Source organism: Somniosus microcephalus, chromosome 3, assembly GCF_052327205.1.
Source record: "Somniosus microcephalus isolate GS21.2 chromosome 3, FLI_Smic_1.0, whole genome shotgun sequence".
Lineage (NCBI taxonomy): Eukaryota > Metazoa > Chordata > Chondrichthyes > Squaliformes > Somniosidae > Somniosus > Somniosus microcephalus.
Window position 1 is genome coordinate 271329296 of NC_140989.1, and position 288358 is coordinate 271617653.

General features: G+C 45.4%; 1 protein-coding gene across 1 annotated transcript; it reads right to left on the reverse strand.

Annotated features, from left to right (window-relative positions):
- Nucleotides 1-15105: 15105 nt before the first annotated feature.
- On the reverse strand, nt 15106-214681 carry glis1a (GLIS family zinc finger 1a). The gene is made up of 8 exons (XM_085978082.1): nt 214472-214681; nt 211358-212447; nt 76042-76203; nt 71743-71853; nt 51368-51509; nt 47208-47376; nt 26968-27112; nt 15106-15168 (listed from the first exon to the last, which is right to left on the reverse strand). Exons 1-8 carry the CDS (start codon nt 214606-214608, stop codon nt 15106-15108), a joined length of 2019 nt encoding a protein of 672 aa, XP_085834208.1. The 5' UTR covers nt 214609-214681.
- Between the last annotated feature and the right edge of the window lie 73677 nt (nt 214682-288358).

Below are 288358 nucleotides of genomic sequence, written 5' to 3' on the forward strand. Positions count from 1 at the left end.
CGGTGGGCAAACCACAGGGGTTGCTGCTGGGTCAAGGTGAATAGTGCATTCACCTGGGAATAGTCCGATTCCTTTGAAAACGTCAGCAAACTCCTCCATGACTGTCTGCTTCTCAACTGGTGCTGTCAATGATAGCACTAGCTTGACGAGGTCCATGTCTAAACATGCCTTTAGACCTAGCACTGGAGGTGCTTGAGTGTCAACAATGTAAAAGTTCAACATCATGTCGCTTTCTTTGTACTTGCATTTCATCACGCATGTGCCTTTTACAATGAGCTGCTCACCCCCATAGCTGGTCAGTCTGCGTGAGGTGGGCTGTAGCTCACACTCATCCTTCAAGCTGTGATACTCACTCAGAGGAATTACATTAACCTGAGCTCCAGTGTCTAGTTTAAACCTAAGCTCTGTGCCCTGTTTTCCTATCTCAATATCGGCAAAGGCTTGCTCAGTCTCTGAAATCTGTTTTTTCTGTGACACAGAATCAATAAGCAGTTCCTCTGCATTTGGCTCTCTATCTGGCATTTGGCTGTCACTCACTGTGTGTACTGTTTTTCCGAAAACAGTCCTGCAAACTTTAGCAAAGTGGTTCCATTTACCACATTGCCTTCCTTTGGCAGGGCATTGCTCCTTTTCTCCATGCATCTTGTTTCCACAGTATCCACAGTTTTTGAAGCGTTTTATGTCTGTGTCGCTCATTTTTAGAACTCTCTCTGTTCTTTCTGTTCTGAAACACGCTCTCTGGGCGGTGTTCTTTGGTGTGTGTCTATTAACTGCGTGCACTGTCTGTTCACTCGAGCTGCTCGTGGCGCCGGTTATGGTTTTCAACTGTGCTTGGGCTATCTCATGCGATCTAGCTATGTCCATAGCTTTGTCCAGCGTTAGCCCGGACCCAACATTCAAAAGTTTCTCTCTCACTTTAGCTGAATGTATTCCAAACACGATGCGGTCTCTGACCATCTCATCTTTATCGGCATAGTCACAGTCTTTTACCAGCAGTTTTAACTCAGTCACGAACTGTTCAAACGACTCACTAGCTCCTTGTTCTTTCTCCTGAAACTTGTACCTAGCGAATATCGTATTTGTCTTGGGCATCACGTGATTCAAAACGGTCAAAATAACTTTTCAGTACCTTTGCTTCATCCGCGATGAGAGACCATGTGTTAAAAATGTCTCTCCCTTTTTCTCCGATCCACAGGAGAAGGTAGCTGCATCTTTCTTCCTCCCCTTTTGCTTTTCAGTGGACCCGAAAACATCAACTGCACGTGTTGCTTGAACTTGCGCCATTCTCTAGGTAAGTTCAAAGATCCCCAATCGATTCGAGGCAAGGGAGCTCCAATGATGTCCATTTCAAATCCCTGTTCTGACACCATGTCTTGTTTTGCACACTTTGCACAAAAATAATAAATTGCAGGACAACGGAGTATTACAGTTTAAACTCTTTTATGAAGCATCAGGTCTGTGATCTCAATCATACAGCACAGTGGGGACAAGATGGAGTTAGGACCCCTTACAGATGCCTGCAGGCCAATGACAACTCAGCATGTGATCACGTGAATATAATAGGTATTCCTTACAGATGCCTGCGGGCCAATGATAATTCAATATGCAAATGTTACACTTTTTTTTGGCTGACTGCCCACCGTGCCTTTAAGTTGCGCCCTGGGAGCAGCCGGCTTCACTGTTCATAACCCCTGCAGCAGTCGGTATCATTACCTGGCACTGCTGCGGGGCGCAAGTGCAAATTTTTCTCCTAAGGCGCTACCGGGGCGCTGCGCCCGGAGATGACATCATGATCTCTGGGGGCGCAGAAGATCAGGGCGATACCCAATAGCACCACCACTATCCTCCCATGGGAGGCGTGGTTATCGCATCCGGGGGGGGAAACGAAAAGCCATTTGTGCCCTGTTAGCGCCTCCCACCGGAGGTGCAAATGAGGGGAATTTCGCCCCCAAATCCTTGTAAACATCCAGCAACACTCCCTGTACACTCTGCACACTTTAACAACTTTTTAAATGTATTGCACTAAGCTGCTACTCCAATAAAATGTCAAGAAACCATTCCAAAAGCAAAAATCTAAACTTACCTGAAATTTGTGTGTGTCCCTTTAAGAAGCTCTGGCATTATCTCTGTTGTACTGCTGCACGCATGTTCTTCCATGCGTGATTTGGATAGGGCGCTATTAAGAGCAACAAAGTTGAAAAACACAGATCGTGTGTCAATTCAGGCGTTGTGCGCTGATTAACATCACGATCTGGATCATTTAAACATGTGTGGCAAGCGCAGGCAACGGCAGTGCTGCCAACCTGCCCAAAATGCTGGCTGCCGCATTCTGTGCTGGAAGCAGACGGATGTCGTCTGGGCTGGCTGGATGATGGGCAAGAACACTGGCAGAGTGGCAGGGGAGGGATCACAAATGCTGTTTGAGAGAAGGCAGCAGGTTTGTGCTCCATGGAGCCACTGCCACTCCCCCGGGGTGGCGCCTCAGCAATCCTAGTAATCTGTTGGAGGACAGATTGCTGGACTGCTGTGACACTCTGGAAGCCCATTTGAACACTGGTATCCGCAGTCATGATGGCAGCAGTCTGAGCTTCCACTGCAGCACTCATATATTTATGTTGCAATGGAAGCTGAGACATCGGCCATCAGACACTGCATCATGGTTGGTTCCACAAGTATGTTGATGGAGTTGGCCATCACTTCCATGCTGGAAAGGATGGGCTCCAAGCTCTGTGCAAAGCCCTGTGCCAAGTTGGTGCCGACCTCTCCATGCTTCTTGACATTGAACGCAAGCTTCCCAATGCACCACGCATTTCATTGTGAACACCCATCAGCCTTTTTCTGTAGCCTGGCCCATCGAGGTGCTCATCTCAGTCCTCTGCGGCAGAACTGGTGTGCGACCTCGCCCTCTGGCGAGCTGACACCTGTGCTATCCTTGCCCTCCTGCCCTGGCTGCTGCACACAAGTACCCTGTGTCTCATCACGTGCAGATCCTGCCTCTGTCCTATCCTCTAAGATATATGTAGTGTCAATATCTGAGTTGTTGGCTGCAAGTGTGAAATTGAGTGACGGTGTGTCTACTTCATTACTGCCTTCTTACTCTTCCGCCACTGCCTGGGCAGATTGCAGTTCTTGGGTATCTGAAAGGAAAATGGGACAAGTGTAAGGTTGTGGCGAGGGGAGAGGCAAAATTAAGAAGTGCATGCTTACACCATCTGCAGCTTGTAAGTCAGAAGAGATTGTGGGATGAGTGGGAAGTGGGATGTAAGGAGGAGCATTAGGTATGAGGATAACATCATCTTCAGCCCTGCCGGTGGTCATGGCCTCAGCAATGGCCCTTTCCATAATGGCCAGCACTATCTCTCCCATGGAGGTTAGAACATGCAGATGCACCTCTCCTCTCTGGTTAGTTCCCGCTGCCTCCGGTTGTGCACCACCTTCTCCTGCAAGAGAGAGGGAAGTGTGTCAGTGAGTGTGGTGCAATGTGTTTGGGTGATGTGGCTGTCATGGTTGAATAGCTAGCAGTGTGTGCAAGGTGTGAGATGTGGGTGTGAGGCTTGCAACGAGGGTGAGGTGAAGCATATGAATTTTAGGTATGAGTCCTGATAGAGTTTGTTGGTTGGTGAATTGAGCAGTGGCTGAGGCTAGTGCTGTAGTTGGTAGGATATGGCATTTGAAGATGCACTCACTGACTTTGACGACCCGCGTAAGGTCATTAAATTTCTTGCGGAACTGCATCTAAGTCCTTGGGGCTAAACATCTGGTGTTGCCCTCCATTGCTGTCTATTCCCACTGCCCTCTCATTGTGTGTTCTGGAGGGCCTACTGCACATCTGTGGATGCAGGACATCTTTTTTCCACCTTCTCCACCAAGACCTCCAGTGCAGCGTCCGAATACCTTGGTATACAATCTCTCTCATGGTCAGCCATTGTTGATTGTTGCACAGCACACTATTTCCAATGATCTCGGCACCTCCACCAGCCATAATGTACCTTCCCTTTAAGAGGTGCAGGGTAGCTTTAAGCAGTGCAGGCTAGCTTTAAGTAGTGCTAGGAAGTTAGGATTTTGGGCCCCTGCTGATGTGTGCAGCCAGTGAACACCATGGTTAGCGCTGGCTGCATGCATAAATTATTATAATGAGCAGACAGCACGAAGTTGGCCTGCTTCCTGCATTATACTGAACGGGCTATCCAATTTAACCCCCACTATCTCTTCAACACTGGTTGCTGTGCAATTAGCATTTACAAATAGTTGCACAAAGGAAGTTGGCTGTGGTTGTTGGAGGTCATTCATCTCAATCACATGACATCACTGCAGGAGTTCCTCAGGGCAGTGTCCTAGGCCCAACCATCTTCAGCTGTTTCATCAATGACCTTCTCTCCATCATAAGGTCAGAAGTGGGGATGTTCGCTGATGATTGCACACTGTTCAGCACCATTCGAGACTCGTCAGATACTGACGCAGTCCGTGTCCATATGCAGCAAGACCTGGACAACATTCAGACTTGGGCTGACAAGTGGCAAGTAACATTCGCACCACACAAGTGCCAGGCAATGACCATCTCCAACAAGCGAGACTCTAACCATCTCCCCTTGACATTCAATGGCATTACCATCGCTGAATCCCCACTATCAACATCTTGGGGGTTACCATTGATCAGAAACTGAACTGGACCAGCCATATAAATACTGTGGCTACAAGAGCAGGCCAGAGGCTGGGAGTTCTGCAGCGAATGTCTCACCTCCTGACTCCCCAAAGCCTTTCCACCATCTACAAGGCACAAGTAAGGAGTGTGATGGAATACTCTCCACTTGCCTGGATGAGTGCAGCTCCAACAACACTCAAGAAGCTCGACACCATTCAGGATAAAGCAGCCCGCTTGATTGGCACTCCATCCACCACCTTCAACATTCACTCCCTCCACCACCGGCGCACTGTGGCTGCAGTGTGTACCATCTACAAGATGCACTGCAGCAACTCGCCAAAGCTCCTTCAACAGCACCTTCCAAACCCGCGACCTCTACCACTTAGAAGGACAAGGGCAGCAGACGCATGGGAACATCACCACCTACAAGTTCCCCTCCAAGCCACACACCATCCTGACTTGGACCTGTATCGCCGTTTCTTCACTGTCACTGGGCCAAAATCCTGGAACTCCCTTCCTAACAGCATTGTGGGTGTACCTACACCATATGGACTGCAGCGGTACAAGAAGGCGGCTCACCACCATATTCTCAAGGGCAATTAGGGATGGGCACTAAATACAGGCCTAGCCAGCAACGCCCACATCCCATCAATGAATAAAAAAATGTTTTTTTAATATAGTGCACAATCCCATCTGTACAAATTAAAATACTCCAGAAGGAAGAGGATGACACTCCTGATTACACTCACAGAAGGGATAGCCTGTCTCTTTTGATTTGCAGAAACCAGGCTCCCCAGGCCTTCTGTGCTGGGGAAGCACCAGACAACTTAATCATAGGAAGCACAGCTTGACGGACAAACCAAGATTGAACGTAAACTAATGAAGCTACACCTTCTGTGCAACTGTCTCTTAAGATCAAAAGGTGATTGACTTGCCAGAATGGAAATTATTGAGACGTTTAATTTATTTCATTAAAAAAAATGTTGTGTATATTTCATGACAAATCAGAAACGCAATACAATAAAGATCAGTAGCTATACTGCTGACAGGGTTGAGTATTAACATCAACGTGCAATGGCATTCTTGTAAAAACAGATTTCAAAAGGCTAATCGGATAATAAGTGCTCAGCAGTAAAAGATTGGAAGGGCATAGGACTGTTTTATTTCAGATATTATAAAGATAATGTTTTGAAACTACAGTACATGGAACTCAACTTCCCATTCCTCTTCTACTGCTAAAGCCCATTCTAATCACACATTACTACAGGCTTCTGTAAAACTATTGCCAAAAAACTCAAGTTTTCAAAATACTTTGAAAATCTATAAATATCCCTCAAATATAAACACTAAATTATAAGTTCTCCCTATAGTTCAGTTAGAAAATGCCTCTCAATTTGTAGCTGAGCAATACAGATCAAGAGGGTCCCAGGTTCCATCCTGAGTTAGCTGAGCTAGGCCTAGAGAGGAAAGGTCAGCCAGGGTTCCCACTTCTGATAGCTGTCTTGTTACCCATGTTCTAAAGTCTGCTTGTGTAGATGTTGGGTGACGCACTGTATGGTTGCTGATGTGTAACTGTAGCCCTGCATGAATCAGTGCATTCTGCAGATTTTTAAAAAAATCATGTGCTGCCAGGGTAGCACCATGCAGTTGCTAGACTCTGGTTTGACCCTGCACTGTGCTGATTGTGCAATTTAAGTTGTGTTACTGTAAGGGTGAGTTGAGCAGTGGCTTCAGGAATTCTATAGCACAGGAGAGATAATTCAGAGGGAAAAAGAAGTGGCACACACCCAAAAAGGACATTCTTTATTTTTATATGATAGTTTTCAAAGATTTCCTTGCAGAGAAACCATTAAACACATTGATTGCAAGGTGCTTGCAGCAGAGTACATTGGGTTTGTTGGTATGTCTGTGCTGTGCCCAGAGCAATGCATGTTCAAAGGTGATGGCAAGTCATCTGGTCTTGGTCTCTGAAACTCAGTTGCTGTGAGAAATGGGACAAGAATCCCACCTATTTTAACTGGTAATATATGTGAACTTTGAACATTCAAGGCCAGGTTTTGGAGAGAACAGAGACCCTCGTGTTCTTCCAAAAGCCAAATGCACTGGTAATAGTCCCCATTATCATAGCCAGGAGTAGACAGCCTGCTGCACCAAAGGAATTCCCCACCACCACCCCCACACTTTCTGAATTCTGGCACTATGGAGCTGGGCTTTCGCTGAGCAAGATACGTTGCAGGTCGCTAAGCTCTGCATCATGCTAAACCAGTTTCCCATTATTTTCCACAGTTATTTCTCCAAGTGAGACAAACTGGAAACTACCCTTCAGAACATAAGAAAAGTCAGGGATCAGAAAAGGCCATCTAGCCCCCTGAAGCTCATCCCTTTATTATATTTACTCTCCATTTAATCTAATTGCATTTTGCATAACCCCAATGATTTTTTCTTAATTACCGTGCTTGGTAGATTATTCAAAACAATTATCACATTTTGAATGAATTTTTAAAAAGATCTGTTCTAAATTCGTCTCTTCAGCATAGATTTTTTTTTTCCAATTGGTGAAGACAGGAATCCAAAACATGAACCACATAGGCCCAAAATTTACTGAAAAAAATTAATGGCGTATAAACGACAAACACCATTATTAATGTGCAAATTGGCCAGTAACTTGTGGCAAAGAAGAGATACCCCATGAATTGCAAATCGCCACAAGTTGCTGGGCGATTTGTGCCGCTCTACCATTGTCTCGCAAAACTGGTATCTCACCCTTAATCTCCCATGAGTTTCATGAAGTTACTGTATTAATTGCCCATTAAACTTGCCACAGTAAGTTAAGTCTAATAATTAACAGCGTAAGTACCCTTTTATCGATGTGATAATTGTTAATGACTGGCAATCAACCTCTCTTGCCCAGGTGAAAGGGTTAAAAAGAGCTAAAATGAGTGGATTAAGGAACAGAGCATATATCCAACCATATAAGGAATGGTTATGAACGATGTCCAGAAGGGAAGTCTGGTGTAACGTGGCCAAAGTGCACAAACCGTGAATCATTAACTGAGGAATGTATTGAGAGATAACGTATGGGGTCACAAGACCAGTGCACACAGGTCACAAGAATTTGCACCCGAAGCCAACTGTATGATGAAAGAAATGTATACATGTAATGCACCTAATTGCGAAACAGTAGCCACGACTCAGAACAAAACCTGTATATAAGGCAGGAGATTTTCAGCGATCGGGGAGCATTCGTCCCAGGATGAGTGACTCCCCTGTCGACTTGTATAAAGTTGCTTTACTGAACGAACCTCCGGACTCCGAGTGATTGATTGGGAATAAGACGGACGTCGACCTTTTATATCAGAGGGTCCGTCTCGGGAAGAAGAAGCTCTCCCGGTTTAACCTTACAACTTGGCGTAGTCGGCAGGATCTACCGGACGGGCTGAGTAGAGACATTGGGCAGGATTTTCATTGAGCCGTGGACGCGGGATTGGATGCATGTGGGGGTTAAAATCTTGAAATCGGGGGGCACGAACCCACCCTGCCTCCATGCCAGTTTCAAAGGAGGCGGGTACCCGACCCGCGCTGGGACCCGCCTCCCCGAGGTGGGAAGGGGGATTAGTGCCAATTAACTGCCTGTTAACAGGCAATATTTAGCCTAATCCCTATTTTTATTGGTGAAGTGTGGGATTCCTGACGGCTCCAAACCACGCCAAGTTAGCGAGGCAGGCTGTCAGGATGAAGGTCTTGGAGGGGTCGAGATGTCCGGCATTCAGGTGAGTGACGGGTGCATGAGTGCAGAGGTAAGTGTGTTTGGTGTGTGTAAAGTGTTTAAAGAAGTTTTACTTACATGTACTTACCTTTACATCCTTCCTTCCTTCAGGTCTTGGAAGTCCCTCATCTCACCGGCACAGAAAGCAGAATGGCCGCGATCTGTCAAAATCTGCAGCATTCAGCTTTCTGTTCCGGAGAGATCTCTAAATCATCCTGAGAGGTAGGAATTAACTTAGAGTACAGATTGTTAGTGTTTGACAGCTTCAAATAGCTGTGAAATGATGATATTTCATCTGTCAAAAGGTCTTGACAGATGAAATGTCTGTCTGTGACGTCACCTGTTGCCGGGTGGCCCTTAATTAGCCTGCAACAAGGTCAATCAAGTGAAAATCACGTGGGTTGGCCACAACTCAATGGAGGCGGGACTACAACCCCGAAAGTTGTAGTCCCGCCTCCTACACGCCTCCTCAATGAAAATCCAGCCCATTGTCTCCTCGTATCGAAGTCCAGGGCCGGAGATCCAACAAATCTGAGGCGGAGTCCGGATACGTGAGTAAAACAACTTGGGTGTATGCTAGGACATTGTAGAAATGAAAATGTCTGATAAGTTGAGGAGCTCAGGTTATATAGGATTGGATATAGGGAAAATCCAATCTAGGCGGAGTTAAAACCGCGCAAACAGGGAAAAGTCCCTGAAGGTCCGGGGAAGTCCTGGAGGTAACAAAAAGGGGGGGAAACTAGCAAATCCACCCTAAAAGAATGGCGAACAAAGAGGACGCCAAAAGATCTAAACTCCCGTACGAGTTTGTACGCGATAGTATCGGATAATGGAAATTCCGATAGGGACGGGGTAAAAAGACCCCGGGGAAGTGAGAAAACCTCACGAAAATTCCCGAGCGGCTAGAGAATGGCCAGCAGAACATAACTTGCCATACGAATTTGTGCGCACAATGAGAATGAGAAAGTTAAGAAGATGGTAAAAAAGGGATATGATGAGAAACAGAAAATTGCGTGGAAAAACAATTGGTGGATGCAACAGAAAGGGAGTAAGGAGGATGAGGCAATAGTGGCAGGTCCCTCTACAATGTTATGAGTTGAGTAGACGTACTCGAATTTGGACCAAAAACGGGTGCCAAAATTGTACCCGAGTACCAGTAATTTAAGAAAGGGAATAAGAAAAAAAAAATTTAATTAAAGTTTTACCGACACAGATGCTATCAGTTTCTGTCCAAAACAAGTAAAATACAGGATTTGCTGAGTGAAAGGAATCTTAAAAGGAATGCTGGGATCTCAGTTTGTGTGAAAGTGTGTGATTAAAGTGTGAAAGTTTTCCTGACTATGGATGTTTAAGAAGTTACAGTATTCCTTTTGTCTGAAAGTCTGTTCTTAAAAAAAATGTCTGTTGTGTGTTTTAGCTCCACCCACTCTTTTGTACAGAGAGCTAAAAGCTGTTTAACCCTTTGAAGACTTGTCTTGAAGGATGGACAAGCGTGTGTGGTTTTAAGTTTGTTAATTGTTTTACAACAGATAAGCTTCAGCCTTGAAGTCACAGTTGCCAATGTGCCTGGAAGAAAATGAATTTGAATGTTTATAAAGCATGGGTAATTGTTTCTTTGTTAATGTGGCTATGGTTTCTTTCTTTTCCAAGTGATACTGGTTAGTTTAAAAAAATTGATCTGGATTGAATTGGAGTTTAATAATTAACCTATTAAAACCAGACTTTTATTGTGGCCACGGTGAAATTCTGGTTGGTGTAAATTTGTGTAGACCACATTGAATAAGATATTTAATGGTCTGAAACCAGACTTTAAAATATTTACAGTCTTGGATACAGAACGGGTTCTGGTCCATACCATTGGCAGAGGAATCACAAGGGAAATTCGCCTTTACTGTCAGGGATAGACAGTATACATGGACCAGGGTCCCGCAGGGGTTCCACAATAGTCCAAATATATTCCACCGTGTACGGAGTCAAGCCTTAGACGAGTTAGACCTATCAAAGTACCAGAGTGCCCCACTCCAATATGTCGATAACATAATGATTGCATCAGAGGACACATGGGAGCATTACTAGCCACCCTCCAGACACTTAAGAAAGCTGGCTTTAAATTGAACCTAAAAAGGCACAGGTTGGACTGTCCAAAGTAAAGTATCTAGGGCACGAAATTAGCCAGGGGTATAAGGCACTCCCGCAGGAACAAAAGGCAGCCATAAAAGACATGCCAAGGCCAGTGACCGTCCAGGGAGTGAGGAAAGTGTTGGGACTATTTAACGACTGCAGGAATTTTATATCAGACTTTGCAGGGAAAGCAGAACCAATTCAACGGTTAGTTAAATGGGGGAGGCCCGCCACTGATAAGATAGAATGGGAGACGGAGCAGGAGGAAGCATATAGGTCCCTTAAACAGGAATTAATAACAGCCCCTGCCCTAGTATTATCAGATCCCACGCGACCCTTCCACCGATATTGTGATTTAGATCATGAGAGTTACTCAGCGGTAGTAATGCAAGACCATGGGGGGAAACAATGGCCCATAGCATACTACTCCACTAAGAAGGATCCAGTGGCAAGAGCTATGCCCCGATTGGTAGAATTGCTCAACACTGGAAAACTGAGAACTATATCAGATAGCCGGAAAGCAAAGTGGGAAGCAATCCTCTAACCAAGAGATGGATCAGTATTATTACAAAAACATACTGGAATAAACCCAGCATCCGGAATATTAACAGAAGGGGATGAGCATAGTTGCCAAGTAAATAGAGAGGAAGAAGTAAGTAGTGGGGTAAAAGAGAACCCCCTCAAGAACCCGGAAGAAGTATTATATGTAGATGGATTCCGAAAGTATGTCAACGGAGAACCCAGAACAGGGTGGGCAGTAGTAAATCAGGAGGGAAAGACCCTATTGAAAGGAGCCCTATATGGAGATAAGTCAGCACAGGTAGCGGAACTAGTGGCCCTAATAAAAGCATTGGAAATAGCAAAGAACAAACGGGTGAACGTCTACACAGATAGCCGATATGCTTTTGGAGTGGTGCATGATTATATGACACTATGGGCCCGAAGGGGTTATATGACCTCCACTGGAGAGGTAGTAAAACATGGAAAGCTAATAGAAAGGTTAGTTAAGGCTGCACAGGCACCTTTAGAGGCAGCGGTAATTAAAATAAAAGCCCACACAAAGATAGAGGATATGGACTCACAGGAACCCCAGGACCAGGCCCCTATAGGGAATAGGTATGCAGATCTAGCCGCCAAACTAGCTGCAGAAGAAATGCAACCAGAGGACGCGTTCAAAAATGAAATAAATATGGTCATGACAGTCAGTGGGGTACAGGAAGTGAATATAATGGAGGTACAAGAAAATACTAGTAAAGAGGAAAAAAGAGAGATGGAGACAAGCGGGTGCTCGACTACAGGATGGAATTTGGAAATGGGGCCCCCATAACCAGATGGTGGCACCGGAAAGTTGCAGACAACAACTGATGCCGCTATACCATGGTGTAACATATACTGGCAGAAGTAACATGTTGCACCTACTGACACAGTACTGGTGGTGGCCAAAGATGGGTCGGAAAGTAGCGAAATATTGCCATCGCTGTATAATATGCGCTAAGATTAATGTAGGACAGAGATGTAGATTTAGAATAGCAAACCAACCCAGGCCCCAAGGACCCTGGGAAAACTTGCAAATTGACTTTACCGGTCCCCTAGCACAGGACCGGGGGAAGAAATATTGCCTGGTAATAATTGATCAATTTACCAGGTGGGTGGAAGCTTTTGCCACCCGAGATTGCACTGCAAAAACAGTTGCACTAATATTGGCTACCGAGGTTATACCCTGTTGGGGAGTGCCTCTGCAAATTGACTCAGACAACGGCACCCACTTTACCGGTAAAATAATGAAGGAAACTTGTAAGCTGTTAAACGTAACACAAAAATACCACATACCATATCACCCCCAGAGCTCGGGGATGGTAGAATGAATAGGACACTGAAAAATGCGCTGACCAAAGCCATCCAAGAAACAGGGAAGGGATGGTTGGAATTACTACCCAGCATATTAATGAGGCTGCGAGCCACCCCAGGACGCACGACCAGACTGACCCCCTATGAATTAATGACAGGACGAGCTATGAGACTACCAGAGGATCTGGCTGGAGGGGTGGGAGAACCAGGACCAGTACAAGATAGATTAAGGCGATACTTAGTACAACTAAATCAGGAGGTACAAGCACTAAATAAAGAAGTGAGGAACCAGCAACAGATTAAAGATCTAGAAAGACAAAATGCTGGACTTAAACCAAATGAGCTGCCCAAAATACGTCAACAAGTAATGACGCAAGTTATCAGAAGAAAGGGAATGGAACCCCGTTGGATGGGGTCATATACTGTATTAATGACAAGTGATACGTGTGTTTGTCTATAGGAACCGACGGGTATGCGATGGAAGCACTGGACCCAAGTGAAACCATTTAACACTAAAGATCCCCATTCCACCCTCTCCTCTAGGGGAAAGAGCTCGGAAGACGACCAGACCTCTGTTTAAATTACAGATAAACATGGATCCAGTGAGATGGATTATTATAACTACTCTGATGACAACACTTATAAGTCCAAATAACGGGCTGGAAGAAATGGACTGCAAGTTAAGATCCCCTTGTGGGAAACAAGGAAAAGGATGTTACAGGTGTGACGGTACCTGGGTGAACTTAGATCAACAACCATGTGGACCCTGTAGAATGACAGATACCAGCAATATGGTAAGATGTAATAGACACTGGCAGGTGTTGGGTCAAGTAGGGGGAGGACGGTGGCATAGTGGTTAGCATTGTTGCCTCACAGCGCCAGGGACCCGGGTTCGAATCCGGCCTCGGGTGACTGTCTGTGTGGAGTTTGCACATTCTCCCCGTGTTTGCGTGGGTTTCCTCCGGGTGCTCCGGTTTCCTCCCACAGTCCAAAGATGTGCGGGTTAGGTTGATTGGCTATGATAAATTGACCCTTAGTGTTAGGTGGATTAAATACGCGGGGTTACGGGGATAGGGTGGGGTATGTGTTGGTGTAGGGGTTATGGGGATAGGGTGGGATATGTGTTGGTGTTGGTGTAGGGGTTACGGGGATCAGGTGGGATATGTGTCGGTGCAGGCTCGATGGGCCGAAGTGGCCTCTATCTGCACTGTGGGGTTTCTGTGATTTCTGTGATATGTCCTGAGCTACACGGACGATATCGTAAGATGGACTATTGTACACGGCGTTACAACACCGCAACCAACAACAACAAGGATCACACCACAAGGAGTAACCCTAGAACCAACAACACCCCCAATCACAACGATACCTGAAGAACGAAGGTGTCCGAAATTGACGCCTGGGCCCAAAAATGGGAGAGTTGTATGCATATATGATAAGGAATGTAATTAACCAAGCTGCTGCTGCAACAGGGACTAATAGTTTCAGGGGACATGCTGCATTCCACCAAAGGATTAAGAGGAACTGATCTACTCACGGGAGTAAACACGAGGACATCATTCATTAATGCCCTAGATATACAAGGAGTCCAATGTAGTGTGGAACGATTACAAAGGGTAATACAACAGATTTTAGAGAAAGAAACTGGTTTAGTTCGACAGGGATCAGAGTTGGGAGGACAAACGATAGGAAATTATTCGAGGGAATCAAAGTTATAGAAGACCATGCTAGCACTATCAACAAACGAAACCATAGAGATGAGGAACAGGCAAAAGACGGGGTAGGGAGAGGCTTGTGTCATGCCTATGACCAATGGATCACCGGACAGTTAAAACATAATCTGGCACAGATACAACAAGGCGAGGTACCAGGCTGGATTAACAGCACACAGCTCTATGGCCCGAGCCAGAATCCAGGCCCTCTGAGTGCTTGTACCCTCAAGGGGATGACCAGAGTATATCCAGTGATACAAAAATGCAAAGCAGAAGTGACAGCAATGATAGGCATGGTACTCATGATACCAGTGGTAAGACTAGTCATGACTCCATACCCACAGTACCAGTTAATAAACATAGGCATAGTGAGGGGTGAGACATACCTCCAATACTATCCAATTGATACCTATGCCATCAGGAAGAATGGTACTATAAGAGGAGTCTCCCTAAACGGATGCCATGGGAAAGGTACGCTTACAATATGCCCACATCCGGTAGGAGAAGGCCCTAAGGATGAGTGCGGCTATAATAAGACAGAGGGGTGTATGTTGGAATTATCATGTCAATCACCATCACACCCGCTCGGGATATAGAGGCAGAGGGGAGTATTGTATAGCCACCACAGAGACTGAGTACCAATATAGTAACCTTGTATGTGTAATCACAATGCCTAACTTCTGTTTCACACCAAAGATCCCTGTGACAATTGGACACACCAGATTGGTGTATGTACACTTAAGGGAGGAAATGAAACTAAATGTGCCAGATAGTTTAAGGGACAAATTGGTCAATTATGAAGAGCTGGTGGGGGCTCTGATACCCCACCTGCAAGAGGATCTGCAAGAGATGAAAGAGGGCTTAAGTAAAATGGTGAAACAATACGTAATGTTGCAAAGGAACCTTGGGGAACTAGAAAGGGACATAGAAGTAGAACTACAGGAAGTCCCATGGTATGAGAAGCTGTAGGATTGGGGGATGAATGTCAACATCCACCCATGGATCTGCATTACTTCTCACATACTAGTTATAATACAATTGGTTTTGGCGATAGGAATAGGAATAGCAGCATGTGCCACCTGTAAAAAACATAGAAAACAAAAAAGGAAATGGAAGAAATGTACATGACCTTGATAAAGTAGTAATGTACGTTGTTTGATGGTAATTGTTACAGAAACCTCCTGGGCAGATTCCCATTGAGCAGACGGACTATTACTACGACCGAGTGAAGGCTTGGGAGAAAGACCTGCTTAACTGATGTATAGTACTAATAACATTAATGCTTATAACCTATGTATTTGGATGGATAATATGTCGATGGAAAGGATGTAGGGGGCATAGAAATCAGGACAATATGATTATATAAACAAGGTGACCCAATGGGTTGGATTTGATCACCACCCCGGCAGGACACCATAATAGGAGAAATAATCGGGTTCGTCAATGATTAAAAGGGATTAATCAGGACCAAAAGGGGGGACTGAAAGGGTTAAAAAGAGCTAAAATGAGTGGATTAAGGAACAGAGCATATATCCAACCATATAAGGAATGGTTATGAACGATGTCCAGAAGGGAAGTCGGGTGTAACGTGGCCAAAGTGCACAAACCGTGAATCACTAACTGAGGAATGTATTGAGAGATAACGTATGGGGTCACAAGACCAGTGCACACAGGTCACAAGAATTTGCACCCGAAGCCAACTGTATGATGAAAGAAATGTATACGTGTAATGCACCTAATTGCGAAACAGTAGCCACGACTCAGAACAAAACCTGTATATAAGGCAGGAGATTTTCAGCGATCGGGGAGCATTCGTCCCAGGATGAGTGACTCCCCTGTTGACTTGTATAAAGTTGCTTTACTGAACGAACCTCCGGACTCCGAGTGATTGATTGGGAATAAGACGGACGTCGACCCTTTATATCAGAGGGTCCGTCTCGGGGAGAAGAAGCTCTCCCGGTTTAACCTTACACCAGGAACAATTAAAGAAAGTGGAGTCTCATTCCTTCAGATTGTGAATTGTTGTTGAAGGCTTTAAAAATGTCAAATTAAAAAAATAATCTTTTTTTTCCTTACTTTTTCTTTCTGTCTTTTTTCTCTCTTAGTCCAATCTTCCTTTCCCTCTCTTTATTTCTCTTTCTGTATCTGATTTGACATTAAATTTATCCATGCTAATTCACCCTCCATCTCAGTCCTTCCTCTGTTTATTTCTCAAGCCTTTAATCTCATTAGTTAAGGAGATACACGGTTTGTCCCGTTGTTCCCAAATGCCCTGTTCCCCTCGCTGCACCGTTATCAGCTCGTACTTCCAGCAACTTTGTGGGCAAAAAATGTAAAAACCTAAATGTGTACGAACAAGTCGAACTAACAGGGTACAATGCAAGATGCTCCACTCCAGCAAAATTTGGGTCATAAGATTTACGAGGAAACAGAAAATAAAGTAACTTTCTGAATCAGACAAAATTGCAAAGTGGAGGTTCCCGCACTGGCTGCATGAGTAGATCCTATACCAGAGTAGATTTTCAACTTGCTACCCAGGTGTAAAGTTGCCATTGCGGATTGGCAATGAAAATTGGATGTTAGCTGATATTATTAATGGTTCTCTCTCCTCAGGTACTGTCCCACTCCCCCTTCAAACCTGCCGTCATCAATCCCCTCCTCAAAAATAACACCCTTTACCCCTCTGTCCTTGCAAACTACCACCCCATCTCCAACCTCCCTTTCCTCTCCAGAGTTCTTGAACGGGCTGTTGCCTCCCAAATCTGGGCCCATCTTTCCCGAAACTCCATGTTTGAATCCCTCCAATCAGGTTCCTGCCCCACCACAGTACTGAAACAGCCTTTATCAAATGACATCCTATGTGACTGGACCATGATAAACTCTCCCTCTTTGTCCTTCTCGACCTGTCTGCAGCCTTTGACACGGTTAATCACATCATCCTCCTCCAACGCCTCTCCTCCGTCATCCAGCTGGGTGGGACTGCCCTCGCCTGGTTCCATTTTTAATCTATCCAGTCGTAGCCAGAGAATCACCTGCAATGGCTTCTCTTCCCACTCCCACACCATTACTTCTGGAGTTCCCCAAGGAACTATCCTTGGCCCCCTCCTATTTCACATCTACCTGCTGCCACTCAGCGACATCATCCAAAAACACACGTCAGGTTCCACGCGTATGCTGATGACACCCAGCTCTACCTCACCACCACCTCTCTGGACCCCTCCACTGTCTCTAATTTGTCACATTGCTTGTCCGACATCCAGTACTGGATAAGCAGAAATTTCCTCCAACTAAATATTTGGAAGACCGAAGCCATTGTCTTCGGTCCCTGCCACAAACTCTGTTCCCTAGCCACCAACTCCATCCCTTTTCCTGGCAACTGTCTGACGCTGAAGCAGATTGTTCGCAACTTTGGTGTCGTATTTGACCCCGAGATGTGCTTCCAACCACATATCCACTCCATCACCAAGACCGCCTTCTTCCACCTCCGTAACATCGCCTCTGCCTCTGCTCACCTGCTGCTGAAACTCTCATCCATGCCATTGTTACCTCTAGGCTTGACTATTTCAATGCACTCCTGGCCGGCCACCTATCTTCCACCCTCCATAAACTTGAGCTCATCCTAAACTCTACCGCCCATATTCTAACTCACATCAAGTCCCATTCATCCATCACCCCTGTGCTCGCTGACCTAGGTTGGCACCCGGTTGAGCAATGTCTCGATTTTAAAATTCTCATCCTTGTAACCTCCACCAGTCCTGCAACCCTCCAAGATATCTGTGCTCCTCCGCCTCTTGCATATTCCCGATTTTAATCACTCCACCATTGGCGGCCGTGCCTTCAACTGCTTAGGCCCTAAGCTCTGGAATTCCCTGCCTAAACCTCTCCGCCTCTCTACTTCTCTTTTCTCCTTTAAGACGCTGTTTAAAACCTACTTCTTTGACCAAGCTTTTGGTCATCTGCCCTAGTATCTCCTTATGTGGCTCCGTGTCAAATTTTGTTTGATAATGCTCCTGTGAAGCACCTTGGGACGTTTTATTATGTTAAAGACACTATATAAATACAAGTTGCTGTTGTTGGTGGTTTCCATAACAGGCAGCAATCCACAACGCCAGCTTTACACTAGGCAGCAAGTTGAAAATCTACCCCTTTGTGCAGTACTGAAACTATACAGATTAGAAGCTCCCATGTTTGAATCTCGCTCTGGTGATGAGTTAGCTAATTTTAACATGAGTTTCAATAGGGGCACTATAATTGGTCTCAGCACTCCTGAACTAGGGAGGGGTGGGGGTGGGGGGGGAGTCAGCCAAGGTTCTTTACTTGGAAGGTGCTTATGGATAGTGCGCAAGCATAGGATTGGACTTGCCTTGGGTCTCCCCAGAATCAAATTGCTCAATGACACTGTCTAGGTTCACCTATGAAGAAAGGTCACTTCAGTGAAGTACCCAGAGGGTTGCAGCACTACACCCATCCCCATTTTGTGTTGCATTTCTAAACAATTGATAATTGCAGCCACATTGCTGCCTACAACTCTTCCCAGTAGACCTTTAGACACAAGATTGATGTCTCAGTACCCCAAGTTACACAGTCATATATCCACAGTCAACCCGCTTCCCTTTCACAAACACATGTGCGCCAATCAATCAGGAAATAGAAATTGCCCTTCACTGCCCTTCCCCCACCATCCCCAACAAGCCAACAGCCATGGAATATGATGGTTTAATTACCATAGCCATTAGTTTGTCTTTTGACTTCTGGCAATTCACCTGAGAAATATACAGCAGGATTGGGAGACTGGCAGTGCACATGTGGGACAAAATTTAGTGCATTTATGCCAAAAATATTTAAGTACCCAAAACATAAAATAATCCAAATGGGACAAAATTAGGCAATTTACAAAATATACAGGATAGAGGTTGTGATGTTCCCGGCAGTGTCTTATCCTATATCTACCTCAGCCTGTGCTTTATCTAAAGGAACACATTCCAACCTGTGTACTATCTTGTATGTAATATATGCATTCTTGTGTATCATCCTATGTATAACACATTTCAGCCTCTCTGTTTTCTACCAGGAGACTAAAAGATAAATTAAGCATTACTGTTAATTTTATTTGGGATGAAATATAAAAGTATATCTACATGATTTCTTTTCATCTTTTGAACAAATCAGAGTTAGGGTGATATGTGTGCTTTCAGAAATGTGCCCTGATTACCTTTGTCACTTCCTGAATCCCATTAAAGCTGCAGTTCAGTGTGCTGATGTGGTGTTAATCTGGAGTTTGGACACGGCCCAGTTTCTGGCCCCATGCTGCTTTACGAGGTCCCGTCTCCAGGGAACTCACTGTCAGTACAAGCTCAGGAAACAGTTGTGCTGTTCACTTTCAGAGAACGTTTTGAATTAAGAAGCCAAATTCGCCTCTATTTTAGTTTAAAGTGTATCATAAGCTTAATTGTTGCCAGGTGATTCTTTCTTTGTATTGTGGAATGTGCAGAATATTTCGAATACGTTATAAATCTTTGTGTAAAACTCAACTATTCAACATCCGTGCCAGTTCAGAAACATCTTTCCGACAAACTAATGCAGCCAAATCCCCTGATGTATCTGTGATTGTTCACAAGGTCTTTGATTTTTTCTTTAAATTGAAATGATGAGGAATTATTTTATCTCTTTGCTGCTCTTCTTTCCTGAAGGTGGTGACTCATGTTGAAGTATAGTGCCACAGTACTTCATCCAAGTGGTTATTCTTCATATGTGAGCCTAAATGGTGATTGCGGGAAGACTATTCCATCATAGGGGTCATCACAACCAGTTCAGTCTTGTCCTCATGAACATTGACACATGGTCACTTTCCAACAGCAAAAGCAATCCAGAGCAAGAACCCTGGGTGACTTTTAACCTTCCTAGCTCAGGAGTACTGATGCCAATTGTAGTACCCCAACATTGGCCTGAGCTAAGATCAACTAACTTCGAACAGACTAAGGATTAAATCTGGGAGTTTTGTGCCATTTTAGACTCAGTGAGACACCAAGTAGTGCACTTACCCACTGAACCACTAGGGAAGCTGCAGTAATTGTTCAATTTCTGCTTTATAACACCCTATTTATTCACAACATTGAGCATCCAGCTGTGTTGAATCTAATACCAAGCAAAGTTGACTGATAAAAATCATATGGCTGTAAACCCACAAGGCTCGTATCAACCCAACCTATTTTGAATGTGGCAGCTCACCTGTACTTAATTTTTTTCATTAACTGGACTACACTTCTCTAGTCAATGGCTTTTTTTGCGTGCCTGTGTTTAAACTTTAATGATAAAATATGATTGCCTCTTGGCAGTCTTCAATGGAAATGTATTTTAGCTGTTAGCAATATCTGTTTCTTGTTAAGAGTTTATACAACTCTAAAAAAGAATGAAATTCCTTACCGATGACAATTTCATTTTTTTTAATATAATTTTCCCACTGCGTATTCTAATTATTTTACTTAAGAGTTTAGTGTACAGAATATACAGAAGCTGTGGAATTCCCATCCAGTTATTAAAATGATTACCAACATCACTGCTGTTGTGCGATTCAATAACGGGGACCGTGCTGCCTCATTGTCTGACCTGACAAATCTCCAAACAAAAAAACACCCAGAAATATCGCCAACGCCTCAATAAGTAAATGAACAGTCCAGTGTGGCACTGTACATACTAGTGTATTTTGAGTTAACCAATCCCAGCTGAGATGATGGTTGGGTCACTACAATTCACCTCAGTACCACTGAGTTATGGAGCAGAAAACTCAGGTAGAGTTGCTGCTGAAAAGCACACATCTGTGGATGTCAGATGAAGACAGGATCAGACTAAGCTGTGATGTTCCCCAAAGTCAACTAGCTTGTCTAAGCTCACATGGGGAAAAATGGACATTTAGGTTAGGTACTGTGGGAGTGAGCCTTTGGCTTAGTGGTAGCATTCCAGCCTCCGAGTCAGAAGGAGAAGGTTTTGAGACCCGGTGAGTGGAGACTAAAATATGGTCTCTAAATATTGGGTTGACATCCAGAGAATGGGGTACTTGCGTCCGGAAGGAGTAACCACTGGCTCACTGGTAGTATTCTTGTCTCTGACTCAGAAGGGATCAATTTGGGCCCCACTCCAGACAGCCCCGTTGAGTGGCTGCTCTGAATACTGGATCGATATCCAGTGGGGGTACTTGCGTCTGATGGGTGCGGGTGGCCCCTTATCCTAACAGGTAGGTGGGGCTCTTTAGCTCTGGTTGCAGCCCACCTCGGAGAAGGTACACCAAAGTCAAAAACTGAGAGGAAGGCAAAGAAAAGCACTTCTTCCCTAGTAAGTGGCTGAAGAATCTCATGTGAGAGACTGGAGTTAGGATTTGCCCTAGGGCAGAACACAATGATTGTACCTTACTATGAGTCAGCACCTTCAGAAGAGGAACAGAAAAAATTGGGAAGAATCTTGCAGAAAACTTGATTGCTTCCCAGCCTGTCCCTCTCTGCCAGTTCTCTATTACCCTGCATTATTTGCTCTCTGTTTGTGAAGGCACTCAAAAAATAGATCAAATATATTATATTAAGTCAAATGTAACACAACTGCATTATTTTGATATAGTAATGGTGATTTGACAAAGTAAATTACAGTTCTGTGCAGTTCTGAGGGAATGCTGTACTGTTGGGGGTGCTATCTTTCAGATGGGATGTTAAACCGAGGCCCCGTCTGCCCTCTCAGGTGGACGTAAAAGATCCCACGGCACTGTTCAAAGAGCAGGGGAGTTCTCCCCATTGCCCTGGCCAATATTTATCCCTCAATCAACACCTAAAACAGATAATCTATTCATTTATTTCATTGCTACTTGTGAAATCTTGCTGTGCACAAGTTGGCTGCCACGTTTCCTGCATTACAACACTGATTACAGTTCAAAAGTACTCCATCAAACTATTTTTTTTACTTTAGAGAACTTACCTTGAGAAACAATGGCATATGATATACAGCATGGGTGCTTTCTTAGAATTCCAAAGTAAATATTGTTTATAAAGACTTAATTATGTAGCTATGCTATGTATTTCACAATACCAAACCACAAAATTTCCTCCACAATCCCCATTTCCCAGGCTGCCAAACCTCAACTTCTCCCACCTCCCCAGTGCTGCCAAACCCCAAGATATCCTTCTTCCGCAAGACAACCAAAGCCCACAGCTCCACCTCTAAATCTGCCAAATCCTGGGATTTCCCCTTCTCCATTACTCCAAAATCCAACAACTTTTCCCTCTGAGCTTCTGCTGAATCCCGAAGATTCCCCCCGCCCCCCGCAGTACTACCAAGATATTTCCCATCCCTGGTACTACTATATCATCCAAAGGCATGCATAATGCCATGGGAGATTTGTCATACTTTGGCATCAAATTTTCTTATGTGCAAATTTAAATTGCCTTACATTATGCACTCGTAAAACAGCGAGAAATCAAAATATTAACTATGAGCAGCGAGGAAAACATATTAATAGAAAAATCACAAACTGAACTCAATTTCTCAAAATATTTTTTCATTTTTTTGGCTGTAACAAATCAGTATAAGCAGCGAGGAAAACCTTCCAGTAGAAAAAGCAGAACGAAACCAATCAAATCGTTAAAAAAAATTCCAAAACATTTTCAGTTACTGTTTCTTCAGCTAGTCCACTACACACACAAATTGTTGAAAATAAAGCTAATAAGGACATATTTCACATTGGGCCAGATCTTGCTGGAAAAATAATGGCATATTACGATGTGCGCCATTATTAATGTGCAAATCGGCTAGAAAGTTTAGAGGATTAAGAGATACGCCGTGAGTTGCAAATCTTCATAACTTGCTGGTCAATGTATGCCGCTCCACTATTTGCTTTGCACAAACGATATCTTGCCCTTAGCTGCCTTGTTATTTTTAAGAAGTTGCTGGATTTTCACATTAATTGCCCATTAAACTCGCCACAGAAAATTAGGTCTGGTAATTAACAGCATAAGTACCTTTTTAACGACATGATAACTGTTAATGCAATGCCAATCAACCGCTCTGCCACAGAGATTGAACAATTTAAACTGCAGTCTCATTCCTTCAGGTGGTAAATTGTTCTTTAGAGATTTTAAAAATGTCAAATTTTAAATTAAATATTTTTCTTCTTCTGTTTCCTTTCTGTCTCTTTTCTCTCTCTCTCTTAATCCAATAATGATTTCCCTCTTTCTGTACTTGAATTGACATTGAATTCACCCACTCTAATTCATCCTCCTTCTCAGTCGCTACTCTGTTTCTTTCTCAATCCTTAAATCTCATTGGATAGGGAGATAAACTGATGGTCCCACCGTTCACTGAGGTCCTAGATGTCCCGATGCCCTTGCCGCACCATTATCAGCTTGCACTTCCAGCAAGTTATGACACAGAGCATTTTTGAACTGAAGAGTGCAGTAAAAAGTCTACTGATAAATAAAGCAGAAACTGAACCAATCAAATGACTCAAAATGTCTTTCCAAAATCTTTCATCTGCCATTTTTCACACACTTAAAAATCCAGCTCTCAAAATAAGGATTATAACATTACAAAAATATGTATTTAAAAAAAATTATGGGGGAGAAATTTGGTGGACTGCGCCACCAGTTAGCGCCTAAAGAGGGCACTCAGTGGCTTTAGCGCCACTGGCCACGCCTCCCGCGATATTTAGCTGGGGCGCTAATGGCGGCGTTAGCCTGTTGCGCTGTGCCGCCACTGATGAAGTTTTTGGTGTGCGCAGCGCCCCGCTACCGCCCCGATCGCGATATTTGGCAGCGACCGCCTCTGTAGCGCCGTTCGCTAATCGCGCCCGGTTCACGGGGCCTACCTGTGGTGGCAGTGGCGCAAATTAAGGTGGAGGTGTGGGGCGGCTGTTTTTTTTGACAGCCGCCTGCCAGCACCTCCGTCCCCGGCCTCCTGTTCTTCCCCCGCGGCATTGCCGGCTGTTTTCCGAGAGCCCGGCACTTCTCCTCGGTGCCGTGCTCTTTTGCCGGCACTCGCGATCGCTCATCGCGCTGGTGCAGGCCCCTCCCCCTTAAGAATGGGAGGAAGGCCTGCAGTACCGCAGCGCACCGTGCCGCAGCGTGTGGCACTGCGGCACATTGCACTGCGATATTCAGTTCCAGCGCCCTAAGAGGGACGTGGAGCGCCTCGAGCCTCGCCCGGTGTCCCTCTTGGGGCGCTCAAGCTGAATTTCTGGCGATCGCTGCTGCTCCGATCGCAGCGCAAAATCTGGCGCCCAGGTGAGCTTGGCGCCCCGTTTGCGGCTCCACCTACGTATTCTACAATACTGTGATTAAACTTATAGGGGGAAAATTTCCATAACTTCAGCAGAAGATTGATGGAAACCATGGAGAAACATTATAAACAGCCAATTTTAGCAATTTATACCACTTCTCCGGGGGTGCCCCCAATCTCCCACTGGAAAACTCTGCTGAAATTCCAGGCGATAATCTATAAACTTATAACCCATTAAATTGATTTTTGTGTCTTTGAGTAACTTCATTAACATTTTCCCTCAGAAGCCTCAACTTCTTTCAAAAACTTGGGCTTGGAATCGATATTCTTCCCAGTTAAAGGGAGTTACTAATGATATCTGTGCCTGCAAGACGCAGGATGTGCATTCTCAGCATATGTAATATTGAAAATATCTCAGAACACAGCAGTATGATTGCCTCAGTGCAACAACTTGAAGGATGTTTTTCTGCAGTCTATAACAACATTTATGTTTGTTTTTACAAATGATTTCAAAGTTGGCTGGACCATGAATTTTATAACCTTTTCTGGGGTAAGGTTTTAAAGGAAAAACTATCTTCAAATGCTTGTTTTCACTTCATAAAAGAGAGTTAGAGGTTGATGATAAGACCACCTGTGCTTTATTTTATCTATACTAAAAATTCAAAAACAATCATAGCTTACATAAAGATTTATTTATTTTTCTCAGTGCGGGCAGCACGGTGGCATAGTGGTTAGCACTGTTGCCTCACAGCGCCAGGGACCCGGGTTCGAATCCGGCCTCAGGTGACTGTCTGTGTGGAGTTTGCACATTCTCCCCGTGTTTGCGTGGGTTTCCTCCGGGTGCTCCGGTTTCCTCCCACAGTCCAAAGATGTGCGGGTTAGGTTGATTGGCTGTGATAAATTGACCCTTAGTGTTAGGGGGATTAAATACGTGGGGTTACGTGTTGGTGTAGGGGTTACGGGGATCGGGTGGGATATGTGTCGGTGCAGGCTCGATGGGCCGAAATGGCCTCTATCTGCACTGTGGGGTTTCTGTGATTCTGTGTGATTCAAAGCTCGAAGTGTGTCAGTTCTTAGGATATAACAGTTTTAATGAGGAACATAGGAAACTTAAACACAGGAACATGAGGTATTTTTGTTTTGGCAAATGATTTGAAAACAAGCTGGAGAATGAGTTTCACATGAAAATTATTGTCAAGTGCTTAATTCTAAGAGACTCTGGTTCGGAGAGCTAGGCAGAAACAATAGAGGTGGTTTAGATCCTCTGTAGATTTTGATAATGAAAATTTGAAAACTATGCATGTTGACAGATTTGTTTATGAGGCCATGCTATTTATTTATTCAGCTGCAGTAGGTAAGGAAAATGCTCATTTTTATTTCTAAGACACTAATCGAAAACATGTGCTTTACTGTCTCTAAGGGCTGGGTTTTCCCTGCGGAGGCGGGATGGCAGCGGGAGAGCTCGTTGGCGGTTTCCGGTCCCTCTCCCGTCTACAGCCGCTCTCTCAAAAAGATTTTCCGTAGATTGGTCTTGTTAAGCCAGCCCTGCAGGGCTCCTGGCCAATTTACGGGAAGCGGGTCTGATGACGTCATTTGATGACACGTCATCCGCCGGTTTCCTTAAAGGGACCACGGCCACATTGATTTTGACAGTTGTGATGTCAGTGTTCTGCAGCATTGAGGTGCTGCAAACACTGACAAGCACTGCACAAAGGTGCACGTCTGCACCCAGGCTCACGCATGACTCCCTCCATATGCCATTCCTCCTGCAGACCAAGGGGGATCCCTAGCAAGATGCCAATGATCAAGCACTCCCATTCTCCTGGTGACTCCTATAAGGTGTCCAAAAAGGTAGAGTAGCAAAGCACTTAATCTTTTTAGGTGAAGTCCTCAGATAATTTCCAGAATGAATATTGATAGAGTGTTGGTGAAGTCTTGACAAAGTCTGGCAGATAGTCTCCCATGTGTTTCAAAAGTCCTCTTCAAACCTCCAGAAGCAAGTGAACAGGAAAAGGTGATATACCTTTAAGTAGTGCTTGAAATCCTCTGCAATGACTAGTTTACTCCCAATCAGCTGGTCACTATTAGGAGAGGGCATTGTTGGTTCAAGTGCTAGCCACCAAAATGTTGTGCAGCCTTCTTAATGAGCACTAGCAGGCAATTTAAGTGGCAATCAGCTGCTTAACGATCCTCCGGGCGGTTGTTCCTAGTGCAAGCCTCAACTCCTTTACCAAGATGGCGGCTTGCACTAAACACAGGTTAAACTAGCATTTCAGCTAAAGTTCCCATCTTGGCCACCTTGGAGGTTCTTAAGTGCCTAAAGTATTTGGGGAAAATCTCCCCCAAGCTGTTCCCTGTACCAATCTCACCATTGGCTAGGCAGCAGTGTATTACATAGCTGTTTCAACAGGTTACTAAATTGAGCCTTGTAGACGGTGGAGCTACTCATTGTAAAGTGGCCAGCTTTTGCCCTGCTCTTGTAGCCATGGTGTTGCTATGTCTGACCCAGTTAAGCTTCTGGTAAGTGGTGACCCCCATGTTGACGGTGGTGGGCTCGGCAATGATGGTGCCACTGAAGGTCAGGGGAGGTGGCTAGGCTTTTTATTCTTTGAGATGGTCATTACCTGGCACTTAAATGTGGCTTGAATGTTACCTGCAATGTCAGCCCATACCTGGATATTATCCAAGTCCTTGTGTAGGCTGGTATGAGCTGTCTCATTATCAAATGAGTTATGAATGGAGCTGAACACCGTGGAATCATCAGCAAACCTTATAACAGGGTAATTCATTGAAGAAGCAGCTGAAGATGGCAGAGCTGAGGATACTGTCTAAGGGACTCCTGCAGCAACATCCTGGGACTGTGATAAGTGGCCTTCAAAAACCACATCCAATCTTATTTTATGTCATGTATGACTCCTGCCACTGGAGGGTTTTTCCTTCGACTCCACTAAGTTCAGTTTTTCTAAGGCTCTTTGGTACCATTGGTTGATTGCTGTCTTGATGGTGAGAGAAGCTGCTCTCACTTCTCTAACAGTCAGCTCTTACGTACGTGTCTGGATCAAGGCTGTGATGAGGTTTGGAGCCAAGTGGTTCTGGTGGAACCTTAACTGAGCGTTAGTAGCTGGTTATTGGTGAATATGTGTTGTTTGATGACACTATTGATGGCTTCTTTCATTACTTTACTGATGATTGGGTGGAGGCTGATCGGGCAATAATTGTCCATTTTCGATTTATCCTTTTTTTTAGTGAATAGGACACATCTGAGTATCTTCTGGGTAGATGCCAGCATCATAGCTGTACCTTAGCAGCTTAACTACATGGGTGGTAAGCTCTTATAGAAAGAAAGACGTGCATTTATATAGCGCCTTTCACGACCACCGGACGTCTCAAAGCGCTTTACAGCCAATGAAGTGCTTTTGAAGTGGAGTCACTGTTGTAATGTGAAGTGAAGTGGAGTCACTTATGCACAAGTCTTCAGCACTGAGCTGAGATGTTGTCAGGGCCCATAACTTTGTTGCTTCCAGTCCACTCAGAAATTTCCTAATGTCCTGTTGCATGAACCAAATTGACTGTACACTAGCATCCATGATAGTTAGGGAACTCAGGAGGAAGTTGAATAGGATTGTCCACTTGGTACTTTTGGCTGAAGACACTTATCTCTTGCACTCACCTGCTGGACTCAACCATAGTTGAAGATGGGGATGTTCATAGAGTCTCTTTCTCTTATTTATGAACATAGGAGCAGGAGTAGGCCATTTAGCCCCTCAAGCCTGTCGAGTTATCCATCAGCATTCTTGACTGGCTATGGTAGAGCTACAGAGCTTTTCTCTGATCCATTGGTTTTAGAACTGCTTAGCTCAGTCTATAACCTGTTGCTTTTGGTGTTTATCATGTAGGTAGATCTATGTAATAGCTGCATGAATCTTGCGATTCATGTAGAAATGACTTATGGAATAATACTGCGCGGTCTGCTGGTGGCGCTGTCCAGGGAGAGTATAAATACTCGGGCATGGGCCCAGCTTGCTCAGGACATTTTGTAAACAGGAACTAGTGAAGGACAACTAGACCTCCATGTTGTGAAACAGTTGATTAAAGCCTTGTTTAATACTCAGACCAAGTGCCTAGTAGTTTTCTTACACCAATAGCTTCATTAGATTGGTACTGCATTCTAAGATATGCCTGTTGCTGCACCTGATATGCTATTCTATACTCCCCATTGAACCAGGTTGGTCTCCCAGTTTGATGCTGATCGAGGAGTGGGGGATGTGTCAGATCATAAGATTACAGATTGTGGTGGTATATAATTCTGCTTCTGCTGATGGCCTACAGCACCTCATAGGTGACCCGTTTGGGCTGCTATATCTGGTCTGCTTTCATTAGCATAACAGTAGTGCTACACTACATGATGGAGAATGTTCTCACTGTACAGGCCGGACTTTGAATTCACAAGAAATATGTGGTGATCACTCTTATCAATGTTATTGTGAAAAGACCTATCTTTGACAGGTAGGTTCCTTCTGATGGCTTCCTCATCACCTGATGGTGAACAAGTCTGGCAGCTACGTCCTTTTGAATTTGTGGTTGGTGGTACTGCTGAGCCATTCTTGGTGGTTGTCGTTGAAGTCCCCCACCCAGAGTACATTCTGCACCTTTCCTTTCCTCAGTGTTTCCTACAAATAATGATGGAGGAGAACTGATTCATCACTTGAGGGAGGACAGTAGGTGGTAATCATCAGGAGGTTTTCTTGGCCTTGTTTGACCTGTAACCATGAAACTTCATGGGGTTCAGAGTCAATGTTGAGGAACCCTAGGGCCACTCCCACTCAACTGTATAAAACTGTGACCACACGCCTGGTGGGTCTATTCTGCTAGTAGGACTGGATATACCAGGGATGGAAGAGTCTGAGATGTTGGCTAATAGATACGTTGCTCTTACCTGCAGCCTCTCCAGTAAATGTATGTTTGTTATTTCATAGTGACCAGAATTGGACACAGTACTCCAAGGCCGGAATTTTGCCAGCGCTCAGAGGGCGGGATTGGAGGCGGGTCAGAGGTTAAATTCGTAATGATTGACGGCGGATTTGGAGCCCGTCATGATCCCGCCTCCACGCATCTTTCCCGAGTGTTGGGTCTCCGATTTGCAAACAGACCCGACACCAAGTGGCAGGAAAGTGATTAAAGACACTTAACTGCCTATTAAGTGGTACTTTAGAGCTTTTTTCACAGGGTTTTTAGATTTTCCAGCTTCTGGGTTGGGCTTCACGACATTCCAACAACACGCCAGGTAAGTGAGGCGTGAACACCAGCGAGCTAGAAACTTCACAGCTGCAACTGCAGTGTAAAAGCTGCACTCTCAAATCTTGTCATTTAGAAATCTGTGAGGTTGGTGATTGAATGATTTGGGGGGCACATTCTGTGTTTAGGCTGCAAGTATGTGTTGTGCACGATAGATCCACTGTAACCTGCATTGCAGGATTTTAAAGGCGCACTTACCCTAAACTGTACCACCTCAAATTGTCAGCACACAGCTGCCAATGATGCCAAACCTTCGTTCTACATCAATTTATTACAATATTGGCAAAGAACAGAAACTTTACAAATAAATCTATCATAGCACCCAAGTGAGAACCCTTGTGATTATTAACATGTCATTTTCCTCTTACGTGTGCTTCTACGTTGTGAGACCCCTGTGGCTTCAGCATATGTGGAAGCAGCCTGCTCACTTCCCTGTTGCTCCTGCTTAGACACCTTTGGCGGCTGTCCTCTGGTTTTGGGAGCTTTAGATGGCTCCGCCAAAGTCTGCTCCTCCTGCGGCTGTGCAGGAGCAGGCTCGGCCATCTCTGTTGGCACAGGCAGATGGGGCTCTGACCGATGGCTCGGCAGTGGCAAGGGAGCGTGAGCACTTGGAGAGGAGCCCCCACTTCCTTGTGCTCGAACACCACCGTCCCTCTCATGGGTCACCTGCACTTCACTGCTAGCAAGTTGCTGGACAGGACCTTGCTGCCCATCGGTGGGGCCATGTGGACCAATCTCTGTACTGACAGTCCTCATAACCAGGACATTCATGTACCTCTGGCGACTCTCCATGAGAGATGGCCTTCTATCCTCCATAGCTGGCCATCTATCTAGAAGAGCCACCATGTTGGCTTGTGTCTGGCGAGTTAGGTCCTCCATGGAGATTGCCATCCTTTCCATGGCAGAACTAGATTGCCCATAGCGTTCACCACGGCATTGCTAATGTTTAAGATGGACTCCTCCATTCTCTGCATACTCGCAGTTACCGTTGAAGCAAACCCACTCAGAGCCTCCTGCACTTGTTCCTGAAGCTCCAGCACCGCTCTCTTTCTGGATGGCCCCAGAGGCGTTTACATGCAGTTGAGCAGAGCTGGGAGAGCCCTGCATCCTCCGACAAGGACTCTCCTCTGCTGTCCCTGTCTCCACCATCTGCTGATGCTCACTTCTGATACACCATGTGACAACACTACTCTATCTCGCAAAAAACCCACCGAGGTGTGCGTCTCACAAAAATATCAGGTCATACCCCAACCAGAAACCCTGAACGGAGAGGTCCGCTCACTGTTGAAAGCACGCGACGCAGCATTTAAATCTGGCGACGCGGCGGCTTACAGAGCAGCTAGGACCAACCTAAAAAAGGGTATCAGGACTGCCAAATGGAAACAGACACTGCGGATAGAGGATCACTTCCGCAACAACTCGGACCCCCGGCGCATGTGGCAAGGCATCCAGTCCATCACTGACTACAAGGGCAAAAACACCAGTCCCCCGGTCAGCGACGCCTCCCTTCCGGAGGAGCTTAACAACTTCTACGCCCGCTTCGACAAGGACAACAAGGAGCCGGCTACCAAAGCCTTGCCACCCCCGGAAGACCAGGTGCTCACTCTGTCGACCTCCGACGTAAGGGGCGCTCTACGCAGAGTGAACACACGAAAGGCTACTGGACCGGATAGCATCCCTGGATGGGTACTCAAGGAATGTGCTGATCAGCTGGCTGATGTCTTCACCGCCATCTTCAACCTGTCATTGGCCCAGGCAGTAGTCCCTACATGCTTCAAGACCGCCACCATCATTCCTGTGCCTAAACAAGCGGCTGTGACGTGTCTGAACGACTATCGACCTGTCGCACTCACACCCATCATAATGAAGTGTTTCGAGAGACTGGTCTTAGCCCACATCAAAGCCAGTGTTCCTGCCTCCCTTGACCAACACCAGTTTGCCTATCGGGCAAACAGATCAACGGAGGATGCAATCACAACTGCTCTACACTCGGCACTGAATCACCTAGATGGTAAGGAGACCTACATCAGAATGTTGTTTATAGACTACAGCTCAGCATTCAACACTATCGTCCCCAACAAGCTGGCCACCAAACTCCAAACTCTTGGCCTGAACACTTCCCTCTGCAACTGGACCCTGGACTTCCTAACAAACAGACCCCAGTCTGTCAAATTAGGTAACCACACCTCCCCCCCCCCTGACCCTGAACACGGGGGCCCCACAAGGATGTGTGCTGAGCCCCCTCCTCTACTCCCTCTTCACCCACGACTGTGTGGCTGTTAATGGTTCCAACACCATCATCAAGTTTGCAGATGACACCACGGTAGTAGGCCAGATCACCAACAACGATGAGTCAGCCTACAGGGAGGAGGTCCAGCATCTCGTGAAGTGGTGCGCCGACAACAACCTGGCCCTTAACACCAAGAAAACAAAGGAAATAATCGTGGACTTCAGGAAGTCCAAAGGCGGAAGTCACACCCCCATCCACATCAATGGGGCGGAGGTGGAAAGGGTGGCCAGCTTTAAGTTCCTCGGAGTCCACATCACGGAAGACCTCTCCTGGTCCCTCAACACCTCCTCTCTGGTGAAGAAGGCCCAGCAACGCCTATACTTCTTGAGGAGGCTGAAGGGATGTAATCTGTCACCCCTGATCCTCTCTAACTTCTACTGCTGCACTATAGAGAGCATCCTGACAAACTGTATCACGGTATGGTACGGCAGCTGTAGCTCCCATGACCGGAAAGCCCTGCAGCGGGTAGTCAAAACTGCCCAACGCATTACCGGCACCCGGCTACCGACCATAGAACATATATATCAGAAACGCTGCCTACGGAGGGCATGGTCCATCATCAAAGACCCTACCCACCCCAGCCACAGTCTGTTCGCCCTCCTACCATCTGGAAGACGCTACAGATGCATTCGCACCCGTACGACCAGATTTAGGAACAGCTTCTTTCCCAGGGCTGTCATCCTACTGAACTCCACAAATAAACACTAAAGCCTGCACATCTGCCGATGCACTTTATTATGGTCATATTTATGCTTATATATATGTACAAATGTATGTTGAAATGTTTAAATGTCCTAATCCAAATTGTACACTCTCGGGAGCCGCAAGCCTACATTTCGTTGTACTGCACTTGTGCACTAACAATGACAATAAAAGTTGATTTGATTTGATTTGGTGCTGGGTGCGCTAAATGCTAGTGACGCTGCTCCCTCAGAGGCTGGTTGTTCCTCTGAGGAGTGCTCCTGCTCTCCCTCCTGAAAGTGGGGAGCGAGGCTCTCAATGGTCCTGTGGGAGAGTAAAGGCATGAGTTAGACAAGTGAAATGTATGTTGCAGACACATCCTATTGTGCAGATGCTTAGTACTCAATCGCTACAAACATCATACCCCACATTAGTTACTCATGAATGCTAAATCAGAGGGTTGGAAATCAATTCTGTCACCAGCTTGCCCATCTCCCTGTCCACCACTTCCAGCTCCTCTGCACCTCCGACGATCTCCAGGGCTGCCTCCTCAGCGCTCGTTAGGTGTGCCAGGGATGGTGGGCCTCCTCCTGTCCTCCCCCTCTCCCTTTTATTGTGGGCTCTCTTCTCCTGTAATGAGGGACACAAGTGGAGTTTGAGAAACATTGATGAAGTGAGTGTAAAGAATGGATGACATAGATGTTTAGAGGGAGACTATGAAGGAGTGAGGTGCACAAACCAAGTTCCCTCCCTGTGCGTTGTTAGTTGTTGGCATTGCATAAGAGTGTGAGTGGTGCATAGTAAGATGGTGACGTGATTCTGTACAGAGAAAGAGCGGGATGGGTGAGGGTGCAAGGGATGTTAGAGTGAGTTGGGATGTGTAGGGGAAGGTTGCCAATGCAGAGTGATGGGGATGAGAAGAGATGGGAGGCAGATGGAAGGTAAGTGTGATGTTATACTCACTTTTGCTGATTACAACAGATCATTAAACCTCTTGCGACACTGCACCTAGGTGCGTATGTAGAACGACCTCGAACTGACCTCCTCAGCAATTTGCAGCCAAGCTGCCTTGGTATGCTGAGGAGGCCTCCTCCTTCTGTCTCCAGGGAACAGGACCTCCTTACGTCCTCTTAACGAGGCCTTAAAGAGGCCAATCAACGCAAAATTTCAACTGCAGGGCGGGTTGAACCGGGAGCGGGTCCGGAACCCGCCGACCAGCGGACCTGCCACCATTCTGCCTGCAGGCACAAAATTGCGGCCCAAGTGTGGCCTGACAAGAACATTATAATGCCTAAGCATAATCTCTGTCCTGTTTATGTAACCCTGCATTCCATTTATTTTTTTCAACTGTTTCACCACATTGTCTAGACATCGAGAGTGATCAGTCTCATCATTGCCAGCATTACATTAAATTCCAAGGCATTGCTGATTTACTAGAAATGCAGATTTGATGTTTATAATTAAATATTTAGCAGCAAGTCATTTTACGTCTATACTGTAATTAAGGAAGTTTATGCAAACTGAATTTAGGTTATTATTATTTTTTAATATACTGATGCAGAAATGACTAAAATAATAGTAATTTTTTTACCATAAATATTTTGCTTTTCTCCGCTTTAACCAAAAATTTTAATTAACCAATGCATCAAACCAATGTGACTATCTAAATTAAATTTCTTTAAATCATTTAATCCTTTTCATTTTAAGATTAGCACCATCTAATTGGCACGCCTGGCTCCCAGTTGCTGTATTCAGACTAGTGCATCATGAAGAGCCTCGCTGTAAGCTTCTCGATCCAGCCAGTGTAAACAAATCTGGTAATGCAGACAGGATCCTGGTGTTGTGTTTCTAAGCAAGCTCAACAATTTTGTAAAAATGTTCAAATTGTCTTTGCTATAACCATTTGGGAGCAACAAGTCCTGCACTCCATATTGACTTTGGCAAAAGTGATGCGCCACAGAACTTTACACTGTTAAATCAAATTTTGGAACCTCTGTCAAGCATGTATGAGTTCTGTACCCCAGCTTAGGACAGGGCTGGTCTTCCAATTCTTTTAACCAGTATTCTACCCCTTCTCCAAATGAGCATTGGTAGCCTTTTTGACCTTGAAGGGCAATAACATCTGAGCTTGAGCCTGTTTTCACCTGACATCCATATATACATGCATGTTCCACCACAGGTCACTGGATAGCAATTGTGAGTGGGAATCCTGGCTGATTTCTCCCCTGGCCCCCCCTTAGCCCAGGAGCTTTAAAGTTAATCGCAACACCTATTACTGCTCCAGCTGAGGTTGGGTAACCAGTGCTGATCAAGGACTGAACCTGGGACACTTTCTGCTCAGTATGAAATGGTCATTTATTTACACAGAATTTAACCAATAATTCCAAATCACATTGGGAATTCCATGCGGTCCCAACTGTGAAAAAAACTGCACAACCACAGCTTGACAGATGTACTACAGGAAACTCTCTTTTTACCGGCACCTAAATAACCAGAAATCTCTTAACCGGCAAAATTCAGGAGTAGGTTCAGGTAAGTTTTACTTCACATTAGTGGCCGTGTAACCGGGGTTCCTGGATCTGTGGTCGTGTAATTGGGGTTCCTGCACCTGTTGCCATGCAACAGGGATTCCTGGATCTGTGGCCGTGTACGGGGCTCTCGTACCTTCGTAAGTATACCTCTCTGTAATCCGGACTTTTTGATCAACCGACACCACGCCGGTCCCGTCGGTGCCGGATAACAAAGTTTCCTGTATAAAACTATATTTTTAAAAAATTCATTCATGGGATGTCACTGGCAAAGCTAGCATTTATTGCCCATCCCTAATTAGCCTTGCGAAGGTGATGGTGAGTCACCTTCTTGAACCGCTGCAGTCTGTATGGTGAAGGTACTCCCACAGTGCTGTTAGGGAGGGAGTTCCAGGATTTTGACCCAGCGATAGAGAAGGAACAGCAATATATTTCCAAGTCAGGACGTTGTGTGACTTGGAGGGGAATTTGCAGGTGGTGGTGTTCTCGTGCGCCTGCTGCCCTTGTCCTTCTAGCTGGTAGAGGTTGTGGGTTTGGGAGGTGCTGTCAAAGAAGCCTTGGCAAGTTGCTGCTGTGCATCTTGTAGATGGTACACACTGCAGCCACGGTGTGTCGGTGGTGGAGGGGGGTGAATGTTTAAGGTGGTGGATGGGGTGCCAATCAAGTGGGCTGCTTTATTCTGGATGGTGTTGAGCTTCTTGAGTGTTGTTGGAGCTGCACTCATCCAGGCAAATGGATAGTATTCCATCACACTCCTGACTTGTGCCTTGTAGATGGTGGAAAGGCTTTGGGAGTCAGTCGGTGCATCATTCTCCACAGAATACCCAGCTTCTGACCTGCTCTTGTAGCCACAGTAATTATGTGGCTGGTCCAGTTAAGTTTCTGGTCAATGGTGACCACCAGGATGTTGATGGTAGGGGATTTGACGATGGTAATCCCGTTGAATGTCATGGGGAGGTGGCTAGATTCTCTCTTGTTGAAGATGGTCATTGCCTGGCACTTGTGTGGCACGAATGTTACTTGCCACTTATCAGCCCAAGCCTGAATGTTGTCCAGGTCTTGCTGCAGGTGGGCATGGATTGCTTCATTATTTGAGGAGTTGCAAATGGAACTGAATGCTGTGCAATCATCAGTGAACATCCCCACTTCTGACCTTATGATGGAGGGAAGTTCATTGATGAAGCAGCTGAAGATGGTTGGGTCGAGGATACTGCCCTGTGGAACTCCTGCAGCGATGTCCTGGGGCTGAGATGATTAGCCTCCAACAACCACAACCAAGTATTTATTTAATTATGCATCTGCACTAATTCTGTCATGTGTGAAAATGGTACAGAGGAGGGCCACAAGAATGATTCCCAGTTTAAAATACCGTAGCTACCCAGATAGGCTTAAGAAGCTGGTCTATGCATTTTAGAGAAGATTAGACTCATGGACGATTTGATTGAGGTCTATAGAATAATGAGGGGACTAGATTGTGTACACACTAACAAATTATTTCAATTTGATAAGTTGGGGAGGTCAGGTGTATAAATTACATAAGGGAAGAAATAGGCTAGATGTTAGGCGGTTCTTCTTTTCCCAAAGAATAGTAGACCCATGGAACAAACTGCCGGCTTGTGCGGTGAGTGCCGATTCACTGTGTATCTTCAAGAGAGTGGTGGACAGTTTCCTGGATGGGGCAGAGATAGTCTCATACAAGAGGTCGGTACCAATTATGATCATGTTCATAGAATCATAGAATGGTTACAGCATGGAAGGTGGCCATTCGGCCCGTCGAGCCTGTGCTGACTCTCAGCTTGTCCTACTCCTCTGCCCTTTCCCCGTAGCCCTGCAATTTCTTTTCCTTCAGACACTTATCCAACTCCCTTTTGCAAGATAAGATTGAGTCTGCCTCCACCACCCTTTCATATCTTAACCACTCGCTGCATAAAAAAGTTTTTTCTTACATCGCCTTTGGTTCTTTTGCCAATCACCTTGAATCTGTGTCCTCTGATTCTCGACCCTTCTGCCAATGGGAACAGTTTCTCTCTATCTACTCTGTCCAGACCCCTCATGATTTTGAACACCTCTATCAAATCTCTTCTCAATCTTCTCTGCTCCAAGGAGAACAACCCCAGCTTCTCCAGTCTATCAATGTAACTGAAGTCCCTCATTCCTGGAATCATTCCCGTAAATCTTTTCTGCACCTTCTCTTATGCCTTCACATCCTTCCTAAAGTGTGGCGCCCAGAATTGGACACAGTACTCCAGCTGGGGCCGAACCAGTGTTTTATACAGGTTCATCATAATTTCCACACTTTTGTACTCTGTACCTCTATTTATGAAGCCCAAGATCCCGTAAGCCTTTTTAACTGCTTTCTCAACCTGCCCTGCCACCTTCAACGATTTGTGTACATATACCCCCAGGTCGCTCTGTTCTTGCACCCCCTTTAGGATTGTACCATTTAGTTTATATGTCCTCTCCTCATTCTTTCTATTAAGATGTATCACTTCACACTTTTCTGCATTAAATTTCATCTGCCACGTGTCCGCCCATTTCACCAGCCTGTTTATCTTCCTGATGTCTATCACTCTCTTCCTCACTGTTCACTATACTTCCAAGTTTTGTGTCATCCGCAAATTTTGAAATTGTGCCCTGTACACCCACGTCCAAGTCATTAATATATATAAAGAAAAGCAATGGTCCTAGAACTGACACCTAGGGAACACCACTGTATACGTTCCTCTAGTCCAAAAAACAACCGTTCACCGTTCACCACTACTCTCTGTTTCCCATCACTTAGCCAATTTCATATCCCTTTTATTCCATTGGCTTCAACTTTGCTGGCGAGCCTATGATGTGGCACTTTGTCGAACGCCTTTTGGAAATCCATGTACACTATGTCAACCGCATTACCCTCGTCAACCCTCTCTGTTACCTCATCAAAAAACTCGATCAAGTTGGTTAAACATATTTGCCTTTAACAAATCTGCGCTGGTTTTCCTTAATTAATCCACACCTGTCCAAGTGACTGTTCATGTTGTCCCTGATTACTGTTTCTAAAAGCTTCCCTACTACCAAGGTTAAACTGACTGGCCTGTAGTTGCTGGGTTTATCTTTACACCCTTTTTTCAACAATGGTGTAACATTTGCAATTCTCCAGTCCTCTGGCACCACCCTGTATCTATGAAGGATTGGAATATTATGGCCAATACCTGCACGATTTCCGCCCTCAATTCCCTCAGCATCCTAGGATGCAGCCCATCTGCTCCTGGTGATTTATCTACTTTAAGTACAGCCTTTATCAATTTTTATACTATCAAGTGTCACCACTACCTCCTCCTTCAATATGTCTGTGGCAGCATCCTCTTCCTTGGTGAAGACAGATGCAAAGTACTCATTTAATACCTCAGCCATACCCTCTGCCTCCTTCAATGTGGTCTCCTGGACTAGTTTCAATCATTTAGAGGGAGCGGAGAGGACTTTCCAGATTTGTTCCCCTAATTAGCCTTGGATTTTTGATCTGGTTTTTCAACTCTCTCAGGAAACTATATGGTGCATAGGGGGTAGGGAGCCTTTGACAGGATGCATCACTACTATATGTTAAACTAGATGGATCAGCTGGTCTTTTCCCGTCTGATGCTTTTGTATATTCGTATATGTAAGACAGCTGCAGCCTACATCCTCTAAACCAGGGCTTTACTTCAATGGCACAGAAAGTTGCTTTTCACTGTTTTGCTTAACTGATAACATCCTTTGTAATCCAGACAGAGTGCCATCTTTTTTCACTGAGTTATTCTTGAGTGTGCTGATCAGGAAAGAGATCTACATATTATAATTGTTGAGAAACCACTGTGAAGAGCCAAAGGATTTCGTGCAAAAAGGCACCAAGATTGAAAAGACTAGGAGAAAAAACAAGATAAATCTAGAAGTAACAACAGAAAATGCTGGAAAAACTCAGCAGGCCAGGCAACATCCGTGGAGAGAAATTAGAGTCGACGTTTCAGGTCGAAACCCTTCTTCAAAACTGGAAAGGAAATGAAATAGATCGAAAGGAGGGCTGGGGAGGGAACATAAGAAGTGAATAGACATTAAGAGGTATTCAAAACGAGACGAGATGGTGATAGGACTCGTAAAGAGACAAAAGACGGCTCAGATTAGGTGTGAAATGTACTGGCAGAATGAGAGATAGCTGCCATGTAAAAAAAAGTGGAAAGTGGGGGGGAGGGAAAACCCAAAACAAAGGGGTGGGGAAAAAAATATATAAGTAAAAATGTAATAGGAGCCGAGGTTATGATCTGAAATTGTTGAACTCGATATTGAGTCCGGAAGGCTGCAAAGTGCCTAATCGGAAGATGAGGTGCTGTTCCTCGAGTTTACGTTGAGCTTCCGTGGAACAATGCAAGAGGCCAAAGACAGTGAGGTCTGAGTGGGAATGGAGCGGTGAATTAAAATGACAGGCGACCGGAAGCTCGGGGTCACCGTTACAGACTGAACGGAGGTGTTCTGCAAAGCGGTCACCCAATCTGCGTTTGGTCTCCCCAATGCAGAGGAGACCGCATCGTGAGCAGCGAATACAGTATACTAGATTGCAAGAAGTACAAGTAAATCGCTGTTTCACCTGGAAGGGGTGTTTGGGGCCCTGGACAGTGGGAAGGGGGGAGGTATAGGGGCAGGTGTTACATCTCCTGTGCTTGCACGGGAAGGTGCTGGGGGTGATAGAGGAGTGGACTAGGGTGTCTCGGAGGGAGCGGTCCCTACGGAATGCTGAAAGGGGAGGGGATCTAGAAGTGATGGTTAGGCAATTTAAAGCACAATAGAATATAGGAAGAAGAGAAGACAGGGGCCTAGAAATTCCCTACCTTAGCGCCACCCGTTTCCGCCACTATCCTGGTGAAAAAAGGCGGCCGCCACTCTTTTCCCCTTTGCTGGCGCAGAACTCAGCGGCCGCCATTTTGGTGAGGGCCTTAGCTTTGCTGATAGTAGCGCTGGCCCTGGAGATGCAAATGGGCAGAGAGTGACGTCACCAACTTGACGCCACGTCTGCAAACTTCGACCTTAACACTGAGTTCAGCACTAGGTCCTAAGCTCACTCTGAAAAGCCAACATACAGCAGACTGACAGAGATGCTGTCAGCATTTCTTAAAGGGACACACACATGTTTCAGGTAAGTTTGCATTTAAGCTTTTGGACTGGATTCTTTTTATTTTATTGAAGTAGTGGCTTGGTGCAATACATGTTAAAAGTTTTTATTTAGTGTGCTGGGAGTACGGCTGGATGCTTGCATAGCCTTGGATGATAAAGGAAGGCCTCTGAGAAGACAGAAAATGCTCGAAATCCTCAGCAGGTCAGGCATCATCCATGGTGAAAGAAATAGAGTTCACGTCTCAGGTCGAGATGCTGCCTGACCTGCTGAGTATTTCCAGCATTTTATGCTTTTATTTCAGATTTACAGCATCCGCTCGCAGAGGGAAGAGGAAGACACAGAAGAGGAGGAAGCAGAAGGAAGGATGCAACCCAGACAGCCCCTTTCTGGCCAGGATATCCAGGATAGAATCATCCACCTGCAGTACCAGTGACCACAACTCCAATTTCCCTTTCAACATTTGTACCACACCTTACCTTCTCTCTGTTACTGACCATCACAGCATCCTCTTGGCCACAATGCTGAAATAAAAGCCACCACAAAGCAAACTTTCCAATCCAATTTTATACATCTATCCATCCAATATGACATCAAGAAATCAACTCATCACCCTTATGCATTCCCTTAGTGTGTGCCTTTGCCTATACTACTGATGTCACACAGTGTTACCCCAGTGGCTGCAGCATAGCTGGTGGAAGGCTGCTGACTTTCAGTGGGGGGACACTGCAAATGGCCTTGCTGGTCGACCTTGAGGAGCTGGTGGCTGGGTGTGTGAAATCGACTGACGGTGTTTCTTCTTCTTCTTCACTCTTCTCTCCCTCTTCTTGGTCACCCACTGGCTGGGCAGGCTGCATTTCTTGGGTGTGTGAAATGACAAGGGTGGAGTTGGGGTGAGGGGAGGGCGGGAAAGCAAGAGGTGCATGCGAGAAGAAGGATAACGTATGAGGATACCACTAACTTGTATCCTTTTAGCCCCGGCGCAGGCCACGGGCTCAGCCATGCCCCTGCCAAGAATGGCCAGCACCACTCTCCTCTAAGGGGCGAGGTAAAGCTAGGAATGGGAGGTCTGCCTCATGTTTGATACAGATTGTTGGTAGGTGAGTGATGGGGGCGGGTGTCGTGCACTGAGCAGTGTGTGAGTCTAGTGGTAGGAAACGGCTTTTGAAGATGACTTCACTGACCTTGACCACAGGTCTGAGGTCATGAAGCCTCTTTGAGCATTGGAGCCAGGTCATGGGGGGCAACACTGTTGGCAGTGATGGCCTCACTGATCTGGTCACACATCCTTCTTTCTGGAGGGCCTACTGGCTCTTGTGGGTAGCAGATCTCTCTTGCAGTGTTGACCCCCTGCACAAAGCTGGAGTGCTGCGTGCGAGACCCTGGGTGCCCTTCTCTGGCTTGCTGAGCCATTTGTGTTAGTGCTGAAGCAATTTCCCCATTTTTTTAGGTGTGGAAGGCAATTTAGCTTTAAGAGTTGAAGACAACCATTTGGGAATTATTTTTAATGTTAATATTTTTTCTCATAAGGCAGTTGAGCTGTAAGGGCTAAAAACTGCCTGATTTTTATTTTTTTTCCATTTCAGAAGGCAGTTCCCCCTTAAGAGACCAAACTGCTTTCTGAAATGACATCCTCACTTTAAGAACAGGCTGTGCTTGCTGCAATGACGCTACAGCTTCGCTACATTGGGGCCTCCTGCCAGGACAAATGCCACCAGAACTGCGTTGCATGGTAAGTTTAGCGCTGGGTTAATGATAATTAGCCTCCAGCGCCAATTTACTGGTCCTGCCAACACCACCATTTTCAGCAGCCATTAGCACTGGCCCATGGTGGCACCGCCAAGTTTTTAGCGTTGTCGAATTTTTAGCCCTGAGAGAAGGTAAAGAGTGTTATGATTCCAGCACACTCCAGATACTTTGCCTCTTATTACGGAAACGTGGCTCAAGGGTGGCCAAGACTGGGAACTCAACATATTCGATATTCAGGAAAGATAGGCAAAAAGGAAAGGGAGGTGGGTTAGCATTACTGGTTAAAGAAGGGATTAATACAATTGTAATAAAGCATATTAGCTCTGATGATGTGGAATCTGTATGGGTAGAATTGAGAAATACTAAGGGGAAAAAAACATTAGTGGGAGTGGTATATAGACCTCCCAACAGTAAGGCGGAGGTTGGGGATGGCATTAAAAGGGAAATTAAAGAAGCATGCAGTAAGGGCACAGCAGTCATCATGGGTGACTTTAATCTACATATAGATTGGGCCAACCAAATTAGTAACAATACTGTGGAGGAGGATTTCCTGGAGTGTTTACGGGATGGTTTCCAGGACCAATATGTCGAGGAACCAACCAGAGATCAGGCCATCTTAGACTGGGTATTATGTAATGAGAAAGGAATAATTAGCAATCTTGTTGTACGAGGCCCCTTGGGTCAGAGCGATCATAATATGATCGAATTCTTCATTAAGATGGGGAATGAAGTAGTTGACTCAGAGACTAGTGTCCTCAATTTAAATAAAGGAAACTACGATGGTCTGAGGAGCGAGTTGGGTAGGATTGATTGGGGAATGTCACTCAAAGGGTTGACAGTGGATAGGCAATGGCAAACATTCAAAGACCGAATGGATGAGCTACAGAATTTGTTCATCCCAGTTTGGCATAAAAATAAAACAAAAAAGGTGACTCAACCGTGGCTAACAAGGGAAATTAGGGATAGCATAAGATTCAAGGAGACGACATATAAATTGGCCAGAAAAAGCAATAATCCTGAGGATTGGGAGCAGTTTAGGATTCAACAAAGGAGGACAAAGGGATTAATTAAGAAAGGGAAAATAGAATATGAGAGTAAGCTAGCAGGAAACATAAAAACTGACTGTAAAAGCTTTTATAGATATGTGAAGAGAAAAAGATTGGTGAAGTCAAGTGTAGGTCCCTTGCAGTCAGAATCAGGGGAATTTATAATGGGAAGCAAAGAAATGGCAGACCAACTAAATTCATACTTTGGTTCTGTCTTCACAAAGGAGGACACAAATAACCTCCCAGAGATGCCGGGGAACATAGGGTCTGATGAAAGGGTGGAACTGAAAGAAATCAGTATTTGTAGGGAAATGGTGTTAGGAAAATTGATGGGACTGAAGGCCGATAAATCCCCAGGGCCTGATAATCTACATCCCAGGGTACTTAAGGAAGTGGCCCTAGAAATAGTAGATGCATTGCTGGTCATCTTCCAGAACTCGATAGACTCTGGAACAGTACCCATGGATTGGAGGGTAGCTAATGTTACCCCACTATTCAAAAAAGGTGGTAGAGAAAAAGCAGGGAATTATAGACCGGTAAGCCTGACATCGGTAGTGGGGAAAATGCTAGAGTCTATTATAAAAGATGTAATAGCAGAGCACTTGGAAAGCAGTGACAGGATCGGACAAAGTCAACATGGATTTACAAAAGGTAAATCATGCTTGACTAATCTACTGGAATTTTTTGAGGATGTAACTGGTAAAATAGATAAGGGAGAACCAGTGGATGTGGTGTATTTGGACTTTCAGAAGGCTTTCGATAAGGTCCCACATAAGAGATTAGCGTGCAAAATTAAGGCACATGGGATTGGGGGCAAGGTATTGACTTGGATAGAGAACTGGTTGGCGGACAGAAAGCAAAGAGTTGGAATAAACGGGTCGTTTTCCGAGTGGCAGGCAGTGACTAGTGGGGTACCGCAAGGATCGGTCCTAGGACCCCAGCTGTTCACAATATATATTAATGATCTGGACGAGGGAATTGGATGTAATATCTCCAAATTTGCAGACGACACAAAGCTGGGTGGGAGGGTAAGCTGTGAGGAGGATGTCGTGAAACTCCAGTACGATTTGGACAGGTTGGGTGATTGGGCAGAAAGATGGCATTGCACTATAATGTGGATAAATGTGAGATTATCCACATTGGTGGCAAAAACAGGAAGGCAGATTATTATTTGAATGGCAATAGATTGGGAGAAGGGGAAGTGCAAAGAGACCTGGGTGTTCTTGTGCACCAGTCACTGAAGGTAAGCATGCAGGTGCAGCAGGCGGTTAAGAAAGCAAATGGTATGTTGGCCTTCGTAGCAAGAGGGTTCGAGTACAGGAACAAGGATGTCTTGCTACAGTTGTACAGGGCCTTGGTGAGACCGCACCTTGAGTACTGTGTGCAGTTTTGGTCACCTTACCTGAGGAAGGACGTACTTGCCATGGAAGGAGTGCAGCGAAGATTCGCCAGGCTGATACCTGGGATGGCAGGAATGACATATGAGGAGAGATTGTGTCGATTGGGCTTATACTCACTGGAGTTTAGAAGATTGAGAGGGGATCTCATCGAAACCTATAAAATTCTGTCAGGCCTGGACAGACTAGATGCAGGAAGGATGTTTCTGATGGCCGGGGAGTCCAGAACCAGGGGTCATAGTCTAAGGATAAGGGGGTAAGCCATTTAGGACTGAAATTAGGAGGAATTTCTTCACCCAGAGAGTGGTGAACCTGTGGAATTCTCTGCCACAGAGGGCAGTGGAGGTCAGTTCATTAAATATATTCAAGAAAGAGTTGGATATATTTCTTAAGGCTAAAGGGATCAAGGGATATGGGGAGAAGGCAGGGACAGGGTACTGAATTTGGATGATCAGCCATGATCTCATTGAATGGCGGAGCAGGCTCGAAGGGTCGAATGGCCTACTCCTGCTCCTATCTTGTATGTTTCTATGTAACATGTCCACAGGCAAACCTCTGCTCTCTAATATCCAAAACATGACCTTATATATGAAGTTATGTGGGAAAGTGGGCTGCAGGGTAAACAATTAACCCTTTTACCAATGAGTTACACATTGAAAATAATGGGTTGTCCCATAACCTCCTCACATCTCCAACTGACAAACAAATAACACTAGGACAGACTGCATATTTCAGGCTACCAAACTACAAATCAGGTTTATGGAGGAGTAAAAGTGAGTAGAAGAGGTGCGGTGCAAACCTGGCCGAATTCATTGTTTTCTCATACCTCACCTAACTCAGTGTTTCTTTGAAAACAATTACAGTCTAGAAGCCTTTATCAGGTTTCTACTGTACTTTAAATAACTTGCATCCTTAATGAAACACTTTTACATGAAAACAATATATCATGGAGTCCTCTGTTTGCCTCTTGTAGTACAGTTAAAAATGAAATAATGAACTTGGAAAAGGCTCCACTATTTATCTCTCTGTCAGGCAGGGCTCTAAGCATGGAGCTGTTAATCAACACCAACCCCTTGGCTGAAATGGCTGCTGCAACAGATTCCCACCCCCTGATGTGACAACAATCCTAAACAATTAATTCTATTTCCCATTCATAGCCTAGTAATCAAGTTTTTAGAATTTACATGTTTTACAACAAAGACAGCATGAAAAGCTACTTGTTAGTCCTTCTAGTCCTTAATAGACTAATTGCCAGGCCAAACAGACAGTTACAGAAAATCCCACTGTGGTATAATAGGTAAGAAAGCTGCCACTTCCCATATCTTTACCATTGCCATGCAAAGTTTCCTCCAATATAACAGAGACATCAGAGAAAAGATACTGATGTTATTCTATTTACATAGCTATGAGACATAGGTTTTGGTAGTTCTGGTCTAGATAAACTGTGGATTCCATTTGGGTTGACTGCTCCCAGCTATGCAGTAACCAACTCAAAGTGAACATATTACAGACCAGAACAAGCTCCTGTAAAAATATAGAGTCTTTTGTAGTTTGAAACACGACAAATTTCTGATCCGAGCTCTATAATTTTGATCTTGGGAAAGAGAGGAATGATTTAGGAGATGGTGCATTGAGTCTTCATTTCAACACTGCGAAGATGCAATAAAGGAACAAGACAATGCAGGGGAACGTAAGAGGATCAAGAAAGTTATGAACAGCTCCAGCGAAAAAAGCAAATGAGGTTCTGGGTTGCATTAGCAAAGAGGTAGATTACAAATCAAAGAGGTAAAACTGTTGTCATATGAGTGATATGTCAGACTCTATATGAAGGACTACATACTATTCTAGTAAGCTAATCATAGGAAGGTTATTATTGTCCCTGAGAAGGAACAGAGCTGAGCATCCAAGATGATCCCAAGGATCAGAGATCAAAGTTATGAGAAAAGGTTGCGAGTTGGGGTTGTTTTCTTTGGAAAAGAGAAGTAACTAGTTTTGACAACGTTGATCCAGGCAAATTGATGACTGCGGTGAAGTATTTAAATGGCAGGGTACACAGTCAAAAATTACAAAATTAGGAGTTAAAAGGTTCATTTTTTAATCTATTGGGTTACATACTTTTGGGATAAGAACCTATGGAATGCCATTGAAATGAACATTATGGGGTAAATTTTATCTATCGGCCAATCGGCAGAGCACAGTCATCGGACCTCAATCTGTACATTTAAAGAAGGATTATGTTTCTGGCGGATGCCTTTGCCACCTGCTCAGAAGAACAGTTTAAAATCAAGATTGTCACGATCCAAGTGGGAAATCAGCAGGTAAATCACCGAAGCATTTTCATTATCCACCCTCCCGCTTTCCTCTGTTAAAATCCCTCCTCCTCCCCCAACTGCTTGTTACTAACTAGCTGATTTAACATGGGAGGGAAGGACATCACAGCTAAGCCACCACACACACGCACCACGATTTCCAACAGTTGTCACTAGAAAGCCATCAGGAACTGGAACCTTGGCTGATTCTTTTTTGCCTCCTAGTTGCAGTACCCCTACTCCCCTAGCTCATATCTACTAACAGTACTGACCAGGGATCGAAACTGGTATCTTGCTGGTTTGTACTGTCAGGGTATTTATCCCTGGAGCTGTTAGGGCAGTGAGTGAACTCAATTTAGTTATTTACACATTCAGACAGCCATGATTGCAGTCCAGCTCACTGTAGTGTGTATTCCTTGAAACTAGCAAGCATTCTGTAAATCTTACCCTTGTCTCGGGTTTTCAACCGTAGGTAGTTGTGCAAGATGACCATGTGGGCTGTGCAAGTCCCCTTCAATGGAATGGCGATCAGAAGACGAACTTCGGGTAAGATGTGGAGATGACAAAACAGGTGCTGCTGGCCCGCTGTGGCTGGTGGGAGAGCAACTGTACATCCCTAAATGAACAAAAAAAAGACATGTATCAGTTCGTCAAATCAAAATAAGAAATATTTCTAAGCTTTATTTTTTTCTTCAAAAATGACGGGGGTAATTTTAACTTAATCCGCCCATCGTGGAAAGTAAAATCGGGCAGGGTGTAATCTGACCCGGTCAGTTTCCAGACTAGGTTAAAATTACCCCTAAATGTACAAAGGCCCAATATCATGTTATGATCTCAAAGGAAAGCCTATAGGGAGTACCTTTTGTTTTGAAGTAGTCATCCATTATGTATTGAAATAACATTTTTATGTAAATAACTTTTGCATCTGGCACATCCATCATACTTGAAATGATCATACTTGTACCAGATTGACTCAAATATTGTTCATAAAACAAACAAAAATTGAATGGATAGGGTACTTAAAAATGAGCTCCTAGCATTTATAAAAAAGTATTTAAAAAAAAGGAAAGCAATAAGCTTCTGCTTGGTCTGAGAATTTACAGAAATTAGACTTTTTGGCCTTAAACGGACAGTTTAATTTAAACCCAGCTCCTTCTGAGCAGTAGAATAATACATTGCACATTACATGACATAATGCTCCTGTCTTTATAAACTAAGGCCACGATTTCCTCTACCTCGGTGGGTCCGTGGTGGACGACGTCGGTGGCGGGTCCCAGCCTCGCTGCTGGCTCCAGCCCGCTGTCCAAAACGATTTTCCCCTGATTGAGCTTGTTACGTCCACCCAACGTGTTTGTTAGCCAATTGAAGGAAGCGAGTCTGATGACGTCATTTGATGATGCGTCATCAGCCGGTTTCATCAAAGGGACCATGTGCAAATTGATTTTGACAGTTGTGCTGTCAGTGTTCTACAGCATTGAGGTGCTGAAAACACTGACAAGCACTGCACAAAGGTGCACGGCTGCACCCAGGCTCTCAAATACTCCCTCCATATGCTTCTTGGCGGAAGAGACCTCCCCAGGAGACCAACGCAACCTGGTTGCACATTGCATAGGAGGGCACAAGCAGGGATGTCGTCAGAAGGACCAGGCTGCTGTGGCGCAAACCTTTCAATGATCTCAGTAGATCACAAAACGTTAGTGCAAAGCCACACTCAACCTCATCCTGCTGTGCCACTCATCAAATCTCCATCACTCTGCCTTCCCTATCCTACTCCTGCACATCCTTACTCACACCTACTTACCTTGCACCTCCACCCATCCCTCTCTATCTACATTATCACTTCCCCATCTCACTAGCCACCTCTCACACTCATCCTAGTCCAATCATACCAACTAACACACAAGGGTAGGCACTTGGGTGTTTTATGCAATGTTCATGTAAAGTTTCTGTTAATGTGGTGTCAAACATTGAAACCTTTATTTTCAACACTTTGCGTTCTTGGACAGATCTGTGTGCACCTTTGGAAGTGGCTTTGTGAGTTGCAGTGAATGATGAGACATAACGGTACCCCCCGCAATGGTGATGAGTGTGAAAGGAATGCCCAGGGATGCTTTATGGTGTTGGTGTGGGGTGGTGCCAACCTAGCGCATCATGTGACAGCCAGGTTGTACAGCATCAAGTGAAGTAAATCTGGCCATCATGAGGCCATCCCTGGCATCCCAGGCAGCAATGTGGTTGGGTGCTGATGCCCTGTGTCTTATGCAGCATCAGTTGATTGCAGAGAAAGTTGGTGTTGTTGTTGGTGCTTCTGGTGTGCCTGGTGCTGCTGATGTTGGGGCTGATCTTGGTGAGATTCTGAGGACCAAGGTGAGATAGTTTCAAGGGCACCAATGCTGATGTAATAGATGGCAGGTGAACTTGAGATAACAGAAGCGATATGTCAGTGCTGAGAGAGGTTGTTCTAATGAGGTGACACTGGATAGAGAGTTTACTCCAAACACTTGCAACCTGCATAAAGCTCAATCTGTCTTCCAAATGCAGTAAGCAACAGCTTCTGAGCTTGGAAAGTGAACAGCTGTGAGACGGGACCTTTTATAGCACATTTGCAGCTGTCAAGTAATGAGATGATTCCATGGTCATACAACTCCCGACCTACTTACCTGACGTGATCCCCGAGCAGCGTGGACCCTGTGGACGACCTCGTAAAATGTAAAGTGAGCTCAAAATACTTTTTAATGGGCTGTTAACAAGGTCATAATGACCTGAGTTGCCTCCCCCGCCGCTGCATGTCAGGTCTGTTCAGCGTTGACAGACCCAACATCTGGGAAAGGCGCATGGCAGCGGGGTCCTGACCCGCTGTGAAAAAAATGTTTTTCCCACCCAACCCGACACCGAATGCGCCCGCTGACCTCCTGAAATATCCCCCCCTAAATGTTTCATCTGACTGTCAGCAACACCACAGGAGATCTGCTAAGAGATATAAATATATTTAACATCAAATTTTGCACTCCTTTCAAGACTACGTCAGGCCACTCCAGGATGTCACTGACGAGGAGGGCTGTGCATTTTGGTATGGCTTCACTGATTTTAATAAGGGCCACACTTAAAGCAATCTGGAAGCCAATCCAGATCTTGACCCTGGGAAAACGTACCACCGGCAAAATGTGCTTTCCTGGGGTGCCCAGCTTCAAAAGGCTTTCAGGCGGCTCTGAAATCACAACTCAGTTACAATCAAAGGAGTCGTTTTGGTTGACATTACCATAGTGGTCTACCAGCAGGGAGATCTCACGTGATGATTATCTTCTCCATTAAGATATTTGACATTTTTTAAAATCTATTTTTTTTTCAACAGACAATGGGGAGTACTTTGAAGAAAATGTATTCTCCCCAGACTTTCCTTCACCTTTAGCCTAATATACAATTAGCTGCTTTACTATTGTAAATACCAGGATCAATTTCTGTTGACTCATCCAAAGGGATAACATCTGTTAGTAAGTGTTGAAACTCTTGTTAATATTTTTTGACTCTGTGTTACACAACCTCGAGAACATTTCTATATGGCTAAATATTTAACATCACTGTAATACACTTGGATCATCAATCAAGATTATAAATGGTTCACTGTTTGGCCCCATTTGTAAAAAAAATTGGCTAACTTTATGCCTGTGATTATCACCATGGTATCTGCCAAGTTTGGAAAGCAAAAGTGGGGTCCAGAAAGTGCATCGGAGACATACTGGCACCAAAAAAGAAGCCACATTAGCTGAAGAGAGGGCTGAGATCTGGGTAAACTCTTGCAGTAAACTGTTTGAAAACTTTGAGTTTGCATTGCGCATAGTGCTACAATCTGCAAGAGTGTAAACACAGCAGGGCCATGTGTTAATCTCCATTACAATCACACTTTTGCCTCTTGCTCTTTCTTCCACTGCGCAATATAGAGACCTGTTCTGATATTTCTCATGCAGGGTGACATTTCTGTAAACAGTATTTACTTATTTTTTCTTGCTCTACTAGCTGCATTCCTGCACATCTCCAGGCTATAAAAGATGTCCACTGTGGGCTCCCTGACAGCTCAGTTGATAAAATGCATTGACCAGACGTTCTCAGGAGCTCAATCTGTGAAACTCCTTGCCCCCCCCCCCCGTCTTCCTTCTTCCAACAATCTACAGGCTTTAAAAACTCAAGTTTGGGGTCATCTAATCACAACTTCCTGATTTATCTAATCTTTTCTTTTTAACCTTGATGATATACTGCATCCGCAATCAACAACAAGTTACATTCTTCGTGCACAGAAAGACATCTCAAAGAAGGGAAGCCAGTAGGTACCAAGGAAGAAGGCAAAAGTTAGGATGAGGAGAAGGTGGGCAGGGGCAGTCAAAGGAAAGGATTTTGAGATTGTTCTTGAAACTAGAGAAGGAGGTGGGAAGGTAGAGAAATTAGGGAGCGAGTTCCAGAAGGCAGGGATATAGTGGTTGAAAGGGCACACTTCACCTAGGTTTCTCAATTTAAACAAAAGCACTGTGGTAATCTTTATAATCTAGTTTATTTGTGTGCAAGGTTAATTTATGTGAGCTAGACAATTTTATTTTGAAATATTTAAAACATACCTGAATATATATCATGATTGACTGGCAAAGTTCTTCCAATTGTGTTGCTTGTTACATTGCACGGTGAAGCCACCGGCTGAAGAGGCTGAATAGTCAGGCAATCATTCATCATATCCTGTTCAAGTTCAGTGCCCGAACGCAGCTTCAAATAAAAGGGAAGAAAAAGTAGAATAGACTCCAATCAACAAATGTCAGATGTTACTGTAGCTCATTATCATATAGTCTAAATATTTACAGGAGCCGTCATCAAACAACAAATTGACTGTGGGAACATAAGAATTAGTCACTTAGTCAATTAGAATTAGTCACTCAGGGCTCCTCCAATGGCTAAGTGGGTAAATGCATTGCAAAGTGAACTGTGCCAGAGAAACCAGGAAGATTCCAGTTTTTACCTGTTCTTAGCTGATTGCAGGCGAGCCACCTGGGGGAGCTAAATTGTTGATTATTTTCACTGTCATTTAGTGTTCCACCATCGTGGCAGGGTATTGTACGGAGGCAAATCATCAGGAGAACACTACCATTGCGTTAACCCTACATCACAAAAACCCACAACACCTCACATTTCATTGTACCGTGTAAACATTGGTGCAGGAAGAAGCAAAGAGTGAAAAAGAATTCTGGCAAATCTTTTAAGAAAGAAAGACTTGCATTTATGTAGTGCCTTTCATGACCACCAGACGTCTCAAAGTGCTTTACAGCCAATGAAGTATTTCTTTTTGAAGTGGAGTTACTGTTGTAATGTGGGAAACGCGGCAGCCAATTTGCATACAGCAAGCTCCCACAAAACAGATAATGATAATGACCAGATAATCCGTTTTTGTTATGTTAGTTGAGGGATAAATATTGGCCAGGACACCAGGGATAACTCCCCTGCTCTTCTTCGAAATAGTGCCATGGGATCTTTTACATCCACCTGGGAGAGCAGACGGGGCCTCAGTTTAACGTCTCATCCGAAAGACAGCACCTCCGACAGTGCAGCACTCCCTCAGCACTGCACTAGAGTGTCAGCCTAGCTTTATGTGTGCGAGTCCCTGTCAAAACCTTCTGACTCAGAGGCGAGTGTGCTACCAACTGAGCCACAGCCGACACTACAAATTCCAATCTCCCTTCCTTTCAGAGAACTTGTGGGGAATATTCTCTGCTTTGCAAAGTGAGAGTTTCTATCAAGAATTCAGGCATGGAGGTCAGTGCACCTCGCAAGAATTTCAGTGCACTATAATTAATGGAGAGAGAATTGTGTGAAGTACATGGACGTCCACACCCGCATTACAGTTTGTACTCTGCAGAACTCTACACCGCAAGCGCTAATTTGTAAAAATTTAAATTGCATCATAAACATATAAAAAATGTGTTTACAATGTCACTACACATTTGTGCACAGAAGAAATCTTTCCCGTATACTGGAATTACACAGCAGCTTTCATATGTGTTTGGGAGCAAAAGCCAAGTCCGAAGCTATTAGTCAACTGGAGAATTGGATGAGATATGGAAAAGCTTTTCTAGCAGTCTCTGAGCGTCGTGTTTGCAGATTTCAGATATTCATGTTCAGTGCGTGAACACAGCTTCAAATAAAAGTAAAGTAGGCCCCTGCCTGCCAGGAGTGGGTGGCCCTCTAGTGCGCCTATTCTCAGGTAAGTTAAGATAGGGTGGCAGGAGTGCATCGGAAACACTGCGCTACTGCCCCCCACCCCCCTTCCTGTCCATACCGTCCCCACCAAGTGGTTAAGTTCAATTCTCAATGTAGTCCTGAGCCATATAGACCAGAGTCATTGTTAGTCTGTGCTGAGCTAGATTATCTGAGTCAGATAGCAGTAGTGGCCTCTGTAACCCCTGGGCTGGGACTAAAATCTCCCAGGGTTCCTGCTCCTGACTGCAATCCAATCAATCCTGCTGGAAAATGCATATGTGTGGATGTTGTAAGAACATATCTTAATAACAAGAAAAAGCCAGTAGGCCAACAGCCCTTCCACTTTTCAGAAATCAACCCCCATCTATCTGATTTCTAACTATATCCCTCCATCTGTTTCTCTTCAGAAACATATCAGATTGTCTCTTGAGCCCATTTATACTGTCCACTCCTTGGTAATTTATTCCATAAGTCTATTATCATTTGGATGAAACCATTCTACCTGACTTCCCTTATTTTTCACTTACTAATGTTTAACTTGTGTCTCATGGTGCTTGCCATAGTGAAAAATTTGCTTGGGTCAATTTTGTTAAAATCTTTCACATCCTTGAAAACTTCAATTACATTACCTCTGGAGGGGAGGTGTTTCAACTGCTGGCCGCCCGTTTCTTGCCTGAAAAATGAGCGACAGGCAAAGGAAAATTTGATGGGGACCTTGGACACCCATTTAATTTTCAGGCAGGCCTTTAAACGGGTGCCAAGCACTCTCCCTCTCCCCCCCACCCCCCCCACCCCATCCAAAAAAAAGACAGGAGGCTGCTTAAATATGCAAATTGGGGTCCTTGGCAGGTTGCAGGATCCCAAATGTAATTTTCATGGAGAAATGGATGGTATATGCGAAGTGCATGTTCGTTGTTGTTTTTCCAGTCATTGAGCATCCTGACCAGTGGTCCTTAAAGGGACCACTGGAAGCCGCTCAGAAAAGGTTTGTTTTTGGTGTTTTTTAATGATTTTTGTGGGGCTAGTGCAGAACTGAGGGAGTGCATTGTCAAAAGTGCCATTTTTCAGATCAAAATTTCCACTAAGGCCCTGTCTGCCTGTTCAAGTGGTTGCTAAAGATCTTATGACACTGTTGGAAGAATAGCAGGAGGTTCTCTCAGTGTTTTGGCTAACAAAAACACAGATTAACTGATTATTGATCCCAATACTGTTTGTGGGATGCTGGGCCAGAATGGCTGCCACATTACCTACATGACAATCACCACCCTCTAAAAGTAATTCACCGTGCAAAGCACTTTGAGACATTTTCATATTGCATGCCGTTATGTAAGTGCATGTTTCATCATAGTAGGCAAGATGGGTGTCTGACCAATGTGTTACACTAACAGTGGGGGAGAACTGAAGTGGGTTTTGGGCTGGCAGGCGTGGAGGTTGAGGATGGGCTATTGCAACTCATGGGCATCATTTGCATTTGATTAACGGGCTGTCCACATGATTGTGTCAAAAATAGGGAGCCCGCCAACTTTCCGGGAGGGATTTCTGGTGGGCTTCCTGAGGTCTATTTAAAGCGTGAATGCATCTCTTGAAGAGAGATTGCATTCACTGCTGCCAGATTGATCTGTGATACTGCTGGAAAGCGGAGAATCTCAGCAACGAGCCACAAGGCTGTCCCCAGATTCTCTAATGCCTGCCTGGAGGTCTTGGTGGAAGAGACGAGGTGCAAATTGCCCCCTTACTCAGGGCCTCGATAAAACTATAGATGGGGCTAGGGGAATTTACCCCCCCACCTCCCCAACTGCTCCCATGGGCAGGTGGGCACCAGGATTTTTGGCCAACATGGGCAGGTGGCCACTGGAGATGAGCCCAATGTAGTGATTGCGCCTCCCAGCCCTATGCTGATGAGGTGACCTCCCTTTGCCCATCCAACGGCAAAGCAGCATGGGAGGGCACCACCTTGATCGTGACACAAGGAATTTCGGGGCTGACTTTCCTGCCCTGAAAACAAGCCAATGACACTTAGACAAGTTGTGCTTTTACAAATGTGCATCCATTACATCTCTTAAAATCAATACAAAAAGTTACAACAGTTGTTCACTCGCTGGTCTATAAGTTTCCAGGTATGCTTCCGGACTATAAAAAATATATAATGAAATTATATTAGCCACTTTCTAATCCTTAGGAATTTATCGTAAATTTTGCAAACTTACAGAAATGTTCATTTAAGTCCCCATTTCTTTTACGACTCATGGGGCTGAATTTTGAGGCCTCCTGGATGAGGGAAATGGGGTGGTAGTGCCCCAAAAATGGGAGGGAAGGTCTTACCACTCTAATCCTGCCGACACTGTGGCTGTGGCAATCCTTCCCCTGGCCTACTATTGGCCAGCCGAAGCTGCTCTCTGAGTCAGGTGGTAGGCTCATTTAAAATGCAAATCGGGGTCCTATGACGAACATACAACCCCAATTGCTATTTTAGGAGTGTGCTGGGGGGGGGCCGCCATACTTGTGGCCCAAGAGCGGCAAGCTGCCTCAAGACACCTGTTTAGCATCCTTTTGAATCCGGCTTCATTGCCACTGGTAAAGTCAAAATCTACACCATGGTCACAAGTTTCTGAGTAAAGACAGATGCAAGTAACTATTCAATAACTCTGCCACTTCTTTGTTCCCAGGTTCCAGCTTCATTTTATGTTTTAAGTGTACCAATACACTCTAACCATTTGTTTACTGTGTACGTATTTGAAAAATTCTTTATTGTTATTTGAGCTATCCTGAGTAATCTTTTGTTCACTGCGGCACTTTTTCACCTGCTTTTCCTTGATTTTATAATTTACCCAATGCTGCTGTCTAATAAATTCCTTGGTGTTTTGAAAAGCGTCTGCTTATCCATAATTCTACACTTTATCTTTCTGATTAACCATACTGGGCTTGGTTGTCCTTTATTCTGTTTGGGTTATAGCTTCACTAACATTTCCTTAAATACTTTTAAATTTTCTACTGTAGAAGGTATATTTTCTTATGTTCACTTTTTATTGAAAAAATAGAGTATAAAATTGAAACTACTTCAGATGATGTGAACTGTGTGGTGCAATGGGACTGTAATTCTAAATCAGTATCTACAACCTTCTGAACTCTCTCTTTCACTGCGTACAGATAGTTCTATTGCACTCTTCATATTGTTGTACCCAATTAATGAGCCAAATATTTCCCTCTTTTTATACACAGACTTATGTAATCAAGAAGGATTTGAGATTTAAAATAAGTGGAAAAACAGGGGATATAATTGTAACATTAAACTATAATTACTGATATAAAACCATTTACAATCTCCGAGGAATTCAATTTCTGTTTTAATTTTCTTAGTGTAGCTTGTAAAAATAGTTTTTAAATTGTGTTTTGGCAAAATTAACCATAGATCCAGACCTGGAAGGAAGGACATAAAAAAAAAATCCAAGGAGGTTTTCAACACAGTTGTGAGGCAGTTTTGCTTGTGCTCTCACTAATGACATTGCTGGTTAAAGAAGGGATTAACACAATTGAAAGGAAGGATATTAGCTCTGATGATGTGGAATCTGTATGGGTAGAACTGAGAAATACCAAGGGGCAGAAAACATTAGTGGGAGTGGTATATAGACCTCCAAACAGTAATGCGGAGGTTCGGGATGGCATTAAAAGGGAAATTAGAGAAGCGTGCAATAAGGGCACAGCAGTCATCATGGGTGACTTTAATCTACATATAGATTGGGCCAACCAAATTAGTAACAATACTGTGGAGGAGGAATTCTTGGAGTGTTTAAGGGATGGTTTCCTGGACCAATATGTCGAGGAACCAACCAGAGATCAGGCCATCTTAGACTGGGTATTATGTAACGAGAAAGGATTAATTAGCAATCTTGTTGTACGAGGCCCCTTGGGTCGGAGCGATCATAATATGATCGAATTCTTCATTAAGATGGAGACTGAAATAGTCGACTCAGAGATTAGGGTCCTAAATTTAAATAAAGGAAACTACGATGGTCTGAGGCGTGAGTTGGGTAGGATTGATTGGGGAATGTCACTCAAAGGGTTGACGGTGGATAGGCAATGGCAAACATTCAAAGACCGCATGGATGAACTACAGAATTTGTTCATCCCAGTTTGGCATAAAAATAAAACAAAAAAGGTGACTCAACCGTGGCTAACAAGGGAAATTAGGGATAGCATAAGATCCAAGGAGAGGACATATAAATTGGCCAGAAAAAGCAATAAACCTGAGGATTTGGAGCAGTTTAGGATTCAACAAAGGAGGACAAAGGGATTAATTAAGAAAGGGAAAATAGAATATGAGAGTAAGCTTTCAGGGAACATAAAAACTGACTGTAAAAGCTTTTATAGATATGTGCAGAGAAAAAGATTGGTGAAGTCAAGCGTAGGTCCCTTGCAGTCAGAATCAGGGGAATTTATAATGGGGAACAAAGAAATGGCAGACCAATTAAATACATATTTTGGTTCTTTCTTCACAAAGGAGGACACAAATAATCTCCCAGAGATGTCGGGGGACATAGGGTCTGATGAAAGGGAGGAACTGAAAGAAATCAGTATTTGTAGGGAAATGGTGTTAGGGAAATTGATGGGATTGAAGGCTGATAAATCCCCAGGGCCTGATAATCTACATCCTAGGGTACTTAAGGAAGTGGCCCTAGAAATAGTTGATGCTTTGCTGATCATCTTCCAGCAGTCGATGGAATCTGGAACAGTACCCATGGATTGGAGGGTAGCTAATGTTACCCCACTATTCAAAAAAGGTGGTAGAGAGAAAACGGGGAATTACAGACCGGTAAGCCTGACATCGGTAGTGGGGAAAATGCTAGAGTCCATTATAAAAGATGTAATAGCAGAGCGCTTGGAAAACAGTGACAGGATCGGACAAAGTCAACTTGGATTACCAAAAGGTAAATCGTGCTTGACTAATCTACTGGAATTTTTTGAGGATGCAACTGGTAAAATAGATAAGGGAGAACCAGTGGATGTGATGTATTTCGACTTTCAGAAGGCTTCTGATAAGGTCCCGCATAAGAGATTAGCGTGTAAAGTTAAGGCACATGGGATTGGGGGCAAGGTATTGACTTGGATAGAGAACTGGTTGGCAGACAGAAAGCAAAGAGTTGGAATAAACGGGTCTTTTTCCGAGTGGCAAGCAGTGACTAGTGGGGTACCGCAGGGATTGGTCCTTGGGCCCCAGCTATTCACAATATATATTAATGATCTAGACAAGGGAACTAGATGTAATATCGCCAAATTTGCAGACGACACAAAGCTGGGTGGGCGTGTGTGCTGTGAGGAGGATGCCGAGAAACTCCAGGATGATTTGGACAGGTTGGGTGATTGGGCAAAAGCATGGCAGATGCAATATAACGTGGATAAATGCAAGGTTATCCACTTTGGTGGCAAAAACAGGAAGGCAGATTATTATCTGAATGGCAATAGATTGGGAGAAGGGGAAGTGCAACGAGACCTGGGTGTCCTTGTGCACCAGTCGCTGAAGGTAAGCATGCAGGTGCAGCAGGCGATTAAGAATGCAAATGGCATGTTGGTCTTCGTAGCGAGAGGGTTTGAGTACAGGAACAAGGATGTCTTGCTGCAGTTGTACAGGGCCTTGGTGAGACCCCATCTTGAGTATTGTGTGCAGTTTTGGTCGCCTTATCTGAGGAAGGATGTTCTTGCCATGGAAGGAGTTCAGCGAAGATTCACCAGGCTGATACCTGGGATGGCAGGAATGACATATGAGGAGAGATTGGGTCGATTGGGCTTGTACTCGCTGGAGTTTAGAAGAATGAGAGGGGATCTCATTGAAACTTATAAAATTCTGACAGGACTGGCCAGACTAGATGCAGGAAGGATGTTCCCGATGGTCGGGGAGTCCAGAACCAGGGGTCACAGTCTAAGGATAAGGGGTAGGCCATTTAGGACAGAAATGAGGAGGAATTTCTTCACCCAGAGAGTGGTGAACCTGTGGAATTCTCTACCACAGAAGGCAGTAGAGGCCAATACATTAAATATATTCAAGAAGGAGTTGGATATATTTCTTAAGGCTAAAGGGATCAAGGGATATGGGGAGAAAGCAGGGACCGTGTACTGAATTTGGATGATCAGCCTTGATCGCATTGAATGGCGGAGCAGGCTCGAGGGGCCGAATGGCCTACTCCTATCTTCTATGTTTCTATGACTGAGAGAAAGCAAGAGCCAGCTTTATACTTATAGGCTGTATAATTTTAATCAAGTATTTTCGCTACTACCAAGAATGCTGGGAGAGCCCCAATTTCCAAAGCAATGTCCTGTGTGTGCACTTGTGCTCTTTCTCTATTACATATATACAGCGTAAAGACATTTCTTGGCATTACCAGCAGATTGCATCTTCAGATGGGAAATCATTGGTGAACCTGCAGAAACCTTAACTGAAAGGGTAGTGTCACCAGATTACCCTGTGGGGCTCCTGGCGGCTGACTCAAGAGTGACACAGGAGGAGGAACCTTGCCTGGCCTTCTTCTTAGCTATGAGGAGTATGAGGGAAACAGAGTGGCAGGAAAACTGAAGGATTACAAATCCTCAAAAATAAATGCATCAGTTTGGTTTGTATGATTTTCCTATAGAAAGGAGTGGGTGTGCTGAATCAGATGGAAGTTGCAGGTCACTTGTGGTTTCAGGCTTATTAATGTACTTGGGCAATGCTATGTTTGTGCAGCAGCTGCCTTCATTTAATTCTAAGTTCCCTGAATCTTTGTGTAATTCTGATAACCAACCTGTAGTGCAGTACGTTCAAGCAATTTAAGTTATCTGGCAGCCATGTGGCCCATTTATTAGAATGCTTCAAAACCAAGCAGGCACACAGAGCTGCCTAACAAATGACAACAAGGTCCTCATTTGTACAGATCATTATGTGTGATCTGAACAGTAGTATTCTTCCACATTGTTCTCTTATTCATTGTTTGGGAGTGCTACTGACTCTAACATTTGTTGTATTTCATCTGCAGAAGTACTGTAATAGCACACATCTGATGGGTTACTGGCTCATACTCATCCCTTGTAAAAATAAATCCAATACTTCCCAAGGACAATACATACACATTTCTCATTGTTAAAGTACTTCATCGAAAGTCCTTTGGCATTGCATCTGTCTTTTGCCATGGGCCTGTCTAATATCAGTATCACTGACATGATGATACTTTTCAGATTTTGCTGGTGAGACAATGGATGTTTTCTGACCATAGTGCAATAAGGTCTCAGGGTGTAGATTCCAAATGGCTCAGTGGACAGGAACTCTACACTCTGTACTGAGTTAGCTCAATTCAGCCAGAGTGGTGGCACTGGCTTCAGTTGCGCTAGGAAAAGGAAGTCCACCAGGCTTCCTGCTCGACTAATATCCGGTGACCCGTGACGGAAAGTGTGCACAATTGATGTAGAGTGAGAACTGTGATGTTACTCACAGTTGAATAACTCAGTAACACCTAGGGGTGAAATTGGTTAATGCCAGTGCGCAAAATGGCCGATATCGAATCAGCAGCCTGTTTTGCGCTACTTGCGTTGACCAATTCTCCACCCCCACAACCCCCACCCCCGACCCACCCCACCGCCCCATTGTCAAGGTTCACAAATGAAGAACAAGTGAGGGAACAGATGGCTCCCAACCCTCTTTGAACCTTAGTCAGCATGAGTCAGTGTGTTCAAGAGAGAAGGAGAGAAAACTGGGGGGAAAAAAATTCCTGAATATGGACCTTTTCCATCAATGCCAGTAAACACAATTGGTTAGCTCATCATTCTGTTCTGGCCACGTTCTCACTCAGAAACATACATCACAATGTGACTGCCCTACATCTACAAGGCCCTACACACACTATATTAGATTTTATTTTTTAATCTCTGGAATGCCGTGCTCATTCAAGCAGATGCCAAGGAAATGATTAAATGGACTTTATTGATACAGCTGCAAAAATTCAGTGGTCCAGTTTCTAGAGTGAGTGTTTATTAGAACAACCATTGATATGATTTATTGCAAAACAAATATATTATAAAACAGCAGAGGCATACTTGATGTATGAAACATGATTGTACATGGAATTTAAGTGGAAGACATGGCAAGACTGGACCTGTGCAGATCAATGAGGCCTGGAACGCCAGGCTTTCTCTGCCACATATTAGTTGGCAATGTGATTCCCACTGAGGTTCTATTAAATAAATTAAATCAATGACTAGCTATCTGAACCAGTGGCTACTAAGCTATTATGTTATCAGTCAGTGGAAACATAAACCTTATGGCTGGAATAAAGTGGAACTATTGTTATAATTAATATTTTTATTTGTAAAAACGCCAAAAAGCAGAGCATCACCAAAACTGAAAAGACTAGGAAACGAGACAAGACAAATAAAGAAGTTGGTAAAACAAAGCATGTTTTCTGAACATAGTGCAATAAGGTCTCCGAGATAGTTGATGCACAGCCTGGGTTTTAGAAGCCTGGATTGTAGGAGGGGAAGATTGAGTGAGGTAAGGAGTTGCATAGTTTGAAGTCCTGAGAAAGAATGAGTTTGCTGTAGAAATGGTGCCATAAGCCTTGATTTGAAAAAGTTGCAGGAGGAGGAAGTGAAATAAGGAAGTTCAGAGAAGCAATACCAAAGTAATATTAATAAAATAAAGAGAAAAAAGCAATATTGAGATGGAATGAGAGAGTCTGGAACAGTTCACACTCAATAATCCTTATCACTGTTCTAGTTATTGCCAAAGGTTCATTCATGGGATGTGGGTGCCACGGTGCACCAGAGGTGGAGGGAGTGAATGTTTAATGGGGTGCCAATCAAGCGGCCTGATTTGTCCTGGGTGGTATCCAGCTTCTTGAGTGTTGGAGCTGCACTCATCCAGACAAGTGGAGAGTATTCCATCACACTCCTGACTTGTGCCTTGTAGATGGTGGAAAGGCTCTGTGGAAACACTCACCGTAGAATACCTAACCTCTGACCTGCTCTTGTAGTCACAGTATTTATGTGGCTGGTCCAGTTAAGTTTCTGATCAATGGCGGCCCCAAGTATGTTGATGGTGAGGGATTCGGCAATGATAATCCCGTTGAATGTCAAGGGGAGGTGGCTAGACTCTCTCTTGTCTGCCACTATAGTATGGAATTTTGCAGAACACTTCCTCAGAAGGTGGAATGGTTGAGCAGAGTTTTTGGTAGGGTAGTTTAAACATGCTTTGTGGAAGGGATTGGCTTGATGGGCAAATTACATCATCTTGTTCCATGTTTTCTTATCTTGGAATCTGAACATGTTTTAATTTCTGAATAGAAAAGACTCAACATTTATGTTCAGACTATTTTGCTCATTCCCATACTACATTGTTAGAAAATGAAAATCAGTACCTCTCAGACACAGTGTTATGTGCCTTCTCCCAGAGCACAAATCACTATAATCCCTTTTCCTGTTTGTGTCATACATTAATGTGTATCAGCATTTCTCTATGACACTTCATCTAGTGAACAAAACAAATCGATTTGTAAAGGATCCAGACTTACAATAACTCCCAACAACAGCAGAGTAAATTATTGTGATTTAGAGGTTGGAACCTTAATACCATGTTAAATTATCCCGTACCCAGTCTCCTAGGAGCTAGGTATGTCATCCACCGAAACACTGATTGAAGAGCCAAGTTACCATACTTGACTGAACACGTACCTGCAGCATTAAGAAGCGCCTGTTAACATACAGTTGCATTCAATGTATGAAAGGACATATCTCATACAACCAATGGGATGCAGAAACCTCCAACAATGTACAGAGAATGTTTCTGTGATTTTGTGAGCTTTATAAAAAGGGAAATACATGAGCTGAGTTCTTTTAATTGATGAATCTGGGTTTTTTAAGTAACAGAAACCACTTGCTGGGATTGGATCATAACCAGCAAAGTTGAGCCCGTTCAACTAACTGTAGCAAATCATCTTGACATCTATCTTATAACTAGCAGAATGAATGCTCTTGGCAATACTGTGTGAGACATGTACTTCTTAAAACACAAGTGGAGAGGAAGATTAAAAACAGCAGGAGGAATGGACCCAACAAAGCAGAATTATTCTAATCTTCAATTTCAGATTCAGGAGTCCCTGCCAACGCACTGTCACCATGCATAATTCAGCTCACATAACAACACAGCATAAACACATAGCTCACTCCAATATCATTAATAATTCAGAGTACACTCCATTACTGCTTTTATAACATTAGAAATCTGGTAAATCAATTCTATGTATTTAATTTGTTTCAGTTGATATTATGTAGAGTTGCAACTGTGCAGCTACAAAGAAAGCATGTCCCTCCATCCCCCTGTTTTCTCCCCATCCCTCCTGAAGTTGGTGACTCATGCTGGTTCAATGGCTACATACTCCAGCATGCTCAAGTGGTCAGTTTTCATGTGTGAACCAAGGCTGTGAATGTCAGTAGATTATCACAGCCAAGCTCAATCTTGTCCTCACCCAAACATCCACACACACAGACTTTCTAGCAGGGGTCACTTGATAGTGATCACATAAGCATAGAAATTTTAGCACAGGAGGAGGCCATTCAGCCCCTTCTTGCTTGCACTGAATTTGGCTGATTTAAAAAAATTCAATTTTCTTGCCTTCTCCCAAAACTCATCCCATTTTCTTGTTTTTGCCCCACACCCTTTTACACTCTTCTTCTTTAAGTAATTATCCAGTACTTTTTTGAATGTCGGAATCAGCAAGTGTCACCACTTGAAACAAAGCATTTCACACTGCAATAACTTTGTGAGAAAAATGTTCTTCTAATTGACCCCCATATATGTATTTCATATCTTGCGATCAGGGCCTCGACTTCAATTTACTTATCAATACAAATAATCTATCTACATTTACTTTGTTTATTCCTTTTAGCATTTTTAACACCTCTTTCAAATCCCCCCTTTATCTTATACCAAAGCAAAATACTGCAGATGCTGGAAATATGAAATAAAAACAGAAAATGCTGGAAATACTCAGCAGGTCAGGCAGCATCGGTGGAGAGAGAAACAGAGTTAACGTTTCGGGTCGATGACCCTTTGTCAGAACTGGAAAAAGCTGGAGATGGAACCGGTTTTTAAGCAAGTGCAGGGGCAGGGAAAGCGGGGGGGTGAGGAAAGAACAAAAGGGAAGGTCTGTGATAGGATGGAAGGCAGGAGAGATTAAGAGACATTAAGAGAGTTTAAGAGATGGTGCAAGGCAAAAGGAGATGGTAATGGGACAAGTTAAGAAACACAAGATGGCTCTAGATGAAGTGTAAATGGCACTGGCAGAATGAAAGACAGCTGCCATGTGGGAGAGAGAAAAAATAATAAATAAAATAAATGGAAAAAAAAGGATTGGGGCAGAGGTTATGGTCTGAAATTGTTGAACTCTATGTTGAGTCCAGAAGGCTGTAAAGTGCCTAATCGAAAGATGAGGTGCTGTTCCTCGAGCTTACGTTTAGCTTCACTGGCACAGTGTAAGAGGCCGAGGACGGTGAGGTCTGAGTGGGAGTGGAGCGGAGAATTAAAGTGACAGGCGACCGGAGGCTCGGGGTCACCCTTACGTACTGAATGGAGGTGTTCCGCAAAGCGGTCACCCAATCTGCGTTTGGTCTCCCCAATGTAGAGGAGACCGCATCGTGAGCAGCGAAAACAGTATAGTAATTGAAAGAAGTACAAGTTTCACCTGGGAGGAGTGTTTGGGGCCCTGGACAGTGGGAAGGGTGGAGGAAAAAGGGCATATATTGCATCTCCTGCGCTTGCATGGGAAGGTGCCGGGCGAAGGGGAAAGGGTGTTGGGGGTGACAGAGGAGTGGACCAGGGTGTCGCGGAGGGAGCAGTCCCTTCAGAATGCTGAAAGGGGAGGTGGGGGGAAGATGTGGTTTGGTGGTGGGATTACGCTGGAGGTGGTGAAAATGGCGGAGGATGATCCGTTGAATGTGGAGGCTGGTGGGGTGAAAAGTGAGGACAAGGGGAACCCTATCGTGGTTCCGGGAGGGAGGGGAAGAGGTGAGAGCAGAAGTGCGGGAAATAGAACGGACACGGTCAAGGGCGGTGTCAACCACAGTAGAAGGGAATTCTCGGTTGAGGCAAAAGGAAGACATGTCGGAAGCACTGGTATGGAAGGTGGCATCATCAGAGCAGATGCGGCGGAGACGGAGAAACTGGGAGAATGGAATAGAGTACTAACAGGAAGCGGGGTGGGAGGAAGGTAGTTGTGGGAGTCAGTGGGCTTGTAGTGGGCGTTTGTCAATAGCCTATCCTCAGAGATGGAGACAGAAAAGTCAAGGAAGGGAAGAGTCAGAGTTGGACCATGTGAAGGTGGGGGAAGGGTGGAAATTGGAAGCAAAGTGAATGAAATTTTCTAGTTCAGGGCGAGAGCAGGAAACAGCACCGATGCAGTCATCAATGTACCGAAAAAAGAGGTGAGGGAGGGGACCTGAGTAAGACTGGAACAAAGAATGTTCCACATATCCCACGAAAAAGGCAGGCATAGCTGAGACCCATGTGGGTTCCCATAGCAATACCTTTAATTTGGAGGAAGTGAGTGGAGTCAAAGGAGAAGTTGTTCAATGTGGGAACAAGTTCAGCCAGGTGGAGGAGGGTGGTGGTGGATGGGGACCGGTTGGGCCTCTGTTCAAGGAAGAAGCAGAGCGCCCTCAGGCCATCCTGGTGGGGGGTGGAGATGTAGAGGGATTGGACGTCCATAGTGAAAAGGAGACGGTTGGGGCCAGGAAACTGGAAACTGTTAAAGTAGTGGAGGGTGTCGGAAGAGTCGCGGATGTAGGTGGGAAGAGACTGGACAAGGGGAGAAAAAATAGAGTCGCGATAGGAAGAGATAAGTTATGTTGTTAGTTTGACAGAATACAGCCCTAGTTGCTCTAGCCATTCCTTGTAGCTTAGATCCCTTATCATTGGGATCATCCTGATAAATCCATGCTGTACTTTCTTCAAAGTTATTATATCCTCTTTTAACAAAGAGCCCAAGGGGGAGAAATTGAGTTGCGCCCCCTTTGGGACGCTAACTTCGCCGGGTTTTAACGCCCCGGAAAAATTAGCGCCCCACTGCATTGATGAATGTAATATTTAAAGTATTTCTCCATTCTTTATTCTCGTTCCCAAAATGCATTACCTAAAGAGCAAAAGCCTTGGCTGATATTCTCACTACCCAGAGATGCTGCAGCCAATTAGCACCCAGCTGCTGCCTGCCTAGATCAGCTAACAGCACAGACTGAAGATCGAACCTAAGGAGCTTATGGTCTGTATGGCTCAGTACCATATCATGTAGCCATCAGCAACAGACCCACTTGGGTAGCTGGATAAAATCTCTGAATCTGCTTGAGTTGACGTAACCAGTACTTGTGTTACAATAAAGACAGTTACAGAATGCTGTGCTATATCCCCAAATTGTGACCATATGTGTAAACAATCTCATGCTCTGCTGGGTGTCCAACCATCCTTTAAACTTGAATGAGGTTACTGTGGTATGAGAGAGTACACTTTCATGAGATAGTACACCTTCATGAGGCAGCATGTTCCACTCTAGACTCTAATCATCAGTTGGCTTTGGCAGAATTCAAAACAGAAACTATTAATGGCTTCCTTATATTCTAGTGGAATTCCTAATTTTCAAAAAAATTGTTCAATGTATTATTTAATAAAGTAACAGATTGAAAGTGCTCCCCTTGTCAGTAATATTGCAGATGCTGGAAGGCATTACCAGAAGACTATGTATGCAACATGCTCTCATGTATAGAGGGTTCCGTGTGTACCCAGACTGCAGAAAGACAAGCAGTTGATGCTGGAATTCTGCACTTGCAATTGGTGAAACCAATATTTGATGGGGTGTGGTATGTCTCTGTGCATAGTCAGGAGGATGCCAGCAATACACTTACACATTTTATAATGAGTTGTGCTATTCACCATGTTGTTCGGGAAGAGATCCTGGTACCTGCCTAATAATAAACTAGTGACTATTCTGCTGGGGGTGGGTGCAAAACAAAGACAAATTTACTTCCAGGCATTAACACCCCTAATAATATGAGACTGAAACAGAGTTGATGCTCTGTAAACAGAAAGCAAAGTCAAGCAGATCCATAATACTCCCAAGGTGCTGTTGATGATTGAGCATCCAAGATATTAAGGGGAACAGATCGGGTCGATAGAGAGAAACTATTTCCGCTGGTTGGGGATTCTAGGACTAGGGGGCATAGTCTAAAAATTAGAGCCAGACCTTTCAGGAGTGAAATTAGGAAACACTTCTACACGCAAAGGGTGGTAGAATTTTGGAACTCTCTTCCACAAACAGCAATTGATGCTAGGTCAATTGTTAATTTTAAATCTGAGATGGATAGTTTTTTGTTAACTGAAGGTATTAAGGGATATGGGCCAAAGGCAGATCAACCATGAACCCACTGAATGGCAGAACAGGCTCAATGGCCTACTCCTGTTCCTATGTTCCAGTCGGCTCATTGGAGAGGTAAACCTGTCACTGGGGACTGGGATTATTCCCATTCAATTCCAGATAACCTATAAGCCAATGTCCTAACAGGCAAGCTCATCATTGCTCTGTAATAGTAGGCTGTATGGCTTTAGTTGGTTAAACTCCAACAGCACCCCTAATCCACAGAGAGGGATCCTTAAGCCTTGCTCTGTGCTTAAGTTCTGAGTGTGTCCCTAATTGAGAGAATGTGAAATCCATTAAAAAAAAACAGAAACTCTACTTGCTGGATTTCTTAGCTTTGGCTCTTAATGTGTGTCAGGCACCCAGGTAACCAAAAAAGAGAGAATGCAGTAAGAACTAGGAACTTTCAAACTGACAATGGGCTGGAATTTTGTGTAAATAGCATTACTGCCAGTAGTAACTTCACTTTCCCCATGGTGATCCAGTCACAGAATCACAGAATCACAGAAATCCCACAGTGCAGATAGAGGCCATTTCAGCCCATCGAGCCTGCACCGACACATATCCCACCCGATCCCCGATCCCCGATCCCCGTAACACCTACACCAACACATATTCCACCCTGTAACCCCATGTATTTAATCCCCCTAACACTAAGGGTCAATTTTTTATCATAGCCAATCAACCTAACCCGCACATCTTTGGGCTGTGGGAGGAAACCGGAGCACCCGGAGAAAACCCACGCAAACACGGGTAGAATGTGCAAACTCCACACAGACAGTCACCCGAGGCCGGATTCGAACCCGGGTCCCTGGCGCTGTGAGGCAACAGTGCTAACCACTATGCCACAAAGTCAAAATAAAAGAAAGACAAGCTTATTGACCCAAATTTCTTAAGAATACAATAAAAAGTCCATTTAGGCCTTCCACCTCAACCTGTTGACTCAGTCTATGCTAATGACCTGTTCTGACCCTGATCATCTCTCTTAGCATACACCCATATCCGTCTGCTTACTTTCCAACCAATAATCTGTCCCCTTCCTTTTTGAATGTAACATTTAAATCTCTATTCCACATACTAGATATCAGTCCATACCAACTAAGTCCAATTTCAACAAGCCAGATGACAGTCTATGCCAACTAAACTCACATTGACTGCAGTAGGTGGAGTCAATGACAACCACAGTACATCCACTGTGTTTGGTAGCAGGTTATGCCAACTGAATTCACATTCATTGAGCTGGTTTGCTGTCTATACAGTAGAGACTGAATTTACTGTACTGGATGGCAGTCTATACCAATTGAGGCAGCATTCACTCACTGGCCAGTCTATTACAACCGAGTCCACATTTGCTGTGCTGAATGCCAGTCTAAATCAATTAAGGCTGCATTTATTGCTCTAGGTGGCACTCTATACAAAGTGAGTGCACACTGCACTGGATGGCAATCTATTCCATAAATTGTGAAGTGGTTAAATTACGGTCTCCCTTCTACTGGCTTTAAATTAAGACCTTCCCAGTCTGTCCACCAATTCCCTTCACAATTTAAAAAAGTCTTTTTAGATGTCTGCCAATATCCTAGTGGCACAGTTAAGCCATACAAAGTCATGTCAAGTTTGATTCTTGGATTGTGCTAAATTAGCTGATAAATCTTTGATGGTAGGGATAACTCGACTCAGCCCCCTCGCACCTCTGCCCCAGGCTAGGAAGGGGTAAACTTACTCAGAATTCCCATTTCTCAATGCTATCCAGTGACGCTGGCTGGAAAGTGTGTGCATGTGGATGTTGGATGAGAACAGGATCAAGCAAGGGTGTGATGTCCTTACTATAGCCTGCCAATACTCAAAATGCAGCCTCATGCATGAAGAATGGCCACTTGGGTAATGCACCAGATGACTGCTGGCACCCATGAAACGGTATCTCAGCAAGAATTTGAATATTCAGGAGAAAGGGGAAGAAAAGTTAGCAATAAAAGCTTTTTTCCTTCAAATGAGTACTGGTTGACGTCCCTCGGCCTCTTTTCATATCTCATTGATTTAGGACTCTGTTCCATTCTTGCTGGATATCTTTGAGTATTTTCCAATGTCTAATTGCCTTATTGTGATTACAACTGTCACAAACATCCAGGGGTATTCAATATTCAGGAAAGACAGGCAAAAAGGAAAAGGAGGCAGGTAGCATTGCTGGTTAAAGAGGACAATAACACAATTGTAAGGAAGGATATTAGCTCTGATGATGTGGAATCTGTATGGGTAGAGCTGAGAAATACTAAGAGGCAGAAAACATTAGTGGGAGTTGTATACAGACCCCCAAACAGTAATGCTGAGGTTGGGGATGGCATTAAACGGGAAATTAGAGACGCGTGCAATAAGGGCACAGCAGTTATCATGGGTGACTTTAATCTACATATAGATTGGGCTAACCAAATTAGTAACAATACTGTGGAGGAGGAATTCCTGGAGTGTATACGGGATGGTTTCCTGGACCAATATGTCGAGGAACCAACTAGAGATCCGGCCATCTTAGACTGGGTATTATGTAATGAGAAAGGAATAATTAGCAATCTTGTTGTGCGAGGCCCCTTGGGGCGGAGCGATCATAATATGATAGAATTCTTCATTAAGATGGAGAGTGAAGTAGTTGACTCAGGGACTAGAATTTAAATAAAGGAAACTACGATGGTATGAGGCGCGAGTTGGGTAGGATTGATTGGGGAATGTTACTCAAAGGGTTGACGGTGGATAGGCAATGGCAAACATTTAAAGGTCGCATGGATGAACTACAGAATTTGTTCATCCCAGTTTGGCATAAAAATAAAACAAAAAAGGTGACTCAACCGTGGCTAACAAGGGAAATTAGGGATAGCATAAGATCCAAGGAGACGACATATAAATTGGCCAGAAAAAGCAGTAAACCTGAGGATTGGGAGCAGTTCAGGATTCAGCAAAGGAGGACAAAGGGATTAATTAAGAGGGGGAAAATAGAGTATGAAAGTAAGCTTGCAGAGAACAAAAAAACTGACTGTAAAAGCTTTTATAGATATGTGAAGAGAAAAAGATTGGTGAAGTCAAGTATAGGTCCCTTGCAGTCAGAATCAGGGAAATTTATAATGGGGAACAAAGACATGGCAGACCAATTAAATACATACTTTGGTTCTGTCCTCACAAAGGAGGACACAAATAACATCCCAGAGATGTCGGGGAACATAGGGTCTAATGAGAGGGAGGAACTGAATGAAATCAGTATTTGTAGGGAAATGGTGTTAGGGAAATTGACGGGATTGAAGGCCGATAAATCCCCAGGGCCTGATAAACACTGCTGCCACGATCTCCTGCGCCCGCAGATCGTGACATCAGTCAAGCATGCAACGCCCCGGTAGTGCCCCCTGCCTTAGCGCCTGCCGCTAGGAACGACAGGTAGAGGGGAACGTTTTCAAGTCGGGAAGGGGCTGGGGGAGCGCTATTTAAAGGCGGGCGCTTCCTGCCTTTTCTTGTCGGCAAAATTTTTGCTTTTAACGCTGTCCTAAGGAGTTTTGGCCCTCAGCACCACTTTTGAGGTTCCTAAGCGCTGAGCTCTTTCCCTGGGCCTATCCATTAGTGCTTCCAACACAATTGCTTTTGAGGTCTCTCCAGGCCAAGATTCAAGGATGCAATGAGCAGGGAGTGGCTGGCCAGCAAGATGGCCCCTCCCCTTTAAGAACTGGACAGCACCAGTCTGTCTGGCTTCCATGGTAATTGGCATCACCTGAGCTTTGGTAGCGTTCTGAGGTAGCGCCTCGCTCCTAGACGTTAGCGCCTTAAGAGAGGTGTGTATCACCTGATTTAGCGCTCAAATCACCTCCAGGGGTGATAGAGGCGATAATTAGCGCCGGGCACTAAACTTTGCACCCGACCGATAATAGCGCCCCAAATGGGGCGATACCGAATTTCTCCCCCTTAAGCTCCACATACACTGCCTTACATACTGTTCCTCCTCCCTGTATCCTCACTGTATTGAAATCGAGACTAATCACACTGTCTTGTATTCTAACCCATTCTTTCCAAAGATGCCACAACTATGTAACTTTTTATTGCCTGGGTCTTCCCTTCTTCATAGTTAGCTTCTAAAACCCGAGCTTGGCATTCCTAACCACTAATTCCTGAGTTACCTTATCTTTCTCATTATTTTCAACTGTGGTGATTTCACTGGGCCTTCGCCCTGCATCCAGTGTTCTCAATTGAAAAAAATATAGGTGAAAAAAAGAACATATAGTTCTTGTAAAATAAATGAATGTTTGGAAATAATATGATTATCCAGTACACGACACGTTGACCTATCTGTGATTATTTCTTACCTTCTTACGCACCTGTTGCTGTTTGGCAGAGTGTGCTTTGACATGCTTCCTCAGTGAGCTTGGATCAGTGTAGCGTTTTGTGCACCCTGGGATCTGACAAGCATATGGTTTCTGTAAATGTTTGAGAGAGGAAAAAGTTTTACACTTCACAATCGCTGCTGAGTCTCATTAAGACAATTCTGCACTGACTGTGTACACGTGATCCCTTCTACTACGAGATGATGAATTATTATTTCCTGTGCGCAAGCACGTTTAAAACAGAATGCAGTTACTAAATGTAGAAATTCCTCTTTTTAAGACACTTCAGTCAAATAGCTCAGCCCTGGCACCCGACCAGTATTACATGGTGTCAGATGATAGCCCTGCTCCTGGGTTTGATTCAAAAGCTGGAAATAGCTTTCACAACTGAAGCTGTTGATAATTATTACTGCTGCTCAATCACATAACTATCAGGAAGCTGCAAATGTAAAACATTTGACTGCAATAATTTATAAATGGTTGCATTTACGTGCTGCACTTTTAAGGAGTATATACTTTGTATAGAAGTAGGTTTTTTTCTTCAAATAGACCAGTTTTTATGCACAGTTTATGTGAAGCATCGATGTAATTTGCTGAGGCGTACTTAGGTAAGCGTGTGAGGCCATTCCAAGAGCTAATCTCACACTGCAGGATGACTGGACCGCTGTCGGGAATTTTTTAAACTTCATTTAACTTTACTATCCCATTGGCGCAACTGTTACATTGCACTGCTACAGAGCTCCATTGTCCCTGGGCAGAGCGCCGGGCAGCGGCTGGCAGTGCAATTCCATCTGGTACCTCTTGTATAACAACATACCCCAAGAGCATAGCGAGTTTACATGGTCACGGAGAGCTGCCGGATTTAAATTCAAAGTATGGTCAGAAGATGAAGAAACTTTTCAGACACACGTATAAATATTGGGTTACCACGGGGTAGAATTCTGTTTTCATCGCAGGGGCAGTAATCCGGCGGAGCAGATTGTTCTCCCGTCATAGACAGGATATTCACGGCGTCAATTTCAATGGAATGAAAATCAGGTGGGTTTAAAAATGGGTGAGTAATCCGCACCACCAGATTACTGTCCATGTGGTAAAGACAAAAATTTACCCCATTACATTCGAAACTCATCTCTACCGTCATCTACTGAAATCATTGAATGAGATGTACCTGGGCTCTGGTGACAGAGATTCCTTGGCAAAGGAAGGCAAGCACAAAGAAGAGATGGAAGAATTAAAAGTTTTACGCTTATGCATTATAGACATCAACACTTGAATATTACAACAGAAGGACAGAGCAACATCTTCTGTATCCCATGACAAATGTTTCGTAAATTTAAACAGATTCAGCATCTGTTTTATCTTATTTAATTACAATTCCTTCAAGTGTCGTAAACGTATGTTTTAGAGATTACCTGACTCGATATGTAAACTATCGCACAGCTTGCTGGCAAACATTTCCACTCAGTTTTCTCCCCAGCTCTTGGTTGAGTACAGTTCTGTGTCTTCTAATGGCCTGAGTGGCCATTCTTCATGTGTGTGCCTAGAGAAGTATAGGTTGGCTATTCCACCATGAGAGGCACTGCAGCCCATCCTTATTCTGTCCTCACTTGACATTTACATAAAAGCACTTTCCAACAGGAGTCAGTGGATAGTGGGGACCTGAATTTTTTCCCCCTCCCTAGGCAGAGAAACTAAGGGCAACTGTAGTGCTTCCTCAGGTAGTTCAGCCGAAATTAGTTAACTCATTACAGATCAAGGATCGAACCTTGGTCCTTCCTGGCCTGTGTGGCTCAGTACCTCACCGCAGGAGTGAATTTACTGACTTAGACACTGAGAGTGTATTTTATACTTCTAATAAAACTGATGAAGGTAAAGCTGCAGATTACCAGTGTGAAGTAATTAACACCAAGTTAATGAGAGCCATTGAATGCACGAGCTCACTGAAAGCAAAGTGAATTTTATAACAATTATTTTTCAAATGAAAAGGCAGGACATTGTAGCATTGATACTTGCATTTACATTATTGCTAATAAACAGCATCTGTTCTGCTGTTTATTTTCAGATCACTGGGGGTTCAGTTGAATTCTGATACTGTATATACACAGTGGGATAAATTTCTCCTCCACCCCCGCCACAGTCCATTTTATCAGGCTGGCAGGCATGGGCCGGAAACCGAGTACCCCGGGGCAACCCCCTGGCTCGGGGCTGGAAGAAGGTATCCCATGGTGGAGGGCGGCTGGCGCCTCAATCGTTGGGAGGATGGGAGCGGGAGCAGCCGCAGCATCCCTGGATGGTTTTGTGGAATGTGGAGGAACTCCCCCGGTCCTCCTAGCCCCACAAAAATAACTTCTTACTTTTGGGCTCCTCTTCGACTGAGCTGCCAGCGGATATTGGGCAGAAGGAGCACAGTGCAGCTCTGCCTCGTTCAGTCCAAAAATGGCAGCGGGGTCTTATTGATTTAAATTTCTAAATAAGTGGTTTGCCTTCTTCAGATGGCAGCCCTAGTCGGACGACCTCAGCAAAAATGGAGATGGCCACAGCAGCTACCTGGTGGTAGTTTCCTTTACAGCATTTTCAGGGCCCTATTGCCTTTTCCGCTGGGTGGGAGGCCTGAAAATTCAGCCCAGTGAGTTTGCCAAGAAATAAACTCCTCAGAGGCCAGTTAACTTGGTATCAGTGCTGCAGAAACTCCAGATACAGAATCACCAATCTGCAAACCTTTGCTCCACAGCCCATCAGTAAATTATTGTAAACTAAATCAGTGATAGAAAACATTGAATAAAAGAATGTACTTTATACAAAAGGCATTAGAGTTTCAAACTGTGTCTTTGTCTCTCTTTGCTATATTGGGCAGATTAATTGTATTTAGTGGCCATGGTTTTTGAAAGTTAGATAGGCTGTGATCAAAATTTTGTAGGTAAGTGAAGTCTGTATGACAGAAGGGAATGGAAAATAAGTTTGCTGCACTGTAACTGAATGCATAGAACAGGATTCTGGGTTGCGGTTCCACCACCACTGGCAGTTCAGTACCTCGTCCAAGTGGCTTTTTTAAATGTGTGAACCTTATAGTAAGTAGGTAATGTTCCCTTTCACCACTTGGCCGGTAAACTGGCAGAACAGACTGGCTGTCTGCTATAGAACGCACCCGATTTGCATGTCCAATGATTTTCGATTCAAATGAAAATTGGGCGAGTTCTAGAACAGGTGTTCAATCAGATTACCGGCCAAGGTGAAGGTGAAAATTACTCCATAACTGTCAGTGGACAATTTGACAGTGTGGCTTTGGGGGGGGGGGGCGGGAATCACAGCCAAACCTGATCCTGTTACCGTACAAATTCCATATGCTCACTCTTTCCAGCAGAGGTCACTGGATAGCAGGAAGTCTTGATGGTTTCCCTGCCCCTAGTTTAGGGGCACTAAGGCTAATTGTAGTGCCTCTACCCAAACCCCCTGAAATAAGCCAATTCAACAGAGACTGGGGATTGAACCAAAGTTCTGGCCTGCATGATCATTAAGCACAACAGATAGTGTAGTCAGCCAGTTAGCCACCAAAGTGGTGCTACTCTCATTTTTGAATTGTTTCTCCTAAGGCTACAGTTGGAGCATTAGTTAATTCCGTGCTCCCAATGGGGAGCGGTGCTCATAGGAAGTGCACAGTGGGAAATCACAGGTGCACAGCCTGCTACTTTCAGCCCATTAAAATGGATAGAAAATCACAGACTCTATGATCCCAATTTCTCACAATCCACCCCCTGTAAGCATCACTCCTTGCTGGAAGCATGGAATCAGCCACACAGGGTACAGTTCTGTGTACCTCATTATAGTAAGGAAATCAGAGCCATGGAAAAGGAAGAGTGATGTTTCACTTTCCATTGGACAGGAAATTTGGTTCAAATACTAGGGAATGCTGAAATTCTGTATCAGATTAGTCAGCATCTGAGAGAGAAAAGGCCCGTTAACGTTTTGAGTCGGATCCTTCAGAACTGATCTCTGCAATGGAATTGGCTCAATCTGTTTGGTAGCTGTCCTAGATATTGGCCACGCTTCAGTTCCCCTGTTCTGAAGTAGGGTCCCACCCAAAGAGTTCACCTATTTTTTTTAAAGCTGGTGATCAATCTACTGTGTATTACCAGCATTTACTGTGCTTTTTATTTCAGATTTTCAACACTCACATTGTTTTTCTTTGTTTGCCTCAATTGGTTTTTTCAATGTAATGAAAAGGCGAGGTACTGAGTAACTACCAATTACAGCATAATGCAAAACATTCTGTATAGTGCTTACTGTGTCCAGGTGTGTTCGCTGGTGTTTGGCACGATCGCTGGAGTTGCTGAAAGCCTTCTGGCAGCCGGTGTGTTGGCAAAGGTAAGGCTTCTCCCCTGTGTGACTCCGCAGGTGGATTTTGAGATTTTCTAGTCGAGAAAATGCCTTATTACAGCCTTCGAACTGCAATAAAGTATTAAAAAAATATAAATATTGCCATGAAGAAATAGTTAATAAGGCAGCTTAGCTACAATGGTCACAGTGTAAACTAACAGTGCTCATCCAGTAAATCACCACAGCTTAACATCTGTACTAACTCAGGGATGAAAGAAAAAAAAATCTGTGCCATTAATTTAACCTTTCAACACTGACATGTACTAGAACAGCACAAGATTGAATTGGTTTCTTTTTGCTGAAATACGCTTCATCAACTCTTTCAAAAACATACATTACCTAAGCTGTTTTAAATCACACACATAGAGGGCATTTTATTCTCAAAGTGATCTCTCTGAATGTCACTAAAGACAAATTAATAACCTTTGGGGATTTACTTAAATCAGTAGCCACAAAGCTGACTGTTAAACCTGTCTGGGTTGATTTAGCCCATGTGCTGTTTATACTAATTAATAAGTCATTCTGTTCTCCAAGCTGCACCCTGATTTTTGGCATGAAAATATCAACTGGGATCTTTAAGAGGGACTGGGTGGTGCAGTAGGTTAGACACTGGGCTGGAATTTGCTGGAGTAGGGCATCTCTCAGTGTGCCCAGTTAGTTAGACATTTTCTTGCACCTTTCAGCTCAAATCTTTTTTGCCCTGTTGGTTGTTGGAAGTGCGAGCTGATAACAGCACGGCGAGGGCAACAGGGCATCTGGGGCCTTGGTGAACGACAGGACAAACTGCATCTTTTTAAACATTGAGATTTAAGGATTGAGAAATAAACAGAGGAAGGACTGAGAAGGAGAGTGAATTAAAGGGGGTGAATTCAATGCCAAATCAGGTACAGAAAGAAAAACAGATAGAAGGAAAGAAAGATTAGATTAAGAGAGAAAGAGAGAGAAAGAAAAAAATAATTACATTTAAAATTTGACATTTAAAAAATCTCCAACAACAATTCACTACCTGAAGGAATGAGACTCCATACTTTTAATTGTTCACTTTCTGGGCAAGAGACATTGATTAGTAGTCATTAACAATTATTACATCATTAAAAAGGTACTTAAGCTATTAATTATTAGACTTAACTTTCTGTAGCAAGTTTAATAGCCAATTAATGCGCAAATGTAGCAACTTCATGAAACTCACAGGGAGATTGAGGGCGAGATGCCATTTTCGTGAAACTAACGATGAGGCGATACCAATCGTCCAGCAACTTGTGGCGATTCACAATTCACGGGGTATCTCTTCCTTGCCACAAGTTGCTAGATGATTTGCACATTAATAACGATGTGCATCGTTCACACGCCGTTATTTTTGCAGCAAATTTCTGCCCACTGACTTTTCACCTCTGGGAGCTGGATCCAATCCTGCCCAGACTGAAAGGAGGAAAGTCTCTGTTTTCTGCTGGATGCAAGGATGCATAGGCAGACTTAATCCAATTTCCACTTGCAGCATAAAACTTCCATTAATTGGCACACTGGATAGATGGCTGGTGTGAGTAAAGGACAAATGTCACACATCACACTGGTGCAGTAGAGATGCTCTTCTGAGGCTGGGGGTTAAGTCACATTGTTACGGCAGAGTAGAGAGAGCTTTACTCTGCATTTAACCAGCGCTGTACTTGATGCAGATACTTTCTCCAGCACTAACATCTTGTGGGTGCAACAACAAAAAGTTAATTGCAGCATTGTGTGGAGTATTGAGGCTGAATTCTCCTCCCTCTTACCACTGCACCACACACGCACTGCCACCACCCCCCCACAATTTATTTCAAAGCTTTAAAAACCGTAAATTATAATTATCCATGATTTCCAAAAATATATTACAGTACTCTCATTTATCAGTTCACTGAGAGATTACTCAAGATAAAGAAATATTATTGATTTGGTCCCTAATCTGCTTCCAATTCCACAATTTGACTGGATGATATGTGACAGAAACCAGATTTGCTTTCTCTAAAGTGCTGGAAGAACAGCCCCTAGTCGAGACTGGGTTTGAATTGTTTTCCCCTCAGAGAAATGAAGAAACGTCACAAAATTGGCAATGGTCTAAGTAGGACTGAGATCGTAGATCATTCTGGAATTATCCTGTATCAGCCTACAACTCAAATAATCTCAATCTGGGGAAATGCAAAATTCAGCACATTTTTAACTTTAATGTATAGTAAAAAAAAAGTAAGACTGGGAAAACCGAGGCTGTCTTAATGAATATCAATTGTAGACCTGAGTAACATTTCTGGGGGAAATGAGCTGTGATGGAATAAGTGAAACTTTTTTTTACCATTATGGAGCTAAATAGCAGCAGTGTGCTGTTCAACAACCTTACTAATATCCATGGTAGTTGCTGTCAGGTCAAATAAACAAAATGGCCTTTATACAACAGTAAGGAAAGAGCAGGTCATAGACTACTGACATCGGAGACAGACGACACATGGAAAATCTTAAGATTTTCAATCCAAAGCATTTTTTTTTGTTTTGTACTGAAAACTCTACAGCTAGAGAAAAGTGTGTCAGGTTTTGATTAGTGATTTACTTAGAACTTAACATTGTTTTAATAATTTTTATAAAGCGCAATTTTGTTTTCCTTTGACAGCACCTGGTCAGAGAAAGTGGTCAAAAGAAACACGGTTTGTTTCATGTTAAACAAGCTATGGAAAGTCAAAGCATAGTTTATTCTCTACTCTGATGTTTAAGCAGTGGGTTTTTACTGACTGACACCATCACTGCTTTGATCTGATAGGAAATCCTTTTTTCTCACCTCTAGTCCTCAATCTCTCTCTTTCTCTATTGCAGCTTTTCTTGTCTCTTTATTTTAACAGTACTACTATGATCATTGCTTCGCCAAACTTTCCTCTCTTGTTTCTCCTAGATTCCAAATATGTTGTCATATATGTTCTTCCTCCTCCATGAATCAAGACTCATCTCACCACTTCATAGAAGAAACTCATTCTTTCCCAGAACGTCAAACTGTGGAGCTCCTTCCCTCCCAGGTTTTTTTTCTTTAAGCTTGGCATCACCTATTACTGTACTTCTTGATTTACTTTGTCTTTTCTCTTCTTTTCAATCTTGCTCGTGTCCTGCATCTGAATATAAAACAGCATATCGACAACATACATGCCCAGGGTATTATATAAAGCATCGTCTCTGCCGCTGTTAACTGAACCATTATTACTCTTGATTTGTAACTTAAAGCCACTGTTCAGAGCAACTCACAGTTCCGTACAGATCATCCTCCATTCCAGTAAGAAGGCCTTTTTATCATCCCACCAATCACCGACTTTTTTTTAAATGATGTTGTCAACCACAATTACAATGAATAAATAGATTTGATGGTCACTGTTAATGGTGCGATGAGTATTTATTCCAATAACATCGAACCTTTCTTAAACTACATGCACTTCTGCAATCTCCAGTCATGGCTTTGAAGCCGAGCTCTACATATACAAGCAACTTGTTTTTTACATGTGCATCTTTTTTTACTTAAAAAAAATTATCCTGTGGTTACCTCACTGTATCAAGAAAAACTAACCCCATAGAAATAACTGTCATCCCACTAAATAAGACATGTTGTTTACCCCACCAATTAAATCCCTTGATTTCCTGAATTCATTTATGATTCCACAACTGACAGCCACCATCCAGTGCCTCTCTCGAGTGTACTGTCAACAGATTTAAATCTTGGCAATGGGTGTGGACAGGCTGCTTGGTTTGAGGGGGGCATCACAGCCAAGCCTAATCCTTTCTTGAGTCAACATTCACACACATACACTATGTAGCAGAGGTAGCTGGATAGTGATCAGTAATGGGAATGCTTGTTCATTTTTTATCGCTCAAAGGGCAGAGCGTCTCTGAGTCCAGTTGTAGCACTCCTAATTGCATGCTGGCTGAGATCAGCTAATTCAGTACAGACTGAGGGGTGAGTCTGAAACCTTCCTGTCTGCATGATGTAGTAAATACTGCCAGTGCATTTACCCACTGGGCTCCTTATTGACTTAGTGTCACATCTTTCTCTTTAGGTTCCATGAGCTGTACACAAGATGCAGTCTGGAGGATGTTTCCCCACAGTAAAAGTAGGATGTCAGCCTTGGCTCAGTGGTAGCACTCTCATTCTAGAAAATTGAACACATAATCTAGGTCGACACTCCAGTGCAGTACTGAAGGGGTGCTGCACTGTCGGAGGTGCCACCTTTTGGAGGCGATGTTAAACAGAGGCCCTGTCTACCCTCTCAGGTGGACATAAAAGATCCGATGGCTCTACTCCAAAAAGAGCAAGAATTCTCCTGATGTCCTGGCTGACATTTATCCCTCAAGCAATACCATCAGGTTATCTAGTCATTTATTTCATTGCTGTTTGTGGGACTTTGCTGTATGCAAATTGGCTTCCGTGTTTCCCTACATTGACTACACTTCAAACTAATACTTCATTGGCTGTGAAGCATGTTGGGTCATCCTGATGTCATGAAAGGTGCTATATAAATGCAAGTTCTTTCTTTTATGCTTTAAACTCTGATTCTGAACAGTTTTGAAAGTAATTTGCTCCAGGCCTGTGTATCTTGAGAGACTGTTATATATTAAGAATTCAGATTATTTCATTACCATTATATTATCCTGGGATAGAATGAGATCTTTCATAAAACATAGATGGTGTGGAGACCTGTTCTCTTAAAAAATGTCCTGAGCTAATATAGAATTTGAGGTCAAGACTTTTGTTCAGTACATAGTCCACACAGTGTTTAAGTTACTGGATCCTAGGTGCTACAAGAATGAGATAAAAACAATTTGGAATGAATTGCTGAATTTGCTCCAACAATGTTGGAATACGAGATAAATTTGGCTGCAATAGCTATATTTTTCTTGAATTGACTGAATGTTGAAAAGTGTAAAAGAGAGAGGGCTGAGATCTGCAGAGAATACAATTGCAATTAGAAGCAATTCAATTCTTCCCTGTATACAAATGCCAGGATCTACGGGAGTATTGCATTATTTGGCAGTACAACATTTTTTTGTAAGGATAAAAATCTATTTTCTGCCCACTTCTTTTAGTCTCTCTGGGACATATACTTCCTAAGGCCAAGCAGATAGACTGGCGACCTGTTGTCAGGCATTTGTCAATGATGGTGACTAGAAGGTATACTGTGTAGCAGTGTAGCCCTGCAATGGAAAAGGAGCTGAATAAATATCTGGTTGGCAACAAAATTGGATATTCAAGGGATAGGTGTAGATAGTTAACTGCTCCACAAAACAAAGTGGTTCCTCTACTCCTGGGGCCATGGTCAGAACAATGTTAACTTGCGGTGTGCATCAGGCTAAGGTTCTATAGGGGAGAGCAAGGATGGACGAATATTGTGGAGATTATCTTTGGCCCTGGTGATTGTGGCACTCATGATGCCACTGAAGCAGAACTTTATAATGTCACAGCAAAGCACGTTCTGCACAAAATGTCTGCTCGGAGGCTGTCCCTATCACGTTTATAAAGCATATAAATAGCATTACAAGGAAATACTGAGAGACAATGGTAAAGCCTTAATTTAGAACATTTAGATTGTAATATTCCCCTTTAAATCTGTATCAAAGATCCACATGACATACAGATTTAAAGGGGTGCTGTCTTTATAAAAGTGTTTATCAATTTTTTATATTATTATTTGAGGAGGATGCAGAGCCAGAAGAAATGTAATTTTGTCACTCATAAGTAATACAATGAGTGCAATTTGCATCTATCATTTTGTATGAACAACCTATGAATTTTCAGGGCAGGTAATAGGCCGTTAAGCCTAACAAGCCCGTCATTTTTGACAGATCCAACTCGCCTCCCTGCCTTCTCACCATAACACCCAAACCCTTCCAGCTCCAAAAATAGTAGCCTATTCCACAATTCAATTATTCCTTGTTTAAGAAGTTCTACCCGAGTTGCCTTCTTACTACTAACTTCCTAATTATTGGTGTTTGCAATAAGGTGGGAGTCACAAATGTAGGTACAAGTCTTCACGCAGTGAATTTTGCCGTTGAATGGCCCCATGTGTGATTCCAAATTTTACAATCTGACAGGTTAGATTTATAAGTACATTTTTCATGTAACAAAGTGAACCTTGCACACAGACCCAACAAAACAATTAGAACATCCAACATGATCCTAAAATCACATCTCATTCTGCAACCAGAGCCAACTAGGAAATTTCAGAGAAAATTCAAATCGCAACCCAGTGGGAAGTCAAACTTATTAACATATACAGTCTAGAATTCTACTTAATGGTTTAAAGATTGGCTGCTGGCAGCACCAAGATGTTTGAGCTATTTATTTTGGCATTTGCACAGACAATATCTCCCAAATAACAGGAATTATTGCAATTCATCCACAAGTGTGAAAATCCTATAATTTACAGAGACTCAACAACACGCATCAGTCATTCCTATCTTTAGCTCCAAGAAGCTCTTTCCTGTTTTATACCTAATGTTTCTTTTTCCCTCAACAACTCTTAATTTTCTACAAAGTTAAAGTCCATCCAATATTTACAGCTTCTACATCTGAGGCTCCTTTAGCACCTCTTTTAGACATGTGAACAGGATTTTCAAGAAAAATCTTATTGTCTGATAAATCATCTTTCTCCCACCTCTGGCCGCTAAGCGTTCTCTCTGTTCCAACCTCTTGTGCGCGTCTCTCTACTTTATCAATACAGCTATGGTCCTTCCTTCTCTGAGCTCTTATTTATCCCAAGATGCAAATATGCTTCTCCTTCTCCCTATATCCCTACATCCTTCCTGTGTTAAAGCCAAGACCCATGCCACTGTCTCCTAATCCAATCCTTTCTTTTCCATGATCTTAAAACTATGGAACACCTTACCTTCCACTGCCTTTCTTTCTTCCTACAATTTGCAAACTTTGAAAACCTATGCTGGGAGTCACCTAACTATCACTTCTTGATCTATCTTATCTTCTCTCCTTGGCACTTCCATTAGCTTTTAAAAAAAAACAGAATTACAAAGAAACAGTCTGAACTCGTTTGACAGCTCTTTCTTTAATGGGCACAAGGTTCCTACTCCACTCACATATCATTAATCAATTGTGGCTGCCGACTGATACATTTTATTGGACTGTACGCGATATCGACAGGAGATTGGCAGCCACACCCGAATAAATAAACAATGCTTTGTGACGGTTGAGTTGATGCAGTATTTGTATCATTATTTATCAGTTGTGTAAATCCCAACAGTGAACTGGAAAATTTCTACATTAAAAATGTATTAAAATACCTGACAGTTACATTTATAAAACACTTTTCTGGCAACCTTTTTTCAATTTAAACTTCAGTCCATCTATTTATCTGCAAAGTGATGGAACAGTATCTGACAATGTCCATTGGTACGCTCCAATGTGCATTATTAATTTGTTACAATGCTAATAGGAACATAAGAACAGGAGTAGGCCATTTAGCCCCTCGAGCCTGTTCTGCCATTCAATTGAGATCATGGCTGATCTGTGACCTAACTCCGTATACCCGCCTTTGCCCAATATCCCTTAATAGCTTTGGTTAACAGAAATCTATCAACCTCAGATTTAAAATTAACAATTCACCTAGCATCAACTGCTGTTTGCGGAAGAGAGTTCCAAACTTCTACCACCCTTTGCGTGTAGAAATGTTTCCTAACTTCATTCCTGAAAGGTCTGGCTCTAATGTTTAGGCTATGTCCCCTCGTCCGAGATTCCCCAACCAGTGGAAAAAGTTTCTCTCTATCTACCCTATCAGTTCCCCTTAATATCTTGAAAACTTTGATCAAATTACCCCTTAATCTTCTAAATTCCAGGGAATACAACTCCAGTTTGAACGGATATGGCGGACAACTGGTTTAGCCATTCACCGCCAGATCTGGCTGGACCACATAAAGCATTATTGGGTTCTGCTCTCGTCTGCCAAAATTGCTCACTATTCCAGAATCATTCTGGAATGCAAAGATAAACCCAGGCTCCTATTCTCTGCTGTTAACCGTCTTCTTAAACCCCTCTCCCCGGTCTCCTCCTCCCTCACCTCCGACAACAAGTGTGAGGAGCTCATGGACTTCTTTGTCTCCAAGACTGAGACCATCTGTTCAGCTGCCTCGGCAACTTCCCTTCCTTCCCCTAGCCCACTGGACCAAACTTCCTAAGGTTCCTCCCTGCCCTAGCCCTGAACTCACATCTTTCTCCAGTTTCTCTCCGATCTCCCCTCATGACCTCTCCACGCTCATCCTGTCCACGAGACCCACTTCCTGCTCCCTCGACCCTATTCCCACCAAACCGCTGATCACCCAACTTCCTTTTCTGGCTCCCATGTTAGCTGACATTGTTAACGGTTCCTCTCCTCAGATACTGTCCCAATCCCTCAAATCTGCCGTCATCACCCTTTCCTCAAAAAACCAACCCTTGACCCCTCCGTCCTTGCAAACTACCACCCCATCTCCAACCTCCCTTTCCCCTCCAAAGACCTTGAATGTGCTGTTGCCTCCCAAATCCGTGCCCACCTTTCCCGCAGTTCCATGTTTGAATCCCTCCAATCAGATTTCTGCCCTTGCCACAGTACCAAAATGGCTCCCTTCAAAGTCACAAATTACATCCTTTGTGACTGTGACAAAGGTAAACTATCCCATCTCGTCCTTCTTGACTTGTCTGCAGCCTTTGACACGGTTGACCACTCCATCCTTCTCCAATGCCTCTCCACCGTCATCTAGCTAGGTGGGACTGCACTCGCCTGGTTCCATTCTTATCTATCTAATCATAGCCAGAGAATCACCTTCAACAGCTTCTCTTCCTGCTCCCGCATCGTTACCTCTGGTGTCCCCCTAGGATCTCCTTTGCCCCCTCCTATTTCTCATCTACATGCTGCCCCTTGGCGACATCATCCGAAAACACAGCATCAGTTTCTACATGTACGCTGATGACACCCAGCTCTACCTCACTACCACTTCTCTCGACCTCTCCACGGTCTCTAAATTGTCAGACTGCTTATCTGACATCCAGTTCTGGATGAGCAGAAATTTTCTACAATTAAATATTGGGAAGACCAAAGCTATTGTTTTCGGACCCCGACACAAACTCCGTTCCCTAGCCACTGACTCCATCCCTCTCCCTAACATCTGTCTGAGGCTGAACCACACTGTTCGCAACCTTAGTGTCATATTTGACCCTGCAATGAGCTTTCGACCACATATCCGCAGCATAACTAAGACCGCCTATTTCCACCTCCGTAACATTGCCCGTCTCCGCCCTTGTCTCAGCTCATCCGCTGCTGAAACCCTCATCCATGCCTTTGTTACCTCTAGACTTGACTATTCCAACGCACTCCTGGCCCCCCACATTCTATGATAGCAAAATACTGCAGATGTTGGAAATCCGAAATAACAACAGAAAATGCTGGAAAAACTCAGCAGGCCAGGCAACATCCGTCTTGACAAAGGGTTTGACCCGAAACGTTGAATCTATTTTCTCTCCACGGATGTTGCCTGGCCTGCTGAGTTTTTCCAGCATTTTCTGTTGTTATTTCTCCCACATTCTACCCTATGTAAACTTGAGGTGATCTTAAACTCGGCTGCCCATGTCCTAACTCGCACCAAGTCCCATTCACCCATCACCCCTGTGCTCGCTGACCTACAAAATTCTCATCCTGGTTTTCAAATCCCTCCATGGACTCGCCCCTTCCTATCTCTGTAATCTCCTTCAGCCCCACGATCCCCCGAGATATCTGCACTCCTCTAATTCTGCCCTCTTGAGCATCCCTGATTATAATCGCTCAACCTTTGGTGGCCGTGCCTTCTGTTGCCTAGGCCCTAAGCTCTGGAATTCCCTGCCTAAACCTCTCCGCCTCTTGACCTCTCTTTCCTCCTTTAAAACGCTCCTTAAAACCTACCTCTTTGACCAAGCTTTTGGTCACCTGCCCTAATTTCTCCTTATGTGGCTCGGTGTCAAATTTTGTGTCTTTTAATACTCCTGTGAAGTGCCTTGGGACATTTTAACCACATTAAAGGCGCTATATAAATACAAGTTATTGTTGTTGTAGTTTGTGTCATCTCTCATCTGCTAAGATTGCTTGTGGCACTAAAGGACAGCAGTGGCGGACCTAAAGGGATATGGCATGATGCACAAGTGCTGCTAACAGTATATAAATTGAACTGACTTTGTGGGTAAATGCACTGCCCAATGAGGCACTGAGCCATACAGACCAAAATAGTCCCAGGTTTGATCCCAGTTTGAAATTAAAACCATGCATCAGCTTTCACTGATGATTGTGTTCATGCCTGCTGTATCAGTATTTCAGATGAAATTAAGATCTGCTATTGAAACCCTCATTCTGCCTTTGTCACCTCCAGACTCGACGATTCCAATGCTCTCTTGGACGACCTGTAATCCTCCACCCTCCATGAAGTTCAGCTCATCTAAAACTCAGCTGCCTGTATCATATACCACACCAAATCCCACTCACCCATCACCCCTGTGCTCGCTGACCTACATTGGCTCCCGATTCACCAACGCCGCGATTTTAAAATTCTCATCCTGGTGTTGAAATCCCTTCATGGCCTTTCCACTCCCTACCTCTGTCACCTCTTCCAGCCCTACAATTCTCTGAGAACTCTGCGTTCCTCCAACTCTGGCTTCTTATCCATCCCCCTCCCTCTCTTCGTTCCACCTTTGGAGTCCTTGACTTCAGCCGTCTAAGCCCAATGCTTTGGAATTCCCTCCCTAAGCCTCTCCGCCTCTCCATCTCCCTCTCTTCCTTAAAACCCATCTTTTTAACCAAGGTTTTGGTCATCCCATCTAATAGTTCCTTCTTTGGCTCAAGGTTCATTTTTGTCTGACTACATTTCTATATTAAAGATGTTATATAAATGTAAGTTGTTGCTGTTGTTGGAATTAATTCATTATTACCAAACCCGGCAACCAAAACATCCTTTTGCACTTGAAACTTGCCCAGGACTGACCTCTACCACCTTGCACATGTAAACATTCACACCCAAATAACAAGCAGTGTTTTATCAACAATTTGTCCTTTAACCCTTTTTTACACACTGTAAGATATATTAATGGATAGCTGACACTCTGTCATATAAAGGATATGAAGGAGCTGGCAGTGAGTTATGCAGAGCTAGCAATGACTTTATAGAGGAAATAATAGAGCTGTCATTGAGTTATACGAGGGGCAACACAAAACTAGCAGGCAGTGAGTTATTTAGAAGATAATACAAAGCTGGCAGAAAAATCTTCCCTTATGAGTCTGGGAATTATTTGAAGTATAACAGAAAGCTGGCAGTGAGTTACATAGTATAATAGATAAAGTTACCTACAATATAATACAGAACTGGCAGTGATTACATACAAGATAATACAGAGCTGTTAGTGAGTAATATAGAGAATAATATAGGACTGGCAGTGAATTACATAGAGGGTAACAGTTACAGTAACCTAATGCATCAAACATTTTGATTGGGCACTTTGCAGCTTTCCGGACTCAACACTGAGTTCAACAATTTCAGATCATAACCTCTGTCCCCCTTTTTTTTTTGAGGGCAGCTGTTGATGATTCTGCTATTCCCATTTACACCTTTTCGAGACTCATCTTTTGTTCTTGCCTTGCACCATCCCTTTTGACTTTTAATCTTTTCTGCCTTCCACCCTGTCACAAAGCTTCCCTTTTGCGCTTTACTCCCCTGCACCCTTTCCCGACTTCTGCACTTCTTCTTCTTCTTCTTAGGCAGTCCCTCGGAACCGAGGATGACTTGCTTCCACATTAAAAATGAGTTCGCAGGTGACTGATGAGTCCAATGCGGGACCTACAGTCTGTCACAGGTGGGGCAGGCGGTGGTTGAAGGGGCGGGTGGGTGGGGTGCTTGGATTGACGTGCGCTCCTTGCGCTGCCTGCGCTTGGCTTCCACTTGCTCCCGGCGAAGAGACTCGAGGTGTTCGGCGCCTTCCTGGATGCTTCTCCTCCACTTTGTGCAGTCTTGGGCCAGGGATTCCCAGGTGTCAGTGGGGATGTTACACTTTTTCAAGGAGGCTTTGAGGGTGTCCTTGAAGCGTTTCCTCTGCCCACCTGGGGCTCTCTTGCCGTGCCGGAGCTCCGAGTAGAGCGCTTGTTTTGGGAGTCTCGTACCAGGCATGCGGACAATGTGACCCGTCCATCGGAGCTGATTGAGCATGGTCAGAGCTTCGATGCTGGGGATGTTGGCCTGAGCAAGAACACTGACGTTGGTGCACCTATCCTGCCAATGGATTTGCAGGATCTTGCGGGAGCCTACTGTCAACAAGGGCAGACGTCGACGACGAAGTCCAACACCGCCTTCAGTGTGCCAGTGCAGCCTTCGGTCGCCTGAGGAAGACAGTGTTTGAAGACCAGGACCTCAAACCCGGCACGAAGCTCATGGTCTACAGGGCAGCAGTGATACCCGCCCTGCTGTATGCCTCAGAGACATGGACCATGTACAGCAGGCACCTCAAAGCACTGGAGAGGTACCACCAACGCTGCCTCCGCACTTGCTTAAAACCTGTTATATCTCTAACTTTTTTCAGTTCTGACGAAGGGTCATCGACCTGAAACATTAACCCTGTTTCTCTCGCCACAGATGCTGCCTGACCTGCTGAGTATTTCCAGCATTTTCTGTTTTTATTTCAGATTTCCAGCATCCGCAGTATTTTGCCTTTGCATTAAAGAGTGTTGTCAGTGAGCTGCACATAGGGTAGAAACAGATGGCAGTGAGTTACATACAGGGAACAAGGAGGATACTATAGGGTCTGCGGCCAGGTGCACTAGATGGCCTAGGCCAGTGAATATCATAAAATCAGGCGGGTCGGAACACATGGTTGTAAAGGAACATAGAATCATAGAATGGTTACAGCACGGAAGGCAGCCATTCAGCCCGTCGAGCCCATGCTGACTCTCAGCTAGTCCCATTGCCCTGCAATTTTTTTTCCTTCAGACACTTATCCAACTCCCTTTTGAAAGAAAATTCAGTCTGCCTCCACCACCCTTTCAAGCAGTGCATTCTAGATCTTAACCACTCGCTGTATAAAAAAGTTTTTTCTTACATCGCCTTTGGTTCTTTTGCCAATCACCTTAAATCTGTGTCCTCTGGTTCTCGACCCTTCTGCCAATTGGAACAGTTTCTCTCTATCTACCCTGTCCAGACCCCTCATGATTTTGAACACCTCTATCAAATCTCCTCTCAATCTTCTCTGCTCCAAGGAGAACTACCCCAGCTTCTCCAGTCTATCAACGTAACTGAAGTCCATCATTCCTGGAATCATTCTCATGAATCTTTTCTACACCCTCTCTAAGGTCTTCACAGCCTTCCTAAAGTGTGGTGCCCAGAACTGGATACAGTACTCCAGTTGGGGCCGAACCTATATTTTATGCAGGTTCATCATAATTTCCACACTTTTGTACTCTATACCTCTATTTATGAAGCCCAGGATCCCGTAAGCCTTTTCAACTGCTTTCTCAACCTGCCCTGCCACCTTCAACAATTTATGCACACATACCCCCAGGTCTCTCTGTTCGTGCACCCTCTTTAGGATTGTACCATTTAGTTTATGTTAGATCCGTGATTCTGAGAGTATGATGTTTTTCAATAACTACACGGATGCTGTAACTTAACAATCAACAGGTATTTACTGGAGTAGGGTAGTCTCAAGACTGGGGGTACAGAGGCATGCTCAAGGCTTATATACAGGTGTGGTCACTGCCGGTACTACAGTATACAGGAGCTGTAAAAGTAGTTCTCTCTTAAAGGTACATACACTACAATTCCTCCCCTTTTAGATTAGCAGTACCCATAATATTCAAATAACAATTAACACTTTAACATGTACATTAAACAACAATAGTCCATTTATAGATTCAGTCTTTGGGGCGGCTTCCTGATCCTTTCGGGATAGCGCCTTTCCTGAGGTTCTTGTTCTTGGCGCGGAGGTGATTCTGGCCCCTTTTCGTCGGTTAGTTCATCGGTTTCCACTGCTACTGGTTCGGAGGTAGATGCTACCGGTATGTCGGGTTCATCCCCAGGTACGCGAGACATGGGGTTGACTCGTTCCTGTGATGCTAAGATCTGATCGACGTGGCGTCTCACAATGTTCTCCCCGACATCCACTGTGTACATTAATGGCCCCTGCCTTGTGCATATCGTTGCGGGTTGCCATTTCTCTGTTCGGTAGTCACGGGCCAAGACTGGTTGCCCTACATTGAAGCTCCTTGTCGGCTTCTCATTGATGTGCTGGAATTGTTTATCCTCAACATTTCTTCGCACATTTGGTCTGGGCAAATCCAGACGAGATCTCAACCTTCGGTTAAAGAACATCATGGCCAGGGTCTGGTTGGTAACTGCATGTGTTGCATTTCGGTAGGCTAATAAGAAATTGTCCACCTTATGCTGTAGTGGAATTTCATCGTCGCACATGGCCTTTATCGCCTTTTTAAAGGTTTGTACGAACCTCTCAGCCAATCCATTTGTGGCTGGGTGATACGGGGCGGATGTGTAATGCCTTACCCCATTCCTTCTCATAAATTTCCGAAACTCTTCGGACACAAACTGTGGTCCATTATCAGAGCAAATCTGCTCTGGCAAGCCGTTCCTGGCAAATATGGTCCGTAGGACTGCAATCGTTTTCTCTGTAGTGGTTGAGGACATTTTTATCACCTCAGGCCATTTCGAATGAGCATCCACTGCTATTAAGAACATTGAGTCCATGAATGGACCAGCAAAATCAATATGCACCCGTTGCCATGGAGAGGAGGGCCACTCCCATGGGTGTAGAGGAGCATGTGGTGGTGCATTTTGGACCTTCTGGCATCCTGAGCAGCTCTTGGTTAGGTCCTCGATTTGTTGATCGATTCCTGGCCACCACACATAAGCCCTAGCAAGGCTTTTCATTTTCACTCCCCCCAGATGACCTTCATGAAGCTCATTTTGCACTCTCTCCCTTAACTTGGGTGGAATCACCACTCTGGATCCACACATCACTGTCCCCTGGCATACTGACAGCTGTTCTCTTCTGGATGAGAATGCCGGCAACAGTGAGTCGCCATGTGTTGGCCATCCCCTCACCGTCAAATCATATACCTGAGACAGCGTCGGATTATTGCAGGTCTCCTTCTCTATATCCGCGTTCGTTACTGGCAATCGTTCAATTATTGATGAATAAAATATCTCGATAGGGTCCACTGCTGGTGCTTCCTCCACAGTAGGCAGTGGCAGGCGTGATAGCCCATCAGTGTTTCCATGCTGTTTCGTGCCTTTATATTCTATTTCATATTGATTCGCCCCTAGAAACAGGGACCATCTTTGTAACCGTTGTGCAGTCATCACCGGAACGCCCTTCTTAGGATTAAAGATGGAGTCAAGTGGTTGGTGGTCAGTCAGCAAGGTGAACTTCGGCCCATGCAGATAGTGGTTGAATTTTTTTACTCCCCATACTAGGCTGAGGGCCTCCCTGTCAATCTGGTCGCAGTTGCGCTCGGCTGAGGTTAGTGACCGAGACGCAAAGGCTACTGGCCTCTCCAACCCGTCTGGGAATTTGTGCGACAGCACCGCTCCAATACCATAGGGTGATGCATCACATGCCAAACGAATTGGTAGTGCTGGGTTGAAATGGGCCAACACCTCTTTTGATATGATCAATTCTTTGCACTTCTGGAAAGCTCGTTTGCGTTCGTCATTTCACTTCCATGGTACCCCTGTTTGCAGCAGGGTGTTCAGTGGGTGTAATACCGTAGACAAATTTGGTAAGAACTTATGGTAGTAGTTTACCAGCCTGAGGAACGACCTCAGTTGTGACACATTTTCCGGTGCTGGAGCCTTGACTACTGCCTCAATCTTTTCAGGGGACTTATGTAACCCCTCTTCATCAATGACGTGGCCACAATACGAGATCTGCTTCTGGAAAAACTCGCACTTGTGGCGATTAGCTCGTAGCCCATATTCCTTTAATCTGGTGAGCACCTTCTCCAAGTTGGCGAGGTGATCACTGTCATTTTCGCCCGTGACCAGGATGTCGTCCAAATAACACTGGGTCCCTGGAATCCCTTGCAGGACTTGATCCATCGCCCTTTGCCAAATAGCCGGAGCCGATGCTACCCCGAACACCAGCCGGTTGTATTGGTAGAGACCTTTATGAGTGTTGATCGTGAGGTATTGTTTCAAGGCTTCTTCTACCTCCATTTGCAAGTACGCCTGGGCTAGATCAATTTTGGTGAAACGTTTACCTCCAGATAGCGAGGCGAAAATATCCTCAATTCGTGGAAGCGGATATTGTACCGTGTGAAGGACTGGGTTCAATGTCACCTTAAAATCCCCACAGATGCGGACTTTCTTTGGTTCCCCAGGTGTATTACTCAACGACCTCTTCATTACAGGAACGATGGGTGTAGCCCACTCGCTCCAGTCTACTTTGGACAGTACTCCTGAATGTTCCAACCCTTCCAGCTCTGCTTCGACGGCTGGTCTGATCGCATAAGGCACAGGTCTGGCCTTAAGAAACTTTGGGCTTGCATTTTCCTCTATTTTAATCATTGCTGTTATGCCTTTTAGTGTTCCGAGTCCCTCCTGGAACACTTCTTTTGCGTCAGTTAGCATTTTTGACAGTCGTCCAGGTGTGACGTCGTCATCCTTTTTGGCCTCAACCTTCAGTGCCTGTATGGAATGCCAATCTAATTGTATCTTCCGGATCCATTCACGTCCTAGTAGTGGTGGTCCTCCATCTGGCAATACATATAGGTCCATTTTAGGTATTTCCTGGCCTTTGTATATCACTTTCACCCTTATTTTTCCTTTGGGGTAGACTTTTTGCCCCGTGTACGTCTTCAAGACAATCTCTGTAGCTTTCAAGGGTATATGTGAAAATAGCCGCTTGTAGTCCCTTTGGTTTATGACTGTTAGGGCTGATTCTGTGTCCAATTCCATTTTCACTTGGACTCCGTCTATCTTGAGTGTAACCCAGATAGTCTGGTGATCCTCCATTTTGGTTACCTTATGTAGTTTCAGACAACCCAGCTCCTTGCTTCCGGAGTCTGTGTCACTTTTCTGTTCGTCTGAACTACTGCCCATCACCTTATGTACCTTTTTGTACTTCTCCTGTGGAGATTTCTTGCTGTTGGTTTTCTTCCCAGACCTGCAGACTCTTGCTATGTGTCCTGCTTTTCCACACTGTCTGCACACTTGGTCCTTGAACCAACAATCCTTCTGGTCGTGTGTTGTTCTGCCGCAGCGATAACACTTGCCTGTTCCATAGGACATTTCATTGGTGCCATATTCTTGCGGTCTCCGTTGTATCTCTGCAACGCCCCTTGCGGCTGCTTCATGTGATACTGCCATACTGAAAGCCTTGTCCAGCGTAAGATCCTTTTCTGATAGAAGCTGTTTCTGGGTTCCTTCACTTTGAAGCCCACACACAAACTTGTCCCTTAACGTATCTGCTAGTCCCACTCCAAACTGGCAGTGTTTCAATAGCTTGCGCAGTTCCGTTAAGTACTCAGCATTGCTTTCGTCTTTGTGTTGGTTCCTTTTATGGAACTTAAATCGTTCTGCTATCAGCAGCGGTGTGGGGTTTAAGTGGTCCTGTAGGATTTCCACTATGCTTTCGAAATTCTTATTCACGGGCTTCTCTGGGGTTATTAGGTTTCGCAGTAACCCATAAATTTTTGCACCCATGGAATTGAACAAAACCAGTGCTTTCCTAGCATCTGGCACTTCATTCACCCTGCAGTACACCTCAATACGTTCCACATATGTCGCCCAATCTTCGACTTCATTGTCGAACGTAGAGATACTGCCACTCTTTGTCATCCCTGGGTGTGATTTAACTGTCAAAAATGGCGTCTCCCGCGCTCTCCCTTCTTCTCCGCTGGCACAAAATGGCGTCTCCCGCGCTTTCCTTTCTTCCCGCGCTCGCCGTTCTTCTCTGCTGCGGCTTCTAAATATGGCATCTCCCGCGCTCTTCCTTCTTCTCCGCGGCTTGGTGGCGTCTCCCGCGCTCTCCCTTCTTCTCCCCGCGGACACTGTTCAGCCCTTGAGCCCTGGCTGTGCTCTGCGTGTTTTTTTCCTGTGCGCCTTTCCTGTTTCCGCCGCTCGGTCCTGAACCCGGCTGCTGCTTTACTCTCTCTCTCCGTTTTGTTTTTCCTCGACGCCCCTCGGTTTTCAACCCCTGGCTGCGCCCTGTGCGCTTCACCCTCTATCTTACCCCGTCGACGCTGCTCGGCTTTTTCTCCGCCGTCGGTCGGCTCCAGCCGCCGCTGTCTGGGAAGGGTCTGCGCTGTACCTGTCGTCAGTCTGTTGCTGATCGTCGTGGCTGGGGAACCAAGCCCGGCTCTCCACAGCCTCCCCTGCGATGTTCACTCTCTGCCGGATGACTGGGCGGTTGCTCGTGGTCGACGCCCGTGCTTCTGGCCTCGACTTTCTTCCACCGCCCTCCCGGAGCGAATCCTCGAAGGGAAATGCAGAGTTGCAGGTAGATTCGAATCGACACTCGTCGCCACTGTTAGATCCGTGATTCTGAGAGTATGATGTTTTTCAATAACTACATGGATGCTGTAACTTAACAATCAACAGGTATTTACTGGAGTAGGGTAGTCTCAAGACTGGGGGTACAGAGGCATGCTCAAGGCTTATATACAGGTGTGGTCACTACCGGTACTACAGTATACAGGAGCTGTAAAAGTAGTTCTCTCTTAAAGGTACATACACTACAGTTTATATGTCCTCTCCTCATTCTTTCTACCAAAATGCATCACTTCACACTTTTCTGCATTAAATTTCATCTACCACGTGTCCGCCCATTTCACCAGCCTGTCTATGTTTTCCTGAAGTTTTTCACTCTCCTCCTCACTGTTTACAATACTTCCAAGTTTTGTGTCATCTGCAAATTTTGAAATTGTGCCCTGTACAACCGACCCCGGGGAACACCACTGTATACCTTCCTCCAGTCCGAAAAACAACCACTACTCTATTTCCTGTCACTTAGCCAATTTCGTATCCAGGCTGCCTCTGTCCCTTTTATTCCATGGGCTTCAATTTTGTGCGAAGCCCATTATGTGGCAATTTGTCGAACACCTTTTGGAAATCGATGTACACTATGTCAACTGCATTACTCTCATCATCCCTTTCTGTTACCTCATCAAAAAACTCAATCAAGTTGGTTAAACACGATTTGCCTTTAACAAATCCATGCTGGCTTTCCTTAATTAATCCACCCCTATCCAAGTGACGGTTGATTTTGTCCCCGATTACTGTTTCTAAAAGCTTCCCCACTACCGAAGTTAAACTGACTTGCCTGTAGTTGCTGGGTTTATCTTCACACCCTTTTTTGAACAATGGTGTAACATTTGCAAATCTCCAGTCCTCTGGCACCACCCCCGTATCTATGGAGGATTGGAATATTATGGCCAGTACCTCCACGATGTCTGCCCTCAATTCCCTCAGCATCCTAGGATGCATCCCATCCGCGCCTGGTGATTTATCTACTTTAAGTACAGCCAGCCTTTCTAATACTTCTTTATCAATGCCTAATTATCTTCCATTGAAATGAATGGAAGAAAATTGCATGAGTTCCTTTACAGGTGTGCGCTCTGAACTGCCTGATTTTCTGATATTCATTGTGCCCAGATGTTCCAGTGCACCTGGCTGCAGTCCCAGGAATATTTCCCCTTATAGGTCTGGGAATTAGCCACATAAAGAATATAGGCCTGACAGTGAATCATATAGAAGATAATATGGAGCTGGCAGTGACCCACACAGAGCATAATGAAGGACTGGCAGTGAGTTACATTGAGGCTAATAGAGAGGTGCCAGTGAGTTACACAGAGCATAATAGTGGATTGGCAGTAAGTCACATAGAGCAGAATAGAGAGTTGGCAGTGAGATATATCGAGGATAATGGAGATGTGGCAGTGAGATATATCGAGGATAATGGAGATGTGGCAGTGAGATATATCGAGGATAATGGAGAGCTGGCAGTGAGATATATCGAGGATAATGGAGAGCTGGCAGTGAGATATATCGAGGATAATTTAGGACTAACAGCAAATCATTTAAGGATAATATAGGACTAGCAGTGAGTCACATTGGGCATATCAGTACCCCTGGGTAAGAAGGAGAAAAGATCAGCCCAAGTTTCTACACCTGATCAGTATCCAGTGATCTCTGCTGGAACGTGTATGTGTGGAGATGTTGGGCCACAACAGGATCAGGTTAAGATGTGTTGCCACTCTCCTCAACAGGAGAATAGCTCACCAACATTTCCTATCTAGGCTTATGCACAAAGAATAGCCACTTGCATCCATGGAGGTATATACCAGTGTGAGTCAACACCTTGGGAGAAAAGCTGAAAGAATTAGAGGTGAGAAAAATGTTGTTTTCTACTTTTCTTAATGTTAGGTAGTAATCAGGCTGAGGGTGGCAGAAGCAGAGTGGCAAGACGGGAAGCACAGGAAAAGCTGCACATGATGTTGGGTTTCCAGCTGTATGATAGGATAACAGAGGTTAGTCCAGCAGTGCACTGCCAGTGGTTAAACCATTCAGCAGCTGCAATGCCAGGCAACAGAATTAGAAATTTTATTTGAAAAATGTGGAAAATAAAAAAAAGATTCTGTTGGCCCCACACAGTTGTGTAATTTCACTTTAGAATATTAATGGGACAATCTCTTCATGATTGCCTCCTTCCTAAACATTTCATAATTTTTAGTGAAACAACACGTTCCTTCAGAACATGGTTTTGATTCTGATAGAAATCTTCACAAATGCATTTACAATGTCACCAACGACAATGGAATTATTACCCCTCTATTTCCACAGTGATGTGCACTGCGCCTATTTAACAAAACGTAAGAAATTTCTTAGGGTTTTCTTAAATGTTAATGAAGAAAGAAATGTAACAGCAGCCGGTCACGACCTGCTGTTTCCTAAAATTACTTCATTCCTTGTTTTCCCTTTATCTAAAGTCAAATGTACATTCTGACAAAGTTGAATGAAACTTAGACGCGGGCTGCTGCTTTCATCATCCAGACATGATGGAGAAATTTAATTTTCAGTCTTTGAAATTTAAACCTGAATCTAATTTAAAAAAGGGAAAGACATTAAGCCCTTTAAATCAACTAAGAGGCTGGGCCAGGTGTGTTACATTAATTCATCACAAACATTTGGAGCAACCAAAGAAATTTCCATCAATTTCAAAATCCATCCAAGTGATTGAAGGACATATGATATTACTGAAGTTATGTAAAAGACTATTGGATATGGACATTTAGCCTCATGCTAGGTGAAGGGCCAAGGCCCATCGTACGGGATGCCACCAAGGTTAAAAAGAGTATGGCAGAAGACGATGTAAATAAAGAAGCATTTGTTAGGCGATGTCAAGCTTGGGTTTAAATAGCCTGTATAAGAGGAAATAAAGACACAGAGACAGTTTTGTGGTCCCTGGAAATAATAAACTGGACTAGAAGAAGATGCAATGAGAACTGATTTCAACAAGGAATCTCCCTGATATGGGAACAGTTTTGGACAGAGTTAAACACAAGTTAATGAAGAGAAAAGAAGTATTTGGCACGAAAGAGGAAACCAATCTTCCTGGAAGCAGCTTTAGCAATGGAGGAGACATGGGAGTTCCACTTGAGATCAGAGGAGTCAGTGAGACCAATACTGAGGCCAAGAACTCTGGACAGCATCCCATGATGTGAAAATGAAAATAATCGCAGATAGAAGTAAATAGCAAACAGGAGGGCGGGCACTTATAATATCATTGCTCTGTGCTGTCTCCTAAATCAATCACTGTTATTTTATTTAGTATTAGGGGCACTTATAGAGAGTTCAGAGTGCATTTATATAATTTAGACAGTGTTCCTTCATAGTTCTGAACACTTAATATGATAAATTTCCTTATGTTTTCAACCCTGGGCCCTTCAGCCATTAATTTATTTGCTTCTTTTTCTTATTTGTTTTACTTATTCTTTCTGGCCCATTCTACACAATTCTTTTTTTCTTCTTCACTAGCTCAGCTCTTCTGTTTTTATTTAAGGTGTCAGCTTTGACTGAGTTAGTAGCACTCTCGACCCCGAGTCAGAAGGTCGTGGGTTCAAGTCCCACTCCAGAGACTTGAGCACATAATCTAGACTGACACTTCAGTGCAGCACTGAGGGATTGCTCCACTGTTGGAGATGCCGTTTTTCAGATGAGATGTTAAACCGAGGCCTAGGGTGGACATAAAAGATCCCATGGCACTATTCAAAGAACAGCAAGGGAGTTCTCCTGGTGTCCTAGTCAATATTTATCCCTCAACCAACATCACTAAAAGAGATGATCTGGTCAACTATCGCAGTGCTGTTTCTGGCATCTTGCTGTGTGCAAATTGGCTACCGTGTTTCCCTACATTACAATAGTGACTACACTTCAAAAGTACATAATTGGCTGTGAAGCGCTTTGGGACATCCTGAGATCGTGAAAGGCGCTATATAAATGCAAGTTGTTTCCTTTCTAGTTCATTCTTTTCCTAGGTGCAGATTTTCAGATTTATTTATTTTCTTCATCTTCATCTGTTCTGGCTACTGGCCTCCACTGCCATCTAGTCACAAGACCCAGTCCAGACAGCTCTATGAGCAACACCACTGGGGAATCACTAATTATATAGCAATACATTCTACATTACATTGCATAAAACTCTAGCTGTCATCAACAGCATATCCTGAGACTCACCATGAGCAATGGCATGAATATCTAGTTTTAGCTAAAAATTAAAAATTAAACACTTTCATTCACCTCGCTCTATTTTCCCCATTCTCTTCTCTTTTTCCTTCTCTATATGTCCTACATCTACATTTTCAACTTAAATTTTACCTTTTTATCTACTTAATCTGTTATTTGGGAAAATTAATGTGTTCACTTCACAGACATGGCCATGGCCTCCATACCCAGTGCGAGTGCACAGTTCAGGAAACAGACAGAACTAGACACACAAAACTATTCATATGCTGTTCCTTGTTATTCAGTCAGAATGAAATCATCAATTCAAAGAAAATGATCACTGCAGATCTTTATAAAATAACAAAATAATACATCAGAAGCAAATAGATTGACAACAAGGTTCTTATATGTTCAAGTGGTAAATATAAAATTGAAACCAGTTATAAGTGTTATTCTAACATAGCTGTACATTTATTTAGTTTGTACATTATATCCTTTATGAGGTGTTTTTAAAGCTATTGTGTAATACATGGAAACATCTTAATTTGACTAGAGCACTCCATTTCAATTCAGGGAACACTTATGAATAAAGAAATCTCCATTAAACTTACTATGTAAAAGCTTACAATTTATTTTCAGTTGAATAACTTTATATATAAATTTTATAGTTTTTAAATTTTAAAAGGAATAGAGAACAAGTCAATGGAGGCTGTGTGGTTGACATATATGGTAACGGTCAGACCATTCTGGTCATCCAATCATAGCAGAGATATTATTACCTTTGAAAGATCACAAAGGAGAGCAAATGAGACAAGTCTGGGAATCTAAATGATGAGGGAAGATTAAGGGAGTTGTTTGTTCTCCTTGGAAAAGAACAACATTTGAGGTGACCTAATTGAATCTGAAGGGAATTGATTCAAGTAAATGGCCATGATGTGAAAACTTTAAATACCAGAGAACACAAGTTTAAAAACATTATGAACCTCTGAGTATGAAGAGAAGTTAGATGGAACTTTTTTACGAAAGTGATAATATGGAATAAATTACAAGAGATGGCCATTGAAGCGGACAGCATAAGTGGATTCAGTGGCAATTAGATATATTTCTGAAGAGAGAAAACTGAGGAATGTGGTGAGAAGGTGGAGTTTATCTATAAAAAAAGATATGTTTCCAGTTCCTAAAGGTTATGTTAAAAGACAAAGAAAGCTGATAAACAATGATATATTTTTGAATGTATAGTTTTTCTGTGACAGTGGTGAATCACAAGACTTTAAATCACGATATGAAGCATCACAGCTACTGTTCTTCCATAGAGAGAAACACACATTCACCAATTAGACCCGTGTCAGTGGATATCCAATAGAATTACATCCTTCTTAAAATCCAGACCGTCACTATCTCAATAAGCTATTAGTGAGATCCATCCAACAAAACATTACTTTCTTATTTACTTTTGTGATCAATGTAAAGGATGCTCGCTCCGAAGAATGGGGCACTTTCCAGTTTTAGCCGCAAGGTTAGTGTCAAGCACTTAAGGTTAGGTATTGCATAGGTTAGACAAAGGGATCTGGAAATTGCTCAGGGATGTGCTCCAGGCCTAGTGCTGACCCCGCCAGAGCATCCTGGCTTCAGGGAAGGGCATCTAATTAGCATAGGCTTGGCAAGCGTCCATGCCACTACTGGCGAATTTCAGCAAACCGTCAGCCAACACAGACTAGAAACTCCAGCACCTACTGCTATCCGTTCTCCAAGAGAAACAATGGCCGGAATTTTTCTACTGCCGTGCGTGTGGGATTGGAGGTGGGTCGGGAGTAAAAGTCGCAAAAAATGGGAGCGTGTCGGAAACCCGCCATCATCCTGCCTCTACCCACCTTTAACTCGGGCGCGTTTGCCAGCGCGGCACGGACCCGAACGGCAGAGGTGGGTGACCTAATTTAGTTCATTAATACCTTGTTGTAAGACCCTTAACAGTGTTTTTAACCAGACCTTTTGAATTTCACTGCATGACCACAGGAATCACGCAGCTCAGGAACCACGTCTGTCAAGCTGAGACAGAAGCTCAGTGGCCATAGATCGAGGTCATTACTGCAGAGCATAGAAAGCACAATAAATACTCCCACATGACACCTGCTTACTTGCCCAAGGGAAAGGCTCTTGCTGAGTGCATTTTGAGAACAGATTTAGGTGTCTACAGTTTGCAAGTCTTTTCTGCAACTTCGGAAGCCACTCTCACCTCATTGCTACTATCACACCATTAACAAGATTGCTTCTCTGATCTCTACTTGATCTGCCATCTATTACATCAGCATGGGTGCTGTTTATGCTGTTTCACCTTGGTCCTCAGAATCAGACCAGTATGAGTCCCAACACCAGCAGCAGCAGGCACACCAGCAGCAGCAGCAACAACACCAACAACCTTCGCTTCAACGACCTGATGCTCCACAGGACAGAGGGCATCAGCGCAGGGCTGCACCACTCCGGAAGCAATACCCCCAACACAGGGTATAGAGGAAGAGGATGAGCTTCCTCAACATGACTGAGCAGCAGTGCCAAAGGAGGCTCAGTCTATCGTGCCAGGTCGTCGCAGACATTTGCAGATTGTTGGAGCAAGACCTGCAGCCCACAGGACCTGGTGGACATGCCTTACCAGTAGCTGTCAAAGTCACCAGCGCCCTCAACTTCTTCACCTCGGACTCCTTCGAGGGATCTGCAGCAGACATTTGTGGCATCTTGCAGTCAGCTGCCCACAGATGCATCACACAGGTCACCGATGCCATGTTTGACAAGTCAGCCAATTATATCAACTTTTCCACTGATGAAGCCAGTGTTACTGAGTGGGTGCGTGGCTTTGCCACTCTGGCTGGCTTTCCATGGGTGCAGGACATCATCGACTGCACACATGTGGCCATCAGGGCACCCCATCATCACCCAGGAGTGTTGGTGAACCGCAAGGACTTCCACTCCCTCAATGTGCAGCTGGTCTGCATTCGTAGGAAGATCACCATGCATGTGTGCGCAAAATTCCCTGGCAGCTGTCATGACTCTTTTGTCCTGCGCCAGTCCAGCCTCCCTCAGCTTTTCGCACCACCAAACAGACTTACCAGATGGCTGCTTGGAGACAAGGGCTATCCACTGAAGGCATGGCTCATGGCACCCTTGAGGAGGCCAAGTACTGAGGCCGAGGAGAGATATAATGAAAGCCACATGTCCATCAGATGTGACATAGAGCAGACAATAAGCATGCTTGACAGATCTGGAGGAGCCCTTCAGTACACACCATCCAAGGTTTCTAGAATCGTTGTCATCTGCTGCGCGCTGCATAACATAGCACAGCAACGAGGATTAGCGCTGCATGAGGAGCAAGGCGCAGAGGACTCAGCCTCTTCAGAGGAGGAGGAACAACATCAGCTGGAAGACGAAGAGGAGGAGCTGGAGGAATCTGAGGTCCAGATGCCAGCAGCACATTGCTGCCCGGGAGGCCTGGGATGGCCTCATCATGGCCAAATTTACTTAACTTCTTGCATTACAACTATATGTCTGCCACATGCTGTGCCAGGCTCCCCCCCTCCACTAACAGCACCGTGGCATCCCTAAGCCATTTCCTTCACACTGACCCCCATTGCTGGAGGTAATGTATATCTGACCATTCACTCCAACTCACTAAGCCAAATCCAAAGTAGCATACAAAAATGGGCATGACCGGAAAGTGATGAAAATAAATAGTTTTATATGTGATATAGCAGTAACGGAACCTTAACAAAAACACTTCTTTAACCACCCATGTGCTTATCCTTGTGCATCTACTTCTGAGTCATTTTTCGTTTATGCGTGCTTCTATGAGGTGCAGCCCCTGTGGCTTCAGCAGAGGTCGAGGCAAACCTGCTCACTGCGTAGACACTTTTGGCGGACATCCTCTGGGTTTTGGAGCCTGTGATGGCCCTGCCAAAGTCTGCTGTGCCTGCAACTCTGCAGGGGCAGACACGGCCATCGCGATCCGAGGAGGCATCTGGGTCTCTGACTGAGGGGGAGGCAATGGGGGAGAAGTGTAGGCGCTTTGGAAGGAGCCCCCACTTCCATTTCTCCTCTCACCGTCATCCCTCTCATGGGCCACCCGCACTTCCCTGCTAGCAAGGAGCTGAAGAGCACCTTGTTGCACAGCAGTGAGGCCATGAGGACCCAAGTCTACATTGACATCCCTCCTAAAGAGCCTCTGCCATCTGTTCTCCATAGATATCATGTGTTCATTTGAGTAGCGCATTTCCTGCTCCATGCAGGTGGCCATCCTTTCCATGGAAGAGCATACCATCCCCATCGCCTGCGACATTGTGGTGCTCATGTTGGAGATGGACTCCTCCATTCTCTGCACATTTGCAGACATCGCAGCCGTAAAACCTGTCAGAGCCTCCTGCAATTCTTCCTGTGGCCTCCGGCGAGTAGTCTCCACTGTTGTCCCTGTCTCCACCATCTCCTCTTGCTCACGTGTGACACACCAGGTGACAAGACTACTCTATGTCGCATAGGACCCACCGAGGTGTGTGTATTTGCGCTCATGCTGGGTGCACATAGGCCTGGTAACGGTGCACCCTCAGAGGCTGGAGGCTCCTCTGAGGAGTCGTCTTCCTCTTCCAGCTGGACATTGGGGGATGCTCTTGGTGGACCTGTGGGAGAGAAAAGAGATGATTTAGAAATGGTATATTAATAAGGGGTAACGATACTATTATGCACATGATGAACATTCACTGGTTGCTGACATCAGTCACCATATGAGTGATTGCTGTATGCCATGTGGCTGTAAGGGATGTAATTCTGTCACCAGTTTGCTGAGAGGTCCCCCTCTCTCCTTCCCCCACCACCAGCTGCTCCGCAACACCTGACACCTCCAGGGCGACCTCCACTGCTGCTGTCAAAGTGGCGAAGGATGGAGGGCCACCTCTGGTTCTCTCTGTTATTGTGCACTCGTTTCACCTGCAAGGAGGGAGTGAAGTTTGAATGAGAGTGATGGCATGAGTCTAAGGATTGTGTGGATTACATCTGTAGAGGGTGACTATGAGGGAGTGTGGTGCCAATGGCAAATGGCCTCCTTGTGTGGTGTTAGTTAGTATGATTGCATTAGGATGTGGGTGAAGGTGAGGGGTGGTTAGTCAGATGGGGAATGTGAGTATGTAGACAGAGAGAGGTGGGTGGTGGACGTGCAAGGTATGTTGGTGTGAGTAATGAAGTGCAGGAGTAGGCTTGAGAAGGCAGAGTGATGGGGATGTGATGACAGGCACAGCAGGATGAAGTTGAGTGTGGCTTTGCACTCACCTTTCCTGATCTCATGAGATCACTGAAGCGTTTTCTGCACTGCACCCAGGTCCTCCTCACCACATCCCTGCTGATCACTTCCTCTGCAATTTGGAGCCAGGCTCTTTTTGTCTCCTGGGGAGGTCTCTTGCGCCCATCAACAGGAAAGAGGACCTCGCTGCGTGCTCTGACTCCCTCCACAAGAATATGTAGAGAGTCATCTGAAAACCTGGGTGCAGGTCTCTGTCTCTGTGAAGCCATCTCTGCAAGGCTGAGCAATAATCAGTTGGTGATATATCCTCCCTGTATATTCCTAGATGAACCTTTAAATGTAATGTGGCCAAAGCTGCTTTACATATCCCCGCTGGAAATGAGTCATCGATAATGTCATCAGACCTGCACCATTTAATAGGGCCGGGTAACACACAAGCCTGCCTTAATAGGCGCCATTAACGGAAAGTCGTTCTGAGGAGCGGGTTGATGAAAAGAACGCGGTTCCAACCCGCCATGCCGACAGCCCACACCCGACCCGCCCAGGTAATGAAAATTCCGGCCCCTTCAACCCCGTTACAAAGGGGTGGACAATAACTGTTTTTTAAAAATGTAACTTTTCTTTGGGAATCCAGGCCAATTCCTTGACTTGGAATCTCAAACCCTCCCCTCCCCCGTGATGGGGCTAACTGGTGCCCTTTAGGTGGTCAATATGCCTAATCTCACTGAACTGGCCTCCACACTTACACTGGGTCCTACTGAGGCCGAGGGAGCAGGAGCTCCAAGGGTAGGGAGTCCCTGCCTTCGGCACTGCCCCAACTGACGCAGCGGACCATGATTGGGCTGGATGGAGGTTCTGTCTTAGACAAGGTCCCCCCCCACTCCTGGAAAATACTAATAAAGGCGGAACCCAGCGTGGCGGGCCCTTGCCGATTTCTCAGGCCTTCTGGCTGCCGGAATACGGGAGTACAATAATGGCCTAAGAAATAAGCCGGGCCTATTCGCTCTGCACTTCCCCAACAATATGCCTCAGCCCAACCTGAGAAAACCATTGACCATTGCATCAGTGGGACATTTCCATTATCCACACTACTATCCCTATGTCCTCGTTAATTGATTTTGACAAATTATATGCGCTTTGATGTTGTAGACTCATGCTTACTAGGACTGGTTCATACTCATTTCACATAGGAAACATAGCCAGCAGAAAGAGGACACTTTCATCCCATCAGTCTGGGCTGGATTAAAACCCAGCTGAAAAAGAATGATGTGAACCCAATACACCACTTAGTCCTTCATTACCTAGTTCTTAAAGAAAGAGCATTTTCATCAACACTGTTTTTAAAATATAGTTACAAAACAATATCAGAATTACCTAATTACTTTTCAGTCTATTCCTGTTGATTTTCTTGAATTGTCCTGTACAGACACTGAGCATGTCACTGACTAGAATTACTGAGCTCGACAGCACAAGGAAGCTAGTAACACACAGACAAAATGGTGCAGTCTTTACACACCTAGGATTCACAGCTCCACTGATCAATACAAAGGATTTCATAAATCAATCCTAATGTTTTGCAAACATTTTAAAAGGTTTTTAATAAGAGGACCAGAGATCAGAGACTCTGGGCTAGAAATTGGTATGCACTGCGCTCATTGTTCAAGTGTAAAACGGGCACACAGCATTCTAATTTCAGCAGTGGGACTACCTGCGCCCAATTTGCGCATGTGTTGGTCCCACTGCTATATTCATGGAGCCCTTTTTTAGGTGTTAGGCCCTCAGGTGTTAGGCTCTGAAAATATGTAAATGAGTGACCTAATTGCCGTTGAAGGGCCCCTTGCTGAAATTAGTACTGATGAGCGGGTCAGGTGTCAGGCCCACCCCACTCAGGAATCTACAGCGGCTGCCAATGAAAGGTAAGTTTAATTTTTTTTTTAAATCATTCCTGTGGAGCCAGGATGAGCAGCAGTGATCCACCGACTCCATGGGAGTCGTGATTGTCACCCCACCCCTCCTCCCCTACCTCGTAGCCCGCTCCATTCCCCGCCTCTCAGGACATACCTGAGGGCCATCGCTGCCCGACATTGATCTCGTCACTCGGCCGAGCTGCCTGTGGAGGCATGACTAGCGCCAGCAACTCATGACAAGTATGCTGATGAGGCCCGAGGGCCAATTTCCATTGAATCAGCGGGCCTCTCGGTTTGGGAGGTGCACTTGTTGCGAAAATGGGCTCAGACCAAAATCTACCCCTCTTTAAATTATATGACCTGGGCCTTCTCCAGAATTACTCAACATTATAATAACTGGCTAGGAAAACCACTGGCCGACTTGGTGTTTTACAAGTATATATCTATTAGTGCTTTTATTACTGAGAGGAAAAGTAAATCATTTTTTTGCCTGTCGTCGTTACATTATTTGTGTATATTAATAGGACAATGAAATATTGGTTTAATCTAACTAAAGCACATTCCAGAAATTCCACCCCCGTTTCCAACAGACTATCTTGATGAAAGACAGTTTGTTGTCTGAAAGTATTTTCAGTTTGAGTGAACTGCGGGTTCCAAAGACTTCTCTGCAAGCTGTCCCTACAAGACAAACATGATTTTTCACCCTCCATAATTATGATTTACTAATACAGTCAGAAGTGTTTAAAGTTTAATTATTCAACTTTTTACAGTGTGGCGGGAACAGCAGCTCTCCTGTCTGCTGGATCAACAGTTTCCACAAGTGAACCATGACCACAAAATGTAAGAAGTAGTGAAATTAAGATTTTTTGACATGTTAACTAGGTGCGAGCAGATGTAACCACATCGGCAAAGAAAACACTTGAAGCTTAAAGCAAAGAGCTCCCCCGACAGCTCGGTTGGTAAGTGTACGACCCAGCAGCCTCGCAGATCAGGAAGGTCCCATGTTTGATCCCAGTTCTGTGCTGGGAATGATTGGGATGCTACGAAGTACCCTGGGCTAGCAAAGGGAAAATTTAGCCAGATTTCTAGCTCTGGACTGGTATCCAGTGACAGCTGTTGGAAAGTACACTTGTGTGGATACTAAATTAGGGAAGGACTGGGGTTGACTGTAATGCCCCTTATGGTTGAACATCCTGTTGACACTCACAGTCTAGGCTCACACGGCCAATTACTAAGTGCTACTGGTGCCCATGGAACAAGAAAATGGGAGAAAGTTGGGGGGAAACCATCAATCCGAGTACACCGGGATCTCCAGTGCAATTCCACTCTTTCTGGGATAGGACAGACCAGTGCAGGTTTTTTGGCAAAGTTTATTCTACATTGACACAACTAATGAACCAACTGTGAGCAAACTAAAACTCCTCGAACTTAGTGCTAAGGTGTCCTAGCCAAAAGCAGGTAGTTAGAGTTCAGAAACATGCCAGGGAAATGGTGCCAGTGGCTTTGGGGTTTTAAATGCCACCCAATTGTTAGACCCGCACTAGTTCACCGCTGTAACTAGAAGCTGCCAAAAGTGCCACTGAGAGCCACAGCGAAACCTTTTAAAAATGTGTGAAATATAGAGCTCTATTAAATAGAAAAATTTGTAAAAACATTCCCTGTAAACATTTGAACTGCTGGCTCATAGTGTTTGAGGCAAGTAGGGGAATTAATCCATGAGCAAGGCCTACTACAAAGCACAGGGATCAACAGGGGAGCAGGCCCGACACGTAATCCAATTGAATAAATACAAGCACTTCACCAACTTGACATGTTTCTCTAGATGTTGGAAATATTTAATTGTAGAGGGACAACTGCAAATACCATTCATTTGAGGTTTCCGTTTATATTTTAAATTGTTAAATTGAATAATTGACACATTTTAAGTGTTAGTTTTAAAGTTTTTGCAGTTTTATTTTTCCCTTTTCCCCTTCCTAGATTGCACTGTGCCATCCATCGTACCTGTGCAAGGGGGAGGGAGGAGGGGGGAGATTTTTCTCACTGTGGGAAGGTTCTAGCCTCCACCCAGCACCTCTCCATGAAGGTGGGGAGGACACAGCTGAGATCAGTAACTCATGTGACGAGTCACGAGCATGACCATGGCACGGCCCAGCATGACACTGCGTGGCTCAGCACGTTAACTCCCTGTGCCTCCAAGTCGCCCAATTATAATAACTAAACAGTACACAAATTTACAGCAACAGGAGTCTGCAGGGGACTAATTCCTCTGCTCACTACATGTAGGAACACATGTATAAAGAACGTGCTTTTGATTACACTTCGATTAGCAAACAGAGGAACTCTTCCCCCAGATGTTAGGAAGTGGAATCTAAATTTTTACTTCCTGCTACAAAAATATTTTTGATTTGTCACTTCTGCTAAGTTCCAAGATTTGGAATTTAAAAAGAAATGGTGCAATTCTCACAGCATTGCTTGCAGGTCCAGTTGTATCTTCTCCCCTTGCTGAACCCGACTCGCCCCTTGAGTGCCCCAGCCTGTCGCTGTGCTGTCCCCACTCTTCTATTATTCCCACTGCCACCACTTATGTTTCTCACTCTCCCTGTGCGTTCTACTGACACTGTTTCAGTTTTGTTGTCCCTGTTGCCCACGCTGCACTCCGCCTGTGTTTACAACGTCCATGCCATGCCCCAACAAGCTGAGGACAGCTCACGGAGACCTCATCAAGGAGAAGCTGCAATGGCGCATCAAGACAGGACAGAAACTCATGCATTCAGGCAAATCCACCTTTGCGGGAGGAAGCCAGCTGCAATTACTATGGAAACCAAACCTGCTGATTTCCCTTCCCACATTGCCTACCTCTACCGTAGTCAGTCCAAGACCTGTCTATCAAACATGGAGCAATCAAAAATATCATGTGGTTACGACTGGCCAATGAAATTGCTTAAAAGCAATAGTCGCAGAATGGTGAGATAAACACTACTGGCCAATGAAATTGTTAGAAAGCAGCACCAGGATCACAAGATTAATATCAGTCAATAAGAAGGCTCAGTAAAAAAATAGTAAAATTAGTATTGTAGGGAAACTAGGGAGTCTGGGGGTTCAGATGATCATTCACAACATCCCAGTCAAAGCACTGAACCTGTTGGGTACAGTATTGTAGTGGTTATGCCTGTAGTGGGAGCCTCAGCTGACTTGAAGCTCGACGAATGAAATGGCACTGGGCGGGAAGGGAAGACCCTCAGGCCGGTAAATCGACCTGGCCTATATTTTAGGGCTCTACTGAGTGTGGATGTGCCAGAGGACTGGAGAGTGGCCAGTGTAGTACCCATTTTTAAAAAGGGAGACAGCTAATCTGGGTAATTACAGGCACATTAGCTTAACATCTGTGGTAGGGATCATTTTATAGAGTAATTAAGGATAAAATTACTAGGTATCTAGATAAAGAGAAAATACAGGAAACTCTTTGGTATCCGGCATCGACGGGACCGGGATGGTGCCGGTTGATTAAAAATTCCGGATGATGGAGAGGGTTATCTACCGAGGCTATTTTTAACAAACAAAAATGAAAAAATCAAGAAATGAGCAGTATACAGTAATTGGGTACTCACCTAGAGAATGTTGTGTTAAATGGATGGTGGAAGATGCTTGATTAAGTACAGTACTGCCAGTTGAAGGTAATCCATAACTCTTTAATTACTTTACAGTAAAACAAAACTTACACAGTAAACGGGAGACACACAGAAAAATGGCGGATCGGAAGAGACTACCGGCAGCGCGGGAGAGTCAGACTCCTGTTATTGAGGTGTTCGGACTTCTGACAGTGCCAAGAAGCCAAGTAGTGGCAGTTTGGAGAACTACCCCCACTGACTAACTCGGCCACCGTGGGAGACTCGAACTCGAACTCGGCAACATTTCCGGTTATTGAGGTGTTGTTTTCGGAGTATCAATTTTGCCGGTTAATAGAGAATTCCAGATATTTAGGTGCCATTTAAACGAGAGTTTCCTGTAGTTAGAAGTAGCCAGCACGGATTTCAAAAGGGACGATCATACTTGACCCAAACCTCATAGAATTCTTTGAGGCGGTAGCAAACATAATAGATGGAGAAAATGCAGTGGATATAATGTACATGGACTTTAGTAATCTCCTGTATAGTACCTTGTCAAAGGCTTTCCTAGAGAAGTTTAAGGGGTATGGAATTAGCTATGGAGGATAGCAAACTGGATTAAAAATTGGTTTGAAGGGAGAAAACATGGCATATGAGTTAAGGGCAGTTTTTCCAGACTGGCTGGAAGTGGTTTGTGGTATCTCACAGCATTCAGTTCTAGGGCCACTTCTGTTCAGTGTTTTGGATATAGGCCTAGAGGAAGTGGTGTCAAAATTTACAGATTATACCAAAATACGAGGTGTAGTTAATTCTTTAGGAGATCAAAGGAAGCTGCAATGGTATATTGATAAGATGGGGGCCACTGTAGTTGAGTTCAATCCTGTCCAGAATAAGGTAATGAATAGCAATCAGAAGCAGGAAGCCTGGCTGATTTTTCCCCTCCAGAGCAAAGGCTACTGAAGCAACTGAAGCGGCCCAACTCCCATCCCAGACGAGATCGACAGTCTGCACAGAACAGGGATCAAACCAGGAATCTTCAGATCTGTATGGCTCAGTGCTGCACCAGGCAGTGCCCATTACCCATTGAGCCATCGAGAGCACTCAAAGAATTCTTTCCAACTATTTCTTGTCAAACATCACTGCTAATTACCCACAAAATATCAAGAACTGGTTCACTTCTCCCTTCCAATTTACTAATAAAGGCTCTGAAATGATGTGGGATAGTGGCATATGTACACCTCACACATGAACTGCTGGTACATTAGTATCATTCGTATCCTACAGTGTCATTTTGCCGGCAGCAATCGAAGGTAAATCCTGGAGGGGGTGGAGCGGCAGTGGGGGTGGGGTGATCGGGATACTGTGGAGTCGGGGGCGCACTGCGGCTCCAAAGGAACGCTTTTCAAAAAAAAAAAATTTTGACAAACTAACCTTTTGGTGACGGCCACTGCTTATGCCACAGAAGCTGCTAAAGAATCCTGAGCAGAGCAGGCCCTGATCATCGGTATTTAATTTGGCACAGGGTGCTTAAAACAGACGTAAGGCTCCTCATTTACATATATAAGGGGTCTAATACCTGTTTTAGGAGGCTATCAGGGATGCCTGAAAAATGGCATAACAAAATATCAGGCCGGGCATCATTCAGGTGCCCTTTGGGCGCAGGACATTGGTCCCCAAAATTGGCCCTTTTTGCACCCGTTTTACGCCTGAAAAATGGGTGCAACAAGGTTCAATTTATACCCTGTGCTGTTGTCAGAAGCCCTTGCTGTTCTGTAATGGTATTGTTTTAGAGCTAGGAAACAATCACAAAATATTGGTCACTCTGGGCAAAGTTACAACTATTCCAATGGGTACATATTACAGTCATTCTTTGAGAAAGTCTAAAATAGAACAGAAATCACTGTAAAATGCGCATCTGAACGAGAATTACACAATTCAAACTAATGAATGCAGGGGATTATATTTATCCAAAGCATTTCTGTTGGAATTATATGCTCTAGCCTTCTAAACTTGGCAAATATCGGTGCAAATCTGAACAGTACAAGGCAGACAACAGGGCAAAAACAGCACCTTCTCTGTCGTAGGTGGTACAGACACAACAGTGACTCAAAGGTCGGAATTTTCCCACTACCGTGCGTGCAGGTTTGGAGGCGGGTCGGCAGTAAAAGTTGCGGAAATTGCGAGCGCGCTGGGAACGCGCCATCATCCTGCCACCTCGCACCTTTAACTCGGGCGCGTTTGCCCAGCGCGCCATAGAGCCAAACGGCAGAGGCGGGCGACCTAATTAAGCTCATTAAATCCTTGTTGTGAGACCCTTAATAGGGATTTTAACCAGACCTTTTGAATTTCACTGGATGACCACAGGAATCATGCAGCTCAGGAACCATGTCTGTCAACCTGAGGCGGAAGCTCAGTGGCCATTGAGCAAGGTCATTAATGCAGAACATGGAAATCCCAATAAATACTCCCACATGACACCTCATTATTTGCCTAAAGGAAAGGCTCTTGCTGACTCCATTTTAAGCACAGATTTAGGTTTCTGGAGTTTGCAGGTCATTCCTGCAACCTCAGAAGCCACTCTCACCACATTGCTAGTAACTATCACAACATTGACAGATTGCTCCTCTGATCTCAACTTGACGTGCCATATATTCATTACATCAGCATGGGTGCAGCTTATACTGTCTCACCTTGGTCCTCACAATTGGACCACGATGAGTCCCACCACCAGCAGCAGCAACGACACCACCAACCTTCTCAACGACCTGATGCTCCACAGGACAGAGGGCATCAGCGCAGGGCTGCACCGCTCCGGAGGCGATACCCCTAACACAGGGTATACAAGCAGAGGATGAGTTTCCTCAACATGACTGAGCAGCAGTGCCAAAGCAGGCACAGCCTATCGCGCCAGGTCTTCGCAGGCATTTGCTGGAGCAAGACCTGCAGCCCACAGGACCGGCTGGACATGCCTTACCAGTGGCTGTCAAAGTAACCAGCGTTCTCACCTTCTTCAACTCGGGCTCCTTCCAGAGATCTGCAGCAAACATTTGCAGCATCTCGCAGTCAGCCACCTACAGATGCATCACACAGGTCACTGATGCCATGTTGAACAAGTCAATTATGTCAACTTTGCCACTGATGCAGCTAGTGTTATTGAGCCTGCACTCATCTTTGCCGCTCTGGCTGGCTTCCCACGGGTGCAGGGCATCATCGACTGCACACATGACCATCAGGGCACCCCACATCACCCAGGAATGTTTGTGAACTATAAGCGCTTCCACTCCCTCAATGTAGAGCTGGTCTGCAACCATAGGAAGATCATCATGCACGTGTGCGCAAAATTCCCTGGCAGCAGTCATGACTCTTTCATCATGTGCCAGTCCACCCTCCCTCAGTTCTTCGCATCGCCAAGCTGGCTTCTTGGATAAAGGGCTATCCACTGAAGACGTGGCTCATGATACCCTGAGGAGGCCAAGCAATGAGGCCGAGAAGCGTTATAATGAAAGCCACACGTCCACCAGATGTGTCATAGCAATCGGCATGCTCAAGATGCGCTTCAGATGCCTTGAAAGATCTGGAGGAGCCCTTCAGTACACACCAGCCAGGGTCTCCAGAATCGTCATCGTCTGCTGCGTGCTGCACAACATAGCGTAGCAACGAGGATTAGAGCTGCACGAGGAGCAAGGAGCAGAGCGCACAGCCTCTTCAGAGGAGGAGGAGGAGCATCAGCTGGAAGACGAGGAGGAGCAGGAGGAACCTGAGGTCCAGATGGCACCAGCACCGGAACACATTTCTGCCCGGAAGACCAGGGATGGCCTCATCATGACCAGATTTACTTAACTTCCTGAATTGCACCCATATGGCTGCCACATGCTGTGCCAAGTTCTGCCCCCTCCACCCCCACAACAACACCATAAAGCATCCCTACAATGAACAAGCCATTCCTTTCATACTGACCCCAATTGTTGGAGGTAAAGTTATGTCTCACCATTCACTCCAACTCACAAAGCCACTTCCAAAGTGGCAAACATGGGCATGACCGGAAAGTGGTGAAAATAAATATGTTTATATGTGTGACAACAGTAACGGAACCTTAACAATAACACTTCTTTATACACCCATGTGCTTACCCTTGTGTATCTACTTTTGTGTAATTTTTATTTTATGTGTGTTTCTATGAGGTGCACCTCCTGTGGCTTCAGCAGAGGTAAAGGCAGGCTGTTCACTTCCTTGCTGCATGTTTTGACACTTTTGACAGATGTCCTCTGGGTTTTGGAGACTTTTAGGGTCCTGCCAAAGTCTGCTCCACCTGCGACTGCACAGGGGTAGAATCGACCATTGAAATTCGAGGAGGCATCTGGGCCTCTGACTGGGGGGTGGGGCGGGGGGCAACGAGGGAGAAGTGTGAGTACTTTGAGAGGAGCCACCGTTTCCATGTCCCCTCTCACCATCATCCCTCTCATGGGCCAGCCGCCTCCCGCACTTCTTGCTGCACCTCCAGGATCACCCTCTTTCTGGATGGTCCCCGAGACTCAGCGTCTGCATGCAGCTGAGCAGAGCTTGGAGCATCCTGCACCCTCCGACGACGAGTCTCCACTGCTATCTCTGTCAACACCATTTGCTCTTGCTCACTTGTGAATTGTGAGACACCAGGTGACAACACTACTCTATCTCGCATAGGACCCACCGAGGTGTGCATATCTGCGCTGGTGCTGGGTGCGCTTGGGTCTGCTGACGGTGCGCCCTCAGAGGTTGGAGGCTCCTCTGAGGAGTTGTCTTCCTCCGTCTGGACAGTGGGGGGCCGGGGGGGGTGCTCTTGATGGACCTGTGGGAGAGTAAAGAGATGATTTAGAAATGTTATATTAAGAATGGGTAACGATACCATTATGCACATGTTGAACATTCACTGGCTGCTGACATCAGTCACCATATGAGTGACTGCTGTATGCCATGTGGCTGTATGAGATGTAATTCTGTCACCAGGTTGCTGAGAGGTCCCCCTCTCTCCACCTCACACTGCCATCAGCTCTGCATTTCTTGAGACCTCCAAGGCCACCTCCTCAGCTGCAGTTAAAGTACTGAAGGATGGAGGGCCACCTCCGGTTCTCTCCCTCTCCCTGTTGTTGTGGGCTCTCTTCTGCAAGGAGGGAAAGAGTTTGAGTGAGAGTGATGGAATGAGTGTGAGGAATGTGTGGGTTACATCTGTAGATGGTGACTATGAGGGAGTGGGGTGGCAATGCCAAGTGGCCTCTTTCTGTGCTGTTACTTGGTATGATTGCATTGGGATGAGGGTGAGTGTGAGCGGGTGGTTAGTCAGATGGGGATGTGAGTATGTACATAGAGAAGGGTGGGTGGAAGTGCAAGGTATGTTGGTGTGAGGAATGATGTGCAGGAGTAAGCTTGGGAAGACAGAGTGATGGGGATGTGTTGACAGGCACTTCAGGATGTGGCTTTGCACTCACCTTTCCTGATCTCATGAGATCATTAAATCTCTTCCTACACTGCACCCAGGTCCTCCTTACGACATCCCTGCTGTTCACCTCCTCTGCAATTTGGAGCCAGGCTCTTTTGGTCTCTTGGGGAGGTCTCTTCCATTCATCAGCAGGGATGAGGACCTCCCTGCGTGCTCTGACTCCCTCCACAAGAATATGTAGGGATTCATCTGAAAACCAGGATGCAGCCCTCTGTCTTTGTGAACTAATTTTTCTAATTGTCAGCAACACCACACTCCTCTCCAATACTCCATCTACACTCCTATATGAACTTTCAAATGCGATATGGCCAAGGCTGCTTTAAATATCCCCGCTGGCAATGAGTCATCGATGACGCCATCAGTACATAGGTACGGGAAACGCGCATGTCTACTTTAATAGGGGCCATTACGCTAAAGTCGCTCTGAAGAGCAGGCTGATCAACGCATCACAGTACCGACCCTCTACCTAGCCCGCACACACCCGACCTGACTCGGTAGGGAAAATTCCAGCCAAAGTGTTTAAATAAAGATCAGATTGCTTGCTACATTTTGAAAGCCTCTGTTGTTTCCAAAACTGTTTTAAGCAACATTTCACAATGTTATTTAAAAATGAAAACAATGACATGGTTGCTAATCTACCAACAAAGCAAACGCTATTGAGATGAGGTCAAATGGCTCCAGCCCAATGCAATGTTAAAGATGTTTCTGACTAATGATCAGAACAGTGACCTAATTTATTTTAATGTTGCCTCACCCTCAATATGGCCAACCAAGACTGCAAAATATATTTAGCTGACATTACTACCTTGAGGGGAAACTTGCTGTCGTTTCTCATCTGAGTCAGGATCCCTGGGGAATCCACTTCCCAGCCTTTAAAATCTGTTATAAGGCTATTAAAACCATTAGAACTCCTGTTGTTCTCCGTTCCCCTTAATATATCCTTGGGCATGTCCTTATAATTCAGATCACACCCAAAACATTACCTTACCTTTCTCTATCAGATGTTGGTTAACCTGCTGTCCCAAACTAAGCTCAATGTTATAGTGGATGATTATACTCAACATACTATAGGAATTAAACTACCTACTGTCCAGGATATCTACCCCGAGAGGTGCCGGGGGAAGGCCCTGAGAATCATTAAAGACGCGAGCCACCCCAGCCACAACCTCTTCGCCCTGCTCCTGTCCGATAAGAGATACCGAAACATACGATCTCGTACCAGCAGGTTTCAAAACAGCTTCTACCCCCAGGCCATAAGACTCATGAACGTATAATTTATTATTATTTATTATTGTTGTTTTATTTATTATTACTGTATTTCTATTAGTATTTTATCATTGTTATGCCATATTTATTCCAATGTTGGGAGGACTCGTAAAAATCAACATTTCATTGTGCAGTACACACGTCTGCTGCATATATGACAAATAAAATTGAATTGAATTGATGTTTTATCTTGAGATATTCCTATTGCGTGGTTCAACAAACACTACTAAACAAGATAACTATGTATACTTGAAGGAAATTTCTGTCTCCTTCCTACCAAAGGGATAGTTTGCAAGGCCACAACTTTAACTGACTGAACAGATTTGAAAGTAGTCAAGTGCCCTTTAATTCAAGTGAATTTGAATGAGAGTCTTTTAAGTAAACGAATTAAAGCAATAACAACTACTCATCACGCTGGTTAACAGAGCAACGTCCTATCTGTGAGGCCCACTAAAGAAAGAGATAATGAGCATCTAACCAAAGCTATTCATCTATGACTCCATGGTCAGAGATGATCACACATCTCTCCTACTCTAAATATTTCTATCTCAGTGTGGTGTATGTGCCTTTAAGAGCAATTATGGTGTATGTGCCTTTAAGAGCCCCAGGTGTGCGTAATGCCGGTAATTGCCACTTGGGCTATATAAGCCTGTGTATTGTGTATATCCTTTAGAAACCCCCCCCCCCACCCCCCCCAGACTTGCTTAGTAAATACCTATGAACCAACTCCTGTCTTCAGTGTCTTTATCTACACACGGACACTACAGTGGCGACGAAGTGGAAACGGACTTACCTGCAATTCGGCAGCACCTCAAGAACATCGATTCCTCCAGCGTCCAGAAGACTCAAGGAAGTAAGAGAAACTGTGGTTTCACCAGCTGGCCAAGCTGGTGACAGGTACTGCGCTAATCCTTCCTGCGCGTCAGGCTGGAGCTCCAGCGGCGGGCTCTACAGCTGAGACAGGCAGCGAAATCGGAGGCAAGCAATAACGGACTGGGAGGGTGCACTCGAGAGACGGCCGGCGCGGCAAGCAGGTCAGCGTTTAGACCTCCGTCGGGAACGAGTCTCCAACAGTGAATAAATGGAAACCACAGTAAAACAGCGTTGTTATCGGTAGCAGCGGTGAGAAAGCGCGGGAAGCGCCATATCGTTGCTACAGAGAAAAAAAAAAAGCGCGGGAAGCGCCATATCTTTTCTGAAATGCCTAAATCTGGTAATATTGAGGCTTTTGATGGCGAAATAGAAGATTGGACCACATACGTGGAAAGAGTAGAAGTTTATTGCACTGCAAATGGAATAACAGATGAAAAAAAAGCTTCAGTACTTCTGAACTTAATGGGCGCGAAGACATACGGGCTGTTACGAAATTTAATCACTCCAGCCAAACCAAAGGACAAGACTTTTAAAGAAATTGTTGATACCCTGCAGGAGCATTTAAACCCAACACCGCTGCTGATAGCGGAACGATTCAAGTTCTTCAAGAGAAATCAACACAAGAATGAAAGTAACACTGATTACCTAAACGAATTAAGAAAGCTATCAAAGTACTGCCAATTCGGAGCAGGACTATCGGATTATCTTCGAGACAAATTTGTTTGCGGTCTCTTAAGTGAAGGAACACAAAAAAGACTGCTTTCTGAAAAAGATTTAACATTGGACAAAGCTTTCAGTATGGCTGTATCATACGAAGCAGCAGCAAAAGGAGCTGCAGAGATACAACAAGAGACACAGGACTTCGGCACCCATAAAATGACACAGGAGTTCGGAAGATGTTATCGCTGCGGCAGATCCACCCATAACCAGAGGGACTGCTGGTTCAACAGCAAAGCATGCAGGCAATGTGGTAAGATTGGACACATTGCACGGGTATGCCAATCTGGACAAAATAAATCCACTGACAGAAAACAAAAAATCAATAAAGAAAAGTACAGGAAGGTACAAATGATGACGGACAATAGCTCCGAAGACCAGAATAGCGATAGCGACTCCGGAAACAAGAGACTAAGCTGTCTCAAATTACATAATGTACTTGCCAAAGAGGATTACCAAACCATTTGGGTTACCCTCACAATAGCAGGGTCCCCAGTTAAAATGGAGCTAGATACAGGATCAGCTCTAACCGTAATAAATCGACGAGATTACGAGAGGCTATTTTCGCATATACCTCTAAAAGACACATCCATTATCTTAAAAACATATACGGGGCAGAAAGTCTACCCCAAAGGAAAAATAAGGGTGCCTGTGGTATACAACGGCAAAGAAATACAAAAGTTGTATTTATACATTCTACAAGATGGTGGTCCACCGTTGTTGGGACGTGAATGGATAAGGAAGATACGTTTAGACTGGCACTCCATTCAGGCACTGACGGTGACCAGTAAGAAAAAAAACAATGATGACATCATACCTGAACGATTAAAAGACATCTTGGCCAACGCCAAAGAAGTGTTTCAAGAGAAACTAGGAACCTTGAAAGGCATCACCGCCTCAATAAAAGTGGAAGATACAGCAATTCCAAAATTTTCTAAGGCAAGACCGGTGCCATACGCAATACGTCCGGCAGTCGAGGCAGAGCTGAAGAATTTGGAAAAGGCAGGCGTATTATCCAAAATAGATTGGAGCGAATGGGCAACACTCATCGTTCCAGTCATGAAAAAAACATTGAAAAATAACACTGAGGAACAGAAAAAAATTTGCATCTGTGGGGACTTTAAGGTGACTGTAAACCCGGTCCTTCACACGGTACAGTATCCTCTTCCGAGGATAGAAGATATTTTCGCCTCACTATCCTGAGGGAAACGTTTCACAAAAATTGACTTGGCACAAGCATATCTACAGATGGAGGTTGAGGAGACCTCTAAAAAGTATCTCACAATAAACACACACAAAGGCCTGTACCAGTACAATCGACTGGTTTTTGGAATAGCATCAGCTCCAGCTATCTGGCAAAGAGCTATGGAGCAACTCCTGCAAGGGATTCCGGGGACTCAATGCTACCTAGACGACATCCTTATAACAGGAGAAAACGACAACGAGCACCTTGCCAATTTGGAGCAGGTGCTCACTAGGCTGAAAGAAAGGGGCCTACGAGCAAATCGCCCCAAGTGCTAATTTTTCCAAAATCAGATATCATATTGTGGCCACATAATTAATAAGGAAGGGTTGCATAAGTCACCTGAAAAAATTGAAGCAGTTATAAAAGCCCCAGCACCTGAAAATGTTTCACAATTAAGGTCATTCCTGGGATTAATAAATTACTATCATAAATTTTTACCGAACTTATCAACTATTCTACACCCTCTTAATGATCTTCTACAGACAGGAGTGATTTGGAAATGGAACGAAGACTGTAAACGTGCCTTCCATAAATGTAAAGACTTAATCACATCCGAGAAAATTTTGGCTCATTACAACCCATCACTACCAATCAGACTGGCGTGCGATGCATCCCCTTACGGCATAGGAGCGGTATTGTCCCAGATTCCCTGATGGCTCGGAACGGCCGATAGCTTTTGCGTCACGCTCATTGAACTCAGCTGAGCGTAACTATGCCCAGATAGACAGGGAAGCACTCAGCCTGGTATGGGGAGTGAAGAAATTCAACCATTACCTACACGGACAAAAATTTACCTTGCTGACTGACCATCAACCCCTCATCTCCATATTCAACCCAAAAAAAGGTGTCCCCATTATGACGGCACAAAGACTACAGAGGTGGTCCCTTTTTCTAGGGGCACACCAATACAACATTGAATACAAAGGGTCAAAACAGCATGGGAATGCTGACGGTTTATCACGCCTACCGTTGCCAACGATAGAAGAGGCACCTACAGTAGACCCAGTAGAGATATTCCACTCTACCATAGTGGAATGTCTACCGGTGACAAATTCTGCCATTGAAAGGGAGACAAGAAATGACCCTACTCTCTCACGGGTCTACGATTTAACAGTGAAGGGATGGCCAGCACATGGCGAACCACTGTTGCCAGCATTCTCGCAAAGAAGAGAACAGCTGTCAGTGTGCCGAGGAACCTTGATGTGTGGATCCAGAGTGGTGATTCCACCCAAACTCCAGGATAAAGTACTAAAGGAGTTTCACGAGGGGCATCTGGGTGGAGTGAAAATGAAGAACCTAGCTAGGGCGTTTGTATGGTGACCAGGTATCGATGGAGACATCGAAGACATGACCAAGAGCTGCCTAGGATGCCAGAAGGTCCAAAATGCTCCGCCACAGGCCCCTCTACATCCATGGGAGTGGCCCTCATCTCCCTGGCAAAGGGTGCACATCGACTTTGCTGGTCCATTTATGGACTCAATGTTCTTAATCGCAGTTGATGCACACTCCAAGTGGCCGGAGGTAATAAAGATGTCCTCCACCACCACGGAAAAAACCATCACAGTATTAAGGACCATATTTGCCAGGAATGGGCTGCCGGAGCAGATATGTTCTGATAATGGACCGCAATTTGTGTCCGAAGAATTCAGAAAGTTCTTAAAGAACAATGGGGTAAAGCACTACACATCCGCCCCATACCATCCCGCCACCAATGGATTGGCTGAAAGGTTTGTCCAGACCTTCAAGAAGGCCATCAAGGCCATGGGTAATGAAGACATAAAACTTCAGCACAAGGTGGATAACTTCTTATTTGCATATAGGAATGCAACGCATATGGTTACTAACCAAACTCCCGCCATGATGTTCTGCAATAGAAACCTAAGATGCCGGCTGGATTTGGTCAAGCCCAACATACGAAGGGACGTGGAGAACCGGCAGTTTCAGGGCATGAATGAAAGGCCAACTGGTTTTGGCCCGGGACTACCGTACCGAGAAATGGCAGCCTGGAACTATCTGCACACGATTAGGACCACTGATGTATACCGTGGACATCGGAGACAGCATAATAAGGCGCCATGCTGACCAAATCATCAAGTCATCCGAAAAGGGACAACCTACACCACCACTCTATACATCTAACGATGAAGTAGAGATACCCATATCTACCTCCGATCCGGTGATACTGGAGCCCGATGAACCCGACACTGGCCTTCAAGCCGAATCAGCCTTGCCAGAAGAACCTACTACACCCCCGAGGCGTTATCCAGACCGAGTCATGAAGCCTCCTGAGAGACTAACTTATAATTAATTAATACAGCAATGTATATTATTTTGCATATAACATGTAATTAATAATTACTTAAAATATGATGTACTAGTTAGCTAGAAGGGGAGGAATTGTGGTGTATGTGCCTTTAAGAGCAATTATGGTGTATGTGCCTTTAAGAGCCCCAGGTGTGCGTAATGCCGGTAATTGCCACTTGGGCTATATAAGCCTGTGTATTGTGTATATTCTTTAGAAACCCCCCCCCCCCCCCCGTAAATACCTATGAACCAACTCCTGTCTTCAGTGTCTTTATCTACACACGGACACTACACTCAGGATCCCAGAATTCTGCAACTCCTTACTTCACTGAGTCTTATCTTTTCTCTTACCATATGTACAGGTTTTTAAAGCCCAAGCTTTGCATCACTTAAACGCTACTTCCCGACATACCTTGTTTTCTTTCTACTGTTCTCAAACTTGGCTGTTCCCTGCACACTGATGTTCACCTAGATGTTTCCTCCCCAAAATTATTTTATATTCCCATCTTCGAGTAGAAGGGAAAAAGACCCTTCTTGGTATCACCCCTGTCCTCGCTGATCTACATTGGCTCCAGGTCCCCAAACGCCTCCAATTTAAAATTCTCATTCGTGTTTAAATCCCTCCAATTGTCTCACCCCTTCCTATCTCTGTAACCTCCGCCAGCCTTACAATTCTGCCAAGCCTTCTGTTCTTCTTACTCATGTCTCTTGTGTGTCTCCCTGTGCATGCTCCCACCATTGGTCGCTGTGCCTTTAGACCTCAAGCTCTGGAGTTCCCTGCCTAAACCTCTCCACCTCCCTCACTTCCTTTAAGATCCTCCTTAAAACTCACCTCTTTGACCTAGCTTTTGTTCACTCCTTCTAATATATCTTTCCTTGGCTTGGTGTCCATTTTTCTCTTAAGCCTCTATGAAGCAGCTTGAGACATTTTTCTATGTTAAAGGTGTTATATAAAAGCCAGTTGTTGGGATCAGGTCATTGAGGAACACTGACAGCTGTTGTGGAGAATCTTAAGTTCAAACAATCCTTCCCAACCAGGGATAATTTTTTTCATCTTTGTTTCTATCATACTTCTTTTCAAACTGATTTTACTGCATTAAAATCTAACTCTGAGTATAGTATTACGGAATGCAATATGCCTTGAATATGTCAGTATATACAGTAGTACACTCCTATAATAAGACATGGCAGCGTTCTTTATTCCTAGGTACTTTGGTATTCACCTCTCCTTCAAGGTCAGGGACACATAGGAGCCGACAAAAGCATGAAATGAAAAAAGGCCAATGGTGCAATCTATGCTATCATGAGCTCTACCCAACTATTTCGTCTCCTGAGGAAAATACAGCATAAATACTCTCTGATCCTGAAAGATCGTTGAGTGAACCTCACAGGGTATATTTTCAGGCCTCACCCCTGAAGGCAATCTGGCGGTAACGCCCCGAGAACGTTGGGGAATAACTTTCCCTCCGTCACGGTTGCTGTGGTGATCATCCGCCGGACCTACCACTGGACGACCGGAGCGCCCCAATGAGGCAGGCGGTAGGCCCACTTAAACTGCAAATCGGGAAGCTAGGACGTACACAGGATCCCGAGTGCCATTTTAGAAGAGGACTGGGTGAGTGTGAGCCACGCACGCTCCGCTCCTTATCAGCTGGTGGTCCAGCCGCCGAGGATCCCGCGGGTAAATCTGTTTATTTTTGCGGGACCGGAAAGAGCAGGAGTGCTCCACAAAACCAGGCCGGGCTGCTGGCACTCCAGGTCTCCACACCCCCCACCCCACTCTGAGACAGAACCCTCCCGTGCCCGATACTGCGGCGGCCCATGGTCGGCGGGCTGCCCTGGGCACTCAATTTATGCCCGCAGCCCTGGATCTCAAAATGAACTGGGCCTCCCGCCGGGAATATTTGGGTGGTCAGCCAGCGCGCTTGGCCGGTTGGCTCCCCGTTAGTTAAAATCTACCCTCACATCTCCATTATTCAATCCTAGCCCACTCCCCTAGAGTCTTCGATCTATTCCTATAACCACCTAAACATCCCCCAGCTCCTTTATATCCAGCACCTTTTTAAAGGAGATAACCATTTCAGCATCAACTAATTTTTCTGGAAGTCCCTCTAGACAACCAGACGCCTCTGAGCTTGTAGCGCTCCATAAGTAATGAAACCGGATCTCGCATCAGACACTTCTTATTGTAAAGTTATTCCATTATGTGACTTTTCACTTCTTGTCTGAAATGCAGTGTTATTTCCTGAAATAAATCAGTTATCCCACCCTCTTATAATTTAACTGAGGTAAAACTGGTGACATGGCAACAGCTTCAAAAATTACAGTAGATCTATCAAAGTTATTAACAGCGAAACAGTGCCTGCACTTATAACAGCTATAAACGACAGCTAATTCCATTCATGCCAAGACGGCTTGGTGACTTGGGTACTGAAATGGAAACTCCTTTATCACTTTGCACATCTGACCTGCACGCACACCTGCGCCTTAGAACAATAGACCTTCGATTGCTGCTCCTGTGAATATGTCAATGACTCTGTGGCAGATATCAGAGAGACCATTTCTAATGTTGTTGCTACTGGAGAGGCAGGACACAGTAACGTTATTCACAAACTGCATTACCAGCAGCATTGAACAAACAAAACCACATAGATTTCTGTAATTACACATCGCAAAACATTCCATGCCAAAAGGAATTTTTTTTTAAGAAAAGCAACCAAAATAAACACTACATTTAGGAAAATTCAAGTCAGTTAAAAATAAACCAACATAGTTATCACAAAGCAGTGTTTTATACATTCGGTGCAAATTTCCATATTAATTAGTCTCCTCCAGGGAGGTCATAGCATTTGCCTGAGTGCATTTTGTGATTAGACACATATTAAGGTTTTGTGCCTTGTGATGCAGAAAGCACTTCCTCTAAGGCTGAAGATGGACTGATTAAGTTTTGTGTAAATAGAAATAATTTGAACTGCAAGTGCCCAAAGTTGTTATTTTCAGAACACAAATCTTGGAGTTTTGGTGGCTCAGTTGGTATATACACTGCCCAGCATGGTGCTAAGCCATGCACAGACCACAAAGTTCCCAAGTGGGGCCATTTTTATGGTGGAGGACACCACCAACATGTAAAAAGTAGGGGAGAAGATGAGATGAATCAAGAAGTAGTGGGTAGGTGGTGCCAATCTTGAGAGAGGTCGGGATTTCAAGGGCCTGGGAATGAATGAGTTGGAATAGAAGATGCAATAATGCAATTAAACTTTTTTTAAAACACAGCAAGGATGCAAGAAGTGGGAGAGGTGCGTATCAGGATAGCATACATGGAGTGTAAGCGGAACAAGAGGAGAAAGATCAAAGAAACCATGACCATGATAATATTGATAAAAGTTCGCCTACAATTAGACACTGACCCCTTGGGATAGAAAGGGAAAAATCAGTCAGGGTCCTAACTTCTGATCACTATCCAATGACTCCCACTGGAAAATGTATAGATGGGCATTGGGTGAGGATTGGGCTTGTTGCTAATGCTAATATGGTTAAATATCTTATAACGTCACATGTATAGAATTGCCCCTGGGATGAGGTACTGGTGTATAGTCAGTGGCCGTGAAATCATATTCCAGTGCAAGTTAGCAACAGGAAAGGGGAGAAAATTGAGACAACAAAATGAAAAATGATTTGAAGGAATTTTTGGTCTTGTGCACATGGATCAATATGTATAGTGGATGTTAGCAATTGGAACTGTAACATCAAGAAATGTTTGTGTGTGTCTGTGATTTAACAGACCTAGAGCATAATGGGAAGTAAGCTGATGGTGGCAGCAGGTGAGTCCGAGCCAATAGAGATCGAGACTGGCCCCATGTCACTGTCAGCAGGTGAAGAAGCTTTCTTCCATCTGGAAAATTTCTGGTGAGTTTTCAAATGTTCACCAGCTACTGAGAGGTCTTCTGTTTATATTTACTACATGAGAAAGCATTGCATACTCTCTGTCTGCCCGTCTCTCTCTCTCTCTCTTTGAAATGCCATAAGAACAAAAAGTTTGCTTCTGAAAAATTAAAAGTGAATCTCCACTAAACAAATTTTTTTTTGAGCACCCAGTTTATATGAGCTGACGTTCTGTCCACATAATTACAAATGTATGCTTGTGAGAGGCTCGTGGAGTAAATTGCAGAGACAAAATGGCCCGGAATTTCCTCGGAGCTGCTCCTGCTCCACCGCGGTAATTCCATTTACTCCTCCCTTTCAAAATTAAATTTCAGTCATGGATTTAATATTTGATGCATTGTTTTAACTAATGGTATTTTTCATATATTAAGAGTTTGGCTTTCAGTAATAAAAAAGTGCAGGTCCCCAGTACTGGGGCCGATTTTCAGTGCAGACTGCCAGTGGGGAACCTGGCTCACTGCCCGTACATATCAGGACATTGCAGCAGCTCCAAAGCACGCGGCTGTCAGGTGAGGCTCCTCGCCACCTCAACACACGCAGAAAATCAGTCCTATTATTTATGTCCTGCCGATCTCTGGTAGTCAAGGTGGTAAGTTTCCTGACTTGGAAATATATCGCCGTTCCTTCATCGTCGCTGGGTCAAAATCCTGGAACTCCCTAACAGCACTGTGGGCGTACCTTCACCACATGGGCTGCAGCAGTTCAAGAAGGCAGCTCACCACCTTTTTAAGGGCAACTAGGGTTGGGCAAATAAATGCTGGCCGTGCCAGTGACGCCCACATCCTATGAATTAATTTTTTTTTAAGTGCCCACAATGTGTCTATTAAAATGTCACAAGTTAAGACTTTGGTAGACTTAGAAAGACTAAACATTATTTTAGAAAAATGTAAATAGTGAAACTGGACTACTGGATGGCACTGCAAATGTAAAAGATTCCATGGCATTATTTGCAGAAAAATAGAGGGGTGCCCCTGGTGTCCTGGACAAATGTTTATCCCTCAACCAACATCACTAAAAACATTATCTAATTATTTATTCTCATTGTTGTTTGTGGGACCTTCTGTGCACAAATTGGCCGCCACGTTGCCCTACATTACAAGAGTGACTACACGTTAAAAGTACTTTATTGACTGTACAGTGCTTCATGATGTCCTGAAATCATGAAAGACACTTATATAAATGTAAGTTCTTTCTTTCTAAGAATCATCACACTATCACTAAGTCATTCTTTCCCACATTACCTCATCCAGACTTTCCTTCTTCTTGCAATCTACAGGTTTTTAAAACTCTACCCTGATGTCAGTACTCCATGCTTTACCTTGCCTTCTCTCCAATTGTTTCAATCTCGGCAGCGACCTGTACCACCTGGTCCTAATCCTTCACTTGCGTTTCTCAAAAATATTTAATAAGGAGCCGCTCATAGAAATGGCCACAGGTTCCACGACTGCCGGTCACTTGAACAGTATCCAATCTTCTCTGTTCTGCCTGCTCAGCCAAACATAACAGAACAAAAAACAGAACTTCTTTGTTTCAAAGTGGCTCACAACCGCAATAGTTCCAAAAGGACAATTTGTGGAAAAAGAGCAAATTCTGTCAAAACCCTATGGAGTCATAAGTCCTTTCAAAATCAGCTTCTTGGTCTCTAAACGCTTTCGTTGCAAAACATTTTCTGGATATAAACACCTAATTAATTATTCTTGTCTAACAAAAATGGACTTGTGTATCTTGAATTTCATTTAGCTTGTGTATTGCTTGGCTTTTAAGCTTTAACCTCAGCTGGTCAGCTTGATAAAAGGTTTTTAGAGTAAATTCTAAAAAGACCATGAACTGTAATTGCAACAATGACTTGGTTCTCCACAGTTGGTGTCATGATGATAGTTTTAAAACATTACTTTTATTTTCTTTTACTTTCCAATTTTCTCCCCCCTTTCCTGAAAGGCACTGATTCATATTATGGTATGATTTCATGGGCATTGCCAACTCTCCAGTATCTCATCTAAGTGGCCATACTTCATGTGTGAGCCTAGATGATAGCGTCAGCAGCTGAACCTGATCTTATTCTCACACATGCACACTTTCCAGCAATAATCACTGGATAGTAAACAAGACGAAGAACCTTGTATGAATTTCCTTCCATTGTAACGTTATCTGGGCTGGGAATGATTGCGTTATGTGATGAAATAAATCTGTGTTCTGGCATTTGTATTGTTGTTGTTGTTGTTGTACTTGTTAATGTCTGGAATGTTCCACCGGTGTAACCACTAATGCTCCTCCCTAGCCCCGCCCCTCTTCTGGAATGTTCTACCAAGGGCTGGGTCGGTGATGAATGATGGTTGCCCTGTGTTAACTTGATGCCATGTTCTTACTTAATAAAATTTATGTGCCAAATAACTGCCTGAATCCATGAGGTTAAAGCTTAAAACTAAAGGCTTTTATTAAGTAAGAACATGGCATCAAGTTAACACAGGGCAACCATCTTTGGAAGATGGATCGATTTTTGAAACCAGAGCGTCTGGATATCGATCCCCATTCGGCAGACACGTCGAAGAAATTTACGCATTGGCTTCGATGTTTTGAACACTTCATCGCATCGGTCGATTCGACGGTTAACAAGTTGGGTCTTCTAACCAACTTGGTAAGTCATCATACTTACTCGATAATTGAAGATATTACTACATATGAAGAGGCCCTCGTAGCCCTTAAGGCCCAGTACCTTAAGTCGGTTAACGAAGTATACGCCAGGTATCTTTTGTCTACTCGCAGGCAATTACCCGAGGAATCTCTGGACGATTTCCTGCAGGACCTTAAGGCTTTGGCTAAGGATTGCAACTACAAGTCTGTCTCTGCCATAGTGTATCAGGAAGAAGCCATCCACAATTCTTTCATATCTGGCCTCCGATCTAATTATATTAGACAGAGACTCCTCGAGAACGACTCGTTAGTTTTAAAAACGGTCGTCGCTACTGCTCGATCGTTAGATGTAGCCCAGAAGAATTTAGAAGTGTATGCATCAGCCCATGCGTCTCTCTCAGCCTCGTGTGTTCCGAGTATGGAGGCATCCATAACACCAATGGAGCCTCCACTTAATCCTATTGTTGCGGCTGTACCCCATGGGTCTAAGTGTTATTTTTGTGGCCAATCTAAACACCCCAGGCAAAGATGCCCAGCCAGAGAGGCTACCTGTTTTAAATGTAAGAAACGGGGACATTTTAGTAAAGTGTGTAAGGGTAATCCTGTACCCGATGTCTTCTCTGCTGCCACCTATCATTTTACTCTAGCCTCGGCTACGGTTGACCAGACCATACCATGTTCCTTGTCGAAATCTATGATGGACATCAAGATTAATGGTCGTCCTACTGGGTGTTTGATAGACTGTGGCAGTACTGAAATTTTTATACAGCCCAACCTTGTTAACTCCTGTTCATTGAAGGTGTATCCTATTCGAAGTGAAATTGTGATGGCGTCCAAGTCCCTTACTTCGGAGGTAACTGGATATTGTAAAGTCACATTGACCGTTAAGGATACGGAGTATAAGGACATTAAACTCCTCATATTACCTCAGTTGTGTGTGAACTTAATTTTAGGCTTGGACTTCCAGTGTCAGCATGAGAGCGTTACCCTTAAGTATGGTGGATCTCAGCCTCCACTCACAGTCTGCGGCCTTTCTACTTTAAAAGTAAGTCCGCCTTCTTTCTTTACGAACCTTGCTCCTAATTGTAGACCTATAGCGACTAAGAGTCGATGGTATAGTTCAGAAGATAAAACATTTATAAAAGAGGAAGTGGAAAGGCTTCAACGGGAGGGAATCATCGAACACAGTAATAGCCCGTGGCGTGCCCAGGTGGTGGTGGTTAAAACTAATGAAAAGAAAAGACTTGTGGTCGATTATAGCCAGACTATAAACTTGTATACCCAATTAGACGCCTATCTTTTGCCTCGTATTTCTGAGATGGTGAACCAGATAGCTCAGTACCGCATGTTCTCCGCCATTGATTTAAAGTCTGCCTACCATCAACTCCCCATTAAAATAGAAGACCGACCTTATACGGCCTTTGAAGCTAATGGGCGCCTGTACCAATTCCTTAGGGTGCCCTTTGGAGTGACGAATGGGGTATCCGTCTTCCAACAGGAGATGGATCGTATGGTGGATGAATACGCGTTGGAAGCAACATTCCCGTACCTGGACAATGTTACTATCTCTGGGTGCGACCAACGGCAGCATGATCGAAATCTCGCGAAGTTCCTAGAGACTGCAAAGAGGTTAAACCTGACCTACAACGAAAACAAGTGTACCTTCAATACTACACGTTTGTGTATTCTTGGTTGCGTTGTGGAGAATGGGGTAATCGGGCCAGATCCTGAAAGATTACGCCCACTTAAGGAATTACCTTTACCTCACACTGTAAAAGCTTTAAGAAGGTGTCTGGGATTCTTCTCGTACTATGCCCAGTGGGTGGCTAACTACTCAGATAAAACCCGACCTCTTATTAAGTCGACGTCTTTTCCACTATCGGCGGAAGCTCAGGAGGTTTTCCTTAATATCAAACGGGACATTGAGAAGGCAGTGGTATGTGCCGTGGATGAGAAGATCCCTTTTCAAGTGGAAAGTGATGCATCTGATTTTGCGTTGGCAGCAACTCTTAACCAAGCTGGTAGACCAGTAGCTTTCTTCTCTCGTACATTGCAAGGACCAGAAGTTCGACATTCTTCAGTGGAAAAGGAGGCACAGGCGATTATCGAAGCAGTCAGGTATTGGAGACATTATCTCGCTGGCCAACGTTTTACGCTCATTACTGACCAGCGATCCGTGGCCTTTATATTCAACACTAAGCAGAGAGGCAAGATCAAAAATGATAAGATTTTAAGATGGCGAATAGAACTGTCAACATATGACTATGATATTCAGTACAGGCCTGGAGTATTTAATGAGCCATCGGATGCTTTGTCACGAGGAGTATGTGCTAGTCTAGGTATAGATAAGCTTCAAAGTGTCCACGACGCACTCTGCCACCCTGGGGTTACCAGAATGAACCACTTCATTAAGTCCCACAATCTACCCTACTCTATTGAGGAGGTCCGGACAATGACCAGAACCTGTCATGTTTGTGCTGAATGCAAACCCCGCTTCTATAAGCCGCCCGAGCCAGCTCATCTTATTAAAGCAACTCGACCATTTGAGCGTTTGAGTCTCGATTTTAAAGGTCCCCTTCCATCAAGCGACCGTAATGTCTATTTTCTTAATATTATAGACGAGTACTCTTGGTTCCCTTTTGTTATCCCCTGTCCGGATGTGACTAGTGCTGTTGTAATTAAATGCCTCTGCCAACTGTTTTCCTTGTTTGGCATGCCTAACTATATACATAGTGATAGGGGTTCTTCCTTTATGAGCGAAGAATTGCGACAGTTTTTGCTATCGAAAGGGATTGCAACGAGTAGAACTACCAGCTATAACCCTCGTGGTAATGGGCAGGTCGAGAAAGAAAATGCGACAGTGTGGAAGGCTATCGTACTGTCTCTGAAGTCGCGAGGCCTGCCGACCTCTCGCTGGCAGGATGTCCTGCCAGACGTGCTGCATTCCATAAGGTCTCTTTTGTGTACAGCGACGAATGCCACCCCTCATGAAAGGATGTTTAGTTTTCCAAGAAAAGCTACTAACGGAGTAATGTTACCCACATGGTTGACGACCACGGGCCCTGTGTTGTTGCACAGACATGTGAGAGGCCACAAGACTGATCCACCGGTGGAGGAAGTACAACTCCTCCATGCTAATCCCCAGTATGCGTATATTCAATATCCGGATGGGCGAGAGGATACGGTCTCTATTAAAGATCTTGCACCTGCTGGAGCTCGAAAAGAGTTCAACTCTGAGAGTAGAGTTTTCAATCGTGGTATTGGACCTTCAGAGACACAAACCCTCAGTGTGGAAAATACTGATGATTCTGGGAATTCGAATGAACCGGAGTTAGTACTCCGGGAGGAGCCTCAGCAAGAGTTACGTCATTCCCAGAGGATTATCAGACCTCCTGACAGACTGAATCTATAGCAGGGGGTGAATGTGATGAAATAACTCTGTGTTCTGGCATTTGTATTGTTGTTGTTGTTGTACTTGTTAATGTCTGGAATGTTCCACCGGTGTAACCACTAATGCTCCTCCCTAGCCCCGCCCCTCTTCTGGAATGTTCTACCAAGGGCTGGGTCGGTGATGAATGATGGTTGCCCTGTGTTAACTTGATGCCATGTTCTTACTTAATAAAAGCCTTTAGTTTTAAGCTTTAACCTCATGGATTCAGGCAGTTATTTGGCACATCACGTTATCTACAGACTTCCCTAGATTGGTTCGGATGAATGAACACTTATTAAATGTGGTTCCCTCAACAGCTTGATGAGAAAATGCACTGCATGATGTGATACTGAGCCATACACACCAGCAAAGGAGGAGGAAAGTAGAAGAAAAATGAAAATATATTAGGTAGAATGTTCTGCTGGATGTCAGTCCTGCACAGAGCCCTGAAATGTTGTGCACACTCAAACATTACAAAATTATTTGGAGGGAAAGCAAGCACCAGGAAAGGAACAAAACTTAAGGCCTAGGCTCTGAGACAAGGTAGGCCTCTGGGGACAAAGCTTATTGGACACTTTTCATCAGAATATGGGCAATTTTATGAGTAAGTTTGAACTTTTTTGTGCCCCTGGCTCCGCACCCCCTGATGTCAATGGCCTTGTTAAGGCAAGCTGCAGCTCCACCAGCTCAAGACTATCGGGGAAACATTGGTGCAAGGCCGGGACCTGGTATAGCCAGGTACCAGCTGATTTACAGCTGTTCTGACAGACTGCTTTTAGACTTACAGTGGTAATACGCCGGGATGGCTGCACAATTTTGGGGCCCTTACTTTTTCGATGTTTAGTCAGCTGGCCGAGGAAACAACATGGTTGCTCAAAGACATGTTAAAAAAAAATTTGCATGCACCCCCCACTCTTCTGACTCTGGCCTATTGTGTGCCCTCTCTCTTGTCCCACAGCTCTTAATCTGTTGCAGAATTTTCACAATTACACCCCGCCACTCTGTAATCTCTCCGTAAACCCCTCAACCATTGTTATCTTTCCCACTCTCAGAAGCCTCTCCTCTTTGACCATGCCTTTGGCTACCTCCCCTCACTTGGGCTTATTCAAAAGCATTACTCACACCTATATTTACATTACTTCCTTAACTGCTAAAGTCTGGATAAAGAAAAAGCCTTTGATTTGGTGAAAGTTGACACAGCTGTCTGAGATACAAAGTCACTGGCTTGCCATTTGATATCAAAATGGACAACAAATAAACTTTCCAAAAATTGATCCAGCCAAATATAACAATTCATTTCAGAACTCACATGCATTTGAAACAATAGGTCAGTTCATGGGGAATTAAACATAAGGGTTCTGTAACGTTTTTTATTCTTTGCTTTTATTCGTTTTCCACTTTTCCCCACCTAATTTAGATTTCTTTGCCCTGTAGTATTGTTTTATTGCATTTACTGCCAATTACTTTAAAGCAACGTTACTCACTAGCTCATTGCCAAGGGCTAAAAACCCAAGTGTTATCTTGCTGGAGGGCCACCTTGGGAATGCACCACAGAGCAATGGCACATTGCGTCTGTCCCTGCAATTCCCCCACACAGTGAGCTCCTGATTTCAATCATGCCGTCTTTAGCATTGCCAAGTGCTGGCTGATCTCTTCCCAACGGGAAGAGGGAAAATAACTTTAGGACCAATAGTTCTGGTTTGATGGAGTCCTTTCACTTGTTCTATGAAGCTGGGATTGCCCAACCTCCCATTAGCAATCTCTTGATATCCTTTACTGGAGAGCAAAAAGAGAAGAGACAACCACAATGAATTCCAACTCTTTCAGTATCCCGCAGGCTGTGAATGGACACCCAGAGACACATGAAGCAACCAGTCTGCTGAGGGCTACAGATGAAAGGGAGGTGGGGCTCAAATGTATAATAAGTGCCACTGAATTAAATAATGACTTAATAAACTAAAATATACTTACTATTACACGCATGTTACTATAACCTCTATTCGATATATGGCAGAAATTTAAATTAGCTCATTCACAGGATAATTGTTGTTGGAAATGGAAAAAAATGTCTCACTGATACAGTTGGGGATGCTCTTCTGAAGTCACTTTGTTGGGGCAGAGAAGAGGGACTGTCACTCTGTACCAAACCTACACTATATGCCTGACCTGTGAGTGTTTGATGTTGACACCAGGAGGTGCTTGAAATGGGAATGTTCCATTCCTCAAAAGCATTATGCACCTTGAAGAGCACAAACAAGAAAGTGGAAAAAAAACTGCCCCTTCGGCTGTTGGGAGCAAGAAAGAACTAAAGTAATTGTACCAGGATCCTCACAGGCAAGGCACAGGTTTCCATCAGCCCAATGAATGATGCAGCAATTATTTTACATATTCATATTTCCCTCAGGTTAGGAAGCAGACAGGTATCAGCGTGGGCCTCAAGTATCAGTAAAGCAGATTAAAGTGGTATTACATTTTTCCTAAAGAAAATTCACTTCAATATCACCTCGCTTTCCTATTTTTGCTCTCATTCTGGAGAAAAAATTGTTTTGCAGCTTTTTCTTTTCCAGAAGATGCTTGTCAGCTGGCCCTGACATCAGTCCTGCCAGTTTCGCGCAGGAGACAGTGCTGGAATATTTAAATGAGGCCTGGGAGTTAAAATTCCAGTTCCTCATGCTGAGATCCCTGTGGGGGGGTCTCTCCCGCCCGCACCCCACCTGTTCTGAACCCGACTCCCAGTAAAAGTTAAGGCCAATGTCTTTGGGAGACGAGGGAGGAAAAAATAAACAAAAATAAATTCTATCAGTACATTTTATATGCTAATCGAGTCAGTCAGTACTGAGGTGAATTTCCAGTCTGTGTGGTGTTGGATGGTGGACTGCTGTGTACAGTGTCTCTCTGGTGCCTGGGCAGGCCAGGGTCAGTGCTCTGCTGACACACCCCATCTCCTCTGACGCAGGCTGACAGAAAGTGTTTGCCCTGCAGCAAGTGTGCCTCGTGTGAGCTGAACCAGTATCAGCAGCTGGAGAGATGCCCACAACTCTCAGACCTGCCTGCCATGGGGTAGGGGGAGTAAACAACTATTAAACAGGAGGGAGAAAAACAAAGACATTCAGCCAAAAATGAACTCAAGGGGTAATTGCAACACATTTCTGTTCTCAAACAATATGTAAGCATAAAGCAGTTTCAACCAGCAATGAACCAGAAACACCCAGAACCTTAAGATTTCGTTGTAGATACGCAGTAGCAGCAAAAGTAAGGTGAGACATTTGCTTGCCCCTCCGACCCTTCCACAACCCCAAACTATTTTGCTTGATCGGGGGACATAATGGACGCTGGGTAGGTTCCAGCCAGGATTCCCTCTAACAAGTGGCAAGCCCCTGGTGCAAGCCAAGAAATTCCCTCTGTAGCTCAAGAAGACATGGCTGGATTTTTAAAGTGTCAGAAATCATATTTAGGCCTTAGCCAAAACCAAGGCCTAAAAAGTTAAGTAGTTGGGCTTAAATGAAGGAAGAGGGGATCGCTCCTTGGCCTTCTCCCTCTATAAGAGGTCAGGGGCATTTAAAAAAAAATTCATCCTCAGGATGTGGGCATCACTGGCAAGGCTGCCAATTATTGCCCACCCCTAATTGGTCTGAATTACTTTTTTTATTCGTTCATGGGATGTGGGCGTCGCTGGCAAGGCCAGCATTTATTGCCCATCCCTAGTTGCCCTTGAGAAGGTGATGGTGAGCCGCCTTCTTGAACCGCTGCAGTCCGTGTGGTGAAGGTACTCCCACAGTGTTGTTAGGAAGGGAGTTCCAGGATTTTGACCCAGCGACGATGAAGGATCGCCGATATACTTCCAAGTCAGGATGGTGTGTGACTTGGAGGGGAACTTGGAGGTGGTGGTGTTCCCATGCGCCTGCTGCTCTTGTCTTTCTAGGCGGTAGAGGTCGTGGGTTTGTGAGGTGCTGCCAAAGAAGCCTTGGCAAGTTGCTGCAGTGCATCTTGTAGATGGTACGCACTGCAGCCATGGTACGCTGGCGGAAAGGCTTTGGGGAGTCAGGAGGTGAGACAATCGTCGCAGAATACCTAGCCTCTAATCTGCTCTTGTTGCCACAGTATTTATGTGGCTGGTCCAGTTAAGTTTCTAGTCAATGGTGACCCCCAGGGTTTTGATGGTGGGGGATTTGCGATGGTAGTGCCGTTGAATGTCAAGGGGCAGTGTTTAGACACGCGCTTGTTGGAGATAGTCATTGCCTGGCACTTGTGTGGCGCAAATGTTACCTGCCATTTATCAGCCCAAGCCTGAATGTCGTCCAAATCTTGCTGCATGCGGGCTTGGACTGCTTCATTATCTGAAGAGTTGCGAATGGCACTGAACACTGTGCAGTCATCAGCGAACATCCTCACTTCTGACCTTATGATGGAGGGAAGGTCATTGATGGAGCAGCTGAAGATGGTTGGGCCTAGGACACTGCTCTGAGGAACTCCTGCAGTGATGTCCTGGAGCTGTGATGATTGACCTCAACCATCTTCCTTTGTGCTAGGTATGACTCCAACCAGTGGAGAGTTTTCCCCCGATTCCCATTGACTTCAGTCTTACTAGGGCTCCTTGATGCCACACTCGGTCAAATGCTGCCTTGATGTCAAGGGCAGTCACTCTCACCGCACCTCTGGAATTCAGCTCTTTTGTCTATGTTTGGACTAAGGCTGTAATGAGGTCCTGGCGGAACCCAAACTGGGCATCAATGAGCAGGTTATTGGTGAGTAAGTGCTGCTTGATAGTACTGTTGCCAACACCTTCCATCACTTTGCTGATGATTTGAGAGTAGACTGATGGGGTGGTAATTGGCCGGATTGGATTTGTCCTGCTTTTTGTGGACAGGACATACCTGGGCAGTTTTCGACATTGTCGGTAGATGCCAGTGTTGTAGCTGTACTGGAACAGCTTGGCTAGAGGCGTGGTTAGTTCTGGAGTGCAAGTCTTCAGCACGACAGCCGGGATGTTGTCAGGGCCCATAGCCTTTGCTGTATCCAGTGCGCTCAGTCGTTTCTTGATATCACGTGGAATGAATCGAATTGGCTGAAGACTGGCTTCTGTGGTGGTGGGGACCTCAGGAGGAAGCTGATATGGATCATCCACTTGGCACTTCTGGCTGAAGATGGTTGCCAGCGCTTCAGCCTTGTCTTTTGCACTCACGTGCTGGGCTCCACCATCAATGAGGATGGGGATATTCATGGAGCCTCCTTCTCCCATTAGTTGTTTAATGGTCCACCACCATTCACGACTGGATGTGGCAGAGCTTTGATCTGATCCGTTGATAGTGGGATTGCTTAGCGCTGTCTAGTTGGTCTGACTGAGTGACCAATTTCTAGAAAGTAGGGGCTCAAAGTATCCATACAGTCCCATGCACTAAAAGCAACTTCACAATGTCAGTTAATAAAAAAATTCCCCTGTTGTGTGCTACTTCAAAACAGAATTTCTTTAAAACAAAATTGTAATTTCAACAACAGAGTCCTTCTTAGACAGTCCCTTGAAACCGAGGATGACTTGCTTCCACATTAAAAATGAGTTCTCAGGTGACTGATGAGTCCAATGCGGGACCTACAGTCTCTGTCACAGGTGGGGCAGACGGTGGTTGAAAGGGCGGGTGGGTGGGGTGCTTGGGTTGACGTGCGCTCCTTGCGCTTGGTTTCTGCTTGCTCCCGGCGAAGAGACTCGAGGTGTTCGGCGCCTTCCCAGATGCTTCTCCTCCGCTTTGTGGGGTCTTGGACCAGGGATTCTCAGGTGTCAGTGAGGATGTTGCACTTTTTCAAGGAGGCTTTGAGGGTGTCCTTGAAGCATTTCCTCTGCCCACCTGGGGCTCTCTTGCCATGTTGGAGCTCCAAGTAGAGCGCATGTTTTGGGAGTCTCGTATCGGGCATGCGGACAATGTGACCCGTCCATCGGAGCTGATTGAGCATGGTCAAAGCTTCGATGCTGGGGATGTTGGCCTGAGTGAGAATACTGACGTTGGTGCGCCTATCCTGCCAATAGATTTTCAGGATCTTGCGGAGGCAGCGTTGATGGTACCTCTCCGGTGCTTTGAGGTGCCTGCTGTACATGGTCCATGTCTCTGAGGCATACAGCAGGGCGGGTATCACTGCTGCTCTGTAGACCATGAGCTTAGACCAGGGTTTGAGGTCCTCGTCTTCAAACACTCACTTCCTCAGGCGACTGAAGGCTGCACTGGCACACTAAAGGCGGTGTTGGACTTCGTCATTGACGTCTGCCCTTGTTGACAGTAGGCTCCCGAGGTATGGAAAGTGATCCACGTTGTCCAAGGCCTTGTCGTGGATTTTGATAATCGGGGGGCAGTATTGTGTGCCGGGGGCAGGTTGGTAGAGGACCTTTGACTTACGGATGTTTAGTGTATAGCCTATGCTCTTGTACGCTTCGGTGAAGGTGTTGACGATGGTTTGGAGTTCGACCTCCGAGTGAGCGCAGACGCAAACGTCGTCTGCATACTGTAATTTGACGACAGAGGATGGGACGACCTTGGATCTGGACTGGAGGCGACGGAGGTTGAACAGTTTCCCATTTGTTCTGTAAATTAGCTCCACTCCAGCAGGGAGCTTACTGAGGGTGAGATGGAGCATTGCAGCAAGGAAGATTGAGAAGAGCGTTGGTGCGATGACACAGCCTTCCTTGACCCTGGTCCGTACGTGAATTGGGTCTGTGGTTGGTCAGGACCACAGCTTGCATGTCGTCGTGAAGCAGGCGGAGGATGGTGACAAACTTTTGAGGGCAGCTGAAGTGTTTACAGTACTGGTGAATCTCTTTGAATTGTGCATTGTGGACTTTCGTTATTCTGTTAGGGAGCTTTATGGCTGCTTTTTGAGTCAGCAGTGTCCCACAAACAGCTCACCTGGTGTGATACTGAACCACAGGGACTGAAGAATGTCCCAGCCTTTATCCCCGGTCCATGCTGAGTTAGCTCATCCTCGCTGGGATGGGGATGGGGCAATACAATCCTTCACAACACCGCTGGATTAAGGAGGGGAAAATCATCCAGAGTGCCTGCATCTGCTGGGGAGAGTTCATATGTGAACATCATGTGAGATCAGGATTGGGCTCAGTGGTGATGCCCTCCATGGGATATCAGACATGACGACCTGGGAAATGAGCAAAACCTGATCAATAGCTTCAATAAAGCTGATAACTCAAAACATGGCCTCTGAGTATAAGCCTGTGACATGTGAAAGCAAGTAATTAAATTGAAAGTGCAGTGACTTGTAACTTTAGCTCTAAGAATACCCAGCATTCCTTTAATCATATTACAGGGAAAAAATGTAATTGTACAATAGTTTAAAGAAGTGTTGAAGGCAAAAGATTTATTTTGTACAGGGCCCTGGGGGCATGTCCTGTAAGAAATGTTGATTTTTGACATGTTATTTGCTACATTTTCCAATATTTTGGAATCAACAATGAACATGGACATTATATTTTTGTCATCTAAAATTGGAAGGACATTTGCTCAATTTTATTAAAAAATGCTCTTTGGTTTCTATTTAGAAAAAGACTGCTTTTCTTTATAATTTAAAACTTCTTTCTCCCAGCAACAACAGACAATCTGTTACTGGGGGGGAGGGGGAAGTTTTAATTATTTTACTTTTTTTAAAATAATCTATTAGAAAATATGGGTTTCAGAGCAGGTCTTACTGACCAGTAGGATCATTCCAGTCAGTACTATAGGCAGAAAGTTCAAAGTTTTGCACACTCCTTCCATATACTCCCTCTGCCCCCCCACCCCCACCCACCCTTCTGGTCAACTGGCGGTGTATTTCTAGAGGAGCGGGTCAGGAGGCATGCTTTCTTCTATTCATGTAATTTACTTTGAAGTAATTTTTCACATTCACTTTCTCCGTGCTGTTAGCTATCTTATCTACTTCTATAAGATCACTTATTCGGCATGTCCTTTCAAGGTTGAAGAACCCAGGGTTGTTCTGTCTTTCAATAAAACTCAGACCCCTGACACTGGGGATGAATCTCGTTACTCTTTTCTGCACTGCTTCCAGTGCTTGAATGTCTCCCTTGTGTCTCAGCGGCCAGAAGTCAACACAGTGCTCAAGGTGTGATCTGACCAGAGCACTGTGCAGTTTGATTACAACTTCCTCTGATTTGTTGTACTCTACTGTTTTGGCTAACCAAAGCAGTGCGAGACTAACCTCTTCAGGGAGTCCCATGCTGTTTCTCCTTGGGCTCTGGATTTACACTGCAACTTTACCATATGTGCAAAGCAGAAAAGCCTTGCACTCAATCTCAAATGAAAGCAGCTAATAAATATAGTAAAATCTCAAAATAAAACTAAGTAACAAACCATTTATCTGGTGCCTTAAAAAGGCGCTGGTAATTTACAAAAATTCAATGTCTGTGGTGTTGTAGCTTGGTTTTGATTTAATTTGTACATATTGCTGCACTGTATTCTATAAAAATGTGAATTCCACCAGCCATATGTTGGGAAGTGATTTTCTGTACTGACAATCTTTACTCGATTTCTTGGATTATGTGGTTTTATTTTTAGTGCCGACTGCCAGAGCAGTAACTGAGCCAGTGCCCGCTGCCATACTTGTTTCCTTTAGGATATTGTTTAACTTAAACTTATTACACGCATGAACAGAAACCTCACTTGTTTTTGCTCCTCTTGCCAAACCCAGTGTAGTGCAGCTACACAGGATGAAGTCTGTTTATTAAGTTAAAGCGTTTACTCTTCCACTACTTTGTGTAAATCTTTCAGGACCTAATTATGATTTTGGCTGAATACAACTATCGCTTCTGCTGGTGGGTCCTTGAAAATAATTGCCCCAGCAGAAAGATACGCAATGTAAAGGTTGTTTGTCTGGAATGTTTTGTATGCTCATCAACTCTAGACTTTCCTCCCTTGTTCCTCATCTCACCATCTCACAGCTTTGAGATTAAGATTTATCACACTGTCTCCTAATCTAACCTACTCTTTGCCAAGATCTCAACACAGCAGAGCACTTGACCTTTCTTAGTCTTCCCGTCCTCCTATCAGCTGCAGACTTTTACAACACTTGTGTCACCAAATCACTACCAATTGATTAGCCTCATCTTCTCTCCAAAATCTGCTCCTCCCCTCTACGAAAGGAGCGACACGAGCTGGAGTACAGTTCCAGCAGGGGGGCTAGCCCAGTAATTTATTCAAATGGCCATTCTTCATGTGGGAGTCCAGACTGTACCCAGTCAGCCGACTAGCCCACCATAGACGGGATCACAGCCAGGCCCAATGTTGTCCTCATCTAACATCAATTCACTCTCATTGGACAGCGATCAGGAGCAGGAATCTTTGCTGGTTTTCCCCCTTCAGAGTCCAGGGCTGCAGTTACAATTTCAGGTTTTCATAGAACTGTTTTCTGTCTCAACAACCTGTTTTTTTTGAAAATGTCAATTATATTGATAATGTTATGAAACTTAAAGCAACAACAGACTGACATTTCAAAATGAGTGTTGATACACACAAAGAAAATATAAGAACAATTTTTTAGGATGATGTAAATAATACTTTTTTTTCATCTTCAGTGAAGTTAGGGAAGTCATCTGATAGCTCATAGCAAACAATCCCCATTAGAATTTCTGTTTTAGTATCAGATTACCTCAGACTATATATTTTTTTCTGAGCTGTGTTTGTTTTTATTTGCACAGCGTACAATGGTTTGAAATAGCTTGTCTTTAATTGCTTGATGCAGACTGTGATCCTGTCAGCTCAGCTGCAGTCCGCCACCATAGCACAGGATTGTGGTCTGAACATACTGTAAAACAGATACCATATAAATATAGTAAACACTTCTGGAAAGTCCACATGACTGATGCATTCTTTCTCAACAACACGATGTTGTCCTTATATAGCACCTCTAATATAAATAACGTCCCATACAGAGGGAAGAAAGAAGAAGTAATTAAATGTTTTAAATGGATGCCAAGCCATGATGGGAGAGTTAGGAGAGCTGATCAAGTGCTTGATCGAAGAGATGGGTTTTAGGAACATTGGAGAGAGTAGTTTAGGGAGAGGAGTTGCAGAGAGTAGGGCTGAATCAGCTGTGGTACTAATGGTGAGGCAAAGGAAGGTAGACACAGTAGGGTTGAATCGGAGGACTAAAGGGTGCGGGATGGGGCATGAGGAGATTGCAAAGGTAGAGGGAGGAGAGGCCATGGAGGGATTTGAAGTTGAGGACCAGGATTTTAAATTTGATGGGTGAGAATTTCAACTGCCGGCCGCCCATTTCTCAGCTGAAAAAACAAGCGACCGGCAGTTGAAAATCTGGTGGGGACCTTTAGAACCCATTTTCCGACCTGAATCAACTTTCAAGCGAGCCTATAATTGGGTGCCCAGCACTCCTGCCTAAAACAGGCAGGAGGCTAGTTAAGTATGCATATTTGGGTCCTTTGCCTGTTGCAGGTCTCCGATTGCAACTTTTAAGGAGAACTGAATGGAACATGTACAGCACACACCAGTCCCACTTTCTCCAGGCGTTGAGAGCCTAATCAGCGATCCTTAAGAGGAGGCCTCTCCAAAATTTAAGCTTATTGTTTTTCTTAAGGGTTATTTTTATTTAACAAAAATCTTCTCGCCTGCTGCTAACCCATTCTCGCCACCAAATTCCCCCCCGCCCCCCCCCCCCCCGCATCATACGTTCCTCCCCTCCAGTAGGCCTTACCAGCTGGTTGGCTAAGTGCAGTAGCTGGCCGATTTCCCTCCTCACCAGACCAGTTAGCTGCAACGGGCACCCGTTTGGTGCCTGCTGTTCGCCAAGAACATGTTAATGAGGCACCAAACCTGAAAGTGGTTCCAGTCTCCCAACTGCCAAGTCAGCAAGCATGGCAACCAAGATAATTAAGTGGCAAAGGGTTGTGGGCGAAGGCCTCATGGAAGGGATGACCTTGTACAGGGCAATGGGGAGATGAGAAAGAAACTGCAGTGATGAGAGATTGGAAGTTAGGGTGGGTGGTCGGGAGAGAGAAGTGGAAGGCAGTGGTGCCAGAAACAGCCTCAATCTTACAGACTAAGAAATCCACGAGCTCTTTGCACTTGGTATTACAGTACAAGAATTTGGATGTTCTCCGGAGATGTTTACTCACTGCCAGGTCGTCCACCTCAGGGAGGGTGGGGGAAGGGGGAACTTGCCCTGCTGCCTTACTGCAGCATTAGGGTGTCCGGCTGCATGATCTGAAACTATTTTGCTCTTGGGTGCATCTTAGAATTGCCAATTTGACTAATGTAATCAATCATGGCGCATAACATAGACCATACCGGCAGAATTGAAGAGGAAATTCGCCCCCCTTATCTCCTACAATCCCGATCCAATCCTCTCTCAGTAATCTGGTTTTGCAGCAACCTATGATTAACAATTAGCCTACTCGCAGTAACCTTCATAATAGATGGAACATAGTTTATTGCTGTGCTGCTGTACCCACTTTAGATCGGCAGATATTAAAAAGGTAAGATTTTACAGGTTAATGTAACCATATATACATCCAAGAAATTTACAATGGAATAACCATCAATTTCTCCAGATAAAGGGAACTCTGTGATTTACATGATATAGCCATTAGCAATTTAAATCAGCAATCTGAACTAGGCTCAAACAACGCCTTTTGCTGTGTTGAGCAGGAACCACCACCTGAATTCTAAATAAAATGAAACAAGTAAACTCCACCTATCTTTGACAGGCACTGAGGCTGATTGTGACACCTCTGCTACACGGGCTGAGATCAGCTAACTCAGCACAGGCCACAGATCAAACCTGGGCCCTACTGGTCTGTATGTTTGGCTACCATTGCACACTGTCCATTAACCCATTGAAACCTTGTTGGAACTCATGCCCTACTGTTTTCAACCTTGGCCCATTACCTTGCATTCTCAGTTACTTCTCTGATAAACCTCTGAGAAAGTAAAGGTTATTTAAGTCGTAAACAGACATTCATCAATTGAGTAATGTTTGTTATGGTGCAGTAAGCAGCCTCTGGCAGTTTATACTGAGGCGTGTATGTTTCACGAGTCACCGATATCATAATATATATTATTCATTGTTGATATTTGACAATATCACAGGAAAATCTGTGTTATCAAATAATACATGTTTAAAAATGTCATTCCCTGTTGCTAAGGAAATGATGTTATAACTGGCATTGACACGTCATTAAGGAATTTATGTCATGATCAGCCATGAAATGTCACCAAGGAAACTCCACGCCTGACTGTTATTCTAAAGCCATTAGAATAAAAGTAAAGTAAGTTTACAATGTCAAATCAAATCAAATCAAATCAACTTTTATTGTCATTGTTAGTGCACAAGTGCAGTACAACTAAATGTAGGCTTGCGGCTCCCGAGAGTGTACAATTTGGATTAGGACACTTAAACATTTCAACATACATTTGTACATATATATTAGCATAAGTATGACCATAATAAAGTGAATAAAGTGCATCGGCAGATGTGCAGGCTTTAGTGTTTATTTGTGGAGTTTAGTAGGATGACAGCCCTGGGAAAGAAGCTGGCCTAGAAATTCAGTGCCCTTAGCACCGATTTTGCGGCGCTAGAGGGCCTAGCGCTGCAATTGGCGCCGGTTCCTAAATTGCCTGGGGCCCTTCCGCGGCGGTAGACCGGTAGCGCTGCGCCGGCACCGATGATGTCATCGGTGTGCGCAGCGTCCCGGTTGCCGTGGTAACCCGGCCCCAAGCCGAAATTCAGTTGCGCCCGCCTCGCCCGTGGCAGGCGCAACTAAGACTCTGGCAACAGAGTCTTCCCCCAGTGTGCGCCGGCGCATAAAGGTGGAGCGGCGGCCGGCCGCATTCCCGGCGGCCGCCTGCCCGCACCTCCCTTCCCGGACTCCTGCATTCCCCCCCCGCGGCCCTGATCAGTGTCTCATGCGAGCCCGGCACTTCCCCGAGGTGCCGGGCTCAGATGTCGGGTCAATCCGCCGGACAGTTGTCGGCTGCAGGCAGCTCCTCCTTAACAGGAGGAGGAGGCCTGCAGTTCCCCCGCCTGCCGCACCGCATCGGGTGCCGCAGCGGGGGATTAGCGCCGGGAAACCCAAGTTGACGCCCGTTTTGAGGCGCTAAAGGAGGGTTTTAGCGCCCGCCGCCGTCTGGGCCCGGCGCACCCGAATTTTCGTCGGGCGCTGCCGCATTACCGCTGGCGCAAACTTTCTGGCGCTACAGCCCTGGCAAGACCAGAACCCAATTTCTAGGCCGCTGTTCCTAAATCTGGTCGTACGGGTGCGAATGCATCTGTAGCGTCTTCCAGATGGTAGGAGGGCGAACAGACTGTGGCTGGGGTGGGTAGGGTCTTTGATGATGGTCCGTGCCCTCCGTAGGCAGCGTTTCTGATATATATGTTCTATGGTCGGTAGCCGGTCTAGGATTGAGTACTAAATCACAGTTATCTCAAATGGAAACCTTACTTTTTAATCTAACATCACAGAATTTTGTTGACACAGAAACACACTGGGGTTCTTGTTCAACATTAGTGCAGATACTAAGATAGACAGATGGAGCGGCAGGTCAGTTACAAGCGTTTTCAGGCTTTACTGTTGCAGACACAGTGGCACACAAGCAGTCAGATAGACTCCCTGTAACACTGTTTTCTATAGTCAGATACCATGAAAAACAGTTGGAAGATGAATTGCTAAAAGATCAGACATATACAATTGAAAGCACATACCTTGGCAAAGTTTATGTTAACACTGAGAAAGCAGCAATAGTTGTGGCATTATGTTTGATGTCAGTGTTCCTGGGCTGTGGAGGTAAAATTCAGCAATCTAGCAGTTGGAGTGCACCTTTAATAAGCTGACTGTAGGCAGTTCTTTTGACCCAAAACTGCGAATCAGATAAAGAGCTTTTTTCATTTGGGTCAAATAAATACAGCAGGTACTGGCAGCTCTTGGGAAAACATGAGGCCACTTTGGGAACCAGGATTCAAGATGAGGGAAGGTGCCACCCTTCCAGCGCCTGGTTCATTGCAGTGCTGAGCAATTCAAGTGCTGCTCAGGGACAACACTCATTTAAATACTTTTCAAGAGTACAATGAGCTTTACACACAACAGGTGCACAGGCCTCGAGTGGTACAAGAAATTCTGGTGTACATTATCACATGCCAATGGGGTCAGGTGCTCATTAGGCTCAGTAGCCACAATGCGTGGTGTCAAAGGTCACATTATGGGCCCCACAGTGTATGAAGGAATTAATGCATTCACATGAAATTCTTTTGCCCACTATTTTAGCAGAGGCATATACTCATCAGGAAAGGCTGAACAGGCTGGGGCTCTTTTCTCTAGAAGAGAGAAGGCTGAGGGATGACCTGATAGAGGTCTTTAAGATAATGAAAAGGTTTGATAGGGTAGATGTAGAAAAAATGTTTCCACTTGTGGGGGAGTCCAAAACTAGAGGTCATAAATATAAGATAGTCACTAATAAATCCAGTAGGTAATTCAGGGGAAACTTCTTTACTCAGAATAGTGAGCATGCAGAACTCGCTACCACAAAGAGTAGTTGAGGTGAATAGCATAGATGCATTTAAGGGAAAGGTAAGACCGCCTACTTCCACCTCTGTAACATCGCCTGACTCCACCCCTGCCTCAGCTTATCTGTGGCTGCAACCCTCATCCGTGCCTCTGTTACCTCTAAACTTGACTATTCCAATGCTCTCCTAGCCAGCCTCCCATCTTCCAGCTAGTGCTGTGGGGGAGGGTTTAAACTAAAATGGCAGAGGGTTGGGAACCTGAGCAGGGAGACAAAGGAAAGGGAAACAAGGATAGAAGCAAAAGACAGGAAGGAGAAAAACAAAGGTGGCAATCAGAGAAATCAAGGGCCACAGTAAATAATAATTCTAAAAGGTCTAAGAGCGTTAAAAAAACAAACCTGAAGGCTTTGTGTCTTAATGCAAGGAGTATTCGTAATAAGGTGGATGAATTAGCAGCGCAAATGGAGGTAAATGAATATGGTATGATTGGAATTACGGAAACATGGTTCCAGGGGGACCAAGGCTGGGAACTCAACATCCAGGGGTATTCAATATTCAGGAAAGATAGGCAAAAAGGAAAAGAGGTGGGGTAGCATTGCTGGTTAAAGAGGGGATTAACACAATTGTAAGGAAAGATATTGGCTCTGATGATGTGGAATCTGTATGGGTAGAACTGAGAAATACCAAAGGGCAGAAAACATTAGTGGGAGTGGTGTATAGACCCCCAAACAGTAATGCAGAGTTTGGGGATGGCATTAAAAGGAAAATTAGAGAAGCGTGCAATAAGGGCACAGCAGTCATCATGGGTGACTTTAATCTACATATAGATTGGGCTAACCAAATTAGTAACAATACTGTGGAGGAGGAATTCCTGGAGTGTATACGGGATGGTTTCCTGGACCAATATGTCGAGGAACCAACTAGGGATCAGGCCATCTTAGACTGGGTATTATACAATGAGAAAGGATTAATTAGCAATCTTGTGCGAGGCCCCTTGGGTCGGAGCGATCATAATATGATAGAATTCTTCATTAAGATGGAGAGTGAAGTAGTTGACTCAGAGACTAAGGTCCTGAATTTAAATAAAGGGAACTATGATGGTATGAGACGCGAGTTCGGTAGGATCGATTGGGTAATGTCACTCAAAGGGTTGATGGTGGATAGGCAACGGCAAACATTCAAAGATCGCATGGATGAACTACAGAATTTGTTTATCCCAGTTTGGCATAAAAATAAATCAAAAAAGGTGACTCAACCGTGGCTAACAAGGGAAATTAGGAATAACATAAGATCAAAAGAGAGGACATATAAATTGGCCAAAAAAAGCAGCAAACCTGAGGATTGGGAGCAGTTTAGGATTCAGCAAAGGAGGACAAAGGGATTAATCAAGAGGGGGAAAATAGATTATGAAAGTAAGCTTGCAGGGAACATAAAAACTGACTGTAAAAGCTTTTACAGATATGTGAAGAGAAAAAGATTGGTGAAGTCAAGTGTAGGTCCCTTACAGTCAGAACCAGTGGAATTTATAATGGGGAACAAAGAAATGGCAGACCAATTAAATACATATTTTGGTTCTGTCTTCACGAAGGAGGACACAAATAACCTCCCAGAGATGTCGGGGAATATAGGGACTAATGAGAGGGAGGAACTGAAAGAAATCAGTATTTGTAGGGAAATGGTGTTGGGGAAGTTGATGGGACTGAAAGCCAATAAATCCCCAGGGCCTGATAATCTACATCCTAGGGTACTTCAGGAAGTGGCCCTGGAGATAGTAGATGCATTGCTGGTCATCTTCCAGAACTTGATAGACTCTGGAACAGTACCCATGGATTGGAGGGTAGCTAATGTTACCCCACTATTCAAAAAAGGTGGTGGAGAAAAAGCGGGGAATTATAGACCGGTAAGCCTGACATCGGTAGTGGGGAAAATGCTAGAGTCCATTATAAAAGATGTAATAGCAGAGCACTTGGAGAGCAGTGATGGGATCGGACAAAGTCAACATGGATTTACAAAGGGTAAATTGTGCTTGACTAATCTGGAATTTTTTGAGGATGTAACTGGTAAAATAGATAAGGGAGAACCAATGGATCTGGTATATTTGGACTTTCAGAAGGCTTTCGATAAGGTCCCGCATAAGAGATTAGCTTGCAAAATTAAGGCACATGGGATTGGGGGCAAGGTATTGACTTGGATAGAGAACTGGTTGGCAGATAGAAAGCAAAGAGTTGGAATAAACGGGTCGTTTTCCGAGTGGCAGGCAGTGACTAGTGGGGTACCGCAAGGATCGGTCCTAGGACCCCAGCTGTTCATAATATATATTAATGATCTGGATGAGGGAATTGGATGTAGTATCTCCAAATTTGCAGACGACACAAAGCTGGGTGGGAGGGTATGCTGTGAGGAGGATGTTGTGAAACTCCAATACGATTTGGACACGTTGGGTGATTGAGCAGAAACATGGCAAATGCACTATAATGTGGATAAATGTGAGGTTATCCACTTTGGTGACAAAAACAGGAAGGCAGATTATTATTTGAATGGCAATAGATTGGGAGAAGGGGAAGTGCAAAGAGACCTGGGTGTTCTTGTGCACCAGTCGCTGAAGGTAAGCATGCAGGTGCAGCAGGTGGTTAAGAAGGCAAATGGTATGTTGGCCTTCGTAGCAAGAGGGTTCGAGTACAGGAACAAGGATGTCTTGCTGCAGTTGTACAGGGCCTTGGTGAGACCGCACCTTGAGTATTGTGTGCAGTTTTGGTCGCCTTATCTGAGGAAGGATGTTCTTGCCATGGAAGGAGTGCAGCGAAGATTCACCAGGCTGATACCTGGGATGGCAGGAATGACGTATGAGGAGAGATTGTGTCGATTGGGCTTGTACTCACTGGAGTTTAGAAGATTGCCAGAGGAGAGTGAAAGGTGTCAAAGAAAGGCCACAGTACAGCTAAACCTTTGAAAGATGGATAAGCAAAGGCAGAAGGCTGTACCACAGTTCTCTGATTATTCATTGCAGACGCTTGTGGAGGCTGCCAGAGCACGCAGGGAGGTCCTCTTACCTGCTGACAGGCAAAGGAGACCTGGCTGGATATAGCTGAGGAGGTCAGCAGCAGGGATGTGGTCACGAGGATCAGGATACAGTGCAGGAAATGTTTCAATGATCTCATGAGGTCAGGAAAGGTGAGTGCAATGCCACACTCACTCTCATCCTGAAGTGCCTGTCAACACATCCCCGTCACTCTGCCTTCCCAAGCCTACTCCTGCACATCATTCCTCACACCAACATATCTTGCATGTCCACACATCCCTCTCTCTCTATGTACATACTCACATCCCCATCTGACTAACCACTCCTCACACTCACCATCATCCTAATGCAATCATAGCAAGAGCTGTGGAAGCTGCAACATTAAATAAATTTAAAATGAAGATAGACATTTTCCTAGCAGGTAAGGGAATTAGGGGTTACGGGGAGAGGGCTGGGAAGTGGACGTGAGTCTAGATTCAGATCAGCCATGATCCTATTGAATGGCGGAGCAGGCCCGAGGGGCCGTATGGCCTACTCCTGCTCCTATTTCTTATGTTCTTATGTAACACCGCAGAAGGAGGCCATTTGGCATTGGCACCCCACTCCCTCATTGTCACCCTCTACAGATGTAAGCCATCCATTCCTTACACTCATTCTATCACTCTCAAACGTCTCTTCTTCCCCTCCTTGCAGGAGAAGAGAGCCCACAATAACAGGGAGAGGGAGAGAACTGGAGGTGACCCTCCAGTAATTGCTCATCTCACAGCAGCAGAGGAGGCCGCTCTGGAAATTTCGGGAGCTCGAGAGACGCTGGCAGTGAGTGACGGAGAGAGGAGGACATCCCAACAACCTGGTGACAGAATCACATCTCATAAAGCCACATGGCATACAACAGTCGCTCATATGGTGGCTGATGTCAGCAGCCAGTGAAATGTCATCATGTGCATAATGGTAATGTCACAAACAAAGGAGTGCACTAAAAAATAGGGTCCGGGTAAGAAAAAAATGGTAATAAGACAATAGGGCCATAGTACAAAAAAATGTTAAGATGTCCAAAAATGTTAAAAAGATAAATCTAAAGGCACTGTATCTGAATGCACAAAGCATTCATAATAAGGTAGACGAATTAACAGCACAAATAGATGTAAACGGATACGATATAATTGCGATTACGGAGACATGGCTGCAGGGTGACCAAGGCTGGGAGCTGAATATCCAAGGATATTCGATATTTAGGAAGGACGGGCAAAAAGGAAAAGGAGGTGGGGTGGCCTTGTTAGTAAAGGATGAAATCAGAGCAATAGTGAGAAAGGATATTGGCTCAGAAAATCAAGATGTAGAATCAGTCTGGGTGGAGCTAAGAAGCACCAAGGGACAGGAAACATTTGAGGGAGTTGTCTATAGGCCTCCAAACAGTAGTGATAATGTGGGGGCTGGCATCAAACAGGAAATTAGAGATGCATGTAACATGGGAACTACAGTAATCATGGGTGACTTTAATCTACATATAGACTAGCCAAACCAAATTAGCAATAATACTGTGGATAATGAATTCCTGGAGTGTGTACTGTTAAGTCTGTGTGTTCTAGTTATTGTTAATAAGAATCACTGCACACAGACCACAAGAGTAAATTCAACAGGTCTTTACTAGTCGGAGGTCAGGCTGAACTGCCCAATAAATCATTACACAGCACTTATATACCGGTGTGGTCACCACTGGTATTACAGTATACAGCAGCCAAGATAAAGTAGTGCATCTCTTAAAATAGTTCTCTTAAAGGTGGAACGGTTACATACACCACAATCCTCCCTTTTTAGCTTAACAGTATATATTCCCCATTAAACATAACATAATAACATATATACACAACTTCATGTAAAAACAGTTCACAGATTCAGTCTCTGAGGAGGCCTCCTGATCCGAGACAGATAACGCCTTTCAGGGGTCTCTGGTTCTCGTTGCTGGGGTGACTCATCTAGTTGATCCCCTATGGATAGGACATCATCATCAGGTATATTCACTTCTGAGGTAGATGCTTCAGGTTCACTAACTTCCTCCACGGTTGTCTCTGTCGTAACCATGGGCTCGACCCTTGTTCTCGATCCCACCAGTTGGTCAGCATGACGTCGCATTACATTTTCACCAACATCTACCGTGTACATCAGGGGTCCTTGTCTGGCCCGAATTGTTCCAGATTGCCATTTCTCGTTTTTATAGTCCCTGGCTAACACCGGTTGTCCTATTTCAAAACTCCGAGTGGGCTTGTTATTGATATGCTGGAACTGTTTGTTTTTGACTTCCCTCCGCACATTTGGTTTTAACAAGTCCAACCTGGACCGCAACCTCCTGTTATAGAACATCATGGCAGGACTTTGGTTTGTTGTTGCATGGGTGGCGTTTCGATATGCCAGTAGGAAATTGTCCACCTTGTGTTGCAGTGGAATCTGATCTTCGCTCATGGCCTTTATTGCCTTTTTGAACATCTGTACAAACCTCTCGGCCAGCCCATTCGTAGCTGGATGATATGGGGCAGAGGTATAATGTTTCACCCCATTCTTCTTCAGGAATTTCTGGAATTCCTCTGACACGAACTGTGGTCCGTTGTCTGAACATATTTGCTCTGGCAATCCATTTCTTGCAAATATCGTTCTTAGCACCGCGATCGTCTTCTCCGAGGTAGTGGTAGTCATTTTAATCACTTCTGGCCATTTAGAATGTGCGTCCACCGCAATTAAAAACATGGAATCCATGAATGGACCAGCAAAGTCAATATGTACACGTTGCCATGGGGTTGAAGGCCATTCCCATGGATGCAGCGGTGCAATTGGAGGTGCATTTTGGACTTTTTGGCACCCTGAGCAGCTTTTCGTCAGATCCTCTATCTGTTGGTCGATACCCGGCCACCACACATAAGCCCTAGCAAGGCTTTTCATCTTGACTCCCCCCAGATGACCTTCATGTAGTTCTTTTAGAACTCTCTCTCTTAACTTAGGAGGGATAATCACCCTTGTTCCATACATCAATGTTCCCTGACAGATGGACAGCTGTTCTCGTCTTGCTGAGAATGCCGGTAACAGTGGATCACCATGGGCTGGCCATCCCTTTACTGTCAATTCGTAGACCCGGGACAGTGTCGGGTCATTCCTAGTCTCCCTTTCAATATTTGCATTGGTGACAGGTAAACATTCGATGATGGTCGAGTGAAATAACTCCACCGGGTCAACCGTCGGTGCCTCCTCCTCAGTAGGTAGTGGCAGGCGCGACAGCCCATCAGCATTACCATGCTGCTTTGTACCTTTGAATTCTATCTGATATTGATGTGCCCCTAGGAAAAGGGACCATCTCTGGAGCCTCTGTGCTGTCATCACCGAAACACCCTTCTTAGGGTTAAAAATGGATACCAACGGCTGGTGGTCTGTCAGCAGTGTAAACTTCTGGCCCTGCAGGTAATGATTAAACTTCTTTACTCCCCACACAAGGCTGAGAGCCTCCCTATCTATCTGAGCATAGTTGCGCTCAGCGGAGGTCAATCATCTGGATGCAAATGCGACTGGCCTTTCCAAGCCATTTGGCAACTTGTGTGAGAGTACTGCTCCAATACCATAAGGAGAAGCATCACAAGCTAAACGAATAGGTAGCGTTGGGTTGAAGTGAGCCAACACTTCCTCTGAGGTGATCAATGCCTTGCTTTTGCGAAAGGCCTTCTTACAGTCCTCGCTCCACTTCCATGGTACTTCTTTCTGCAAAAGAGCGTTCAGCGGGTGCAGCACCGTGGGTAGATTTGGCAGAAACTTATGGTAATAGTTAATCAACCCTAGGAACGACCTCAACTGGGATACATTTTCCGGAGTGGGAGCCTTCACAACAGCTTCAATCTTGTCAGGTGACTTGTGCAGCCCCTCCTGGTCAATGACATGACCACAGTACGAGATCCGTTTCTGAAAGAACTCACATTTCTGGCGATTAACTCGAAGTCCATATTCCTTCAATCTGGTGAGCACCAGTTTCAAATTTGCAAGGTGTTCCTCATCGCCATCTCCTGTAATCAGGATATCGTCCAAGTAACATTGAGTGCTTGGAATTCCCTGTAATACCTGCTCCATGGCCCTCTGCCAAATTGCTGGAGCCGAAGCCACTCCAAAAACCAGTCTATTATATCAATACAAGCCTCTGTGCGTGTTGATTGTGAGATACTGGCGCGACTCTTCCTCAACTTCCATCTGTAAGTACGCTTGCGCCAGGTCTATCTTGGTGAAGTGTTTCCTGCCAGACAATGAAGCAAAGATATCCTCAATCCGCGGAAGTGGATATTGCACCGTGTGAAGCACCGGATTAACCGTGATCTTGAAGTCTCCACAGATGCGGACCTTCCCCGGTTCCCCTGGCTTGTTACTCGATGAACGCTTCATGACGGGAACAATGGGTGTGGCCCACTCACTCCAGTCCACCTTAGACAGTACTCCTGAACGTTCTAGCCCTTCCAGCTCAGCTTCCACAGCAGGTCGTATCGCATAAGGTACCGGTCTGGCTTTGAAAAATTTTGGGTTTGCATGTTCTGCAATCTTGATTTTTGCCGTAATTCCTCTCAGTGTTCCCAGTCCCTGTTGGAACACCTCTTTAGCCTCATCCAATATTCTGGACAATCGTTCAGGTTTGACATCTTTTTTTCCGGAATCTACCGTTATTGCTTTTAGGGAGTGCCAGTCCATATTTATTTTCCTGATCCACTCCCGTCCCAGAAGTGGTGGACCTCCCTCAGGTAGTACATATAAGTCCATTCCTTGGTGTTCTTTGCCCTTGTGTACCACCTTGACTTTTATCTTTCCGATGGGGTATACTCTTTGCCCCGTGTATGTCTGCAATACTATCTCCGTATCCCGTAGGGGAATATGTGTGAATAACCTTTTGTAATCTTGCTTATTCATGACCGTCAACGCCGATCCGGTGTCCAATTCCATCTTCACTTGGACTCCTGCTATCTGAAGTGTGACCCAGATAGTTTGTAGGTCAGCTTCCTTACTCACATTGTGAATTCTCAGACTACCCAGTTCCTTGCTGTTGGAGTCGGAATCCGAATTCTGTTCATCCGAACTCTTCTCAGCCACCTTATGTGCCTTTCTGCACTTTTCCTGCGGTGACTTTTTGTTGCTGGTCTTCTTTCCTGACCGGCATACTTTAGCTATGTGACCAAGCTTGCCACATTTTCTACATTCCTGATTTTTAAACCAGCATTGGTTCTGACCGTGTGTTGTCTTTCCACAACGATAACATTTCGCTGTACCCAAAGCCATTTGATCTACGCTGAGTACCGCTGCCTTCAGCTGCATTTCCGCAGTGCCTCTCGCTGCGGCTTCGTGCGATGCTGCAATAGTGACAGCCTTATCAAGTGTAAGATCATTCTCTTCAAGCAGCCGCTTTTGTGTTCCTTCTTTCGACAATCCACACACGAATTTGTCTCTCAGTGCCTCTGTCAGTCTTTCCCCAAACTGATAGTATTTCGCTAGCTTACGCAGTTCAATTAAATACTCCGCGTTGCTTTCCTCTTTCAGTTGCGTTCTCGCATAAAATTTAAATCGTTCCGCTAACATCAGCGGTGTGGGGTTCAAATGATTTCTCAGGACAGCAACAATATTAGCGAAAGCCTGATCCGCCGGTTTAGCTGGTGATAGAAGATGCTTCAATAGCCCGTATGTCTTCGCACCCATTGAGTTTAGTAAGGTTAGTGCTTTATCTTCATCTGATATTTTATTTGCCTTACAATAAATCTCTATGCGTTCTACATACGTGGCCCAATCTTCAACATCGGGATCGAAATCGTTGATGTTACCACGCTTAGGCATCCTTGCAATCTTCTTGAGAAACAAAAATAAATTTTTCTTTTATTTTTTTTTTCAAAATGGCGGTTTCCCGCGCTTGTCTTCTTCCCCCGCCTACGAAAATGGCGGCTTCCCGCGTTTGCCTTTCTCCCCCGCTGGCTGTAATGGCGATTGCCGTGTTGCTGCGTTCTCCCTCCCCAGCGGTTCTCAAATCGTGCCTCCCAGCCCCTCTTGCAGTCCGGTCCTTTCCCCCAGCTGCGGCTGAGTTCTCCGCGTTTTTTTTAAATTTTATCCCGCGCCTCGCGGCCTCGGTAGCTGCCCGGCCTTTTTCCCCGGTCGCGGTCGAGCTCTCTCTCGATGCTGTTGCGTCTCCCAGCCCGCTTGCAGCCCGGTCTTTTACACCGGCTGCGTTTGCATTCACCGCGGCTCCCATGCCTTACGCTGCCCCAGTCTCAGCGCCTCTGGCCCCGACTTCTGTCCGGCTCTTTTCCCCGGCCATGGTCAAGTTCTCCGCCCTTATATCCTCCGTTTTTCCCTCCCCTACTTCACAGCCAACGTGGCCGACTTGCTGCTCGTCGCTGATCGGCTTACCCACCACCGTGATAGAAGGGATGATCACTGCCTGTTGCTGATGGAAGGCTTCGTGTCAGGATTCTTCCTTGCTCTTCAGACCCGAGTCTTTTCTCAGCAGGATGATGAGGGCGGATGCCTCTTCTCGACGCCCGTTAAACTGCCTTGGATATATCTCTGCCGCAGGGTAAGATCGTCATCGTCGCCACTGTTAAGTCTGTGTGTTCTAGTTATTGTTAATAAGAATCACTGCACACAGACCACAAGAGTAAATTCAATAGGTCTTTACTAGTCGGAGGTCAGGCTGAACTGCCCAATAAATCATTACACAGCACTTATATACCGGTGTGGTCACCACCGGTATTACAGTATACAGCAGCCAAGATAAAGTAGTGCATCTCTTAAAATAGTTCTCTTAAAGGTGGAACGGTTACATACACATGTACGAGATGGTTTTTTTAGACCAGTACATTGAGGAGCCAAATAGGGAACAGGCTATCCTAGATTGGGTATTGTGCAATGAGAAGGGGTTAATTAATAATCTTCTTGTGCGTGGTCCTTTAGGGAAGAGTGACCATAACATGATAGAATTCTTCATTAAGATGGAAAGTGAAGAAGTCCAATCCGAAACTAGGGTCCTAAATCTAAACAAAGGAAACTACGATGGTATGAGGAGTGAGTTGGCTATGATAGATTGGGGAGATTCATTAAAATGCATGACAGTGGATAAGCAATGGCTAACATTTAAGGAACGAATGCATGAATTGCAACAGTTATACATTCCTTTCTGGCGCAAAACACAAAAGGAAAAGCGGCCCAACCATGGCTAACAAAAGAAATTAAGGATAGTATTAGATCCAAAGAGGAGTCATATAAAGTTGCCAGAAAAAGTAGCAAGCCTGAGGATTGGGAGCAGTTTAGAGTTCATCAAAAAAGGACCAAGAGATTGATTAAGAGGGGAAAAATAAAGTATGAGAGTAAACTTGCAAGGAACATAAAAGCAGATTGTAAAAGCTTTTACAAGTATGTAAAAAGAAAAAGATTAGTGAAGACAAATGTAGGTCCCTTACAGTCAGAAACGGGAGAATTTATAATGGGGAACAAGGAAATGGCAGGGCAATTAAACAAATACTTTGGTTCTGTCTTCACGGAAGAGGACACAAATAACTTCCCAAAAATGCTGGGAATCAAGGGTCTAGTGAGGAGGAGGAATTGAAGGAAATTAGTATTCGTAAAAAAAAGTGCTGGAGAAATTAATGGGACTGAAAGCTGATAAATCTCCAGGGCCTGATAATCTGTATCCCAGAGTACTAAGAGAGGTAGCCATGGAAATAGTGGATGCATTGGTTGTCATCTTCCAAAATTATATAGATTATGGAACAGTTCCTGCAGATTGCAGGGTGGCAAATGTAACCCCACTATTTAAAAAAGGAGGGAGAGAGAAAACAGGGAACTACAGACCGGTTAGCCTAACATCAGTAGTAGGGAAAATGCTAGAGTCTATTATAAAGGATGTGAGAACAGGACACTTAGAAAATATCAACGGGATTAGACAAAGTCAACATGGATTTATGAAAGGAAAATCATGTTTGACAAACCTACTGGAGTTTTTTGAGGATGTAACTGGTAGAATAGATAAGGGAGAACCAGTGGATGCGGTGTATTTGGATTTTCAGAAGGCCTTTGATAAAGTCCCACATAAGAGGTTAGTGTGCAAAATTAAAGCACATGGGATTGGGGGTAATATACTGGCATGGATTGAAAATTGGTTAACAGACAGGAAACAAAGAGTAGGAATAAATGGGTCATTTTTGGGGTGGCAGGCGGTGACTAGTGGGGTACCGCAGGGTTCAGTGCTTGGGCCCCAGCTATTCACAATATATATGAATGATTTGGATGAGGGAACCAAATGTAATATTTCCAAGTTTGCTGACGACACGAAACTAGGTGGGATTGTGAGTTGTGAGGAGGATGCAAAGAGGCTTCAAGGCGATTTAGACAAGTTGAGTGAGTGGGCAAATACATGGCAGATGCAGTATAACGTGGATAAATGTGAAGTTATCCACTTCAGTAGGAAAAACAGAAAGGTAGAGTATTATTTAAATGGTGATAGATTGGGAAATGCTGATGTACAAAGGGACCTGGGTGTCCTTGTACACCAATCACTGAAAGCAAACATGCAGGTGCAGCAAGCAGTTAGGAAGGCAAATGGTATGTTGGCCTTCATTGCAAGAGGATTTGAATACAGGAGCAAGGATGTCTTACTACAGTTGTACAGGGCCTTGGTGAGACCACACCTGGAGTACTGTGTGCAGTTTTGGTCTCCTTACCTAAGAAAGGATATACTTGCCATAGAGGGAGTGCAGCGAAAGTTCACCAGACTGATTCCTGGGATGGCAGGACTGTCATATGAGGAGAAATTGGGTCGACTAGGCCTGTATTCACTAGAGTTTAGAAGAATGAGAGGGGATCTCATTGAAACGTATAAAATTCTGACAGGGCTAGACAGACTGGATGCAGGGAGGATGTTTCCCCTGGCTGGGGGCTCTAGAATGAGGGGTCTCAGGATACGGCGTAGGACATTTAGGACTGAGATGAGGAGAATTTTCTTCACTCAGAGGGTGGTGAACCTGTGGAATTCTCTACCACAGAAGGCTGTGGCAACCAAGTCACTGAATATATTTAAGAAGGATATGGATAGATTTCTAGACACAAAAGGCATTAAGGGGTATGGGGAGAGAGCAGGAATATGGTATTGAGATAGAGGATCAGCCATGATCACATTGAATGGCGGAGCAGGCTCGAAGGGCTGAATGGCCTATTCCTGCTCCTATTTTTCTATGTTTCTATGTCACCCATTCTTATTATAACACTTCTAGTTCATCTCTTTACTCTCCCACAGGTCCAACAACTGCTCCCCGCCCCCCCCCCCCCCCCCCACTGTCCAGCCGAAAGAGGAAGACGACTCCTCAGAGGAACTTTCAGCCTCTAAGGGTGCACCATCAGCAGACCCAAGCACACCCAGCACCAGCATAGATATGCACACTTCGGTGGGTCCTTTGCGCCATAGAGTAGAATTGTCACCTGGTGTCTCACAATTCACAAGTGAGCAAGAGCAGGTAATGTTGACAGGGACAGCTGTGGAGACTCCTTGTTGGAGGGCGTAGGATGCTCCAAGCTCTGCTGAGCTGCATGCAGACGCTGAGCCTCGGGGGCCATCGAGAAAGAAGGTGATATTGGAGGAGCAGCAACAATTGCATGAGGCTCTGGCATCTTTTGCAGCTGCAATGTCTGCAAATGCTCAGAGAATGGAAGAGTCCATCTCCAACATGAGCATCACCATGTCGCAGGCGATGGCGACGATGTGCTCGTCCATGGAAAGGATGGCCACCCGCATGGAGCAGCAAATGCGCCAGTCACATGAGCACATGCTAGATGTGGACAACAGATGGCAGGTGCTCATAGACCTCCTCTCAAGGAGGGATGTAAACATTGACTTGGGCCTTCATCGACTCACTGCTATGCAGCAAGGTGCTCACCAGCTCCTTGCTAGCAGGGAAGTGTGGGTAGCCCATGAGAGGGATGATGGCGAGAGGGTACATAGAAGTGGTGGCTCTTTTCAAAGTGCTAACACTTCTCCCCCGTTGCTTCCCCCTTTGCCTCTCCCTCAGTCAGAGCCCCAGATGCTTCCTTGGATCGCGATGGCCGAGTCTGCCCCTGCACAGTTGCAGGAGGAGCAGACTTTGGCGGGACCATCATAGGCTCCAAAATCCAGAGGACATCTGCCAAAAGTATCTACACAGTTGCAGCAGGGAAGTGAGCAGTTTGCAACTACCTCTGCTGAAGCCACAAGTGTTGCACCTCGTAGAAGCACTATGAAAAAATTTAAGTGCTAAGTTTCAGTTATTTTGATTACACACATAAATATTTTTCTTCGCACCACTTTCAGATCTTGTTCATTTTTGCCACAAACCTTGGAAGTGGCTTTGTCACTTGGAGTGAATGGTGACATATTATTTAACCTCGAGCATTGGGGCTTTGGGTGAGAGCAATGGATTGGTCGTCGTAGGGATGCTTTATGGTGTTGTTGGGGGTGGGGTGGAACTTAGTACAGCATGTGGCAGGCGTATGGCTGAATTGGAGCAAGTTAAGTAAATCTGGCCATGATAAGATCAATGTGCGCCGCTACTGGTGGCATCTGCATCTCAGGTTCCTCCTCCTCGTCTTCCACCTGCTCGTCCTCCTCCTCCTCCTCTGAAGAGGCTGTGTGCTGTGCACCGTGCTCCTCCTGCAGCTACAATTCTCGCTGCTGCGCTATGTTGTGAAGCGCGTAGCAGACGACGATTCTGGATACCCTGGCTGGTGCATACTGAAGGACTCCTCCAGAACTGTCAAGGCATCTGAAGGGTGACGTAAGAAAACTACTAGGCACTTGGTCTAAGTATCAAACAAGGCTTTAATCAACTGTTTTTCAACATGGAGATCTAGTTGTGTCCTTCACTAGTTCCTGTTAAAGAATGCCCTGAGCAAGCTGGGCCCGTGCCCGAGTATTTATACTCTCCCTGGACAGCGCCACCAGCAGGCCGCCCAGTATCATTTCATAAGTCATTTCCACATGAATGACAAGATTCATGTCAAAGGGCATCTTCAGCATGTCTATTGCTTGTTCTATATCACATCTGGTGGAGATGTGGCTCGCATTATAACGCTCCTCGGCCTCAGTACTTGGTCTCCTCAGGGGTGTCATGAGCCACGTCTTCAGTGGATAGCCCTTGTCTCCGAGCAGCTAGCCGGTAAGTCTGTTTGGAGGCGCGAAGAGCTGAGGAAATCTGCCACACACATGCATAATCATCTTTTTATGGTTGCAGACGAGCTGCACATTGAGGGAGTGGAAGACCTTGCCGGTCACAAACACTCCTGGGTGATGAAGGGGTACCTTCATGGCCACATGTGTGCAGTTGATGACACCCTGCACCTGTGGGAAGTTAGCCAGAGCCGCAAAGCCACACGCCCACTCAGTAACGATAGCAAAATACTGCAGATGTTGGAAATCCGAAATAACAACAGAAAATGCTGGAAAAACTCAGCAGGTCAGGCAACATCCGTGGAGAGAAAGTTGAGTTGACGTTTCAGGTTGAACCCTTCTTCAAAACTGGAAAGAAAAGAAAATAGATCGAAGGCAGGGCTGCAATCGGACAAAAGAAGTGAAAGAAACAAAAGAAGTAAAAGAGACAATGAAAGGTATTAGAAGCTAGACGAGATGGTAATAGGCTGAGATTAGGTGTAAAGTGTACTGGCAGGGCAAGAGATAGCTGCCAGGTGTGAGAGAGAAACAAAAGGAAAGGGTGGGAGGGGGGGAAAAGGAGTGGAAAAATTACAAGAAAAAATATAATAGGGGCTGAGGTTATGATCTGAAATGTTGAACTCGATATTGAGTCCGGAAGGCTGCAGAGTGCCTAATTGGAAGATGAGGTGCTGTTCCTCGAGTTTACGTTGAGCTTCCGTGGAACAATACAAGAGGCCAAGGACGGTGAGGTCCGAGTGGGAATGGAGCGGTGAATTAAAATGACAGGCGACCGGAAGCTCGGGGTCACCCTTACGGACTGAATGGAGGTGTTCCGCAAAGCGGTCACCCAATCTGCGTTTGGTCTCCCCAATGTAGAGGAGACCGCATCGTGAGCAGCGAATACAGTATACTAGATTGCGAGAAGTACAAGTAAATCGCTGTTTCACCTGGAAGGGGTGTTTGGGGCCCTGGACAGTGGGAAGGGGGGAGGTATAGGGGCAGGTGTTACATCTCCTCCGCTTGCACGGGAAGGTGTCAGGCGAAGGGGAAGGGCTGTTTGGGGTGATAGAGGAGTGGACTAGGGTGTCTCGGAGGGAGCGGTCCCTACGGAATGCTGAAAGGGGAGGGGAAGATACGTTTGGTGGTGGGATCACTTTGGAGGTAGCGGAAATGCCGGAGGATGATCCGTTGAATGTGGAGGCTGGTGGGGTGAAAGGTGAGGACAAGGGGAACCCTATCGTGGTTCCGGGAGGGAGGGGCAGGGGTGAGGGCAGAAGTGCGGGAGATGGAACTGACACGGTCGAGGGCAGTGTCAACCACGGTAGAGGGGAATCCTCGGTTGCGGAAAAAGGAAGACATGTCTGGAGCACTGGTGTGGAAGGTGGCATCGTCGGAGCAGATACGGCGGAGATGGAGAAACTGGGAGAATGGAATAGAGTCCTTACAGGAAGCGGGGTGGGAGGAAGTGTAGTCCAGGTAGCTGTGGGAGTCAGTGGGCTTGTAGTGAATATTGGTCGATAACCTATCCCCAGAGATGGAGACGGAGAAGTCGAGGAAGGGAAGGGAAGAGTCAGAGATGGACCATGTGAAGGTGAGGGAAGGGTGGAAATTGGAGGCAAAGTGAATGAAATTGTCAAGTTCGGGGCGAGAGCAGGAAACGGCACCGATACAGTCATCAATGTATCGGAAAAAGAGGTGAGGAAGGGGACCCGAGTAGGACTGGAACAAAGATTGTTCCACATAGCCCACGAAAAGGCAGGCATAGCTAGGACCCATGCGGGTACCCATAGCAACACCTTTGATTTGGAGGACTTCTCTCTTCAGCAACACCGGCGCACTCTATCTCAAAGCTGTCCGGGTCCACAGTTCCATTTCATCCTTCGACTCATCCGACGCTTCAACAAAAAACGTTTTTTCTTCCTTTCCGATGTCAAGGATCGCAAGCTTCGTCAACTCTTGGACACCAACGCCCCTCCGGAACCTTCTTCCCCTTCACTTTCCTCTGACCCCCCTTCTCCCAATCTCACCCCCTGCCGCGTTTTCACTATCCCCTCTGACCTTCCACTCTCTGACCCTGAATGATCAGTCCTCAGCAAAGGCCTCAGCTTCATCCCCTTACGACCCCACCTCAATGAATTTTGAGCTCGGCACGATGTTGAGCTCTTTTTCCGCCGCCTTCGTTTCCATGCCCACTTCTCTGGCCAGGAGTCTTCCCCCCGCACAACTGACCCTTTCTCCCGCTTGCAGAATTCCCGTTCTACCTGGACCCCTCCCCCTGGCCTCTTACCCTCTCTAGATCTTTTCATCGCTAACTGCCGCCGTGACATCGGCCGTCTCCATTTCTCTGCTCCCCTCATTCACTCCAACCTACCTCCCTCTGAAGTTGCAGCACTCCATTCTCTTAGATCCAACCCTGACATTGTCATTAAACCCGCTGACAAGGGTGGTGCTGTTGTTGTTTGGCGTACTGACCTCTACCTAGCGGAAGCTGAACGCCAACTCTCCGACACCTCCTCCTACCTCCACCTGGACCATGACCCCACGACCGAACATCAAACCACCGTTTCCAAGAATGTCACTGACCTCATCTCCTCTGGAGATCTTCCCCCCCGCTGCCACCAACCTCATAGTTCCCCAACCCCGCACAGCCCGCTTCTACCTCCTTCCCAAGATCCACAAACAGGACTGCCCTGGTAGACCCATCGTTTCAGCCTGTTCTTGCCCCACGGAACTTATCTCTTGCTATCGTGACTCTATCTTTTCTCCCCTTTTCCAGTCTCTTCCCACCTACATCCACGACTCTTCGGACGCCCTCCGCCACTTTAACAGTTTCCAGTTTCCTGGCCCCAACCGCTTCCTTTTCACCATGGATGTGCAATCCCTCTACACCTCCATCCCCCACCCGGATGGCCTGAGGGCGCTCCGCTTCTTCCTTGAACAGAGGCCCGACCAGTCCCCATCCACCACCACCCTCCTACATAAGAACATAAGAAATAGGAGCAGGAGTAGGCCAATCAGCCCCTCGAGACTGCTCCGCCATTCAATAAGATCATGGCTGATCTGATCCTAACCGCCAATCTACTATCACAGAACCATCTCCTGAATCTAACAGAATTAGACACACGAAATAGGAGCAGGATCAGGCTGCACGGCCCCTGGGCCCGCTCCGCTACCCACAGGGCCATGTCCGATCCGAACCTAGACTCATGTCCAAATTCCTGCCCGCTCCCCGTAACCCTTAATTCCCTTTACTTCTAGGAAACTGTCTATTTCTGTTTTAAATTTATGTAATGATGTAGCTTCTACAGCTTTTTGGGGCAGCATATTCCATGGACCTACCACCCTCTGAGTGAAGTAGTTCTTCCTCATCTCAGTTTTGAAAGAGCAGCCCCTTATTCTAAGACTATGCCCCCTAGTTCTAGTTTCACCCATCATCGGGAACATCCTCCCCGCATCCACCCGATCCAACCCCTTCACAATCTTATATGTTTCAATAAGATCGCCTCTCATTCTTCTGAACTCCAATGAGTAGAGTCCCAATCTACTCAACCTTTCCTCATATGTCCATCCCCTCATCCCTGGGATTAACCGAGTGAACCTTCTTTGTACTGACTCGAGAGCAAGTATGTCTTTTCTTAAGTATGGACACCAAAACTGTATGCAGTATTCCAGGTGTGGTTTCACCAATACCTTGTACAACTGAAGCAATACCTCCCTATTTTTATATTCTATCCCCCTAGCAATGAAAGCCAACATTCCATTGGCCTCCTTAATCACTTGCTGCACCTGCATACTAACCTTTTGAGTTTCGTGCACCAGGACCCCCAGATCCCTTTGTACTTCAGTACTTTCCAGTTTCTTGCCATTAAGATAATAACTTGCTCTACGATTTTTCCTGCCAAAGTGCATAACCTCACACTTTCCAGTATTGTATTCCATCTGCCAAATCTCTGCCCACTTACTTAGCCTGTCTATGTCCCCTTGCAGGTTTTTTATGTCCTCCTCACTCACTACTTTCCCTCCCATCTTAGTATCATCTGCAAACTTTGATATGTTACACTTGGTCCCATCCTCCAAATCGTTAATATAGATTGTAAAGAGTTGGGGACCCAGTACTGACCCCTGCGGTACACCACTAGTTACTGATTGCCAGTCTGAGAATGAACCATTTATCCCAACTCTCTGCCTTCTGTTAGATAGCCAATCCTCTATCCATGCCAGAATATTACCCCCAATCCTGTGATTTTTTATCTTGAGCAATAATCTTTTGTGTGGCACCTTGTCAAATGCCTTTTGGAAGTCTAAATACACTACGTCCACTGGTTCCCCTTTATCCACCCTATATGTTACTTCCTCAAAGAACTCCAGCAAATTTGCCAAACATGACTTCCCCTTCATAAAACCATGCTGACTTTGTCCTATTAAATTATGATTATCCAAATGTCCTGTTACTGTCTCCTTAATAATGGACTCCAAAATTTTACCTACCACAGATGTTAGGCTAACCGGTCTATAGTTTCCAGCCTTCTGTCTACTGCCCTTTTTAAATAAGGGTGTTACATTAGCAGTTTTCCAGTCTGCCGGGACCTTTGCTGAGTCCAGGGAGTTTTGGAAAATTATTACCAATGCATCCACAATCCCTACCGCCACTTCCCTCAAGACCCTAGGATGTAAGCCATCAGGTCCAGGTGATTTATCCGCCTTGAGTCCCATTATTTTACCGAGTACCACTTCCTTAGTGATTTTGATCGTGTTTAGCTCCTCCCCCCCCCCTTTAGCCCCCTGTTTGTCCAGTGTTGTGATATTCTTAGTGTCCTCTACTGTAAAGACTGATACAAAATATTCATTCAGTGTTTTTGCCATCTCCATATTTCCCACCATTAATTTCCCGGTCTCATCCTCTAAGGGACCAACATTTACTTTAGCCACCCTTTTTCCTTTTATATAACTATAAAAACTCTTACTATTTGTTTTTATATTGTTTGCTAATTTACTTTCATAATCTATCTTCCCTTTCTTAATCAATCTTTTTGTTATTTTTTGCTGTCTTTTAAAGTTTTCCCAATCCTCTATCCTCCCACTAGATTTGGCTACCTTATATGCCCTTGTTTTTAGTCGAATACTATCCTTAATTTCTTTACTTAGCCACGGATGGCTGTCTTTTCTTTTACACCCTTTTCTTTCTCAGTGGAATATATATTTTTTGGAAGTTGTAAAATAACTCCTTAAATGTACACCACTGATCATGTATCGTCTTACCCTTTAATCTATTTTCCCAATCCACTCTACTCAATTCCGCTCTCATACCTTCATAGTCTCCTTTATTCAAGCTTAGCACGCTTGTTTGAGATCCAACCTTCTCACCCTCGAATTGAATATGGAATTCAACCATGTTATGGTCACTCATTCCAAGGGGATCCTTTACTAGGACATTTTTAATTAATCCTGTCTCGTTACACAGGACCAGATCCTCCGCCTGGCTGAACTTGTTCTCACATTGAACAACTTCTCCTTGAACTCCACTCATTTCCTCCAAATCAAAGGTGTTGCCACTCCTTCCCCCCCACCCCCCCCCCCTCCCTTTCCTTTTGTTTCTCTCTCACACCTGGCAGCTATCTCTTGCCCTGCCAGTACACTTTACACCTAATCTCAGCCTATTACCATCTCGTCTAGCTTCTAATACCTTTCATTGTCTCTTTTACTTCTTTTGTTTCTTTCACTTCTTTTGTCCGATTGCAGCCCTGCCTTCGATCTATTTTCTTTTCTTTCCAGTTTTGAAGAAGGGTTCGACCCAAAACGTCAACTCAAATTTCTCTCCACGGATGCTGCCTGACCTGCTGAGTTTTTCCAGCATTTTCTGTTGTTATTTTGCCCACTCAGTAACACTGGCTTCATCAGTGGCAAAGTTGATATAATTGGCTGACTTGTGTAACATGGCATTGGTCACCTGGCCGACTGCAAGATCCCGCAAATGTCTGCTGCAGATCCCTGGAAGGAGCCTGAGGTGAAGAAGTTGAGGGCAGTCGTGACTTTGACAGTCACTGGTAAGGAGTGTCCACCAGGACCTCTGGGTAGCAGGTCTTGTTCCAGCAAGTTACAAATGTCTGCGATGACCTGGCTCAATGGCCTGAGCCTCCTGAAGCACTGCTGCTCAGTCATGTTGAGGAAGCTCTGCCTGTATACCCTGTGTTGGGGGTATCGCATCCGGCGCGCTGCAGCCTTGTTGTGCCCCCCTCTCTGCCATGGAGCATCAGGTCCTTGATGAGAAGGCTGTTGTTGTGGTTGCCGCTGGTGTTGTTGGTGGTGGTGCTCATCTTGGTTCGATTCTGAGAACCAAGGTAAGACAGTATAAGCAGCACCCATGCTGATCTCGTGGGTGGCAGGTCAAGTAGCGATCAGAGGGTCAATCCCTCAATGTTCTAATACTGATTAGCAATGTGGTGAGTGTGGCCTCCGAGGTTGCAGAAATGACCTGAAAACTCCAGGGGGGAAAAATTGAGTTGCGCCCCCTTTGGGACGCTAACTTCACCAGTAGCGCCCCGAATAAATTAGCACCCCGCGGCCGAAATTCATCGGTAGCACCCCAAGAGGGAAGCGGGGCACTACTGGAAGCGCCCCACCTCCCTCTTGGGGCGCTGCGAGGGAATATCGCTGCGTTACGTGCCGCAGTAGTGCAGGCCTTCCTCCCCTTCTTAAAGGGGAGGGGTCTTGTGCAGTACGACCCGGGGCTCAGCTGGGCCACCAGGGATCGGAGTACCGACAAAAGAGCCCAGCACTCGAGAAGTGCCGGACTCACAGAGCGCAGCTGGCACTCCGCGGGAGGGCTGAAGAGGAGGCCGGGGACGGCAACGGGGGCAAGTGCTGTCAGGCGGCCAGCAACAAAAATGGCCGGCCGGCACCTGGGCCTAGAAATTCAGTTTTGCCAGTTTTGGGGCGCTAACGTTAGCGCCCGCCCGACTTTAGCGCCCGCCCCAAAGTTGCGCCCCCTTCGCCGAAATTCAGTTGCTTCGCCCTAAGAGGTTGCTGGAGCGCTAAAAGAGGCATTACACGACTATCTTTAGGCGCTAAGCCGGCGGTGCAGAGGGATAGCGCCGAGGCGGGGCGCAGCGCGGGTGCGGTCATTTTTTGATTGACAGCAGACCCCGTGGCGCCGGCCAGCTCTTAAAGGGGGAAGGGACGATTTGGTCTGCTGCCACGCCCTGCACACTGCAGCTTTCAAACTAGGCCTCAACACTGCTGCTGAGGCCAAGGAGCCATGGCAACGCATGATAAGGCCCGTGAGCGTGCCCTGCGCTTCTCAGAGCGTGATCTGGATATCATGCTGACAGCATTGGAGAAGAGGCGCAGGATCTTGTTCCCAGACAATGGCAGGAATCCCACCCACCACGTCTACACCAAAGCCTGGAGGGAGATCGCCACCAGGGTGTCGTCCTACGGCGATGCCCCCAGGGACAAGGTGCAATGTCGGAAGAAATACAATGACCTGACCAGGATTGTCAGGGTGAGTACCCTTTCCACTCTCCTCCTCATTCTTGCATGTACACCTGACATGATGGGCAAAGGGACCTGAAAGGCCTAATGGGCAGCCCTCAGCCAGCAGCTTTGGGACAGTCATGAGCATCAGTTGCACATTCTGCACTTTACACTCTGCCCAAGCTATTCCACCATGAGAGGCAGTGCACACTAGATCAGGGCTACACTCTGGCCAAGCTATTCCACCATGGGAGGCAGTGCACACTACGTCACGGCTACACACCGTACTTAGAGCCCATCCTTTCTCTTGCAGGCTAAACTTGCGAATAATCGCAAGCGCCGCGGCATCACCGGGGGAGGCCGCGCCAAGTTCCAGAAGCTCACCCCCCTGGAGGAGCACGTGAGTGGCCTCATGGGAGGCCGCGTGATTGTGCCCAGAGCGTGCGGAGAAGCCAACCCTCCGCTGCCCGGCAATGGTAAGGACCTCGCCTTTTGGCCCTCTCTCGTCACACTTGCGCATCCGAGCTACCTCCTTTGCCACTGTGCCACCAATGCGCTGAATGCCACCAGTCATGACTCCCTCGCTGACGCCCTCTCCTCACTAATAAGCTACTCTTGTGCCTTCCTGCTTTCAGCTGGTGACGAAGAGCTCCCTGAAGCTGCCAGTGACAGCCCCTCCGAACAGGAGGAGGAGGAGGAGGAGGAAGAGCAACCCGGACCATCAGGGGAGGACTCAGGTCCCGCAGCAGAGGGCGAAGTGTTGGACACGTCTTCCCTGGACGAGAGCCTGGAGCAACTTTCGGAGGGGAGTGCAGCTGCTGGGACCAGTGGCGTCCAGCCACCCAGGAGGGCTGCGGGTGGGTCGCGGCCTTCCCCCCAGAGGGGGCAAGGATCGGAGGGGAGTGCAGTTGCTGCGGACATTCGGCGCCAGCAACGTGCCAAGGGTCGCCTAGCTCGGACCCCTGCTCCCCAGCGGGAGAGTCCCGCCTCCAGTCCGGCCACCTTCACCTCGGAGGAGGTGCGGCAGCTGGACCAAATGGCCGAGGATTCGGACCGCCGCCACACAGAGCTCATGCAGGTGGTGGGACGGATGCCCGAGGCCATCGAGTCGCTGGCGACCAGTGTGCGGGAGTTTGGGGCATCAAATGCCGAGAGTGGCCGGATGATGATGGAGGTAGTGGAACGGATGCCTCCGGCGATGGAGTCGCTGGCTGATGCCGTCAAGTCAGTGGCGGATGTGATGCGGGCGCAGACCAGGGCAACAGGGGCACTCACTGCTGCCACACGCGCTGCCTCAGCCAGGCATCGCCAGGACACCCGCCGCGCTGCAGCAGCACAGCGATCCGCCCTTCGGCTGATTGGTGCGGATCGTGCAGTGCGTGCCCGGGCGAGTGCCAGCGTGCGACATCACCAGCCAGCGCCTCCAATACGCCAGCTTGCCCACATTGCGCCATCCGTCGCCGCCACTCCCCCAGTGGAGCGTCAACGGCAAGCGGCTGGAGCTGATGGTGGCCATGCACATGTGCGCCAATCAACAGCCGGCTCCTCGAGGCCCAAAGCCCGTGTAGGCCGCCCCCCAAGGCCATCTGGCGGAAGGACATCTGACCCTCAGGCGCCTTCCCCCAGCCTCGCAGCAGCCACTGGGCAGAGCTTGTGGAGGAGCAGCAGGCTGGGCAGGGGCGCCAAAAGGCTGGACAAGGTCTCGCCCTCGCGGGCCACTAAGTAGAGGGTGTGGCCAGCTTTCATTTTATATGGCAGTGGACATCTTTATTTTGCCCATGGTTGTTTTGTTTATGGGTATGTTTTTTGCGTTAAGGCCGAGGTTGAGGCCTGGTTTGTTCAAATGTGGAGTTACTCCTCCCCAGGTTGTGGGAGTGAGTCGTTTGTTGCACTTTTTGTGGGGGCCGTTGATTGTTTTTGGGATTCATGTGGGAAGGGGTTTCATTTTTGTCAAATATAAATTTATCTTTATTCAGACAGTGTCCATGGTTGTTCTTGTTAGTCTTTGTTGCCTTCGCCGGCTGAGGGCTTGCGGAGCGGCTGCATTCATCTTGCTTCATGGCCACAAGGCATTCCCTGACAGGGGGCTTAGAAGTTACGTTCAATAAGCTGGCGACGGACGGCCCTTGGACCTTGTCGCTCCCTCCTGGGAACGTACTCCTCCTCCTCCTCCTCCTCCTCCTGCTCCTCCTGCTCCTCCTCCTGAGGTGGTGGTCCAACGTCAGGTGGCAGTGCCTGAATCCTGCAGAGAGCCAGGTTGTGTAGCATGCAGCAAACTACGACAAATTGGGAGACCCGTTGCGGTGAATACTGCAGAGATCCGCCGGAACGATCAAGGCAGCGGAACCGCTGCTTGAGGACCCCAATAGTTTGCTCAATGATGTTTCTGCTCCTTTGATGGCTCTCGTTGTATGCCTCTTCAGCAGCGGTCCTGGGCGCGCGGAGCGGGGTCATGAGCCAGGTACACAAAGGATAGCCTTTGTCCCCGAGTAGCCATCCTCTTGGGGGAGGCTGTGCCTCGAACATGTCATGCACAGTACTCTGCCGCAGGATAAAGGCATCGTGGCAGCTGCCTGGAAAGCAGGCATTGACAGCCAGGATGCGCTGCTTGTGGTCACACACCAGCTGCACATTGAGAGAATGGTAGCCCTTCCGGTTGCGATACTGCTCGCCATGCTCCAGAGGTGCCCGCAAAGCCACATGCGTACAGTCAATGGCGCCCTGCACCAAGGGGAAGGCCGCGAGTCTAGCAAATCCCACTGCACGCTAATGCTGGCTCTCCAGGGCCATGGGGAAGGAGATGAATTGGCGTCTCCTTCTGAAAAGGGCATCGGTCACCTGGCGGATGCAGCGATGCACGCCGAACTGGGATATGTTCGCTATGTCCCCAACAGCGGATTGGAAGGAGCCGGTGGCATAGAAGTTCAATGCCACCGTCACCTTCACTTCCACCGACAGAGACGTCCTGCACCTGAGCTTTGGACGCAGATCTCTGCGAAGCAGGTGGCAGATCTCTGCAACCACCTCCTTTCGGAATCTCAGCCTTCTTACACATCGCGCGCCACTCATGGTGAGGTAGGAGCGCTGCTGGCGGTATACCCTGACTGGGTAAGGCCTATGTTGCCGACGCCTGTTGCCCCCTCTGCCTCTAGCCAGGGCTGCCCCTCTGACCCCACGTCTGCGAGCCCTACGCACATGGCGCTGAAACTCCGCGTTGGCACCCCATGCAGCCCCCATCAAATGCTGGCAAACAGTCAAATTTCCAACAGGGCACTTGCAGCGCTTTGGCCTGAGTCCAAAAATACCTGAGCTATTGCTGCACGAAACCAGTTAGCTCTCCTCCTTGTTGTGTGTCCAGAAATCCGTTGCACAAGAGTGTTTGCTGCAAAATGGCTGCCCTTTATACTGCAGGGTACGTGCCCTTTAATTTGCGCTCCCCGGGGCCCGCGTCGGCTGTGTTGCGTTCCATTTTACAAACGCTCTGGCCGCCAGCCGCACAATGGGGCGGTCCGACTGAAGTTTGGAATCGGGGCGCGCAAAGGGCGTTGCACAAGGATGTGACGTCATTTTCTGCGCGCGCAGCCGGGCGGGCGCTAAACTTTACGCTGGCGCTAAGGGTCCACTTAATTTGGGGCGAGGCGCAAACTGCGCTGCGCCCGGGCGCTACACGCATAGCGCCTGAAATTCACTTCTCTTAAGGCGCTAACTGCTGGTGCAACCAACTGAATTTCTAGGCCCTTGCCTTTAATTAGCGCCACCCCGGCCACAGGTAGGCCCCCCTGACCCTGTCGGACATAGCGTCCGGCGGTAAGTCAGGGGGCGCTACCGAAGATCGCGAGCAGGGCGCTGTGCACGGCGATGATATCGGCGCATCGCCGCGGGGCACTAACGGCTACTACTGCCGCTAACCTCCTGCTGAATTTTGCTTTGCGCCCTGTTAGCGCCAAGCAACCGAATTTTTCCCCCCAGAAACCTAAATCTGTGCACAAAATTGAGTCAGCCACAGCCTTTCCCTTAAGCAATTAATGAGGCGTAAAGTGTGTGTATTTATCTGGTATTCCCAGCTGTCAATTAATGTCCTCTCACAATGGCCACTGAGCTTCCACCTCCCCGTCACAGGTGAGGTTCCCGAGCTGCGTGCTCCCCGTGCTCAAGTTGTTAAATTCAGAAGCTGCAGTTAAAAAACCCTCTTAAGGGTCAGATAACAAGCATTTAATGAGTTGAATAATGTCATCTGCCTCTCCCGGTCGGGTTTGTGGCACCCTGGGAAATGCCCCCGAGTTAAAGGCACGAGGAGGTGGGATGACGGCGGGTTCTCGACGTGCTGCCCATTTCAACAATTTTTACAGCCGACCCGCCTCCCAACCCGCATGCACGGCCACGGGAAAATTCTGGCCTTGAGCTCTTCCAAAACTCTGTTGCCCATATCTTAACTCGGACCAAGTCCCATTCACCCATCACCTCTGTGCTCGCTGACCTATTTTGGCTCCGGGTCCACCAACGCCTCAATTTTAAAATTATCATCCATGTTTTCAAATCCCTCCATGGCCTCGCCCCATCCCATCTCTCTAACCTCCTCTAGCCCTGAAAGCCTTCGAAATCGCTGCGCTCCTCCAATTCTGGCCTCTTGCGCATCCCTGATTTTAATCATTCTACCCTTGGTGACCGTACCTTCAGCTGCCTAGGCCCTAAGCTCTGGAATTCCCTCCCTAAACCTCTCTGCCTCTCTACCACTCTCTCCTCCTTTAAGATTCTCCTTAAAACCTACCTCTTTGATCAAGCTTTTGGTCACCTGTCCTAATACCTCCTTATGTGGCGCAGTGTTAAATTTTGTTTGATAATGCTCCTGTGAAGTGCCTTGGGATGTTTTACTACATTAAAGGTGCAATATAAATGCAAGTTATTAATGGGAAGCTAGATAAACACATGACGGATAAAGAAATAGAAGGATATGCTGACAGGGTTCGATGAAGAGGAATGGGAGGAGGCTCATGTAGAGCATAAACGCCGGCATAGACCAGTTGGGCTGAATGGCCTGTTTCTGTGCTGTACACTCGATGTAACGGGATAATATAGTAGACAAGGGAGTTTCAGACAACATGTTAACATATTTGTATGTTAATACCTCACGGCACGATTTCACCTCATGTGCAACTAAGAGAGGACAGGAAACCAAGATTACAAATGTACAAATCTACAAACTACTTTTCAATAATAAACTATAGGCCAACTGTTGCAGAGATCTGTGAGAACGCCAAGTGCTTGAAGGGCCTGTTGGCTGAATGGCCCTTTCTCGTCCCTACATTCTTATGTTCTTGTGTCTATAACTGGCTACGTTTTTGGATCCAATTCCTGTATTGGTTAGCTGGAAAATCTGCACAACACTGAAAGGAAAATATTTTTAAGGTTTTTTTTCTGTAAAACCAACAACTATTTTCTTGTTAACTGAAAACCTGTTCTATTTCTGAAACAGTTCCAAATAGCCACTCTCGGGGCTTCAAGGTTCTGCAAGGAAAAGTTCTGTCTGAATTGTCCCCACTGACACAAAGCATAAAACAACTGCTTTTTATAATTTTGACATTTGTGGGACATTAAAATAAAATAGTTTACCTTTTTTGTTCTTTGTTGGATCATGATAAGAATATATGAATTCAGGCATATTTCAATAATTTTCATTTTTTTAAAATTCCCTTGTGAGGTGAAAATAGCAAAATGAATTATTAATCTGAAAGTGATTGTTCCTATGCAACTTGAAATAACTAGAAATTGCTGAAAAAAGTGTCGATGTTTAGGAATTGAAATGTTTATATTAACGTAATTGAAGAGAAATTATTATCTGAGCTCCCCCTAATGTCTCTATTGGTAAGTGCACTGATTTGTGTGGAAATGGGCCAAACAAGTCCCGAAAGGTCCAGCTCCAACACTTGGTTTATGCAGCTAGCTGATGTCAAGCAGGGCAATAAGCGCCCCTACGCTAGGGAGGGGAAGAATCGACCAGAGTTCCTACTCCCGATCACTATCTGGGGACTCCTGCTTTAAGATGAGGACAGGATCGGGCTTGATTGTGATGCTTCCAAAAGTCTGAGAACTTGCACTGTTGAGACCACTATGCTGAGGTGCCAGCGCCACTGGAGCCAGACCCCAGCAAAAGTCAATGGTTTCAGGAGTGGGAAGGAAAGGAGACTGGAGGGGGAAATAAAAATAAATTATTAACTGGTATACTTCTAGAATGGTACATGGTACCAGAAAGGTCGGGATGTTCAACAGAGAAGTGACATACATGCACCACGAACCATGTGAAATTCTACTCCAAATATCTTCCAGTCTAACCAATTGGCCATCACACAAAACAAACAATGAATCAGTTGGCAAACCACTTTACAGTGTTTTATGTGGTGCATTTAGTGCCAGGCTCATTTAGGATTGTGATACACGATTTGCCAAAAACATACAAGTTTTGGACAAAATTCTGGATTACTAATATTTGGGAACTAACATTTAGCAAACATTTTGTAAATCTCTACAAGCCATTGTTTTCCTTTAGTTCCGCTGAATTTAGTTTTCATCCATGTTAGCATACACCGGAAATGCTCGAAATACAAAATAACTCCAACAGCATCTATGAAGAGAAATGGCAGGTTAATGTCTGAGGGTCAAGTGTCTGATACCTTGCACACGACCGGGTATCCCACACATTACGAGTGCGTATTGGAATATCATGAACTGCTGCCCAGGATTTTTCGATGCAGCTCACGCTGTGCAAGGAATCAGAAAATCTATTCTTTGCTGTTGATTCTTCACCAGTTCTTATGAAGAGTCACGACCTGAAATACTAACCTGTCTTTTCTCTTTCAGATGCTGACTGGCCTGCTGTGGATTTCTAACATTTCCTGTTTTATTTCAGACTTCTAATATTTGCAGTCTTTACTTTTTAACTTCAATACATACCAATTGTACAATAGTTTTCTTCTACAAAGAGGTAAAAAGTAAAAACCACGAATCTTTGACATTTGAAATAAAATCAGAAATGAAATACTGAAAGTTCAGAGCACCCCTCATTAACACGCAGCACCCGTCATTAATATGTAGAACCCCTCATTAACATGGAGCACCCCTCATTAGCATGCAGCAACCCTCACTAACCTGTAGAACCCCTCATTAACATGCAGCACCTCTCATTAATATGCAGCACTCCTTCATTTATATACAAAACCCTCTTATTTATATACCGCATTACCACATTATATGCAGCACCCTTCCTTTAAATACAGCATCTTCTCATTTACATACAGCACCAACTCATTTATAGGCAGCAACCCCTCATTTATAAATCATACTCCCTCAGTTATATGCAGTACCCCTAATTTGTATAATCACTACATATATACAGCATGCCCTCATTTATAAACACTACTTCATTTATATACAACCTCACCATATACACAATATCCCCTTATTTACATACATACAAATAGCTTACCCCCTGGCTCCTCAATGGTTCGCCACCTTCTACGAAGCTCATCAGGACCGTGATGGAATAGTCACCACTCACCTAGATGGGTGCAGCCACAAAAACTCAGCAAGCTCAACACCATCTAAGACAGAGCAGTTTGCTTGATTGGTGTCCCTGCCACTTTGACTAATTATCCACTGTCTTAATCACTAGCACATGTGACTGCAGTATGTATTATCGACTGTATGCACTGCGACAACTCGCCATCTTACTTAAACAGCACCTCCCAGCCCTGACGCCTCTACCACCAAGAAGAACAACAATGATGTGGGAACACTATCATTCACATTTTCCCTGCAAGTCACACAGCATACCAACTTTGGTATCACCGTTCCTTCAGCGTCGCTGGGTCAATATGTTGGAATTCTTAACACCATTGTGGGAGCACCCTAAAGACTGCAGCAGCTCAAGGAAAAGGTCCACTACCACCTTCTTAGGGCAACCAGGGATGGACAATAAATGTTGACTTGCCAGCCTCACTTCCCGAGAACAAGTAACACATGCACGACACCCCCTCTTTTATATACCACACCACCTAATTTACATACAGCATCCCTGATTTATATACAGCACGTCCTCATTTATATACAGCACGTCCTCATTTATTTACAGTATATTCCCTCATTTATATACAGTGCTATGACAGCACCTCCTCATTCATATACAGTATCCTCTCATTTCTATATTGTAATGTAATTTATATACAGTATCCTCTTATTTATATACGGTACCCTCTCACTTACATTACCACTCTGTCTCCAGAAGTGAATAATAAAAGTGGATTATGCACAACATACTTAAAAGGAACCAGCCCATACTCAGAATCAGAGGGGTGGTTAAGGATTCAAGATCTACATCAAAGAGCAGAAGAGAAAAAAGAGGAAAAACAGTGTAAAGTCTCTGAGAAAATAAGTACATTGTTATTCATGTTAAACAATGAATAGTACAGACATTTTACAATAGGAAAATAAATGTGAAAAAGGCAGTGAAAGAAAAATAGCCTAAAGTACAACACAGCACGTTTTACCATTACGATTTAAGTTCTGTGAAAAGGGATTTAAAAGTCACTGGCCTAGAAATTCATTAAGGCGCTGCCAGCTTTGCGGCCAGTTACCGCCTAAAGAGGGCTTCTGCGCCAAAAAGGAGTTTGCGCTGATATTCAGCGCAGCGGTATTGGCGGCGGTAGCCGTTAGCGCTGCGCCGGCACCGATGATGTCATCGGTGTGCGCAGTGCCCCGGTTCCGCCCCGAAACTGGCCCGATCCCCATATTTAGTTGCGGCCGCCTCTTCCGCAGCGGCCGCAAACAGCGACCAGAAAACGGGGCCATACTCTAGCCTTAGTGGGGCGCTTTAAGGTGGAGGTGCGGCCGGCCGCTTTTTCGGCGGCCGCCTGCCCGCACCTCCTTCCCCGGCCTCCTCCACCCTCCCCCCCCCCCGCGGCATTGCCGGCTGCTTTCCGCGAACCCGGCACTTCTCCGAGGTGCCGGGCTCATTTGCCGGCACTCTCCAGCGGCGATCTCCCCGTTGCAGGCAGCTCCCCCTTAAGAGAAGGAGGAGGCCTGCAGTACCGCAGCCTGCCGCTCCGCAGCGGCTGGCGCAGCGGCGCCAAGAGCGCTGAAATTCAGTTTCAGCGCCCCAAGCGGAGGCAGGCACACCCTGGAATAGCGCCCGGTTCCGGATTGGGGCGCAGAAGCCGAATATCTGACGGTCGCAAATGGCTCCGCGCCCAGCGCTAACTTTTGGGCGCTAGCCAGCTGGGCGCCCCTAACTGAATTTCTAGGCCACAATCCATAATTTTTTTCTCCACTAAAGTAGGACATTCTCAGTCCCAAGTCACGTAGAAAGTATGATGAATCATTCAGACACATTTTATGTTATAAAGAAAATATCTGCAACGATATTAAGTAATTTACACCTCACTGCAATTTAGCTTTCCGATCCAATATACAACTTTTAAATATTTTCCTTTTTGAGCTGGGACTTAAAACCAGCTTGTAAAATATCATCGATGGACTCCAACTTTTTCAACGTACTGTGTACGCCAAAGATAGCAATCCTAGGACAATTTACAATGGCAATCATTTACAGATTTGGTAAGTGCTTTTATGTTGCCAAAATTGTGAGATTTACTGCTTGTTTGATGAAACCATGTGGAGCTATGCAAACCCAGCCTGGACTGAGAAGTGGGCACAAAGCTTCCGCCATCTCTATATTTTATGATTTCATGGATGCAAGTTCAGCAGAATGACTACAACACCAGGCATCTATAAAATAAAAGGTCCAAGTCAAAGTTTTAAGGGCCCATTTTCTGCTCCAGGATGCTGGTGCAAACCTAGCCAGCAGCACAGTGAGCTGCCACCCTCAATTTTTTGTGACCAGCTCATTATTTGTGACTGCCTTGTGCATTATTGGCTTTGTGCAGGGTGCCAGCCTAAAGGGGAATGTGGATAATCCGACCAGAAAATGTAAAGTTATGAATGCATTAAAGCCAAGTGACTGCATATGAGGACAAGTATTGATTCAGTCTTTATAAAGCTTCAGAATGCATTTTACACATTAGTCAGTCTTTGCCAAGGGTCGGTTGGGGGTAACATGGGGGGGATGGAAGAAATGTCAGGCAATCCAATGTGGAGGACTAAATGGATTCTGTGACCACGTAATGGATTTGAATAGCACCCAACCAACTGATGGCTGGCAAAATAGATGTGCAGTTGCATGAAGTGGATGCGAGGAGGATGCCTATTTGGCAATTAAGAGTACCCTCCCCAGAGGACAGCAGTACATCACCCTGGCAGTAGGTGGTGAGGACGTTTCTGGGAAGAGCTGTAAAAAAGATTTCTAAGTAAGATTACCTGATGAAACCATGTATTAATTTGGCTGCTCAAAACTGCATGCCACATTTTCTTTCCTAGCAGCCTGTTCCACATTTACTGTGTGGCCATGCCAAACCCTCACACTCCTGCTCCTCCCACCTCCCCAATAAGGTAAGCAGAAAAATTGAAACTTACCTTTCAATGTGTTTGCTCTTGTTTGCCAGTGTTAAGCAGCAGAAAGTTCTGTTTCATTGATAACTTGACATTGAACAAGCAGTTGGACAGCACAGCAACACTCAAAGTGGTGTTAGAGAGGTAAAACTGAAGGGATTGAAACTGGGAGTGTTGGGTGAGATGGGATAGAGTTGGATGACAACAGGATGTACAAGAACCTTAGAGAGGATCTGTTTATAAAAGCTTCCCTATTACATACATAGTAATCATGTTTAATGTTGTAATCCACTTTCCAATTTAAGAAAAAGATCATGAGGTAGATTTTCCAGGGGGATTCCCCAAGATCAATAGAAACAACTGTTTATGCCATTTCCCCAGGGAAACTTTCTGTCGAAGTTACAGCAGGAGGTGACGAGAACTGCCCCCCTCCCCAATAGAAATTCCAGGTGCATTTCTTTAAAACAACACTTCAGCCCAAATCAACTCAAAAAAAATTGGTCAACGTTGTGTATGAGCCAACTTAAATGTAGTTTGTACCTTATGCCTTCCTTCCACATTCCTCTTCTTTGAATAGTGCCATAGGATCTTTTGCATCCATTTGAGCGGGCACACTGGGCCTCAGTTTAACAGCTCATCTGAAAGATGGCACCCCTGACAATGCATGCACTCCCTCAGTACTGCACTGAAGGGTCAACCTGTAGTCTTTCAGTATTGGGTACCTTGATGGTGGTCAAGAGCAAGAACTCTGGGATGCAGAAGCCAGTTGTTCTATCCAACCGGCACATATCCTAAGAACTACTAAGTCAGCACTGATGAGGAAATTAACCTGATACCTTTTGGTTCTGTATGGCATAGTATCACACCACATACTATTTCTAATGAGCCAGCAGCGAGTTCAATTTACCAGTAACTTTAATGCTGGTGAAATCACCCATTTTAAAGAAGTAGATAGAAACAGAATATGATAGAATAGAGAGAGAGAATGAGAGAAAAAGTAAAAATAGCAGAGAATGTGAGATGCAGAGAATTAGAGAGGAGAGACAGAAACAGAGAAAGAGCAGAGAGAGGCAAAGACAGGCAGAAGCAGGGGTAGCGGAGAGCATAGAAGGGGTGGAGAACAGAGAGAGAGAAAGAATGATAGAGGGAAACAGAGATAATGAGCAGAGAGCAATAAAGTCAGAGACAGAAACAGAGAAGGCACAGAGGCAAAGTGCAGAGAGACCACATAAAGAGAGACATAAAGCAGACAGAGGGAAACAGACGCAAAAACTCAGAATGAATGACACAGAATCAGGTCTGTGTACAATACAGATTGCAAAGTGTCCAAAACCTTACGGGCGACAGTTAGCTATCCTTAAAAAATGCTGATTTGAAGTTTACAAGTTGCCTTTTCACCTCATGCCGAAACCACAGCACCACCCACCCTTCACCAAGAGGAACAGACACCATCTGCAGCTTCATAGGGGGCAGACTGGAAATTCTAAACCAAAAACAAATACCCAATTCACAAGGAGCAAAGATTTGGAAACCATGTCATTGTCAAACTACTTCACATCAATATAATTTATTCAGGGCTTTCAGTAAGCAGTTCACACTCTGATTTTTAAAACACACTATATAGCCAGAGACCCTGTGCAGTATGAATGGGGAAGGGGAGGGAAAAGCAGACCGGGGTTGAATAGTGAAGATGTGTGGATTGATCAATATTATGGGGTTTTACTTACAACCTTTGGGGATTAGGGAGTATCTATGCAGAACTTTCCCTCAGGAGATGTAGGATAGAATCTACAACCTGGCAGATTCCAACCTGCAAGGTAACAGTATAAGGGCGGAAACTCACTATCCAATTTGGGAACCTTTGCTTAGTAGTGGGTCTGCCTGAAGCCTTTGTCCCAAAGTTAATGGCCAATTGCCTGGACTGATGAATCCTCTGTTCTATTTATGTTAAAGTCCAGTGCACCAACCAAGAGATACTTCCATTCTGTGGCTGAACTGTGAAGCAATGCATAAATTACAAAGGAGCAGAATGGATTGGAAATGATAATCAGGCAGTTTCAAAAATGGGCAGCCAATCCGCAAATCTATCCCATAGAGATGGAGACAAAAAGAGAGGTAAAAAGAGGGAGACATATAAAAAGGAAAAGAAAGATTAAGGATCCATAGGCTCATGAATGACTCTAAGGTTGTCACCTCTACTACCCAGTGGGAATTCTCTTCCAAGTAATTATTACTCCTTGTATGAAGAAATTCTTTCTGACATCAGTAATAATTTTGCCTTTTGACCAATGATAATGCTTTAGTGTGAATATTGTTACAACATGAACCCTAGCAGCATCAACTGCAACTGACAGCCCAACAATGGACTCAACACTGAATGAAACAATTTCATATCATTAAACAATAGCACATATTCTGCGGGAATCTCATCTCTTTTATAGGCCAGGAGAGATCTACAAACAAGTTAATTACAGCCAGTGATTTTCTGACTGCTCCACTGTCATTGCCAGGTTCCTGTTGTTTATATTGCTCTTTTTTGTTTGTCCCAGTTTTCCCCCTCCTCTCCTGAGAGCACATGTTGGGATGCAGTCCCAATCTTTGCGTGAGTCTCAATCATGTGGTGACCTTACAGCCAAGCCCAATTCTGTCCTTGCCCAATGTCTACACAATCAGTACAATTGCAAATGGTGGTGGACAATTAAATAACTAATGGGAGGAGGTGGCTCCATGAATATCCCCAGCACACTAGTGCAAAAGACAAGGCTGAAGTGCTTGCAACCATCTTCAGCCAGAAGTGCCGAGTGGATGATCCATTTCGACCTCCTCCTGATGTCCCCACCATCACAGAAGCCAGGCTTCAGCCAATTCAATTCACTCCATGTGATATCAAGAAATGACTGAGCGCACTGGATACAGCAAAGGCTATGGGCCCTGACAACATCCCGGCTGTCGTGCTGAAGACTTGCACTCCAGAACTAACCATGCCTCTAGCCAAGCTGTTCCAGTACAGCTACAACACTGGCATCTACCGACAATGTCGAAAACTGCCCAGGTATGTCCTGTCCACAAAAAGCAGGGCAAATCCAATCCAGCCAATTACCCCCCATCAGTCTACTTTCAGTTATCAGCAAAGTGATGGAAGGTGTCGTCGTCAGTGCTATCAAGCAGCACTTGCTCACCAATAACCTGCTCACTGATGCTCAGTTTGGGTTCCGCCAGGACCACTCGGCTCCAGATCTCATTACAGCCTTGGTCCAAACATGGACAAAGGAGCTGAATTCCAGAGGTGAAGTGAGAGTGACTGCCCTTGACATCAAGGCAGCATTTGACCAAGTGTGGCATCAAGGAGCCCTAGTAAAATTGAAGTCAATGGGAATTGGGGAAAACTCTCCACTGGCTGGAGTCATACCTAGCAAAAAGGAAGATGGTTGTGGTTGTTGAAGGTCAATCATCTCAGCCCCAGGACATCACTGCAGGAGTTCCTCAGGGCAGTGTCCTAGGCCCAACCATCTTTAGCTGCTTCATAAATGACCTTCCCTCCATCATAAGGTCAGAAGTGGGAATGTTCGTTGATGATTGCACAGTTCCATTCGCAACTCCCCAGATAATGAAACCGTCCATGCCCGCATGCAGCAAGACCTGGACAACATTCAGGCTTGGGCTGATAAGTGGCAAGTAACATTCGCACCACACATCACAGGAGCCAGGCTTCAGCCAATTCGATTCACTCCATGTGTTATCAAGAAATGGCTGAGCGCACTGGATACAGCAAAGGCTATGGGCCCCGACAACATCCTGGCTGTCGTGCTGAAGACTTGCACTCCAGAAATAGCTGCAATGACTATCTCCAACAAGAGAGAGTCTAATCTCCGCCCCTTGACATTCAACAGCATTACCATCACCGAATCCTCCACCAACAATATCCTGGGGGGGGGGGTCACCATTGACCAGAAACTTAACTGGACCAGCCACATAAATACTGTGGCTACAAGAGCAGGTCAGAGGCTGTGTATTCTGTGGCGAGTGTCTCACCTCCTGACTCCCCAAAGCCTTTCCACCATCTAAAAGGCTCAAGTCAAGAGTGTGATGAAATACTCTCCACTTACTTGAATGAGTGTAGCTTCAACAACACTCAAGAAGCTCAACACGATCCAGGACAAAGCAATCAACTTGATTGGCACCCCATCCACCACCTTAAACATTCACTCCCTCCATCACCAGCGCACCGTGGCTGCAGTGTGTACCACCTACAAGATGCACTGCAGCAACTCGCCAAGGCTTCTTCGACAGCAGCTCCCAAACCTGCAAACTCTACCACCTAGAAGGACAAGGGCAGCAGGTGCCTGGGAACACCACCACCTCCAAGTTACGCCATTCCTTCATCGTCATTGGGTCAAAATCCTGGAACTCCCTCGCTAACAGCACCATGGGAGTACCTTCACCACACGGACTGCAGTGGTTGAAGAAGGCGACTCACCACCACCTTCTCAAGGACAGTTAGGGATGGGCAATAAATGCTGGCCTTGCCAGTGATGCCGACATCCCAGGAACTTGTGATAGGGCATCCTGGCTGTCCATTCCCCTCTTTAGTCAAAGAGCGCCCCCAACATCTGTACAAAACACCACTGTTAAAGATTGGACCATGCTAGTTTTTTTTTAAGTTTAATATTATTTCTATTTATATACCAGCAGATTTCTTGTGGCATTGCACTCGGCAAGTCAGAGGATACACTAGGGTATATTTTCATCTGTACCACCTGAGTGTAAAGTATAGCTTGCGTGGAGAGGAAAATCAGGCGGAGAAGATTAAATTCCCATAATGGAGCCAGCCCAATTTTCCTTCAGCTCCCAGACTCATTGCTCTGGGATAAAAATATCAAATCCAAGGCCAGGTTTTAGCCAGAGGCTAAATAAATTCAAATAAATTTTTAATGAAAACATTAAAAGACACAAAGTACAATTCAATGGATAAATGTATTAATCCTGCTTTTGTGAAATATGTAAACAGTGGAATTTTTAATTTTGTTTATATTATTTTGTGTGCATTAGCAATTTCAATTACCTTGAAAAAATGGCAGTCAGAATTTTTTTTTAAAGTATTTTGAGTGATTCAACTGGTGCATCAACAATGTGTGACGGTGAAATGTTTACATGGAGTTTCCATTATAAATGTTTCTATACATTATTTCTATTAAAATTTTGACAAAAATATTACTCAAAAATTGTAACAACAGGAAGTACAGCCATACACAAGACTTTTAATATGTGTAGATACGTAGAGATGTGTGCGTTTTCTCCTTCAGATAAAGGGTGGGAGGTGGTCTAAGCTTTGATTGTCTCCATGGCAATAGCCAATCCCTATCCACAAGTAACTGATAGGCACTGTATGAGGGGGAATTTGTTCTAATGATTTTCCATCCCCCTTGAGATGGAACAATCTAGCTTTTTTAAAATTCATTGATGGGATGTGGGCGTCGCTGGCTAGGCCTGAATTTAGTGCCCATCCCTAATTGCCCTTGAGAAGATGGTGGTGAGCCTCCTTCTTGAACCGCTGCAGTCCATATGGTGTAGGTACACCCACAATGCTGTTAGGAAGGGAGTTCCAGGATTTTGGCCCAGCGACAGTGAAGGAATGGCAATACAGGTCCAAGTCAGGATGGTGTGTGGCTTGGAGGGGAACTTGTAGGTGGTGATGTTCCCATGCGTCTGCTGCCCTTGTCCTTCTAAGTGGTAGAGGTCGCAGGTTTGGAAGGTGCTGTTGAAGGAGCTTTGGCGAGTTGCTGCAGTGCATCTTGTAGATGGTACACACTGCAGCCACAGTGCGCCGGTGGTGGAGGGAGTGAATGTTGAAGGTGGTGGATGGAGTGCCAATCAAGCGGGCTGCTTTATCCTGAATGGTGTCGAGCTTCTTGAGTGTTGTTGGAGCTGCACTCATCCAGGCAAGTGGAGGGTATTCCATCACACTCCTGACTTGTAGATGGTGGAAAGGCTTTGGGGAGTCAGGAGGTGAGACACTCGCCGCAGAATTCCCAGCCTCTGGCCTGCTCTTGTAGCCACAGTATTTATATGGCTGATTCAGTTCAGTTTCTGATCAATGGTAACCTCCAGGATGTTGATAGTGGGGGATTCAGTGATGGTAATGCCATTGAATGTCAAGGGGAGATGGTTAGAGTCTCGCTTGTTGGAGATGGTCATTGCCTGGCACTTGTGTGGTGCGAATGTTACTTGCCACTTGTCAGCCCAAGTCTGAATGTTGTCCAGGTCTTGCTGCATATGGACACGGACTGTGTCAGTATCTTTTGTTTAAAGCTGTACTTAGTGGCAGACCAGGAATAAATAATGGGGCAGTAATTCCTCCCCAAACGCGTGAGTACGGAAGGGGTACTCACGCGTCTGGCCGGAGGAAATGCCGGTTTTCAGCATGCACAGCGCATGCGCTGAAAACCGGCATTTCCTCTCCTCTAACCCAAGAGGTGAAGAGGCTAGCGTGTGCGCTGTAGGGGGCAGCGCGTGCGTCTTGGATTTCCTCTGTTTTGGGGGATTTGCACATGTGTAAAGGCCTCCGGTCTTTACGCTTGTAAAAAGCACACGTAAGTATTTATTTTTACAGGTAAGTGGTGTTTTAGTGCAATTTAGAATTTTTTTTCCCACAGGTTTATTATTTTAAAGAATCTACAATAAGGTAAGTTTAGTTTTAGACCCTTTTTATTAAAAATTTATTTTTTTCAAAAAAAAATTATTGTTTAAATTATTTTTTTAAACTTATTTATACTTAATTTAATGATTGGGATGTTTTTTAAAATTTTATTTAAAGTTTAAGTAGTGTTTTGGGGTGCAGTACTTTTCTTGAGTTTGACAGTTCTTACTCTCAAACTTATGAATGAAGTTTCCCCTCCCCTGATTGGCTGCACAGTGCTCACCTGATCCCAGCCGGCACATCGCACTAACTACGCCGCTGGGTCAGATTAGCACAGCGCGCCGACATCAGAACCGGGCCACTGACAGGAAATCCACTGCGGGCCAGGTTTCAGATGTCGGCGCGCTGGGTAAGTGCACATCGGGGGCTTGCACGCGCGGCAAGCCCCCGACACCAAGTTCTGGGCCAATGCTTTCCCAATGGAAGTAAAAATGCAACTCAGTCAAGGCTGGGGTTTGAACACCAGGCCCCGAGGATTGTGATATATAATCCCTGTAAGGTTCCTGGCTGCTGCTCACATCTTGTATTTTAAAGCTGGACAAGACTAAACCTTGTCATTTGTGTATATTTTCCAAAGGAAAAGAAAACACTTTTGGTGCTTCTACATATGAGCTCATCTGGGATGAAAGCACACTGGCGGACTTCTCTAAACCCCTGTGCAGTCAAGTTTCTGGGGTTAACTGTTGGCATTCTCCAAATTCACGTATACAAATTGTTAATTTTCACTTTTACAGCTGTGCTGAATTCTGCTAATCTGTAAATTCCTGCGACAGTATTGAATTATTAACAAACCCTAGTCACATGTTTTTGTGCACATTGATTCAGGTCCAATGCGAACTCTCAGTGTCATATTCAGCTGACTGCCGCAGTTATGAAGTGATGTGCATGTACATGCCACATAGACTTAGTCTTGTCAGTCGATAGCCGTAAATACAGGATATGGGGATAGAAGCTGGACCTCGCTGCGCCCGTTTTATGCACGCAAAGAACAATTGACAGACATCCGACCTGACTGGGCCATTTTTCAGGCGTTCCTGCATCTCTGTTTTAGGCCGCCTCTGGACATCGCAGATCGGAGCAGGAGCTGGGCCTGTTCTGCTCCAGATTCATTAGCGACTGCTTAGTTTAAGCAGTGGCTGGCAACAAAAGGTAAGGGGGGCTAAATTGGACAACCTCCGAAAGAGGGCACAGGACTCGCGATGCGCGATTGTCCCGTGCCCATTCAATGTGATGCAGGCAGCACGCAACTTCGTGCTGACTGCTCATTAACATGATTGTAGTTTGCAGGAAGCGCTAACCGCACTGCTGAGTGGCTGTACACCTCAGCAGGGGGCTCAAAATCGAGAGAGGCTAGCATGAGTTAAATCTAGTCTGCACCTCTTAAAGGGGAGGTGCATTGTGGCTGGAGCAGGTGGTGGAAGTCCTTGTACAAGTCACTCTAACATGGAAAAAGACTAAATAATGGCACAACATGGGAGAGAGCGTGCTTGTAAGCTGCACTAAAGGCCTTGGTGGAGGAGGTGAAAAGAAGTGCTGTATGCACAGGGGGAGAGGAGGCGCTCCAGATAAATGCTCAGAAGGCAGTGGGACCAGACAGCTGTGGAGGTCAATGCCAGGAGTCAAATCCCGAGGGTCTGGATGCAGTGCCGCAACTAGTTCAATGACCTCACATGAGTGGTCAAGGTCAGTGAATCTATCTTCAAATGCCATATCCCACCAACTGCACCACCAGCCTCAGACGCTGCTCAATGCAGCACACCCCTGCCCTCACCTACCAACAATCTCTATCAATCAGGACTCATACCTAACATTCATAGCTGCACCTCACCTTCACACACTTAGAACTGCTGCAAGCTTCACACCCACATCTCACAGCCTGCACACACTGTCAGCTATTCAACCATGACAGCCAAACAGATTGCACTACACTCAATGACACACTTCCCTCTCTCTTGCAGGACAAGATGCTGCACAACCGGAGGCAGCAGGAGCTAACCGTCAGGGGACAGGCGCGCCTACATGTCCTTACTCCCATGGAGGAGATTGTGCTCACCATCATTGGAGCAGCCATTGCTGAAGCTGTGCCAGTTGCGGGGCTGAAACCACAGAAGATGATGGTATTGTCATACCTAATCCTATTTCTCACATCCCACTGCGATCTCATCCCATAATCATGTCTGATTTTAAAGCTGCAGATGGTGTAAGCATGCAGCTCTTGCTTTCCCCCACCACCTCCACAACCCCCTCCCCTCACCCCAACCTTATCCTTGTACCTTTCTCCTTTCAGATACCCAAGAACTGCCATCTGGCCAGGCAGTGGTGGAAGAGCAATAGGTGGAAGAGCAACAAGACACTGATGATGAAGACACACCATCACTCGATTTCACACTCGCAGCCACCAGCTCTGATACTGACACTGCACATAATTTAGAGGATAACAGAGGTGGGACCTGCATCAGGTGAGACACCGGGCACAGGTGGCCTGCAGCTAAGGCAGGGGGCAAGGGTTGCGCAGCTGCCAGTTCGCCAGAGGGCGAGTTCGCACACGAGTTCTGGTGCAGAGGACTCAGATGTGGACTTCGATGGGATGGGCTACAGAAGAAGACTGATGGGAATGCGCAATGAAATGCTTGGTGCATTGGCAGGCCTGCCAGAAAGCCTGCGTGCAATGTCAAGGAGCATGGAGGAATCCGGCACCAACCTTGCACAGGGGTTTGCGCAGAGCTTGGAGCCCATGATTTCCAGCATGGAAGTGGTGACCAACTCCATTAGCACACTTGATGACCTAACCATGATGCAGCGTCTGATGGCTGATGTCTCAGCTTCCATTGCTGCACAAGCAGAAGCCACCAAATGTCTGAGTGCTGCAGTGCAAGCTCAGACTGCTCTCATCATGCTGCAGATACCAGTGTTCAAAGGGGCTTGTAGGGTGCCACAAAAGTCCAGCAATCTGTCCTCCAAAAGTTTATTAGGATTGTTGAGGTGCCGCCCCAGGGGGGTGGCAGTGCCTCCATGGAGCTCGAACCTGCAGTCCTCTCTCAGGATGACCGCATTCGTCCGCCCACCATTGCCACTTGCCAGTTACCTTGATGTTGCCCGTCAGCCAGCCAGCCCTCCCAGACTGCTGCCGCCCATGCTGAGGTGGTGCAGTCCGAAGCCAGGCCTTCTAGGCCCAGAGCGGCTCAAGGTCATCCTCCAAGGCCATCTGCAGTTTCCTCCACTGACTGTCCACCAGTCACTGGGATAGCACTGTGAAGGAGCACTAGAACAGACAAAGGTACACTGAAGACAGGCACTAAGGAAATGCGCAAGGCTGATCAGTTTACGTTTGTAACAATATGGCATGATTTCATTTATAAATTTGGTTTGGAATGTTTGTTTTGTGTTGACTATTATTTTTGCATTGTGGCCAAACGGACACTGTGATGGTCAGTGGCAGAGGGAAGGTAATGTGTGGGACTGTTGGTGAATGGGGAATTGGGGTTACTGTTAAGTCCGTGAATGATTTAGACACGGACTAGCAGGAGTGAAAACAAACAGATGTTTACTGGTGGAAGTCCATAACGAAACTAAACAACCGAGGCTCTCTAGCGCCTTTTATACAGGGGTGGTCACTGCCGGTACTGCAGTCTGAGACCAGTTATTCTCTTAAAGGTACATACACAACAATTCCTCCCCTTTTAGATAAACAGTACATAACATTCATTTAACAACTAAATGATAACGAATTACAATCACAATTACTGTTACTAGATACAGTGGTTAAGTTTAAGCAATTATAAGTTCAGTCTTTGAGGAGGCTTCCTGATTCTGTCTGGATAACGCCTCTTTGGGTAACAGGTTCTTCTGGCAATGTTGAGTCAGAATCAATGTCGTTGTTTGGTTCATCTGCTTCCAATATTACCGGTTCTGCGGTAGCTGCAATTGGAACATCGATTTCATTACCAGGTGTATCAGATCGTGGTGTGGAGTTGACGTTTTCCAGTGACTCTAGAATCTGGTCAGCACGGCATCTTACAATGCTCTCCCCAACGTCCACGGTATACATGAGAGGTCCTTGTCGTGTACAAATCGTTCCTGGCTGCCATTTCTCAGTGCGGTAGTCCCGGGCCAAAACTGGTTGACCTATCTTAAAACTCCTGGTCGGCCTTTCATTCATATTCTGAAACTGCCTGTTCTCCACATCTCTTCAGACGTTTGGCTTAACCAAATCCAAGCGGCATCGTAGTCTTCGATTGAAGAACATCATGGCTGGAGTTTGGTTGGTAACCGCATGTGTCGCATTCCGGTAGGCAAACAAGAAGTTGTCCACCTTGTGTTGTAGGGGTATATCTTCATTACACATTGCCTTGATAGCCTTCTTGAATGTTTGGACAAACCTCTCGGCCAATCCATTAGTGGCTGGATGATATGGGGCAGATGTGTAATGCTTAACACCATTGTTCTTTAAGAACCTCCGGAACTCTTCAGACACAAACTGTGGTCCATTGTCAGAGCAAATCTGTTCAGGCAGCCCATTCCTGGCAAATATGGTTCGTAAAACTGTGATAGTTTTTTCCGTGGTGGTTGAGGACATTTTTATTACCTCTGGCCACTTTGAATGTGCATCCACCGCAATTAAAAACATCGAGTCCATGAAGGGACCAGCAAAATCAATGTGCACCCTTTGCCATGGAGATGAGGGCCACTCCCATGGATGCAGAGGAGCTTGTGGTGGGGTGTTTTGGACCTTCTGGCATCCTGCACAGCTCTTGGTCATCTCTTCGATTTCTCTATCGATTCCCGGCCACCACACAAACGCTCTGGCTAAGCTCTTCATTTTTACCCCACCCAGATGACTCATGAAGCTCATTGAGCACTCTATCCGTCAACTTAGGTGGAATTACTACTCTGGATCCACACATCAAGGTTCCTCTGCACACTGACAGCTGTTCTCTTCTCGGCGAGAATGCTGGCAGCAGTGGTTCGCCATGTGCTGGCCATCCCTTCACCATTAAATCATAGACCCGTGATAGTGTCGGGTCATTCCGTGTTTCCCTTTCTATGTTTGCATTTGTCACAGGGAGACATTCGACTATGGTCGAGTGGAATAACTCCATTGGATCCACTGCAAGGTCTTCTTCTTCCACCGTCGGCAACGGTAGACGTGACAATCCATCAGCATTTCCATGCTGTTTAGTTCCTTTGTACTCGATGTCATATTGGTGTGCCCCGAGGAAAAGGGACCATCTCTGCAGCCGTTGTGCTGTCATTATCGGTACGCCCTTCTGAGGGTTGAAAATGGAGACAAGAGGTTGATGATCGGTTAGTAGAGTAAATTTTTGACCGTGCAGATAGTGATTGAACTTCTTCACCCCCCACACTAGGCTGAGGGCCTCTCTGTCAATCTGGGCGTAGTTACACTCGGCAGAAGTTAACGAGCGTGACGCAAAAGCTATCGGCCTCTCCAAACCATCAAGGAATTTATGTGACAGTACCGCCCCAATGCCGTAGGGAGATGCATCACACGCCAGCCTGATTGGCAGTGCTGGGTTGTAGTGAGCCAATACTTCCTTCGAAGTGATTAAGTCCTTACTCTTCTGAAAAGCACGCTTACAATCATCGCTCCATTTCCATGCTACCCCCGTTCGTAGCAGGGCGTTCAGTGGGTGCAGAATTGTCGACAAATTCGGCAAAAACTAATGATAGTAATTCACCAACCCGAGGAATTACCTCAGTTGCAACACATTTTCAGGCACTGGGGCCTTAACAACTGCTTCAATTTTGTCAGGGGACTTATGTAACCCCTCTTCATCAATCACGTGGCCACAATACGATATCTGTTTCTTAAAAAATTCGCACTTGGGGCGGTTGGCTCGCAGCCCATGTTCCCGTAGTCTAGTGAGCACCTGTTCTAGGTTGGCAAGGTGTTCACTGTCATCTTCATCTGTCACTAGGATGTCGTCCAAGTAACACTGAGTCCCCGGAATCCCTTGCAGGACTTGTTCCATCGCTCTTTGCCATATCGCCGGAGCCGATGCTACTCCGAATACCAATCGATGATACTGGTAAAGACCTTTGTGAGTGTTTATCGTGAGATACTTCCTAGAGGACTCTTCAACCTCCATCTGCAAATATGCTTGTGCTAGGTCAATTTTTGTAAAACGCTTCCCTCCAGACAGTGAGGCGAAGATGTCTTCTATCCTTGGAAGAGGATATTATACTGTGTGAAGGACAGGGTTCACCGTCACCTTGAAATCCCCACAGATGCGAATCTTCCTTGGCTCTCCGGACTTATTGCTTAACGTTTTCTTCATGACAGGAATGATGGGTGTCGCCCACTCGCTCCAGTCGACCTTAGACAACACGCCCGCCTTCTCCAGATTCTCTAGCTCTGCCTCGACGGCTGGGCGAATTGCATATGGTACCGGTCTCGCTTTGAAAAACTTGGGAACTGCATTCTCTTCTATTTTTAATGAGGCGGTTACGCCTTTAAGCGTGCCCAGTTCTTGTTGAAATACCTCTTTGGCGTTAGCTAAGATTGTTGACAATCGTCCAGGAGTGACGTCTTCATCCTTTTTACCGTCCACCGTCATTGCATGAATGGAATGCCAATCTAAGTTTATCTTCCTGATCCATTCCCGTCCCAATAACGGTGGTCCACCATTTGGCAGTATGTAGAGATACAATTTCCGTATTTTCTTGCCATTGTATTCGACAGGCACCCTTATTTTTCCTCTGGGGTATACTTTTTGCCCCGTATACGTCGTCAAGACGATGGATGTCTCTCTCAAGGGTATGTGTGAAAATAGCCACTCGTAGTCTCGTCGATTCATGACGGTTAGCACTGATCCTGTATCCAATTCCATTTTAACTTGGGACCCTGCTATCGTGAGAGTGACCCAAATGGTTCGGTGATCCTCTTTTGCGATTACATTGTGAAGTTTGAGACAGCTTAGTCTCCTGTTTCTGGATTCACTATCGCTCATCTGGTCTTTGGAACTACTGTCCGTCATCTTTTGTACTTTCTTGTACGGTTCCTTAGTAGCCTTTTTGTTGTCGCTGGTCTTCTTCCCAGACCTACAAACTCGTGCAATGTGTCCAATCTTCCCGCATTGTCTGCATATTTTGTCTTTGGACCAGCAGTCCTTCTGGTCATGGTTTTTTCTGCCGCAGCGATAACATTTTGCAAATCCCCGTGTCATTTCGTGGGTGCCGTATTCCTGTGGTTTTTGTTGAATTTCTGCAGCTCCCCTGGCTGCTGCTTCATATGATACTGCCACGCTGAAAGCCTTATCTAGCGTCAGCTCTTTTTCTGCGAGTAACTTCTTCTGTGTTCCTTCACTCAGGAGTCCACAGACAAATTTGTCCCGTAGGGTATCTGCCAGCCCTGCTCCGAACTGGCAGTGCTTTGATAGCTTGCATAGTTCCGTAAGATACTCAGCATTGCTCTCATCTTTGTGCTGAGTTCTCCTGTGGAATTTAAATCTTTCTGCTATCAACAGCGGTGCAGGGTTTAAGTGCTCCTGTAGAACAGCAACAATTTCATTAAAACTCTTCGCCTTCGTTTTGGCTGGAGTAATCAGATCCCGCAATAGGCCGTACGTTCTAGCGCCCATTAAGTTTAGCAATATTGATGCCTTTTTCCCCTCCGCTATTTCATTTGCCTCGAAATATACCTCGACTCTTTCCACATACGTGGTCCAGTCCTCTAATGTATTATCAAAAGCAGTGATACAGCCAGACTTCGGCATCTTGCAAATCTAAAATGGCGCCTCCCGCGCTTTGCCTTCTTCTCCGATTTAACAAAATGGCGCCTCCTGCGCTTTGCCTTCTTCCCCGCTGTTGTTAGCGCTGCTTTCCACGGTTTCTTGTGCGTATTCTTTTTCTTTTATTATTTTCCCATCGTGGAGCAGACCCTCTGGGACACTTCCCTCCCTCTTCTGAGGTCCGAACGCTGCCCAGCTTCGAAACACCGGCTGCGCCCTGTGTGCTCCACCCGCTCTCTCTCTCTGCTTCCCGACTCGCTGCCCGGCCCCGTTGAAAGGCCACCCGATCGAGCTTCAGCCCGCCGCAGCCCAGGAAGGATCAGAGCACTACCTGCCACCAGCCCGATTAGCTGGGAAACCACGGACCGAGGAACCCAGCCTGGCTCTGGAAAGTCGCTCCTGCAAAGCCTTGAACCCGATGATTGACGGCCGACGCCCGTTTCTCAAATTCCAATGGACTCTTTTTTTTTCTTTCTTCTGGCTCCGACCTTCAACAACGTCGTCGGAGCTGCTGCCGAGTTGCAGGTAAGTACGTTTCTTACTCGTCGCCAGTGTTAAGTCCGTGAATGATTTAGACACGGACTAGCAGGAGTGAAAACAAACAGATGTTTACTGGTGGAAGTCCATAACGAAACTAAACAACCGAGGCTCTCTAGCGCCTTTTATACAGGGGTGGTCACTGCCGGTACTGCAGTCTGAGACCAGTTATTCTCTTAAAGGTACATACACAACAGTTACGTTTACAGGTATTGCAGTCGGATGAGTTGTTTACAGACAGCCCAGCCAGAAAGGGACTGTCTAGGTTGCCTCCTCCTCCTGATCCTCAGCTGCTCGCTGTATAGCTGGGGGCAAGGGCTGTGCCCTCATGATGGCAAGGTAGTGCAGCATGCAACAGACCACCAGGAATCTTGACACCTGCTCTGCCGAGTACTGCAGGGCTCCTCCAGAGTGGTCCAGGCAGCGGAAGCGTTGTTTCAGCACGCCAATGGTCTGCTCTATCACATTTCGTGTGGCTTTCATTGTTTGCATGCTGCCCATGTGTGCATGAGTTGTGCACCAGAGTCATGAGCCATGTCATCAGTGGATAGCCCTTGTTGCCCAGTAGCCACCCTTTGGTTTGTCATGGTGGCATAAATGCAGATGGCACAGCGGACTGCCACAGAATGATGGCACTATGACTGCTGCCAGAATACTGGGCAATGATCTGCATGATTCGCTGTCTATTGTTGCACACCAGCTGGACCCTGAGGGAGTGGAATTGCTTTCATTTGCGGAACATCCCAGAGTGGACATGCGGTGCCCGCAAAGCAATGTGCGTGCAGCTAATGGCACCCTGCACCATGGGGAAGGCTGCAATCCTAGCAAAGGCGTATGCTCGCTCAGCCGGCTGTTCTTTGGCAAGAAAGAATGAAATGTAGTCAGCTCCCTTTGAATACAGAGCCTCAGTGACCTCCCTTACGCAACAGTGGACAGCAAACTACGAGATGTTGCAAATATCTCCAGCCCCAGCCTGGAAGGAGCCCGACGCATAAACGTTCATGGCCAGGGTCACCTTCACAGCCACTGGCAATGTGGTCCTCACTCTGCTCTGTGGTTGCAGTTGTGGCTGCAGCAGGTGGCAGATTTCAGTGAGGACGTTCTTACTGAAGCGCAGTCGTCTCACACACTGTTCCTCGCTGAGGTTCAGGGAGGAGAATTGCTCTCCGAACACTCTGAGCAGATATGGCCTCCTGCTATGGGCACTCCTCTCCCTCCTCCTCCTCTCCTAGCAACTTGCCCTGCTCTGCGTTGCCTCTGCTCATTCTCCCAGTCATGCTGTATTCAAAGAGCAATGCCAACTACTGCATCGATGCCTGGGAGCAAGAAGCTTTGAAGTCAATGTTCCCACTAATTTTTCTTTGGGTGCGCAGTCCCTTTAACGGGATGCGCGGCCCATTCAAAGTTTCGTGCATGCACGAAATTTCACATTTGAAAAGCCAGTCCAGAGCTGTGCAGGACAGGCAGACAGCTAGCTTAGCACAGCCACGCAGCTTAGCAAGAATGTTGCTTGAAGTTAGAAAAAAGTACTTCAGCACCTGCCACACCACTCCCTGTGGGCATCAGCAACTTTAAAAAACTCTAGAAAGCACCAAACATTAGTACAATCGCAGCAACAGCCAGTAGAAATTAATCAGCAACTAACCTGAAAGTAGTTGATGGTCCCTTTAAATAGCACTGGTGGGGTGTCCTTCCTGCTGCTGAACGCATGTTCAGCTGTGTGAGCTTAAGAGACGGCGTCAGCTGGAGCGTTGAGCTCCAAAATGGCAGCTCTGGCATCAAATCAGCATTACCCACTGACGTCATGATCTGCCTACTGTGCATACTTCTGGTGGACGCTCACTGCACATGCGCTACCACCCTCACCAATATAGCGCCAGCGCGACTTGCACCAGAAGCGTGCCACGGACGCCATTTTGGACCTCTAAGGGCACTCATAGCGCCCAAAAAACGGGTGCTAGGGATCTGAATTTTGCGCCCAAGGTTTTTAACAAAGATATGTTTAAAATAGTAGCTGTGGAGCCAGGCCAAGCAGTAGCGCTCCCCCCCCCACCCCCGACTCCACAGTATGCTGATTGTGCTCCCCCACCATCCCCCATCTTTACTGAGACTTATGGGCGAGGCAAATCGACCCGATAGTTACTTTTTTCATGTGGGTGAGCTGCCAGTAGAGATGTAAAAGCCGGCAGCAGCTCGCTCAATTAATGTTAATAAGGCCCAATTTCGGACAGGCCTCGAGCCTCCTGGTTCGGAGAGGTGAGGGAAGAGGGGAAGAGAGGAGAGGGGAGAGGAGGGGAGGGGAGAGTGGAGGAGAGGAGAGGGGTGGGGAGAGCAGGAGAAGAGAGCAGAGTGATGGGGAGAGGGCAGGAGGGGAGAGGAGGAGAGAAAAGGGGAGGAGAGGAAGGTGAGGGGAGAGGAGAGCGGAGGGGAGAGGAGATCAGAAGGGAGGAGAGGAGTGGAGAGAGGAGGTGAGGAGAGGGGAGGGGAGAGGGAAGGAGAGGAGTGGAGAGAGAGGAGGTGAGGAGGGGAGGAGAGGAGACAGGAGGGGAGAGGGGAGGAGAGGAGAAAGATGGGAGGAGAGGGGGAGAGGGGAGGAGAGAGGGGAGGAGAGGGGTGAGGAGGGGGGAGAGGGGAGGAGAGGAGACAGGAGGGGAGAGAGGAGGAGAGGGGTGAGGGGAGGAGAGGGGAGGAGAGCTGACAGATGGGGGGATGGGAGGGGAGAGGGGAGGAGAGGAGGAGAGGAGAGGAGAGAGGAGGGGAGGAGGAGGTGAGGGAAGAGGGGAGGGGAAGGGAGGAGAGGGGGATGAGAGGGGAGGGAGAGGGAGGAGAGGGGAGGGGAGAGGAGAGGGGAGGGGGAGAAGAGGAGAGGAGAGGGGGAGGAGACGAGAGGATAGGGAGAGGAGAGGGGAGGAGAGAGGAGAGGGGAGGAGAGAGGGAAGAGGGGAGGAGCGAGGAGAGGACAGCAGTGAGGGGAGGAGAGGGGAGGGGAGAGAGGAGGACAGGAGTGAGGTGGGCGGGCGGGACAGGGAGGGGAAGACAGTCACACCTTGACAGCCCTGGTGCCTGCTGGTTACCAGCTACAAGGGCCATTGGTGCCAGTGAAGGGGCAGACTAGGTGCTTGCTACAAACTACCGGCATAGAAAAATAAAACACATATATTGTCCAAAGATATAACTTAAAAGACAGTAATGTACAATATGAACACAGTTAACTATTAGCTGAATATGCTCGAGCTTGAAATCAGTTGTTGCAATCAGTGAGCTCACTAAGGCATTGTGCAACGCATTTGGAGTCAGTCAGTGCTCTCTGACTGCACTTGGCTCCAGAGGTCCTGTTCCCAGAAAATGTTCAAAGACTCCTGACTATAGGAACTTTGAATATTAGCAAACTTATTTTAGTGTTGACTCAGTGATGTCCTGTGACCAAGATATCAGGCTCATTACTGCGGTTGACAAAAATACAGGCAGACCACCATAAAACAAATAAAATGTATTTACAAAAGAGCGGGGGAGACCCGGGGTCATTTCCAGCAAATGCACACATTAAGAGTATAAAAATACAATATATGCATTTAACTATTCTACAGTACAAATTGCTATTAGCCTTTGTGCAAGTGCATTCTGAAAATTATATCAATATCTAATATTAAAATGGCTGTTGGTTAAGATCCAAAGATGATTCATTCCTTTTTTGGAGTGATTTTGTTTGCTCAAGATGTCAGTGTTGTGAAATTAAAAACTTTTTCATTTCAGGCACCTAGTGTCAGTATCACAGCTCAGGTAAAGCACAAGTTAGATGTAGAGTAAAGCCCCCCTCTACATTATCCCATCAAGCACTCAGCTCAAATATAGGACAAAGTTAGATGCAGAGTATCAGTGTAAACTATCAAGCTCAGCCTAGTCAGGTGTAACATACATTGATGCAGGGTAAAATTGTCTCTCCACTGCTCCTTCAACACAACCAGATTAGGTAATACCACAGGTTAGCAACACGGCAGAGCTCCTTCAGAGTAAAGAGATAATAGCCTTTGTGTCAGACTTGGCTCAGCAGTAGCTAATTTCTAACTGAGTCAGAGGTTGAGGGTTCAAGCCCCACTCCAGAGACTTGAGCAGATAATCACTCCAGAGACTTGAGCAGATAATCTAGGCTGACATTTGTAGTGAGGGTATTGGTCAGAGATAACGGCCCAGAAATTCGGCTCTCCCCGGGTGAGTACGCATGGGGTACTCACCCGTAGGCCCAATGGAATTGCCGGTTTCCTGCGTGCACTGCGCATACGCAGGAAACCGGCACTTCCAATTCTCTGAACGAAGGGGTTCAGAGGTCGAACACGCACGCAGGGGAGGCTGCGCGTGCACTTTAAACTTAGGGTTTTTTTTACATGTTTTCCCGGGAGGGAAAGCCTGCAGGATTTACACATTTAAAAAGCAGGCGTAAGGCCTGTTTTTTGCAAGGTAAGTGGTCAATTAATTAAAATTAAAACATTTTTTCCACAGGTTTATTATTTTTAAATACTTTAAAGCAAGATAAGTTTATTTTTAGCCCCGTTATAATATAAAATTATTTTTTTCAAAAATTTTAATTATTGTTTAAAATAGTTATTTAATGTAATTTATAGTTTATTTAAAAAGTGTGATTTAAAAAAAAAATTATTTGAAGGTTTACTGCTATTTTGGGCCCATAGTATCTATAAGTTTTGACAGGTCTACCTGTCAATCTTATGAATGGGCTTTTCCCTCCTCCGATTGGCTGCCCATGGCTCACGTGATCCCAGGGGACGCATCGCACTAACTACGCCCCTGGGACACGCAACCAACACCTAAAACAGATTTTCTGGTCAGTTCTAGCATTGCTGTTTGTGGGAGCTTGCTGTGAGCAAATTGGCTGTCGCATTTTCCCTAAATTATAACAGTGACTATGCTTCAAAAGTAATTAGTTGTGAAGTGTTTTGGGACATCCTGAGGTCATGTAAGGTGCTATAAAAATGCAAGTTTTTTGTATTTTCACATTTAAAGACAACTGCAAGGGCTCCATGTGATATAAAGTTAGGTCGTCTCAATCCTAGTGAGCACAAACGCAGCACTAAATTGGCAATCTCACTCCAAGATGTCAAAGGATCATTGCTACGAGGATGGAGAATGGCACAATGGTGCAGAGGGTACATGCTCTAGAGTAGGGAGTGAGCACAGAGAGCTTCATTGTGCATCTAACCCATACCTTATCTGCAAGTACTTGATACTGACACCAAGGGCTCGATTTTGCCAGGCCCGAGGAGGTGAGATTGGAGGCGTGTGAGTTGTTAAAATTGCAAAAAAAGGGCAGGCGGGCCCAATCCCGCCTCCGAGCAATTTTCCCACATGTGAGTTTTCTGACCCCGTTTCCATCCCGCCTCCAAGAGGCATGATAGGCCCTTAAGGCCCTTAACAACCACCTAATTGCCTCTATAATCCCATTTTGAGAGGCCTTTCTGATTTTAACCCTTTTCCCATGTTCTGCACGCCTCCTCTGGAACACGCCAGTGAATCCTTGCGGCTTCAAAAGTGGACTGCTTACTAACAGCTGCAGCTCCACCATTATAAAGGAGTTTTCACCAATCATCATTTGCAGGTGGCAGAACTTTGTTGTCTCATGTCTGGGGGAACTTTTAGTAGGCATACTCATTGTTCTGGAAGTTTGGAGCCTGACACCCATCTCCAGTGTGACCTCCTGGGGAACCCCTCTCCCCACCGTGACTGAGCGCTTCCTCAACTGAGGTATTTACCAGAAGAATGGGAACTATTTATTTCCTTTCCTCCTGGACATCAGATTCGGACGAAGACCAGCCGCGGCAGCAGCAGAACCCTGACCAACAGCAGCACCAACTGCAGCAGCAACATCAGGAGCTCCAAGCTGCTGCTCACCCACCTGAAGCTGCACAGGCCAGAAGGCACCAGCGCATGGAAGCACATCGGCGCAGGAGATACCCCCAAAACAGGGTCTACAGACAGAGGATCAGCTACCTCAACATGACTGAGCAGCAGTGCCAAAGGAGGCTCAGACTTTCGAGAGAGGTAGTGGGTGACATCTGCGCAATGCTGCAGCAAGACCTGGAGCCCAGAGGAGCAGGTGGACACCCCTTACCAGTGGCCATTAAAGTCACCACCGCACTCAACGTTTTAGCTTCAGGCTCATTCCAGGGATCAGCAGCAGACATCAGCGGCGTCTCCCAGGCGGCCGCACACACTTGCATCACGCAGGTAATCGATGCCCTTTTTGCCATCGCGCACAACCACATCAATTTCTCCAAGGATCAAGCCAATGTAACTGCGCGTGCAGTTGGGTTTGACAATCTGGCAGGCTTTCCAAGGGTGCATGGCGTCGTTGACTGCACACATGTGGCCCTAAAGGCACCCCATCACAATCCAGGTATTTTTGTCAACCGCAAGGGATTCCACTCCCTCAACGTACAGCTGGTGTGTGACCACAAGAAGGAAATTTTGCATGTTTGTGCCAAGTACCCTGGCAGTTGCCATGACTCCTTCATACTGTGCCAGTCTAGTGTGCCTCCGCTCTTCAGTCCACCAGACCAACTTTGCGATGGCTACTTGGAGACAAGGGTTATCCCCTGAAGACATGGCTAATGACGCCGTTGAGGAGCCCTTCCAACGAAGCAGAGGAACGCTACAACTCCAGCCACATGTCCACCAGATCCATAATCGAGCAAACCATCGGCTTGCTGAAGATGCGCTTCAGATGCCTTGATAGATCAGGTGGAGCCCTGCAGTACTCAGTAGCCAGGGTCTCCAGAATGTTCGTGGTTTGCTGTGCATTTCATAACATGGCGCAGCATCGTGGCTTGCAGATGCCTGAGGAACAAATGGCTCATCACATAGCCGCCTCAGATGAGGAGGAGGAGGAGAGCAACAACGAACAGCTTGCAGAGGCGCATCAACCAGTGGCAGCAGCATGCGAGCACATTGCTGCCCGGGATGCAAGGCACGCACTCATCTTGGCCAGGTTTGCTTAGCCGGCACAATCAAACACTTTTGCCTCACGCCTTCTTATCAGACCCTCGACAATGGCCAGGAACCTGCGGATTCCTATCACTCTGACCACCATACTGACAATTGCAAGTAATCCTAAGCCCTCAATGTGGAAGTCCCATTAGTGACATGACACACGACACAACTGCAACAGTTTGCCATCAGAATTTTTAATGGCAATAAGCATCTGATGGCTTTTCAACATTAAACATAGCATTACACCCAAGTGACTACCCTTGTGACTACTTGTGCATTATCTTCCTCTTACGCATGCTCCTACGTGGTGCTTCCCCTGTGGCTTCAACAGATGTGGAGGCCCCTTGCTCACTTTCCTGCTGCTCCTGTCTCGACACCTTTGGCGGGCATCCTCTGGGGTTGCGAACCTGTGAGGGCTCGGCAACAGTCTGCTGCTCCTGCGGCTGTGCAGGGGTTGAGACGCCGATCTCAGTTGGGTGGGGACTCTGGTGGGGCTCTGACCGAGGGCTTTGCAGTGGCATGGTCGTGTGAGCGCTTGGAGAGGAGCCCCCACTTCCTTGCTGTCTGCCGCCAACATCCCTCTCATGGGTCAGCCCCACTTCAGAGCTATCAAGTGGCTTGACAGCACCTTGCTGCACTTCAGGGGGGCCATGAGGACCCATTTCTGTACTGGAAGTCATACTCCCGAGGACTTGCATGAATGTCTGGTTTGTATGCTCAATAGCTGACCATCGCTCCTCAAGAGATGTCAGTCTATTGTGAACAATGACCATGCTTTCACAACCCTGGTGACTAAGCTCCTCCATGGCCGTAGCCATCCTCTCCTCTACGGTAGCCAACCTTTCCACGGAGGTTGCCATCCTTTCCGTGGTGATGCGTTCATGCGCCAACGCCTCCACAAAGGCTCTGCTCATGTTAGTGATGGACTCCTCTATTTGCTCCACACTTGCAGCGACCCTGGACCCTGGAGACAAAACCTGCCAGAGACTCCTGCACCTGTTCCTGGAGTTCCAGGAACTGTCCTTCTGGATGGACCCGGAGGCACAGGGTCAACATGCAGCGGAGCCGAGCTGGGACGGTCCTGCGCCCTCCGACGAGGACTCTCCATTGCTGTCCCTGTCTCCACCATCTGCTGATGCTCACTTGTGAGCTGTGATACACCAGGTGACAACTCTACTCTATGTCCCGAAGGTCCCACCGAGGTGTGAGTGTTTGCGCTGGTGATGTGTGCGCTTAATTCTGCTGACGCAGCGCCCTCAGAGGTTGCAGCTTCCTCTGAGGAGTCTGGAAGCTCAGACTTTTCCTCCTGGACAGTGGGGACGGGGGCTGTCGATGGTCCTGTGGGGGAGTAAAGGAAAGAGTTAGAGATGTGAGGCCAAGGTTACATGCACATTTAATATTGCAGATGATCAAAAGTCAATCTGTTAGAGCATCAGATTCATTATCAGTGACTCATGCAATGTCAATGAGAGCGATGCCAAACTATTCTGTCACCAGCTTGCTGTGATGCGCCTGCCTGTCCGTCCCCTACTTGTGAATCGTCCTCGATTCCGGCAATTTCCAGGGCCGCCTCTTCCGAGGTGGTGAGCTGGGCTACTGAGGGTGGCCCTCCTCCTGTCCTTGCTCTTTCCTTCTTATTGTGGGCTCTCTTTTCCTGCAATGAGGGACACAAGTGGAGTTTGAGTGAGAATGAAGGAGTGAGTGTAGAGATTCCATAGCATAGATGCTTAGAAGGAGACAAAGGGCCCTCCCTGTGTGTTGTAAGTTGTCATTGCATCACAGTGATAGAGAGTGTGAGGGCTGCATGGTCGAATAGTTAAGTGAATGTGACCATAGAGAGAGAGGGAATGGGTAACGGTGCAGGGATGTAAGTGTAAAGTGGGATATGGAGGAAGAAGTTGGCAAAGCAGAGTGCTGGTGAGGAGAGGCAATGGGGATCAGACTGAGGGTGAAGAGAAAGTCATACTCACTTTTCCAGTGCGCAGAAGGTCATGAAACCTCTTCCTGCACTGCAGCCTGGTTCTGCGGAACACAGAGATGGCATTGACCTCCCTGGCCACTTGCAGCCACACAGCTTTAGTTTGTTGTGGTGGCTTTTTTCTCTCTGAGGAAGGGAAGAGCACCTCCTTATTAGATCTTGCTCCCTCCATCAGAACTTGGAGGGCGGGCTCATCAAATCGAGGTGCACACTTTTGCTTGCTGGTGGACATGGTCAGTAAATGAAGTCTTTCATACAATGTCCAAAGCGTTCCCAGTCTCCAGAAGCAAGGGTGCTTCCAGGCCTTAAATCCAGCAGCACTGATGATGTCATCGGAGGCGACTTTCAGGATGGAAAGACTAATTGGGCCAGGGGTTCCCACACGCTGGAAATCAATTGCCCAATTAGGGGAAAATCGCTCTTTTTCCCCACATCACACTTGGGGAATGTCACTCAAAGGGTTGACGGTGGATAGGCAATGGCAAACATTCAAAGATCGCATGGATGAACTGCAGAATTTGTTCATCCCAGTTTGGCATAAAAATAAAACAAAAGAGGTGACTCAACCGTGGCTAACAAGGGAAATTAGGGATAGCATAAGATCCAAGGAGAGGACATATAAATTGGCCAGAAAAAGCAGTAAACCTGAGGATTGGGAGCTGTTTAGGATTCAACAAAGGAGGACAAAGGGATTAATTAAGGGGAAAATAGAGTATGAGAGTAAGCTTTCAGGGAACATAAAAACTGACTGTAAAATCTTTGTGAAGAGAAAAAGATTGGTGAAGCCAAGCGTAGGTCCCTTGCAGTCAGAATCAAGGGAATTTATAATGGGGAACAAAGAAATGGCGGACCAATTAAATACATACTTTGGTTCTGTCTTCACAAAGGAGGACACAAATAACCTCCCAGAGATGTTGGGGAACATAGGGTCTGATGAAAGGGAGGAACGGAAATAAATCAGTATTTGTAGGAAAATGGTGTTGGGGAAATTGACGGGATTGAAGGCCGATAAATGCCCAGGGCCTGATAATCTACATCCTAGGGTACTTAAGGAAGTGGCCCTAGAAATAGTAGATGCATTGCTGGTCCTCTTCGAAAATTCAATAGACTCTGGAACAGTACCCATGGATTGGAGGGTAGCTAATGTTACCCCACTATTCAAAAAAGGTGGTAGAGAGAAAACCGGGAATTATAGACCGGTAAGCCTGACATCGGCAGTGGGGAAAATGCTAGAGTCCATTATAAAAGATGTAATAGCAGAGCACTTGGAAAACAGTGACAGGATCGGACAAAGTCAACATGGATTTACACAAGGTAAATCATGCTTGACTAATCTACTGGAATTTTTTGAGGATGTAACTGGTAAAATAGATAAGGGAGAACCAGTGGATGTGGTGTATTTGGACTTTCAGAAGGCTTCTGATAAGGTCCCGCATAAGAGATTAGCGTGTAAAGTTAAGGCACATGGGATTGGGGGCAAGGTATTGACTTGGATAGAGAACTGGTTGGCAGACAGAAAGCAAAGAGTTGGAATAAACGGGTCTTTTTCCGAGTGGCAGGCAGTGACTAGTGGGGTACCGCAGGGATCGGTCCTAGGACCCCAGATATTCACAATATATATTAATGATCTAGACGAGGGAACTAGATGTAATATCTCCAAGTTTGCAGACGACACAAAGCTGGATGGGCATGTGTGCTGTGAGGAGGATGCCGAGAAACTCCAGTATGATTTGGACAGGTTGGATGATTGGGCAGAAGCATGGCAGATGCAATATAACGTGGATAAATGCGAGGTTATCCACTTTGGTGTCAAAAACAGGAGGGCAGATTATTATCTGAATGGCAATAGATTGGAAGAAGGGGAAGTGCAACAAGACCTGGGTGTCCTTGACCAGTCGCTGAATGTAAGCATGCAGGTGCAGCAGGCGGTTAAGAAGGCAAATGGTATGTTGGCCTTCGTAGCGAGAGGGTTTGAGTACAGGAAGAAGGATGTCTTGCTGCAGTTGTACAGGGTCTTGGTGAGATCACATCTTGAGTATTGTGTGCAGTTTTGGTCACCTTATCTGAGGAAGGATGTTCTTGCCATGGAGGGAGTGCAGCGAAGATTCACCAGGCTGATACCTGGGATGGCAGGAATGACGTATGAGGAGAGATTGGGTCGATTGGGCTTATACTCGCTGGAGTTTAGAAGAATGAGAGGGGATCTCATTGAAACATAAAATTCTAACAGGGCTAGACAGACTAGATGCAGGAAGGATGTTCCCGATGGTCGGGGAGTCCAGAACCAGGGGTCACAGTCTAAGGATAAGGGGTAAGCCATTTAGGACAGAGATGAGGAGGAATTTCTTCACCCAGAGAGTGGTGAACCTGTGGAATTCTCTACCACAGAAGGCAGTAGAGGCCAATTCATTAAATATATTCAAGAAGGAGTTAGATATATTTCTTAAGGCTAAAGGGATCAAGGGATATGGGTAGAAAGCAGGGACCGGGTGCTGAATTTGGATGATCAGCCATGATCTCATTGAATGGCGGAGCAGGCTCGAGGGGCTGAATGGCCTACTCCTGCTCCTATCTTCTATGTTTCTATGAGTCGGGTTCAGGACTCTAAAAACACCTGACACGCCCCAGCCCGCCCACACTGGCAAAATCGAGTCCCAAGTGCCCAAAATGGGAACATCTTTCACCCTGATAAGCATAAAAGAGAATGTTTGAAGACCCAACATCCATCGTTGCTCTGAGCACCAGGCCTGAGACAGAGATTTATGAAATAAAAACAGAAAATGCTGGAAACACTTAGCAGGTCAGGCAGCATCTGTGGAGAAAGGAAAAAGATTTAACGCTTCAGGTTTTATGATCCTTCATCAGAACCTGAAGATCTTACAGATGTTGCAGCCTATAAGGAGAGCAGAGCAAGGGAAAAGGAAGCAGGGGAAAAGAATGACCACATGCACAAGAAAAGAAAAAGAATGATCTGTAAATTGATTAGGTGCAGATCAGGAGATGATTAAATGACAGAACTAATAATGGTGTAAAACAAAAGGAGGCATGATGAGAGAAATTAGAGAAATAAAATATGTATCGGAGACCCAGAGGATGTGTGAATGGTTACAGCAGAATAGCCGAGGTGGCGTGAAACATGGAAAATCTGGCAAATTTTGCAGGTTCCAGTGACCCGGGAATGTGGTAGATGTAAAAGACAGGGAAACACACTGTCAGCCCCGAGGAGGCGGCTATGGAGGCAGGACTGCTGGTAAAGTTGCAGAATTTGGGGGCGGGTGCCAAACCCGCCCCCAACCCACCTCCGTGCCCTCTTGCCAGGAGGCGGGAAGCCGTCCTGCCCCGGGTCCCGTCTCCTCGAGACGGGAAAGGGATTAAAGCCTATTAACTGCCTGTTAACAGGTAGTTAACAGGCAGAAAATAGGATTATCCCCATTTTTCCTTCCGAAGTGCAGACTTCCCGACCTCGGGGGACCCCGCCAGGGTGTAGGAGACGAGTAGGAAGTCTGCGGGGGTCGGAGGGGTCTGAAAGTGCGATGTAGAGGTGAGTGATGGGTGCATGTGTGGAGTGTTAAGTATGTAAGGTGAGTGTAAAGTGTTAGAAAATGTTCACTTACCTTTGTTTCTGCCTACAGCCTTCAGCCGCTGTGCAGCCGGAGTCCCGACATTTCCATTGTAGATATCACAGACTGGCTGTTGGATCCTCCAATCCAACGGCCAGGTGATTTCTGCAAAGTTGAAAGGTTTGATGAGCCCTGAACACAAAGGCTCATTAAACTACACAGAATGTCAGTGTTTGACAGCTCCACAGAGCTGTCAAACGATGACATTCCTTCTTTCAAAAGTTCTTGACAGATGGCACGTCAGACGTTGACATGCTCTGTCACTGACTTCCCCCTAATTGGCCCGCTGAGCCCACTGGGCGGGCTTAACAAGGTCAATCAGGGGAAAATCCTGCTGGTTGGCCAGAAGCTGATGGAGGCGGGATTGAAAGCCGGCAAGCAGCAGTCCCGCCTCCAAAAGCTTCCCATTGAAAAAATCCAGCCCAATGGGTGCAGACCGCCCCACCGGCCATGTGGGGATCTCCACAACCTACAACATTCCCAATTCCCGGAAGCGTGTTGTACCCGTCCTACATCACCAGCACCTACTGTCTGAGTGTAAATGGAAGTTGTGGTTAAGGTCTGAAGTTGTTAAAATCAATGTTAAGGCCAGAGGTTTACGATTTTTGTTCAATGAACCCAGTTTCTCTGACATTGCTATTTGCACATTATTAAAGTGTCTGTACATTTTATATCACCATCCCTAGAATGCTCTTCTCTCACCCTGACACTTCCTCATTTAAACATGTTTTGAATGAAAAAGTACAGCTGCAGGTTGCTGTGGTACTGGATGAATTTATACAGAGTGACAACCTACAGGTGAGAGCTCCCGTACATCTTTTTTCATATTTTAATCTGAAATTCCAGCCTGAACAGAAATAATTCTTGATGTCTCCACACCCAAGTCCATCTTTAGCGATCACATTTTTTGGCCTCCTGGTCTTATTTGATCTCACTTGGAACTCCCACATCTCCAGCACTGCTAAAGCTGCCTCTGTGAAGTTCAGCTTCCCCTTTTGTGCCAAATATTCTTTTTCCTCTCGTTTTCAACACTAGCCTCCAACCCCCTCTCTACCACAATTTGTCTTCTCTCTTTTATCAATACTAGAATGGGCGCTGTTTCTCTAAACTTGCTTCTCTTATTCCTCCTGCACTCATAATATGTTGTCCTACATGCTTTTTCTCTTCCCTGAATCCTCATTGTGTTCAATCCAGATCCAGTTTCCTACTCTAAATCATCTTTTTCCAGAACCTCAAAAATGTGCAACCTCCCTCAATCTCCTACAGGAGCCTGGAAATTGCACTGTGTAATACTAATTTTGTTATGAAATTCCTTTGTCTATTATTTTAATGAAGACATCAGTCCGTTTAAAATAAATGAATTAACTCCACTGTTAAAATGATAGACAAAGAAATTTGATACAAATGTGTTAAATATTATTACGATAATATAACATAAATTCCACATGTCAGTTTTAGCTCAGTCGTCGCACTCTCAAGACCCACTGTGGCACTTGAAATCATAGTCTAGGCTGATACCTGAGTGGAATATTGAGGGAGTGCTGCACTATCTGAGGTACCATCTTTCAGATGAGACATTAAACAGGGGTCCTGTCTGCCCTCTCAGGTGGTGTTAAAAGATCCCATGGCACTATTCAAAGAAGAGCAGGGGAGTTCTCCTGGTGTCCAGCCCAACATTTATCCCTCAACCAACATCACCAAAACAGTTTAATTGATCATGTATCTCATTGCTGTTTTTGGGACCTCGCTATGCACAAATTGGCTGCTCAATTACCCTACATTACAACAGTGACTCCACTTCAAAAGTAATTCATTGGCTGTAGGGTGCTTTGGCACGTCCTGACGTTCAGTCCTACTTCATGTCTTTACATGTCTTTCTTTACTCACGTTCAAAAGGGTCCAACATGTTTGTGACACCATTACTGGTCCCTGTCATTTAATCAAAATAACTCATAATTACTTGTTACTCCCTTTGATGGGACAGAAGCTGATTCCTGCAGCAAACTTTATTACAAGTGAAAATCAGAGGCGAGTACAAAATAACAGATCTGCTTCATGGACTCAGTGATATTTTTGAATTTGACCACTATTTTTTCAAAGCATTTAAAGTTTTTATTCTCTCAGAGGTTGAAGAAAATGACGGTCTTTTATTCAGATCAAAGCACCATGATGGTGGGAGTGGGGTTCTTGTGGATGCAAATGCAGAACATCTTTCTACAGCTTTACAGGAGATTGTCTAAGCATCACCTCAAAGCCTTGTAGCCTCAGCTCTGGTTCCCTGCTATTGTTTAGCAGTGCTCTGTAGAACAGAATATTAGAAAAGTAACAAACTTCTGTAGGGCATGTGTCACACAGTTATCCTGATACTTGGAGTAAGGTTAAGGATTCAATTTGGCAGTTTTCATGTGCAGGTAACTTGAGGAATAAACTACCTCAAAAAATGGCTCAGTATGTAAGTGCAATACCCATGAAAGGAACTCAGCTGTACTGACTATGAGGGTCCCAGGTTCAATCCCCAGTTAGTGCTGAGTAAAGGGCACTACAACTGGCCTCAGTATCGCTGGGCTCAAGAGGGTTCCCACTAATGATAATATCCAGCGACTCCCACAAGAAAGTGCATTGCTGTAGACAGAGATTCAAGGGAGCATCAGGATAAGCTGCAACGCTTTGCCGACATTCACAGTCTGGACTTGCATATAATGAACGGCCACTTTGGCAAGGTAGTAGAGGCTGCCAGGACCTGCGGAACTGTACCCTAGCAACCGAGCTATTGCCTTCAGGAGAGGGCAGAGAATCTGGAGGGGAATTAGAATTGCAAAGTACAACAAATACTTACAGAGAATAGCATCCGTTGCCATGGCTATGTTTGTTACCTGGTACAGCACAACTTGAATGTTAACCTGGAATCCAAACTATTTGCTCACAGGAAACTAATGAGACATTGGAGTTAAAAACTCCAATGTCTTTTAGAGACCAATTTAATCCCTTTATTATCTGTCCAACAACGATTTCCATAAAATAATCGGGAGTTAAATCCTCTCCCAATTCAAGTGGAATTCCCTCATCAAAACAGCTGCTTCACATTTAGCCAGCATCTGATATTGGGAACAGGCCCTTGGCCAAAGTAACAATCAGCTCCTTACAAACTATTAGTTTCTTTATAGATTAGCTATTTTTTTCCAGCTTCTGAAAATAGAATAGTAAGAAATTAGTCCGATTTGCAGTCAAACTACATTAAATTTGCTGCTTTTTTTCCCTCCTAATTGGCTTGAGGCACTGAAAATGTTTGAAAGGAAACCACATAATTTATCCTATTTCATGTAATATCCTGTCATGTTTTATAGTTAATCCGAATGTTATTGTAATTTTATTTAATTCTGGTTTCGTGTACAGTATCGTTAAATCAAACATCCAAGAAAAACATTGATTTAAGCCAACTCTGACTTTGAAACCTTTGAGGTAATTATTGTATAGCTTGATATTATTTGATAGACAAATTAAAGAGTTGGAATGTTAGCAGTGAACTAATCGTTCCCTTTGTTTTGATAGTGACGGCCCCTGTTGTGCTTTGTGGTGAAGAGGCAATATATCCTAGCTCTCCTAACTGCTCTTAAATCTATATTAAATATATCTAGGGAGACATCTAGCTGGCACAGGTATTACACAGCCAGGACGTGAACTCCTGCAAACAGAAGAAGTGATGATGCTATATGAATTATGATAAAGTTACTCCCTAAATTTTGACCTTCTCCTATAAGCACTGACTCTTGCTTGAGCCTACACAGTGTTTGCTGGCAAGCTATTCTATCATGAGGGCATCACAGTCTAGCCCAATTCTACCCTTATGGTGCACGCACGTACACACACACACTCACACACATGCCAGCAAGCGTCACTGAATAGTGAACAAGAGCAGGAACCCTGCCTAGTGTTACTATCCCAACATAGGACACTAAGGCCAGTTCTAACAACTCTATGATCATCCCAGCTGAGATCTGCTAACGCATAGCTAATCTGGGAATCTCCTGGTATGTATGGAACAGCTACTCAATACATCAAGTTGCTGAATTATCGATGGGGGTGATGGTGGCGGTGTGTGTGGGCTGCTGCTCTATTTCCTTATCTGTCCAATACAAATATGATCGAACCTTCTGAAACATTGAATGGAACCTCTTAAAAAAATAAGTAACAAGGTGCTCACAGGGCCTATGGTTGACATGCTAATTAGAGCTAAACCTGAATTATGTTGGGCCAAACCAATCTCCTTCTCTGGCAGCTGAAAGATTATCGAGATAATACGGGATATGCAATATTGACCAGAGCTGTAGCGCTGTATTAATCCAAAGTCCTTGCAGCTGGAAAATGTCAACACCATAGAGTGATACTTATGCAATGTTTTAAATCAAGAAATTAGAGACAATAAAATGAGTATTTAAAACACTACCTAAAGCAACCAGAAACACGACATTGTTACAATGAATTCAGGCTGTGTTTTAAAATGTCATCCAAATCAGTAATACTCATAACACACCCACTCATGCTACCCCTGTGACCTTTGCCAGAATTGCTACTCTGTATGTCTCTGGGCCTCAGGATGTTGTGGGAGTCGGGACTCGGTGCTCAGTACCCTCTCCTTTTGCTTTCCAGTGAGAGAAAATATACCTTGCTTTTCCAGCAACTATAGCACAAGTGAAAGGCCACTCAGCAACTTCCCACTGTGGCCTAACTGAAGCCAAGGTCTCTCAGTATAAGGAATCACAGTTGGAGACTGACGTGCCTCAATAATTCCGAGACTCGATGTTAGCGAAACAAAACAAGGCTTTTATTAACTTAGAAGGTAACACGCAGTGGAGAGAGGTATCTTCCATCTGGAGGTCTGCAGTACTGGATATGAGGCCAGACTGAGCTTGCTTACATAGGGGCCAGGTATGGGCGGAGCCCTACACACAATACATTACAATATACAATACAATGGTGAGGAGACGGAACTGAGGTAAGGGAACTGAAACCTGAAACCAACCACAGTCACAGGCAGTGATGAATGGAATATTTCATCACATTGACCATGTCCCATCACTCCACAGGGCAGTATGTTGCAGCATTCTGGAGAATGGCCGTACTGCAAGATGCTGCTTGGAATTGAGGCCCTTGAAAAAAGTTACTACACTGGTCCAAAGAGCCCACATGTATAGAAGTGCATTGTGGTCACTACGCTAATTTACTGCATGCACTGCAGGAAAAACACACTTAAGGCAACACAGTCCAATCATGTGAGATATGCTTCTTGATTCATCATCTCAAATTCTCACACAGCTGCCATTAGTGACAGAACTGTAATCACCAATACTTCACCCTAGTGTGTTATACACCTTAAAGTGCTCTCTCCAGCCACAATGTAAGTTTGGACAGGCAAAATCTATTTCTATCCTGCTGAATATTTTTCGTATTTCAAGTTTAAGGGACATAGTAGGGCCCATTTCCACTGCCAGCGGGCAGCCTCAGGAAATTACCCCAGTACAAAAGATTTCATATGTCTGTTGTTACACTTTACTGAAATTGTTGAGAAAATTATGTAACTAGACTTACCATGCACTTATTAGGCTTCTCTCCTGAATGAACTCTCATGTGTATCAGGAGCTTGTAGCGAGCATTAAAGGGTCTGTATCGCCTCACACACCCAGCCCAGAAACAAGTAAAGTCCTCTCCTTTACGCTGATCAATGTGTACTTTCTCGATGTGCCTCACCAACTCTTCCTGCTGGTCATAGACAGCGTTACAGTCTATCCATCGACAGACCTGCTTCCCATTGTTCTTGGCCTGCTCACCTCCATCATCAAGCTGAATGTGTCCGTTAGGTGGCAGCCCGTGTAAGTGAGGCATGGTCCCATGGGGCTGACCAAAGTGCTGCTGGGAATGGTATGGGGGAGGCGGCCCATGGTGGTGCTGAAACAGTTTTGTATCGTGTGAATATTCATCAATAGGCTCGTGCTTGAAAAAGTTAATTTTATGGCAACCGTCTGTCACTCCATGCTGAACAACCATGTTGCCTATCACCAGACCTAGGTCCATGTTTTCCTCCAGTTGCTGCAAAGGAAGGTGTTCGCCCTCAGCGCCCTCTTGCTCGGCACTGCGTGTTGGGTAGGAGGACAGAGACGACACAGGGGAAGGCAAGTTACACTGGCTGCCTAACACAGAGCACAACTGCGGGCTGCAGTTCTTTCGAGCTCCCAGATGACCAATTCCTCCGGAGTGAGGGCACAGACCATTGGAACTGCTCCGCATTCCATTGACGCACGCAATAAGCGACGTTGGAGAGGTGCGAATGATTGCCGTGATGTCGAGCCCTTCGGCTGAAAGCGGTGATATTGAAACCGATCGTTTCTTCGCATTGCCTGGCTGTAACTTGGCCATGTGACGAGGGCTGCCACTTGACACAAAGCCCGGTGAGGAGCTCGTGTCATTGCTGAAGAAATACGATGAATATGTGCTAGTGAAGCCGCTGTTCAGTGGCTCGGCTTCTGAAGGCAGACTGATGGCATCCTCGATCTCAGAATGATTGGAAACCCCTTCGCTCTCAGAAAGGAGATGTGGCCATTCCTGTTTGATATGTAGGTTTGGGAGATTTTCATCCAAACGCAGAGTACTGGGAGCCAATGAAGCTTGAGAAGTGAGAGATCTGAAACAAAAACAACCATAAACTTGTTGAGACTCCAGTCTAACACAGTGGAGTACAAATGTTATTTTTTTTGACATTTCTCTGCTTTTTGCAGTTTTATTTTGTGTTTTAACTGTGCAGTTCTTTAACTGTGGGAACATTGCCAAAAATAAATAGGGAGACAATAGATGTTTCTCAATGTGCCAATATCTTCTATCTATGAAAGGTATCCAATATTGGGTTACTGTAGACTCTAACTGTCAAAAAGATCTAAACCAAAGGCTGATTTATCTGTGAACTCTATCAACTTGTTCTATATCACAATAATCATAATAATACAGGTAGACTATCCTTTATCCGAAAACCTCGGGACCAGCCGTGTTTCGGTTTTCGGAAAATTTCGGATTTCAGAAGGTATTTTATAAGACTGGGAAATTTGTCGGGGGTGGGGGTCGGCGGGGGGGTCGGGGGTCGGGGTCGGCGGGGGTCAGGGTCGGCGGGGGGGTCGGGGTGGGGGTCAGCGGGGGTCGGCGTCAGCGGGGGGTCGGGGGTGGGGGTCGGCGGGGGTCGGGGTCGTGCGCACGACTTACGCTGAACGAAAAAACTTTCGGTTTTCAGAGGATTTCGGTTTTTGGAAGTGCGGATAAAGGATACACTATCCCTTATCCGAAAGGGTGGGGGTCGCGGGGGGAGAAAAGAATATCGGACAGGCCGCTGCAGCTATCGGACGGGCCACTGTATTGTTGGGTTCACTCTCCCGGTATACCTCCTTCACACTGCCCGGCTCGGCCTGCAATCTCCTACCCAGGAGGGAACTCAGTGACCCTCTGCCCTGCTCAGCGTAAGTCGTGCGCCACTCTGGTCATGTCGTGCGCACGACTTACGCTGAACGAAAAAACTTTCGGTTTTTCGAGGGTTTCGGTTTTTGGAAGTTCGGATAAAGGATAGTCTACCTGTAAAATAATGCTCCTTGATCCAATTACAGATCAGCTACTGGCACTCTACAGGATTCTTGCATTCTTCTGAAGTGAGGTAGTACTCTGGAGCTTTTTGAATAACAATTATTTCCCCCAGTGACTAGGTTGGTAAATGTGCTACTGAGCCATACAAACAAGGTAGGCCCTAGGTACAATTACTGGTCTGTCTTGAGTTAGCTGATCTCAGCCTGGGTAGTGGGGAGAGGAGTGGCTACAATTGGTCTCAGTGCCACTGGGCTAAAAAGGAAAAAAATCAGTCAGAATTCCCACTCTATCTGATGATTCCTGCGGGCAAGGGCATGTGTCTGTGTGAATGTCATATGAGGACAGGATTGGGACTCAGCTGTTACGCCCTTCATGATCAAATAGCCTGCCAGCACTCGCTGACCAGGCTCACAGAATAGTTCCTTGGGTGAGGTACCAGAGGGATATGTATGGTACTTGCATATTGTTAATTGAACACAAATGGCGGCCTGCTGGGAGTAAGCGCATTGTAGCAATTATACTTCAATGTCTTCTCTTGTATTACTTTGTTGTTCCTTGATAGAATATTCTAGAGGGTCTGAAAATAAAAGCAGTTAGGTAATACCACACCGATATGTGTGGTTATTTGGAAATACCTCAGAGGGTAGCCGATGCCCATGGAAACATAACTCAGATAACTCTTTGCTCTTATACGAACAGGAGCAGACCATTCAGCCCCACGAGCCTGTTCCGCCACTGAGTTAGATCATGGCTGATCTGTACCTTAACTCCATTTACCTGCCTTTGTTCCATAACCCTTGGATACCCTTACCCAACAAAAATCTATCGATCTCAGTCTTTGAACATTTTCAGGAGAGCAGCGGATACAATCGAAGTGAAAAATGCATTTTTTTTAAATGTTACGAATTTCAGCTTAGATACTACTCTAAGTAAACACATTCTTTCAGTCACCAGCAGGCTGCAAATGCACAACAGGTCTACAAAGTCGGAAAAGAAAGATGAGTTAACAGTTCAGGTTGGGACCCTTCATCCGCGTAGAGATTTTTGTCACATACAAAATATATTATGGCGGCAGAAAATAACCTGGTGTCAGAGTGGGGCGCAATCAGCCGGGTACTGCAGTGGGATGAAGTCGGGCCGGCACTGATGTGATTTCCTGAATGAATCACTGGCTCCAATCTGGCTGTTGCTATTGGCTCACTCCTCATGACATGGTTCATTTCATCCCTCTTGCTGGATAGAGCATAACATGGGCTGTAGCCACCGTTTGCTGTAAGAGAATGAAAAGCAACTAGTGTGAGATTGCTTCCTCCGCACAAATCCATAAATAAAAGCACTGCGGTTCCTAACCTACACAGCTACATCTTAGGCTTTTCAAAGAACTGAGCAGAACTTGCTTGCCCCTCCTACAGAGTAAGCTGGGGAAGCTGTTAACATTCATTTCAATTCATAAGGTAAAAACATCAGCTACCCAATGGCTGAGTCAATCTGATGTGATCTTGAGCCATATGAACCTTGAAGCACCCAGGTTCCATCTCCAGTCTGTTGTTAGCTGATCTCACCTGGGGCAGCAGTCAGAGTGCTACAATCAGCCTCAGCACCCTAGGTTAGAGCGAGGGGAAAAATCACCCAGAGCGCCCGCTCCTATCTAGTAACTTCTGCTGGAAAGTGCACGTGTGTGGAGGCTTGGTGAGGAAAGAAATGGACTCAACTGTTATAAGCTGCACAGTTGAATAGCTTTCTGACACACTTACTGCGGTAGCTAACACGTGAGAAGTGGCTTTTGGATCTTGCACAGGCAGATGGCTAGCACCTGTGAAGGTGTAGCCTATTGTATGTCAGTGCCTTCAGGAAAGAAGAGAAGAAAAGCAGAGGGACAACAAAATGAATGCAAACCACAATGTGCCTCAACACGACACACTATTCAATATATAACCCAGGCAGCCAGGATGAGGCAGTGTTATTCTATTCATAACGTTTTTACAAAATCTTTTACTTGATCATTTTATTAATATTAAATGCACACTCACAATACTTCCCATGTAAACTCATATTATTGTACAAGGTCTTTAAAGTGCTGATGATGTAAATGTTGATCTGTGAGCACAGAATTAAAGGACTCAGGTTTAAAATTAACATCAAGTGAAAGTAGCCATATTTTTCACAGATGGGAATATATATCTAAATTCTAATTCATCCACAGCTCTCCGCCCATATCCTGTCCCACACAAAGTCCCGCTCACCTATCACTCCTCTCCTCGCTGACCTTCGTTGCTTCCCATCCCTCCGTGCATCGACTCCAAAACACTTGTCTACAAATCTCTTCACTGAAACCTACATTCCTGGTCACATCCACCACTCTTCCAACTCTGGTCAACTGTACATTCCCGCCACTTTTCACTCTACCATTGGTGGCAGAGCTTTCAGTCATCTTGCCCCCAACCAACTCCTCCACCACCACCCCCCGCCCCAATCCTTCATCCTTCCCCACCCTCAAAAGCCTCCTTAAAACCTACTTTTTTGACCGCACCTTCATTCATCCCCCTAATTGCCCCCCTACTCCTGCCTGAGTCCGACCCTGAACTGCAAAGTATCTAGAGACGTTTTGCTACACCAAAGGTGCTATGTAAATGCGAGTTGTGGCTATGTAGCTGAGGTTGAGATGATTGGCTCCTGCAAAAATGAACTGGATAAATATCTGGTTGGGGAAGAGATTAAAAGCTGTAGGGATAGGTACTGATTGAACTGATCAAATACTTCACAAAACATGTGTTCCTGTGCTGTTGTGGGGAGGGAATAGAAAATGCTGTCTGTAGAGAGCATCAGGGTAGGGTTGATTAGTGGATCTGTGAGGATGGATGAATATTCTGCTTTTGTCTGATTACCTCAGGACGTAAGGAAATACTACTGCCATAATTTTCTTTCAGGAGATTTAAAATGCAGGATAGAATCCATTACAGGACAGACTGTGGGCTTGGTGGGCCAAATTGCCCTTTCTCATTCCATTCTTTCTTATGTAAATAAATGTAATTTTTAATACCGTCAAGGGTTTTAAAAACTTCACAGATCGTAATGGTTAGAAAGTATATTAATAGCCATACACAAATAGAGGGAGCTTTTCAAAGAAAATATTTAGCGTAATTTTTTAAACAACATTATTTTGAGAAAATTATTCTGACTTGAGACGTACGATTAAGCTTGGCACGGGGTATAAAGCAGCCACATTGTAACACAGGAATAGATTTTTCTGTTCATTAACAGCCGGAGCTGCTGACTTCTCAAAACAAAAATCAATCTAGCTGTAACAGAGCACTGAGTGTGCAGGGGCTGCGCGCTCCAACAGTTCAGAGGAATTGGCAGGTCACACAGTAATTTCATCATGGCACCGCACTAGTCTATCAAGGTATGGTGTCTGTCAATGAAAAGAGACCTGTGTCTGCAACTCGACTGGGGGTGCAGCCAGCGTTCCATTTGCTTACCTGAAGAGCTTAAAGTACCTTGGAAATACAGCTAAAAACACAAAGCACTTAGCACATGTAGCAATTAATAAATATAAAAATAGACATACATCAACAACCCAATAAACCGATTACAGGCTGATACATCTGTCAACACCAGCGCAACAAGAATAGCTGCAGTTTGTTCTACTCCAGAGAATAGTTAAGAAAGATTCAGGATGGCTGAATGTTGAAATGTTGACATTATTAACATAATTGTGAATGTCTCTTCAATACAAATGCTAAAATCTAATTCCTTACCTCCCTCAGTCTTCCTTTCCTCTACAGGTTTTTACAGCCTAAGCTTGCCATCACTGAACCATTACAACTGTATTAGCCTCGTCTTCTCTCTTGCTCTTTTCTACTGCATCGCTCCGAACTTTGGCCTGTCACTGAACTTACCGATTTTAAATAAATTTAAATTTAAGTATATCAACATGTGTAACATGGATATGACATCACTGAACATTTGTTTGTCTCCGCTGGATGCAATGGTCCTATCTCAAATGTGATACGAGTTGTCTTGTGAACACCATCACCTCCAAGTCACACATCATCCTGACTTGAACATTTAGTGCCATTCCTTCATAATCGCTGGGTCAAAATCCTGGAATTCTCTGCCTAACAGCACAACAACAACTTGTATTTATATAGCGTCTTTAACGTAGTAAAATGTCCCAAGGCGCTTCACAAGAGTGTTATAAAACAAAATTTGATACCGAGCCGCATAAGGAGAAATTAGGGCAGATGATGTAGGTTTTAAGGAGCGTCTTAAAAGAGAAGGCGGAGAGCTGTAGGGAGGGAATTCCAGAGCTTAGGGCCTTGGCAGCTGAAGGCACAGCCACCAATGGTTGAGCGATTAAAATCAGGGATGCTCAAGAGGCCAGAATTAGAGGAGCACAGATATCTCAGGGGGTTGTGGGGCTGGAGGAGATTACAGAGATAGGGAGGGACGAGGCCATGGAAGGATTTGAAAACAAGTATGAGAATTTAAAAACTGATGCATTGCTTAACTGAGAGCCAATGTAGGTCAGCGAGCACAGGGGTGATGGGTGAACGGGACTTGGTGCGAGTTAGTACACGGGCAGCAGAGTTTTGGATGACCTCAAGCTTATGTAGGGTAGAACGTGGGAGGCCAGCCAGGAGTACGTTGGACTAGTCAAGTCTAGAGGTAACAAAGGCATGGATGAGGGTTTCAGCAACAGATGAGCTGAGACGGGACGGAGTCGGGCGATGTTACGGAGGTGGCAATAGGTGGTCTTAGTTATGCTGCGGATATGTGATCGGAAGTTCATTTCAGGGTCAAATATGACACCAAGGTTGCGAACAGTCTGGTTCTGCCTCAGACAGATGCTAGGGAGAGGCATGGAGTCCGTGGCTAGGGAACACCATTGTGGGAGTGCCATCACTAACAAGGACTGCAGCAGTTCAAGAAGAAGGCCCACCACCAGCTTCTCAAGGCAATGAGGGATGAACAATAAATATGGTCTTGCAACATCCAGAGAACAACATTTTTTTTGAAGTCTCACCTCAACTGTTGGTCCATGACACAAAAACTCCCCCACAATTTGGCATAAATTCAGCATAGAATTCCTGGTCTAATCACCCTCCTATTCAGCTGCTATACATCCCAAAAAGTACATGTTGGGATGGCAATAGATCAGCTGGAGTTAGCACAGCAGCTCCAGAACACTCCAGTGCTTTGTGACATAGCAACCTCATGATGCACGGTGGCATAGTGGTTAGCACTGTTGCCTCACAGCGCCAGGGACCCGGGTTCAAATCCAGCCTCGGGTGACTGTCTGTGTGGAGTTTGCACATTCTCCCCGTGTTTGCGTGGGTTTCCTCCAGGTGCTCCGGTTTCCTCCCACAGTCCAAAGATGTGCGAGTTAGGTTGATTGGCCATGATAAAAAAAAAATTGGCCCTTAGTGTTAGGGGGATTAAATATGTGAGGTTACGGGGATAGGGCTTGGGTGGGATGGCTGTCGGTGTAGGGACCAGGTGCTAGGGTTTGGATGATCAGCCATGATCTTGTTGAATGGCGGAGCAGGCTCGAAGGGCTGAATGGCCTACTCCTGCTCCTAGTTTCTATGTTTCTATGAATACTTCCACATTCGGGGAGAATCACACGATGGAGATCACTTTCACCATTACTCTTACCCGAGGGTCACAGTCTCCTGCTTGTTTTGACTATACTTGCAATTCCTCACAGTTGTCTTGGTCACTAGGGAATGAGAAGAAGCAAAGTTATGGAGGTTGGGCTATCCCAGCAAGCATAGTGCCAGCGAAAGCCTTCTATTAAAACTATTGGACTTACAGTTTTGCAGGAAACCCAAGCAACACTGTGTATTGTCAATATAATCCAAGCAGCCATGGTGAGGCAGTGTTATTTAATGCATCTTACTCAAGTAGCACTGGTAAATACAACAAGCTTGTAAGGATGGTAGGTGCAGGAAACAGAAATGTCACTGGATGCACTAAGGGTGTTTTTCTAAAGGTGCGGTTAAAGCGTGTCAATGGAAAAAAGTGAATGGATTACTACTCCACTCCAGCCTGGAATGTCCTAGCAGTGCTTGATGCTGCCAAAATTGCTAAAATGTTCCATCTCAAGCACGAAGTCCTTCAACTTACGAACACAAAAACTGAACACCTAAAAGAAAATCATGACAAAAAAAGGAAACTTTGAGTGCTGTCTTTTTATGTCTGGGACCTGAGTTTGAATCCAGCCAACACAGATGGCGATGCCTCCATTCTTTCCTAACAACTATTAATGTCCTACGTGTAATAATCCAGCTCCCGGTAAAAATGATTCAGCAGCATATAACTGCCCCTCTTAGTTGGTGTCAATTCAACAAACTTACTCAGGAAGCACACAACAAGATTGTACGAGAAGTAGAAAAAATAAATCCCACCAGTACAATTCTCAGTTTGGGGTTTAGGTGTAATGGCAGGGTACAGTAGGAAGCTCAACCATACACCTGTCTCAGTGCTCAGTGGTGTCACAGAGCACAAAAAGGAACAAATGATTCCAGTCCCACGCAACATCGTCCCTCACCACAACTGCTTTTTTCGCCGCAATTCCATCAATGTGTTAAATTAAACAGTGTACTCAGACAATGGAGTTACACCTCGGGAACAAATTGTCAGATTACATGGCATGCAACGAGGGCAGGAATGTGCTCTGTAATTAAGGTATTTTCCTGGGTTTTTGTTTTGTACAACTTGTTCTTCAGAAAAGAATAAGTCCTGCGCTCTTGGTGTTTACCGTTTCCACGGTTTTTTTCTGTCTATCTCTCTTGCTTTGGAAATACTTCAATCAATTTATTTTCCAGATGAATTTCACAAAAATGCTTTTTTGTTTTTTCTTTCATAAGTTAGAACAGCTAAAGTAGTTCATAATACTTTACAGCGTAACAATATTAACTGAATATGAATCCAGCTTCACTTAGTTTCGTTCCTGTTCATTCATATGACCTGTTAATTAGAGCTGTTCTGGTGCAGTCACTACTAAACCAGCTATAAAGCCAAACCAATTCTGAGATTTTCAAATTCTTTCAATTAAAAAAAACCCATCACAAATTACCCCATTGACTCAGTGTGTAAATTTCACACTGTCCTGGTCAATATCTATCCCTTAAGCAACCAACATAAAAAAACAGATTATCTGGTCATTATTACATTGCTGTTTGTGGGAGCTTGCTGTGCGCAAACTGGCTGTTGTGTTTCATACATTAACAATAGTGACTATACTTCAAAAGTACTTAATTGGCTGTAAAGTGCTTTGGGACATCCTGAGATCATGAAAGGCGCTATATAAATGCAAGTTCTTACTTTTTCTTTCCAAATGCACCACACAGTGTGGTACTGAGCTGTACTGTCATAGTCTGTGCTGAGTTAGCTGATATCAGTCAAGGCAGCAATTTGAGCCCTACAATTGCATCAATGTCCCAGGGCTGGGAGGATAAAAATCAGCCTGATTGACCCTTCCCCAAAACTATCATTGACTCCTCCTACTGGAAAGTGTGCATACCATGGGAGGACAGGCTCAGGCTGTGCTATAATACCCTCCATAGTCAAATAGTCTGCCAACGATCAATGTCTAGATTCAGATGTGAAGAATGTCTACTTGGGTGAGGTACTGGAGGGCGACCAACACCCATGGAATTGCACCCAAAATATGAGTCAACGTCTTCAGTACAGAAAATTGACTGTATTAAGAGTCCTCGCCCAGGACAGATGGAGAGCGTTCCCCTGAGTGATAAGTCATTATATGATTGATTTTTCATCTGGTTCTGATGCAGACCAAAAGAACAATGTAATCATGAAAAGCCCAAAGTGTCTCTCATTAAAAGTGGATCTCTCTGAATTCGAACATTACACACCTAAGTCAACAATATTGCTGAGCAGCCACGGAACACAGTGCATCAAGGTCGGTGTATAGGGAGATCATTCTTCTTGCACACAAATTGTGAAACACAGTATTCAGAGAGTATTCTGTATGGCTGAGGGTTTGCACTGCGTGAAGAATAAAATACAAGATCCACCGAGTTTTTATTTGTAAAGGAATTCTACGTTCATCATTTTTTCTGAACTACACTGTTAGAAGTCAGCCTTGCATTTTATCTTTCGAACTTATCACTAAGTTTTACAATAAATCACACACAGCTATGATACAGTCTGTTTTTAAAGGTTGACCTATTTGCTTTTACCTTTACAATTGAAAGGCTCAGGTAATATGATCCACTGTAATAACAGAGAATAAATCACTTAATCCCTCCACTACTCAATCAGTTTTTTTTTGAAGTACACACTTTCTACACAAGTAATTATTCATATACTAATTGAACTCCTGTGGCATTCCTCATGAAGAAAAATAAAAACATTCTTTTGCTGCTTGTCTGCCACACTTTCATTTTTTTCTCTTCTATCAATTTCTCTCTCTCTCATGCCTCTCACACATATTCAGTTGTTACTGTCTCTACCTCTGACTGTTTTCTTAATCTTTCTCTCTCCCTATTTTTAAAGAAAATTAATCTTTGAATAAGTCTAAACAGGCTTGTGGTGATCTAGTTAGAGTTGTGACTATTGCTGCAAAGATATTTCAGCAAATTTGCACACATATCCACAAACATTATTTTACCTGATCTCACTCCTAGATATTTTCCCTATGGATTATTATGTAATCCAAGAGACCAGAGTAACTGCTGTCAAATCTTACTGGACATTTATTCTACAAAACTACAGTGGGCCTGGGATCAAGGATTGGAGCAATAACAGATTGTGGTAGTGTGTCAAGGCTCTGGTCTGGATTGCAGGGCAGAGACAAGCCTGGGCTTAGGGAGTGGAGCACAGTTGGTCTGGGCCTAGGCAGACCTCGACCAAGGGACGAATGCAGCAGAGCCAAAGCCACTGCAGGGGAAGAGCTGCCTGTGACCTGGGGATTATAACAGACCCCGCTAAGAGCTTTAGGAGTGAAGCAGATGAGGGTCTGTAGGGCAGAGCAGACACACATGCCCTGATATTTACAGGGAGGCCGGGAGGGAGCGGGGGGAGCAGTTTAGCGGTTGGGAAACCTGGAAGTATGGGTTTCCCTCAGGTCCTGCTGAATTTAAAGGGGACCCATGGAGGAGATCGGGGGAGGAGGGGAGAAGATTGCAGGGGGCCTGGGAAACGCGGCCACCCAGTGTTAAAGCTGGAACAGAGAAAAAAATCTTAGGCACGCAACCTCATTAAAATATTTAAATGACGGCCCCGCCTCCTGAGAGCGTGTTGTCCGCCCGCCATCTGTCCCACCTCCATTAAAACCCTCTGTTTGAGACAGGTTGGTTTCGGGTTTGGAATTTTTTAAATGTTAACTTCCCAACCAACCCAAACCTGGCAGTTTTTGGGGGTTAAAATTACCCCTGTTAAATCCAGGAGAGCTGAGTTTTCTGTGTTGAGACTGAGACCTTAGCAGCAGGCAGGAAATGGCAAGGGGCTAGGAAGAGTGTGGCTGGCAACCCAAAAGTGAGGAAGCTGGGCCCAAGTTTGCCTGGGAATAGAGGTTGGGTTCCTTGGTGGCCACAGAGTGCTGAACCTGACTCAAACGTAGGAGCAAATAAGGTTGCTGTTTTTGTTGTGATGCTCATATCTGATTGGTATTATCCATCACGATTAACATAAACCACATGATTCTAGAGGACCAATCAACATTCACAGCAGAAACATTCAAGGCACTCATGATACCAAAGAGGATCAATTTTTACAATTACATCAATATTTTTACCTGTACAAGCTCACTCTCTTGTTTGGTGTTTCTATCGCCAAATCACTCTCAGCTTGTTAATGTATCAAAGATACCAACTGCTTTTGTAATACGGCGCTGTGACATATTGGAAGGGCATTGGACAGTAAAGGGGGTAACTCCTAGTAAACAAAATCCAATAATATAGCTTTTAGAAATAGAGATCTTCTGAGAAAATCTGACAAATGTATTGATATTCTGGCAATTTAATTTGTTTTATACATATCTTTAATGAATCATAGCATATTATTAGAGCATAGAAACAGACCATTTCATCCATCAAGTCTCCACCAGTATTATTCTCCATGGGTTACCCAGTCTAATCTAAACCTCTTCCTTTAATATTCCTCTTTTTCAAGCAACTATATAATTCTCTTGAGAGTACTTGCGCGCTGTGCTTCAACAACAGTTCGAGACAGAAAATTCCACATTCTAACCACCCTCTGGCCGTGATTTTGCCAGTGCTCAGAGGGCGGTTTCGGAGGTGGGTCAGCTGTTAAAGTTGCAATGATTGACGGCGGGTTAGAAAACCGCCGCGATCCCACCTCTGTGTGAGTTTCAAGAGTGTCGGATCTGCGATTTCAGAACAGACCTGACACCAAGCGGCGTGTGAGGGATTTAAGACGCTTAACTCCTTGTTAAGTGCTTGTTAACTGCTATTTTGACAGCCTTTTCCTATTTTCCCAAATTTTCAACAGGTTTCACGACGTTCGGAGATCACGCCAGATAAGTATGTCAGGAGGACCAACGAGCTGGATAGTTCACTGCTGCAACTGCAGTCTAAAAGCTGCACTCTCACATCTGTTCACTTTCAAATGTCAGAGGTTGCTGATTTCAGGATTTGGGAGACATATTCTGTCTTGAGGCTGTAAGTGTGTGGTGTTAACTCTATATCCACTGTCACCTCCATTGCTGAACATAAAAGGCGCCTTCACCCTTCACTGTGCCACCTCAAACTGTGAGCACAAATATGGCAACAATGTCAAACATTCATACAACATTAATTTATTCCAATGGAATAAAAGAACAGGAACTTAACATTGATTTCTAGCACAACACCCAGGTGAGTACCCTTGTGATTATTTATATGGCAGCTTTCTCTTACGCGTGCTTCTACGTGGTGCTACCCCTGTGGCTTCAGCAGATGTAGAGGCAGCCTGCTCACTTTCCTACTGCGCCTGCTTAGACGCCTTTGGAGCCTGTGAAGGCCCCGCCAAAGTCTGCTTCTCATGCGGCTGCACAGGGGCAGACTCGGCCATTACTGCTCAGGGAGTCATCTGGGGCTCTGACTGAGGGGTTGGCAAGGGGATGGAAGTTTGAGCGCTTGAAGCCCCCACTTGCATGTTCCCTCCCACCATCATCCCTCTCATGGGCCACCCGCACTTTTCTGCTAGCAAGTAGCTGGACAGCAGCTTTCTGCACATCAGTGGGGCCATGAGGATCCATCTCTGTACTGACATTCCCCATAATGGGGACGTCCATGAACTTCTGGTTCCTCTCCATGATAGATGACCATCTATTTAGAAGAGTTACCATGTTGTTTTGAGTCTGGCGATTTATGTCCTCCATGGAGGTTGCCATTCTTTCCACGGCGGCACCTATATTCGCCATTGTGTGCACCACAGCATTGGTCATGTTTGAGATGGACTCCTCCATTCTCTGCATACTCGCAGTCACTGTGGTCACAAACCCAGTCAGAGCCTCCTGCACTTGTTCCTGGAGCTTCAGCACCACTCTCTTTCTGGATGGCCCCCCCGAGGCTGAGCATCTACATGCAGCGGAGCAGAGCTAGGAGCATCCTGCAGCCTCCGACGAGGACTCTCAACTGCTGTCCCTGTCTCCACCATCTGCTTTTGCTCACTCGTGAGTTGTGATACACCAGGTGACAACACTATCTCGCAAATGACCTGTGAGAGAGTAAAAACATGAGTTAGACCTGTGATATGTAGATTGCAGACACATCCCATTGTGCACATGATGAGCATTCAATTTCTATTGACATCAGATCCCATATGTGTCACTCATGAAAGCCAAATAAGATGGATGGAGAAGCATTCTGTCACCTGGTTGTTCTACTGAGCCCCTCTGTCCGTCCCCAACTTCGAGCTGTTCCACAGATCCCGCAATGTCGAGAGCAGCCTCCTCAGCGTGGGTGAGCTGTGAGAACAATCATGGTCCTCCTCCTGTTCTCTCCCTCTCCCTCTTATTGTGAGCTCTCTTTTCCTGTACTGAGGGAAAGAAGTGGAGTTTCAGTGAGAGTGGTGGAATGAGTGTAAAGAATGAATAGGATAGATGTTTAGAGGGAGACTATGATGAAGTGGGTTCCCATTACCAAGTTCCCTCCTTTTGAGTTGTTAGTTGTTGTCATTGCATAACCTTGAGGGTGGGTGTGAGGGGTTCATAGTAAGATGGGGAAGTGATTCTGTACATAGGGAGAGAGGGATGGGTGATGGTGCAAGGGATGTTGGGGTGAGTTAGGATGTGCAGGAGTAGGGTTGGCAATGCAGAGTGATGGGGATGTGATGACAAGCACAGTAGAATTAAGGTAAGTGTGCTTTTATACTCACTTTTCCAGAGCGCAGGAGATCATTGAACCTTTTCCTGCATTGGACCCGAGTGCATCTGAACACAGACCTGGCAATGACCTCCTCAGCTATTTGCAGCCAGGCTGCCTTTGTCTGCTGAGGAGGTTTCCTTCTTCCATCACCTGGGTATAGGACTTCCCAACGTCCTCGGACTCCTTCCAAAAGAACATGGAGGGAGTCATCGTTGAAGCGGGGAGCTGCCTTTTATCTCTCTGCAGACATCGTGGAGAGCACCAGCACTCAGGAGCATCAGAAACAAAGTGAAATGTAATTGTGAAATGGCCCTCTTAAATACACCGGCTGCAAACACGTCAGCAGAGCAGCTCAGCTGACCTGCACCTTGTGATCAGGGCAGGTAACGCACATGGCGGGCTTAACAAGCCCAATTAACAGAAAATTGTGACAGCAGACCGACTGAAGCTGGGAGCGGGACTGGAGCCCGCCGACTAACATTCCCGATGCCAACCCGCCTCCAATCGGAAAATCCAGCCCTGTGTAAAGTTCTAACCTCTCCTTTAAATCTTCTTGTGATTCTCTTAAGTTTGTGCCCTCTAGTCACCACCTCATCAACCAGTGTAAGCAATGTATCACTATTTACCTTATCATAACTGTTCATAACCTTGAAGACCTCTATCGACCATCACCGCTCAACCTTCTCAACTCCAGTGAAAAATGACCAAACTTCTCAAATGTCTCTGTAACTAAACCTATGCTGCACCTTTTCCATTGCTTTTATATCCTGTTAAAATAGGGTGCCCAAAGTGTACACAATAATCCAACTGACATAACTAAGATCTTGTACGAGTTCAACATTACCTCATTCTTTTGTTTTCTATGCTTCTTGATTCCAGTTATCATTTTATGGCCTTATCTATTTGCTCTCCACCTTTAATAAGCTGCGTATCTGCAAACCATGGCTCTTCTGCTACTTGACTCTGTTTAAAATCTTACCACTTAAAGTGTACCTCCTTTCCCTATTTTTATTTCCATATTACTGCACATTTCCTTATGTTAAACTACATTTGTCAGCTATCTGCCCAGCTTGCTGATCTATCCATGTCTTCCTGTAGTCTTTCACAGTCCTCGTCAAAATTCACCATGCCCTCTAGATTATTTGTGCGCAATCTGCTGTGGAACACCATTCACTATTATGTTTCAATCTAAGTAGCCTCTCTGTTCCGACCGGAAATTCCCTTCCACCCCAACCCCCTGCCCCCCACTGAGACCACCACTGGCTCCGTCCTCCCATGCAAATGGCAGTAGGGGGTGGGGCCATGTCCTCAGTAGATTTTTTTTTTCCACCCCACTTACTGCTGTGCCCTGAGGCCGCCTTGTGGAAGGGGGCAGTAAGCCCCAGGAAGCGGTGGTAAAGGCCCAAAATTCCCCCAACGGATGGAGAGGGCCTCAGAGGTTTACCTGCCAAAGTGCCTCGGTCTCCGCCGAGGCCTGCAGCTGGACTTCATTTCAGATCTTCGGCGCACTGTCCTTGCCGGATATCACTGCAGCACTGTCAGGATTCTCCCCCTTTACACTGAGGGGCTCCTTCCTAATGGCGGGATTCCCAGCGGGAGCCTGGCCTGCATATGTGATAAGCCCAGCCCTGGAGAATGAGTCGGGGCTGCGAGGGATAGGGAGGGACGTGCAGAACTCATGCCCCCACCAGAACTCTACCCCGATGAAGAGAATCTCACTTTGTATATCTGCAGGGACCTCAGTCATGGAGGGCATCAGGGCTGAGCTCAATCCTGTCCTTACCTGATTGCCACATGTTCATACTTACCAGCAATGGTAACTGAACAGTGACCAGGAGTGGTAATCTGATTGATTTCCCCCCTCACTAGCCAAGAAATGGTGAGGCCAATTGTAGTTCCTATAATGCTTCCCCAACGGAGAGCAGTTTATTCATTGCAGATTGGAGACTGAACCTGCACTTTGGCTCCATCGCCACACTACAAAACATTTTTATTTCAGGGGAATTCTCCAAATAAACTACATTTTTTTGTGCATTTTCATTTTGGTTTATAAACGCTACTAGAATTTTCTTCGCAGTCAGACGACAACCCACGCAGCCAAATTTCTAACCATATTTTCTGTATTCCACAAATTTAACATATTTAAGGGGAAAGTCCTACTGGTTTCCGACTGGCCATCACTTGTTCGACTGAAACAGCAAACATGATTGGTTGGACAGTCATCACATGTAAGGCAACAGCTTTTGTCCCTCCTCACGTGAGGCCAACAGATTATGGAAAAACATTCTAATGCCAGCTGATTTCAGAAAAAAAATCCCCAAAACTGACGAAATCACATGCTTACTTCCCAGATTAATTCAGCTCAAAGGTTCAGCTCCTAAGCTCCATATATACATGTTCTTCCCTTTCCCTATGTCCTCAATGTATTGGATTTAAGATTCATCACATGTCTCCTACCTTAACTTGTTCTTTCCCAGCAAATCAAAACTGTGGAACTCCTTTTCTCTCTCAATGTTGCTATTTCCCTACAATCTTCAGGCTTTTTAAATCCAATATTAACATCAAGACAAATAGTCACTGTAGTAATGTAGGGAAATGCAGCAGCTAATCTGCACACAGCAAGGTCCCATAAATAGCAATGAGATAAAAGACCAGAAAATCTGTTTTTGGTGGTGTTGGATGATGGATAAATATTGGCCAAGACACCAGAAAAATTTCCCTGCTCCTCTTTGATTAGTGCTATTGGATCTTTTACATCCATCTAAGAGGGCTGACATCTTGATTTGACATCTCGTCCGAAAGGTGACACCTCTGACAGTACAGCACTCCCTCAGTACTGCACTGAAGATAGTCCTCTGACAGTGCAGCACTCTCTCTGTACTGCCTAGATTATGTGCTCAAGTCTCTGGAGCAAGACTTGACCCATGACCTTCTGACTCAGGCAAGTGCTACCACTGAGTCAAGGCTGGTACCTAAACTCATGACTTACTTTGATAACTCTCAGTTGCAGTCAGGATATGGGCTAAATTGCCTTTCTGAGCTCACACTTGAAGAATAGCCACTTGGGCATGATACCAAAGGTCTGTCAACACCCATGGAACCACCAACAGGCACAGCCTCCAGGAGGGGAGGGTAAAATATTGGAGGCAAAAACAAAATTCCACAATATAAAACCGAGCAGCTACTCCAACTATCCTGAAGGTCAATTGGAATGTTCTGTACAAATATACCCCAACAATATAATGTTGGAACATTGCCTGAGATCCTATCCAGAGAGAAGAAGAGCTCATTTGTTGTTACTAATCAAACACAGATATTAAACCATAATTACAACCACTGGTATCTATGAAAACATATAGAATAATAAAGGCATTCGTCATGGAAGAGATGGTGTACTCACATGCAAGATGATGACCATTGTACACAGTATCTGCATCAAGCTTACAATTAATGATGTCTGCTCTAAGCGTCTTTCTAATTTAGTAAACATCACCTTTAGACTGTGTTCCAGACTGCTTGTGCCTGGCACTGCAGCTAGCTGAGACGTGAAACAGATTTTCCATTAGCAGTAGTTAACAATTAAACAAACCAAACTTTTAAGTGTACATGAAGTAATCAGACTGAATTGAAGCTGGGATTGACAAAGGAACTACAGAATAGACTCTCACTAAACAGAACTCATAATTGCGACAGCTGAAATGCAATAATACCTATTTTCCCATACCAATTATTATACTGGTTGATGTTATGAAAGCGAAATTAGCATTAAGCTGTTGGAAACGTTGATCTGATTGAAAGTGCCTTGATGGGCTGTGGAAACTGCTCTAAAGGAGAAGAAATGTATCACGGGCTGTGAAAAGGCGGAGTGTACGAGGCTAGCATTCAGTCAACACTTCTGTGTGACACTGAAGACTGGAGCCTGATGAAGGCACAGGAGCAGAGGTCAAATGCCCCTGAAACATGCTGTACAAAGAGATTGCTGGGTACCACCTGGGCAGATAGCGTGGCCAACACTAAAGTAATGAGAAGGAGATGTGCAGTAACAGGTGAGGAGGTTATAATGGCTGAGGCATGGTTGAAAATCAGTACCTCAGAGGTTGAGGGAATGGGTTGCACATGGAAAAGGACTCGTGGGACTGGGTGCAGGAAGACCTGACAGAAGATTGATGATGGGCAGACAGGTACAGGAGCTGGCAGCAGACAGTACGAGATGCCAGACATTGTGAGTCTATGACCAGTCTGGTTATGATGACTGATTGACAACCGACTCGAAATAAAAGAATAAAAATAGAACATTTAGAAAAATTAAAATTTGATCAACAATATAAGGCAGGCTGAGGAAACAATTCAAACCATTCAAGAGAGAATGGCTGTAAGGAGCTACTGTAACTGTGAAGGATTCACACCTATAGCTGAGTCTCAGTAACAGTGGATGAGATAAGTTTGCTTAATTAGGTAAGGAGGGTAGTGTTTTTCCCAAATGTATTTTTTTTGAAGGGAGGGTGTTGAATATAATATGTATATTATTGGATCCATGTAAGAAAGTCAAGAACTTGAGCCCCAAACAGCGTTTAGTTTGGGTCTTTGCCAGGCTAAGGTGACTCAATTCAGTTTGCATTTAATTGACAAAGTACAGGAACACAGCAAAACGTTATATCATGTGCTATTGAGAGCTCATGGAAAATGAGCTCAAATTCCTGATTTTTTTTTATTTTAATGCGCTCTCACTCTTCAATGAGCAGCATTCACCATTTTGATTTGGCCAATAAAGTAACAAACAAGCCAGAAAATAGATGCTTGGTGCAGAACGTTAACATTTGGATTTTAGGAAACTTTGGGCTGGATTTTGTCAATGGGGACGTGATGGAGGCGGGACTCCCACTTTTTGGGTTGTAGTCCCGCCTCCATCGATTTGTGGCCAGCCCACGCAATTTTCCCTTGATTGACCTTGTTGAGCCCGCCCAGCGGGCTCAGCAGGCCAATTAAGGGACACCCAGTTACAGGTGACGTCACTGATTGACATTTCATCTGTCAAGAGCTTTTGACAGATGAAATATCAGCGTTTGACAGCTCTGTGAAGCTGTCAAACACTGACAATCTGACTTCTAACTTGAGTCCTTCTCCACAGACTCAGTTAGAAATCTCTCCAGAACAGAAAGCTGAATGCTGCAACTTTTGACAGCTCGCGGCCATTCTGCTTTCTGTGCCCGGTAAGATGAGGGACTCCCGAGATCTGAAGGAAGGAAGGCTGCATTAGTAAGTAAAGGTAAGTAAAACTTATTTAAACACTTTACACACACCAAACACACTTACCTCTGCACTCATGCACCCATCACTCACCTGAAGACCGGACATCTCGAACCCTCCAAGCCCTTCAGCCCGACGGTCCGCCTCACTAACTTGGCGTGGTTTGGAGCCGTCGGGAAGCCCACACTTCAAGGCTAAAAAAAAGGGATTAGGCCAAAAACTGCCTGTTAACTACCTGTTAACAGGCAGTTAATTGGCACTAATCCCCTTCCCGCCTCGGGGAGGCGGCTTCCAGCACAGGTCGGGTACCCGCCTCCTGGGAAATGGGCATGGAGGCGGGTTGGGGGCGGGAAGGGTTCATCCCCCATATTCTGCAATTTTAACATCCCACATGCCTCCATTCCCGCTTCCACGGCCCAGGGAAATTCGAGCCCTTTGCGTTTGAAGATGGGATGGTGCAATGGGTTAGACAGTAGCCTTCTAACTCTGGGACCCAGGACTGATGGAATAAATGTTTGCTGGCTGCAGGGGCCTTATGGGAAATACATTTGGGCAGTCTTGACCCAGTTTCTGGTGTGCATCACTCAGGATGGGTAGTGGAACAACTGGAAAAATATCAAAAGGGTGTCCTTCTGAGGTTGGGTTAGAGTAGAGACAGCTTTACTCTACATCTAACTGCTATATCTGAACCTAGGAATGGTTGGTGCTGATATTGGGTGGTCAAAGTGGAAAGTGCTCCACTCCTAATTACTACACTATCTCGTACCATGCATGCTGCGGTCAGTTTTCTCAGGCGAAAAGTAGACTTTAAAGGGATGGCTGGGGGCTGCCGCCAAAACAGTAAGTAAAACATTTTCTGATTACATGAATGTGGAGCCAGAAGGAGCAGGAGTGTTTCTCTGGCTCCACATTGAAACTGTAGGCCGCTGCCGGCCAATGCTCGCCTTCCTCCCGATCTCCAAACCCCCCCCCTACCCACGTCCCAGATGCAAATTCCCCACAGGCCAGTATTCGTCTTCTACGCCTCTTGGGGTGCGACTGGCGTTCCCAGCACGCCAGTCGAGTCCTGAAGACACAAAAGGAACATTTTTGCGTGGTCCTCTTGCTCACCAGTGTCAGTGAGGTGGTTCAAGTTTGCCGCTGGCTTCGTCCCTGAAGTCCGGCGTGAACCAATTTCTAGGTCACTGTGTGGAATGCTGGGAGAACTTAGAAGCTTGTAATACAACCTCAGGGTGCAGATGGCATCTAGAAACTACTTGAAATTCATCATCACAGTTTAAAATATCACCAGATCTCCTGATTCCACGGTTTTAACTCTCCTCTAACAAACAGCACATGTCTATGAATGAGGGAGATTAGAATACAATTCTGTAAAAAAGATTTTAACATAAAACATAATTTAACATTACTTTGGAAAGATTTTTGTTCTCATCAAGGTTAGGGATGTTGTGCTGCGGAATGGAACACTTTCTACTTCCTTGCACAGTGTCAGCCGCTCAGGCACAGCACAGATTACATGCAGAGCAAAGCTCCCTATACTTTGACACAACAAGATGTTTTAGCCTCAAACTCATAATGCGCCATTACTGCACCAGTCATCTTTAAGGCTATCTGAGTGAGACTGACAATTACCTCCAATTCTGTGTCAAAGTTTGAGCAACTTTTGTGCTGTGAGCCTGGGAACTGGTTTGAGACTGGCTCAAACTCATTACAGCCAGCCAGTCGAGTTGTCTTTCGTCCCATCAGTCTGGGCTGGATTCAAGTCCAGATTGCACAGCTGAAAGAACAGTTCCTAGTCTAACGCAATACTCAGTCTCAGCATGTGGTCCTAACAGCTAAAGAGATGGGCCCATAGTGGAATATAGCACAATGGTGCAGAACATTATGCAGTTTAAAAAACTGAAAGCATCGGCACACGGACTTTAGAAAACCTCTAAAACAGCTGACATTGATGGTGTGGTAAAATGAGGTGTCTCCGAAATATCAAACTCTGTTTGCTGCCCCCCACCCCACCCCACAATCCCCCCAAAAAATCAAGTTATATTTAAAACAGATGGACAGCAGAATGTTGAAAATAAATTAAAGCTTCTATCTTCACACATATGATTGATCTTCCCCCTCAGATATTTTTTCTCCCATTTGGGAAATTATCCCTGATCTGTAGATGGCCAGCAACCACATCTCTAACCCGTGATAATTACAAGTGATTTTATTTTTGTTGTTTAATTTTAGCAACACCTAATTTTCTCTTGCAACCCGTTAAGGTACTTTAATCAGAAATGTAACTGCTATGGAAAACGTTCCACCTCCCCCCCACCCCCCCTCCCTCCACCAAAATCAACTGCTAATGCTTTCAGATTTCGAGATGCATGATATTAAAAGCAGATGTGAGGGTAGATTTCACAGTATATTTAAGTTATTTAAAATGGAATTTCAGCAAGCTACAAGGCAAGCAGCTGAGCCCTAAGTTACAAAAAGCTGCCAAAGCTGGAAGACGGATGGTATAGGGAATAGTTTATGGCAAATTAACCACATATACACTGGAGTCATAAATCACATGACCGGGATTGAGCTGGTTAATAATTTATCTATAACTGGATTTTATTTCACACTAATCCCAGCTCGATGATGGCAGTGAAAGATTTGGATGCTACACAAAGAAAATGTTTGTCATCTTCTATTCTCCATTCAAAAATGCATGTGTCTTAGACTATCTGTAACCTGTTTTTTAATTTTGTAATGGTGCACTTAAGTGTCTGACTGTGTTTCAAAATGCAAAGATTCCTATGCTGATAGAATACTGATTTTCGACTGCTTAAAAAAACAATAGCCAGGAAATCACTGTGGCAGATGTTAGGGTAAGGATGCTCAGTCCATTCGTCTCAATCTCCTCTCTGCAATTTCAGTGCAGGAGGCTCACTGCTTCTGTTAAAATAGTGGATCCTTAGCACAACAACATTGCTTACAGTATTTTCCAGGCTGATTAAGCCAACTCTCCCATGAATTAGTGGGTAAAGGCACCACCTGGTGTATAAGTGAGTCATCCAGACCAATCCCCGGCCTGTGCTGAGTTAGCTGGACTTAGTCGAGGCAGTGGTTGCAGTGCTACAGTTAGCTTTTGGCACTCCTCAGCTGCAAATGGAAAAGTCTGCCAGGGTTGTTACTGCTATCTTACGTGGACTTTGGGTAAGGTTAGAATTGTCTTTGGTCGTAATGTCCCACAAGGTAAAACAACCTACCTAACTTCAGGCTAGGCTCACACATGAAAGATAACACCTTGGAGAAGGTACTAGAGGGCGCCAATGGCACTATACTCGAGCATGAGGCAAATCCCAATTATTTCCGACAAATCAAGGCATTTCCAAACCTTATCCCAGACATGCTGGTAAAATCCAGCCCTATTCCAAACACATCAAACCATCCTGGTAAATTCTAGCCATAGCTCAATGATTCCCAACCAAATCTATCCAAGTTCCAGGATTACTCGAATCATGCTCGATCCCATTTACTCCTAACCATATTGTAGCAACCAAATCCAACCATATACCAATTATATCTCAGCAATTCCCAGGCACTTCCCACTCATAAACCAACCAAAGCCAATTATGGATTATAACCTTGTTAACAAAGGCAATGAATTAGCTCACTAGCACATTGAAAGCACCAATGTAACACTGGATCACCCTTACTGGGTTACTCTTTGGGTTACCCTTGCTGTGTTACCCTTGCTGTGTTACCCTTTCTAGGTTACCCTTGCTGTGTTACCCTTTCTAGGTTACCCTTTCTAGGTTACCCTTTCCAGGTTACCCTTGCTGTGTTACCTTTTCTAGGTTACTCTTTCTAGGTTACTCTTTCTAGGTTACCCTTTCTAGGTTACCCTTGCTGTGTTACCCTTGCTGTGTTACTCTTTCTAGGTTACTCTTTCTAGGTTACCCTTTCTAGGTTACCCTTGCTGTGTTACCCTTGCTGTGTTACTCTTTCTAGGTTACTCTTTCTAGGTTACCCTTGCTGTGTTACCCTTGCTGTGTTACCCTTGCTGTGTTACTCTTTCTAGGTTACCCGTGCTGTATTACCCTTTCTAGGTTACTCTTTCTAAGTTACCCTTTCTAGGTTACTCTTTCTAGGTTACCCTTGCTGTGTTACCCTTGCTGTTTTACCCTTGCTGTGTTACCCTTTCTAGGTTACCCTTTCTAGGTTCCCCTTGCTGTGTTCCCCTTGCTGTGTTCCCCTTTCTAGGTTACCCTTTCTAGGTTACCCTTGCTGTGTTCCCCTTGCTGTGTTACCCTTTCTAGGTTACCCTTGCTGTGTTCCCCTTGCTGTGTAACCCTTTCTAGGTTACCCTTTCTAGGTTACCCTTGCTGTGTTACCCTTTCTAGGTTACCCTTTCTAGGTTACCCTTGCTGTGTTACCCTTTCTAGGTTACCCTTTCTAGGTTACCCTTGCTGTGTTACCCTTTCTAGGTTACCCTTTCTAGGTTACCCTTGCTGTGTTACCCTTTCTAGGTTACCCTTTCTAGGTTACTCTTTCTAGGTTACCCTTGCTGTGTTACCCTTGCTGTGTTACTCTTTCTAGGTTACCCGTGCTGTATTACCCTTTCTAGGTTACTCTTTCTAAGTTACCCTTTCTAGGTTACTCTTTCTAGGTTACCCTTGCTGTGTTACCCTTGCTGTGTTACCCTTGCTGTGTTACCCTTTCTAGGTTACCCTTTCTAGGTTACCCTTGCTGTGTTCCCCTTGCTGTGTTCCCCTTGCTGTGTTACCCTTTCTAGGTTACCCTTGCTGTGTTCCCCTTGCTGTGTTCCCCTTGCTGTGTTACCCTTTCTAGGTTACCCTTTCTAGGTTACCCTTGCTGTGTTACCCTTTCTAGGTTACCCTTTCTAGGTTACCCTTTCTAGGTTACTCTTTCTAGGTTACTCTTTCCAGGTTACCCTTTCTAGGTTACCCTTGCTGTGTTACCCTTGCTGTGTTACCCTTGCTGTGTTACTCTTTCTAGGTTACCCGTGCTGTATTACCCTTTCTAGGTTACTCTTTCTAAGTTACCCTTTCTAGGTTACTCTTTCTAGGTTACCCTTGCTGTGTTACCCTTGCTGTTTTACCCTTGCTGTGTTACCCTTTCTAGGTTACCCTTTCTAGTTTACCCTTGCTGTGTTCCCCTTGCTGTGTTACCCTTTCTAGGTTACCCTTTCTAGGTTACCCTTGCTGTGTTACCCTTGCTGTGTTACCCTTGCTGTGTTACTCTTTCTAGGTTACCCGTGCTGTATTACCCTTTCTAGGTTACTCTTTCTAGGTTCCCCTTGCTGTGTTACCCTTTCTAGGTTACCCTTTCTAGGTTATCCTTGCTGTGTTCCCCTTGCTGTGCTCCCCTTGCTGTGTTACCCTTGCTGTGTTCCCCTTGCTGTGTTACCCTTTCTAGTTTACCCTTGCTGTGTTCCCCTTGCTGTGTTCCCCTTTCTAGGTTACCCTTTCTAGGTTACCCTTGCTGTGATCCCCTTGCTGTGATCCCCTTGCTGTGTTCCCCTTGCTGTGTTCCCCTTTCTAGGTTCCCCTTGCTGTGATCCCCTTGCTGTGTTCCCCTTGCTGTGTTCCCCTTGCTGTGTTACCCTTTCTAGGTTACCCTTTCTAGGTTACCCTTGCTGTGATCCCCTTGCTGTGTTCCCCTTGCTGTGTTCCCCTTTCTAGGTTCCCCTTGCTGTGATCCCCTTGCTGTGTTCCCCTTTCTAGGTTCCCCTTGCTGTGATCCCCTTGCTGTGTTCCCCTTGCTGTGTTCCCCTTGCTGTGTTACCCTTTCTAGGTTACCCTTGCTGTGATACCCTTGCTGTGTTACCCTTTCTAGGTTACCCTTGCTGTGATACCCTTGCTGTGTTACCCTTTCTAGGTTACTCTTTCTAGGTTACCGTTGCTGTGTTGCCACAACTGAATTTCACATGCACTGGAATCAGAACATGGATCCGCTACTGATTTCTGCTCCTTTTTCCTGGTGTACAGAGGACAATTCTGACACCTTTATTGCCGCTCTGGCTGAGATCAGAGTTAAATATGAACCTGGGTCATATGATAGCTAAGGCAATGCATTTACAAACTGAGGTACTGGGAAGTTTCTGTCAGGTTAGTGATTTTCTGCAGTCCTCTGTGAGTCCACCATTTAAATCTATGTCCTGAGTGGCTTGTTTTTAAACCAGAGGTACAAACGAATCATGTTTGAGACATATATGTGTGCTGAGAACATTTAACAGAGTAGGTGCTGCCACACCATAAAGTAACAGAAGAAATGAGGATCTTAATTCCATTTGTTAGCTAAACACAATCCTAAACCCAGGTGTATTGGTGTAATATCAAACACTAAGGCCTAGAAATTCAGTATAGCCACGTTTGGGGCGCTACAGCCGGGCGGCCGCTAAAGTTTGCGCCCGGCGCAACTTCGCGCCACCTTCGCCGATATTCAGTGGCATCGCCCCAAGAGGTTGCTGCTGCGCTAAAGCAGGCGATGCACGACTATCATTAGGCGCTAAGCCGGCGATCCGGGGCGCTAACACCGAGGACGGGCGCAGCGCAGGTGCGGCGAGTTGCTCAATGAAGGCAGACACGCTGGCGCCGGTCAGCTCTTAAAGGGGAAGGGTCGACTTGTTTGGCTGCCATGCCCTGCACACTGCAGCCCTGAAGCAAGGCCTGACCATTGCTGGTTCATCAGTTCTACGCCCTCAACCATGGGGAAGCCCGCTATTCTTCCAAAGCCGATTGCACGCTCTTGCTGCTTGTCCAGGGTCATGGGGAAGGAGATGTACTGACGTCTCCTTCTGAAAAGGGCATTGTTCACCTGGCGGATGCAGAAATGTACCGCGAACTGGGAGATGTTGGCAATGTCCCCAGTAGCGGATTGGAAGGAGCCAGTGGCATCGAAGTTGAGAGCCACCGTCACCTTCACTGCCACTGACAGAGACGTCCTGCTCCTCAGCTGTGGCTGCAGATCTCTGCAAAGCAGGTGGCAGATCTCAGTGACCACCTCCCTTCTGAATCGCATCCTCCGAACACACTGCTCCTCAGACATGTTCAGATATGAGAACTGCTGGTGGTATACCCTGGGTGGGTAAGGCCTCCTGTGCCGACGCCTGTTGGCCAATCTCCGTCTGGCCATGACTGGCACTCTCTCACGGCGTCTCTGATCCCTTTGAATGCAATGCAGAAAGCCAACGTTTCCACCCATTGCAGCCCCCATTATATGTGGCGACTCAAGGCTATGGCACTGAAAGTGAAATCCGAGTGCAAAGCTCTGGCCTGAAGCCACAAGTACCTGTGCAAGCGCTGAGTCAAAGCAGAAAGCTCTCTGCCTTTGTCTCTCTCCAAATATCCGTCTCTCACACAGAGGGATTGGCACAAAATGGCTGCCACTTATACTGCAGGAGGAGTCCCCTTTAAATAGCGCCCCCCGCGCCCCGCAGCGACTGGGAACCGTTCCCCTCTACCAGTCGCTGGGGGCGCCAGGCGCAAAGAAGGGCGGCGCCACTGAATTTCCGGTTCGGGGCGCACAAAGGGCATTGCACGATGAAATGACGTCAGGATCTGCGCGCGCAGCTGAGCGCGCGCAAAGGCTTTGCGCCGCCGCTAAATCTTTACTGAAGTTGGGGAGAGGCCGCTAGCCGCCTAGCGCCCCACATCTCCTCCTCATAAGGCGCTAGCGGCTGGCGCAAACAACTGAATTTCTCGGCCTAAAGCTTCACTACTACAATAAATAAGACAGAACTTGTCATTTATAGGACTGTTAAAATTGATCAAATTCCAATGGATGCTAGCATTGGTGCCACTAGAATTTCAGTAAAGTGTAATGGTGGGTGTGTGAATTGTTTCTAGAGTGACCATTTTAGGTGTCAGCTGTGGCCCAGTGGGTAGCACTCTTGCCTCTGAGTCAGAAGGTCCTGGGTTCATAGTCCCACTCCAATTGGGAAAAACTGTCTAGGCTGACACTCCAGTGCAGTACTGAGGGTGTACTGCATTGTTGGAGGTGCCGTCTTTCGCATGAGGTGTTAAACCGAGGCCCCAGCTGCTCTCATAGGTGGATGTAAAACATCCCACGGCACTATTCCGAAGAAAAGCAGGGGAGTTATCCCTGACATCCTGGAAAATATTTATCCCTGAATCAACATCACTTAAAAAAAGATGATCTGGTCATTATCACATTGCTGTTTGTGGGAGCTTGCTGTGTGCAAATTGGCTGCCATGTTTCCTACATTGCAACAGTGACTTCACTTCAAAAAGTATTTAATTGGCTTTAAAGCACTTTAGGACGTTCTGAGGTCGCGAAAGGCGCTGTATAAAATGCAAGTCTTTCTTTCTTTGAATTATAAGAAATATAGGGCCTGATATTCACAGGGAAAGTGCAGGGAGCGTGGTAGTGTGGGGGAAACCCGGCAAGACCGGGGACACGGAGATCTTGCCGTTAAATTCATTATAATTTTTTTCTTCCATTTTCCTCCTGGCATCCAGCCAAATTGATGACTCGCTGGCTGCCATGCGGGAAAACCGGCGGCAGGAGGCTGCAGCCAGGGACACTTGGGGATGGTCCCCGGCAATCGGGAGGGGAGCAGGCTGCAAATCGGGCTTGGTGGGTGGGGAGGAAGAGTGAGGAAATTGGTAGGGAGGGAGAGTTCGGGCTGGAGGGGGGTAGATCGCTGATCGCGGGACGGCTGAGAGAGGATCCATGATCGGCAGAGGGGAGGCGGAAGGCTTCCTTGAGGGGCTAGGGAGAGCACTCCTGCTCCTCCTGATCCACAAGGAGTGCTATAAAAAGCACTTACCTTCTGGAGACGGCAGCTCTCACCTCCTTTTCACTGCCAGGTTTCCCGAGCCCTGGGAAACCCATGTGGAAGCAGTTAAATTTAAATCAGGCTCTGAATTGCATTTTGGGAGTCTGATTTAAATAAGCTAATGAAGTGTTCCGCCTCTCGGGGGCGGGACACTCGCACGGCACTCTACCCACCACCATTTAAATTTTTTTAACCTCTATCCACGTAACTGAAGTCCCTCATCCCTGGAACCAATCTTGTAAATCTTTTCTGCACCCTCTCCAAGGCATTCACATCTTTCCTAAAGTGCGGTGCCCACAATTGGACACAATACTCCAGTTGAGGCCGAACCAGTGTTTTATAAAGGTTCATCATAACTTCCTTGCTTTTGTACTCTATGCCTCTATTTATAAAGCTCAGGATCCCATATGCTTTTTTAACCATGCATCCCCTTTAGAATTGTACCCTTTCGTTTATTTCTTTAGAATTGTACCCTTTAGTTTAGCCCACTTTACCACGATTAAGGAGCACGATAGTGAAACAGTTTGGGTGGAGGTAAGGAATAATAAGGGGAAAAAAACACTAGTGGGTGTAGTCTATAGGCCTCCGAACAGTTGCAACTCTGTTGGACGGAGTATTAATCAGGAAATAGTTGAGGCTTGTAATAAGGGAACAGCTATAATTATGGGGGATTTTAATTATCATATTAACTGGACAAATCAAATTGGGCAGAGCAGCCTTGAGGAAGAGTTCATTGAGTGTATTAGGGATGGGTTTCTTGAGCAGTATGTAACTGAACCGACCAGGGGGCAAGCAACCTTAGATTTGGTCCTGTGTAATGAGACAGGATTAATTAAAAATGTCCTAGTAAAGGATCCCCTTGGAATGAGTGACCATAACATGGTTGAGTTCCATATTCAATTAGAGGGTGAGAAGGTTGGATCTCAAACAAGCGTGCTGAGCTTGAATAAAGGAGACTATGAAGGTATGAGAGCGGAATTAATGAGAGTGGACTGGGAAAATAGATTAAAGGGTAAGACGGTACATGACCAGTGGTGTACATTTAAGGAGTTATTTTACAACTTCCAAAAAAAATATATTCCACTGAGGAAAAAAGGGTGTAAAAGAAAAGATAGCCATCCGTGGCTAAGTAAAGTAATTAAGGATAGTATCCGACTAAAAACAAGGGCATATAAGGTAGCCAAATCTAGTGGGAGGATGGAAGATTGGGAAGTCTTTAAAAGACAGCAAAAAATAACAAAAAGATTGATTAAGAAAGGGAAGATAGATTATGAAAGTAAATTAGCAAAAAATATAAAAACAGACAGTAAAAGTTTCTATAGTTATATAAAAAGAAAAAGGGTGGCTAAAGTAAATGTTGGTCCCTTAGAGGATGAGACCGGGAAATTAATGGTGGGAAACATGGAGATGGCAAAAACACTGAACAATTATTTTGTATCAGTCTTTACAGTAGAGGACACTAAGAATATCCCAACACTGGACAAACAGGGGGCTCTAGGGGGGGAGGAACTAAATACAATTAAAATCACTAAGGAAGTGGTACTTGGTAAAATAATGGGACTCAAGGCGGATAAATCCCCTGGACCTGATGGCTTGCATCCTAGGGTCTTGAGGGAAGTGGCGGTAGGGATTGTGGATGCATTGGTAATAATTTTCCAAAACTCACTGGACTCAGCAAAGGTCCCGGCAGATTGGAAAACTGCTAATGTAACACCATTATTTAAAAAGGGTAGTAGGCAGAAGGCTGGAAACTATAGACCTGTTAGCCTAACATCTGTGGTTGGTAAAATGTTAGAGTCCATTATTAAGGAGACAGTAACGGGACATTTGGATAAACACAATTTAATAGGGCAAACTCAGCATGGTTTCATGAAGGGGAAGTCATGTTTAACAAATTTGCTTGAGTTTTTTGAGGAAGTAACATACAGGGTGGATAAAGGGGAACCAGTGGACGTAGTGTATTTAGACTTCCAAAAGGCATTTGACAAGGTGCCACACAAAAGATTATTGCTCAAGATAAAAAATCACGGGATTGGGGGTAATATTCTGGCATGGGTGGAGGATTGGCTCTCTAACAGAAAGCAGAGAGTTGGGATAAATGGTTCGTTCTCAGATTGGCAACCAGTAACTAGTGGTGTTCCGCAGGGGTCAGTGCTGGGTCCCCAACTCTTTACAATCTATATTAACGATTTGGAGGAGGGGACCGAGTGTAACATATCAAAGTTTGCAGATGATACAAAGATGGGACGGAAAGTAGTGAGTGAGGAGGACATAAAAAACCTGCAAAGGGACATAGACAGGCTAAGTAAGTGGGCAGAGATTTGGCAGATGGAATACAATACTGGAAAGTGTGAAGTTATGCACTTTGGCAGGAAAAATCATAGAGCAAGTTATTATCTTAATGGCAAGAAACTGGAAAGTACTGTAGTACAAAGGGATCTGGGGGTCCTGGTGCACGAAACTCAAAAAGTTAGTATGCAGGTGCAGCAAGTGATCAAGAAGGCCAATGGAATGTTGGCTTTTATTGCTAGGGGGTTGGAATATAAAAACAGGGAGGTATTGCTGCAGTTGTACAAGGTATTGGTGAGGCCGCACCTGGAATACTGCATACAGTTTTGGTGTCCATACTTAAGAAAAGACATACTTGCTCTCGAGTCAGTACAAAGAAGGTTCACTCGGTTAATCCCGGGGATGAGGGGGTGGTCATATGAGGAGAGGTTGAGTAGATTGGGACTCTACTCATTGGAGTTCAGAAGAATGAGAGGCGATCTTATTGAAACATATAAGATTGTGAAGGGGCTTGATCGGGTGGATGCGGTGAGGATGTTCCCAATGATGGGTGAAACTAGAACTAGGGGGCATAATCTTAAAATAAGGGGCTGCTCATTCAAAACTGAGATGAGGAGAAACTTCTTCACTCAGAGGGTGGTAGGTTTGTGGAATTTGCTGCCCCAGAAAGCTGTGGAAGCTACATCATTAAATAAATTTAAAACAGAAATAGATAGTTTCCTAGAAGTAAAGGGAATAAAGGGTTACGGGGAGCGGGCAGGAAATTGGACATGAGTCTGGGTTCGGAATGGTCATGGCCCTGTGGGTAGTGGAGCGGGCCCAGGGGCCGTGTAGCCTTGTTCTGCTCCTACTGTGTTCTAATTCTGTTAGATTTCAGGAGATGGTTTTATTCCTGTTCCTGGCTGGGGTGGAGATCGCCTTTACAGAAGGTAAGTACTGTAGAAAATATAGGGACAGAGTGATCTCCTGGAAGAATTTCGATCGCCTAGATGGGTCGGAGAGGAATTTCCCAGATTTTTTTCTCCCAAATTGGCCATTGGGTCTTTATCTGGTTTTTCGCCTCTCCCGGGAGATCACATGGGTTCGGGTGGATGGAGAGTGATAGAAGATTTGAGGTTAGGATCAGATCAGCCATGATCTTATTGAATGGTGGAGCAGGCTCGAGGGGCCGATTGGCCTACTCCTGCTCCTATTTCTTATGTTCTTATGTTCTTATGTGCTGAACTACTTTGTCACTTCCCCACACGATCCACACTGGGTTTCCTTTCATTTCATTTATGCCTGGCTATTCTTTCCCACCTGCCCCCACCTTCCCTGCACTATCTCCACCGTCCCCTCCCCCTGAATTCCCACAGCCTTGGCAAAGGCTGAAGGATATTTAAAATCCATTTTGAAGCTTTGTACAGGCTGAAACAATATTTCCCCATATGCAACCACTCATCTTTAAGTGTGTACATCCCTTTAAATTTGAGCTGTCAGATGGGTTTTATACAGGCCTTGATAGGCAAGTTGCCGGTGCAAGGCCAAAGCTGTGCTGGGAACTTATGCTAATTATTTACATGAACAGGCCCAGCCGGATAGGCCACAGGCACAAATTTTTCTGAGACTGCAAAACCAGGGCTTCACTGTCAAGGCCCACACATGAATAATGGCCACTCTGGCAAGGTATTCATTTGATGAGTGGAGGAGATAAAATTGATGAAGGGAAAATTCCTGCAGAGTTCCCACTCCTGATCACTGGAAAACACACCATGTGTAGAATGGGTGACAACAGGATATGGCTCTGCTGTAATGTCTCACCCAACCCGCCACTGCCCCCCATACCCCAGGACATGGTTGTCAACAGTCTATGAAATCTAGGCCCATGCATGAATGGCAACTTGAATGAGATATCAGAAGGTTGCCTGTGCCCGTGCAACTATACCCAGTGTCTTCAGGAAAGGAAGGGAGACAACTGAAACTAAGAGAAAATGCAGTCCCTTCTAGCAAAGTAACCAAGTTTAACCTATCAGCTCTCCTGTGGGAGTTGGTTTAACACTCCTTATTTCATCTACCTCATTATAAGACAGTTATGTTCACCCCTAGTCACTCGGGTAATTCCTTTCAGACAGTTTATGTGCGAGTCCTGTTTGAAGTGGTTTGTGGAAATTAAAACTTTGGACAGAATCCTGACAACTGGTTGTGACTGGATAAACTATCAGTCTCACTTTACATCATCAACAGAGAGCACAAGCACGGAGCCAGAACATCTATGGGGAGTACTACAACAAACGTTACATTTAGAAGAGATCCTTGTACACCCACAGCTGCACGATGTAGGATTAATACAATTACAGTAAAAAAAAATTAAGTGCTTTGTTTAAGTGGAGTTCCTTTTGTTCGAGCAGTATGTGAAGTGCCACAGACAAAAGAAATAAAATCTGTTTTATCCAATTGGCACAACACCAAGTATAAGCCACAGTTTCCTGAATATCATATTGTTCTTTTTAGTGAAAGCTAGTTTTCAATGATGTGAAGAATTTCTCCTTTCATAAATCAACTGGTTTGAATAAAATGAATAGTGGAACTTGAAAAGTATTTTCTGTAACTATATATCGACCTACGTTTGAGACATTGAGGGGCCAGCTATGTTACATATACTGAGCGCACAACTGGTGCCTGTATAGAATGGCTGGGAGCACTGGCCGACCCAGATTACACTGCTGGTTTCCATGCCCAAGGGCCAACAGAAGCCGAGGAGTACATGCTGGCGTACATACACAGAGCTCCACTCACCAGCACCTGAATGATAGTTAAATGTTAATGTTAACATTGTGGTCCAATGCACTCACTACCTGGGAATTTTTTGTTTTGCACTGTAGTGTGAAGCTGAAGTGATGGGAGGCTGCCTCCGCGGGATGGTCTCACAACTCTTAGCTTGAGTGTCTTTTGGGTGACCTCACAGCCCAATTACAACTGCACAATAACAGCTTTCCGCCAACTGAAACTGCAGTTTAACTGACCTCTATTTAGCTTCATAATTAGCAGCTAAAACAATGATTTTGTTTCCCATAAAACTGGTAGCAGCCTGAAAGTTGGAAAAAACATACTGCAGGAGCAAATCCCGTAGGTTTAAGTCCCTTCCTGATTCTCAATCTAACTCAAGCACTAACTACAAACTGCAAGCACAATCTGTCAAGATAAAATTGGCACAATTCATTTTCTGTAAATTTCCACATCATTTGTAAATTATAAATTAGATCTAATTCATGATGGTGGGAATTTAGGGCAAGAAAAATGTAAAACTGCTGCTGTATTCCTGAAACCAATAACCAGATTATACTGCATTCGTTGACCTAAATGAACACACAGTGGCTGCCTCTCCTCGTTCGTGTTGTTTAAAAGATGTATTTCACTCAGTTAGATTGTCAACCCCAATGCACTTCATGAGCTTTAAAGCTTCATGATATTTACCTTCATCTGAGTGTTATCAGATTTTCCTAACTTAAATCCAGCCATCTCCTGATTAGTGTTATTTGAACGATACTCTTATTGGTAGAATTTAGTTGCTCACCTTTTTTCTCTCCTCTTCTCCTGACGGTGCTGATTCTCACTTCAGGCACCAGCTGCCCTCCAGTGCCTCATCCACCTAGCCATGCTTCATGCGGGACACCAGATACTGAACATTGGCAGGTTAATTCACCATGGAGAGCGTCACAACCAAGTTTGTTCCTGCCCTCACCTAATGGGCACATATTTCCAACAAGGACTACTGGACAGTGATTAGGAGTAGGATTCCTGGCTGGTTTTACCTCTCCCCAGCCCAAAGGTAGTGAGGCCAATTGTAGACCTGCTCTCAGAATTCCCTCCCTCCTCCTCTAATCTTCAGGCTTTTAAAACCCAATTTTGTGGGGAGCAAGAACAGCATGTAGGACAATGTACTTGGAGTTTGGGAGCAAGAGGAGGACATTCAGATGAGCAACGATACATCGAAAAAGAAAAGTTGTAATGGAGAGAGAGGTGAGAGAAGGATCGGTCATCAGGAATTTCAGCTGAGAAAAGATTTAAAACCATTGACAAATTTGAATATTTTCTCTTCTTTGGGGTTCGCTCGACCAAAGCATTGAAGAGTGTCACAACAAACTCAAACAAATTCCTCTCCAGCTATTATTTTCCCGTAATTGCTGATACCTCAATCAATCCAGTTACTGTAGTAGCCAATTAACAGATTACATCAATTAAATTCAACTAACATGGAAAAGAAAACTACTGAGATTAAATAATTAAGTGAATTCAAATGGAGGCAAATTGTGCTCCGTTACAGATTCCGGTACAATCTTAATTGGAGGCAAACGAAAGGGATACCTCACTTTAAGCCCACACAACATGTGGTACCAGGGATCTTACGATGGACTGGCTGCAGATAATTAAATATGTTATATTCTACTCCAAAGGGAAAGCTCAAATGCAAAGCAAAGATAGTCAATGTCTTGCTTGAATTAGTTTCACATTGTACCGCATTGGGTGGCACCCACAGTGAGTCACTCTGGTCAGTAAAAGTTCCCAGCCTTTGGTTTAGAATAGCCGAGTCAATCGACCCCGACTGTATGGTGTGCTACCGAGTCACACACACCCATTCCGCGCTGAGCTTGCTGATCCCACGTAGGGCAGTAATTGGGGGCTACAATTGGTCTCGGCGCCCCCTGGGTTTAGAGGAGGGAAAGCTCAGGCATTCCTGATCCTGTGACTCCAAATGGAAAATGAATGTGCGTGGAGATCAGGTGAGTACAGAATGAGCTTTGGCTCTGAGGCCCTCTCCCCCAACAATAGTCTGAAAGCCTGCTGGCAGTCTGGATACGCATGACGAATGGCCCCCTGGGTGAGGTGGTGGATACATCAGGCACCTGTGATACCGTACCCATCAGAAGTCAGACCCTTTGGGAGGGGGGTGGAGGAGAGGGGAGGGAGGAAACTGGAGGGGAAAAAAGCCGAGTTACACAGTAAGATCAGAAAAATGGAAACTGAAATAATCTTTCCTCTTAAGAAGTTGACTAGAATGGTATGACATTTTCTAAAATGTCCGTTCACCAGAAATGTACAATACTCTTGGGCAATTCCTCCCATTGAGCATCTTCACTACACGGACTATGGTTCAAGATAAAGGCCTACCACCCCATCTTAGGGCAACTAGGGATGTGCAATATAATGCCAGCTTTACCAGAGATGCCTACATCCCAAGAATGAAAGAAAAAAGATCCAGTTAAGGACAGTATGGTTGAAATTGCTCTCGCCTTACATATTTTAATCTTGTGCTTGTGTGAAGCATTGTGCAGGAGCATTAAAGAGAATGTCAGCTTGGGTATTGCAAGACACTTGCAATGCAGCAGAGTTTCACTGAGATATGAGTGTAGGTTGTTCCAGGAACTTTACCTGCCCCTGAAGTCACCAATGTGGCTTTAACTGAGGTCTTTGATGACATCACATTGATTATTTTCTTCTGGACAATGAAGTTCATCCACAGGAGTATCTGGGGATTATGGTCCAGATATCCCTCTGTTTAGCACATGGGGAACGTTCATTTCCCGAGCACCATGGAAAGGTAATGGGGGTAGAGACATGATGTAACAGGTATCCGCTCTATTTACATTACCCTGAGATTTCCAGGGCTTCTCCAAACAGGCAACCATGGGCCTGTATCTTCGCCTTGAGCCTGCACCTCAGCCTCAAACAGGCGCTGGCCAGGACAGCCATAGGATTAAGGCAGGAGGGGGCATTCCCAACCTTCTACCTCACTTTCTTCTCCGTGTAACTGAAGGACTCCAATTTTCAGAGAAGCCTGAAGATGCTGCTGGTGGGCCTTCCGCCTGGGACCCCTGCAAATTGGTGGATCTGAAGGGTCTAAGCAGAAAGGAAAGGGAGGTATCTTCCCAACAGATCTGCAGACCTGAAGGCCATCTCACTGCTGTGCAGTAGTGTCTGATATTCTAAGGTTAAGGCTGAGGCGCATTGTTAAGACAATTTAAAGAGATTTTTATCGTGTACTTAACCTGTAAGTTTTGATGGGACAATGTAGAAGAAGCTTAACTTTTTATCCATCTGTGCTGTACCTGACCTGGGAGTGTGCAATGATGACTCTGGGGCCTAGAAATTCAGTATAGCCACTTTTGGGGCGGTAAAGTCGGGCGGCCGCTAAAGTTTGCGCCCGGCGCAAAGTTGAGCCCCCTTCGCCGATATTCAGTTGCATCGCCCTAAGAGGTTGCTGCTGCGCTAAAACAGGCGATGCACGACTATCATTAGGCGCTAAGCCGGCAGCCCGGGGCGCTAACACCGGAAGTTGGGCGCAGGGCAGGTGCGGCGAGCTGCTGATTGCCGGCAGACACTCTGGCTCCGGTGAGCTCTTAAAGGGGGAGGGCGGATTTGTTTTTTTGAAAGGCCGAGACTAGTGTATTTGTGTTTTTGGGGAGGGCTTCTCTCCATCAGTTTGTTATGTGGTACCGCCCTCCTCCTCCTCCTCCTCCTCCCAAAGAAGGAGTGTTGCAAAACGGCTGCCTTTTCTACTGCAGGAGTGCCCTTTAATTTGCGCTCCCCGCGGCCCGCATCGGCTGAGCACCGTTCGACTCAACAGTCGCTAGGGCCGCCAGGCGCACAATGGGCCGGCGCGAGTGAAGTTCCGGTTCCGGGCGCACAAAGGGCGTTGCACGAGGAAATGACGTCATGATCTGCGCGCGCAGATGAGCGCGCGCAAAGACTTTGCGCCGGCGCTAAATGTCTACTGAAGTTGGGGCGAGGCGCAGATCGCGCTGCGCCCGGGCGCTAAGCGCCTAGCGCTCGAGATCTACTCCTCCTAAGGCGCTAACAGCTGGCGCAGCCAACTGAATTTCTAGGCCCGGATGTCTAAACTGGAAAAAGTGTTCCATTCTCCACCTTGATGAGTACAGAATTTTACCAGTGATACAAAGTAAACCACTCTTTTTTTCATGGGACAACGTAGTTACAAAATTAAATAACAAGTCTGTCAATTGCATCTATTAGTCTCACTAGGCACACTTAGCATTTAAACAGCAAGTCCAACTAATTAGAATGCACTCTATGAAATGCTTATTTCATAGAGTGCATTCTAATCTGAAAATTCTGGTAAGCTTCTTGGATGAAATTGAAACCAAATGTTAAAAGATTCCTAAGCAAGTGGATTGTTTTCCCCTAATTTTATATCTACAGTTAGCAATTAGTTACTTTTGCTGAAAATTCCAGCATAGATCTGATAGGACAGACCATTACTACGGGACCAAGAGTGGACTGTAATTCCAAACATCAGTAGCAGTACGGCAACACGGTGCAGGGAAAGGCAACTCACTGTTCTGTGATGGATCTAGTTAGTACACTGAGTGAAATCAGTTCAGACAATGTTGGCCCATTGCTCGTTCCCACTGCTTTCTAATACTCATGCTTTTAACATTCTTGCTTCTACATTTTTTTGTGAATTCTGTGTTTAAGAAGCTGAGGGAATGTTAGTGCTGAGGGATGCTGAACTTTCCATCGGCACTCAGTGTCAGCATCTAACACTTTTAGGTATAACTTGATTAAATAGCAATTGAATCTCCCTGTACAGTGCCCCAACAGCCTTAGCCTCCCAAAAGCATCCCACGGTGCCTCAGTGTGACATTTTCCCAATTTGCATTCCCGACATCTTGTATCCTCTCTGACTGAGTTGCCAACTCAGTGCCAAATTAGGGACATGTGCCTCTTAGGAACAGTGTTGAGACTGCCAAACTCATTTCACATAGAACCCTTAAAGTTGAGGGTAAGGAAAGAGGCATACATTAAGTACATAGTCAGCAGGGGAGTGCATGATAAGGGAGAATACGAAGAGATTAGGAGAGAAGTAAAAAAAAAACAATTAGGAAGGCAAAGAGGAACGATGAAATTAAATTATCAAGGAACATAAAACAAAAGAGTAAAATATTTTACAGGCACATCAATAAAAAAAGGAAGGTTCAAATGGGAACAGGGCTATTAAGGGATAGACAGGATAATACCACAGGTAACGAGAGGCAGATGGCAGAAATATTAAATAATTATTTTGCTTCAGTATTTACCAGGGAGATAGAACAGGTGGACATGACATTGGATGATGAGTTTAGTATTGAGATAAGTGCATTTAAAACAAAAAGAGGGGATATTTAAATAAACTAATCAAACTCAAAGAGGATAAAACCCCTGGTCCTGATGGATTGCATCCACGTATTTTAAAAGAATCTAGGGAAGAGACAGCAGAGGCATTACTACACATATTTAATAATTCATTAAAAAAAGGTGTAGTGCCAGAGGACTGGCGGATAGCTAACGTAATACCGATATTTAAGAAGGGGGATAGAACATGTCCGGGGAATTATAGACCAGTCAGCTTAACATCGGTGGTAGGAAAAATAATGGAATCCCTACTAAAGGAGAAAATAGAAGAACATCTAGAAACCAAAAACATAGTAATGAATAGTCAGCATGGATTTCAAAATGGAAAGTCTTACTTGACCAACCTCATTGAATTTTTTGAAGAGGTTACAGAGAGAGTAGACAATGGTAATGCAGTAGACGTAATTTATCTAGATTTTCAAAATGCCCTTGATAAGGTACCCCATAATAGACTGATGAACAAGGTCAGAGAATGCGGAGTCAGGGGACAAGTAGCAGAATGGATAGCTGGCTGACTTCAAGACAGAAAGCAGAGAGATGGGGTAAAAGGTAGCTATTTACAGTGGCAGAAGGTGGGTAGTAATGTTCCACAAGGATGCATGCTGGGACCACTGTTGTTCACAATTTAGACTTAGGAATCAAAAACACAATTTCTAAGTTTGCAGATGACACCAAATTGGGGGGGATAGTCAATACTGAGGAGAACTGCAACAAATTACAGGAGGACATTAATAAACTTGCAGAATGGGCAGATAATTGGCAAATGAAGTTCAACAGAGATAAATGTGAGGTATTACATTTTGGTAGGAAGAATAGGGAGGTCATTTATTACTTGGAGGGTGCGATCTAGGTGCAGTAGAGGAACAAAGGGATCTCGGAGTACAAATCACTACAAGTTGCTCCCTGGTGGCCCAGCTGGGCCCCAGTTCGTGATTCGCATGGCCCCTCCCCTTTAATAAGGGGAGGTAGGCCTGCAGTACTGCGGCACAATGTGCCGGCGCACGTGGTGCTGCGGCACATAGCACACGATACTGAGCTGGAGTGCCCCAAGAGGGCGGGGGAGCACTTCCAGTCGTGCCCTGCCTCCTGTGCTACCACTCAATTTTGGGCGCGAGGGTGCTAACTTTTACGGGACGCTAAAAGTAGCGCCCCGGCGAAGTTGGCGCCCCAGAGGGGGCGCGACCCAGTTTTTCCCCCTTAGAGTACTGCGTACAGTTCTGGTCGCCATATTATAAAAGGATATAGAGGCATGGGAGAGAGTGCAGAGAAGATTTACAAGGAGGATACCAGAAATGCGAGGGTATACATATCAGGAAAGGATGAACAGGCTGGATCTGGACCTAATAGAGGTCTTTAAAATTATGAAAGGTTTTGATAGAGTGGATACAGAGAGAATGAGGGCAATTTTGCCATTGGAGACGGGTTTCGGTTTGGGTGGCTTCCAAACCCGCCTCCACTGAGAGGTGGGAAAAATTTGCGATTTTTCCCTAATTGGCCAGTTGATTTCAGAGGTGTGGGTTCCCCTGGGCCAATTAGTGTTTTGAGACTGAAACTCGCCTCTGCCGACGCCACTTATCCAGCTTCATTTAAGGGCTGCTTGCTGCCTTGGCCCATTCCACTGGTTTTTGGTCGATGCTGTACCACCTCCAAGCTGTTATCTCCTTGAAGAATGGCCAGCTCCAAGGCAAGGGCCTCCCCGAGGTTCTCGGATGAGGTGCTGGGTATGCTGGTTGAGGGGGTGAGAGCTAGCAGGGAGGTGCTCTTCCCCTCATCTGGGAGGAAGAGGCCTCCCAAAGAAACCAAGGCTGTGTGGGTCCATCTGGCGAGGGATATAACCTCCAGATCTGTGAGCAGAATGGGTGATTGTTTCTGTTTATTGATGAAATGCCAATCTTGTGGAAATGTATTACAATTAGGTGATGGCAAACTGTTGGCGTGATGGCATCTGTTATTTTGACTTAGGCAGCTCCACATTGTGGGCTCCACGACACTTGCGTGGTCAGGTTGGTGGTCAGAGTGAAAGGAGGGCAGAGAGTCATGTCCATTGTCTATCATGTGTTAAGAAGGTGCCAAGCACATGTGCCACAATGGGCAACCTTTGCAAATCTGGCCAGGATGAGTGCATTCCTTGCACGACGTGCTTCCATGCGCTGGCGCCTTCTGCCCTGTGCAGCATCAGGTGGGTGAGCAGGAGGTTGGGGCTTCTGCTGCTGTTGCTGCTGAGCTACCTGGTTCTGCTGCTGCCATGGCTGCTCCTCATCTGAATCTGAGGTCCATGGTGAAAGGAAATAAAGGGTTCCCATGCTGCGGGCAGATACCTCCGTTGGGGACGTGCTCAGTCCAAGCGGGGAGAGGGTCTTCCAAGGAGGTCCCACAGTTGAGAGATAGAAGCTGCAGCACCTCTGACTTCGGTAGGTCTACTAAAAGTGCTGAAAGACCTTTGGAACAAAAGTTCTGCCACCTGCAACTGCTCCCTGATGAAAGCTCCGTTTTAATGGTGGAGCTGCAGCTGTGAGGAGGCCACCCACTTGTCAGCCTGCCAGGGTTAGCTGGCGTGGTTCAGGAGGGTCGTGCAACACGCTGAAAATGTGGTAAAATAACGAAGGCCTGTCAAAATAGGATTATAGAGGCCCTTAACTACTATTTAAGGGTCTTAACTACCTCTCCCAACTGATGGAGGCAGGACCAAATCGGACCCATCAAACCCGCCTCCGGCAAAATTGCGCAGAGGCAGGTTGGAGGCAGGTTCCGAACCCACCCTCAGTTTTTGCCATTTTGCCAACTGTCCCGCCTCCAAACCCGCCTCCTCGGGGTTGGGAAAATCGCCCCCAATGTTTCCACTTGTGGGGAAGAGCATAACTAGAGGCCATCAATATAAGAAATCCAATAGGGAATTCAGAAGAAACGTCTTTACCCAAAGAGCGGTGAGAATGTGGAACTTGCTACCACAGGGAGTGGTTGAGGCGAATAGTATAGATGCATTTAAGGGCCGATTAGATAAGCATATGAGGGAGAAGGGAATAGAGGGTTATGCTGATAGAGTTAGATGAGGAAAGACGGGAGGAGGCTCGAGTGGAGCATAAATGCTGGCATGGACTGGTTGGGCTGAATGGCCTGTTTCTGTGCCGTATATCCTATGTAATCCTATGTAAAGTTAGCAGACAAAGAAGATATTCACTGTCGCAGCCTTGTGCATTCAAACCCAGGTATCAGAGGTACCTACTGCACCATCCGGTCCCTATGATCCTCCTGTTTCAGTCATTAGGTGATCAATATGTTGTGGTGTGAAGTTTGGTGCATTATTTGCTGGTAATAAACTGTTTGATAAACTTGCAATAATTACACTGCAGTTATGAATCCATCAATGTGGATTTCACTGTGCATCAACTGTATGGAGAGCACTGGCTGTTGATACACTGCAGTCTGGCATGCTAACCTGTCCCCAACCCAAATAAGACCACCTGCATAAATACCTGCACATGGTGTGCACATACACATTCACACATACTGGAGAGATATATAAAAAATAAAGAAAAGATCATAGATGCAGGGATTTAAGATAACAGCTTCTCATAACTTGTGATGCTATCCAAAGCCAATGATGATCAGCTGGTTCCACAATCGGGGGCTCTCAGTGAGGAGAAGTGATCGCAGGGAGTACCAGTCAGGAAATCGCAGGCGAGCAGCACCTGATTTTTTTATTTATTTAAACTAATCAATGGGAAAAGCCCACGATCTCCCAACCAGCGGTCTCTGTGAGTGCCACTCCTTGCTGGGAACGCAACAATCAGGGAATCAGCCCTTATATTTAGGAGGATAACATGCTCTGGGTATTTGCTAATCTCTGCATAAATTGCCTGAGTCCTTCAATGAGCTCACTCTCAGATACCTGTTATTCTATATATAAATCCTCACCCTTCAATTAGATCAGCCTCTAACTCACTGCCAGGTATCTGCTGTTCTATATATAAACCACTTGACCTTTGATTAGATTTGTAATGACTCTTTGTACAATTTACCCATACTATCAAATTAATTTGGCACATTTATAATATTTCATTACAATTGTGTATAAGTAAATAACACCATGCATGAGATAGGAACTGTATTTCTTTATTTTGTAAGTTGATCGTCATTCAGAGTGTTAAATAAATTCTCTACGTGTTTTGTGGTGGATACAATCTAAATCAAAATAACGTTTCATTCCTCTGTTTAATGAGTACCATTTTGGGGAATCAATAACCTATGCACTGAATCCCAGGACAATAAATAAATGTTTGTGTTAATAACAGTTTCCCCAAAACATCAAACGGACATCTTTAACCAAATGCAGCACTTGTTTACTCTTTCATTTATGTCTCTAACCATTCTGTGTGATACTCTGGACGTGTTTCATTGCTGCTCCGCTGATGAATTTTAACAATGCTTCTCCTTTGTCATGCACTCGTTAAGTTGCACTAACTCTTAGATAAGGTCTTTTTTTAATAACTGCGTGAAGCTCCTTTGGATCTAATGGATTTTGCCAAAATACTGTTAACAGTTTGACTAAAATGGCTGTCACTGAAGATGAACAAAGCATCTATTGCCAGAACCCAATATTTACTAGCAAGCACAAATCTGTGAGAAAATTCTATTGAATACAGATGGCAGGAAATTCCTCTGAAATGATAGCAGCCAAACTCAAACCACAAGACATGAAAATAACCCAACATACTAGACATGAAGAACATATCTTAGAGATTTGTTCCTCATGTGATTCACAATCTGTGGTTGATTACCAAGAGACAGACTGCTGATATATTGGACTTTTGTAAAACAAATATTCCATCTGAAAATAAAAAAAGTAAAATCATCAAATATTTTCAGCAATAATTGTGTTTTTCTGTTGCTCATTTGGAGAATTGTGCAGGTAATGTTAACCGTGAAGTCCACAAAGTTTCAAATTATATTTTTCCCTGATTTTCTCCCTCCTTTCCTGAAGCAATGGCTCTTGCTGGGACATGGTTCCAACAGTGCTGACTGCCCTACGTTACATCACCCAAGTGCCCGTTCTTCATCTCTGACCACTGACAATGATTCGATAGGCTATTCCACCATGTACAGCCTCACAGCCGTGCCCAATCCTGTTCGCATCCAACATGCGCTTGTGTGCATTCTCCCGCGTAATCGCCTGCGTACCAATCAAAAGCAGAAAACATAGCTGGTATTTCCCCTTCTTGGCCTGGGAGTGTTGAGACCAACTGTTAGTGTCCCAACCACTGTCCCACATGAGAACAGAAATCTATTTTTTAATTTTATTTCCGCAGTGTTGAGCTTAGGTTTTACTCTCAAATGACCAGGATTGCATTATCCATCCTATGTGTGAGTTTTCCTTTAAAACGCAGTGCATCGTTTAATATTTGAAACTGAGCTCATTCCCAATGTTGTTGTTCTGTGAGTCACACTCAGTGTGTGTTGTGCAGTCTGATGAACATGACAGACTAGTCTGTGCTTCAGTGTCTACTTTTCAGATCACATTCAGCCCCTTACACACTCTGCATGCAGATCCAAAAATTAGCATATTCTGGATGCAAGGGGGAGGGGGGGAAATGCCCATTTTTGGAACTAAATAAAATGGTTGAAGCCCTAGACTAGAGAATTCCAGTAGCTGAATAAAACTTTCCTAAAGAGGGTTGGGATAAGGGTCACAGTTTCTTAAATCTACATTTAATGGTTTGGGATAATGCCACAATCTGTTGCTTTTTAAACCAACTCTTCTCTTGTGATCCTAAATCGGCCTTTTCAAACTGCACGGTTGACAAACCAAGTAAGTTTATTTGGTTTAGGGTCCGCTTGGTAATAAGAACACAAAAACCTCCAGCTAAAATATAATTTATTTTAAGTATAACTATGTTATTTTTGTTCCACTCACATGAGTGGCTCAGGTTACATTTAGATTTGTGCAAGGCAGTCTGTCAGTTAAAGCTGAACTCATTACTGTTATGTTTCTTTCCCAAATTTCTCCCAGGTGCCAACCCATGCTCTCAGGTACAGTGTCATTGGTGCTGCCAACCAAATGGGATCTCACTCACGTCAGCATTCTTCATGGGTGATTCCAGAGAAAGAATGTTAGCAGGCTATTCAACTTTGAAGGTGCATTGGAGTATAATCCTGTCACTGGATAGCAATCAGGAGTGGGAACCTTGGCTGAATTTTTCACTACTAGAGATGCTGGGGCTAAGTGCAATGCCACCCCGTTACCACATAGAACAGGTGTCAAACTTGTGGTCCTGTTGGTCTGTATGGCTTAAAGTTACAGTAGGCAATGCCTTTATGCACACAGCCATTGGAGGAGCAATCCTGTTATCTACTTTAGTAAGGAAGAAAGAACTTGCATTTATATAGCACCTTTTTAAGGTAATTGGCAAAAGAACCAGAGGGGAGATGAGGAGAATTTTTTTACACAGCAAGTTATGATCTGGAATACACTGCCTAAAAGGGTGGTGAAAGCATATTCACTACTAACTTTCAAAGAGAATTGGTTAAATACTTGAATGGAAAAAAATTACAGGGCAATGGGGAGTGGGACTAATTGGATAGCTCTTTTAAAGCTGAGACCATGAGACCAGGGTCCTAGTGGAAAGGGTAAATAGAGCAGGCACGAGGACGTTAAACTAGTAAATGGGGGGGGGGCGGGCTCCGGTGGCACAGGTAGTATAACAATTCTAAAACAAACAAAAATTTAAGAGAGCAGAGTAATTGCCCCCTTCTGTGCTGTATCATTCTATGATTCTTTCACGACCTCAGGATGTCCCAAAGAACTTTACAGTCAATGAAGTACTTTTTGAGGTGTAGTCACTGTTGTAATGTAGGGAGCACGCCCCCAATTTGCGCACAGCAACGTCTCACAAACGGCAGAGTGATAATGACCAGATGATCTGTTTTTAGTGATGTTGGTTGAGGGATAAATATTGGCCAGGACATCAGAGGGAGGGGTCGGGGGCGGGGGGGGGGAACTCTCCTGCTTTTCTTCAAAATAGTGCCTTGGGAACATTTATGTCCACCAGAGAGGGCAGGTGTCAGATAATCGCAATCCTATGACATATGCAAATAGGGGCTAACGCCAGTTTCAGGACCCCTTCCCAAAATTGGGCTGCCCTGAATGCAGCTGGCGCATTCAGGATAACCAAGTCGGCATGAGGCCTGACCAGTGGTCCTTAATGGGACTGCTGGAGGCCACCATCACAAGGGTAACTTTAAAAAACATACTTAGCTGAATGTGGAGCCATGAGGAGCAAGAGTGCACTTCATTTCATGGGACCCTGGCACCATTACTGAGACAGGAAGGAACTGTACCGTTGGGACGGGCTCCACCCGAACCAGGCTGGGACCAGGACCAGCTGGTTGCCATCCCAAGATTTTAAAGGAAGTAGATGAGAACACTGCAGATGCCTTAACTATAATCTTTCAAAGTTCTCTTGATTCAGGAACCGTTCCTTCAGATTGGAAAATTGCACGTCACTCTGCTATTTAAGAAAGGTGAGAGAGGGAAACCAGGGAATTATAGACCAGTTAGTGTAACATCTGTTGTCGGGAAATTACTAGTCTATAATTAAGGATGGAGTGACTGAAAATTTTCAGCTAATCAGAGAGAGCTAACATGGATTTGTGAAAGGTAGGTCATGCCTGATGAACCTGATTGAATTTTTTGAAGAGGTGACTAAAGTAGTGGACAGGGAATGTCTATGGATGTTATTTGTATGGACTTCCAGAAGGCATTCGATAAAGTCTCTCATAAGAGACTATTAGCTAAAGTTGAAGCTCGAGATTTGAAGGCAAATTATTGATGTGGTTAGGAAATTGGCTGAGTGGCAGGCGACAGAGGGTAGGGATAATGGGCAGGCACTCTAATTGACAGGATGTGACTAGTGGTGTCCCACAGGAATATGTTTTGGGGCCTCAATTATTCACCATATTTATTAATGACTTAGATGAAGGGATGAAGAGCCACATATCCAAGTTTGCCAATGACACAAAGATAGGCGGCACTGTATGTGATGAAATATGCCATTCATCACTCATCTGTATTCTCTGTGTGATTGTGCCTGTGACTGTGGTTTAGTTTCAGTTTCATTTCCCTTACCTCAGTTCCGTTTCCTCACCTTGTATTGTATTGTGTGTAGGGCTCCGCCCATACCTGGCCCCTATGTAAGCAGGCTCAGCGTGCCTCACATCCAGTACTGCAGACCTCTGGATGGAAGACACCTCTCCACTGTGTGTTACCTTCTAAGTTAATAAAAGCCTTGTTTTGTTCCGCTAACATTGAGTCTCGGATTTATTGAGGCACATCACTGTAAGCAGTTTAGATGGAAGCATAAAATTACAAAGAGATATTAATAGATTAAGTGAATGGCCAAAACTGTGACAAATGGATTTCAATGTAGGCAAGTATGAGGTCATCCACTTTGGACCTAAAAAGGATAGATCAGAGTACTTTCTAAATGGTGAAAAGCTAGAAATAGTGGAGGTCCAAAGAGACTTAGAAGTCAATGCATGTAGATCATAATCAAAAAGACTAATGGAATGCTGACCTTTATATCTGGAGGACTAGAATACAAGGGGTTAGAAGTTATGCTACAAATATACAAAGCCCTGGATAGACCACACCTGGAGTACTGTGTTCGGTTCTGGGCACCACACTTTAGGAAGGATATATTGGTCTTGGATTACACAAACTGGAATTTAGAAGGTTAAGGGGTGATTTGATTGAAGTTTTCAAGATATTAAGGGGAACTGATAGGGTAGATAGAGAGAAACTATTTCTGCTGGTTGGGGAATCTAGGACTGGGGGACATCGCCTAGAAATTAGAGCCACATCTTGCAGGAGTGAAGTTAGGAAACACTTCTACATGCAAAGGGTGGTAGAAGTTTAGAACTCTCTTCTTTAAACAGCAATTGATGCTAGATCAATTGTTAATTTTAAATCTGACATTGATAGATTTTTGTTAACCAAAGGTCTTAAGGGATCTGGGCAAAGGTGGGTATATGGAGTTAGGTCGCAGATCAGCCATGATCTCTCTGAATGGGAGCTAAATAGGCTCAAGGGGCTAAATAGCCTACTCCTGTTCCTATGTACCTCTTGTCTCCACAGCAGTCCCGAACACCTTTGCCGGCTCCCCAATTGACCCCCTCCCGATCACCTCCCCTCTCTCGATCGCCTCCACCCTGATCGCCTGCTCCCCTCCCAGGACCTACCTGAGGGCTGCTGCTGTTGAGCTGCCTGGGGACTCCCAGCAGGCCTCCACAGCTCACCAGTCTAATTTAAATGAGGCCCCAGGCCAAATATCAGGTGTGCCTTGGGCCTACCCGTGACGACAGACTATCCAATATCACCCCTTAAATTTCTTCAAACGTTTGTTCTGCATTTATCAGATTTCAACTTTAAGAGTTTAGAATTAATCCAATATTCTGAACATTTGTTCTACCAAATTAGCCATGTTACTGATTACATTCACTGCAAAGATGAAGAAAACAGGCTTTGGTGCTGTCCTGGTTCAATTATGAAACAACACATATATCTGTTTTTAATATATAGTAAGATGATGTAATAAAGTATGTGGCGAGCAGCCCCCCTGATGGCCCATTGGTTACTGCCCAGTAGGGTTGCAAAGGGGTGGAAAGTTTCCGGGAAATTTCTGGAAATTTTCCACGGGAAGTTTAGCTTGAGAATTTTGCCCAAAAAAGCACATGCTAGCATAATATTGTTTTTTTTTGTATTTCTTTCATTTTTTTTCCACAGGTCCACTCTTAAAATTACTAACAGAGATGGAATCTTAATTATTAAGGAATTTCTTAGTCAATATATGTTTATCTTCTTACTTGGCTTGTTTTAATAATTACAAGTTTTGTGTGTGACTGTGAACAAATGTGTCCTGATTGGTTGGATGAGTGGATGAGTGATTAGCTCCCTCTACTGGTGATGTAGCGTCGTGCGTGCACAGGTCATGCTTCCATCACATGGAGCATCAGGAAAAATTTACTCGCCCTGTTGCAATTGTGCTGATCAACCGCAGTTCGACACAGAGACGAATGCCCTTTATTTCTCTGCATAGAACAATGCCATGTTTACTGTTGGATGTGTGGAAGCATTTTACCCCAGGCATTAAAGATGGAAAGACTGTGTACATGTGTAAACACTGTACAAAGCCATATGTAAAGAATGCCACAAAGATGCAGCAGCATTTATCCAAATGCAACAACTTCACTCAAAGCTCACAGCAGTCAGCCCAAAGTTCCTCTGCTTCCATTCAAGAAGATGATGGTTCACATTCAGCAATACTTTCTGGAGAACAGATCAACAGCGCTTACATTGTGATTTCCACCCTCTCACGCCACCTCAATCTGGATGTGGGCAAAGTTCTGGGAAGTCTGGCAAAGTTCTCTACCAAGCAAGGTCTTTGGAATGGGGACGGGATATGGAAATCATGCAAGCATATCAGTGCACATACCTGGTGGAAGGGACTTTGTGTATCTGAGGCCCTGTCACCCATTGCATCGCTGATACTCCAAATCCCACCTTCATTAGCAGCCTCTGAACGAAACTGGTCACTTTTTGGGAATGTGCATACAAAGATGCGCAACAGGCTGACTAACAAGAGAGTGGAGAAACTGGTGGCTATCCGGGTGAACCTACAACTTATTGAGCCAGACACAGAAGTGTCCACCACACAGCTAGACAGTGACACAGAGGAGGAAATGGACACGTCAGAGCCAGAGTCAGAGAATCAGGAGGAGCAATGATGAGTAGAAGACTCAGAAGACTCATGAGTAGAAGACTCAAAGGGACAAAATAAAGACAAATTACAGGCTAAATAAGCTGATGCTCTTTTTATTTTATTTTAGATGGGTCTTTTTTGTGGGGTTCAATAAAGTTCAAAATTATAACCTAAATAAAGTTTTGAAAGCCTGTTTTTATTTGTATGGAACAGTATGTCTATTTTGATGACAAAGATAATATAAGGGTCAGAGACCATCAGTGTGCAAAAAAATTCAAAATTCCCATAAGTTCCCCAAATTCCCATAAATTCCTGAAAATTCCCATGGAAAGTTTCCTCTTTTAAAAATTCCCGTAATTTTGCAACCCTACTGCCCAGCATACTTCTAATCCATAGAAAAAAGGGCCCACATTCGATCCTGCTCTGCACTGATTAAATACTCGTATGAAAAAGGAGAAGGTCCTGCTTGACCATCACTGACTTTAAGGAAATGACCTCCTAAGTGGACTATGCAAAGTGTTATCACGTGGTGCCCCTTCAGAATGAGTTAGATAAAATATGCAAATATGAGGAACAGTGGCAGATGAAACTTAATCTGGACAACTGTAAAGTACTGCACATATGAAGAAAAAATGGGGTCATATGCACTGCATGAATGGTATTGAAACATCCAAGGTGGAAGTTGAAAGAGATCTAGCTTCCTAGTAGACGCGATATGCACCATGTCCAATCACTGCAGAGCAACAATCAACCAAGTAAATAGAATGCTGACCTATATAGCAGAACAGTCGAGTGCAAGTTAGAGGACGTCATACTGCAACTGTATATACAGGAGTTTTGATACACAGAGTGAAAATACACACAAAGGGTGACTATACCTACTCAGAGTGATCATACAAACAAAAGTTGATCATATATACAGAGAGTGATGAAACACAGAAAGAGTGATTACAGAGACAAATAGCGACCATACACACAGAGTGATCATGCATACAAAGGGGTGAATTTTGAGGACTCCTGCCCAGAAGAAACGGGGTAATAACACCCCCGAAAACAGTGGGCAATGACCTACCGCCCCATTCCCGCCAACGCTGTGGTCGCAGCAATGTTTCCCCAGATCTACCGCTGGGCAGCCGCTGCCGTCCCGAGGCAGCCATTGGGCCCATTTAAAATGCTAATCAGGGTCCACTGACCTACATAAGACAATTACCATTCTTGGCCTGAGCTGGGCGGTTTATGCACACGCCAACCAGCATCAGGTCCGGCCATAGAGAATCTGTAAGGTGAGTTCCTCTTCATTTTTGTGGGGCCAGGAGGAGTAGGAGTGCTCCAAACAGAGCCTGGTCTACTGCCATTCTGGCACCCCACCCTGCCGGTCGAGCCACCGGATACCGCAGTAGCCTGGAGCTGGCGGGCTGCTCTGGGGCGTTCGGTTTCCGACCGATGCAAATGAAGCGCAGTCCTCAAAATGGACTGGACTCCCGGTGGCACTGTCGGGTGCCGGCAGTATACCGCTCTGAGGAAAATCCACACCAAAGAGTGATTGTAGACATTAAGAGCAACCATAGACACGAGAGATCATAGACACAAAGAGTGACCGTAGACACAAGAGATTATATACACAAAGTGCGATCATATGCACAGAGGGAACTTACACAAAGCGTAGATGTGCTACAATTAGCCTTAGTGTCCAAATTAAGGCGGGATAAAATCGGCCAGGGTTCCTGCTCCTGTTCACTTTTCAGTGACCTCTGCTGGTAAGTGTGGATACCTGAACTTATGAATATGCAGTGGGCTTGGCTGTGAGGCCTTCTCCTGTTGAATAGACTGTGACACTTACACATGAAGAATGGCGACCTGGACGAGGTATTGGAGAGCTGCTGTGGAATCATACCTCAGCATGAATCAGCTGACTGGGAGAAGACAAAACTGATTACAAAAAAAAAGTACAGCTACATGGATTTGTGTTTTTGAAAAATGACAAGCTGATGAAATGAAGAACACAGAAAATACAACTTTATTTTTGAAACAAAAATTGTTTCTGAATTCTTATTAATGAATGGTTTGAACTGTGCTAAAGTTCAGCAAGTGATACCCTTTCCCTCTCAGTAGCTGGATTGAAATAGCCAAGTCACTTAGATCGCAGACCGAGAACACACACGATGTGACAGTTTAACAGCTTGTTGATATTGAAATGAATCCACAACAGAGAACCAGCAAAGGCTTCCATTCTGGATAATATTTATTGAGCCTTCCTAGAATGAGGAACCCATAGGTTATGAGAAATGGAAACCAATCTGAAATCTAGGACTAGATGGGTCAGTGGGTTAGAACACTTAGAGCACAGGAAAAGTAAAAAACGTGGATCAACTCAAAAGGAGAGTCTGCCATATCTGATGGAGTAGGAAGTAGGATGAGGGTAAAATAAGGTTAGCCAAACTGGGACAGAACTGGGGTTTAAACTGTCTGAAAATTACAACCATGGAGACATTTGGTTCTTAAGAAAAAGAGACAAGTTGAAAAAGTATCTCAATTCTAATGAAATGCCCTGATGTATCAAATGGACTTTTCTGTTTTGTAAATTACTTTAATCTCTGGCCCATTTGTTCAAACACATCCCAGATTAATGGAGCTCAGTGGGGGTAATTTTGACTTTGGGTGACAGTGTAAAATGGGTTAATGAAGTTAATGGAAATGAAAACCAGCAGAGATGTATAACAGGCGGCTGAATCGATATTGCAGTTTTACACCGTCACCCAAAGTCAAAATTGCCCCCAGAGTCTGTGCTCTCTAAGTTTGTATGGGCCCGAGGTGAGATGATCCGGGGTTAGCTTCAACTTAGCTTCCAGTGGTTATAAGTCCAAAGTGTAAAACAACTGACATTCAGCACAAATTCAGCAGTCTCACTCACATCTTATAACATTGCCCAAAATTCGGAGCTAAATTGCAAACCTCACTCAAAGAGCTCACAAGGATGGATGGTGTGGGAAATGGAGAAGTCGCACTGGTGGAGCTGGGAGCACTCTTCCTCAATTGAGACTGAAGTAAATGTATAATGTATATGATAAAAGATAATTTAGAAGAAGCTTTAAGCTGCACTTAAATTATGCTCTAGTGAGTGCTTGATGTGGACACATCAAAGCAATTTCAAACAGTGACATTAAGACAGATTATTAGACCATAATTTGATATAATCACTTTTTGGAAAAGATTTGCATCAAATACTAATTAAAACTGGAAATTATTTTAAAATGTGGTCTATTTTATAGTATTCCCAATGTTCAACATGCATTTGCCCACAAGTTGCTGCTGTTATTATGTAATGTACAGAGAGTGTGAAGTGACGTAAATAACATCCACATAAAATATAGCACTCAGCTCCACTTCACATAACTCCATTTGCGCTGTAACCATTTGTATTAACTCATCAGTTTACACTGAGGTAATTTAAGCACTTGTCACTCAGGCTTAAACTCTACACGATGAAGGAAGACTCACTGAATGGAACTTGTTTTCAAGAGAAGAGCTTGCATTTATATAGTGCCTGTCACATCCTCAAGTCCCAAAGTACTTCACAGCCAATGAATTACTTTTCAAGTGTAATCACTGCTGTTATGTAAGCAAATTAAAGAGGATTCAGAGCAGACTTGATCCAGATTTTTTAAAATGTTGATATATATGAAATGTACATGTATATACATATATAAGCGGGCTAGGAACATAAGAGAAACATGTGATGGCAAAAGGTCATTTAGCTCTTCAAGCCCATTCCTTCCACAAACTGTATACAATTTACTCTCTCGTGGAATGAGCCCCACCCATTTAATCTCCTGAATGAAAGTTTTGCACAACTACTCCCTGATCCCAAAAGGTCCAAATTACCAAGCTAGTTTTCCATATAGCCAACTAAGGTGTCACTATTCTATGAGCATTATCTTTTCTAAACATTTCACATGTGGAACAGCAGTGCTAGATTGGTATCGTGGATTTTTGGCTTGATTATATACAGCGGTCAGTCATAAACTTCACAGGGTTTTGTTTTCTTTGTGGTTCTGTATCTCCTTCAGGTGATTAAGCTAATTGGGGATAGTCCCTGACAAGGCAAATTGTACATGGTCTGTTGAAGGGAATGGACTGCATGGCCTATCTCATGTCTGCAACCTTTGACTGCCTTTTCAAACACACAGGGCTGGATTTTCATTCAGAAGTCGGGAAGGAGGCAGGACTACAACTTTCAGGTTGTAGTCCCGCCTCCATCAAGATGCGGCCAATCCACGTGATTTTCACTTGATTGACCTTGTTGAGCCCGCCCAGCAGGCTCAGCAGGCCAATTAAGGGCCACCCGGCAACAGGTGACGTCACAGACTGAAATTTCATCTGTCAAGACGTGTTGACAGATGAAATATCAGTACTTCAGAGCTGTTTGAAGCTGTCAAACACTGACAGTCTTACTTCTAACCTGAGTCCTTCTGTGCCGGCTGAATGATGGACTCCCGAAGCCTAGAGGAAGGAAGGCTGTAAAGGTAAGTACAGGTAATTTAAACTTCTTTACACACTTTAGACACACCAAACACACTTACCTTTGCACTCATGCACCCATCACTCACCTGAACACCGACATCTCGACCCCTCCAAGTCCTTTAACCCGACGGCCTGACTCCTCTAACCTGGCGTGGTTTGGAGCCGTCGGGAATCCCACACAACCTTCAAAATAGGGATTAGACTAAAAACTGCCTGTTAACTACCTGTTAACAGGCAGTTAATTGGCACTAATCCCTTCCCGCCTCGGGTCGACGGGTCCTAGTGCGGGGCGGGTACCCACCTCCTTTGAAACTTACATGGAGGCGGGTTTTGGGCGGGATGGTGTCAGGACCCCCGAATTGGGGATTTTAGCCCCCTGCATGCCTAAAAGCCCGCCTCACGGCACACTGAAAATCAACCCCACAGAGTCTCATCAGCCTTCACATTCATAAGGATATATCACACCTGTACACTGTAAGGAACACAAACTTGGGCAAACGTCTGGAAAAAACACCCAAAGGTTTGGCACAAATGTGACCACAACTCTTCAAGGGTCTGTGTGTTTTTTTAAAAAAATCCGTAACCCATGTGTCATATTACAGATGTTGGGTTTTGCTCGTTGCTGTGGCTCCCCGTTACAAATTCTGAAAGGTTACAACAGCATTGCACTGTTTTACTACGACCAAACAGAAATTCAGACACACATAAATGTTCAGTTTATTTAGAAATAGTGTTGATGTAAGCGTCCTACATGTGTTCCTTTATCTGGATTTCATGTTTGCTTGTGGTGCTTATTGCCTTCTGATGTGTGTACATGTGGACCCCGCATGTGTTATTCCAAGAGGCTAGGATTTGGAAGAGGCCTGGAAATGCCCACGACAAATAATTAATCTTAAAATATTCATGAACGTAAGTAGATGTTGTATAGGTTCATAGTTCATGTGTAGGTGTTAAACCTCACTACCGGAATAATTGGCAATCTTCCATTTGTGGTGCAGATAAGAACATATGCATGGAACAAGAAAAGGCCATTCAGCCAACTGAGCCTGCTGCCTTCACAAACTAGGTACAATTTGCACTGTCATGAATTCTCCTCAACTAACTTCATCACCTAAGAGAGAGGTGACCAACCACAGGGAAAGCTTCCAAGAACAGAATGCTCTCCAATTCAACGGTTCAGTTTCAAATTTATTTATTGGTTTTAAGGCAATGTACTTCTGAAGAGACACAAAAGGAGGTTATTACTGATGGAAATCACCAATCAATAGATGTAGCAGCATGCTTTGTAACTGAGGGGTACAACAGAAGGATGGTGCTTGGGCCAGCAGCCAATAAGAGAACCCAGGAAATTCAAGGAGAATACCGTAGTTTGAAGTAACTTGGATGAGCATTTTTTGTAAAGTTATATAATGGGATTTATCATTTGAAAGACATTGAGCTTTTAAGTTCTGGGGAAAGTCAGCATCCAAATGGTTACTGAGCCTCCCAAAGACTGAAAAAATATTTCCACACAGGCACGTAGCAGATGGGAGCTATTCACCAGCAGAAATCATACGTTTCATCAGTAAATAAACATGGCTCAATATCTAATACATCACAGGAAAACTCTGAAAGGAGTTGGATGAACAACAGGCTAAGGGCAGGATTAAAGATTATAAGGGTAAACTTAGGCTGAGATTATCAAATGCTCCATAGAGCAGGAAGCTTCCTGTCCTTTTGGGACCGTGGAAATGTCACCTTAGGAAGGCCAGTCAGGGCTGAATAATGTTAGATTGATATCTTGGAGTTTTTGCTCAAATGGCTTCACAGGATTCTCTTGATTGTGCTTCCGTGTTTGGGTGCTTCTCTCAGGGGATTAAATAATTTATGGAGAGCCTATCAGTGCAAACTTGATAGGCTGAATGTTCTTTTGTTCTTTTTTTCATCCTATGATTTCTTATGTAGTATTTCAAATGAATCCTCTGTTGTAGAGAGATAGAAACAAAGAGGCTAGAAGTTTGGCAGCATTAGCTCTCCCATTGGCTCTATCGTTAAATGCTTTTCTGACTGTGATACTGAGCCATAAAGACCTGGAAAGTTTCTGGTTCAATCGCTGGTCTGTGTTGAATTAACTGATCTCAGCTTGGGGGGAGTGAGGGTTATTGGTTTCTGTGTTCCAATTGGCTTAGTTGGGCTTGGGCTAAAGAGAGAGGAAAAGATCTCCCAGGGTTCCTGCTCGTGATCACTATCCAGCAACCTCTGCTGGAAAGAATACATGTGTGGACAGGATTGGTCTCCGTGATGATACCCTCACATTCCACTAACATATCAAGAATAGCCCTGTGATTAAGGTTCTGGGGATTGCTAGGTGCTCATAGAATCTAACACTTGAAAGAGTCAATGCCTTCAGGACAAGCTGGGAAGAAACAGTGGGGGAGAAATTCAATATCGCCCCGTTTGGGGCGTAAGTATCGAGCGGGCGTGCAATTTTGTGCCCGGCGCAAATTATCGCCACCTACTGCTAAATTGACCTGCTTCGCCCCAGGAGGTGCTTGGCGCGCTAAAACAGGCACTGCATGACTGTCTTAAGGCGCTAAGCCTGAGAAGCGAGGCGCTACCACCGAGGGCGGGCGCAGCGCAGGTGCGGCCAGTTAGCGATTGCACGCAGACACGCTGGCGCCGGTCAGCTCTTAAAGGGAGGTTCGATCTTGGATTGCAGCCACACCCTGCGCATCAGAGCCCTGATTCTCGGCCTGGACAGACCTGCTGCCACATTCTTACGCTTAGGACCATGGAGAGGGCCAGGGAGCGAGCACAGCGGTTCAGCGAGGGGGCCTTGCAGGCTCTGGTTGGCGCGGTGGAGCACAGGCGATCTATCCTGTTCCCAGACAGTGGCAGGAGGCCGCTGCCCAACGACTATCGCAAAGCTTGGAGGGAGGTGGCTCACAGAGTGACCTCCAGTAGCATGGTGCCTAGGACCCCTGTGCAATGCAGGAAGAAGTTCAACGACCTCACTCGGGTCGTCAGGGTGAGTACCCTTTTCAGAATCCTCTTCATCCCTGCATGTCCACCTCACTTTATGGCCAAAGGGTCCTGAAAGCCCTAATGCCCAGCCCTCATCCAACACCTATGGGCCTTTCATGAAACTCACACGCACATTCAGCACTTTACACACTGTAAGGGCTAATCGACCATGGGAGGCAGTGCAGCCAAGATCGGGGCTTCACACTGTAAGGGCTATTCCACCATGGGAGGCAGTGCAGCCAAGATCAGGGCTTCACACTGTAAGGGCTATTCCACCATGGGAGGCAGTGCAGCCAAGATCAGGGCTTCACACTGTACTCAGAGCCCGTCCTTTCTCTTGCAGGGCAAGCTGGCCCACAACAGGAGGCAGCAGCAACGGACCGGGGGAGGCCGGCCTCACCTTCAAGCCCTCACCAATCTGGAGCAGCGAGTCCAGCGGATTATGGCAGGCCGGATGATTGGCCCCGTCGCCACTGGAGATGCCGATCCCGTTCTGGACAGCAATGGTAAGGTCATCACCTTGTTGACCTCTCTCCTTCCACTTGTGCCTCACACCAGCATCCTTTGCCACTATCGAACCAATACAGTGCATTGCAGCACTCATGCCTCCCTCGCTGCCACCCTGTCCTCACGCTAAAGCCACTCTTGTACCTCGCTGCTTTCAGATGCTGATTTGCCAGGTGAGGGGGCGGGCCCTCAAGCTGCCACTGTGAATGACGCTGAAGGCGACGACGAGGAGGAAGCCGGACCATCAGTGCCACCCTCAGCCGAGGCAGCCCATGGCCATAATGGGGACACGTCTTCCCTGGAGGGGAGCAGGGAGGAATGGTCTGAGGAGGGTGAAGCTCCGGGGCCCAGCGGGCTACAGCAATGCGGGGGGGGGGGGGGTGGGTAGGGAAGCTCGGCGGCCTTCTCCCCGGAGGGAGAGTCTGGCCTCGAGTCCTGCTACAGTGAGCGCAGAAGAGGTGCGGCTCCTCGCTGAAATGAGCGCCCAGGCGGAGTGCAGGCACACTGAGCTCATGGCTGCAGTGGCAAGGATGTTGTCCAGGACTTCGGCGCAGCACAGGCAAGGAGTCTCCAGGACTTCGGCGCAGCACAGGCGGCTGCCACGGAAGTGCTTAGTGGTGCAATGCAGTCAGTGGCTGGTCTCATGCAGACGCAGATTGAGGCCACACGAGCACTGACTGATGCCACCCTCGCTGGATCGGGCACGAATCGCTGGGGCTCTCGCCGCGCCGCAGCAGGCCAGCAGTCTATGCTTCAGCAGATTGCTCCGCATGCTGCAGTGCTGCCCCGTGGGTGTGCCAGTGTGTCGTCCGACCAGGGAGTTGCTGTCCTCTGTCAGGATGACAGCATTCCTGCTGCCAACACTGTCACTTCTCCACTGCAGCTGCCACCACCTGTAGGACAGATTGCTGCCGCCCATGCAGAGTTGGAGCAGTCAGCAGCCGGGCCCTCCAGGCCCAGAGCTGGTCCAGGCTGTCCCTCAAGGGCATCTGCAGTCTCAGTTTCTGACACTCAGCAGCCTTCCCCCAGCCTTGCTGCAGCCACTGGGGTCCCATTGCGGAGGAGCTGCAGGGTGGGAAGGGGCGAATCTCGCAAGTGAAGCAGATCACCCTCGAAGGGCAAAAAGTAGGAGGTGTGGCAAAATGCTGTTAAATGTTTTATTGAAGGCCGAGGATCGTGGTCATTTTTTGGTTACTGTTTTGTTCATTGTCTCCAGGTTGTGAGAGCCAGTTATGTGTCTGCCTGCTTTTTTGGGGGTTTCTCTCTATTACTTTGTCATGCGGGAAGGGCACACAGTTTGTTAAATAAAGAAGTGTCTTTATTCAGAATGTGCATGTTTGCTCTTTGAACTGTTTGTTGCCTTGACTGGCTTAGGGGTTGCGGCACGGTTCCATTCATGTTCTTTGAATGGCAGAAGCCATTCCCTCAGAGGGGGCCTAGAACCGACTTGCTATAAGCCGCTGACGGACGGCCCTTGCACTTTGTGCCTCCCTCCCATCTTGGTGCTCCTCCTCCTCCTCCTCCTTCTCTGCTGGTGCTCCAATGTCTGGTGGCAGTGGCTGAGTCCTGAGGATTGCCAGGTTATGCAGCATGCAGCACACAACAACAAAATGGGAGACTCGCTCAGGTGAGTACTGAAGGGCTCCCCCGGAATGGTCCAGACAGCGGAACCGTTGCTTGAGCACCCCAATTGTGTGCTCAATGATGTTCCTGGTCGCTTGATGGCTCTCATTGTATCGTTCTTCAGCAGGGGTGCTGGGCGCACGGAGCGGGGTCATCAGCCAGGTGCACAGATGATAGCCCTTGTCCCCGAGAAGCCAGCCTCCTGGGTGAGCCGGGGCCTCGAAAAGGTCTGCCACAGAAGTCTGGCGCAGGATGAAGGCGTCGTGGCTGCTGCCTGGAAAGCGGGCATTGACAGCGACTATCAGCTGTCTGTGGTCACACACCAACTGGACGTTCAACGAATGGAACCCCTTCCGGTTGCGGTAATCCTTGGCTTTCTCTTGCGGCGCCCGCAAAGCCACATGCATGCAGTCAATGGCGCCCTGGACCATGGGGAAGCCCGCTATTCTTGCAAATCCCCATTGTGCGCTCTTGCTGCTTGTCCGGGGTCATGGGGAAGGAAATGTACTGACGTCTCCTTTTAAAGAGGGCATTCGTGACTTGACGGATGCAGCAATGCACCGTGAACTAGGAGATATTGGCAATATCCCCAGTAGCGGATTGGAAGGAGCCGGTGGCATAGAAGTTGAGAGCCACTGTGACCTTCACTGCCACCGACAGAGACGTCCTGCTCCTCAGTTGAGGCTGCAGATCTGGCTGAAGCAGGTGGCAGAGCTCAATGACCACCTCCTTGCTGAATCGCAGCCTCCGAAAACACTGCTACCCAGACATGTTGAGGTATGAGAACTGTTGGCGGAAAACCCTGGGACGGTAAGGTCTCGTGTGCCGACGCCTGTTGGCCCTCCTCCGTCTAGCCATGATTGGCACTCTCTCTCGGCGTCTCTGAGCCCTCTCAATGTAATGGAGAAGCCCAATGGTCCCACCCATTGCAGCCCCCATAGTATGTGGCCACTCAAGGTTATGCCAGTGAAAAAGCAAACCAACTACAAAGTTCTGGTCAGAAGCCAAAACTACCTCTGCGAGCACTGACTCAATGCAGAAAGCTCTCTCCCTTTGTCTCTCTGCAAATCTCTCTCTCTCTCTCTCTCTCAGAAGGAGTGGTCCAAAAATGGCTACCACAAAGAAGCCAGCAAGAGCCCCCTTTAAATAGCGCCCCCCCAGCCCCACAGCGACTGGGAACCGTTCCAGTCAACCAGTCGCTGGGAGCGACAGGCGGAAAGGAGGAGGGCGCCACTGAATTTGCAGTTCGGGGTGCCCCAAGGGCGTTGCACCATGAAATGACATCAGGATCTGCGCGCGCAGCTGAGCGGGCGTTGCGGTTTAGCGCCGCCGCTAAATGTCTGCTCAATTTTGCGAGAGGCGCAGGTCTCGCCGCGCCCGGGCGCTAGCCACCTCACGCCCCACTTATCGCCCTCTTAAGGCGCTAACGGGTGGCGCAAACAACTGAATTTCTCCCCCAGTGTGTGTGGGGGGGCGGGGGTGTTGGGGGAAAGAAGCTGAACGAGTGTCACATTTACCCTGAATGAGCAGGAGCTGCAGTGCAATGAGAAGCTGAGATCTCACCATAGGCCAGCCTATGCCTAATTTAAATTCCAGTTAAAAATGGCAGCCTGTACCAAAAAGCATAAGCAATGCGCATGTTCAAAGGGTTTGTGCTTCATTTCCACTGCAAACAACACCAGCATAACCAGGAATTTCCCCCTCAGTTTATCACCTTTCAAACTTATCAGCTTCAGAGTTAGTTAGGCAGTGAACACAGCAAGACGGTTTCCACACAGGACTGCAACCATATGCTGCCTTTCCATGTGAATCCATTCATTCAAAGAAAGAACCAAAAAGACAGTTATTATACAGTTTCAGGGCCTTATAAATGATCCAGATTACAGTTCTCAATACTTTCGCAATTCACAACTCCTTCAAATGTTTACCAAACAGCTCAGTCTCCCTCACTTTAGCAATTACTAAATTCATTAACCTTTTGAAGGATTTTTAATTTGACATTTTTACTGTAGTAGTGTAATAAAGAACAGCTTCTTTTAACTTATTCAAAAAAACATCAGATTGGTCCCTGATGGCCCAGTTGATAAATTCACTGCTCGCGTGGTATTGAATTGTACAGAACAGCAAGGTCCAAGGTTAGCTGATCTAACTAACACCATTGTGGGAGCACCATTATCACAACAAGAAGTTTTAGCCAAGAGTCCCCCTTCCCCATTGAATAGCATGTTAACACTCTGTAACTAGGTTCACACATGAAGAACGGTCACTTGGATGAGGTGCCATATAGCTATCGACATTTATGAAAATGCACCTTTGGGAGAGGAGCAGAGTGAACTAGGGGAAAAAATAACAAGCATCATTGTTAATTAAGTATGATCAAGTTTGTTGTTTCATAACATTCTTTAAATGCACTGTATTCATATGCTTTGTTCCTACAGAACTGCTCTGGTCTTAATTTCTATGTCTCAGTTCAATGGAACTGGCCTTATTTAAAATTCTCTATGAGGAACATGCACTGCCAGTCTCCAGAATATCATACGCTGAAACTCCAGCAAAAGGACAGCTGTTTCTCCATATCGCTTTGTCGTTACAGTACAAATGCTTAGTCAGGGAGGGGAAGGAAGGAAAAGAGCTTGGTTGCTGTAAGACCCAACAGGATCAATTTTGATCATACAACTGTAGAATGAATGCTGCTTAAAATGTTGAACTAGTAGTTGTCTTGATGCCTTAGTGCATAAATGCACCACATGGTGAGCTATTAAGCAACACAGACCAGGAAGATACAAAGTCCAATCCGTGACCTGTGCTGAGGTAGATCCCTAAATGCTGGAATCTTCCTCGCTGCTATGCTCTGAATCCTCTTCAATGCATTAATGTCTTTTTTATGGTAGGGTGTCCTAAGCTGAAGACAATGGCATAGAAATTTGTTGGCACCATGCCCATTTTTCATGCACAAAACAGGGGGGCTCAACATCCAATATGGCAGGCGGCACGTGTGCGCTCATTCCGCAACAGAAGTGCACTGCTTGCCATATTGGATCAGCTTGCTGCATAGGCATCCAGGGCTCATGCCAGAATTACGGAAAACAATGATGATTAAAATATTTAAATCATAGAATAATAGAATGATACAGCACAGAAGGATTCTATTCGGCCCATTGTGGCTGTGCTGACACTTTGAAAGAGCTACCCAATTAGTCCCACTCTCCTGTTCTTTCCCCATAGCCCTGCAAATGTTTCTAATTCAAGTATTTATCCAATTCCCTTTTGAAAGTTATTATTGAATCTGCTTTTATCACTCTTTTAGGCAGTACATTCTAGATCATAACAACGGTTGCGTAAAATTTTTTTCCTCATGTCGTCTCTGGTTATTTTGCCGATTACCATAAATCTGTGTCCTCTGGTTACCGACCCTTCTGCCACTGGAAATAGTTTCCCCTTATATACTCCATCAAAACTGTTCATGATTTTGAATACCTTTATCAAATCTCCTCTAAACCTTTTCTGCTCTAAGGAGAACATCCCCAGTTTCTCTCCACGTAACGTAAGTCTTTCATAGGAACATAGGAACAGAATAGGCCACTTACCCCCTTGAGCCTGTTCCACCATTCAATGAGATAATGGCTGATCTGTGACCTAACTCCATATACCCGGCTTTGCCCCATATCCCTTAATACCTTTGGTTAACAAAAATCTATCAATCTCCGATTTAAAATTAATAATTCACCTAGCATCAACTGCCATTTGTGGAAGAGAGTTCCAAACTTCTACCACCCTTTGCGTGTAGAAGTGTTTCCTAATTTCACTCCTGAAAGACCTGACTCTAATTTTCAGACCATGCCCCTTAGTCCTAGACTCCCCAACCAGCGGAAATAGTTTCTCTCTATCTACCCTATCAGTTCCCCTTAATGTCTTGAAAACTTTGATCAAATCACCCCTTAACCTTTTAAATTCCAGGGAATGCAACCCTAGTTAGTGTAATTATGTTTTATGAATAGAATGTTTTTGTTACATTATTATGTGTAATCACTCCTTGTAATTTAACCCTTGGAGTCCAGGTATCATTATGGTAAATCTATGCCGCACTCCCTCCAATGCTCACAGTACTCCAGGTGTGGTCTAACCAGGGCTTCAAATAGCTGTAGCAGAACTTCTACCTGCTTGTGTTCTAGCCCTCTAGATGTAAAGGCCAGCATTCAATTAGCCTTTTTGATTATTTTCCGCGCCTGTCCATGACATTTTAATAATCTATGTACATGGACCCCCAAGTCTCTTTGGACCTTCACTATTTCTAGCTTTTCACTATTTAGAAAGTCATAGGGCTGGATTTTCATTGAGGCGGCGGATAGGAGGCGGGACTACAACTTTCGGGGTTGTAGTCCCGCCTCCATCGAGTTCTAGCCAACCCACGTGATTTTCACTTGATTGACCTTGTTGAGCCCGCCCAGCGGGCTCAGCAGGCCAAATAAGGGCCACCCAGCAACAGGTGACGTCACAGATTGACATTTCATCTGTCAAGACCTTTTGACAGATGAAATATCAGCGTTTGACAGCTGTTTGAAGCTGTCAAACACTGGCAATCTGTACTCCAGGTTAATTCCGTCCACTCAGGATGATTTAGAGATCTCCCCAGAACAGAAAGCTGAATGCTGGAACTTTTGACAGCTCGCGGCCATTCTACTTTCTGTGCCGGTGAGATGAGGCACTCCCGAGACCTGAAGGAAGGAAGGCTGTAAAGGTAAGTACATGTAAGTAAAACTTCTTTGAACACTTTACACACACCAAACACACTTACCTCTGCCCTCATGCACCCATCACTCACCCCTCCAAGCCCTTCATCCCGACGGCCCGCCTCGCCAACTTGGCGTGGTTTGGAGCCGCCGGGAATCCCACATTTCACCAATGAAAATAGGGATTAGGCTAAAAACTGCCTGTTAACTACCTGTTAATAGGCAGTTAATTGGCACTAATCCCCTTCCCGCCTCGGGGAGGTGGGTCCCAGTGCAGGTCAGGTACCCGCTGACATAATAAAACTCACTATGCACTTGGTTAAGCCCTATCTATTCTAATCCCATTTTCCAGCATTTGGTCCGTAGCCTTGTATGCTGTGGCATTTCAAGTGCTCATCTAAATGCTTCTTGAATGTTGTGAGGGTTCTTGCCTCTACCACCCTTTCAGGCAGTGAGTTCCAGATTTCAACCACCCTCTGGGTGAAAATGTTTTTCCTCAAATCCCCTCTAAACCTCCTGCCCCTTACCTTGAAACTATGCCCCCTGGTTATTGACCCCTCTACTAAGGGGAAAAGTTCCTTTCTATCTACCCTATCTATGCCCCTCATAATTTTGTACACCTCAATCAGGTCCCCCCTCAGTCTTCTCTGCTCTAACAAAAACAACCCCAGCCTGTCCAGTCTCTCTTCATAGCGGAAACGCTCCAGCCCAGGTAACATCCTGGTGAATCTCCTCTGCACCCTCTCCAATGCAATCACATCCTTCCTATAGTGTGGCAACCAGAACTGCACACAGTATTCCAGCTGTGGCCTAATTAGCGTTTTGTACAGTTCCATCATAACCTCCCTGCTCTTATATTCTATGCCTCGGCTAATGAAGGCAAGTATCCCATATGCCTTCTTAACCAACTTATCTACCTGTCCTGCTGCCTTCAGGGATCTATGTAAACGCACACCAAGGTCCCTCTGATCCTCTGTCCTTCCTAGGGTCCTACCATTCATTGTGTATTCCCTTGCATTGTTAGTCCTCCCAAAATGCATCACCTCACACTTTTCAGGGTTAAATTCCATTTGCCACTGTTCTGCCCATCTAACCAACCCGTCTATATCGTCCTGTAGCCTGAGGCTTCCCTCCTCGCTATTTACCACTCCACCAATTCTGATCTATCCTCTTTAGGCCAAAGTGGATGACCTCACATTTTTCTACATTGGGGCAGAAATTCCTCCCCAAACGCGTGAGTACGGAAGTGTCAGGGTTGGGGAGCCACGGGGCCGTGTAGATACGGGGCCGTGCCCTCCGGGCAAGGTAGGTTCTGGACCCAAGTGCAGAAACCAGGCTAAAGGCAGGTATACAATCTTAAGGAACAGTACTTTATTCATTACTTAACAAGATTCACACATAACTAGATTCATACAAGGAACACAACAGCATACGTAAGAACTCGAGACAGGAACACCACATCATACATAGAACTCAAGAGAAGAACAATATACATAGAACTCGAGACAAGTTACAAAACGGCTAGTCAAGAATAGGAACTCAGGACAGCTTCCATGAGGCATCATACTTGTCCATACTGAGCTGGGATAAGCTTACCACAAGCGCAACCAGCTTGCCGAGACGTGACTCGAGACAAGCTATCACGAGGGGCTGCCGCAGGGGTAACAGGCTTCTCAAGGGCTCAAGACAAGCGCCAGCATGGCAACACGCCAGTCCAGACAAGCACCTTATCAAGACTAAGAACAACAAGAACACAGAGTTAGTTACATCTTAAATACAGAGCTCGAGAATACATCTTAAATACAAAGCTCGAGAATATCTCTTAAATACAGAGCTCGAGAGAACCATGGCACCCAGCTAATTAAAGCCAGGAGCCACAGAGCAAAGGCTAGTCCCTAGTTAGGACTGAGCAAGGAGTGAAACAACCATAGAACTTATATACCAAGAAAACCAGGTGCAACCCATGAACAGCTAACAGGCCGTTAAGCATTAACACAGGAAGCTAGGAGCAATTAACAAAGGGCTGGAAAACAAACAAGTGAAGGTGCCATCTAGAGGTTACAGAAGGAACTGACTGGCACCCTCACAGGAAGGGGTACTCACGCGTCTGGCCGGAGGAAATGCCGGTTTTCAGCATGCACAGCGCATGCGCTGAAAACCGGCATTTCCTCTCCTCTAACCCAAGAGTTGAAGAGGCTAGCGCGTGCGCTGTAGGAGGCAGCGCATGCGTCTTGGATTTCCTCTGTTTTGGGGGATTTGCGCATGTGTAAAGGCCTCCGGTCTTTACGCTTGTAAAAAGCTCACGTAAGTATTCATTTTTACAGGTAAGTGGTGTTTTAGTGTAATTTAGAGTTTTTTTCCCCACAGGTTTATTATTTTAAAGAATCTACAATAAGGTAAGTTTAGTTTTAGACCCTTTTTATTAAAAATTTATTTTTTTCCAAAAAAAAAATTATTGTTTAAATTATTTTTTTAAACTTATTTATATTTAATTTAATGATTGGGATGTTTTTTAAATTTTTATTTAAAGTTTAAATAGTGTTTTGGGCCCCCGTAGTTTTCATGAGTTTGACAGTTCTTACTCTCAAACTCATGAATGAACCTTCCCCTCCCCTGATTGGTTGTACAGTGCTCACCTGATCCCAGCCGGCACATCGCACTAACTACGCCGCTGGATCAGGTAAGCACTGCGCGCTGACATCTGAACCGGACCTGCCACAGGAAATGCAAGCAGGCCCGGGCTTCAGATGTCAGCGCGCAGGGTGAGTACAGGTCGGGGGCTTGCACGTGCAGCAAGCCCCCGACACCAAGTTCTGGGCCACTGAAATCCATTTGCCCCAGTTTTGCTCATTCATTTAATCTATTAATATCTCTTTGTAATTTTATGCTTCATCCCTGGTACCATTCTAGTAAATCCCCTCTCTAGGCCCTCTAAGGCCTTGACATCCATTCTAAAGTGCGGTGCCAGAATTGGCCACAATACTCCAGCTGGGACCTAACCAGTGTATTATAAAAGCTTAGCATAACTTCCTTGGTTTTGTACTCTATGGGCTCGAATTTCCCAGGGCCGTGGAAGCGGGAATGGAGGCGTGTGGGGTGTTAAAATTGCAAAAAGTGGTGGGCGGGCCCAACCCTGACTTCATCCCGCCTCCAAGCAATTTTCAAGAAATCGTGTTTACTGCTCCCGTCTCCATCCCACCTCCAAGAGGCGGGATAGGCCCTTAAGGACCTAAACAAGCACTAAATTGCCTTTATTATCCCATTTTGAAAGGCCTTTGTGATTTTCACGCTTTTCCCACGTGAAGCACGCCTGCTCTGAAACACAACGGTGAAACCTGGCGGGAGCACAATTGGATTGCTGACTATTATCTGCAGCTCCACCATTAAATAGGATATTTGATCAGCCATCATTTGCAGGTGGCAGGACTTTGTTGTCTCAGGTCTGGGGTAACTTTTAGAAGGCATAACCACAGCTGTGGAAGTTTGGAGTCTGACACCCATCTCCAGTGTGACCTCCTGGGAAACCCCTCTTGCCACCTTGACTGAGCGCTTCCTCAACTGAGGCATATACCAGAAGCATGGGAGGCATTTATTTCCTTCCCTTCTGGACATCAGATGAGGACGAAGTCCAGCCGCAGCACCAGCAGAACCATGAACAACAGCAGCACCAACATCAGCAGCAACAACAGGAGCGCCAAGCTGCTGCTCACCCACCTGAAGCTGCACAGGCCAGAAGGGGCCAGCGCATGGAGGCCCGTCGGCGCAGGAGATACCCCCTAAACAGGGTCTACAGACACAGGGTCAGCTACCTCAACATGTCTGAGCAGCAGTGCCAAAGGTGGCTCCGACTTCCGCGAGAGGTAGTGGGTGACATCTGCACAATGCTGCAACAAGACCTGGAGCCCAGAGGACCAGGTGGACACCCCCTACCAGTGGCCGTCAAAGTCACCACCGCACTCAACTTTTTTGCCTCCGGCTCATTCCAGGGATCAGCAACAGACATCAGCGGCATCTCCCAGGCGGCCGCACACACTTGCATCATGCAGGTAACCGATGCCCTCTTTGCCATCACGTACAATCACATCCATTTCACCAAGGATCAAGCAAGTGTCACGGCGCGTGCGGTTGGATTAGTTAATCTGGCAGGCTTTCCAAGGGTGCAGGGCATCGTTGACTGCACACATGTGGCCCTTAAGGCACCCCATCGCAATCCAGGTATTTTTGTCAACCGCAAGGGCTTCCACTCCCTCAACGTTCAGCTGGTGTGTGACTACAAGAAGGAAATTTTGCATGTTTGTGCCAAGTACCCTGGCAGTTGCCATGACTCCTTCATACTGCACCAGTCGAGTGTGCCTCCGCTATTCAGTCCATCAGACCAACTTAACGGATGGCTACTTGGAGACAAGGGCTATCCCCTGAAAACGTGGCTAATGACGCCATTGAGGAGCCCATCCAACGAAGCTGAGGAGAGCTACAACTCCAGCCACATTTCCACCAAATCCATAATCGAGCAAACCATCGGTTTGCTGACGATGCGCTTCAGATGCCTGGATAGATCAGGTGGAGCCCTGCAATACTTAGCATCCAGGGTCTCCCGAATCGTCGTGGTTTGCTGTGCACTTCACAGCATAGCACAGCGTCGTGGCTTGCAGATTCCTGAGGACCAAGTAGCTCCTCACATATCCTCCTCAGATGAGGAGGAGGAGGAGGAGGAGGAGGAGGAGGTGGAGGAGGAGGAGGAGGAGGAGGAGAACGAAAGTCTTGCAGGGGCCCATCAACGAGCGGCAGCAGTACGCGAGAACATTGCTGCCCTGGATGCAAGGAACGCACTCATCTTGGCCACATTTGCTTAGCCTAGCCAATCAAGCACTTATGCCTCGCAGCTTCTTACCAGAGCTTCGACAATAGCCAAGAACCAGCGGATTCCGAACAATTTGATCACCATACTGACAATTGCAAGTAATCCTAAGCCCTCAATGTGGAAGTCCCATTAGCAAAATGACACACGCCACAACTGCAGCAGTAGCCATCAGATTTTTTATTTACAGTAACCATCTGATGGCTTTTTAACATTAAACATCAAATTTCACCCAAGTGACTACTCTTGTGACTATTTGTGCAGTATCTTTCTCTTACGCGTGCTCCTATGTGGTGCTTCCTCTGGGGTTTCAGCTTCTTGCTGCTCCTGTCTCGACACCTTTGGTGGGCGTCCTCTGGGGTTGCGAACCTTTGAGGGCTCGCCAACAGTCTGTTGCTCCTGCGGCTGTGCAGGGGTTGAGACGCCGATCTCAGTTGGGTGGGGACTCTGGTGGGGCTCTGACGGAGGGCTCTGCAGTGGCATGGAAGTGTGAGCGCTTGGAGAGGAGCCCCCACTTCCATGATGTTTGCCACCAACTTCCCTCTCATAGGTCAGGTCCCCCTCAGCGCTTGCAAGTGGATTGAGAGCACCTTGCTGCACATCAGGGGGGCTATGGGGACCCGTATCTGCACTGGCAGTCCTACTCAAAAGGACTTCCATGAAGGTCTGGTTTCTCTGTTCAATAGATGACCATCGCTCCTCCAGAGATGTCATTCTATTCAGAACACTCACCATGTTTTCTACACTCTGGCGACTTATCACCTCCATGGAGGTTGCCATCCTTTCCATGGTGATGCATTCATGCGCCATTGACTCCACAAAGGCTCTGCTCATGTTCGCAATGGACTCCTCCATTTGCTCCACATTCGCCGCGACCCTGGAGACAAAACCGGCCAGAGACTCCTGCATCTGTTCCTGGAGTTCCAGCACCGCTGATCTTGTGGATGGACCCAGAGGCAGACAGTCGACATGCAGCTGAGCTGAGCTGAGAGAGTCCTGTGCCCTCCAACTAGGACTCCCCACTGCTGTCCCTGTCTGCACAATCTGCTGGTGCTCACTTGTGAGCTGTGATACACCAGGTGACAACACTGCACTATCTCGTGAAGGTACCACCGAGGTGTGAGTGTCTGCGCTGGTGCTGGGTGTGCTGAATTCTGCTGACGCTGCACCCTCAGAGGTTGCAGCTTCCTCTGAGGAGTCAGGATGCTCAGGCTCTTCCTCCTGGCTAGTGGGGATGGGTGCTTGTGATGGTCCTGTGGGGGAGTAAAGGAAAGAGTCAGAGATGTGATGCCAAGGTTACATGCACATTGCATATTACAGATGATCATAAGTCCATCTGTTAGAGCTTCAGAATCATTATCAGTGACTCATGCAATGTCAATGAGATGGAAAACTATTCTGTCACCAGCTTGCTGTGATGCACCCGTCTGTCCATCCCCCACTTGCGCATCGTCCTCCATTCCCACGATCTCCAGGACCGCATCCTCCCAGGGGGTGAGCTGGGCTACTGAGGGTGGCCCTCCTCCTGTCCTCACTCTTTCCCTCTTATTGTGAGCTCTCTTTTCCTGCAATGCGGGAGACAAGTGGAGTTTGAGTGAGAATGAAGGAGTGAGTGTAGAGAATCCATAGCATAGATGCTTAGAAGGAGACAAAGATGGAGTGAGGTGGCAAAACCAAGTGCCCTCCCTGTGTGTTGTAAGTTGTTTTCATAGCATCACAGTGATAGGGAGTGTGAGGGCTGCAAAGTCGAATAGTTAGGTGAATGTGACCATAGAGAGAGAGGAAATGGGTAAGGGTGCATGGATGTCAGTGTCAAGTGGGATGTGGAGGAAGAGATTGCTAAAGCTGAGTGCTGGTGAGGAGAGGCAATGGGGATCAGATTGAGGGTGATGGGAAAGTCATACTCACTTTTCCAGTGCGCAGGTCATGAAACCTCTTCCTGCATGGAAGCCAGGTTCTGCGGGTTATGGACAAAGAGTTGACCTCCTGGCCACCTGGATCCACACAGCCTTGGTCTGCTGGGGAGACTTCTTCATCCCTGAAGGGAAAAGCACCTCTTTATTGGCTCTTGCACCTTCCACCAAAGCTTGCAGGGCAATGTCATCAAACCTGGGAGCAGACCTAGGTCTCTGTAATGATCAGCAACCTGTCATTCTGGAATGGTACACTAGGTGGTGCTGTATGTATATAAGAGTGGGCTACCCACGATGCACTAGGCTACCCATAAGGCAGCAGTCAAGATGGAGGCCTCTACAGATACTGTACCTAGTCCACATGTGCTCAATAAAGTGTCTAGCAAAAGCTAGCTGTTCTTATTAAAAATGACTAGTTATTAATGAACATAACATGGTACCAGGATTGGTAAGATCTGCTGAATATTGTGCAATGCGACATGGAGAATTTGAAGCCACCAGAGCGTTTGAAACTCACAGGAAATGTTGACTACAATTGGCAGACTTTTAAACAACAACTCGAACTCTACATTGCTGCCATCGGGTACGGTACGAAGCCAGACGCAAGGAAAATAGCGTTGCTGCTCACGGTTGCAGGCCCACAGGTGATAGAGGTATTTAATACGTTTGTATTTAATCCAGAGGAGAACAGAGAAAAATTAGACGATGTGCTAAAGAAGTTTGATACACATTGTTCTCCCAAAAAGAATGAAACCTATGACAGGTACATCTTCCGTTCTCAGACACAGCAGCAAAATGAGACTTTTGATAGCTTTTTGACTGATCTGAAACTGAAAGCACAGACATGTAATTTCTCTGAGCTGAAAGCATCCATGATTCGTGACCAGATTGTGTTTGGTATTCATGATAAAAAGAGTCAGGGAACGTCTGTTGAGAGAAACCGAGCTAACATTGGAAATTGCTGTGAAAATATGCCAAGCTAGCGAGCTAGCTCAAAAGCATGCCAAGACTTTCAGTGAAATCAATGATGATGCGATTGCAGTAAGTGCTGCTGTCGGTGCTGTGTCCTACAAGGGGAAGAAACATGGGCAGAACAAAAGTGAAAAGCAATCGGAGGAAGGAATTTTAAATTGTAAATGCTGTGGTTACAAACACCAGTTAAAACAATGTCCAGCGTTTGGAAAAATGTGTACAAAATGTCATGGAAAGAATCACTTTCCAAACAATGCTTTTCAAAAGTAAAAACTAAGAAAGGGCAACGAGTTAATGTAATTGAGGACACTGATTTAAGTGAGACATGTTTTGTAGGAATGGTGTCATGTGACAATATCAAAAAGGATACAGAAAATGTGCAGCCCTCAGGAATTAACAATGCTGAACATAAAGTTAATGCAGTAAAAGAGGACAAATGGATGATCCCACTGCAGGTAAATGGAGCATTAGTTACATTGAAACTAGACACTGGGGCAAAAGCAAACTTAATCAGTATGAGTGACATTAACAATATGAAAGAAAAGCCCAAAATACAGAAAAAGTCAGTACTACTGAAGGACTATAATGGACAGAAAATAGATAGCTTAGGTGTATGCAGACTTAAAGTGACGGTCAAAGACAAAGTGCATCATCTCATGTTTTCTGTTGTGGCTGAAGGACTTGATTCACTACTGGGTGACAAAGCTTGTGAGGACTTAGAACTGGTCAAGAGAGTCTACCGTATAAACTATGCCATAAGCAGACCAGATGACTCGGTGGATTCTGTAGTGAATAATTTCCAGGATGTGTTCAAAGGATTTGGAGTTCTACCATTCACTTACAAGATCCAGCTAAAGGAGGATGCTCAGCCAGTGGTACATGCTCCACGAAGAGTTCCATCACCCCTGCGTGACCGGCTCAAGAATGAACTGGACCGAATGACCACACTAGGAGTCATCAGGAAAGTCGAAGAGCCAACAGACTGGGTTAACTCCATGGTATGTGTAAAGAAAAAGAACAATGATCTAAGAATATGCATGGATCCAAAGGACTTAAATGCAAACATAAAACGTGAACACTACCACATTCCCAAGCGAGAAGAAATCACCAGTGAAATGTCAGGTGCCAGATACTTTACAAAGCTCGATGCCTCACAAGGATTTTGGCAACTAAAACTGGATGAAGAGAGCACCAAATACTGTACCTTCAACACACCATTTGGCAGGTATTGTTTCCTCAGAATGCCTTTCGGGATAATATCTGCATCTGAAATCTTTCATAGAGCGATGGAACACATAATTGAAGGTCTGGAAGGAGTTCGGGTCTATGTTGATGACATCATCATCTGGGGCTCCACATTGAAAGAACACAATGAGAGACTGACTAAAGTGCTACAGAGCATACACCGGAATGGACTGAAGCTTAACAAAGCCAAGTGTCAGTTTGGCTTTCAGGAAGTCACTTTCCTAGGAGATAATCTATCTGGCAAAGGAATAGAGCCAGATATGGAAAAAGTAAACGCCATACCCTAAATGTCCCGACCCACTGACAAAAAAGGAGTGCTACGCATCATGGGGATGATAAACTTCATTGGAAAGTTCATTCCTAACTTGTCAGCCAAGACAGCCTGTCTGCGAGACCTGCTACGTAAAACAAATGAGTTTGCATGGACAGAAAGACATGAACAAGAGTGGATAAACCTCAAAACAGTGCTGACAGCCACACCTGTACTCACCTTCTTTGACCCAACAAAAAGAATCAAAGTGTCAACGGATGCATCAAAAGATGGCCTAGGTGCGGTCTTGCTACAAGCAGAGGGTGAAGATTGGAAGCCTGTTGCCTATGCCACCAGGTCTATGACTGATACTGAGTGTCGATATGCCCAGATTGAAAAGGAATGTCTAGGCTTGGTAGTTGGACTAGAAAAGGTTCATGGCTACATATATGGACTTCCCACCTTCAGAGTTGAGACAGACCACAGCCCACTGGTTGCCATCATAAAAAAGAACCTGAATGAGATGTCTCCAAGGATTCAACGACTCATGATGAAGCTGCAAAGATATGACTTTGAACTGATCTACACACCAGGCAAATACATAATGTTAGCAGATGCACTATCCCGAGCACCCACAATGAGTCATGTGAGCTCTACTGAAGAAGAGGTGGATGTTCATGTGAGTATGGTCACTGCTGCGCTGCCCGTGTCAGACACAAAATCAAAGCAAATAGCAGAAGAAACAGTAAAAGATACAGTGTTACAAACAGTAATAGAGAACATTCATCATGGTTGGCCAAAAGGTTCCTGTCCAAAATATTTTCACAGAAGGTCAGAATTGAGTGTCGCAAGTGGACTATTACTAAAACAGAACAGAATAGTCATTCCACAGGCTCTACATCAAGACATGCTCAAAAGGATTCATGAGGGACACCTCGGAATTGAAAAATGCAAAAGGAGAGCAAGAGGCACTGTTTATTGGCCTGGCATAAATAAGGACATTGAGAACATGATAGGCAAATGTGAGACATGTCAGAAACACCAAAACAAACAAGCAAAGGAACCAATGATAGTAGCTGACATACCAACAGCACCATGGCAAAAGGTTGGTATGGACCTTTTTCATTTAAATGGTAAAGACTATCTAATAGTGATTGACTACTATTCTAACTATCCTGAGATGGTGTTGCTCTCAAGCATCACAGCAAGCAGTGTCATAATGCATGTGAAATACATCTTCGCCAGACATGGAATTCCCAGGATTGCCGTTAGTGACAATGGTCCGTGTTTCAACTGTAAGGAGTGGCAACAGTTTGCAGCACATTATGACTTTCAACACATCACATCCAGTCCTTTGTATGCTCAGTCGAATGGTAAGGCAGAGAAAGGTGTTCAAGTTCTCAAGCAGCTACTGAAGAAAGCAACAGAAAGCAAGTCTGATCCTTATCTCGCCCTGCTGAGCTACCGAGCCTCAACTTTAGACTCTGGTTCTTCACCTGCTGAACTCCTAATGGGTCGCAAGTTGCGTACCACGCTATCCTGCTGTGCAAAAGAAAAGCAGAGTAAGGAACTGAGACAGAGACTTCAACTGTTAAAGCTGAAACAGAAATCATACTATGACAAGTCATCCAAAACTCTGAAACCATTGACAAGGGATGATGTTGTCAGGATTGAGGATCCAGATGCATGGAACAGGAAAGCTACAGTTCTTGAGGAAGTAGGACCAAGGTCATACACTGTTAGAACTGAGGAAGGACAGATTCTCAGGAGGAACCACCGTTCCCTCCTAAAAACACAAGAGACTATCGAAGAGCAAATTGATGACAATGCTGCAACTGAATCTTGTCACTCACCACCAGAACAATCTAACACAAATACACATACAGGCTCTCATGAAAACACATCAGACTTACCGGTGCTGAGAAGATCCACACGTGAAGTAAAAAAGCCTGATAGACTTAATCTTTGAGTACAAAGAAAACTACATTGAAAATGTATTGACTGTTGAAGATGTTTATGTTGTTATTGATTGATATTGATTGATACTGATTTTGTTTAATCTCAAAGAAAGGGGGATGTAATGATCAGTAACCTGTCATTCTGGAATGGTACACTAGGTGGTGCTGTATGTATATAAGGGGCTACACACGATGCACTAGGCTACCCACAAGGCAGCAGTCAAGATGGAGGCCTCTACAGATACTGTACCTAGTCCACATGTGCTCAATAAAGTGTCTAGCAAAAGCTAGCTGTTCTTAATAAAAATGACTAGTTATTAATGAATATAACAGTCTCTGGCTGGTCATTCTGCCTCCAGGTCCCTCTAACATGAAAGGCCAAAAGGTTGGCAGTCTGCAGAAGAAGCAAGGCTTGTTGCAGACCTTAAATGCAGCAGCAATGATGACATCATCGGAGGCGAGTTTTAGACTGAAAAAACGAATTGGGCCATGGATTCCCACACGCTGGAACTCAATTGCCCATTTAAGTTAAAATTGCATCATTCTCCCACATTGATTTAGAATCGGGTGGCTAACATGAAAAGCGGATTACACGACCCCAGCCCGCCCCAGTGACAAATTCCAGCCCTATGCCTCTGTTTATAATGCCAAGGATTGTGTATAACTTTTTCACAGCCTTCTCAATGTGCCTTGCCACCTTAGAACATAAGAACATAAGAAATAGGAGCAGGAGTAGGCCAATCGGCCCCTCGAGCCTGCTCCACCATTCAATAAGGTCATGGCTGATCTGATCCTAACCGCCAATCTACTATCACAGAACCATCTCCTGAATCTAACAGAATTAGACACACGAAATAGGAGCAGGATCAGGCTACACGGCCCCTGGGCCCGCTTCGCTACCCACAGGGCCATGACCGATCCGAACCTAGACTCATGTCCAAATTCCTGCCCACTCCCCGTAACCCTTTATTCCCTTTACTTCTAGGAAACTCTCTATTTCTGTTTTAAATTTATGTAATGATGTAGCTTCTACAGCTTTTTGGGGCAGCATATTCCATGGACCTACCACCCTCTGAGTGAAGTAGTTCCTCCTCATCTCAGTTTTGAAAGAGCAGCCCCTTATTCTAAGACTATGCCCCCTAGTTCTAGTTTCACCCATCATCGGGAACATCCTCCCCGCATCCACCCGATCCAAACCCTTCACAATCTTATATGTTTCAATAAGATCGCCTCTCATTCTTCTGAACTCCAATGAGTAGTGTCCCAACCTACTCAACCTCTCCTCATATGTCCATCCCCTCATCCCCGGGATTAACCGAGTGAACCTTCTTTGTACTGACTCGAGAGCAAGTATGTCTTTTCTTAAGTATGGACACCAAAACTGTATGCAGTATTCCAGGTGCGGTCTCACCAATACCTTGTACAACTGAAGCAATACCTCCCTATTTTTATATTCTATTCCCCTAGCAGTGAAAGCCTTCTTAATCACTTGCTGCACCTGCATACTAACCTTTTGAGTTTCGTGCACCAGGACCCCCAGATCCCTTTGTACTTCAGTACTTTCCAGTTTCTTGCCATTAAGATAATAACTTGCTCTACGATTTTTCCTGCCAAAGTGCATAACCTCACACTTTCCAGTATTGTATTCCATCTGCCAAATCTCTGCCCACTTACTATGTCCCCTTGCAGGTTTTTTATGTCCTCCTCACTCACTACTTTCCCTCCCATCTTAGTATCATCTGCAACCTTTGATATGTTACACTTGGTCCCCTCCTCCAAATTGTTAATATAGATTG

Bases quoted from the DNA above. Each gene is read 5' to 3' on its own strand.
- glis1a (XM_085978082.1), bottom strand. From the start codon at position 214,608: ATGAACCATGTCATGAGGAGTGAGCCAATAGCAACAGCCAGATTGGAG. The intron at 212,448-214,471 runs GTTATTTTCTGC...TTTTTGTTTCAG, and splicing joins GCGCCCCACTCTGACACCAG to ATCTCTCACTTCTCAAGCTT. The intron at 47,377-51,367 runs GTATGTTTTAAA...TTGTTCATTTAG, and splicing joins CAATCATGATATATATTCAG to GGATGTACAGTTGCTCTCCC.